Genomic DNA, 268394 nt, shown 5'->3' with positions numbered 1-268394 from the left:
TATTTCCAAGCTCACTCATCATTGAACTCGCAGCACTCTGAATCAACTTTGCGTTTTTTCACAGCCATTTTGGAGTTAAAAATGTTTGTAAATAACTCAAACAAGCACTATTGTTTATATATTTAATAATTTCACCATTATTAACAATAACGTTATATGTGTTCAATCTTTCCACATGTAATTAAGAGTGTTAGAACTCGCGCCGGGAGTTGTTGTAGTTAATTTACGTCGCACTAGCGCTGTACGATGGGCTATTGGCGACGGTCTGGGAAACACCCCTGAGGATAATCCGAAGACATGCCATCACAATTTTGATCCTCTGCAGAGGGGATGGCACCCCCGCTTCGGTAGCTCGCGACCTGCACGCGAAGTCGAGCACTATACGGTAGAACAGTTTAACGAGTTAACATACGTCGGTCCCTACGCAGACTGATCCAAGTGGTCACCCACCCGCACACTGACCGTAGCCAGTGACGCTTGACTCGTTCCGGGAGAAAAATCCACTCGTTGGAGCTTTAACTGCGCAATGTGCCACATCTGAAGTGCGATTCACATATATAAGATTCCGTATGTTTGCTCTTCGATAAAGACAAAAAAAATTCAAAAAATTTTCTTATTTTTTTTAAGTTTATTTAAAATTATATTATTTTTTTAATGTGTTTTTCGATATTCAGGAGGGTTCGGAATATTCCCCGAAGAGAATTTTTATAGGCCAATTAGGTCAAAGTGGGCCCCTAAAGGTATATTACGAAGATGAGAGGAGAGAGCTTTTGAAGTGAAACTGCGGTAGGCTTCACGCATAACCGTGGACTGGAAGGAAGGCCACCGAACCAGCAAGTTTGCTGCTGGAGGGAGGGGTCCAGGGTGCGAATCCCAAGGACGGACAATTTTTCAATAAATTTTCTTTCTTTTTTTTTGTTTATTTTAAATTATATTATTACACTTTATTCAATTTAAAATATTGAAAAGAAGTTAAAAAAATAATATAAATTTAAATAAATAAATAAATAAAAATTATCCGAAATTTTTCCGTTTATTAGCTATTATTCGCTATTTCCCATAGAAAAAATAGTTTTTTTTTAATATACAGAACACTTGATTCACGATAAAATATCAAACAATATATTTAAAAAAGTAATATATAAAAAAAGAAAAAATCTGAATGTCGACCGACGCAAGGTTTCGAACCCATGGCCCCCGGAACAACAAATCTAACTTGCCACACAGCTTTACCAACTGCGCCATGCTTCACATTCCTACTCTGCGAAGATTTAGTTTAAAACACCTCCTCCCGATTAGTAAACAAAACTTATTTTGGCCCATTGTGGGCCCACTAATTGGTATATAAAAAAATCCTTCGGTACATTTGTTCGATACATTAAATTCTAATTTTGAGCGGAGTTTGAAATTTATAGGATAATATTATAGGGAGTTACAGGGTGTGATGTGTGCGTGCCTCCTGATATGACTTCTGTCCCGTTTTCAGCCTTTATTCGCTGTTTAACAAAGAAAAATATTTCTTTTCACGTATAGAAGACTTTATTCGCCTTAAAATATTGAAAAGAAGTTAAAAATAGAATATAAATTAAAATAAATAAATAAATAAAAGTTATCCGAAATTTATCCGATTATTAGCTATTATTTGCAATTTCCCAAAGAAAAAATATTTTTTTTTATATACTGAACACTTGATTCAGGTTAAAATATCAAAAAATATATTTAAAAAAATAATATTTAAAAAAAGAAAAAATTTTAATATCGACCGCATCAGGGTTTCGAACCCATGCCCCCCGGGACAACAAATCTAACTTGCCACACAGCTTTACCAACTGCGCCATGATTCATATGCCGGCCCCGCGAATATTTACCTTAAAACACCTTCTCCCGATTAGTAAACAAAACTTATTTTGGCAGATTGTAGGCCCACTAATTTGTATATAAAAAAATCCTTCGGTACAATTGTTCCATGCATTAAATTCTAATTATGGGCGGAGTTTGAAATTTATAGGTTAATATTATAGGGAGTTACGGGGTGTGATGTGTGCGTGCCTCCTGATATGACTTCTGTCCCGTTTTCAGCCTTTATTCGCTGTTTAACAAAGAAAAATATTTCTTTTCACGTATAGAACACTTTATTCGCCTTAAAATATTGAAAAGAAGTTAAAAATATAATATAAATTAAAATAAATAAATAAATAAAAGTTATCCGAAATTTATCCGATTATAAGCTATTATTCGCTATTTCCCAAAGAAAAAATAGTCTTTTTTATATACAGAACTTATATTTTTTATATTTTTTTTATATACAGAACACTTGATTCAGGTTAAAATATCAAAAAATATATTTAAAAAAATAATATTTAAAAAAAGAAAAAATTTGAACGTCGACCGCATCAGGGTTTCGAACCCATGCCCCCCGGGACAACAAATCTAACTTGCCACACAGCTTTACCAACTGCGCCATGATTCATATGCCTGCCTCGCGAATATTTAGCTTAAAACACCTCCTCCCGATTAGTAAACAAAACTTATTTTGGCAGATTGTAGGCCCACTAATTGGTATATAAAAAAATCCTTTGGTACAATTCTTCCATGCATTAAATTCTAATTATGGGCGGAATTTGAAATTTATAGGTTAATATTATAGGGAGTTACGGGGTGTGATGTGTGCGTGCCTCCTGATATGACTTCTGTCCCGTTTTCAGCCTTTATTCGCTGTTTAACAAAGAAAAATATTTCTTTTCACGTATAGAAGACTTTATTCGCTTTAAAATATTGAAAATAAGTTAAAAATATAATATAAATTAAAATAAATAAATAAATAAAAGTTATCCGAAATTTATCCGATTATAAGCTATTATTCGCTATTTCAGAAAGAAAAAATAGTCTTTTTTATATACAGAACTTATATTTTTTATATTTTTTTTATATACAGAACACTTGATTCAGGTTAAAATATCAAAAAATATATTTAAAAAAATAATATTTAAAAAAAGAAAAAATTTGAATGTCGACCGCATTAGGGTTTCGAACCCATGCTCCCCGGGACAAAAAATCTAACTTGCCACACAGCTTTACCAACTGCTCCATGATTCATATGCCTGCCCCGCGAATATTTAGCTTAAAACACCTCCTCCCGATTAGTAAACAAAACTTATTTTGGCAGATTGTAGGCCCACTAATTGGTATATAAAAAAATCTTTCGGTACAATTGTTCCATGCATTAAATTTTAATTATAGGCTGAGTTTGAAATTTATAGGTTAATATTATAGGGAGTTACGGGGTGTGATGTGTGCGTGCCTCCTGATATGACTTCTGTCCCGTTTTCAGCCTTTATTCGCTGTTTAACAAAGAAAAATATTTCTTTTCACGTGTAGAAGACTTTATTCGCCTTAAAATATTGAAAAGAAGTTAAAAATATAATATAAATTAAAATAAATAAATAAATAAAAGTTATCCGAAATATATCCGATTATTAGCTATTATTCGCTATTTCCCAAAGAAAAAATAGTTTTTTTTATATGCAGAACACTTGATTCAGGTTAAAAAATATTTTTAAAAAAAATATAAAGAAAAGAAAAAATTCGAATGTCGACCCACGCAGGATTTCGAACCCATGCCCCCCGGGACAACAAATCTAACTTGCCACACAGCTTTACCAACTGCGCCATGATTCATATGCCTGCCCCGCGAATATTTAGCTTAAAACACCTCCTCCCGATTAGTAAACAAAACATATTTTGGCAGATTGTGGGCCCACTAAGTGGTATATAAAAAAATCCTTCGGTACTATTGTTCGATACATTAAATTTTAATTATGGGCGGAGTTTGAAATTTATAGGTTAATATTATAGGGAGTTACGGGGTGTGATGTGTGCGTTCCTCCTGATATGACTTCTGTCCCGTTTTCAGCCTTTATTCGCTGTTTAACAAAGAAAAATATTTCTTTTCACGTATAGAACACTTTATTCGCCTTAAAATATTGAAAAGAAGTTAAAAATATAATATAAATTAAAATAAATAAATAAATAAAAGTTATCCGAAATTTATCCGATTATAAGCTATTATTCGCTATTTCCCAAAGAAAAAATAGTCTTTTTTATATACAGAACTTATATTTTTTATATTTTTTTTATATACAGAACACTTGATTCAGGTTAAAATATCAAAAAATATATTTAAAAAAATAATATTTAAAAAAAGAAAAAATTTGAATGTCGACCGCATCAGGGTTTCGAACCCATGCCCCCCGGGACAACAAATCTAACTTGCCACACAGCTTTACCAACTGCGCCATGATTCATATGCCTGCCCTGCGAATATTTAGCTTAAAACACCTCTTCCCGATTAGTAATCAAAACTTATTTTGGCAGATTGAAGGCCCACTTATTGGTATATAAAAATATCCTTCGGTACAATTGTTTCATGCATTAAATTCTAATTATAGGCGGAGTTTGAAATTTATAGGTTAATATTATAGGGAGTTACGGGGTGTGATGTGTGCGTGCCTCCTGATATGACTTCTGTCCCGTTTTCAGCCTTTATTCGCTGTTTAACAAAGAAAAATATTTCTTTTCACGTATAGAAGACTTTATTCGCCTTAAAATATTGAAAAGAAGTTAAAAATATAATATAAATTAAAATAAATAAATAAATAAAAGTTATCCGAAATATATCCGATTATTAGCTATTAGTCGCTATTTCCCAAAGAAAAAATAGTTTTTTTTATATGCAGAACACTTGATTCAGGTTAAAATATATTTTTAAAAAAAATATAAAGAAAAGAAAAAATTTGAATGTCGACCCACGCAGGATTTCGAACCCATGCCCCCCGGGACAACAAATCTAACTTGCCACACAGCTTTACCAACTGCGCCTTGATACATATGCCTGCCCCGCGAATATTTAGCTTAAAACACCTCCTCCCGATTAGTAAACAAAACATATTTTGGCAGATTGTGGGCCCACTAATTGGTATATAAAAAAATCCTTCGGTACTATTGTTCGATACATTAAATTCTAATTTTTGGCGGAGATTGAAATTTATAGGTTAATATTATAGGGAGTTACGGGGTGTGATGTCTGCGAGCCTCCTGATATGACTTCTGTCCCTTTTTCAGCCATTATTCGCTCTTTAACAAAGAAAAATATTTCTTTTCACATATAGAACACTTTATTCGCTTTTAAAAATTTGAAAAGAAGCTAAAAAATAATATAAATTAAAATAAATAAATAAATAAAGTATATCCGAAATTAGCCGATTATTAGCTATTATTCGCTGTTTCCCCCCCAAAAAATTGTTTTTTTTTTTATATACAGAACACTTGATTCAGGTTAAAATATCAAAAAATATATTTAAAAAAATAATATTAAAAAAAAGAAAAAATTTGCATAACGACGCTCGCAGGGTTTCGAACTCATTGCCCCCGGGACACCAAATCTAACTTGCCACACAGCTTTACCAACTGCGCCATGATTCACATGCCTACCCCGAGAATATTTAGCTTAAAATGCCACCTTCCGGTTAGTAAACAAAACTTATTTTGGCCCATTGTGGGCCCAGTAATTGGTTTATAAAAAAAATCCATCAGTACAATTGTTGATACATTAAATTCTAATTTTGGGCGGAGTTTGAAATTTATAGGTTTATATTATAGGGAGTTACGGGGTGTGATGTGTGCGTGCCTCCTGATATGACTTCTGTCCCGTTTTCAGCCTTTATTCGCTGTTTAACAAAGAAAAATATTTCTTTTCACGTATAGAAGACTTTATTCGTTTTAAAATATTGAAAAGAAGTTAAAAATAGAATATAAATTAAAATAAATAAATAAATAAAAGTTATCCGAAATTTATCCGATTATTAGCTATTATTCGCTATTTCCCGAAGAAAAAATATTTTTTTTTATATACAGAACACTTGATTCAGGTTAAAATATCAAAAAATATATTTAAAAAAATAATATTTAAAAAAAGAAAAAATTTTAATATCGACCGCATCAGGGTTTCGAACCCATGCCCCCCGGGACAGCAAATCTAACTTGCCACACAGCTTTACCAACTGCGCCATGATTCATATGCCGGCCCCGCGAATATTTAGCTTAAAACACCTCCTCACGATTAGTAAACAAAACTTATTTTGGCAGATTGTAGGCCCACTAATTGGTATATAAAAAAAATCCTTCGGTACAATTGTTCCATGCATTAAATTCTAATTATGGGCGGAGTTTGAAATTTATAGGTTAATATTATAGGGAGTTACGGGGTGTGATGTGTGCGTTCCTCCTGATATGACTTCTGTCCCGTTTTCAGCCTTTATTCGCTGTTTAACAAAGAAAAATATTTCTTTTCACGTATAGAACACTTTATTCGCCTTAAAATATTGAAAAGAAGTTAAAAATATAATATAAATTAAAATAAATAAATAAATAAAAGTTATCCGAAATTTATCCGATTATAAGCTATTATTCGCTATTTCCCAAAGAAAAAATAGTCTTTTTTATATACAGAACTTATATTTTTTATATTTTTTTTATATACAGAACACTTGATTCAGGTTAAAATATCAAAAAATATATTTAAAAAAATAATATTTAAAAAAAGAAAAAATTTGAATGTCGACCGCATCAGGGTTTCGAACCCATGCCCCCCGGGACAACAAATCTAACTTGCCACACAGCTTTACCAACTGCGTCATGATTCATATGCCTGCCCTGCGAATATTTAGCTTAAAACACCTCTTCCCGATTAGTAATCAAAACTTATTTTGGCAGATTGAAGGCCCACTTATTGGTATATAAAAATATCCTTCGGTACAATTGTTTCATGCATTAAATTCTAATTATAGGCGGAGTTTGAAATTTATAGGTTAATATTATAGGGAGTTACGGGGTGTGATGTGTGCGTGCCTCCTGATATGACTTCTGTCCCGTTTTCAGCCTTTATTCGCTGTTTAACAAAGAAAAATATTTCTTTTCACGTATAGAAGACTTTATTCGCTTTAAAATATTTAAAATAAGTTAAAAATATAATATAAATTAAAATAAATAAATAAATGTTATCCGAAATTTATCCGATTATAAGCTATTATTCGCTATTTCAGAAAGAAAAAATAGTCTTTTTTATATACAGAACTTATATTTTTTATATTTTTTTTATATACAGAACACTTGATTCAGGTTAAAATATCAAAAAATATATTTAAAAAAATAATATTTAAAAAAAGAAAAAATTTGAATGTCGACCGCATTAGGGTTTCGAACCCATGCTCCCCGGGACAAAAAATCTAACTTGCCACACAGCTTTACCAACTGCGCCATGATTCATATGCCTGCCCCGCGAATATTTAGCTTAAAACACCTCCTCCCGATTAGTAAACAAAACATATTTTGGCAGATTGTGGGCCCACTAATTGGTATATAAAAAAATCCTTCCATCCATATGACTTCTGTCCCTTTTTCAGCCATTATTCGCTCTTTAACAAAGAAATACATTTTATTTCACATATAGAACACTTTATTCGCTTTTAAAAATTTGAAAAGAAGCTAAAAAATAATATAAATTAAAATAAATAAATAAATAAAGTATATCCGAAATTAACCGATTATTAGCTATTATTCGCTGTTTCCCCCCAAAAAAATTGTTTTTTTTTTATATACAGAACACTTGATTCAGGTTAAAATATCAAAAAATATATTTAAAAAAATAATATTAAAAAAAAGAAAAAATTTGCATAACGACGCTCGCAGGGTTTCGAACTCATTGCCCCCGGGACACCAAATCTAACTTGCCACACAGCTTTACCAACTGCGCCTTGATACATATGCCTGCCCCGCGAATATTTAGCTTAAAACACCTCCTCCCGATTAGTAAACAAAACATATTTTGGCAGATTGTGGGCCCACTAATTGGTATATAAAAAAATCCTTCGGTACTATTGTTCGATACATTAAATTCTAATTTTTGGCGGAGATTGAAATTTATAGGTTAATATTATAGGGAGTTACGGGGTGTGATGTCTGCGAGCCTCCTGATATGACTTCTGTCCCTTTTTCAGCCATTATTCGCTCTTTAACAAAGAAAAATATTTCTTTTCACATATAGAACACTTTATTCGCTTTTAAAAATTTGAAAAGAAGCTAAAAAATAATATAAATTAAAATAAATAAATAAAGTATATCCGAAATTAGCCGATTATTAGCTATTATTCGCTGTTTCCCCCCCAAAAAATTGTTTTTTTTTTTATATACAGAACACTTGATTCAGGTTAAAATATCAAAAAATATATTTAAAAAAATAATATTAAAAAAAAGAAAAAATTTGCATAACGACGCTCGCAGGGTTTCGAACTCATTGCCCCCGGGACACCAAATCTAACTTGCCACACAGCTTTACCAACTGCGCCATGATTCACATGCCTACCCCGAGAATATTTAGCTTAAAATGCCACCTTCCGGTTAGTAAACAAAACTTATTTTGGCCCATTGTGGGCCCAGTAATTGGTTTATAAAAAAAATCCATCAGTACAATTGTTGATACATTAAATTCTAATTTTGGGCGGAGTTTGAAATTTATAGGTTTATATTATAGGGAGTTACGGGGTGTGATGTGTGCGTGCCTCCTGATATGACTTCTGTCCCGTTTTCAGCCTTTATTCGCTGTTTAACAAAGAAAAATATTTCTTTTCACGTATAGAAGACTTTATTCGTTTTAAAATATTGAAAAGAAGTTAAAAATAGAATATAAATTAAAATAAATAAATAAATAAAAGTTATCCGAAATTTATCCGATTATTAGCTATTATTCGCTATTTCCCGAAGAAAAAATATTTTTTTTTATATACAGAACACTTGATTCAGGTTAAAATATCAAAAAATATATTTAAAAAAATAATATTTAAAAAAAGAAAAAATTTTAATATCGACCGCATCAGGGTTTCGAACCCATGCCCCCCGGGACAGCAAATCTAACTTGCCACACAGCTTTACCAACTGCGCCATGATTCATATGCCGGCCCCGCGAATATTTAGCTTAAAACACCTCCTCACGATTAGTAAACAAAACTTATTTTGGCAGATTGTAGGCCCACTAATTGGTATATAAAAAAAATCCTTCGGTACAATTGTTCCATGCATTAAATTCTAATTATGGGCGGAGTTTGAAATTTATAGGTTAATATTATAGGGAGTTACGGGGTGTGATGTGTGCGTTCCTCCTGATATGACTTCTGTCCCGTTTTCAGCCTTTATTCGCTGTTTAACAAAGAAAAATATTTCTTTTCACGTATAGAACACTTTATTCGCCTTAAAATATTGAAAAGAAGTTAAAAATATAATATAAATTAAAATAAATAAATAAATAAAAGTTATCCGAAATTTATCCGATTATAAGCTATTATTCGCTATTTCCCAAAGAAAAAATAGTCTTTTTTATATACAGAACTTATATTTTTTATATTTTTTTTATATACAGAACACTTGATTCAGGTTAAAATATCAAAAAATATATTTAAAAAAATAATATTTAAAAAAAGAAAAAATTTGAATGTCGACCGCATCAGGGTTTCGAACCCATGCCCCCCGGGACAACAAATCTAACTTGCCACACAGCTTTACCAACTGCGTCATGATTCATATGCCTGCCCTGCGAATATTTAGCTTAAAACACCTCTTCCCGATTAGTAATCAAAACTTATTTTGGCAGATTGAAGGCCCACTTATTGGTATATAAAAATATCCTTCGGTACAATTGTTTCATGCATTAAATTCTAATTATAGGCGGAGTTTGAAATTTATAGGTTAATATTATAGGGAGTTACGGGGTGTGATGTGTGCGTGCCTTCTGTCCCGTTTTCAGCCTTTATTCGCTGTTTAACAAAGAAAAATATTTCTTTTCACGTATAGAAGACTTTATTCGCTTTAAAATATTTAAAATAAGTTAAAAATATAATATAAATTAAAATAAATAAATAAATGTTATCCGAAATTTATCCGATTATAAGCTATTATTCGCTATTTCAGAAAGAAAAAATAGTCTTTTTTATATACAGAACTTATATTTTTTATATTTTTTTTATATACAGAACACTTGATTCAGGTTAAAATATCAAAAAATATATTTAAAAAAATAATATTTAAAAAAAGAAAAAATTTGAATGTCGACCGCATTAGGGTTTCGAACCCATGCTCCCCGGGACAAAAAATCTAACTTGCCACACAGCTTTACCAACTGCGCCATGATTCATATGCCTGCCCCGCGAATATTTAGCTTAAAACACCTCCTCCCGATTAGTAAACAAAACATATTTTGGCAGATTGTGGGCCCACTAATTGGTATATAAAAAAATCCTTCCATCCATATGACTTCTGTCCCTTTTTCAGCCATTATTCGCTCTTTAACAAAGAAATACATTTTATTTCACATATAGAACACTTTATTCGCTTTTAAAAATTTGAAAAGAAGCTAAAAAATAATATAAATTAAAATAAATAAATAAATAAAGTATATCCGAAATTAACCGATTATTAGCTATTATTCGCTGTTTCCCCCCAAAAAAATTGTTTTTTTTTTATATACAGAACACTTGATTCAGGTTAAAATATCAAAAAATATATTTAAAAAAATAATATTAAAAAAAAGAAAAAATTTGCATAACGACGCTCGCAGGGTTTCGAACTCATTGCCCCCGGGACACCAAATCTAACTTGCCACACAGCTTTACCAACTGCGCCATGATTCACATGCCTACCCCGACAATATTTAGCTTAAAATGCCACCTTCCGGTTAGTAAACAAAACTTATTTTGGCCCATTGTGGGCCCAGTAATTGGTTTATAAAAAAAATCCATCAGTACAATTGTTGATACATTAAATTCTAATTTTGGGCGGAGTTTGAAATTTATAGGTTTATATTATAGGGAGTTACGGGGTGTGACGTCTGCGTGCCTCCTGATATGACTTCTGTCCCTTTTTCAGCCTTTATTCGCTGTTTAACAAAGAAAAATATTTCTTTTCACATATAGAAGACTTTATTCGCTTTAAAATATTGAAAAGAAGTTAAAAATATAATATAAATTAAAATGAATAAATAAATAAAAATTATCCGAAATTTATCCGTCTATCAGCTATTATTTGCTATTTTCCCCTAAAAAATAGTTTTTTTTATATACAGAACACTTGATTCACATTAAAATATCAAAAAATATGTAAAAAAAATTTAAAAATTTATTTAAAGCGAATAAAGTGTTCTATATGCGAAAAGAAATATTTTTCTTTGCTAAAGAGTGAATAATGGCTGAAAATGGGACAGAAGTCATATCAGTAGTCACGCACTCATCACACCGAGTAACTTCTTATAATATTAACCTATAAAAATTTCAAACTCCGGCCAAAATTATAATTTAATGTATCGAACAACTGTACCGAAGAATTTTTTTAAATACCAATAAGTGGGCCCACAATCTGCCAAAATAAGTTTTGTTTACTAATCGTGAGGAGGTGTTTTAAGGTAAATATTCGCGGGGTCGGCATATGAATCATGGCGCAGTTGGTAAAGCCGTGTGGCAAGTTGGATTTGTTGTCCCGGGGGCCATGGCGGCCATGGGTTCGAAACCCTGCGATGGTCGACTTTCAAATTTTTTCTTTTTTTATATATTATTTTTTTTCAAATATATTTTTTGATATTTTAACGTGAATCAAGTGTTTTGTATACAAAAAAAAACTATTTTTTCTTTGGGAAATTGCGAATAATAGCTAATAATCGGATAAATTTCGGATAAATTTTATTTTTTATTTATTTCAATTTATATTATTTTTTTAACCTCTTTTCAATATTTTAAAGCGAATAAAGTATTCTATATGTGAAAAGAAATATTTTTCTTTAATAAAGAGCGAATAATTTCTGAAAAAGGGACAGAAGTCACATCAGGAGGCACGCACACATCACATCCCGTAACTCCCTATAATATTAACCTATAAATTTCAAACTCCGCCCAAAATTAGAATTTAATGTATCGAACAATTGTACTGAAGGATTTTTTTATAGACCAATTAGTGGGCCCACAATGGGCCAAAATAAGTTTTGTTTACTAACCGGGTGGAGGTGTTTTCAGCTAAATATTCGCGGGGTAGACAGGTGAAGCATGGCGCAGTTGGTAAAGCTGTGTGGCAAGTTAGATTTGTTGTCCCGGGGGCCACGTGTTCGCAACCCTGCGACGGCCGACATTCAAATTTTTTCTTTTTTTATGTATTATTTTTTTAAAATATATTTTATATTTTAGCGTGAATCAAGTGTTCTATATATAAAAAAACACTTTTTTTTGGGGGGGGGGGAATTAGCGAATAATAGCTAATAAACGGATAAATTTCGGATAATTTTTATTTAATTTAATTATTTTAATTTATATTTATCTAAAAGACCTAGTCAAAACCATTATATTTCCTAGGACCAGCCTTGTTTGGACTCAATAGTCCATACAAGGCTGCTGAAGAGAATTTTTATAGGCCAATTAGGGGGGTCACAGTGGACCCTTAAATGCATATTGCGAAGATGAGAGGAGAGAGCTTTTGAAGCGAAACTGTGGTTGGCTTCACGTTTCACCGTGAGCTGGATGGTAGGCCGCCAGACAAGCATGTTCGCTGCAGGAGGGAGGGATCCTGTGTTCCAATCCCAAGGACGGTCGAATTTTCAAAAAAATTTCTTTCTTTTTCTTTTTTGTTTATTTTAAATTATTATTATTTTTTTTATGTGTTTTTCGATACTCTGGAGCTCCTGCATGTAGGAAAAAAAATTTTGATTAGGAAAATGTAAAAAAACTAGAAAAATCCAGGAAAATCAGTTTATTTGCTCTTCTTCGACTTCTATTGTAACATTTTGGACATTTTAGCATGCATGGGGTGTTTTCTGTGTGTGAAGTCCAGCAAAGAAAGCGTAATGGAGTAATAAAAAAAAGAATAAAAAAATAAAATGGCTCGAGAATTGTTCTAATTTCAAGACCCCCTAGCTCCCTTTAATATAAAGGTATAATTTTCAATCTCGGACCCTAGGTAGCGGTCTATGGTCCAAACAAGGCTGCTGATGAGAATTTTTATAGGCCAATTAGGGGGGTCACAGTGGGCCCCTAAAGGTATATTGCGAAGATGAGAAGGGAGAGCTTTTAAAGCGAAACTGTGGTAGGCTTCACGTATCACCGTGGACTGGAAGGTAGGCCACCAGACAAGCAAGTTCGCTGCAGGAGGGAGGGGTCCTGGGTTCAAATCCCAGAGACGGTCAAATTTTAAAAAAATTTTCTTTCTTTTTTTTTTGTTTATTTTTAATTATATTATTTTTTTTTATGTGTTTTTCGATATTCTGGAGGTTCCTGCTTGTAGGAAATTTTTTTTTATTGGGAAAATGGGAAAAAGCTACATATGAATATGCAGATATGTGTGCACATTATAGAATATGGCTTATAAGCTTCAGTTGAAGAACATATAACATAAATTAAACGTCATTTCAAAGATACACCCAGTTTACAATGGGATTCGAATCCGTTACCAATACACTACACATCGTTTAATGGAATGGTGAGATTGTGTATCCAGGGCGGATCCGCGTAAAACTAAGAAAGGTGCTATAGTATGGCTAGGTGATGTAATGAGTAAGTATTATAAATAACGGATACATAATAAAGCATAACTGAATGTTATAAATAAATTTATAATATTCTATAAATAATAGCGTGTTGAAAAGTGTTAAAATGAAGAAATTCGAAGTGTACCCTACCAGAGGAAATAATTATAAGCTTAATAAGGGACCCACAATGTCGTCCTATAGGCTACAATGTATGTATATATATAATAGCCTTAAAATGAAGAAACCCGCAGTGGACTGGTCGTTAAGACACGGTTCCTAGCTGATCACCGAAGTCAAGCATCACTGGCTGCGGTCAGTATGCGGGTGGATGACCACTTGGATCAGGACTTATCATCCCCTTGGATTTATCATTAATCAATGAACATCTTTTCCTTTGGTTATCCCTCATTTGCGATGAATTTTTATTTAATTTTTTTTAAATATTGCTTCGCCATCAGTTATCGCAATAGTACAGGTGTCATTCTCACGTGAGAATGTTTAGAAACTACATGTAAGAGGATGTGCTCGCGCATTTGCATGAAAGAGCGTAACGTGAAGGCCACAAGTATCGAGATTTCATCTGATTGGTTGTTGGTCTTAGCCTTTAAAGTGAAAGTTTGTTTCACGGTCCCGGAGGTTCAAAGCGAATGGTTCAGATCCTTTTCATCCCGAATACAGCTCAACTCATCTCAATTCCACCGCGATCACTTCGAAAAATTTACTTTCCCGCCTACGCGGTATGCTGTTTATATTTACCTTTACTGGCGTGCTGGTAATAAGACGGTTTCTGTTGGATCTTTAAGGTTTAGCATTTGATTATCCTGCTTTTATCATTTAAATTATAAATAACGAATTTTTTCAATTGTTTTTCTTTAAAGCGGCAATTTAAATATTATCTTCGTTTGATTCTGAATCGTGTAAATCTTTGCTTAACCCAAGGGATAGTTTGCCTTCAGAACTTCAAATTCTTTTTCTCAGGAAGATTTCTTAATTTCGGACGTAGAGAAAATTTTATATTTTTTTGGAAGATAAGAAAAAAAAAGGAGACGCCCAGCATAATTGTACTTTTTCTAAGATTATAGCTTTTTCTAATCGTATAAGTGAAAGAAATGATTTCGAAAGTGTTTTAATATTTTACTGGATGTTATGTATACACATAGTTTTAAGTTAATTAGTAATTTATCGATTTTTAAACTATTCTTGATAGAATTTGAAATTCGTGTAGATTAATGACCATGGCTATTTATGAATGTCGCATTTCATTAATATTCTTTTTCTTTCAGGATTTATCTTGAATATTTGTCCTTTGACTCTTCAGATTTTTAACTTCTTTTTACTACGGTTTGACATTTGTGTATAATTACTAAGATAATTTATCGTAAAGTATTATTAATTCTTTTTTAGCTATTTCACCCTGGACTGATTCAGATTGACTTCAATATATAACTTGCACTCTGCGTAGTAGAGCACAGCTGCTGAATAAAGACATCTATGAACTGCTCGAGATGTGTGGGGCTGGGTCATCGGTGGCTCGGGTGAGTGGCATTTTCGTCTCTTTTTGTTTTTCTTTCGCATACTGTTGATGAACTATAGTGCATTTATTGTAAAGTACTCGAGGTCCGTTGCGTTATTTGACCCTAGTTCATACACTTCAGGGATAAATGCATCCCATTTTAGCACGTACGTGTCAGGTAGCTTTTGCTCCAAGGTATATGTATTTGTTGTAATATCTATTGTAGGAATTGTATGTATCCAATCTGCCAAGTATTGTGAATACATTGAGGTATATGGTGGCACGTATTTTTTCGTACGCTGAGTTCGAAAAAACCTTATTTAGCTATCTGGGTATAATGTTTTGTCTTTAGTCTGGTTAATGTAGATGTAACTCTAGGACAATCAAAGTCTGTGGTCAATTGTAGTATAAATTTGTAACTGTTTATGTTACGATAAGATTTATATTTTTCAAAGTACTCCAGTAATGAAATATAATATTTACTTTTGCGAGTGTTAAGTTGGAGACTAAAACTACTCATATGGAAAAATTTTGTATTAAAAATAGATCAGCATGTTAACTTGATTGTTTTCGTTTTAGTTATTTTTAGCACATGTTTTTCTATAATAGGTCTTTGACTGTAAATTCTTTGCTTATCTCAAAAGGTCTTTTTCCTTACCACTTTTTTTTAACTGTATGGTGAGGTGTTCTATAGCATCGTGCTTTTCAAAAACATTGAAAATAAAAACGTCATACTATTGAATTATTTTTAAAGTTTATTTTCATTGTTTAAATTGAGGTTTTGCTGGTGCTAAAAAACTATTCCTTCAGTTCTCAAGTAAGCAAAACTGTTTTTAGCGGTAAGACAGTAAGCCGCCTAGAAAATTCGTTTCTTGACGTTTATCTACTACTCTGCTACCAATCGTGCTAATATATTTTAAGTTTGAATAATATTCAATCCAACATTCGAAATTTTAAAATTATAATCTTTTTATGTTTTTTTACTTTCTGTTCAATTATTCGGTTTAATAATTCGGTGTGAATTACTTTGGTCTGGCAACATTTTTTGTGAAAGGGCACTTCGCAATAAAAGATTTGTGAAAGAAAACGATAAGTTAAAATTTCCCCCGAAATACTTTAATACCAATGTAATATTTTATGCCAGAAAACGCATGGTAATATTTTTGAAAGCTAATTCGGTTCACAAATGATAAACTGCAAAAAATTCCGCAGTTTATCTTTTGTGAATAGAGGTAGCTTTCATAAATATTGTCTGATAAAAAATGATAAACAGCAAAAAACTGTTATCGAGTTTACGAGGACCACTATCTTAAGTCTCAGTCTTCAAAGCTATTTATTAATTTATATTGTTAATAAAACCATTCGATTACAAATAATCGTATTTATTTTATTCAATTCAATTCACAATTCCACCTTTTGTAAATACTTCGAATTCTATTTACAATAACTTTTTTCCGTTATATATCTACGGTTACTCTTTTTAAAAAATAGTTCAACGTTTAATTAGGTAATTAAAACTGGGCATTTAAATAGTCATAAATTAATTCCTTAATTATAACTCATAAAAATATGATTGTACTTCAGAGCTCATTCTAGGCAAAAAAAAAAAGGGGCAGGGTGCAAAAGTTTAAAAAAAGGGCATTATTATTCTAAAAAGGCAATAATTTCTTTCCAGGGGCTTTACACGTTTTATTAAAAAACATTGTCTATTAGTAAAAGAAATTTTTTTTTTACTTTACTAAAAGTAGCAAAGCAATCATTAATTACTAATTTTCATTAATAAATTAACATATGTATCGAGCTAATTAGCTTGGTAATTTATTTAAAATGCATGCATATATTAATAAAATAATAAATGTATGTTTTTAAGTGTGTATAGATAGTTATGATTTAATAATTAAAATGGTTAATAATAATTATGATTTAATGATAGTGAAAGTAACTGCAAACTTTCAAAGACGAGTGCAACAAGGGGGTTTGTTGGCTATTTTTCCTGTCTCATATAAATCTTTGTATTGGCAGCAATGACAAACTAAATAAAAAGAGTTAAAAATAAAAGTTTGAGAAATCCACTGTAGAGTTTGGGGAAAAAATAAAGAGTTGAGGAAAGAAAGAGCAAAAAGGGTATGGAGTCTTAATACATCAGGACACTAATTTACTTCAGGGGCAACAGGGTGGATTCTTTTGACTAAAAGGGCAGTAGGGTGCTGCGCCCTGTTTACCCTGCCTAGAATGAGCTCTGGTACTTATACACTTATCTTTGATATATTCTCGGATTTTGTCTCAAATTCAGGATATGTCTGTATTACTGTTTAGGGGATTAAAATAATCCTATTGGAATAACATTTTTTCAAACAAACATCAAAATAAAGTAATTTGCAAATAAACAAAGCATTTTGTAATGTTTATCAATTACTTTAAAATATTTTAATAAGATCATTTTTATTTGGAAAAAAAACAATGTTCTGTTCTTTAAATCAGTAGTTATAATGAATCGATCACAGGGTTGGCAGTTTTTTGACATGTGACAGTTTTTGACAGTTTAAACCATGGTTTAAACTGTCACGTCAAAAACCTCACTGTGAAAAATGTCGAAAATGTCAAAAACCTATATTAATATGTGAAATTTAATTAATACATAAAATTTATATATTTTTTAAAGGATAGTGTTTCTAAATATGTTCTAGAAAAAATAAATTTAAAATTTTGAAGAAACACTTATATTTTAAATAGTAACCAAAATCTTGTACTTTTGAAAACTCACATCTTTCGTAATATTATGTATTCATTTTCATGTGTTATTGAAAATCTGCAGTGATATTATTAAGAAATTTATTTATAACCAAATTTAGTGTATATAGATTATACTAAAAATTAGACATTTTTAAAGATAAACATTAGCAGTTTTGTACATTAGACATTTTCTTTTAAAGAAAAATCTTTTTAATATTCTTTTAAATCTTCTTAATAATCTTTTTAACATAAGACAATACAAATTTAAGTGCTTTCTGTTAAATACACAAACTAGTTAGTGTCGATTTACAGTATATTCAGCCTATTCATTTACTATGCAGAAAATTTATTTTATCCAAATACTTGTGAATTTCATTTTGCTGAATACGATATAGTTTTGTTGAATATCTAAATATTCAGCTGTTGAATAATTACTTCTTGCTTTCCAGATATGCATTATTTGTATTCTTAATACAAGTGGAGAAGAAAAAAATTAAGAGATAAAAATTGTTTTAGAATGATAAGTGTAATAATTATAAATAAATATAATAAACAATATGAATTATATTTATCATTATTCATAAATATAACTACTTTTAAATTCAAATTAAAATACTGGATAATAAAGATATTCGGTATAACATTAAAAAAATTTTTTTATACACTTGTATCTTGTGTGGTATTGCTTTTATGATGCTTTGTTACTTTTATATATATGTGGTATTGCTTTTATGATGTTTTGTTACTTTTATCTTTGCTGCACTGCTCTGCACTGCTATAATTACTTTAAAGTTTTAGTTTCTCTTTCATAAGTTTTCACCTGCCTTTTTCTGCCCTTAAATAATTTAGCCAAAAATAAAATTAAAAAAAAAAAAAAGAAATAGCAAGTATAGCCCTACTTATTTTGTGATGGTGGTAACAGCCAATAAGAGTTGAGTATGCTTTGGGGGCTTGGTTAGAGGAGGTGAGAGAGAAAGGAAAGGACACACATGGTTTTGGAGAGCTGAGGTTAAGAGACAAAAAAAATATGAGGATCCTCAACAGCTAAGTTATATTATAAGATTGTGGGAGAACTGAGTGATCAGGATGAGCAGTGTGTCTGTTTGAAAGTTCAATTCAGTAAATTAACAAGAAGGTGTTGTGTTTTATGGATGAGGTTGCAGCAGGGATCAATGATGCATATAGGTATCATGAAATATTATTTTTTTTTAAGACAATGGCTACCACGCAGCTGAGCATTTACCAATGAAAAGCGAAACAATCAAGAGATATTTGTGGCCTTATGATGCCTCAGGAGTACCTATCTTTCACACGCCATTGAAGAGTTCAGAAGTTAGAGTGGCCGGCATGATTTTCTGGCGAGGATTCAGCAAACACTTTCTCTTTGAGACAGATCCACTCACAGGCAACAACTCAGCAGTCACTTCCATAGGACTGATCCACTCAGACTCCCAACCAGACTAATTCTGAAAGAGTTCCACTTAAACGTCCTTAAAGTTCACATTAAATTGCTTTTAGTTCAGTAACATGAAGAGATTTAGTCACGAAGCTTTCTTGATTACCATGATAAGCACTTTACACATACACAACATAAAGAATTATAATATATATATACAATGACAAAAACATAGTATAAAATAGCACATTAAATACACATTATTACAAAGTAGTTACACCCTTTTATTTTTTTACAAATCCCTGAGGATCTCTAGGTCTGAGATTATATCTCGGTTCTACCACATCTGACGAATCAGATTCTGATAAAGAATCATTTAAAAATGAAACGGGTGAAATAGATGTATCACGAAAGAAATCATATGAAGAATTACTTTCTTCACTTTGAACATCTGTTTGTACATCACGATTTAATTGAGCCCCACAGGGTTGTGATACAAAATAAGTAGGGCTATACTTGCTATTTCTTTTTTTTTTTTTTAATTTTATTTTTGGCTAAATTATTTAAGGGCAGAAAAAGGCAGGTGAAAACTTATGAAAGAGAAACTAAAACTTTAAAGTAATTATAGCAGTGCAGAGCAGTGCAGCAAAGATAAAAGTAACAAAACATCATAAAAGCAATACCACATATATATAAAAGTAACAAAGCATCATAAAAGCAATACCACACTTGTATCAAGTTTGTATTTATACAACATAACTTGTAAGTTCCTTATAAATATTAGTTATATGTTCCTTATATGTCAAAAATGCATAGTAATAAACTTTTAATTTTCTTAAGTATCAAAGAAGAAAAAAATTTTTTTAAATATAAATATTTAAAAAAATTTTTTGCACATGCATTTGAATATAAATTTCTGAGATTTTAAATCTGTTATTTTTCCTTAATTTTAATTAAAAAATATTTTAAAACCTGCTGATTACCTATAGTATAATTAAATTTCAATATAATGCATGGCAACTGTTGGTAGTTTTGAAGTTTATATATTTTCTTGGCAAACTTCAGTTTTTGACATTTTTGACGGGTTTTTGACGGTTTAAACCAGTATTATACCCTTGTCATGTCAAAAACCACTTTTTGACGTCAAAAACCCAACCCTGATCGATCATAATTAGATATTTAAAAAAACAATATTCTGCTACAGTATTCAATTTAGTAAATGCATGTAATTATATATCATGTGATATAACATGTAATATGATACAGATTAATTATATACATGTAATTATATATCACTGTTATAAATAGTTAATCAATTATTAGCATTCTCTTAGAGCCTTAATCCTTTAAGTTAAAAATATTAACAAAAAGATATTTCAACTTAATACAATTTTTTAAGAAATACCAAGTAAGAGAAAGTTATTTGTATGTACAATATAATGAGTAATTATTGAAGTTTAGAACTGTATAAGTCTTAATTTGGTTTCTAAAAATAGAATGAGGAAGAAAATGTTTTTATTTTTGCAAGCTTTAAATAAATTTTATATTTTAATTTAAGGAATATCTAAATACATTTAGATAATTATTTAATTACTTTATTGATTTGATTTGGTAACTTAGTTAGGTTTGATTAACATATTTAGATTCAACAGCCTGATATGCATTTACACAATAGTTAGTGCCTCCGGTGCTTTTTTCAGGTGATGTTTAATTTCAGTCAACAGTATATTAATGAGTTACCTGTCAAAACATGTTTGTTGTAGTTATTATTTTATGATCTTATTAATTTTGAAAGAGAAAGGTAAATGAAAAATAACATTTCTCTTTGAGAGATACATTTTAAGCATTTATTTTTATTTAATACTGTGCAACGTTTTTCATATTTGTTATGATACGAACATTACGGTTTGAGCAGAATTTTTTTGCTGATTATATAGAGGTTATTTAACATTAATGCAAAAATTTAATTCTTAATATTATGACAGTTTTTCACTTTTCATTATTTTAATTGCATAAGTAGAGTGGAGGGAACATCATGTTAGTATGATCATTTGCAGACCTGCCAACTCTCCTGCTTTTGTCTCAAATCTTCGCCCTCAGGCCTTCAGGGTGTGCTGGCATTTATTTAGAAAAACCTTGCCCCGTAACATCACTAAAAATTATGGTGTGTGTGAACCAAAACAGCAGCAATAACCAATGAAATGGCAAAATCGGAGATATCTTGGACACCATTAGGCAAAATGTTTTTTTACTTTCTATAGATGCCAGTTTTTTTTTTTTTTTTTTAAATAATGCTAAATCAGCAACATCTGCAGTTTTAAAACAGTAGCAGTTAAAAAAAAATAATTAAGATATGCATTTATAAAGTATTGTATTCATTATTGACATATTTTGTTAGTTTTGAACTTCCTAAATTTGAAAAAATCAAAAGATATGTTTTAATATAATTCTATAGAACCTTATATTTTATAGTAAGAACACGTATCTTTATTAGTCAGTGTCAGAATCTTATTGTGGTCTATTTTATGTAATGTAAATAATATATTTTGAAATAAACTTCTTGTAGGAAGTGTGAATCAGGTTTAATTTTCAATATTGCGCTATGTCGTGATACAGAAAGAGTCTCCTGCTTTTTTATTTTCTAAGGTTGGCAGGTCTGCATTTGCTATTTAAGAAAAAAGTAACAAAAAATAGCAGAAATGACAAAATAGGTTTAATATATATAACGTAACTACCAACTTGTCTGGGAAGTAAAGGAGGTCTGAGCGTAATAATGATCACACCGCCACAAACATGGCGTTGGTCACGAAATTTTGAACCTTTTGACCTCTTTGGCTCAGCCATAGCCTTCGGTGGACTGTTAGCAGAATATTTTACAGTTCTTTTAATTTTTGTACATAGCATAATAATAGTTTAAAAAAAGTATGCCTGTTCAAGAGTTATAAATAAAATATCACTGTATTCAAAATAGAACAATAAAAATGCTGTTAAATAAGCTAAACTTACTGGCAATTACCATAATTTTATAAATTTTTAAATTTTTTTCAGTATTTGTTTATTAGCTTTAAAATAATGATTTAATTAACTTGGAAAATGTGTTTTATTGTAACGAAATGTATAAAAACGTTTCATAAGTCGAGTAGTAATCTCTCTTATTTTTCGTTCTTGCATCGCTTTTGCACTGAGCACAAGTTATGACATGTATTATAATTTTTTTTTTGAGTAAATAATGTTGATTGCAGCTATGTAGATTTTTTTTTCTGCTTCTAATCGCAGTGATTCCTGTCATTATCTTATAATTCAAAGTTATTAGTTATAAAGCAATCAATTTTCTTCATTGTTTTTGCCATAGGAATAAGTAAGATGGTGACTGATACAGATTAAATCCGTCGAGTCGCTAAGCCCTACATGTTCCCATAACAAATCAAAACCTCTGGGGGTACTGAATTGGGGATTGATCATTCTCTGATTTAGGTCAAAATTACGATCTGTGGATGAAGGAACGGATGTATGAATAGGTTACACCCTATAAACGGGTGAGATGTATGGGTGTGGCAGAAGTCGAATTCTTGGCCTTAGATGGCATCACTGGAAAACAAGAACAATCTCACCCCTCAGCCTGAACAGGCATACGCCAACAACAACAACAAATTAAATTATGAAATGAAATTTTGATAGTCACCAAAATAAAAAAAAGAACGAAATAACAAAACAATTAAAAAATTAATATATTTATACTAGGATTTATAAAAAAATGAAGTTGCATATTGTGACAGCTTGAAACTTAGATCTATAATTATGAATAAACTAATAAATAAGACTGTTAAGAATTTATTAAAATAAAAATTTCTTCATTTAAAATTAGATAACGTTTTTGAATATTTTTTTTCATTCGTTTGAATTAAGAGTGAGAAATGGTCTCTTCAGTCCTTGTGTTAAGGTAAGTAGTCAGTTTTAGTTACCAAAATAAATTACATATCCTAATGTAATTTATTTTCTTTGTTTTTAAATAAACCTAACAACCTAATCTCCGAACGAAATACGCATTTGAGAACTCTGTTCCGCATGATTTCGTCGTCAATTTTTTTTCGGCTATTACTACTAGCGATTTCATGATTTTTAATTTTTTTTTATTGTGATGATTATTTACAAAATGCGAAGAAGGGATGATTTGTGCATTGCTCTCCCCCCCCCCCCCAATTTTTTTTTGTTGAGAATATAACCCATAATATTGGAATTAAAAATTATTACAAGTTCTATTATAAAATTAAAAAGTTTTTTTTTTGTTAACACAGCGCTTTTGAGATTTTAAATCAGTAGCATATTAGTAGTTATTATTAAAAGTATCTTGCTGAACGATAATAGTGCTAGAGAATTTTGTCGCAGATATCTCGAAAAAATTCTGCCACAGGGCAGGTGATACTGTTTAACTGTATTGTTTTTATGTGACTGAAACCGGTTTGCACTTGTTTACGTTAGTGTATCAATGGGTTAAATTAGGCGATATATAATCTAAATTTGACGATAGGATAGATCAGACGATATATAATATAGAATGTTTATTATATTAAGCATTATATTAGTATATTATAATAGTTAGATCAAATTATTAGACGAGCTGTAGTTTTTAATAATGTCATGATTTACACTAGTTTATAGGCAATACTTTTATATTTAAACGTACATTTAATGGGTTTTAATTCAGGAGATTTTTTATATACTTATCAGTGCTTTCATTACAGAAAAAAAATGAGAGAATTTCTCACCCTTTTTCTAAAACACAGTGAGATCTCAAAAAGATTTCTAAAAATTACAAAAAATGCGAATAGACTTGGAAAAAAAATATCTCTTTAATTATAATACATTTTTAACATCTTCTAATTTTTAAAGCATTGATATTGCTGCATCATCATATCGAAAACGTTCTATATCTACTTTTTCATCAGCTTTTCTCATTAGGTTGCTCAAATGTTTATCAGTCATTTGTATAAGATATTTTGTCCTAATTCGGTTTTGAGTGCTAAATGACCTTGCAACAGATGCTGAACAATTCGGAATCATTTAGTAAATTTGTAGCATTGAAAAAAATTTAGACGTGTTACATGAAGAAATCTTACCTTCCGTTAACATGTGGTTGCAGAAAATTGTGTTCGCACCAGTTCTGAACAATACTGCTAAATAGGGAAGCTAGATAACCTGGATCCATGTTGAAAATAATGAAAGATCAAGGAAGAAAAGTGAAACGAATTTTATTCAAAATAGCAGAAGACTAATTTTTTTCCAAAATTCACTCATTTTGAATAATAGAGTGCACGATTTTCTCGCGTTAATAATTTTTTAATGTAATGCGCTGTAGTGAAAACACTGCTTATATACTTCCTATTTGTATTTATTTTTAACATATTGCATTACAATGTTGACCAAATGATACAAGGTCGGGAACCTGTTTCATCCGAGTAAACCCAATACAGCTGTATAGTATCACCTGATAATTATATTTTTACATAGAATCTTATAGTGCGTCTAATAATAGAGAATGTAGATGTTTTAAATATCCTTACAAAAAATGTAGTTTGAAAAATCATGCATATTTGGTATTTGCAGAACAAAAATGCTTTTAATGTCTGAGAAACTATGATTTTGTTTAATAACAGGAAGGAAAGGTTCTCTTGCTTTTAGCGTTCCAACAAGGAAATGTGAAGAGGATTTCAATAAAAATAACTTTTAGTAGTCAATAAATATGTTTAGTCAGGGTGGCCACCCACCTTGAAAACCTGGAATTATCAGGGAATTTTTTTATACTGGAAAAAACCTGGAAATATCAGGGAAATTTGGATAAAAACCTGGAAAAATCAGGGAATTTTAAAGAAAAGCTGGAAATTTTTTTTGATTTTTTTTTAATTTCACTAATTTAAATTATTTGCTAATTTTCTTAATTTAAATTATTTCATCCACTTTTTTTTTTAACGGAAATGTATCGCCAAACAGTTGAAATATCATCAACTTAGCGATACTTTGCTTGCATCAGAATTTGCTCCATTATAGTTCTGTTAAACTAGAATGCCATATAAAATTCTCCCACGGTTGCTAAACAAATGTGGAAACCTTTGACCGCTATGGGAATTTAGGAAAGATTCTGGTGGAAAAAGGGATTAGGATATGAGCTTCTGTTTTTAAATTCTGTCCTTGGGCTGAATCCATTTATGGCTCAAGTTTGTTCCGATACTTTGGTGGTTATTTTTTTTTCTTCTCTATTTTGACAAAATGTTTTTGTATTTTTAACGTTATAAAATTCTCCAAAAATTAGTTTGTTATAATTTTATGATAATAGATTTTGTATCGCACTCTTTTTCTGAAAGCTTTTCTACTCCCATTCAAAGAAATCTGTGAATTATTTTTTTTTGAGCAAACCAACCAATCACACATTTTTTTTTACAATCGCTAACAGCAATGTTTGTTGACAAATTGTTACAATTGTTGCATTAATGCTAATTTTTTCTATTTCATTTTAACCTCTTTTAACATATTTTAATTTTTAAAAAAAGACTCCTTTGTTGGTCAATATATGATTTTTGATTCAAAATTTTGTACCAAAACATTAAAAAATAAATAAAAAATCTTGAAAATTGTCAAAATAAATTATTTTTTTCAAGATGATATGTTAAAAAAATAGCACTTTGAATAAAACATTTTATAATATAGACACTTTTCTTGTACACATCCTATACTTTATAAGAAAAAAGAAAAAAAACCCTGAAAATTTTAAGATTTTTATCTGGAAAAATCAGGGAAATTTGAAATCTGATTTGAGTGGCCACCTTGTTAGTGATCAAGGTAGGAGGTAGATATAAAGTTCAGAGTAGCAAGGAAGAGGGCTAATTTTTTGAACTTTGACCTTTTCAAAAGTAGCTTTTTCACGTAAACAACCCAGATTCAACTGTCATTTTTTCGCTTATCTTGTTTTTAGAAAAAATGTCACAATATCGATTCAAAAAATTCACAACATTTATGCAGTTTTAATAGGTACCTAATTTACTCATAAGATATTTTGTATCTATATTGGTACCAAAACTGCACAAATGACCATAATAAAAGTAGTGCATATTCAAAGAAATAGTTAAACATCATTGACGTCAGTGTGGCTTTTTTTTTTCCCCATGTCTTTTAGACAAATTGGTACCATTTCTCCATTTCTTTTGTATTTTAGCACATAACTTAATACAGTGCAGAACCAGTTATCTGGAAATCAGAAAACCGGAAAACCAAAAAACCGGAACAAAATTCGATAAATTTTCAGCCATTTTTAAAAAAAAATTTTTTCCTCATTGGATTTTTTTCTTTTTTGAAAGATGTTTACCATACCATCATTTTAGAAATAATCATTACTGTATTACTTTATCGTTTTTTCTTCTTTTTAAGATCATTTCCAAAAATATTTTTTTTTTTTAGTTGGGTTTAACAATAAAAAAAACTGCTTTTTGTAGCGATTCAGAAAACCGGAAAAATCAGTTATCCGGAATAGCGATGGTCCCGATCGTTCCGGATAATCGGTTCCCTACTGTATTAATAAATATTATTCAATTATCTCCTATTACCAAAATTAACCAAGCATCATTGGTGTCTACAACTACATGGTGATTTTTTACGTATCTCCTGAACTAATTAGTACCATTTTTCCATTAATTTTGCCCTTTAGTACATAGATAATTTTTTATTTCAAATATTTCATATTACCAAAAGTAATTGAGTATTATTGGCGTCAATAATTAAATTTCAATTTCTTACAATTCTATTAAAAGAATTAATATTTCTCCATTAATTGTGCTTTTTAATGCAAATTTTTTTATTTCCTTTACCGTTAGATTTTAAATTATTTAGTTTTATAATAAATTCGTATTAATAAAACATAGCTGTAATTAAATATCAGTTAATAATCAGTGGATAGTTATATAAATAAAACTTTCATTAACATACTCAGCTTATACTACTGCTTTCCATTTTTTTCCTATAGCTATTGTTGAACAGCCAACTGAACTTTGAGTTTACGAATATCAATGTTAAACACTGAAGCCTTGTCATTTTGAACCCAATCCAGAAGACAAGGGAACTTCTGGACTAAGTGTTGGGAAAAATTTGCCTTCATAAGCGGTTTTTTAATGAAATTAACCAGGGTTCGTTGATTTAAATTAACTGATTTTTTTAAATATATATATTGATTTAAATTAACTGATTTTTTTAAATATATATATTGATTTTAAAAGTTAAAAAACAGTGTGTTAAATTATTGATACTTTTATTATTTTCTTTTCTTAGTTTTAAAATTTATTTTAAATTAATTGCTGCATTAATTAATTTTAGTTAACGAAATTACTTTCTTTTTTGGTGTGTGTTAAATTCCAGCCCATTTGAAATTACATTAAAAATCTTTCGATTCTTGAGAATGAAAGTGCAGATTAAAGTACACATTTAATGCTGTCTTAATATAGACTTGCATAGGTGTAGAAAGTTATTAATATACATGAATTTCGAAGGAAAAAAATGCAAATCTTAATTAAAATTCTACCTTTTGATTGAAACAGCTTGGAATTAAAATCTACATTATATTTTATTGGTGGAAAATGTATATTTCTAAAGCTTGAGGTTATATTAAAGAAATTTCCCTAATATGCTAGAAATAAAAATAAATTAATTAACTGAAATTAACCCAAATTTGCATTTAATGGAAAGGAAAAATTTGAAAACCTCCTACTGTTAGCCTGAAGGAGAGAGGACTTGAACATATGATCCGTCTATCATTGAGAATATTTTAATTGAACACAGTGGACATTGCAAGAATTCGTATCGACCAACCATCGTTGGAATTTGAACTCGGGGCACCTCATTTGAGGGTGAGCGCTCTATCTTCTGAGCTGCCACGGCTCTGGTATTTATCATTTAGCTTATTAGCTATAACGAATAAAAAATTATCAAATCTTAAAGAATGTGCAATAAACTACTTTCGTGTATTTCTCTGCTGATAACACATTTCAAAATAGGAGAAACGAATTTAGAAATATTCCTTTCTGAAGTTTGAAATGGATTGCTTAGTTATGTGCTCTAAAAAATGTGAAACTGTGGACTGCATTTTGATAAAAAACTGGCTTCTAATTGGTCCAAGATTTCAGATATCTCCCCTCTATTGATAATTTAAATTTTCAGTAAATAAACATGTGATTTAACAAGGCATTAGAGAAACCCATGTCAAAAAAAATAAGTTTTTAATGTTTTGAAAATATATTAAAATGCAAACGGGCAAAAAACTTTTCCATTAAAAGCCTTAGCTGTGGTCATGGAGAGGGGAATTATAGAGGCCTCTTAAGGCTCTAACTCTCTCTTTTAATACACACGTACTTGAGTTCTGTTAGGGCTCTCTCAAATTCAGCTTAGTTAAGGCTTTCTTCAAATGAGCTCTCGGACTGGGGCTCAACCCACCTGAGCTGGAACTTGGGCTCTACCCAGTTTGTGTCGGTACGGGACTGGGTCACTACCCGGTTGTGCAGGTTCGGTGTTGGGCCTCTACATGGCTGTGTAGGATCGGGATTGGGCTTTCTCAAATTCAGGTTAGTTAAGGCTTTCTTTAACTGAGATCTGGGATTGGGACTCTACCCTCCCGAGCTAGAACTGAAGCTCTCTACCCTCCCCAGCTGGAACTGAAGCTCTCTACCCTCCCCAGCTTGAACTGAAGCTCTCTACCCTCCCCAGCTTGAACTGAAGCTCTCTACCCTCCCCAGCTTGAACTGAAGCTCTCTACCCTCCCCAGCTTGAACTGAAGCTCTCTACCCTCCCCAGCTTGAACTGAAGCTCTCTACCCTCCCCAGCTTGAACTGAAGCTCTCTACCCTCCCCAGCTTGAACTGAAGCTCTCTACCCTCCCCAGCTTGAACTGAAGCTCTCTACCCTCCCCAGCTTGAACTGAAGCTCTCTACCTTCCCCAGCTTGAACTGAAGCTCTCTACCCTCCCCAGCTTGAACTGAAGCTCTCTACCCTCCCCAGCTGGAACTGAAGCTCTCTACCCTCCCCAGCTGGAACCGGGGCTCAACCGTGCCGGGGCCGGGCCTCTACCCAGTCTGTGTCGGTACGGGATTGGGCCTCTACCTGGCTGTGGCGGGTGGGGATTATGCCTCTACCTGGCTGTGGGGGTGGGGATTGTGCCTCTACCTGGCTGTGGGGGGTGGGGATTATGCCTCTAACTGGCTGTGGGGGTGGGGATTGTGCCTCTAACTGGCTGTGGGGGGTGGGGATTATGCATCTAACTGGCTGTGGGGGTGGGGATTATGCCTCTAACTGGCTGTGGGGGTGGGGATTGTGCCTCTACCTGGCTGTGGGGGGTGGGGATTATGCCTCTAACTGGCTGTGGGGGTGGGGATTGTGCCTCTAACTGGCTGTGGGGGGTGGGGATTATGCATCTAACTGGCTGTGGGGGGTGGGGATTATGCCTCTAACTGGCTGTGGGGGTGGGGATTGTGCCTCTACCTGGCTGTGGGGGGTGGGGATTATGCCTCTAACTGGCTGTGGGGGTGGGGATTGTGCCTCTACCTGGCTGTGGGGGGTGGGGATTATGCCTCTAACTGGCTGTGGGGGTGGGGATTATGCCTCTAACTGGCTGTGGGGGTGGGGATTGTGCCTCTACCTGGCTGTGGGGGGGTGGGGATTATGCCTCTAACTGGCTGTGGGGGGTGGGGATTATGCCTCTACCTGGCTGTGGGGGTGGGGATTATGCCTCTACCTGGCTGTGGGGGTGGGGATTGTGCCTCTACCTGGCTGTGGCGGGACTGGGACTTTTTTTAAAAGCATGATTTTTCTTGTTGAAAATATGAAAATTGCTTAAGAAAATTGCTGAAAAGCTTAAAGAAAATAGAAAACATTTACGACTTTTGCTTCGTTTTTTAACCTTTTTATTCGAAAAGTCTTATCTAAATTTCTGAAAAAACCTCTTAAATGTCCGTTGGCGTTACCATTAAGTTCTAATTTTTGTTCAGGAATTAGTGAAACGAAAATGAAATATTTGATAATGTTCTTTTTATAACAAAGTATTATAAAGATTTATTTTTCAATGCTGACCCCTCGACGTGCAAGATATTTAATCAACGATCCCTCTATTATATACCCCGCCCATCCTTGGTTTCACCATGACTTTAAAAATGAGCTGAACTTATTGAATTGTCATCCTACTTATGCCATTGCACATTAATTGCGTTTGACATGCGAGGCCTTTTGGGTAGGATAGCTCAATTGGAATTTTAGAATATACTATTTCCAAACCAAAACGAAAGGGGGTTGTACCGAGGGTGAAGAAAATCCCTCTCCCTGGGTGCAAATTTAATAATTTTCAGTCTTTCCCTCAATTGTTGAGTAATTTGATTGCGCAAACATTGGAAGAGACTAAAGTGTTTTTGAAGGAAAAATTATAGTCCATGCGGTTGATTATGGTTATGATTACAGAGCAGGCGAGTATGATTAGTGGGGTAGGCAGCATTAGTTTGCGAGAGATGTCCTTCCTTATTAGGGCTATATCCTCTGAATGGTTGAAAAGCGTGTGGCATCAAATATTATGCGTCAGTTCTGGCGAAATGCGCATGCGCCCGTGAAAAGATGTCAAACTTACGTAAGTGAAAATAAGAGTTTTTAAAAATCCTTAAGTTAAAAGCTCTAACGTAGTGGAATATCTTTTTAACTTGGACCACAAACCAAAACAAGCATTTACAATTGACGTAGACTCTATTTCATTAAAGCTATTTCTTACAATTCAAGATGCTTTGCTCTACGCAAAATTGCGGATCTATGATCAGAAAAATTTGGTAGATCAGGGTTGAAGAATACAGCTTAATTTTATTATTATTAATATTCAAAAAGTCTTTTAACTTCTATTGAGAATTTAAATTTTAACTAAGTTATATATTTAAAATAAATAGTATTTAAATAAATTAAATTGATACTTAGGGAACAGAGCACTCACCTTTAAAAGAAACAACTCAGATTAAAATCCCAATGATGGTTAGTCTATGCAAATTCTGCTCGCAAAAATAGTGGTGACAAAAAATTTCTGCTGTGACAAAATGGATCACAAGTTAGGATCCTCATCAATGTTTTCATCATAGAAAAAAAATGGGGGACAATTTCTCACCCTTTCTCAAAAACAGGGTGAGATTTCAGAAAGTTAAGTGAGCTTTCTAAAAACTGAAAAAATACAAATAGACTTGGAAAAAAAATCATTTCTTTTATTATAATACATTTTTAACGTCTTCTATTTTTTAAAGCATTGAATATTTTTGCTGCATCATCATAGAAGATTTTGCCTTTACTAGGTATTTGTCCATCTTACATTAGTGCATGAAAAAATTTGAACGTCTTATGTAAAAAAACATACCTACAGTAAACACGTGGCTGCAGAGAAATGTGTTCTGAAAGGGGTTCCATGGTTCGGAGGGATTGTGTTCTGTTGTTCGAAAAGGTTCTGAACAATACCTACTGGTAAATAGGGAAGATAGATAACGGGGCAAGTGTTGAAAATAATGAAGATCCAGGAAGAAAAGTGAAACTGATTTTATTCTAAATGACGTAATTCGAAGCTTTTTTCAAAATGCGAGAATTTTTGCGAATTTTGAAATTGATTTATAGAGTGCTCGAATTTCTCGCGGTAATAATTTTTTAATGCGAGAAAAGAAAAAAATATGTGAGATTCTCGCGCTGTAGTGAAAACACTGATGCTGTTTGACTAGCCATCATAGGCTGTCATGAATTTCCTCTCCATATGATGTGATTTAGTTTCTTCGAAATAATCCTCTAGGAAGACTATACTTTACTCCATTGTTAGATCAAAGCTTTCCTTTAATCTATGGGCTGAATTCAAAATTAAAAGGCAATAGGGCTTAACATTGATGGCTGAAAGCCCTAAAAAAGGACAGGCTGTTCAACACTGGTTATAAAACAATTAAATAAGATGAAACTCACTAGATAGTGTTGTATGTAATATTTTGTCTGAAAACCATATTTCTTACTATACATAAAAATCTATTGACTGTGTCAAAGTTTTCCTTTGATGTCTGTGCATTTTTATTGGTCAAAAAATTGCGTGGCAGGATCCAGTTTTTTCTCATTTATTTCCATGTTATTTTGGTTTTCAGACTGCCTTAAATTTATAAAAGTCATAAAGATAATGTTTTTCTATAAATATTTTTGTAACCCTAATTTAAAGTTATTTTTCCTGTACTGCTCATAATACAATTTTAATTAAAGAGTTAGAAACTAAGAATTGTTTTTTTAAATTATAATATAATTCTGCTCTACATTTTATGATAGTTATTTAAAAAGGTGGTCTAATCTTATTAACCATTTTACAATCATTATTTTTGTACAAATAACATTAATATACTGTTATAAATTACAGCTAGACCTGCTACATTATTTAGAAAAATGATGAACTTCATTCACAATGAAGTTCATCATTTTTCAAAAAGCAAGCAAAAATAGCATTTAATATTTCCGCCCGTTTGGTGAGCGAAAATATTAAAATAGGGCTGTGAACTCATATTTGTTTGAACAATATGTTTTAAAAGAAATGATTACTTAGAAAAATTACTTCTGTTCACCAACAGATCTAAATATTTATATTACTTATCTATATATAAATGAATGTTTCTGTGTGTGTGTCCTTTATAGACTTTAAAGCCATCTGACCGAAAACTATGAAACTTCGCACACAGATAGTTCAAAGCACGAGGAGGGTCACTATCGACATTAGAACATTCGACGACTAATCGTTCTAGCGGGATGAGCGGAACACGAAATGGAATTTTCTGATTGGTTAAGCGTTAGTCATTGTCTTAAATATAACTGTAGACGATTCAATTCGTCACATATTTTAAAGAGAACATTCGTTATTATTTCTATCTTATAGTTCTATTTGATCAAAAAATAATAGTTAATTACACGTATTTAAATTCACTATGTCAGATGGATTCAATGTTCGACATTATGTGGTATCACGCTTGGTCTATGTCGCCAAATTTATAGTTTTAAAGTTTTCTGGTACTTGTTGACTTGTTCTTTTTTATTTATTAAATTTCTTTTGAAACGTGTTTCTAAAAAATTTGTTTATTTAAAATCAGCATCAATAGAAAAAATGCTCAGGTATTTAAAGGCAAAATTAATGGGAATGTGGTACTAATTCGTTCAGTAGAAACGTAAAAAATCACCATATTTTTGACACCTTATTGCTGATATAATTGAAGTAAAAGAAATAAGCCATGTACTAGGAAGCAAAAGTAATGGAATTTTTCTTTTCTTTTAAAGAAACGTCAGAAATCATCACACTATCATTGATTACAACGATGCTTAAATAATGTTGGTAAAATTTTAATTAATATTAAAAAAAAACTTATGTACTACAGCGAAATTAATGGATTAGAGATAATTGTTTTGGGAAGTCATAGAAAGTCACTGTATTATTATTGATACTAATGCTCTATTGATATTATGTATTAATTTAAAAAGAAAAAAGCTATGTGCTAAAAAGCGAAGTTAAAGGAGAAAAGGTAAACTGGAAATTCATTTAGGAAAACCGTAGAATATCGCCATTCTAAGCTTAATTATTGTGTACTACAGACTACTTGGTAATTGGTGCAGTTTTGAGAAGAATTTCCATAGTTTCAGAAAATATTTTTTCCAGTGGTAGCAAAGACAGTGCATTAGTATTTTAATGAATTAACAATAAAAGAACTTTTCCGCCACAACTTATATTTTAATAGTAAATAAAAGGGCTGATATAGAAATGGCCATGCTCCAAAATCCTTTTCAAATTTTAACAACAGTTCTATTTTTTAAAAAAAAAAAAAAAAATCAGATTTAGTTGGTTGCCACTGATGAATGTATTTTTCACTAAATTCAAATGTTGAAGGATTATGTAAGAAGTACCTAATATACTAATATAAGTATAAAATATTATATTGATAGATATATAGTTATTATTAAAACAGCGCCAATACTAAGCAATTTTAATAGCGATACTTTTAAAATAACTGTTTTACGGCCCCTCGAAAGGGATATGTTCATGAGAATATTACTTGCTATTATTAAATTTTAACTATTATGAGTTGACTGCGAGCAATAGTATCATGCCAAGTGATGCTAAAAACATTTTATAGTTATTCGAATGGGAAGAACTAAAAAAAAACAAACTTAAAGTCACCGAAAAGGGCAACAAATATTAAATAAAAAAAAATTCATTATTTTTAGCCATATTAGTTGAAAAACGTAGTGGAAGAATCAGGTAAGTGACTTTTTTAGAACGAAAAAAAAGATGTATCTGAACTATTTTCTTACCAATTTATTAGAAGGCGGACTAATAATTTTTTTGCTTCATTTTGTTTACCGCTGACTAACTTGATATATCAAGTTAATATGGGTTAATTATGCTAAGATTAAACTGATGGCAAAAACAGTTACATTAAACAAACCCATATTGATGCAACCACTTTTTGCTATTTTCTCTGAGTCACTAATAGCCCTAAAACTTTCTTACTCAGTTTTTCGGCTAATCTCTTTAATTATATCGGTATTGGATTTTCAGTTTTGAACTGGATTTCGTAGAGTTTCTCGGTACTGATTTATTGATTATTTTTGTTTTAATTCCTCCCGAACTAAGAACGGGTATTCAGCTAGTAGATAATGAAATTTGGACGTGGGAAGTATAGGCAGAAGCGTAAGCAAACATCTTTTAGTACATATACAGTCCCTCATCATATTATTAGATGCACTATAAGATTCTATGTATCCGGTGATACTATACAACTGTTTTGTTTTTACTCGCTTTACATTTATTTACTTTCGTGAATCAATTGGTTAACATTTCAATTTAATACGTTAAAAATAAATACAAATGGGAATGAAAATTCCTATTTGTATTGATACATATATGAAAATTCTCCTGAATAAAAACCCATTGCAGTACATTTGGAGTAGAAAAGTACATTTGGAATGTGCTTACGCTTTTACTAGTCAATTGCAATTTTTGTTACAATGCTTGCAAAATCTTAATGAATCACTTAAACAAGAAAATCCAATCATCAGCTGTACGATGCAATGTCACTTTCGTGGCTGCCGTAACAAAAATGTTAATTTTAGAGACAGGTTATATCACTCCTTGGAATTAATTTTTGTTGAATGATCGTAGTATCAATAATGAGGAAAAAACTCCATAACCTAAATAGAAACGCTACTGTATGAAATTCTAAATATGGAGGATTCAGTTTTCTCACATTATTTTTCATATGGGTTTGATTGTCGGCGGATGTGTAATAGTAGTAGGGTATATAAGGTCTTGTGCCCTAAAATATCGCTATAGTACTTAATTTTTGTAACAGGCATTTATTGATAATTGAAGGCGCTTATTGAAAATGAGTAAATAAAAACTGAAATTTGAGTAATATTTCAAGTAAAAATAGGAGGTCATAGTAAAGTTGTTATTATGTATTCTTTGTTTAGGTGGTTAATAAGTAGTACATGGTTGTCTCTGTTTTAAAAATAACTTTGAGTTACGCAATGTCGAATGAAAAATACTAATTGTGAGGATCGAGTTAAATGTACATTTTTCTTTCCAGTGGGAAAAATCATTCGCTAATACTTTCGCCAAATTTATGATTTTATCGCATTTGGCAAGATGGCGAATGCTTAGCAGGGGCGGCCCTGCTTATGGAAATGTACACCATACATTTATGGTAAGCTTATTGGCCATATTTTTATTCACGCTAGGAAAGGGTATGCTATTCATATAATTTCAAGGAGCAGAAATAAAAAATAATGTGTAATGGAAAGAAACATTAAATGTCAAGTTTTTATCAATTGCATGTTCAGAAAACTACAGATTTTAAAAAAAAATAGATTAGCAAATAAAAAGAGCTGAAATTTCGTAAATATAATTCTTGATCAACAAATTTAGCTAATTCAGGGAAATTATTTAAAGTTTATATTCTTTTCATAGAAAGTGTACTCCTCTTATTGCTTCAGAATCATTTTAAATGTGTTCGAATTCATCTTTGTGTTGCATTTATTTATTTTTTCAGTCGACAGTAGTTTGCTGAGCGTTCTGCCAAATTTACCCAATGTTCCGCATGTAACTGTACGCAACGAAACGACATAAAACTCAATTTTAACCTGTATTATTAAAGATTTACTTAAGACGAAAAAGTAAAGCAATGTTTCTGTAAGAGTTACTATTAAAAAATTTTCCTAAATTTATTGTAGTTATTGACAGCTAAGAATGCGGAAATTGTTTTTACAAATTGCTGTATTTCATGCAGTGAATTCAACGTTCATAAATTCCATATGTAGCATAATTTCTGGGCTTTTTATGCATATTATTTTCCTTAATAATTGAAATCGAACATAATAAATACTATCCCTCTGGTCAATCATTCAAAGTTTCAGTATTTTTTATTTGATCAAGATAGGTTATTTTATAGCATATGGGTGTTCAATTTTCTTGAATTCCTACTATATAATGCATTGTTTTATTTCGATAAAATGTAATACTGTCTTTATACACATCCTCTTTCAATTTAATTTTTAATTTATTTCTAAATTAAAAAAATATTTTGCAATTTATCGCATTTAGCATAGACTAATTCCGCAAAATATTTTTCTGAGTGATGATTTTGTTTTGTGTGGTCAATTTAAGTCGAATGTTGTGTTTTATATTTTTTAAATATCACCGTTTCTTTTTCCTTTTTTAATTTCTTTTCCGTGCTTGTAAATCTTAACATTTTATCATTCTTGTGATCTCATAATCAGGGCTGATTGTGATCCGGAAAAATCCGGATTTCCGTATTTTTCGCTCACCGTCATCCGGAAGTTTCCGGAGATGGAAGGCTCAGACGTTTCAAAAAATCATTGATCACAAAAGTTTCCGGAAATCAAATTTTCAAAGGTGGAACTTAAAAACACAGTTTATTTTATTTGTTTGTAAGGGAGAGCCAGAGAGATACTTTGTAAGCTTATATTCAAGATTAATATTAATTTTTTATCAGTAAATAGTTATTATAATCATAAACTCAAGAAAGAAAGACATATTTGTAAATTTCAATTACTTCTCCAGGTCATCATAGGTATGTGTAAAATTTTAAATATATTTTAAGTAAATTAAGAAATGTTGAGAAACAGGAAAAAACCTTGCTTGAATTTTTTTTCTAATTTTTTGATTTAAACTTTTTTTTTTTACTCAAGAAATTTTCCGGAATTTTGACTTGGGCTCACAATCACCCCTGCATAATTTATTGTATCCCAAACTACATATGCAATCGGATCAGAAGGTTTGTGAATCAACTTTTTTTGGCTGTATTGTGAACTTTCTTTTTATACATTATCTATCTGTCACACGCGTTCAATACATATCTTTTAGATTTATTCATTCGTTTCATATCCTGAAATCAAACATTTAAATTTTTCAAATTTCTGAAAATTTAAAAAAGTTTTTTTTGTTGATTCTTTTAGCCCTTTTCTTTCTGTTTGTGATTTATCTTTTGAAAAGAACCTAAAATACATTGAGTATTTATGAATTAAAATCCCTTGTATGAAGTTTTTTGTTTGTTTTCAAAGTCTTTTAATTTACCCGAAAAATGCACCCTAACTTCTTAGTATACTAATAACTGAGCAGTTATTCTAACTACTTCTTATAACTTCTCAGATATTCATAATCTATATTTTGCATTTAATTTAGTAGTAATGAATTTTATTTTATCACATATTTATTAAACTTGGCAAATCTACCGATTTTCAGTGTTTTCTTTTTTGAAAAAGTTGCATAAATTCAAGAAATTCGTTCAATTTCTTGGACAACTTTTTAAAACAACTTTTTTTCCCGAAATTTAAAAATTGATGTAATTGCTTATAAGAAAAATCCCATCTTTCCTGCAATGTACGGGGCAGCTATTTAAAGTAATTTCAACAAAATTTCCTTAACAAAATTTTTTTTAATTCCACTTAAGCATAATGAAACAGCTAGTAGCTTGTATAGTCGATTAACCATATCAAAATAAAATTTAATGGATTAAAGTTGAAATCGCACATCCTATATCTTTTTGAATATCAATATTTGACAAACTGCTCAACCACTTTAAATCTTTAACAGCTGGAAATAACACATTTTTCAATTCCTACTATTAGTTTACACTCTCCCTATATCTTGTATGCTCAACTCCAATGTTACTTAGCCTCGCATCGACTGCGGTTGAAGCAATGCCTGTAAGTTACAGTGCTGGTAGCTCCCGGAGTTAATGCTCGGCTTGTACGTTGCAGTGCTGCAACTTCGATGGTGGAGGTGGTTTATGCTCAGCTCTAACGTTAATTAAAATAATAAGGAAAGAACTATTCGGCAGAATTTATTAAAACTTAATATAATACTTTAGAGATCCTTGCAAATATGTTACTGTACTAATAGTTTGAGTAACGTAAGATAAACTTTTTGTTGTTATTAAAGTAATGATTTTTCGATAAAATTAGATTCAGTATCATTAAAAAAAACTAAAGTATTAATTTCTGCTTTTGTAAAATATATCATAACTTTTTTTTTTAATTACCGTTACATTCCTGTAAACATCATATAAAAGGTAATACCACAATCAAAAGAATTTTTCACTATTCAACATTTGCGTAATCTTACAGTTATGTAAGTGTGGAACATACACTGTCCCAATTTGAGGATTATTTTGTAACTGCTTTTTGCTATAGCTTAAAAATATTGAATGAAATTGAATAAAAGTTTCAAAGCAATTTTAAATTTATTACAAGATAATGATTTTAAAATTGAACAAAAAAAAATCGTTAAAAATTGAGCGAGATGTGAGCGTATTAAGTATTTATTTTCATATTGCCCATGCGCGGAAAAAAACAATAAAAAAAACTTTTTTTTCAAAATTTTGTCGAAAATTGTAGTTACCAACTCGTGAAAGAAAAACTGATATGAAAATTTTCAAAAAATTATACTGCAAAATTAGGAAAAAATATTTTTGTCAGCGCAGGTGGGAAAGAACTACTTTAAAAATGTATGTTTTCCTCAATTTTAATGGAGTCTATTTTTAACGTGCTTGTTGTTAATGAAAAATTGCTCCTAAAACTTTTATTTTATTGAATATATTTGATGTTGTAGGAAAAAAATCGTATAACAAAAGTTTTTATTATTTATTTTATAAAAATTTCCGTATTTTCATAATATGCGAGCTAAGCTTACGAAATTTTATGCAATTATTACAAAAAATAACACCGTCCTTTGAGTTAATAAATTTATTGATATAATTAAATAATTAATATACAATTTTATTATTGCAAGTGGAAAATGGTATGGAGTGAAATGCGAACACTTTTAAAATGTATTAAAAAGTTTGCTTTTAAATATTTTTATGCTACATTGCGTCAATCTTTAATAAGTTTGTTTTTTAAAATGGTACTTTAAGACTACCTATGTGTAGTTTCTCTACATTGTCAAGAATTCAAAAAAAAAAAAAAAAAAATTGTCGATCTCGCAATTATGAAACAACCAATTTACAATTAAATTGCTAATAAATTAATATTAAAAAATGAGTGACGAAAAGAATGCTGTTCTTCGTCTTGTTCAGTTCCTAGCATGTGGCTGCAGGCTTGCATTAAATCACACTAATTTACTAATTATGCTGTAAATAATCAATAAATAAATTTTAATAATAAACACATTAAAAAAATTTCTAAAGAAATTCTATATTTAATTTACTTTATGTTTTATAAAGTGCTGAGAGCAAAAGGGATTAAAAATATGAAATAAATCTACAATATTGATATTTTAATTACATTAAAAAAATATTTAAAAATAATAGCGTGAAAAAGAAAGCTATTTAAATATCCCGAATTTTATTCTTCTTGTTTTGTAAAATCATAACATTTTGTAAATAATAAATATTAACGAAAACAATAAATAAATTTTTAAACAAATTATGATAAATAAGTTTTTAAAAATCATGCGAAAAGGAAAGCAGTCTTTAAAAATCCCGAATTTTATTCTTGTTTTGTTCAATTCATTTGTAGCAAGTTGTAGCAATTCTTATCACTTTAATCGCGATTTTTCACCTTTCTTGCTTCAAATAATGACTGTTTATCTATAGTTGTAGAAAACTTAATTCATCTCTTGTGCGATTTTCATTTTATAAACTCGTGCTTTACTTCATGTCTAAAGTGAATATGAATAAATGTAAATATGACAAAAAAAATGAATAAATAAGATTAGATGTTACTAGTTATAAATGCTAACATATACATCGAAATTCTAATAATGCTGCCTGTAGAAAACTAAAACCCTGGATAATAAAACAGCTTCCAATTTGAGCTGTTAGAGTGATGTAAGATTATCGTTTTTCATCATTAACAAGTAAAGTGTCTTCTCATCAATTATTATTTTTTATTGAATCAACGTGTTTTGTATTTCTAAGTTTAAATTTTTTTTTTCAAGTATTGCTGATTTATCCTCAATCATATAAGGGCATATAAGCCCTATCCTTCAAACATATAAATCCTATGTTACTCTTTCATTATGCAATGATTAACATATTAACAAAATGTTCCTCTCTAGAAATATAAAACTTGCACATTTTATGATCAAAATGATAGTAGTTTTTTGTGAGAAAAAAAATCGACTTTTAATGTTAAAAAAAATTGTTAGAGACAAGCTATCTCGGGGGTTGTAGAGCGGATCGATCTGAAGTGGTGTCCACTATTACATTAGAAAATCATATGTAGCCAATTTTAAAGGTTCAGAGACTCTCACCGTTCAGGTTGAACCTTAATATCATGTGTCGGAAAACCGAGAATAAAAAGTAACTTAGAACAGTATTACTCGTAAATGATTTCAGCTAGCTTTACAACAATGTGAAAGCAAAGGCGTTATTTTGAATTGCTCTGTTTGTTTTCTTTTAGTTTTGTTCGTCTATGTCAGGGTTTCTTAACTTGTGGTTCATGGACCCCTTAGGGGTCCATGGGTCATAATTTAGGGGTCCGCTAACCTCTCCTAATTTTTAAAACGCTTGGATCAATAATATTTAAATAACATAGATTTTTTTTTCTAAAAGGTGAAAATACATATTTGAAACTAGGTGATCGAGATACCTCAAATTCAGTGCGGACTGCACACAGCCCTCTAATATCCCTGACATATTTTTAACAACCTCCACTAACCGGCATTCAGTTTGCACCATCAGGGGCAACACCCTGATGACGTCAGCTGTGCTATTTTTATCAACCCCTATCAAGCTACGTGCGTTTGACACCTTGTCCAGGTTACTAGATCTAGAATATTTTACTAAGAAGAAAGCCCAGTTTTTGAAATCTGGAACATTAACCAAACTTGCATTTGGTATTTCGTGAAAACCTCTAGTTGAGGCATCACTCAAAGTTGCATATCGTATTGTCAAGAGCAAGAAACCGCTTAGTATTGGAGATACATTAATTAAGCCATGTGCGCTGGATATGGTTGAATTAGTTTGCGGACTGGAACAAAGAAAAAAACTTGAGGATATTCCATTGTCAAATGATGTGATACATTCAAGAATAGTTGAAATTTCTTGTAATATCTTGAAACAGATCATCGACAAATTGAAAGCATCGACATTTCCCTTTAGTATGCTACTGGATGAAACTACAGACATCTCGAATTGTAGTCAACTTCTTGTTTTTGTTCGTTACGCGTCTCTTGATACTATCACTGAGGAATTTTTATTTTGCGGGTCTCTTTTGCGAACTACAAAGTCAGTTAATGTTTTAGTAATGTTAAATGTTTTCTTTACCAAACACGACTTCGACTGGAAAGAAAAACTTCATTCACTTTGTACAGATGGAGCACCTGAGATGCTCGGCAATAAATCTCGTTTTGCCCTATTGGTAAAAAGTCTCCTAATGTCCCTGTTACTCATTGTTTTTTTACATAGACATGCACTGGCTACAAAAACTCTTCAAACCAGCTTAAAAGAAATATTATCAATAGTTATTAAAACTGTGAATTTTATTAGAAGTAGAGTTCTTAATCATCATCTTTTTAAAACACTGTATCAAGAAATGGACACAGAACTTGAGGTGTTTCTGTACCATACGGAAGTGCGCTGGCTGTCACGAGGGCAGGTTTTGAAACGAATTTTCATGTAGGTGTCAGAAGTATCACTTTTTCCAGAAGAAAAAGATAACCCACTCGGCGAATATTTAAAAAAAAAATATTTTTAACCATATGAACAATGTAAGTCTTTTTATTCAAGGGCCTGATATTACCATTATGGATGTACCTGAGAAATTACAAGCATTCTTATTGAAAATGCCACTTTGAATAGAATTCAAAATGAGATATATGCAAACTTTCAAATGTTGGACGAAATTCTTTCAGAAAATGCATCTCGGTAAGATAATTTGTTACTGAATAACTTAAAAAATGGAATCTGAACACCTGGAAGTACTTCAAGTTTCCTGTAAAAAAACATTTTATTTTGGATGGGATAAATATAAAAGATTAGTTGGGGATTCGTAATCCTTTTCTTTGTGATATTGACTGTATCCATGATATGAACCTTGCTAAAGATGAGCTTATTGATCTTAGAACAAAGTCCTTGCTGAAAATGGTTTTCGATTCAAAAACACTCGGAAAGTTCTGGTCTTCTGTGAGAGAAGCCTACTAATTGCTTGTAAAGCGAGCTATGGCAACTATAATTCCGTTAGCTACAGTGTATCTTAACGAAGCCTGATTTTCCACACTTGTGACAATAAAAACAAAACATTGAAAACAAAACATTAAATTGCAAAGCGTGCATCTTTTTTCCCTACCAAAACGCGTAACAAAGCGCAGTTGAGCGAAAAACGGTGGCACTGGGGAGAGAATCACGTCAATTTTACTCTACTGGTAAAGGGTTAATTTGAATCTTCGTTCTAATTCACTTGATTCTAATCAGTTACTCGAATCATGTTATTCAGATAAACTATTCGAATCAAGAGATTCAGATCAGCGGATCAATGATTCAAATTATGCGATTCATATCAAGGATTCAGACTATGCGATTTGGAACAATGATTCAAATTATGCGATTTGGAACAATGATTCAAATTATGCAATTAAGATCAGTGATTCGAATTCTGCAATTAAGACCAGTGATTCGAATTATGCAATTAAGATCAGTGATTCGAATTATGCAATTAAGATCAGTGATTCGAATTATGCAATTAAGATCTTGTGATTTGAATTATGCAATTAAGATCAGTGATTCGAATTATGCAATTAAGATCAGTGATTCGAATTATGCAATTAAGATCAGTGATTCGAAATTAGTTACTCAAATCACTGATTCTTATAAGTGATTTGGATCACTATTCAAATCAAGTGACTCAAATTAGTGATTTGAATCACATGATTCAGATCACTGATTTAACTCATGTGATTTGAATCGCTTTTCGAATAAAATGATTCAGATAAATCATTCGAATCGTCATTTTCTTCAATAATTCGAATGAATTTATTCAAATCATTGTTTCAAATCAAATGATCTGATTAGCAGATTCTTATGAAGTGATTCACATCACTATTCGAATCATGTGATTCGGATCAGTGATTCAAATCTCATTTCAAATCTAGTAATTTGGATCGTTGATCTGAATACCATGACTTAAACGACTTAATTGCAAATCATGTGACTCGAATCAAATACATCAAATAAAATTGAAATTTCAAAAAATTCGAAAATAAGTTTGCCTAACTACCACTATTTTTCTTTTATCAAATGTGATAGAAAAAAATTTATTATTCTTTCTCATTAATGAACTATACGAAAATTATAATAAGTAAATAATTAAACTTATTATAGCTTTCATATAATTACATTGCATACGTTGTTAATTGCTATAGATACTTTAAACTATGGTAAATTTTAAGTAACTCCAATAGAAATGTTTTCTTCAATTGGATAATCTTACTTCCTTAGTAATGAATGCGTTAGGTTTTACAAGAAATGTTTAACTTATGGCATATCATAGTGAAATAAAACAAACTGAAATTTAAAAAACAATTATCCATTATAATTTTAATTTATTTCGATAGAAACAACTGTTGATTCAAATCAGTACCAAATTCTACTGTCCAACACATGAATCAATCGTAATGCAAAGAATTTATAAGTTTTAAAATATTATATTTAAAGGGACTAGCTTAATATTATTTTTTTAATATCTGAAGTACAGACAAATAGAAAATTCATAGAAACACAGTTTTGAACTTAAACGATATAACAACTTTTAATCTGTCCTGTTATCCATGCGAAGAGCACTTGATTACGTATTTATACGGATCAATTTTTTCATAGCCTATTTGCTATGCACGGTAACAGCTTCCGAACTCAATAAAATAAACTGTCAAATATTTTTACTTAAAATGTCACTAAGATTGAATCCCGTAGGATATTTCTCGTTTGTGACTCGAAGATGTATAAATACTGGAACAATTTTGAGTAAAATTTAATGCTAATTCAGTTGTGAGAATAGAGAAGTATTTCAAATTAGTATTTTTCATCAAATTTAAAATTTCTTTACGAAATTCGTCAACAGATGGTTCTCCTAACTGATTTGAAAGACCAGTTATAGGAACATAAAAAGAGATATGAATTTTAGGCTGCTATGTTCTGCTTAGGGAATCAAAAATGTATTTTTATATTAAATTTTGAAATTTGTTAGAAAGTTCATCAATAAACAGCTAAGCTAGCAAAGAAAACTTAAGAACAATGTTTTCTGCTGCATATCAAAAAATTCTAAATAAAATATTTGTACAAGCGTTGTGTTAATTTTTTTTCTCAGACTATCCAGCATTTTTGCTGCATGTGATATTTGTTTCGTAGTGTTAATTTCGATCTCGCGGACTTAGCTGCGTTGTTGTCGCGTGGAAATGATGGCCGCGTAGCGTATAAATGATGGTGGCTTAGAAAAAATAAATTGCTACACATAGATTGACGAATTTTGCTTCAATTTTTATGTGGTTTATTTTCTTTTGAGCTGAATAGAACGCTGCAAAACCTTCATTTTTTTTTCTAATTCTGTTCGTCATTAAAAGGTTCTTTGAATTGCCGGTAAATTTTTAGGCGTCCTTTGCCCCATATATGTAACTCACGGTGTCATATGTATTACGGTGAATTAGTTTACAGTGTGACATAAATATCGGTGTTGTGTTTCTAATTTATACGTACCTGTTTTTGTGTGCATGCATCTGTCATATTTATTTTTGATTTATGATCAACGTTTTTATATTTTTTCAATGTCCTTGTAGTGTATCTACCACTACAAAAATATAATTCCAATTCACTAGTATATAAGACATGTTAACCAGGGGTCTGTCCACGTTGAATTTACTACCGTTTAGCGGTACCTTCACAAATTCAATTTTAGGAAAAACGGTAGTTTCACAAATTCAACTTTAGGAAAAACGGTAGTTTCACAAAGTACTTTTCTTAAGATTTTATTTTTGTATCCTTAAGAAACAATAAATCTATATTTTTACTATGTTTTTGTGTTGATTTTTTAATATCATTTTTAGTTTTTCACATATTATGTCTAAATTTTCACAAAATAGGTACCTCTCAGAAAAACCTAGACAGACCCCTGTTAACTTGATTCTATGTTGGGGGACCTTTTCATAGATGACGGTTGACATGGTCGGTAACAACTCTCCCAGCATTGGTGACCTTTTTGTGTAAATGTAATTTTGTCATTCTTTTTGTGTAAATGTAGTTTTTTTAATTCTTTTTGTGTAAATGTAGTTTTTTTAATTCTTTTTGTGTAAATGTAATTTTGTCATTCTTTTTGTGTAAATGTAATTTTGTCATTCTTTTTGTGTAAATGTAGTTTTTTTTAATTCTTTTTGTGTAAATGTAGTTTTGTCATTCTTTTTTTGTAAATGTAGTTTTTTTAATTCTTTTTGTGTAAATGTAGTTTTTTTTAATTCTTTTTGTGTAAATGTAATTTTGTCATTCTTTTTGTGTAAATGTAGTTTTTTTTAATTCTTTTAGTGTAAATGTAGTTTTTTTTAATTCTTTTTGTGTAAATGTAGTTTTGTCATTCTTTTTTTGTAAATGTAGTTTTTTTAATTCTTTTTGTGTAAATGTAATTTTGTCATTCTTTTTGTGTAAATGTAGTTTTTTTAATTCTTTTTGTGTAAATGTAGTTTTTTTAAATTCTTTTTGTGTAAATGTAGTTTTGTCATTCTTTTTTTGTAAATGTAGTTTTTTTAATTCTTTTTGTGTAAATGTAATTTTGTCATTCTTTTTGTGTAAATGTAGTTTTTTTTTAATTCTTTTTGTGTAAATGTAGTTTTTTTAAATTCTTTTTGTGTAAATGTAGTTTTTTTTAATTCTTTTTGTGTAAATGTAATTTTGTCATTCTTTTTGTGTAAATGTAGTTTTTTTAATTCTTTTAGTGTAAATGTAGTTTTTTTTAATTCTTTTTGTGTAAATGTAATTTTGTCATTCTTTTTGTGTGAATGTAATTTTGTCATTCTTTTTGTGTGAATGTAATTTTGTCATTCTTTTTGTGTAAATGTAATTTTGTCATTCTTTTTGTGTAAATGTAGTTCTTTTTAATTCTTTTTGTGTAAATGTAATTTTGTCATTCTTTTTGTGTGAATGTAATTTTGTCATTCTTTTTGTGTCAATGTAATTTTGTCATTCTTTTTGTGTCAATGTAATTTTGTCATTCTTTTTGTGTAAATGTAGTTTTTTTAATTCTTTTTGTGTAAATGTAATTTTGTCATTCTTTTTGTGTAAATGTAATTTTGTCATTCTTTTTGTGTAAATGTAATTTTGTCATTCTTTTTGTGTAAATATAATTTTGTCATTCTTTTTGTGTAAATGTAATTTTGTCATTCTTTTTGCGTAAATGTAAATTTATCATTCTTTTTGTGTAAATGTAAATTTGTCATTCTTTATGTGTAAATGTAATTTTGTCATTCTTTTTGTGTAAATGTAATTTTGTCATTCTTTTTGTGTAAATGTAGTTTTTTTTAATTCTTTTTGTGTAAATGTAGTTTTTTTAAATTCTTTTTGTGTAAATGTAGTTTTTTTTAATTCTTTTTGTGTAAATGTAATTTTGTCATTCTTTTTGTGTAAATGTAGTTTTTTTAATTCTTTTAGTGTAAATGTAGTTTTTTTTAATTCTTTTTGTGTAAATGTAATTTTGTCATTCTTTTTGTGTGAATGTAATTTTGTCATTCTTTTTGTGTATATGTAATTTTGTCATTCTTTTTGTGTAAATGTAATTTTGTCATTCTTTTTGTGTAAATGTAGTTTTTTTAATTCTTTTAGTGTAAATGTAGTTTTTTTTAATTCTTTTTGTGTAAATGTAATTTTGTCATTCTTTTTGTGTGAATGTAATTTTGTCATTCTTTTTGAGTATATGTAATTTTGTCATTCTTTTTGTGTAAATGTAATTTTGTCATTCTTTTTGTGTAAATGTAGTTTTTTTTAATTCTTTTTGTGTAAATGTAATTTTGTCATTCTTTTTGTGTAAATGTAGTTTTTTTTAATTCTTTTTGTGTAAATGTAATTTTGTCATTCTTTTTGTGTAAATGTAATTTTGTCATTCTTTTTGTGTAAATGTAGTTTTTTTAATTCTTTTTGTGTAAATGTAATTTTGTCATTCTTTTTGTGTAAATGTAGTTTTTTTAATTCTTTTTGTGTAAATGTAGTTTTTTTAATTCTTTTTGTGTGAATGTAATTTTGTCATTCTTTTTGTGTGAATGTAATTTTGTCATTCTTTTTGTGTGAATGTAATTTTGTCATTCTTTTTGTGTAAATGTAATTTTGTCATTCTTTTTGTGTAAATGTAGTTCTTTTTAATTCTTTTTGTGTAAATGTAATTTTGTCATTCTTTTTGTGTGAATGTAATTTTGTCATTCTTTTTGTGTCAATGTAATTTTGTCATTCTTTTTGTGTCAATGTAATTTTGTCATTCTTTTTGTGTAAATGTAGTTTTTTTAATTCTTTTTGTGTAAATGTAATTTTGTCATTCTTTTTGTGTAAATGTAATTTTGTCATTCTTTTTGTGTAAATGTAATTTTGTCATTCTTTTTGTGTAAATATAATTTTGTCATTCTTTTTGCGTAAATGTAAATTTATCATTCTTTTTGTGTAAATGTAAATTTGTCATTCTTTATGTGTAAATGTAATTTTGTCATTCTTTTTGTGTAAATGTAGAAGAGAGAAAACCCAAGCACTAGTGTAGAGCTTATTGCTTCAGCAAATTTTGGCTGTTTGAATTAGCAGCCAAGTGTGTTGCCAATTGGTGAAAAACATTAAAGCCTGAAGGAGAAACAGAAAGAGTTGTTGGCAATTTCACCAATAATGAAACCCGTTGACCATGCTAATGAGAGAAGCCTTGCTTTGTTAGAGGTGATGTTTTACAGCCAGAGAAAAGAGATCAACAGTCTGAAAAAATGTTTCAGATTTGTTAAGTTCCTGGCCTCTACTTTTCACGGAGAAAGGATTCTTTCTGCATTTTAAATTGTTGACTGGGGTTAATATTCCAGAGCTCTTTAAAAAAGGCTTCAGAAACAAAAATTCCTAGAATCATTAACTTTTTTAAATCTTTGCCTAAGAAAAAAAAACAGTATTCAAGACATATTGAAGAAATTTGAAAATGATGATGAAACTTGCAATGAACTGCTCTTAGTCATATCTCTGCTTTTGGAGTACTTTAATTGAAAAAGGGAAGCAATTTTTATTTCAGTTGACATAAGTATTTATCATATATTTTTCTATAATTTTTTTGTACATATTGGGCAAATCTCTTAATTTCAGACATCTTCCTATAGTCAAACACAATAAGATAAAATATTTGCAGTTATTGACTTACCTTTTTTTTTATTTCCAAAGACAATACAAAAAAGAACAACAGTAAGACTAAAGATGTACCAAAAAAAAAAACTGGAAATTTTAGATCACAAACGAGGACCGACGTCATTGCCTCATTAAAAGTAATCTTTTTTGCAATACAATGACTCCTCAAAATCGATGTGAAGTGGTGAGTTCGATTCACTGGTCTTAGCGAATCAAGCAAATACAAATTATAAAGAGAGCAGTTTGGATGTTCTCCTAGACAGTCATTACTACCATAAGGCAGAATTTAGCAACAGTTGCGCAACATGAGTTGGGAATGAACAAAAAACTGTCAATTCTCTGCAACATAATTTGTTTAATATACAGCTTTACAGAATGGAAAGATATTTCCTTCCTCCCAAAGTAATGAGCTTGTTCGTTCTCATAAATTCTACAGTTGCCAGGTATCCACTGGTGTGCAACCCGCTTCTTTTTTAGGACCAATCTTTGCAAGCAATCTCGACATTGAAGGATTTCTTTCGATGAAGAAGCGCTATTTGAACTAATGACCTGGATTGCTGCTTGAAAATCAGAGAATAGAACCACTTTCGAAAATTTATCTTCAAAAACCAATAACTGCTTTAGCGCAATGCGAATGGCTTCCACCTCTCCGTCAGACTGTTCTGTATTTCTCTACAGGAGCATCAAAAGGAAAATAGGTTCCATAAACTCTTGCTGTCATAATTGTTAGAGAAGGAGCCATTTGTATACACAAGTAGTCACTCAGAGGTTTCATGTAAATTGTTTCAAGGGCATAACATCTCAGCACAGCTGGAGAAGTATTTTTCTTGTGCAAAGTGTCTCTAAGATATAAACTTGATTTGATCTCTACAATCTTCAGAGGATTTGCTGGCTTTATTTCCTGAATATCATCAGATAACTCATATTCTTTCCGGATAATATGAACAAATTGAAAAAAAGCTGGATTTTCAAATTTCTGATGAAATTTGTGTAATTCATCCAATAAGGATCACCTATTCTAATCAGCTTCTCATATAAAAGCAATGATTTTTCTTCAACAGTAGCTGTAATAGATTTATGGTTTGTCAAATTGTTGCCGTCATAAATTGTTCACAGCAGTAAGTGATTAGAGGTAGTATGAAAGTTCTAAATAGTATTATTATAACTGATTTATCACTTTCCCATAAAGATACATCTAGTCGTTTTAAAACAGTTACCTAATTTAAAAAATGGCTTCAGACTGCATCTACATGTGACTTCCAGAAATTACACTTTCAGCTTTTTGATATCTTATAAATTTGATTATTTTAGCACTGAGTGTAGGTTAAATATAGAATTTATAAACTAGAGGATAAATAAAATTTATGAAACGTAACCAAAATTATAAAATTCTATGTTTAATTAAATTTAACTTCCTTGCAAGATAATGACATTTTTTGTTAAATTAATCTTTTAATTATTATGTCTGAGTTCTAAGAATTCTACATTTTCGATGCTAACACATTTAAGTAAGAACACATTTTAAAAGTTATTGTATTTTTTGTATAAAAAATGAAAATTTGAAATTTCATCAAATCTATACTGTTATCAAATTCTTCACTTAAAATATAGCCATTTGTTATTTTAAGAGCTCCTTACCTGCCATAAAGGTCGGAAATCTAGGCATAATGCCTAGTACTCCATGTCCGATTTCTTCTGGTAATTGTAATAAAATTTTAACTTGTAGTACGTTTATTTTAAAATATATATATTAAAATTTGAGCAATCTTATTCTTAATGAAACTGAATTTTTAATTATATCTCAAATATTATAACATGCTTGTTGATAAGTGTGTTTAACTGTGATGAAATAATTATATAAATCAGTTAAAGTTATCTGATCTGCATTTTCCTTAGTTTTAAAAAGAAAGAGCTTCATAAAATTCATAACAGCCTGGCTGTTTCTTAACGAAAGCAAAATTTATGTAGTTTGTCAAGAAAATATGTTGATTAAATTTCATGATTGGAGGTTCTTAATTAGTTTTATTGAACTGCTTATTTTTTTAAATCAATGATTAATAAGACTAGCTTAAAATATTAGGGTACCATATAGTAGCACCAATACAGTTTCAATGGTTGACACCACATTGACATATAGCTATAGAGTATTATCAGAAAGAGTATGCAAATAAAGTCTTAATTACATATAACTTCTAAATCATGCAGAAAAGTCAGCTAACATCAAAGCATCTAATTGTCGGGCTTATTCTCCTTACCTATCCACCACATTACATTATTCTCCTTACCTATCCATTACAAATATAAAAGGATATATCTTGCATCTATGTTAGAGGCTCATTAGTTTTCGCAGAAACACAATGCCAACATAGTTTTATTGCAAATAATATGCGAGGCGCATCCAGAAAGTAAGTTTCCCTAATTTATAAAAAGAAAGAACTCGCATTTTCAGGAACATATTTATTGGCAAAAAGTATAGCAATTTTTCAACATATCCACCACAAGAATTGAGACACCTGCCGTATCGTGGAATCAACTTTTGTATCTCTCTGTCGTAGAACTCTGCCGCCTGTGAATGGAACCAGCATGTGACAGACGTCTTCCGCTTTTCATCGTTGCCGAAATGCTCACAGGATTACAGGAATTTCTTGAGGTGCAAGAAAATGTAAAAATCGCTGGAAGCAATATCAGAGCTGTAGGTTGGATGATCAAACAACTGCCAGCCAAATTCCGTCAAAACAGCTGCTGAGTCTCGTGCCGTATGTGGGCAAGCATTGTCATGGAGGAGCGCAACACCTGCAGTAAGCATTCCACGACTCTTCTTTTGAATGGCACGTCACAATTTCCGGAGTGTTTCACAGTAACGGTAGACGTCTGTCACACGCTGGTTCCATTCACAGGTGGCAGGATTCTACGACAGAGGGATACAAAAGTTGATCCCACGATACGACAAGTGTCTCAATTGTAGTGGCGTCTATGTTGAAAAATAGCTGAAACATTGCCGTACTTGTTGCCAAAAAATATGTTCCTGAAAGTGTGAGTTCTTTTTTTTAAAAAAATTCGGGAAACTTACTTTCTGGATGCGCCTTGTAGTTGTAACAGTTTAAAATAAAACTTGATGACATTTGTAATTAAACTAAGTGTAACTATAAGTTTTAGTTTACACCCAACCCCCCAAAAAATCGAACTCGTCGAAGCGACATATCCCCTCCCCCCAGAGAGTGGAGCGCAAAGGCGTCCGACTCGGCCAAGCCTTCATGTGGCATTTATTAAAAACTCAAACATTTAAAAGTACGTCGGATGGCAACACCACTATAAAAAAGCTTCTAATGGATAGTAAAAGTTGAACTTGTGCGGTTACAGAAGTGACGGCATTAATTAAAAATTTTTATATATAGGTTAAGCAATTGGTTCAAATTAAAAACAGAATGCTTAATATAAATGCAATCTTTTCACCGTCACTCAGCAATAAATAAGTGAACTATGTATTATTATACGAGCTTATTACAATTATTTTCTAAAATATATATTTCATTTTTAGCTTTAAAATAATCATTTTTGATAATATAATTGCATTATTAATTTCTGCTCAACTTTCAGGTGATGATTTTTTTGCAAACTCCTATATGGTTGCAGTCGACAATAACGTCAAATGAAGAAATTCAAAGTGGCAAAAATGTTTGCTGCATACTACATTTTAAGCATTGAGTACGCTGAGATGGCTTGTAGAACCCTGGAGTTTATTCAAAGGTAAAAAATAAAATATATTCATTTTTCTGTTTTTATAAAGGATAGTGTTATTCGTAGAAATACACGGGTATATTTTCCTCAATTTAAATCTTTTTAAATTATTATTTTATTTACTTTGAGTAACTTTTTTATTTATTGAAAGCATAGTAGTAGTGGATAAAACATTATATACTGAAGGAAATTTAAATAAAAATTATTTTAGTTTGTCTAAAGACTGAAATTGCCAAATTTTGTAGGGGTAAAAAAATTTCCAAAACGCATACTATCAAGCAAATAATAAAAATTTCTGACTTTTTTATTAATAATTTTAAATCTGAACTTAATTAACAAAATTAATATTCATTTATTGTGCAGGTGTTTTCTAAAGGTGAACCCCGATAAAGGATCGAAGGCTTTAATGGATAGTAAAGAACGTAGAGAAAAAAAAAGAACCGTAAATCCAAAAGTTTTATTGTTGTTAAAAAAGCTAATGGACTTTGAATGGTGTCAATAGTGATTTTATACTGTATTTATTTGTATTTTTATTTTAACCTTCTTTATTCTTTTCTTATTTCCTTGCCATTCTATTTTTAATACTAATTTCGAAAGTATCAGTTATACTGGAATCAGTAAAAGGGTTTATAAGTTATAAGCATTTATAGTTTGCTAAAATGATTGGTAGCATTTGTAAATTGATTGTTAGTATGAAGCAGCATAAAATTACAACGAACCGGGGAAAAAAGGAATAATTTATGTAATGAAATCAGTAAAAAGAAAGAATAAAAAAAAAGGTGTACTTTTATCATTTGACAAATTTTATAAATTCCTGTACCTACTGTAAAAATACATGCAAATTAGTGATTTTTATTGTTAACTTTCGTAAGTAGTGTAAAATGGTAAGAGCGAAATAAAGCAATAATGAAATGAAATCATTTTTTTCTTTTAATTTTATTCTTCCCTTTATGTTTTACGGAAGAAGTAAAAAAAAAAAGAAGAAAGTTTGAGTTTTATTAATCATTCTTACATTGAAATAGAAACAAATCTGTCTTTAATCAATGTGAGATAAACCGCTTTTCTTTTCTTTTCTTTTTTTAATTGAAATGTACCTAATAATTAATAAGTTTCTGTTAAAAGATTTTGAACAGACTAATCTGATCTTCAAAGGAAGAGGTGAAAGTCAAAATTTATTATCAAATGTTGAAAAAATATTCAACTGTTATTGATTAAAATTTAAGAGAGTGAGCTGCCCGATATCATATCTCAGCATTACACAAATCCACTGATCAAAAAACTGCAAAATAGTTCCATTTACTTTAAAAGTAGGACACTAATTTGTATGAAATCATGTTTAAATGACAGATTATTTTATCCTGAATTAAATAAAATTATTGTTCTGAGATAAATATAAGATGATTCATTAGTCTTTAATGTGTGAATCGAAATAGCAGTAAACAAACTATTTAGGTAAAAATATAAATGTGTACAACTTTTAAACGATTTTATTGATATTTTTGGTTTTCTTCAAAACTCTTAAATGATTTATTTTATAAATTATGTATTATCATTTAGTTAACTTTACATTTGGTGTAATTATATATGTATATATGCCATAATTAGTTTTTAATGTGTGAATCAAAATAGTGGTAAACAAATTATTTAGCTAAAAATATAAGTGTGCATAACTTTTAAACGATTTCATTGGCATTTGTGAAAATTTATGGTTTTCGTAAAAACTCATATGATTTATTTTATCAATTGTGTTTCATCATTCAGTTTACTTTGCATTATGTGCATTATACATGTATATGTATCTTTTTTTTTTAAACAATGCCTAGCAACTTCAGTTATTTCATATAATTTTGTAAACAATTATACATGACATAATAAACTTATTCTTTGCAAACATGTGGTATTTTGTTGTTTAAAAAAAATAATTAAAAAAAAAAAAAAACAGATTGTGACGTCAATAATTCCACATAGTTTAAAAATAAAAACTTAATAAAATTTATACTATGGAAAAAATTTTTACTTCACTGATTAAATATTTTTCTGCGAATAGTTTAAAACTATAAGACATACACAATAAACTTGTTTTCATATTGTTAAAAAGAATGGTTCAAGTGATTTGCTTCACTGATTAAATGCATTCATATAAATATTTCAAAACATACAGCTAAAACTTGTTCATTTTAGGAAAACTTGTTTTCATATTGGCTACGGATTTTCTTGTTTACTTTTGCGGAAAAATTTGTCCCTGATTGGTAAAACACCGTTGTGACTGCGGATTTTCTTTTTAAATTTTACGGGAAAAACTTGTTCTGTTATGGTCAAAAGCAGTTGAAGGTACAGACTTCTTTCATAATTTTTGCGTCGAAAACTTGTTTTTGTTTGGGTAAATACAGTTGTGACTATGGATTTACTTTGTAACTTTTACGGAAAAAACTTGTACGCATTTGGTAAAAAGCAGTTGAAGTTACGGATTTACTTTTCCACACTGTTTTAATTTTACTGTTTTCCACAACCAACCCAACTGCCGGTTTAAAACCGTCAATTTTAAAGAATATTTTTTACAGTGTACGTGTCACCGAAAAGGAAAAAACACGCATCTTTTCTGGGTTATCTTTCTCCATTGAAGAGTTCGTTTGCGTCATTTTAAACTTATGAATCACATGCATACTATGATTTGAGTGAGTGCCAGCTATCATTAATAATGCCACACATAACATGCTAATCTCATAAAACTAATATATGTGCAAATTGTAACTATATACGAAGTAACATAATGTATGATAATTTTTTAAGTCCATACACAAATAAATAACTCAACTTTTATACCATCATAGAACTATATAGAAGTAAAAATTATAACTAACGTAATATGGAACTTCGTTTAGCATATCTCAGCCAAAAAATTTTATTTTGTTATATTTTCTGGTAATTCTAATTTTTGTTTCTAATTTTGTCTCTCACTAGAAATTTTGGTAAATAATTCTGTTGTTACTATTAACATTTATGATCGCTAATTTTTAAATTTCATGACTTGTATCATGAGTTCATTATTTCTAAATCCAGAATTTTCTCGACATTTTTTTTATACTTCCATCATCTATTTTCTAAATCTACATTTTTCGTCAACATTAATCATCTAGATTATAATTTTTTTTTACTGGTTCAGGCGACAAAATTTTTCAACCCCGACAACGAGATATTTAATTTTACATCTCGCCATTTTTTATCCTAACTATCATGCCCCCAACATCGAGTTTTTTCTATATCTTTTTAAGTAAGTGTTTCAAATTCGCAAATTTTTCTTCATATACCGACTACTTTTTTGATCCATCATCATTTTTTCTAACGTTTTTTTTATTTTTTGATTCTTCTCATTTTTTAGACCCTCATATTTTAGTTACTGTATTTTTTTCGTTGTAAATCTAGAGACTAAAAACTTTTTTTTTTTATACTTTTAGAGACTAGAGCACTTAAAGTTTGACCTTATATTTCTACTTATCTTTTGCCATCCAACAAATCTTGTATCCATAAAATCGAACTCCCGAAGCACGTGAAACGATTGGTTATTGCATTGAGGAGGGGAGATTCTTCAAACAGAAAATGAAAGTGTGTCAACCGGGTGTGACCAATTCGAAGACAGGTAAGTTTTACGCCTGCAAGCGCAGCACTGACAAATGGACCAAATAGGATTTTATGATCTTTTCTTTGTTATTCAGAGACTACCCTTTATTTGTCATTTTCCTTAGTATCTTCTTTAACCATCATTTTACGTTTTATAATTCTACCTGCATCTTGATGTTTAATTCGTTTTTTGTTTTCTACTTTATATATAATGGCTTATGTAGTTTACCTCCGCTTGTTTTTCCGTTTTCTTTTTCATCATGCTATCTACCAATGCTTCACTTTTAGCAAGCAAGGATGTACCTCTACATTATTTCCATATCATCCAGATAATACTTTAGGTTTTCTAAATTATACAGCAACCTGGTTTCCTATTTCTTAAACTAGTTTCATTACTAGGCGTTATTTTTCACTTCGATTTTTTTAAGCAAACTGTCGTCTCAACTGTTTTGGTGGATTTTCAATCGTTTTCTGCTTAACATCAGTTGTCACTCTGCAGCAATCAATTTTTCGAACAGACTATTTCTTGCATGGAACAGTTTTGTTTCCAAAACATTTAAAGCTCCTCTCATCCTTGCGAAATCTATCTGTTTCAAGTTTCTTGTAATTTCAGACCATGCTTTAAGAACTTCGTTTTTTGGAATACTGAACTTCTTCTCCTCACATAGATCTGCATGCTTTAACAATTTATCAAAATTTGTTAAAATAGTAGCAATAGTGTAAGTTACAGAATAAGAGAATAAATTAAGATTTATCTTGTGCTGATTCTATCATTAAAATCTAAGGTAAATAGTAATTTTCTTTTAGCTTTATATCATGTATAGGTACAGTGAGATGACGCAAGATAGAGAAACCCAAGCCTTCCCTGGCTCCCGTTTTGCCCCAATCAGTTTAATGGGTAAAACTTTAAGTTACTTTCTATTTTAGTCAATGTTATGTTGTTACTCATTATTGTAAAAATGCATGCGTAAATGTATAATTAAAATACTGAGCTCTTCTTGATGGTGTTCCCTTCCCTGATGGTAATAAAATAATACACATCTAATCGCGTTTAGGTGTAACAGCGCTTTCTCTCTCTCTCTCTCTTTTTTTAATTTAAGAAAAAATTTTTTAAACATATCCTGCATATTGTATCATCCAAAAAGAAAAATTAGTTTGACAGCATTTAGTATGAACTTAATATTATCAAACTCTCTTAAATCAAAATCACTTTAATTTCTTAAATCATTGTAGGCGCAGGAAATCTTGTCCTTAATTCATATTCTTAAAAACATATTTTTTTTCTCCAACTACAAATTTGATAAAATTCTTTTTAATTTTAAATTTTTACTTTAGAAAAAACCGTAAAAATTTAGCTTCGGTTGAGCGCGAATTATATGACTTGCACATAAATATCAATTATCATCATCATAGTTGGTGAGACAGCCCAATGCCTTCATCTGCAGATTTCTCCTTCACGACTTCTGATTTATCTTTGATCTCCAATTCTTTTCATTAATTGCAATAAAATCAGACTCTGCGACTTCCCCACTTTTTTGTCCCAGAGAGTCTAAAGAGCAATATCTTATTTATTGTATTGACATCACTCATTCAAATCACATGGGCCATCCAATTCATTTTTATGTATTTAATAATATCAGGTTGTTTATAAATCGTGAACAGTTTAAAGTTAAATCTCCAGTTATTGTTTTCATATTTCTCAAATATTAGTGATTATAATTTTCTTCCAGTTTTGTCATTGTCAGAAGCATATGGTCAAAATCAACCTGACAAGAGTTTTGTAAATTAAGAACTTTGTTTTTCTAGAAAGAAAATTAGATTTAATAAATCTTCTCAGCCCACAGACAGCCCTATTAGCTTCATCAAGTCGGTTTTTTATTATGTATATTACTTTTTATAATGTTATGTACATATTTACTATGTATATAATATAAATATGGAGATTTTATGTTAATTGCTAAATTAAATTTTATTTTAGGATATGTAATTTTTGGTTTGATTTGTTACATTAAACTAATTATAGAATTATTAATTAAATGTTGACCTTTTTCATGTAACTCCACAACAATACACTATTAATATTATAACAAACCTTTATTAAAAAAGACTAATATTTCTTAATTAAAAATCTGTAAAATTCAAGAAGAAAAATAATTTTCACAGAATAAATACTTATTTGTTAATAAATTATGTAGTTAAACCATATTATTATAAGCTTCATTGATTATTATTAAAAACACCAAGAGGATAAATTAACAAACATTTTACGGTGTATTTGAAACATATAAACCTGGTTGCATTTTTAAAAAAGGTACTATTTTATTCATTTAAGCTAATTATTCCCTTTATTTATTAAAATCTTTGCTTTATATTGTTTAATATTCATATCAAATGATTAAATATAAAATTAACATTTCCAAGTATAACATTTTGTAATTTCTGTTTCAAATATCAGACCTACATTTTTTAAAAATATTGCATATGCTAAATTACTTTAAAGTAATGTATTTCTTTAAAAAAAATGCCATTTAATTTTTATAATCAAACAAAAAACTATACTAAAAACTTCACTCTGAACAAAAATTTTTGAAAAAATAGGCAAATAAAAATATACTATTAGGGCATCATTTCTTAATACTTAAAAAAATTATTATTTTTGAAAATTTTTTTAAAACTGTTTTAAATTAAACCAATGTATAGGATATTTTTAAAATATATTTTTAGTTCTGAAAATATCCCTAAATAACTTTTTTTTCCACTTAGTTGTAACTTGAACATTGTTTTATTGGACTTAAATGTGATTTACTTTTAATAAAGAAAATTGAAGGTTATTTGAAGAAACTGTTTCAGAGATTTTGTATTTAGAAAACCTCCAAATACAATTGATCATGAAAAATATAAATGAAAAAATGACAAAAAACCATGCATAATAAAATAAAAAAATTTATTAAAAATTATAATTTATTAGCAACAAGAATAGGAAAAATATAGAACACAGTAAATCATTAAATGTTTAACAAATATAAATGAAAGAATGAAAAAATTATAAAGATTAAGTAAACATACAAGAAGGATTGAAAAAGTTGTAACAAGAAATTGTTTAAATTTATGCTCAGTATGTTGGGGAGGTTAAAACTAATTATAGTCAAGGAGTGGCTCTAATAGATTTCTTTTTTTTTTTATTTACTTAAATTGAAGGTAGGTTTTAGCTCATTTTTAAGTTGGTAAAAGACAAAGTAAAAATTTTGAAATCAAAAAATGCTGCAGATATTTCATGTAAATATAAATAACTTTATACCATAAAAGGGCAAGAGCATTTAAATATAACATACCAAAATGGTTACAACAGCTTAAGAAAAATTTGTTAAATATTTACAATACTAAAGTTAATAATTTTCAAAAAAAAAAAAAAAAAAAAAAACAGTACAAGAAATAGATTACACAGAAATAAAGGAATATTTTAACTCTATTAAAGTGAAATGAAAATTTTTTTAAGCATTGCTACAGAATACAGGCAATTTTTAAACTTAAAAGGAAAGGAGAGTTACCCAGCACCTCAAAATTTTGGAAAAGTCACTAACTGAAGCAGATTCAACAATACAAATTTTGTTCATACAAGCAGATGTTGAAGTCCATTACATTCTTTTGTTGTGGTGTGATATCATTTGCAATTATTATGAAAAATAACAAAATTTTCATAAAAAGATTATTTTTATTTATTTATTCTCACATGCATTATTGTATTTTTTAAAGAAAAAAATGTTTTTTTAAGTTTGTTTTTAAAACTTAATTTAAAAAAATTACAAATAAATATTAATTCCAGGAGAGAATTCAGCCCATTGATCTTTTCTCAAGACTGATTTCAGTCCTTAAGACAAAAGAGTGGCAGGTGAGAGTGTAACAGGTGTGGTCAGTTAATTGTTTAAAACATCATTGCCAAAATTATCATACCAAATTTAATAATACCTTTAATTCATGAGAAATATAACTAATTTTAATTTCATTTTAGCGATTCCACAAATATATTTTTAAATTTTTAAGATCATCTATTCCCAGAAAAGCATAAGCAAAAGATGTAATTAGAATTTTTTTAAAGTTATGAACTGATAGAATAAAAACAAATTTTCTAAATAATAGAGGAAAAAAAATTGTGACGAATAAATAAATTAAAAAAACTTATTTTACTTATCTTGCAATAAATTTGGTAATAAAGGTAAGAATTATTGATACAACAAATCATGACTACCACCTCCTATAGACCGAAACAAGGCTCTACAAAGAAGGAAATAATTATATGGTTCTTTAGCACTTGAAGCTAGCTCCATGGATCTATTTACTATTTGATGTAAATAGAGCTAGAAAGGGGAAAAAAAGGTTACTTTAACAATTAAAAGCAACAACAAAAAAGTATATTTAAAATATTTTTTTAAATACAAGTAATTATTAAAGAATGTAAAAATTACTTTTAGCATTTCCTCATTTTAAGCAGGAAACAAAGACACTGATCCAAAAACCAGTTCAAAAAGCTTCATGTACAAGTTAGATCTGTCCATATTTGCTCTGAAGAATATATAATGTTATGAAATAAGTTCACTTGTTTAAAAATAAAATGTGCAGAATACATGTAAAAAAAATTTATACATGTAAAAAATATATTTGTTAATCACAAAACCTTACGAAATTCATTTTACAAAAAATATTTTAAACGAAATTCCTACTTAACAAATATACGTTCACATGATAAAAATGTATCATTTTGTTGTCTATCATCAGTACCCAAATGACAATTATTTGTTTAAACATCATAGAAAATAACTGATTATAAAGGAATTGAATATATAAAAAAATTGTAACATTTGTTCAATGACAATGCAGATAATGCTAAATAGATAAGTGTTAATAGTTATGCTTCATAATAAGTAAATATATAAGCATTTATCACTTTTAATGTGGTAATTATTATTTTGTACTTTGAAAGTTCACCAGTACACATTTAATTTTGTGAGACACATATGTTAAAATAATTTTTTGCAAAAAAAAAAAAAAATTAAAGAAAAAGAATAAACAAAATTATTTGAAAAAGTTATCACAGTAAATATTACTTACATCCATTTCTTCCATCCTTTTTAGAAGATATTCTACTAGCATTGTTGCAAATATGGGGGAGGTGGCAGTATTAGCAAGAAAAGAATGTGCTAGAATCTGAAATATAGACACACTCTATCTTATCAAACCAAAAGTGGTTTTGTATTTACAAAAATATTATGACTATAGTTAAACACTTTTAACTGATTGACTGTTTCACATTAGAACAAGTCTGCATAGAAATATATCGCAAACACATAACTTTTTCATTTAATTACAGAATAAAATAATAGCTGAAAGAACATTTTTAGTTACTTGAAATATTCACTGTTACATATAGTTTAATAATCTATACCATAATAATTATTACGAAGGCAATAAACATACTCGCAATGCAGGATTCTTGAAAATTTGTTCAACCATGTGCTGAAACAATATAAAGTTTAAAATTATAATGAATAGTATTTAAATTGTAATAAATAGCATTGAAATATTATAAGGCATTTAGAGCTTACATGTATAGATGTTGAAAATACTTCTCTATGTTAATGGATGCATGTTACTGTGTTAATGGATGTATCATGGTATACTGAAATGAAATTTTATTTTAGACAATCTAAAATAATTTTTTTTAATAAGTAATATATAGTAGAAGATCAATAAATTCAATTCTAAAAGCCCCACAAATCTCCATCACCTACATTAACTTTACATTATTTCTAATTCTCTTGATAACTTTAAATATAAAAGTGGATATTTTTGTGTTATAAAGTATTTTTATTTAAAAACTATTGTACGCTTAGCGAGACAGAAAAGCGTAAATTGCAATTGACTGGTAACTATGGCAACGAATGAGTGGAATAGTATCTAAATCTAGATATTAGAAAACTGAATTCATGGTCTCCCAATTCAAAATAGGATAATCATTTGCCGCTGAGATATTCCTAGTTAAAATTTCTGATGGTTTTCCATTGATGGACCAACATAATCTTGATGGTAACCATCAATAATTCCATCAAGAACCATTATATTTTTTTGATGGTAACCAACAATTAGTAAGAATTCGGATCGATTTATGACGGTCCAACCTAAGAATAGCTGGTCCAACATGAACAACACACCATCAACTTGATTTGTTCATGTTGAATCTTCACGAATTTCCATCATAGTGTCTTAGAAATCCAATGTTGGAACGATCATGAATAACCGTCATCCCGCAATGAAGAAATTCGGGATGTTTCAACATAATTTTTGATGGTCCAACATAAAAAACAAAGCAAATTGTTCTGATGGACCAACAAGAATTCCCATTAAACCAGCATGAACCACCACAGATCATCATGGATTGTTGGTTCATGAGAGTCAAACTTCTCTTGATGGTTAATCATCATAGTATTAAAGTAGCATTTTCCATCATGGAAATTTGCACTGAATGGAAAAAGTCACTGATTAGTTGAATTATTTTGAAGATTGTAGCCTTCCATCTACAGCTTTACATATTTGTTAAGAATAAGCTTTTAGTTATTGTTGAAACTAATCATTAATAAGAGACTTTGCATTTGCTTAAGCCGTTGGAGTAAAAATTGCACCAATTAAAATTCAGCTGCACTTTGGAATTTGATAAGTGCAATGTTTACACGAGTTCGGTTTATCACAATATAAAGAAAATTTGAAATAAAAAAATGCCTTTTTTGAGAAAAACTATTTCTTTCAGTATTAAAAAAAAGTAATATTGTGAACTTTTTATTAATTTTTGAGGCCCCCCAGAAAGTGTGGGCCCTAGGCGATAATCAGGCACTGATTTTAGGCTAGGATTTTGCATTGTTGCTGAAAGGTGACTAAATAAAGCCCTCAGATATGATGGCTCAGCCGATAGAGCGTTCACCTACTAATGAGATGAACCGGGCCCGAATTCCAGTGACGGCTGGATGATATATCTGCACTCGGCCCACAATAACTTCAGTGCTGACGTAAAATATCCTCAGTGGCAGACGGATCACGGGTTAGTTCCCTTTTCATCAGGCTAACCGTGGGGGTTTTTCTTCTCCATGTCACGCAAATACGGGTTTGTTCCATCAAAAAGTCCTACACGAGGGTAAATTTCTCCCAATACTTGATCCAGGAGTTCCCTTGTCTTCTGTATTGGGTTCAAAATTACAAGGCTACGGAGTGGAACATCAGTAGTCGTAAACCCATGAATTGGGTCGGCTGTTTAACGACGGTTAAAAGAAATTATGCTAAGAAATTTAAGACAAAAATATTAAATGCAAGCGCTTAGCAACTAAAAATTGAAATTCACCTGAAAAAATAGGCCTTATTTTGATTCCTTTTTTCATTTATTTAATCTTTTTCTTGGGCACTAATAAAGTTTAAAGTTTTAAAAGGCCTGGTTGGTAGGATCATGTCCAAGAGGTCATGGATTTGATCCTTCCGGTGAGTTCCATTCCGATCCGATGAGTGCTACTTTTGATAACTCGGAAACAAGTTTACTCTATGACGATCCCATTTCGCCTCTATTTATTTCAAACTTGCACAAGATTCGTAAAGTTCTTAAGGTATCCGTACACGTTGAAAAAGTGAATTTTAGCCTAAAATGAAAATTTTTTTTTATTTTATATTACGAATCTCCGTTTATTCTAGTTTTCAAAACAGTTTAAATTTTAACTATGCGTCAATTAGATCAAACGTTATGATTAAAAGAATATTAGTCGATGACTAAAAAATGATACCGGAAATAGCATTCCGAATCCGGAAGTGGGACAAAAACAGTTATATTTATCTTTATTTTGGGATAATTATCTTTCTTTGACTTAAATAATTATTATTTTAATGCTGCTAGAAATGAACCTCTCAATTTATCATTTATATTATTAGCTTTAATGGCATTGTTTGGAAATTTGTCCCTAAGGAGGTGTTCGTTGAATTGCAAACATTACAATTTGGTGTGGTTACATTTGGTGTACAATTCAGTTTAATAAAGGTTTTCTGGGACTGAAAAGCATACTCGACATAGTTGGAGTCAGCCCTGGCAATAAAACTTTAAAAGGTTTTACAGAACTTGATTTTGAGCGTGTGTATGAGTCTCAACGCCATTCATTAACTAAAGTAAAAATTGTCAGAAAAAAAATAGGGTTGCAAAAAAACAAAAAATTTGTAAAATTGAGAAAAAGGAAGGTATCACATACCAATCGGGAGAATTTTAGAAGTATTGAAGCATTTTTAAAATAGAAATGATATAATTCATACTTTAAATGCCTTTTTCTCAGAATGTAATTTCACGCAAAAATAGTAACTTTCAAAATTCAGTATTAAAAAAGTTGTTGATATATTTCAATAAATATTTGTATGTGTATTATGCATAATGTTTTCTAGTGCTTGTGCTACAATTGTTTAAAAATACTTAATAGTTTTTTATTATTGGTCTAAAATGTGAAATACGACGTAAAAAATTTGACAACAATCTCATAAAAAGTTTTCAATTCTCCATAAAAAATTTAGTTTTCCACATATTTTTATGATTGTAGTCAAATCACTAGACAAAATTCAGCTCTTTATTTTGATAATAACACTTTTTTGATACTATAATTTTGGTGAAGTATATCCTTTCACAAGTTTCATGAAAAAAACATCATTGTTTTCTTTGTATTTAGCTTTTAAAAACAAAATATAATATAAATGTCTAATTTCTCTTATTTAATATTAGTTTTTACATATAATAAATATAAAAACATAATTAAAGTGTTCTGAAACTTAATATTTTTAAAAAAATCCTCTGAACGTGTTCGGATACCTTAAAAGAGTTAAAAAGTGATAGGAAAATAAAGTGTATCTTAAAAACGTTTTATTCGCCAGCACATTTAATTACTTAAATAAATATATCTAGTCTCAAAATGAGCTAATTTTTAATTTTAAGAAAAAAATTGATAGAAATAAATGCGTGCTTGTCACCTGTTCAGCATTTTTTTTTCTTTTGTAATTAACTCACTTTGTCTTATAGCGTCTCTTTAACACCAGATTTACGGGAAGCGTCATTTTGACGCATTTCGAATTTTATAAGGAAAATTACAAAACCCGCTTGCATTTTTATTTATTACATTATTTTTGTTGTTTCTAATGTCACTTGCCTCACGGACCAGCCTGCTCGGTGAAACCGAGCAAATTTAAGGCAGAGTGTGCGCTTCTTGTTTTTCAGTGGCGCCATTGATGGCCTAGAATTCGACTTCTGCCACACCATACGTCGCAACCGTTTATAGGGCGGACCCATTCATACAACCATTCATTCATCCACAGATCGTAATTTTGACTTGAATCAGAGAACGATCGATCTCCAATCCAGTACCCCCAGAGGTATTGATTTGTTAAGGGAACATGGAGGACTTTTGCGACTCAACAGATTTAACGTGCATCAGTCACTTTACGATAAATAGTCTTCGACAGGCGGGATTCGAACCCACGAACTCTCGGACATGAGCCCAGCGCCCTACCGACCAGGCTATCTCGGCCTGCATTTTTATTTTATCTCTGGTAATGACTTTTATCCATTGATCGAGGTAAATATATATTGAAGTCTATTTTCTTCAAAAGCGTTGAAATATTGAAATTCTCTTAGTGGTATAACTATCTCGACGGATATGCGCCAATTTGACCTTCGATCGTAATTTAGACAAAATTTTGAGTATACATTCAAACACCACATTACTAATAAATAGGAATGTACCAACAATACTTCGATCCGTTATCTCAAATGAAACAAGCGATAAACAACTGTTGCCGATGAGCAATAATAGGAAGAACAAACGCAGAATGTCAATTGATGTTAGATTTTGAAGGTTTCAGTTTCTTAGTTCGAGTATTGAAAAATAAAATACTGGAATATTTCATAAATATATATCTCATATTTTAAATTTCTTTCTTATAGTAAATAAATACAATGCCTTCTATGTTTGGAAGATACCAACTGCTCCGGACACGCCAAAATAAATTTTCAAAAAATCGGTAAATAACTACTAAGTAAAATTTGCAAATACAAAGAGGTGAATTATATAAGCATGCGAATTATTTAGAAATAGCAGTGGATAAAAATCTACTAAATTGAATTTATAAAACCAAGAGTCACAATTGATAAACTACCACTTTAAAATATATATTTGCTGTCCAGAGTAAGTAGGCATCTTCAGTAAGTGCTGTTATATATATTCGTTCATGCGTCAAATTGACGCGTGTTCGTAGAGATGGGTATATAAGAAGCGTCCGTAAACCTAGTGCTAAAAGAACAGTTCTTTTTTAAAAAAGGTGTTCAACAATTGATTTATAGCTAAGATTTATCTTGCAGAAACAAGGAAGCTCGGTCTACCATAATATAATATAAATAAGTATGAAGCAAGTCATATTACCTTTATAAAGTTTAAGTCAGTGATTCCCTAAGTGGTCTCTATCGACCCTCAGGGGTCGAAGACAACCTGCAAGGGGTTCATGTCAAGTGGGAAAAAAATGGGGGTCAACGATAGTGAATCACATATGAGCAAGTCGTGACTTTTAATTTTGGTCTCTATCAGTGTAGAAGGGCTCGGAGAGTTCATTTTGCAACTTAACTTTGCACTTGAGAGTATTCTTAGTGTTGCCTTTGTCAAGTTAATAAGCTTCAGGGGAATACCAAATTCCTCCATTGCTTCCATACTACTTATTTCGTTTGATACTGTCGTATGCTGCCTTAAAGTTAATAAAAAGATGGAAAGTCTCAATACTAACCAAAATATATACCAAATATAAATATTAAATATTTTTTTCTTTGATATTTTGTTTTCTCTGTTATTCAATAGATGACGCCACAATAGAATATATTAATGTTACAAAATATTTATATTACAAAATATTTATATTACAAAATATTAATATTACAAAATGCAAATAATAAATATTTTTTCATGATATTTTGCTTCATTTGTTATTCAATAGATGTCGCCACAATAGAAAATATTTTTATTACACAAAATAAATAATAAATAGTTTTTCATAATATTTTGCTTCATTTGTTATCCAATAGATGCCGCCACAATAGAAAATAAAATATTACAAAATATTAATATTACAAAATATTTATATTACAAAATATTAATATTACAAAATATTTATATTACAAAATATTAATATTACAAAATATTTATATTACAAAATATTAATATTACACAATATAAATAATAAGTATTTTTTTCTTAATATTTTGCTTCCTTTGTTATTTAATAGATGTCGCCACAATAGAAAATATTAATGTGACAAATTATATATATGATATTTTGCTTCATTTGTTATTCAACAGATGTCGCCACAATAGAAAATATCAATATTACAAAATATAAATAATAAAAGTTATATTTTTTTCTTGATATTTTGCTTCATTTGTTATTCAATAGATGTCACCACAATCGAAAATATTTATATTAAAAAATATAAATATTTCTTCTTCTTGGGCACTACAGCCCATGACAGGTCAAGGCCGATCCAAGTTTTTGCCATCTTGATCTATTCTGTACCATGGCCTTCCAGTTAGCTATTCCTGTTATCTTTTGGTCCCGCCCAACTGCGTCCAGCCACCTAGTCAGTGGACGACCACTTTTTCTTGTACCTTCTGGTTTAAAAAAGTTATTTTTCAAGTCTTCAGATCTATAAGGGTGTCCCAGCCATCGATTGCGATTGGCCTTAATAACACGAACTATGTCTGGTTTTTTTATACTTATTATATAACTCAGGATTGTAAAGGTTGCGCCATTTGCTATTCTCATAGACTGCACCAAAAATTCTTCTAAGTATCCCTCTCTCAAAAATCAGCAATTTGTTCTCCTCGTTTTTATTAAAAATCCAGCACTCACCGCCATATAGAATCACAGGCCGTGGGAGATTTTTGCATAGGTTAATTTTTGTCTTCTGTTTAAGAAATTTACTTTTCAGTTGGCTTTTTAAATCAAAGTAGCACTCGTTTGCCATTGCTAAACGGCTATCGATTTCGGTATTAACATCATTTTTGTAGGTTACAGAAGTCTCAGGATGTTTCAATTTATCAGCAACTTCAAATTCATAATCATTCACATGCAAGGATATTGCCTTTGTGAGTCCTCTGTTTATATCCATTTATTTAGTTTTGTCAGCATTAATGGGTAGCCCCATTTCATAAGCTGCTACTTCAAGAACTTTGAAGTTCTCCACTGCTGATTGTCTAGATCTTCCTATAATATCAAGAGCACCTGCATAAGCAAGAATTTGCGTAGATCCTTGAAAAATAGTGCCTCTTACATTGATTCCAGATGCTCTGATAGCTTTTTTAAGTGCGATAATAAATAGAAAGCATAAAAGCATTTCTTCCTAAGCATTTCTTAAAGCAAAATATAAAGCATTTCTTCCTGGAATTTTGCTTCCTTTATTATTCAATAGATGCCGCCACAATAGAAAATATAATACTACAAAATATTAATATTACAAAATACAAATAATAAATATTTTTTCATAATATTTTGCTTCATTTGTTATCCAATAGATGCCGCCACAGTAGAAAATAAAATATTACAAAATATTAATATTACAAAACATTAATATTACAAAATATAAATAATAAATATTTTTTTCTTTGATATTTCGTTTTCATTGTTATTCAATAGATGTCGCCACAATAGAAAATATTAATATTACGAAATATGAATAATAAATATTTTTGTCTTGATATTTCGCTTCCTTTGTTATCCAATAGATGCCGCCACAATAGAAAATAAAATATTACAAAAATATTAATATTACAAAATATTAATATTGCAAATTATAAATAATAAATATTTTTTTCTTAATATTTTGCTTCCTTTGTTATTCAATAGATGTCACCACAATCGAAAATATTTATATTGAAAAATATAAATTCCTCTTCTTGGGCACTACAGCCCATGACAGGTCAAGGCCGATCCAAGTTTTTGCCATCTTGATCTATTCTGTACCATGGCCTTCCAGTTAGTTATACCTGTTATCTTTTGGTCCCTCCCAACTGCGTCCAGCGACCTAGTCAGTGGACGACCACTTTTTCTTCTACCTTCTGGTTTAAAAAAGTTATTTTTCAAGTCTTCAGATCTATAAGGGTGTCCCAGCCATCGATTGCGATTGGCCTTAATAACACGAACTATGACTGGTTTTTTATACTTATTATATAACTCATGATTGTAAAGGGTGCACCATTTGCTTTTCTCATAGACTGCACCAAAAATTATTCTAAGTATCCCTCTCTCAAAAATCAGCAATTTGTTCTCCTCGTTTTTATTAAAAATCCAGCACTCACCGCCATATAGAATCACAGACCGTTGGAGATTTTTGCATAGGTTAATATACTACAAAATATCAATAAAAAATATTTCTTCCTGGTATTTTGCTTCCTTTATTATTCAATAGATGCCGCCACAATAGAAAATATAATACTACAAAATATTAATATTACAAAATACAAATAATAAATATTTTTTCATGATATTGTGCTTCGTTTGTTATTCAATAGATGCCGCCACAATAGAAAATATTTTTATTACACAAAATAAATAATAAATATTTTTTCACAATATTTTGCTTCATTTGTTATCCAATAGATGCCGCCACAATAGAAAGTAAAATATTACAAAAATATTAATATTACAAAATATTAATGTTACAAAATATTAATATTACAAAATATAAATAATAAATATTTTTTTCTTTGATATTTTGTTTTCCCTGTTTTTCAATAGATGTCGCCACAATTGAAAATATTAATATTATGAAATATGAATAATAAATATTTTTGTCTTGATATTTCGCTTCCTTTGTTATCCAATAGATACCGCCACAATAGAAAATAAAATATTACAAAAATATTAATATTACAAAATATTAATGTTACAAAATATTAATATTACAAAATATAGATATTAAATATTTTTTTCTTAATATTTTGCTTTCTTTGTTATATAATAGATGTCGCCACAATAGAAAATATAATATTACAAAATATTAATATTACAAAATATAAATAATAAATATTTTTTTCTTGATATTTTGCTTTGTTTGTTATTCAATAGATGCCGCCACAATAGAAAATATAATATTACAAAATATTAATATTACGAAATATAAATAATAAATATTTTTTCATGATATTTCGCTTTCTTGGTTATCCAATAGATGCCGCCACAATAGAAAATATTTATATTAAAAAATATAAATTCCTCTTCTTCTTGGGCACTACAGCCCATGACATGTCAAGGCCGACCCAATAAGTTTTTGCCATCTTGATCTATTCTGTACCATGGCCTTCCAGTTAGTTATTCCTATTATCTTTAGGCCCCTCCAAACTGCGTTCAGCCACCTAGTTGGTGGACGACCGCTTTTTCTTGCACTTTCTGGTTTAAAAAAGTTATTTTTCAAGTCTTCAGATCTGTAAAGGTGTCCCAGTCATCGATTGCGATTGACCTTAATAACATGAACTATGTCTGGTTTTTTATACTTTTTATGTAACTCATGATTGTAAAGGGTGCGCCATTTGCTATTCTCATAGACTGCACCAAAAATTCTTCTAAGTATCCCTTTCTCAAAAATCAGCAATTTGTTCTCCTCATTATTATTAAAAATCCAGCACTCACCGCCATATAGGATCACAGGCCGTAGGACTGTTTTGTATATGTTAATGTTTGTCTTTTGTTTAAGAAACTTTCTTTTTTAGTTGGACTTTTAAAACAAAGTAGCACTTATTTGCCATTGCTAAGCGACTATCGATTTCGGTATTTATGTCATTTTTGCAGGTTACAGTAGTCCTAAGATATTGAAATTCATCAAAAGCTTAAAATGCATTGTCATTCACGTGCAAGGGTACGCATTGCCTTAGTGAGCCCTCTGTTTATCTCTATATATTTAGTTTTGTCAGCATTTCTGGTTAGTCACATTTCACTAGCTTATACTTCAAGCGTTTTGAAGTTCTTCGCAACTGATTGTCTAGATCAGTGATTCCCAAAGTGGTCTATATAGATGAAAAAGGGGTCCCAAGATAGTGGATCGCTTATGAGCAGCTCGTGTCTTTTAATTTTGACATTTCATGAATGGAATAATCAACATACACTGATTATACCTATTTACTTACATTACACTACCTTATAATACAAAGACATCTATCTACATAATTTATAAAAGTAGTTATAAAGTAAAAATTTTATTAAAATTTAAGTTATCATTATAAGGAATTATTATAAACTAGTAGTTGCCTGCAGCTCTGCCCGCGTACGTTTTTATTTTCTCTGCGTGTAAAGTTTTATTTTGTAACTAAAAGTATTTGTCAGCGGTAAATCGTAGCCTAACCTGTGTCAGCTCTTTAGCTAGCTAGACTTCCAACTTTATCTGCGCGCAAGATCACGGACAAAAAAAAATCAATATCCGAAACTGAAAAACATGGCAAGGGGTCTGCGAGACAAAAAAGTTCAGGAACCATTGGTTTAAGTGATACGTAAGAAAAAAAAAAATTCACTTGGTATACAGATCTGCCGACTTTCTACGCTTTTGGTAAAAATGTATTCTAGTAGTGGCTAAGTAAATGCTCAAAGTTATTGTTTTTTATTCATTTAAACATATTTTCTGCACCACTACACATAAATGATTCAAAAGTTCATATACAACACCACATTTTCCCAGACCGACTCAATCTTGAGTTCACGCCCTATCAACAAGCTATCCCGGCCAAATTTATTAATTTATTTTATAACAGTCATTGCACAGCCGACCTAATTTCGAGTTTACGACTACTAATATACAACTCCGTAGCCTTGTAATTTTGAACCGAATCCAGAAGACAAGGGAACTGCTAGATTTGTACCCAGAGGTATTTATTTGTTATGAGAACTTGGAGGACTTTGTGACCCTGACAGTTTTAACATGCACCAGTCACCATTTTATACATAGGTATTTTTCTGCCGGTTGGATTCAAACTCCCACTCTCACCAACACGAGTCCAACGCCCTATTAACCAGGCCAAATTTTTAGTTTATTTTATAACAATCATTGCACAACCGACCCAATTGCGAGTAAACGACTACTAATAGTCAACTCCGTGGCCTTGTAATTTTGAACCAAATCCAGAAGACAAGGGAACTGCTAGATTTGTACCCAGAGGTATTTATTTGTTATGAGAACTTGGAGGACTTTGTGACCCCGACAGTTTTAACATGCACCAGTCACCATTTTATACATAGGTATTTTACTGCCGGTTGGATTCAAACTCCCACTCTCACCAACACGAGTCCAACGCCCTATTAACCAGGCCAAATTTTTAGTTTATTTTATAACAATCATTGCACAACCGACCCAATTGCGAGTAAACGACTACTAATAGTCAACTCCGTGGCCTTGTAATTTTGAACCAAATCCAGAAGACAAGGGAACTGCTAGATTTGTACCCAGAGGTATTTATTTGTTATGAGAACTTGGAGGACTTTGTGACCCCGACAGTTTTAACATGCACCAGTCACCATTTTATACATGGATATTCTTCTGCCGGTTGGATTCAAACTCCCACTCTCACCAACACGAGTCCAACGCCCTATTAACCAGGCCAAATTTTTAGTTTATTTTATAACAGTCATTGCACAATCGACCCGTTTGCGAGTTAACGACTACTATTATTCAACTCCGTGGCCTTGTAATTTTGAACCGAATCCAGAAGACAAGGGAACTGCTAGATTTGTACCCAGAGGTATTTATTTGTTATGAGAACTTGGGGGACTTTTTGACCCCGACAGTTTTAACATGCACCAGTCACCTTTTATACATGGGTATTCTTCTGCCGGTTGGATTCAAACTCCCACTCTCACCAACACGAGTCAAACGCCCTATTAACCAGGCCAAATTTATTAGTTTATTTTATAACAGTCATTGCACAACCGACCCGTTTGCGAGTTAACGACTACTATTATTCAACTCCTTGGCCTTGTAATTTTGAACCGAATCCAGAGGACAAGGGAACTGCTAGATTTGTACCCAGAGGTATTTATTTGTTATGAGAACTTGGGGGACTTTGTGACCCCGACAGTTTTAGCATGCACCAGTCACCATTTTATACATAGGTATTTTTCTGCCGGTTGGATTCAAACTCCCACTCTCTCCAACTCGATTCCAACGCCCTATTAACTAGGCCAAATTTATTAGTTTATTTTATAACAGTCATTGCACAACCGACCCGTTTGCGAGTTAACGACTACTATTATTCAACTCCTTGGCCTTGTAATTTTGAACCGAATCCAGAAGACAAGGGAACTACTAGATTTGTACCCAGAGGTATTTATTTGTTATGAGAACTTGGAGGACTTTGTGATCCCGACAGTTTCAACATGCACCAGTCACCATTTTATACATAGGTATTCTTCTGCTGGTAGGATTCAAACTCCCACTCTCACCAACTCGAGTCCAACGCCCTATTAAACAGGCCAAATTTATTAGTATATTTTATAACAGTCATTGCACAACCGACCCGATTGCGAGTTAACGACTAGTAATATTCAACTCCGTGGCCTTGTAATTTTGAACCGAATCCAGAAGACAAGGGAACTGCTAGATTTGTACCCAGAGGTATTTATTTGTTATGAGAGTTTGGAGGACTTTGTGACCCCGACAGTTTTAACATGCACCAGTCACCTTTTATACATGGGTATTCTTCTGCCGGTAGGATTCAAAATCCCACTCTCACCAACTCGAGTCCAACGCCCTATTAACTAGGCCAAATTTATGAGTTTATTTTATAACAGTCATTGCACAACCGACCCGATTGCGAGTTAATGACTACTAATATTCAACACCTTGGCCTTGTAATTTTTAACCGAATCCAGAAGACAAGGGAACTGCTAGATTTGTACCCAGAGGTATTTATTTGTTATGAGAACTTGGGGGACTTTGTGACCCCGACAGTTTTAATATGCACTAGTCACTATTTTATACATGGGTATTCTTCTGCCGTTTGGATTCAATCTCCCGTTCTCACCAACACGAGTCCAACGCCCTATTAACTAGGCCAAATTTATGAGTTTATTTTATAACAGTCATTGCACAACCGACCCGTTTGCGAGTTAACGACTACTATTATTCAACTCCTTGGCCTTGTAATTTTGAACCGAATCCAGAAGACAAGGGAACTGCTAGATTTGTACCCAGAGGTATTTATTTGTTATGAGAACTTGGAGGACTTTGTGACCCCGACAGTTTTAACATGCACCAGTCACCATTTTATACATAGGTATTTTTCTGCCGGTTGGATTCAAACTCCCACTCTCACCAACACGAGTCCAACGCCCTATTAACCAGGCCAAATTTATTAGTTTATTTTATAACAGTCATTGCACAACCGACCCGATTGCGAGTTAACGACTACTAATAGTCAACTCCGTGGCCTTGTAATTTTGAATCGAATCCAGAAGACAAGGGAACTGCTAGATTTGTACCCAGAGGTATTTATTTGTTATGAGAATTTAGAGGACTTTGTGACCCCGACAGTTTTAGCATGCACCAGTCACCATTTTATACATAGGTACTTTCTGCCGGTTGGATTCAAACTCCCACTCTCACCAACACGAGTCCAACGCCCTATTAACCAGGCCAAATTTATTAGTATATTTTATAACAGTCATTGCACAACCGACCCGATAGCGAGTTAACGACTACTAATATTCAATACCTTGGCCTTGTAATTTTGAACCGAATCCCGAAGTCAAGGGAACTGCTAGATTTGTACCCAGAGGTATTTATTTGTTATGAGAATTTGGAGGACTTTGTGACCCCGACAGTTTCAACATGCACCAGTCACCATTTTATACATAGGTATTTTCTGCCGGTAGGATTCAAACTCCCACTCTCACCAACACGAGTTTAACGCCCTATTAACCAGGCCAAATTTATTAGTATATTTTGTAACAGTCATTGCACAACCGACCCGATTGCGAGTTAACGACTACTAATATTCAACACCTTGGCCTTGTAAATTTGAACCGAATCCAGAAGACAAGGGAACTGCTAGATTTGTACCCAGAGGTATTTATTTGTTATGTGAACTTGGGGGACTTTGTGACCCCGACAGTTTTAGCATGCACCAGTCACCATTTTATACATAGGTATTTTTCTGCCGGTTGGATTCAAACTCCCACTCTCACCAACTCGAGTCCAACGCCCTATTAACCAGGCCAAATTTATTAGTTTATTTTATAACAGTCATTGCACAACCGACCCGATTGCGAGCTAACGACTACTAATATTCAACTCCGTGGCCTTGTAATTTTTAACCGAATCCAGAAGACAAGGGAACTGCTAGATTTGTACCCAGAGGTATTTATTTGTTATGAGAACTTGGGGGACTTTTTGACCCCGACAGTTTTAACATGCACCAGTCACCTTTTATACATGGGTATTCTTCTGCCGGTTGGATTCAAACTCCCACTCTCACCAACACGAGTCAAACGCCCTATTAACCAGGCCAAATTTATTAGTTTATTTTATAACAGCCATTGCACAACCGACCCGATTGCGAGTTAACGACTATTAATGTTCAACACCGTGGCCTTGTAATTTTGAACCGAATCCAGAAGACAAGGGAACTGCTAGATTTGTACCCAGAGGTATTTATTTGTTATGAGAACTTGGGGGACTTTGTGACCCCGACAGTTTTAACATGCACCAGTCACCATTTTATACATGGGTATTCTTCTGCCGGTTGGATTCAATCTCCCACGCTCACCAACACGAGTCCAACGCCCTATCAACCAGGCTATCCCGGCCAAATTTATTAGTTTATTTTATAACTGTCATTGCACAGCCGACCCAATTTCGAGTTTAGGACTACTAATATTCAACTCCTTGGCCTTGTCATTTTAAACCCAATCCAGTAGTCCCTGGAGCAGGTGAGGGTCGTTACATTAATACTGTTTGTTAAAATAAAAAGAACATTTCGTAAGATGATATTACTTAATTGATGTTTATATTGAAAATATTTCTTCATTATTTTTGCTTTCCTTTTAATTATTTGAAGTACATTTGTTAAATTTTAGTGCAAGAAAATTTTTTTTTCATTATTTATGTAAATTTTTGTCTTATAAGGGTTTATTAAAGAGTCTATTAAATATCAGAGAGAATAAATGTCATGCGTGTTTGAAGTATTAGCTCTGCTCTTGATGGTGTATAGTGGCTAGGATGTGAAACAGCGACTGTTCCGGGCATCCAGCCAAAACGAGCATTCAACATATCAGTGGAACACACTAAAGCTTTATATCAATTAGTTTTAGATAATTACAATTGTAGAATAATTATCTTATTATAGAATGAAATGTTTTAAAAGACAAATATCTGTTAATGTTTAACATTTAATCAACGAAAAAACAGAACCAATATTGAAATCTAAAGAGTTTATTATTTTTAATTACTGATGAAGTTTGTGATAGAAAAAAAAAAGCCTAATAGATTTCAGAATTTTAGAAACAACTTCTATTTATACTATTACAATCAAATAGGTTTCGATGTCTTTTATTCCGGTCTCATCAGTGATTCAGCATATTTCGATAACATTTTTGTTTTGTTCTTACTTAATATTAATTTGTTTGCGACAGTTAATTTGTATACCTCTTTTACTACATTTTCGAGGAATTTAAAAATATGATATTGAGGATTTTAACTGAAATGAAATTTGCTTTTTTTGTATGCCTCTTTTATTACGTCATCATCACACCCACACGCAACTGTCTACTCTAAATAATGCTATATAGAATGCGATAGCAAAACAAACGTGTGTAGTTATTTAAATTCTTATTCAAAAGTATTAGTTAAATTTTTTTCTTTTTTTTGAACTGACAATTTCTGTACTTTTTTAGATATTTTAAAGTGCTATTTAAAACCCTGCATATCACATGAAAGCATTAAATACATCATTTGTACAATTTTAAAGTAAAATAAAAGGGAATTCTGATCCTTAAAAACAAATATTAAATAGTCTGATGATCGAATGATGGGGCAAAAAAAAAACTTTTTTACCTTTAAATTATTTACATATAAATAATTTATTGATACTCAAATTGCTTGAAAGATGATATGTTTCCTACTAATGACAACGAAGTTTTTTGTTTTATTCAGTCATTTATTTATATTTATTATGTCCGACAATGTAAAAAAGAAAAAAAATGAATTTTGGGCTTCTGAGGGCCCCAGCTCCGAATAAAACTTTAAAAAAAGAGGGGGGGGGAGTAGGATCTGGGGCCCTTGTCATCTCGGGGCACCAAGCAACAGCTTATTTAGCTTATACGTAAATCCGGCCTTGGATACAGTGAAGAGTAATCACATCTAAAAGTGACCTCTTTTTTAGAAGCAAGATACTGCTCAGAATACTTACGCATAACCCTTCTTCTTCACCCAGATTGTCACAGTGACGTCATAAAGAGTCATAAATATCACAGCAGTCACAGGTATGACCGTTCTGAAATGTTTCTCAGAGGCCATAAGGTGACTGATGATACTCTGTCTCGTGAAATCGCATAAAAGTCTCCATGATTGTGACTTTTGTTACTTCCCAGTTAGCAAAATAAGGTGTCATTTTAACTCAGGAAACCTTTTGACATAAACCTCAAAAGGTTTGTTATGTGGTTTACATGTAAACTTTCTAACCTTAAAACGAGATCTGACAATCTGCTCCATTCTACAAACATTACCCTAACCCAAAATCTTGGAAAACATCCTTCGATATAAAAACCTCTAATCGAGGTTTTAGGATGAAAATTGCACTTAGTAAACTTTATTTCAAATTTAAAGTTACGAAATAAAGAATTGGACTAAATTTCCTTTTCCCGAGGTCAAGACTTTACCACTGAAAGTAAACTCAAGATTCCTAAAGAAACAGGAAACTTTATAAAATGGAACACTTGTTTTGCTAACTTGCATCGCTTATTTTAATTTGAAGCTGATTTTTCACAAAAGTATTTTATTTTCAAGTTAATGGAAAAAAAAAGTTTTAGACTTTCCTACATAAGCGATGGAAGTGCAATTCTTATTTTGCTAACAAGAGGGGGGTTAGTGCCAAATTTACGAAAACTCGCTGGTAAAATATTTGAGCGGCCTTTAAAAATTGAAATGAACTATATAGAAGTAATATTAAGCAACAACACTAAAAATAATTTCAAAATTACAAGTTTATTCAAGATATTTACAAGAGTTGTTTGCCATTTAATAAAACAATGTATTTGTACAAGACATGGTTTAAATATTTACTTCAAAAAACTGTTACAACATATGATCTGGAAAATAACAATTTCTATTACAGTTCATCTATAAAGTCCCAAATGTCTAGTCTAGGTGCAAATCTTAACTACCATCTCGAAAAGCAGTTGTACAGAAGTTTTTTCTTATTCTGAATATTCTTTAAAATTTTATCAGTATATTTATTTAAACAACTGTTTATATGTTTTGTTAGAGAAAAAACCTTGCTGCAGGCAGCAGTGTGAAGGTTTTGCATCTGGGCTCTTTTACAATAGCGTATGAATACATTGTTTATTTCAAAATTGACAATTCAATAAAATGATACACAAGTATGAAAACAAAGTTTGAATAAAAGAATATAGTTTAGAATTTTCACACTAAACGAATAAACTCAATAGCTTCCAAACAATATTACAGGATACGGAAACAGATTTTAAAAGTTAATATTTAAATTCTCTATTCCAGGCAGATTTAACGAAGCTGAGACATGGTAACCATGTTAAAATTCCTCCCCTACTCTGAAAGTGGGCTACTATATCGTCTTTCAAAGTTATTTCGCGCTCGGCAAAGAAAAAAAGATAACAAAAAGAGAGTGGGCCTTTTTTATTTTGATGCAACAAACCTAAATTTTGCCTGACTATTAGGTATAGATAAGATACCTAATGAACCAAGTTCAACAAAAGCAAACATAATAACGATTAACATTTATTAAAAACAAACGTTATACGAACATTATTAAAAAATGCGACATACATCAAAAATCATCATTCATACATCACTTGGAAATTTTTTATTCATGAAAACAATTAAAAAATTCAAAACTTTAGTGATAAATAAGGTTTACCAACAAATGTTAACAGGTTTCAAAAAATAAATCTTAACATTAATAAACTGAGCAACCTGAATGTTCAAACTGAGAAATAAATGTTAAAATAAAAGATGTTTGTTGCACATTTTACTTGAGAGGAAAATAATTAAAAATTTCAATCATTTAAAAAAAATCAATAAGGGACAGTTTTGCTGTTGACTAAAGACATCTAAAAAGTCCTAACATCTTTTGTTGCGAAATTTTTTAAAGCCTGAAAAATAAAAAATTGGTTAAATAAATATCAGTTTAATCAATATAAACTAATTTTAAACAATACAATTCCAATTTTTTACCAATTAAATTTAAATTTCTTAAATTTTCAACTCAAGTGGAATAAACCCCTTTTCAAAAAGAATTATCAAATATCTAAACAGTTTAAAATAGCAATCTAGTTTAAATAATAATATTAATTTTAGAGCTTTTTAATGTCATTCTCAAATAAGTGAAGAAAAAAAAAATTATGAATTTCTTAAAAAATTAAAATAAGTGATATTTTTAATATATTTTATATAAAAGAATTTAAGTTATGTTTGCAATATTTTATGTAAAATTGTATTTTATATTACTTAAAAGAACATAACCAATTTATCAATATCATTAAATAAACTAATCACATATTAAACATAGTTACTACTAAAATCATATATTGAATTCACAATTACAAATAGCATAATAATTTTCATTATCAAATAATTTTAAGTATGAATACCCAAAACTCTTATCAGAAAAGATGGAAAAAAATTAGTAAAAGATGATAAAATAAGATTTTTTATATTATCTGAAAACCGATAATAAATAGAGAAAATAAGGTTGAAATTTGGAAAAAAAATAGTTTTACAGGGGTCTATTGTTTCAGAGAATATCGTAGTAATGAGAGGAGCATGACATTCATTCGCATGCAAGTTTGTCGGAACCACGAAATATTATCTTAATAAGGGAATTATTGTTGTATGGGATATCGTAGTAGCAAGAGTTCACTGTAATTTAAATAATACAGTTAATTTTGAGTAGCAGTTTATTGCTACTCAATAATTATGTAATGCTTAACTTTTACAAAGTCTAACTATGGAACAAAAGAATTTTGAGATAGTTTTTATGATTTTAAATCTAACCAACCACAGTTTTTAATGTCAAATTTTACCAGCCAAAAAATTCCAAATTCTGAAGATACACAATTCATATTTATTATTATTCATTTTAAGAAGCAAATATTTCCCACCTGTTTTATTAAAACACAAGCATTTCAATGTTCAGTTCATAGAAATAGAGAAAACCTTCTAAAGATGCTAACATATGGATCATTTCATATCCTGAAATAATTCAATGAAGTTAAACATTGCAATATGTAATAGAAAACTTAAGAATCACAATATTTATTTTAAATTTTGAAACTTTTATTACTTAATTAAGCAAAAAATGTTCAAATAAATGCTGAGTACAAAATGATAAATAGCAACAAAAAAAAGCTTTATTTTTTAAAACACTTGATTTCCAAAAAGGAGTTTTATGTAAGAAGAAAAAAAAATATACATAAAATTAAAATTTGTAGATATCTATTTTACTCCCAGACAAGAGACTCAAAGCTTTAACAAACTTGTTTTTTTTTTAATGATTATTTCATGGCAATAAGTTTTAAAAAATAAAATAGCAAGAAATTCGTATATTTCTCATTTTTCAAACACTTACTTTTGGTGACATAAGTGATTTGAACAAATCATCAAATATTAGTTTTTTACCCATCAGCATAGCTGCCAACATAGATAGGAAAAAATCCAGCAGATTTTACGAAATAATATAAATTTCATAATAACTGTTGCATAATGTACTAAATATTTTACACATAAGGAATTTTAGGGATTTTTATAGTAATAAAAATAGAAAAAATTTAATATTTTTCCAGTTATGATTGACATTAAATATACTTAAAATTATTAGTTTAGTATTATATTCCTTCATAATTTTGAATACTAAAAGGCATTTAATTCATCAAAGATAGCTAAAAGAGTTTTTTTTATTAATTTCAAACGGAGTCCTAAATAAAAATTAACTGAACGATTTTAGAACAGAAAAAGTTTTAAATTGATATCTCTAAATGAAGCCCATTTCATTATGCATTATGTATTTGTTTAAATAATTAAACAAGCATTAATCTATTTCAATGGAGATTTTTTTGAGAAACTTACACAATTTTAGGGAATTTTTTAAAATGTACAGAAACTAGGAGAATTTTTATTAAACCAGTAGATCAGGAGAAACTGGCAAAACTCCAGTAGAGTTGGCAGCTATGTACCAGTGTTTTTCTTTTCACTTGAGACTCTTTTTTTTAAAAAAAAAAAAACACTTTAGTGTTTTAAAAATAAAAACTCAGTGCACCCTAATATACAATCAGTATTTGATCAGGGAGCATAGTCAAATCTTTCAACAAAAAATAAGTATCTTTCAAGTACTTTTTATGCGCTCAGAAATATTTTTCAGCACTATATACATTAACAAAATACAAAATAATTTTTAGAAACTTTACATGATTATGATAAAATAACTAGTTTATGACAAAGAACTCTTTTCTTGATTAAATTAGCCATTATAAAATAATCGAGAGATTTTTCGGTTCGAAATTAGAGGGTGGAAAATGAAACCTGAAATTGATAATATTTTGCAAAATGCAGCAGAGTTGTACATGAGAGACTCAATCTCACCGAACCCAGCTCAGCAAAAGCACATGCAGTCTCGCAAGTATATTATCAAACATGTAAAATGTTTGGCGCTTTCGTACGCTATAAACAGATGGTACGCCGAAATAGATTGTGGGTGAATAAATTGGTAAAACGTTGAATAGACGATTGTAAAAAACACGCTTTCGCATAATACAAGTCGAAAATCGACATGGTAAAGAAAAAATCTCATTTTCGAAAAGGGAAAATTAAGCACTTTTAAAAAAACACCCACTGAAAAAAGGACCTTTAAGATCTTTTAAAAAATGAAAATAAGCACCTGAAAGTACTTTTAAAAAACGCTATGCACCATATGTATTAATTTGACTCCGTTAAGGTTTGAGTTCTTATGTAATAGTATTAAATAAATAGTATTGTAAAACATAAATTAGATAAATGCCATAAAGCTTCTCATTTTTAAATTTAAAAATTATATGAAACAAATAAATGTTTTGTAAATTTATATTTTGATTAATCAGAAAAAGAATAATCACAGCCAATCGCTGCTTCTATGGTTTAAGATCATTATTGAAATCGCAGTTAATAAAAAGAAAGACGAAGATTTTACTTTATAAGGTATTAATCAAGTCAGTTTTGACTTATGCTTTAGAAACATGGACTTTAACGAAAAGGGAAGAGAAGTTATTAGCAACCTTCGAAAGGAAGGTCTTACGAATCATCTTTGGTGCTATCCTCGATAACAACAATTGGAGAAAAAGATATAATTTTAAAATATATAAGATCTCTAATAGCGATATCATTAAATTTATTAAACTAAGTAGAATGCGATGGGCCGGGCATGTAGTGAGAATGAGCCCAGAGCGAACAGCATTAAGGGTCTTTAATGCAATCCCCTCCAATAAAAGGCCAAGAGGGAGGCCCAAAAAGAGATGGAAGGACTGTGTGGATGAGGATTTTGTCATCCTTAAAGTAAAGAACTGGAAATCAATTGCTGGGAGAAGGGCAGAATGGGAAAAGCTTCTGAGGAAGGCCCAGGCTCACAAGGCAAGATGATGAAACTGCAGTGCCAGATTTACCAGAATGGAATGCAAAAAAATCTAGTTTTAATGTTGACATTAATTTTGAAGATGTTTACAAGTGGACAACTGCCTGGCTACATGCGGAACATTGATAGATGCGGAAATCATAGATCAGGAATGATCAGGAATATCAGATGAAGAGGAAGAAGCTGAAGATCATATTGATTAATCAAAAGTGAATGCAAAAGAGGTAGAAAAAGCTGTAGAATTCTTATAAACTATTCTTGAATCCCAGGAAAATGTTGGCTTTGATGTATTTGCGCCCTTTCTAACCTCAAAAGAATAATCAAAACAAATAAGGTTATACGTCAAAAATCATGGAAAAATTATTTTTAGTGTTAAATATATGTTAAATTTTTTTTTTATGTAAATAGATATATATGGTATAATTAATTTAAAGAAATGTGTATATTTTTCTACTAAAAACAATTAAAGCACTTTTAATAGAATTTCCTAATTAGTATACTGTAAGTACCTGTATAACTTGAAACCTCTCAATCTCAAATTTTTCGCCTTTCCCATGAGATTTGAGATAAACAGGTTTGACTGTAATTCTAATTCACTAGTATATAAGACATGTTAACTCGATTCTATGTAGTGGGGTACCTTTTCATAGATGAAGATTGATATTGTGGTTAACTACTATCCCCACAATGTATACTAATTGAAGTAAAATAATAAGCTATGCACTGAAAGAAAAAATTATGGAGAAATGTTAATAATTCGTTTAAGAGAGGGTAAAAGGGCTTCCAAAAATTTAACAGGATCACTGATGGGTTTTAAATGAAATATCAATCTTCTGAAATTATTCTTATGACAGATCGTTATTATCCCTTTAATTCAGAGACAAGGATTATGTTTTGAGAAATAAAAAATAATGAACTGCAAAGATCAATTTAGAATAATTTATTTTTTTGATGTTTTCTAATCTAAATTTATTTACTTTTCATTTGATATTTAACTGACAAATTGAGTTCTTGTCTTATTTTTACAGTAATAAATTTGCAATTTTTTTTGAACCATTTGAGTTAGTAATATTGAGTTCTTTAGTTATAATATTGCTTGTAAATAATATTAAGCAATATTAATATGTTTTACATAATTAAGCAATATTAATAGAACTTTTAAAAGGTCTCTTTTACATACCACATGAGAAAAGACGAGGTTCTAAAGTGATGATGAAAGTATTCCCGTCTAACAATCCTATTGGAGATAGCATAGGCTGTGCTTTCGTAGTAGTTTCGTCGTAGGTTGTGTCTTTGCAATGGAACATAATCAATGAGCAGTTCTTTATGAGGCTAAATAATATTCGTGATGCTTGTATTTCTAACTTCTGCAATTACTTTCCATAAATGCATAGCCTATAAATATTCAAACTGAATTAACTCAAGTAAATATGTATAGAAATTTAAACAAAACAGTTTAGAGGCCTTCAATGTTACACAGATAATAAATGCTAAGAATATATTTGAAATAAAGATTACAAGTTACAATCTATCAATAATCTCACACAGTTTCTCAATGTCCTCAGTTAAAATTTCACAAACTATTGTAAAACTTTATTTTTTTTATTTCAGTAGTCCCCAAAAATAAAATAAAAAACGAGAATGTATTTCACAATTAAACAAATCAATTAATTTTATATAAAAAAAACTTACATATTTCTATGATTTTCTTTCTTCATAAATGCAATAGTTAACTTTTTAATGTAAAGCAACTTAAACAAATATAATTCAATTCTGTCCCAACTGTGTACAAAAAACAATTTAATAGGTTTACTTTGATTTTCAACGAACTTCCTGGAAATAAATCTCCAGCCTGCTTAATTAAATGTTAACATTAAATATTGTGAGATTAGTATAATTGGCTTGAATTTTGGCTTTGTCCATTTTTAATGGATCTCTTTCTGTATTCCAAACCAACAATTAAATATGCACTTCTTAACTGGCATTTAATCAGACAGGTCATAGTGAGTTTATCTCCCATGGCTTATTCTTATATTATTATTCAAAATATATTATTTTTTCCTAAAATGTTACATGTAAACTAGGCAACAAGAGCTCTGCATTATTATTTTTATGAAATAAAAGTTTCATACAGTCACCCTGTTCCTGTTTTAAATCACTTATGATTTATTTTATTTTCAACATATATTGTCTACAATTATTATCGAAGCAACATCCACCTATCCCAACTGGAATTGTAAGGTTTAAGTATACTTTTTTACTAAGTTTGTTTTCAGTTAAAAATAAACTAACAATTAAATTGTTTAATTGTAAGTAAACAATTAAATTGTTTACTTACATCAACTTCAAAATAATTGCCACATGAAGAATTTGATCAGTTGCGTGATCATCCAGCTAAGCTAAGAATTAGTAGTTTCGAATTCCAAGATTAAAATCAATTTTTTTCAGTAAATAAGACAAGTTTAAAAGTTATGAATATGTTCCACAACACCTGCATTTCAAGTTTGAATACAGATTTCAATGAAATTCGCTTATAATTGGATATTCAACGGAAATTGAAAAGCAATGACTACAGCAATTATCTACAGCTTGTGAGGCAATAGTAATTGTTCTGTAATTAAATCAGGTATGAGATAATTACCACTCACATGCCAGTCTGAAAATATTTTTTTTAAGACTTGACAAAAATAAAAACTTGAAATAATTGAGCTACAAGTTACCAATTAATAACAGCATTAAACAGCTTCTCTATGTTCAGAAATTAGAATTTTCCGTATTCTTGATAAAGCCTCCAAACATAATAAATACTAAGATTATATTTTCTAATCAAAAATCATACATAAAAGGATTTTCATCAATTGAACCAGGTAAAGGGAAATTACCACTCACAAGCCAGCTCTTTCCTGTCTGAAAAAACTTTTTACAACTTGCCACAAATAAAAAATATATTTACTACATAATATTTACAATAATTATATCCTTACCAAATTATTGTATATTAGAGATAATATATGACTTCAAAATCTTATCCTTTACGAATAAACATGCATTTTCATCCATGAACCTTATGAAGAATTTTATTAAAAATGGAGGCAAAGGGGATGAACATTTAGCATTACTTTTTGAAATTTGAACAATTCAGTTCAAAAATTTTTTACAAATAACTTATGAAATCACAATTGCAGTTTAATGCAACACATTGCTATTTTTGCTGTAATATTTTTAAGCTTCATGAAAATTTTAAATTATTATCTTCCAATTTTCAAAGAATTTTGCTTAACACTGTATAAAGATAAACTAAACTATTTTATGATAAGCTAAATTTATTTAGCCAAATTATTCAAGAAAAAATAAGCACTTTTCAAGCACTCAAAAATATTTTTAAGCACTTTAAAAAAATATCATAGTTAGGCAGGGTTGGAAAATTTTTGACAAATGACGGTTTTATCTTGTTAAAAAAAAAAAAAAACTTTTGGCGTTGTTTTTGACAATCGTCAAAAATCATGAAATTTTCAATCATGCAAAACTAATGGCGTTTTCATACGCTACGGACTGACAATATGCCGAAATAGGTTGGGGTTGAATTGTTTATGAAAACGTTGAATAGAACAATGTGTACTGTGTCTTTTTTGCATAATTTGAAGCGAAAACTAACATAGTAAAGGAAAAAACTCATTTTGAAAAAGGGAAAATTAAGCACTTTTTAAAAACACCCAAAGAAAAAAGCACCTTTAATGACTTTTAAAAAACGAAAATCGAAAAAAAAAAAACACCTTTAAGCACTTTTTAAAAACGCTATGCACCCTGACTTATGTTTTTAATGCTAAAAATTTCCGGTCTTATGAACATTTTAGGGAAAAACAATTATGGTCCCTAAAATTTAAGTAGTAATTTTCTATACTGACTTAAGCTTGGTTAAGTTAAAAAATTAAGTTTCTGTAGTCAGGGTTGTCTGTCTCCTAACAACCCTGATGACAAATTTCTTTGAAGTCTCGAATTTTTTCAATTTATTCTTTGAGTGATAAAAAATTATTCTTTTTTTATAAATAGTATTATACCATATAAATTTATAAGGAAATCATTCACGTTAATTTATATATTTGTTCATAATATTTAATTTTTTACATAATTAAAACTAAAGAAATAAATCTGTTTGTTATTAAAGTTATTGAAAAAGACATTAAAAATACTTACTCTGATCTTTAACTCATGTATTTGGTTGAGTCGGCTGTCGTACAAGTTCCTGAACAACTTCAATTATAGCTTTGTTTTGAGCTGCATACCATGTCTGCATCATCACCAGGAAAATGTTAACAGTAAGTAGTGAGCATCGTTTATAAATTATTTCTAAACAAATAAAAATGTAGAAAAAATTTATGAAGTAAAATCATTTCGTTTCTTTTTAAATTGTTTGTAAATAAGTAAGGAAAAAAAAAGGATTTTCATGAGAACTAATAAAAAAGCATATAACATGCAGTATTTTTGACATATTGGCTAACTTTTTCAACCTATCAATTACAATAAAAAATAGGAAATATTGTTGTATCATGATATCCACTGATTAAAGCAGTTGTCATTTTTTTTTAGCTAATGCAAAGTCTTACATTTTGAAAAGCCTCGGATTGATACTTGACACATTAAACAGTTTATTTTTAACTTAAGAAAGTAAAAGCATTAGATTAAAAAAATATTCACAATTTCTTTTGTTTTCAAGTTTATTTAACTCAAGGTAATTAATACATATAAAAAGGAGAAATATTTGGTTTTTCTTGTAATCATTGTTTTAGAATGAAAAATTTGAAAAACTAGGTTGAAAGTACAATTTAAAAACATGTAAGCTTGATGTGAGTATGCTGCACAGAAGTCAAAGTAAAAATAACATTATGATAATTCATGCTTAAGTTAAAAAGTAATGTAACAATGGTATAAACTATACTAATAAAAAACTATAGGGGCAAATATATACAAAAGCAATATTGATTGGAGGATCAGGATAAATCTAAACAAAGTATTAATAAGGAAACTAATACATCAGATATTACTTGATAAACTAAATAACTTTGATATACATTACAAAATTATCTTAAACTCATAAATAAAATTTTTATTTTTATATCTCAAAAAATAAATTTGTCTATTTTACTTAGCAATATCAACAGCACAACTTGAAACTTCACCAGTTACATCCATCATTACAAAAAGTAATGCTTTAAGAAAACTATACATAAACCCATATCTTATTTCAGGGCAGGAAGGGAACGAGCAATTATATCGACATCATCAGCATATGCAAGTAGTTGTACTGATCTAGTAAAAATGTAACCACTGGTGTTGATGTTTGAATCACGAACTACTCTCTCAAGCGCAACATTAAAAAGAAGACAGGAGAGCGAATCTCCTTGTAAACGTGTCAAGATTTTCTGACAGAGACCCCAGAAACTTAATCTTACACTTTGTATCTTTCAATGTAAGTCTTATCAATTTAATGAGTTTTGAAGGTATTTAAAAAGTATTCATTGTTTCCAAAAGATAGTTTCTATTGATACTATCAAAAGCAGCCTTGAAATCAATAAAAGGTGTTTCAATGTTAAATTCCATTGATTTCTTCAAAATCTGACGGAGACAAAATATCTGATCTTTAGTTGATTTTCCAGCACGGAATCCACATTGATATTTTCATATTTGTGAGTCAATAAATGGTAACAGCCTAAGATATAAGATTCTAGATAGAATTTTATAAGTTATACAAAGAAGACTAATGCCACGATAGTTGGCACAGGTCATAGGATCTCATTTCTTGTGAATTGGGCACAAAATGCTGATATTCCAATCTGTTGGCATAATCTCAGAGTGCCAGATGTCAGTAATAAGTTCAAATAAATTAATCAATAATGTATGTTCACAATTTTTTAGTAGTTCTGCTGAAATAAGATCATGTCCAGCAGCCTTCTTATTCTTTAAGTTTTTAATTGCAGCTCTAATCTTCTCAATAGTTGGAGCCTCAACTTCTATGTAATTTATGAATTCAGGAGCAATTATTTCAACATCCTCATAATTTTCATTTAGAAGTTCTTTAAAATGTTCATGCCATCGTTTTAAAATGTCTTGTTTATCAGTAATAATTTCACCAAATTTGTTTTTGCATAGACTAGAGGTCTGTTTAAAGTCCAATTGACTGCAGTTAATTTTCCGATAGAATGCTCTGCATTCATTAATGGATTTCAGATGTTCAACATCTTTCAACAATTGTTCATCAAAGACCCTTTTCTTCTGCCTAAAGAGTTTCTTCACCGCTTTTCTGCATCTATGGTACTCCTCTGCACTATTTCTTGTGTGTGTTTGTATCATATGTTTATAAGCAACAGTCTTTTCATCATTAGCAATGGCACAATCAATATCATACCAATCCTTAACCTGTTTCTTAGTTACTTTACCAATCAGAGTATTGGGAGCCTTATAGATACTATATTTTATACATTTCCATTTATTTTCCACAGTACTACCACAGTTCTTTAAATTCAACTGTTCCTTTACTTTTTCGCAATATTCAAGTCTTATCCTTTCATTTTTAAGTTCATCACAGTCATATTCTCTCTAAGTCTCTCCCTTAAACTTTTTTGCATTTGATAATCTTGATCTAACTTTGGCAATAACCAAGAAATAATCTGAATCCACATTAGCCCCATGATAAGTTCTCCCGTCCATCAAGTCTGAGTAATGTCTTGCGACAATTAGTATGTGATCAATATGATTTGCACGGGTGCGACATGGGGCATGCCAGGTAGCTTTATGAATATTTTTATGCTGAAAGGATGTACTTCCTATAATCATATTCTGTGAAGCAGCAAAATAAATTAATTTGTGTCCATTATCATTGGTTGTATCATGCAAGCTAAATCCACCAGTTACAAACTTAAATTCCCTTTCTCTACCTACTTTAGCGTTTAGATCTCCCAAAATAATTTTTACATCATATTTTGGACAACTGTAGTAAATTTTGTCTAAATTTTCATAGAATATTTCCTTTTCTTCCTCTGTTTTATCTTCAGTTGGTGCATAAGCATAAGAACAGACAATACTGAAATTAAAGAACTTTCCCTTAATTCTGAGCTTACACAGTCTCAGAGAGATTGCCTCAAAATCCAAAATCAAGTGCCGTATTCTTTTGCTTACGATAAAGCCAGTGCCCTCAATATGTGTTTTGGGGTGACAACTGTACAGATGAAAAGACATTATTAATAGTAATCTTTTATTTTCCGGATTTTTTTAAAAATTTTTCTTCTTTTCTCCCCCCCAGTTTTTTGTTATTTTTATTATTATTATTCTTTTTTTTCCCCCTTTTTTCATTTTTCTGTAATTTTTCCCTTGTTTTCGCCACATTTTGAACTTATTTTATAAGTTCTATTTACTCACAGCTTATGCACAATAAATGAAACTTATTGTTTTTCCTAATATTCCTTGTGTTTTTTTTTTGTTTTTATTTATTATGCTATATATATATATATATATATATATATATATATATATATATATATATATATATATATATACTTTTTCTTTCCATGTTTTTTTAAAACAATTTTCTCTTCTTTTTATTTTACAGCTTTTAAAAAAAATCAAATAAATAAATCAAATAAATAAATAAACAAATAAAAAAAAATAATCAAATTCACTTGAGCCGGTGAAATGAAAAAGTACCAAAAAAATATAGTAATAATAACAATAATAATAAAATTAAAATAAATAAAAGCACATAAGTAATAAGACAAGATAATAAGTAAGAATGAGGTTATTCTATGAGCAGACCTATTGATGGTCTAAATTTTATGGGAGAAAAATTAATTTAAAATAAGTGAAGCATTCAAATTGACACAATACTTACGTCATTGGTCGCTGCTGAACAACTTGTCCAGGAGTAGGGACTGTTAATGTATAAATATCCAAAGATTGTAGAGCATACATCAATCTTATAAAAACTAGAGTTTCTTTATGTTGGTACAGCTTACTTGGATTAGCGTTTTAATCTGAAACAATTTAAATAAAGGAACAAAATTAAATGTATAATTTGATAGGGAACACATATTAAAAAAATAGTAATGGCAAAGTCAAATATTCAGGTAAAAATAGTATTTAATTTGTAAAGAAATAGCATAAAACACAAAAAATAATGTAGTTTTTTTTTAATTTTTATAATGATAAAAGAAGAAATAACTCAATTTTTATGAGAATAGCATGATAGTAGAAATACGAACAACATTCACTTTTTCTTTGAGAAGAATGTAATCTTAGAAACTCTTTTATAATTTTGAAAACTATATAATTTTACCAGAATCTTACTATCAAATTTTATGCTTACACCCTATGGTGACTGCAGAAGCATTGCAACATAGCACAAAAAAAGTTGCAAAAAGATTAAAAAAGTATGCCACTAGTTATATGCTGCATTTTTTATGAGCTACAACAGCGAACAGCAAAGATAAAGGGGAAAAAAACTAATCAAAGTGATATTTTGATATAATCATAGAGACATGCAATTTTAATGGTATTAATATAGAAAAAGGGATGATTCTGATCATATTTTTTTCAGTGTAATTAACAAAAATTAAAAAACTACTTTTTTAAAATAATTTGTTTAAATAGTTTTGATAAACTATGCTTTCATGCAATTCCAATAAAGCATGTACATTGAGGAATATGTAAAACAGTTTGAAATATCCCTTTAGTATTAAAATTAATATTATTTTTAAAGCATTAAAATAAGTCAAATATAGCCTAAAAATTTGAAGAAAATTACATGTAAAGGTTTATATTTATCAATGAGAATAATTTTGTTTTTTAAATATTAAAAATCAACTTGAAATTTTAAAAAAAATTATAAGAAATTAAGAAACAATTCTGCTAAACACAACATGCATTTCATGATAAACAGAATCATAAAATTAAAAAAAAAGCCATAAAAATCACCTGAAAAAAATATTTAACTTAAAAAAAAAATCTATTTTTAAGCACTATTTCTGATATTAAATTCACATCACACAGAATATAAGCTAACTTAAAATTTCCCCAAAAAATATTTTTTTGAAAATATATATAAAATAGAAAGTTTAACTATGACAATAAATTAAGATATAAATAAATTACTGCTTTTGAAACAGCCATGCAATTTGAAAGTTTAATATACATTTTATGTATTGATAATAAAATTAATAGGAAAATTAAGAAAAAAATTCATCAACACTTATTTGTTGTTTCAAAAAGTCAAATAATTCATAAAAATTTGTGATGTAATGCAAAATGTTAAATATCTTAATCTAAAATTATGCTTAACTTTAAAAAGAAGGCATCCAAGAAAAGTTACACTTGTATTTACTTTACTAAAATATTCTCTGAATATCAATTAATAAATAAATTTAACAGCTTAATAACTTCTGGACACAAGAAAAAAAATTTAAGTGAAACTAAAAAACATAAAAAGGCTATATGCCAAATACCTTTGAAGGTATATATGCCTATATACCCTAAAATGTGATACTTAAAAATAATTTATATCTATTTAATTTAAAAAAAAAATAATAACTATCTCTGAGTTTCTGATACACTTTAAGAACTGTATCAAAAACAGATAAAGAAACAAGTGAACTAAGCTCAGAAAAATTTATAGTTATTAGTATCACCACATTTCAAATTCTGTTTATTTTTACTATCTAAGAGATAAGTAGGAATAAATAACATTCCAGGCAGTACCTTATTTGGGTTATTCTCACATAGGAAAAGAATACTTCCTTTATTGTTAAATAAAGGATAGTTATTTTGAACACAATTTCCCCATTTATTAAATAACAAAAAAATATTTTGGTATAATTTTCGTTTAATTTTATTTAATTGTAGCAAAAACTGACTTGCTACTGAATGTAATTATATTCAACAGAACCTTAACTACCTTCACCTTAACTAATTTGATCATAATTATTTTTTCAATGAATAATAAAAAAGATATTCCAAAATATTGATCCGATATTTAAAATAAATTCAGAAATTACATTTATATAATTCTCTGACGTTTACAGGAAATCCTTTTTTTGTCTGACAAAGACCTTTAACACTGGAAGACTGACCTTGAGTTCATTGATTGCTGTTATCATTTTTGTATTATAATTCATTTAAAACTCAATCCAGTGAGGGGATAAGCTACCGACCATGTCAACTGTCATCTATCTAAAGGTACCTCTAGATGGAATTGAGTTAGCATGTCATATATATTGGTGAATGATTGTAGTGGTAGCTATGCTACAATACTCCTCACCAGAATTTTATCTGTGATAGAATTCAATGAACGGATACCAATAGTTGATTCCTTGCTGTTTTGCCAGAGTCCAGGAGAGTTGTATTAAAATCACGGTTGTTAGAGCGGTCGCTCTCGCCTTGAAATTAGCAGTCGAGTGTGTGTGGGGTGCTGTTGTGTGTGATCAAGGCTGTGTAGAAACAGCGTGAGGAAAACAATGTTGAAGTCAAAAATATCAAGTCAATTGTTCTCGTAGCAGGGTTCAACTTTATTAATTATATGAAAATGCAATTCTGATTTTGTTTTTTTTAAAAAAAGTAACTGTAACAGTAATGATAAAAACCTTATAATGCGTAAACACGACTGCTTTCTCAAATCTTACTTTTTCATCTCATCGGTCTAATAGACCCCCTGAATGGAACTTCAGTCTTTACTTTAACTCCACCGGGGAGGACTCAAGGAGCAAAACTAAGTGGAAAAAAAATATGATGATAAAAAAAGCTTGGTGAGTAGATGTTTAACATTGAAATTGCTTGTTATGTTTGCACTTTGTCTGTTGGCAATAATATAGATAGAAATTTATTTGCATTAAAAAATTAAAAAATAAAGTGGATGCCTTTTAGCAAAATAAAAGTTTCATTCTTTGTGTTTCAATTATAAATATGTGTGACAAGAATGATTTCTAAAATGCATTTGCAGTTATCAGCACTGAACAGATACAAATTCTTTAAGACAATATTTATTATATATTAGACAATTATATATATTAGACAATTATATATATATTAGACAATATATATTATATAGACAATATTAAAATTAGTATTCTTTAAGACAATTGAAAATATCCTTCAAGTTTTTTTTCTACTCTAAATGATTAATACTAGTCAAAAGATGTTAAAAACAGTGGATATTGTTATTTTTTTCAAGGAGTTATTACATTTTCAAGTTTTACTGTGAATACAAGCACTATAAGCAACTATATAAATTTAACAGAAAGTAAATGTATGCTTACGCTTTTTTCTGCAGAACAGGCAGTTGCAGCTTTGCAGTAGTTTTAAAACTAAAACTTCAAGCCTCCTCATTAACAACTCACGGCTATAAATAAAGCATAAATTTTTTTCAAAATATAATAAACATCATAGATGACTTTTCACTGCTTCATACATAATATACCAGAACTACTGTTGCTACAAATGTTATTCTTATGGAAATTACTAATTTGCAAAAGAAAAAAAAACTTGGAAAATTTCTACAATAGACTTAATAGTTAGCAAAGAACAATTTTCATTGCCAGAACAACAAAACTAGTTATAATATCATGAATTATAAACTAGTTATAATACCATAAAATAATCTGAACTGAAATTCACTTTAAGAATAGTTAAGGTGCAAAAATGGTTGAAATTCGTAGCTAGAAGAATATAATGTAAAAATACAATGCATTCAATGGCTGAAAGTATAAGGCTTTGATATGCTGCCAGATTCTCATGGTTATTGACATCATATTTTTATGGACATAAGAAGTGTAACAAAATAAATTTAACTGCACACACCACTCTCATGATTTCATTAAAATGCAACTATTATTCACACAATAAAAAATCTTCACAATATAAAAGCATTATTGCCTTGCATTATAATAAATTTAATTAGTGGCCTAAAATTTATATTTTAATTAATAAGAAAAAAAGAACTTACATTGACATTTTCTTGATCAGATCTTATTCTAATGCATTCAATTACATTCAGAATAAGCATACAAGACATTGTTTGAATTGTAGTTACTAAAGATTCATCATGAACATTTCTTGAGAACACATTTACAGCCTTAGCCAGAACCTTCAACTATAAATATTGTCTCATATGATGCACAAGATCAGGTAAAGTACTATAAGCAAAAGGCCTAAAAATGTACAAGATTCTAATATTAAAATAAGTAATACCACAGTCAGTAAAGGCAATTAAAGAGCTGTGAAATATAATACATTTAACAAGAAATTTTAATTTAGAATATATTTTCCAAGCCTCATAATAAAACAAAGAAAAACTCAAACAATTAAAAAAAAATCAAGATATTTTTTGGAACAGTATACAGGGTTAAATTAATTTTGAAAAATACAAAAGACAAAGTAAAAAGGTGTATTTTTCTCTACTAAAACAAAGTTCACTAAATGTTACTAAATGTTGGTTGTGAAAAATTCACATAAAGTTAGAGTAGGATCAATTAATGCATAGACAAAATTACTATGATACTTAGATACTAAATACACAATTTTTCAAAAAGAAAGGAAAAACAGTTACATTACAATACAAAAATTGTAATTCTATAAACCTTTTCTCTTTATTATTATTATTTAGTTTATTATTATTTTAAACAAAATTAGATAATTCAAAGAGCAACTAAAATCTAAGTGCTATTATTAGCCCACAGACCACACAATAAAATATCTTTAATAGATGTAACTGATAGACAGTCTCTGAGTTGGAACTACTAAATTTTGAAATTTTAATAGCATTATCAATTTATATTAAAATAATAAATAAAATAAAAAATTTGAAAACAAAAATCCTTTTATTCTACAAACCAAATCTTTTAAAGTTCATGCTTGTAGAAAATGGGAGGATCAGAAAATACACGAAAAAAATTGGGAATATTAGATCAAAAAGTTAAAAACAAGAACAAATTTTTTTTCATCCAGTCAATCTGGAATATTAGGACAACTGTGAACTCTTAAGGTTTTTCAGCACAAGAAACAGATGATGTTTTTGTGTCTCACTGAATTATCTCATTCAGTTTAAAACAATTTGATAGGAAAATAAAAAAGTTTGTGCACAGAAAATTATTTCAGAAAACTTGAAATACAAGATTTGAAGCAGAGGCTTAGAAGATTATAAAATTAGATGCCAAGTTAACATATTCGAACACTTAATTAAAAATAACATAAGTGACAACTTAGCATTTAGCAATAAAACAATTCATTAAATATTGGCACTTTAAGTAAAGCAAAAACAGAATCACATAATCATATAAAAAAGTCACATAATCTTTTTAATTAAACTTTCTTGTAATTTTTTCATGCTGTTATTGTAGATATTTTTAGCATCTCCGTATATTATGATTTATCCATTTCAAACAGCAGTAAAATAAATAAAAAATAAACTGATTATACCTTAATTTTATCCAAATTTTTAACAAAACACCAATATGTTAGAATTAGAAACTTAGGAACCTATATTAAAATTAATTATCTCCCTCTTGCTATTGAATTACTAACTATATTATATAATCTAATAGATTTTGGGTAACAAGGAAAATTGAATTTATTGATTTATATAATACAGGGTGCATAGCCTAATTTTTCAACCAAAAATAAGCACCTTTTAAATACTTTTTAAGCACTCTAGAAATATTTTTTAGCACTATATACATTAACAAAATGCAAAATAATTTTCAAACAGTTTACATGATCATGATAAAATAGCTAGTTTCAGACAAAGAACTCTTTTCCTGATTATATTAGCCACCATAAAAATATCGAGATATTTATCGATTCGATTTCAGAGGGTAGAAATTGAAGCCTTAAATTGAAAATATTTTGCAAAATGCAGCAGCGTTGCACATGCGAGGGCTATAATCTCACCTGACCAAGCTCAGTAGACGCACCTGTGGAATCCAAAGTATTTTATCGAACATGTAAAACGATTGGCGCTTTTAAACGCTATGGATCGAATGTAAGCCAAAATGGATTGTGGTCAAATGAATTGTTAAAAACGTTAGAACAATATGAAAACCACTTTTTTGCATGATATGTGGCGAAAATCGACACGGTAAAGGAAAAATTATAATTTTCGAAAAGGGAAAATTAAGCACTTTTTAAAAACACCTCATGAAAAAAGCACCTTTAAGGGCTTTTAAAAACGAAAATCGAAAATAAGTACAGTAGAACTCCAATTATCCGAGCTCCAACTATCCGAATCGCCGATTATCCGAATCGCTTTCAGAATTCCTATGGAAGAATGAAAATATAGTAAAAAGATAAGTTTCTCTTTTTTCTTCTTTTTTTATATGAATGAAATAAAACTTTAGTAAAGCCAAGGAAAGATTTATGCAGAGAAAGTTTACAGGATAGGACAAAGATTTGTGGAAAAGCTAAGATCTTAGCTGAAAAGCTGGGTTATTTATCTTTCAAAGCAAGTAACGGCTGTTATCTGCAGACTCCAAAGCTTCTGACGAGTTTATTGAAAATTTTAAAGTTATAGCAGCCTCTTACGATTCCGACTTCTTATACAACGCCGATGAGACTGGTCTAATATGGAAAGCTTTACCCAAAGCCACTTTAGCCTCTAAAAGAGAGTGCAGTGCCAAAGCCTCCTAGTGCTCCAGGGCATAAAGCTAGTAATACTTTGTACTGTGCTTAACTGCCCGAACTCAACTGGGAGCCATAAAATAACCCTTCTGTTAATAGGGAAGTCAAAACGCCCAAGAGCATTTAAAAACATCAAAAAACTTTCCCTATTTTATAAAAACCAATACAAAGCTTGGATGACTGCAGCACTGTTTACAGAGTGGTACGATGAAATTTTCATTCCTGAAGCGAAAAAAAGCCAAAAATCTGTTGGAAGTCCTGTGCTTTTGATTTTTGATAATGCACCAACTCATCCCACAGAAGAATTGTTGAAATCCTTAAGAATCCTTAGAAGAAATCCCTAAAAACATTTTTCCCCTCATTTCCACTATATATACAGTAATTATTTAAAATAAGCATTTTTTTAAAAAAAAAAAAATCCAATTATCCGAACTTTTGATGATCCGAATGGGGTTCGGTCCCAATTGATTCGGATAATTGGAGTTCTACTGTACCTTTAAGTACTTTTTAAAAATGCTACGAACCATGTATTATTTGAATTTATTGATGTGACACGTTTGCCTAAGAGGCCTTCTGGCCAAATTTGGAATTATCACAATTACCACTTTAACCACAAACCTAAATATAGCCACAAAACTTGGACCTTTTTAATGCTTTGTAACAGCCTTGGTAAAAGTTTTACAGAATTTTGTAGAGTGAAGGATAATCAGTGATTGAGCTGGTACCCCCTTTTCCAAATTTTTACAAAATTAGAAGGACTTTCAGTCATAACATATAAGTTGCTATCTATACTTACTAGATTTTTGGATGGATACCAGAATCAAACACGCTTTCAGAGATATCAACAACAAAAAAAAGAAGATATTTACTTGTTAGTAAAAAATCTAAATTTGACATAAGGTATGATTTTTTTAAGTCATGCAATTTTTGTGAAACAGAAATGTTAATAAATAATCCTAAAAATTTCTTAGGCTTACATAAAGGAAGAAAAAGTGAACATATTGTATTAATATAATATATTACTAGTTTCACAATTAAAATCATAAAAATTGGTTTGAAGATTCGAGATTTTTTCAATTTCAATATAATTTTCCTATTTTACTCTCCGAATAGTTAGAGAATGGAATGGTGTAAAAAATTAAATTTAATGCCACAAGAATCAAAACTATCACCTTAATGACTCATAAGATGTCCATCCAGTTCCAATTAATATATTTTTATCAAAAAGCTCTTTAAGGGAAGGCACTAATTCTGAAAATAGAAAACTGTTAATTTTACTTGAAAATAGGGTTAAAATAAATGTTAAAAAAAAATTTGTAATCCCCCCCCCAACATTTAAAATATAGATACTGCACTTGACATGGCAGAAACAAACCTGTTAATTGATATATGATTTAAAAAGTGCTTGATAAAATAACTAGAGGAAATGAGTTTAGATTTTTGGAAAGAGCATACAGTTGTTTTGTTTTTTTTTCTTTTTGCCTTTCAAAAAACTTACAAAAATTTTTAGTTTGAATTCAAGTTTTTCTCAAAATAAACTAAAGTTTTATATAAATTTTTATAACAACAAACCAAACTTTAAAAAAAAAAATTCCAGATAACAAATGGGAATTCGTTAAATTAAGGCTAGCAATCTTTTTCAAAAACTCTAAGAAGTAACTGTAACAACTGTATATTTTCAACAGTTACACAGGATGATAAAAAAGACTCAATATTCTAAAATAAATATCATTTGTCATCGTACACTCTTTTAGAGAATGATTTTCTTTAAAACAATAGTAAACTGGGATGAAATTATGTTTAAAGTGAAACTTAAGAATTGGAGAAATCTGTGAGTTTGGTAAGCTCAGCTTCAAGGAAATGAGATGCTCTAAATAGCAACTAGCAGTTCACGAAGACTGCTAATTTTCAAGTAAAATATATACATTTAAAAAAAAATTTTTTTTAAACAGCTCTTCTGGAATTGTTTGTTTTTAAACACTAGTGATCTTCAAAGCACCTTTGAGCATTAGTTTGTTTTTGAATTGTAAGCTGAAAATAATAAAATCATCATAAAATCATTTCCCCCCTTGTTATTTAATAGAAAAGTGGGTAGCAAGGAAATTTTGGAATATTTATCCCAGAGGCTCAACCCTTGGAGGGCTAATAACATTCTTGAAACTAAAAACGTTTAAAAACCAATTAAATATTAAAACTATTATAAATTAATGCTAATAATACATACAGCCCCTCTTTTTGAGGTAAACATAGTTGATCTATAACTACTAATAATTAAATATTTGAATTCCAACTTTCACAAACCAAAATAAACTAAAAACAAAAAGTTTTAAATTTTTTATTAATTATTCGAGGTATTTTTTTAATAATACATATTTAATCGAGTATTCTTCATAGGATATTTAAGGCTTATTAACTTGACTCACTTAGAAAAGGAATTTTTATTTACTGTTCTAATTAGACATGTAAGACTTTTTTGGAGGAAAACAAAATTCACATTGAATAAATATATAAAGAAATAGTTATTACTGTAGAAAATTTTTTAAGACTTTTACATTATTGAATTTATGTAATATCCTAAGAACTATACAAGGATATTTTTTCAAATGAAAAATTATATTTTTTAATTTAAACATTGATAGCAATTATGCTATTCAATAAAACTTTTTTTAGTTCATCTTAACAAATAATAGATATATAACAACATAGTTTATTTTTAAAATAATAGTATTTAAATTATAGATTATTTTAGACTGAGAAAGACTTTTAAAATATAATTTTGCTATTCTTGTTTCAAAAAATGCCGCTATTACAAAAACTTCTACAAATTTCCTTTTCTTAGAGTCATTAATTTTTAGATATAATTAGTAAGATATGCACAATTTTGAAAATGACGCAAAAATTAAAGAATTTCTCAAAAATAAGGAAAACTCGTACACACAGAGAACATTTTAAGCAGAAATATTTTTCAAAAATGGTATCTAAAGTAAACATTTTTTTTAAAAAAATGAGTCATTTATAAAAAAAAACATGTTTTAGAATAAAGGAAAAAACAAGACATATTTAAGTAATAAAAAAAAGCATTTACTACCTCAGCTCTGTGGCTAAAATATGACGGGCTGCTACGAGCAATTCTTTGCACAAGTGGGCAACTTCTTGAGGACATAGATACAACAATCTTATCCTTCCTTTAGCAAACTGTGAGGAATGTTCATTCACAACATACTACAAAAAAAATAATCAAATTAAAATCAGAGCTCGGTTAAATTATTATTATAATTTGAGTTAAAATTAAATTTGCAACTAATTTAGGTTAATATTACTCAGATAAACATAAATACAGTGCATGCTGCCTATTAAAATCACATCCGTTTTGAGAACACTTGATTGTAAAAAGCAGCAAATTTTAAAAACCAAAAGGCAGGAAAAAGTAATTTCAAAGTTGAATTTTAAACTAAATTAAATTGATTAAAAACTAAATTAATTACTACATTTATGTTTTATTTTTACAAAACCTACATTTGACATTAACATTAGCTGCATTTTTTAACTTACAGGAGGGTTATAAAATATTATATTTGATAAGCAAAATTTCAAATTAAAAATTCACCATAGTTTGAAAGCATATAAGAGTTTCTAAAACATTAAATATCCTTTTATTTTCTGTAAAGTTCATTTTAAGAAATCAAGAGCTCTTTTGAAATCCGTTGAAGTTAGATTAACCTCATTGAATGATAGAGGATCCTTGACATTGAATGATAGGCATTTTACAATTTTTCTAAGCACATAAATAGTTTTCTTTTGGATTCCTTTAGACTCTCTTTTTCCTAATATTTTTAACTTTTGCCCTTCAATTTTAACACAAAATGCAATCAACACCAGAAACTTTGTTCATAGAGAACAGACAAAAAAATTATTATTTATATGTATTCAAAACTTGAGAATATAGAAAATTCTAATCATTCAAACAAAAAACAGCAAAGTTTTTCATTGTTTTAAACAAAAGCCTTACAAAATGTTGTCTTTACATAATGGTAATAATAATTTTATTAGAAGATGGTTTTCACATAGTTTGATATTAAAATGATTCCGTTCTTGCAGATTTAATAGTAAAAAGCAGCTAATTTTACAATTCAGTGATTTTATAATTGAAGGTTCCAGTATTAATGATACAGTTAAATCACAGTAGTAAAAAATAAAATAAAATGGGCAGAAATTTTTTTTTATGTTCACAACATAATAAAATGAATTTAATAATCAGAAAATATTCCAGTAGTCAGAATAGTTCTAAAAAAATAAATTACCTCCTTCATTTTGAACCAATAAACAAGTAAGCAAGGAAATATGGGGGGGGGGGTTAATCAAATATATCATATCAAGTTCACTTTATTTTTATTAGCATGACTTTTCAATTTATTTTCCCTTTTAATGAGTTCCAGATAATATATTTTGTAATATACTTTGCACATTACCTCTATTTAATGTTCAAAGAGCAAATAGTTCAGCATCAGGGCTATTTAATTTATAAAGTCAAAAATTTGATTCCTAATGCATTGTGCAGAATTTTTTTATCATATTCTATGTTTCATTATATAATTACTAAAAAAATTAACTAGTGATTAATATGTTAAATGCAAAATGTATTGAAAAAATGAGCCTGGAAAATTAATTTTTCAACACACATTATTAAGTATTCAATGTAAAGATAGCTCATTAATTTGCTTGAAAGTAATCCCCCTGTTGACAACAAATCATTCATTCTGAAATCATTAAAGTGTAGTAAATCATTTTCACAACAGCCTGTTGTAGGTCAGGAGGGTCATAAAAGCTAAAATTCTACAATTCCTAACCAATGGCATGATTTTGTTAAGCAGAAGTTGCTTTTACTTCCTAACTCACACTTATGGATCTAAAGCTTGATTGAGTATCTATCCCCACTTCAGCACATGAATAGCTTGGTGCCTTTGACCTCTGAGTCGATTTTGAAATCATATCTGTGAGTATTAAAGTGTCTTTTAACATGTTGAGGTCCACATCAGCCATCAGTGACTGACACTGAACCTTTTGTTTTGGCCGTGTCAGTCACCAGTGAATGACAATGTTTGATATATAACCAAAAAAATTAACATTGTTTTAAGTAATTACAGAAAACTTATTCAAAATTTGCTTAACTTTTATTTATTACAGATCACATTATTATTTATTTAAAATTTCTTAGTAGTGTGCTCAACATTGTTATACCACATTAGAGTACTTCTAAGCAGCAAAGGGATTTCCTTAAAAATACGGTATAAAAAATATTTATTCAAAAAATAAGGAATAATTCTTGATTTATTAGTCATTAACCTACTCACTTGATATATTCTAACTAGGTAAGCTAGAAAGGATAATGTATTTTATCTATGCAGCCATAAAGTTAACATAAACTTCTTTGTTGAAAGATGGATTGCTCCTAAAATAAAACAAAACAAAAAATAAAATTTCTGCAAACATTCTGCATTTTGTCTTTTTCTCCCCAAGAACAAATTAAATGCACAAAATTTAATGTTTAACTTTGTCCCACCTAGTCATTGAACATAAAATTCTTTCACAGAATACAATTGAATGAGTAAAAAACAATAATGTAGAGTTTTACTGTATAAAACCACTCTTACTTGATCATTTGGTATGAAATATAAAATAAGTCAAAAAGAAAGACATTTAAGGTATATCCTACATGCCAGTAGTTAATTTAAAAAGTTTCTCTCTATATTTTCTGCTATATTTTGACTGCAAACATTATAAAAATAAAATTAAAATGACAAGGGAGTCAAGGATAAAACAACAATCAAGATCAAAATCAGTAAAATAGATTTTACAGCAAAAATCATGCAAGCTGACCATTTGTAATGTACCAATTTGATGGCCTAGTTTGAGAAGTGGTCAGTATATTAAAAGGTGATACAAGAGTGGTGTTAATTATAGTCTTGGTATACCTAGTGGGCTGATCAACTTAAAAAGTTACATTGACCTCCATAGTAAAATGTTTGTCTCAATTAAGAAAGCTTTATTTTTAATAAGTGTAACAAAGTAATAAAATACGTCATACACGATATCATCAATATTCCTTAGACTATTTTTTTAGTTGAATATATGACATTGTTTTAAGATATTTAGAAAAAAACTTACTCACACTTTGCAATATTTTTGCTGCAAACCTTTTCAAAGAAAAAGAAAAGATATTCCAGCGTCAATCAAGGATCAAGGATAAGAATTTCAATTAAGGAAAAGAATAAAAACTGAGACCAATAAAATAAATCTGATTTCATTTGGATACAACATTTGTTTTAATTAAAAAAAGATTAACAAGCTTTTATTTTTGAGAAAGATTACAAAATATAAAATTTTTTGTGATATTGACAAATATTTCTCAGGCTAACTACTTCGTAATTATTAGCTGGTTGTAAGATATTTAAAAAAAAATTATATTCTAAGTTTAGATGATTTGATCCAAACAGAATATGAATTAGAAAATTATATATCCACATTGAGATGCATTTTATCAAAGAGAATACTTTATCGTTATCTTATATAGGACATGCTGCAAATTAATTGAAACTTTATTGGATGTATGAGTTTTTCTATAAAATTAGAAATTATTTTTTCATGACTGTTCTGAAATTAATCAAAATTATACATTTTTGTGATATTTCACATTGCTAAATTTAAATTAGTTTTCATTTAGACACAAGAAAATTTTAATAAAATTACAAGTTAGTATAATTACAATCATAGGTAGCTCCGTAAGTTCATGTAATTAAGTTGATAAATCCATAGATTAAATTGATACTAATTAATAATAATTAAAGAATAGATTCTTAAGATCAAAATTAATGTTTTCTTTTTCTTTTCTCTTCCAGCCTCTTCTCATGTAATTTATTTAAAATTAATGTTTTAAAGTTGGAGTATATTCCCTACTAAATGCTGAATCTTATTTTGCACTGAAAGGGTTTTGTTTTAATTTTAATAATTTTTAACCCTACAAACTCTCTATAAACAAAAGAATTTAACCTGCATTTGTTTTATTAACTAGAATATTTATTTATTTATTTTTAATTTAATTCTATGAACGTTAAAATTTTAATGTTTAAATGGACTTATACATTATGTAATGTGACAAAAAAAATTTGAATTTTCCCCTTTTTTTAAAAATTTATTTCTATTTATCTGTTCTTTTCTCATAAATTGATTCTGATTTTCTGATTGTTTTTTTTCCCCAGGGATATCAGTTTTTAATTTTAAACATTCAAAATTATTTAATTTTACGCAAATATATTATAAGGCTACCCGATAAAAATAATTTAGTGCCGAGAGCAATGATGTTTATAAAACAATTACTACCTATAATTGCTGTTAACATGCCTGCCTAAATTCTTGGACATGCAACCCTTCATAGGTCAATTTGCTGTGCATGTGGCCCTTCACTTCAAAAGGTAGTGCATCTCTATTATAACAATAAGAAAATTTTTCCTGAACTTTGAAGGCTTATACAGATTGAAAGCATGCATACATGAATTTTTATTTCAAGAGATGTCAAAGTAAATACCACTAAAAATTGACCTGAAGTTCGAATAAATTAAGCAAGAAAAAAGATTCCAAGCACATTTCAGAATTAAATTATGAAAAAAACGCTCCTCACATTAAATTTTTAAATGAAGTTACTTCATAACTTTTTTAATTTTACTTCAATATGATTTTTAAATTCAATAGCATCAAGAATAATAATGAAAACAATTATAAATTGCAATTGAAGTCTTCAAAATTAAAATATGAATGAGTTTTAAGAAGGTTTAGAAAGAAAAACAGACCTTTTAATGGGCTCCTAAAACCATATTTAAATTTAAGGCTTTTTTAGGAATGGAAACCCTTTCATACTTGTGAATAAGCTAATTTTTAAATATTACCAAGGCTACAACAAATAGTCTAAATTTTATAATGGTTTAGCCAAATAACTATTTTCATTGCTTACTCAGAAAATATAATCTTATTAACATACATTTAAAAAGGCTTTTAAACACAAGACTTGAAATTTTCAAATTACATGAACTAATAACTAATTTAATAACTAATAATAACAGATTCACAGATGCTAAAATTATTTTTACTCACCATCTGAGTAGTTGAATTTGGATCCCTTTTTTAACTTTTCTCAATTTGAATCAGTGTTATGGTAAATGTTTCTTTCAATAGCAGTTCCAACGTAGCTGCTGATAAATTTTTTACTTTTGGAGTAGGCCGTGCTTCAAACATAAGATGCAAGTAATTAGGCAGATCTTTGTAAATATTCTTTACATAAAGCAGAAACATCTGTATCTAAAAATAATTGGAAAAGTACAAAAGATTAATTATTTTTTCCAATTAAGAATATATTTTCTTCTTTCAATCGGTACGTAACATGATAGTGTAACCAATCGATTTCAGGATGCTATTAAGAGTCATATTAATAATAATCATACATTATATTAATGCTCTTTCAAATATTTTGCCTTTTTTAATATAATCATAATTAATATCATGATGTTATATGATATGATAATTATACAATATGGTAAATAAATTATATAATTATTATAATTTCATATGTTATCACAATAAAGGTGGAGCTTGTCTATAAATCACAAAACTGTATTCATATTGAATAATGCAGAGTATTAAATATTTATACACCATATTTTTTCTTCTTCACTAAAAAGTTTGTCATAAACCAATTCTGATTAAATAAACACACGACAAAAGAAAGCATCAACAATCAATCATTTTCAATTAAAATTTTAAAAGGAAAAAAAAAACACATAAATGTTTCATAAAATTTCAACAAATTAAAAAGAATATACAGTTTTTAAAAAAAAAATACTACAGAAAATTGTATTGAGTTAAAATATTAACAAGTGATAAAATTTATGATGAAATCTACTTTATTTTAATACATAGATTTAAATTTGCTGAACCCTATTTTTAAGCAACACAACAATTCATAATTAATATTTCACATGTTTTCTCTTTGCTTTAAAGTCACATGTTGATTATACTATTCTTCATGATTTTTTTTTTATTTGTAAGTTGAAGAGGTGTTAGTAATAGCTAATTTTTTTTTAATATATTATTATTCTCACATCACTGCATGCAACCTTTAGATTTCCCAATCACTTAAGTTTTATTTTAAGATGCTTGATGTTTTGGTATATTGTGGTTTAACAGGCCATGCAGGTGAAGAGTACCAAAACAAACAATACAAAATAAGTGAATAAAAAAAAGTATTTAAACCATGGAAATAAAAAAATTAAAAAAAGAGGTTTTAATTACATTAAAAAGATTTTTTTAGAACAAATTACCAATGAATGGAAAAACTTATAAACACTGAATGGAGAGAATTTCTATGTTTCTCCATAATTCTTTTTTTAATTTATTTTTCTCTACTTTATAAATCATTAAAATTTTAAAGGTTTCTTTCACACTGGACTTTAAAATAATAAAAAAAAGTATAAATAATTCAAAGTACTAATAAAATCTTTCTGTTGTGTTGTGGGGGAATCATTGATATTTTATATCCCCTAATATTTTGAGTTAGTCACACTAAAATTAAAAAGAACCCACAATATATTCATTTTTTTCATTATGATTTTCATTTAAATTTAGTGCAAAAATAGCATAATATTATATTTAAAAAAATTAATTTGTGACTAAGACTCATTATTATTAAATAAAAAAAATTTTTCTTCAGGATCATAGCAATTTGGATTGGAAAAACAATACTCATCAATATTCCTCAGAATTTTTCATTAAATAAAAGCAAAAATATGAAATTCTTTTAAGCAATGTCTATAAAAAACCTTGAGAAATTAAAACAAGAAAACTTTAGGAACAATTTGGCAAGAAATAGAATAGGAACAGAGAATTTAAAATGAGTTAACTCCTTGTGATCATTGACAATTATATTGCAAATTATAGGCTTATAAATTTTATAAATTGATTCATCACAGTGCTATTATCTTCCTCTATTTTCTCCTTTTTTTACTCCCTCATTTTATCAAGAATTATTCATAGAAGCATCTGTCATTATAATGGAAGCCTATATTAATATTTTTTTAAACTTTTAAGTGATAACTAAGTCTTAAGTCATAACTAATTAATCAAACAAGTGAAAAATCTAAAATCTTTTATAAGATACATTAAATGACATCCACTCAAGTCAATATTCTTTTCCCCATGAAAATACGAGTTTAAAAACCTATAGAAACACATTCCACTCAATGTAATGCAAAAATTTACAAAAGTTGATCATTAATAAAATAGTTTTCAAAATAGTACACTATGAAATATATTAATACAAAAGCAAATTCATTGAAAAAGATAAATCATATAAATAACACATTCTTACTTCAAAGCTGCATGGTGGCCTGAAGGTCTTATGAAATTCTATGATTATTCTTAAAACTACTAATATGTTTTCCTCATTTTCCACCTAAAATATGAATATTTGAATAAAAATAAAACATCAATAAAATCAGTATAGGAGAAGTCATAAAATTCCAACATTAAACATATAGAGGAAATATATGTTGAGAAAAATATCCGCATAATTTCTCTAAGTTTTTATGAAAGCAACAAAATTCTAAGTTAATATATAGCAACATTTTATTAGCTAATCTGTTCAGATGTAAATATCAATCTAATGTAGTTAAGTAATTTATAATTATTTATTATTATAAAATGTAGAGCTAGAGAAGAAAATTTTCAGTTTTCAAAAAATATTTTCAGCTATTCAAAATTTTTATCAAATAAACTTCACTTTGCATAATTTTTGTATTAGTATTACCTCGGAGAGATAAATTTAATTTTAATTAGAATATTATTTATAATTACGGGCTTACAAATCCTGGGCACACGGTTGCCTAAAGACTTACAGCCCAATATTTCAGTAAAATTTAACACTTTTTTTAATCAAACAGCATGGCTCATAAAAATGAAATCCTAGAAGTTTAAACTTTTCTAGATCCATGCTCTTGATTTTTATGTATTTCAATTATACACAACAAATAACAATGCATGCAGAACAAAAACATACTGCAAGTTCTTGTTCTGCCTATACAATTCAAATGTGTAATTGAGTTGAAGATTACTTTAATCTCTTTAAAGTAGGGTTTCAATGATCTCAAAACAAAAATGCAATGAATATACCGTTTAACATTTATGTAGAACACTAATTTTAGTAAGCAATCCCCTAATATATCATTTAAAAGTTTTATAACTGCTTGTTGACTGAAATCACATGAAAGAAAACAATCAATATTTGTGCAACTGGGAAATCTTACAAGATTTTTTATTGTATTTGGTGAAAATAATAAGTAAGCATATCACCCTCGAAATCGACATCATAAAAATTTGATGTTGCGAAATTGCTTATCAATTTTCCTTTCCATTGAATGACTTAATTCCCAAAGAAGTTGAAACAATGAATCCTCTGGGTAAGACTCTAAATATCTAAATCATGTAAATAATCAATAGACAGTCCATATATTGGAACTATCAAATATTGTGATTATGACAAGCATTTAAAAAAGAAAGAAAAAGGATATTGGATCAAAATTTTTCAATTCTTTAAATCTACTTTCCCAAAAATCTTCATTTTCATTCCTGGAAAATCGAATATTCAATACACACAAAAAATTCAGGACAAATACGGATAAAATACTTTAAATCAGGAACATCAAGATCATCAGGACAATTACTAACCCTGATTTAATCTAATTTTTAAAAACAGCAGTCTTGAATATAAAAACAAAGTGAGATGAAGCGTAAATAGAGAAAACCTGATTATTCTGCCAAGACATTAAAATGAGGTTGATTTCATACGCACACAACATAACCTACAGACATTAGCAATAATGTGGTTATTTTTTTAAATACTGTTCAAATTTTGTTATCTTAAACCCATATCAATGACTATTAACTGTGTTCATTAAGTTCATCAGTTATGTAAACTAAATAATTGACAACATATGAATAAAAAAAACATAAAAGAGTAAAGGAAAAAAGTTTAGATTGGCTACCTTCATAAAAAATAATACAGGATATATATAAAAATATGTACATTAAAATATACAAAATGATCCATTGGCATGACATGAAAATACATACATGGGTGGCTTTTTCAGCATTGAACTATGGTTCTCCATCTTCTAAAACTCTGATGAAAATTTTTATAGCCTGATCCAAAAATGAAGGATATTGTGGATTACTAACAATAGTCTGTAAAAATAAAAGGATACTTTTATTACAAAATTATAACACAAATATTTCATTAAAATATTCTTTTTATTACTGTTAGTTAAACATCTATTCAAATTCTTTTATTTTTATTTATTATTTGAAAAAATATTTTTATAAACATAGTACATTTGATTTCAAAGGTGTGCCTCTAGTCTTTAGGTTTCAAATTCAAACTGTAATGTATCAAAATAAATATTTTTCCCCCCTTCATTAGAGTAATAAATCTAATAACATGTTTATCATTAATAGTCTATTAATACTAATATAGGAGGGAGGAAAAATAGTGTTTTTATGTCTCAGCTTGCTTAAACAGTTTTTAAAAAGCTTTTGAGCCAATCACTTGAATGCTCCTTAATTCTTAGAATTTAAATTCTTATTTGCCATTCAATTAAATTCAATGATCTTCATACAATTGGTGCTAAAACATTAATTTCCAAATAAATAAATTTATCAATATATGGGAAACTAAAGTGCCAATTGCATTTAACGTAAAAGAAAAAAAATTGGTAAAAAAGTGAAAAATGAACCAAAAAATAGGAGGCAAATTTAAATATCTAGAAAATGGGGAGAGGTTTAAAAAGGTTCCTGTAATTCGGTAGTCAAAATAGATTTGAATGCTGGGCTTAACGGCACAATGACTTTAATTGTGGCATACATAATCTGCAAAATTATGAAAAATGAACTGTCATTTCTGAAACTGAAAAAATAAATTTCGAATTCCCCATACAATGACATTCTGAATATAGCATTTTACTATATTAAATTTAAACCTTACTTCAAGCTCTCCACTCAATTCTGGCAAAGCTTTCAATTTACTTTCCTCCTCTATAAAAGAAAAGAAAAGAGAAAATTAAAGTTATGCAATATAAAAATCAATAGGAAAAGTGAATCAATGACAGATAATTAAATAAAAAATAAAATAAGCTATAATTACAGGTTACTACAATAAATGCATAAAATATATTTGATCAAGGTTTTGCTTTAAAAAGACATGTGGATTTGATTAAATTAAAAATGAGAAGTAAGAATATTTAAGTATGATTTTTGATCAGGTGCAGATAAATACAATGATTTATTTATAGGTAGGTATATAGTTATCTTTAAGTAAGTATGATTTAAGTAGATAAGTAAGATTTATTTATAAGTATATTACTTTGGTTATTTTATTTTTTGTGAATATCAATGTATGAGAATTGTAAACATTACCAACAAAGTAACATGAGCCATAAGTATATAGTTATTCATTAGGTACATCCTTAGTACAAAATATAATATCTATGTAATCTCAAATACAAAATTGCTATGAGAAATTCTCAAGTGAAAATAAATTCTGATTTTTCAATTCCCAATGACTAATTATTAAACTTACTTGCAACAGGATCTATGAGCATTGATACATATGAGCAGTAAGTATTCATAACAGCAACAGGATCATTAATGGATGCTGATACACTCATTACTGGTATCTTTGCCATGCTTAACGACTCCAGAAAAAGCTATTCAACGATAAAACTCACCTCCAATTTTAACAATTCTATAAAAAAAATTTAAATATTTTTAAGATTTTGCATAAATTGTAACGACTGCAATTATTCATAGGCAAAATTAGTAAACATGCATTAGAAATTTTAAAAAAACAGAGATTATTCTGTTTTATAAGAACAAGAAATGTTATATTAGAGTTTTCACTTAATGCCACTTAAAGCTTCAGTCTCTAGCTGATTTATATTCCATAAAATAATAAAAATACAGTTGATGCTCAATATAATGAATCCTCCGGTCCAAACAAAAGCGAATGAGATAACATGAGTTTGCTTTATCGTGTTTATTTATATTGCACATATTTACTTAGATTTTATACTAGATACCTTTTTAAAAAAGTAGAGTTTCAGTTATTTTGAGATTTATAATCCAAAATCAAAACAATATATAACTACAAACTTATATTGCTTTAGGAACTGTGGATTTACATGCTCGCACTTTCAGATCTGGTCAATATTTATTAGGTCTTTAGTACATATTCTCACAAACACATAATAACAACTAAGACAAGCACATGCATACATTTTTAGTAACTATTCCCTTGCGCCCAGTGAAGCAAGAAGTACTTGGTTACTCTTGATTAGTTTACCCTCACAAAAGGTTTAACAATTGCGTAATATTTCCACACAAATTAACTAAGAAAGCAGAATTTTATTTACAATTATTAGTTAAGTTTCTATACAGTAATAATGAGGGGAATATTTCCGTATCCTGATCTGTCATACCGACTATAAGGTAACAAAATTATTTTAAATTTGCAAACTAAAAAAAAATAAATCAAACAAGTAGAAATTTGTCTGAGGATGGCTATGAGTAATATCCTTTCTGTAGGCCCCCTTTTATTTTATTTTTTTTAGTTTCTCAAGGACCACTGCATGAAAGCTGCCAAAACTAGGCATTTATTCAGCTATAGATCATGATACAGAAATCTTCCCATAATGAGCTACTTGATATAACAAGGTAAAATAAACGGACTGCAATAAGTGATTAAGGTAATAAAAGTTTAATAGGGTTGCAAAAACTACGGTTAACCAATTTTAAAAAGGGAGAAAAAAAAGGAATTAAAAAGATTATAGAAAAACGAACTTTACAGCAATTTAGACTCATTGAACTTGTATAATTATAAAGATAAAGCAACTACATTCATACCGGCACTAGGTTTGACAAATTTCCACGGCCCATTTATAAAAAAATGTTACACAAAATTTTCTTTAAAATATATTAGTTGCATTTAAATGTGCAATGCAAAATTGCTGAGCTTTTATATAAATAATTCCAATGTTGAAAGATTAAGAACACGTTATTGCGCTTATTACTATGAGAAAAAATAAAAAGAACTCACACCATTCTTAATTGACATTATCTAATGCTGATGCACATACTGGAATATTTCAAACTATTTTCATTAAATAATTAAGGGTATGCTTGGTGAAATGTTCATCACAGCCTTTTGTTTGTTTACGAACTGATTTCATAATTATGTAAAGGATCCGGTTGCCTATTTCTGTACATGTTACTAACCCGTTCAAATGGAAGTATTCAAATTGTAAAAAGCCATTGTCACTCAAGGCCAAAAATGCATTTTTTTCTTTTTTGTTGTTGTTGTTGTTACTTTACGTCGCACTGGAGCTGCACAATGGGTTATTGGCGATGGTCTGGGAAACATCCCGGAGGATGATCCGAAGACATGCCATCACAATTTTGATCCTGTGCGGAAGGGATGGCACCCCCGCTTCGGTAGCCCGACGACCTGCGCGCGAAGTCGAGCACTTTACGGTAGCACAGTTTAACGAGGACCAATACCGCACACCCTCGGTCCCTACGCCGACTGATCCAAGTGGTCACCCACCCGCACACTGACCTTAGCCAGTGATGCTTGACTTCGGTGATCTGCTGGGAACCGTGTCTTAACGATCAGTCCACTGCGGGACTCTCTTTTTTACAATGTCGGACATAATAAATATAAATAAATCACTGAATAAAACCAAGGCTTAACTCGATCTGCCGCTGACGTTTGCCGCAGCGCCAGCGTGTGACGATCGAGTTAAGCCTGGATAAAACAAAAAACTTCGTTGTCATTAGTAGGGAACGTATCATCTTTCAAGCAATTTGAGTATTAATAAATTATTTATAAATAAAAAATTTTTTAGTTTAAAGATAAAAAAATTCTTTTTTGTTTTTTGCCCCATCATTCGATCATCAGACTATTTAATACCCGGTAACATAATACGTGGTCCAATTAAAATATTATGGGTCAATATTAAGGTCTGATATCGGGCCTTGCGTTAATATTGAAAATTGACTTCGAAACGCCTCGTCCTAAAGGTTTTTAGAAGACGAATTTCCTCATTTTAAAGCGATTGAACGCACTATTTTAGATATGCGTACATAGTGAACAACAGGGCCACATTGTGTATCCCCTATGAGGTCTATAATTATTTCCTCAGGTAGGGTACTCAATAACCCGGTAATATGATACGTGGTCCTATTTGAATATTATAGGTTAATATAAGAGGGAGATATATGACCATATTTTTATACAGAAAATAGACTTCGAATTTCTTCATTTAAAAGTTCATTAAAAGTCTGTGAGAAAGTTAGATTTGAAGGCACGGAGGTCCCGGGATCGACACACTGCAACGGTCGACTTTGAATTTTTTTTATTAATTTTATATTATGTTTATTAAAATACTTTTCAACAATTTAACGTGAAACAAGTGTTCTGTATATAGAAATAACTATTTTTCTTTTCTGAAATAGCGAATAATAGCTAATAAACGGTTAAATTTTGATAATTTTTATTTATTTATTTATGTTATTTTTTAACTTTTTTTTCAATATTTTTAAGTAAATAAAGTGTTCTGTAAATGAAAAAAATAATTATTATTTTTTTGTTTAAGAGTGAATAATGACTGAAAAAGGGACAAAAGTCGTATCAGGAGGCACTCACACATCACACCCCGTACATCCCTATAATATTAACCTATAAATTTAAAACTGGGGCAGAAATTAGAGTTTAATGTGACGAACAACTGTACCCGAGGACATTTTTATAGACCCATTAGTGGGCCGAAAATGGGCCAAAATAAGTTTGTTTACTAACCGGGATAAGGTGTTTTAAGCTAAATATTCGCGGAGTAGGCATGTAAAGCATGGCGCTGTTGGTAAAGCTGTGAGGGAAGTAAGATTTGTTGTTTCGGGGGCCATGGGTTCGAAACCCTGCGAGGGTCGACATTCGGGTTTTTTCTTTTCTTTATATTAGTTTTTTCAATATATTTTTTGATATTTTAACCTGAATCAAGTGTTCTGTATATAAAAAAAAAAACTAATTTTTCTTTGGGATATAGCGAATAATAGCTAATAAACGGATAAATTTCGGATAATTTTTATTTATTTATTTATTCTAATTTATATCGTTTTTTTAACTTCTTTTCAATATTTTAAAGCGAATAAAGTGTTCTATATGTGAAAAGAAATATTTTTCTTTGTTAAGGAGCGAATAATGGCTGAAAAAGGGACAGTAGTCATATCAGGAGGCACGCACACATCACACCTTGTAACTCCCAGTAATATTAACCTATACATTTAAAACTCCGCCCAAAATTAGAATTTAATGTATTGAACAATTGTGCCGAAGGATTTTTTTATATACTAATTAGTGGGCTAACAATCTGCCAAAATAAGTTTTGTTTACTAACCGGGAGGAGGTGTTTTAAGCTAAATATTCGCGGAGCAGGCATGTGAATCATGGCGCAGTTGGTAAAGCTGTGTGGCAAGATAGATTTGCTGTTCCGGGGGCCATGGGTTCGAAACCCTGCGACGATCGACATTTAACTTTTTTTTTAATATTATTTTTTTAAATATATTTTTTGATATTTTAACTTGAATCAAGTGTTCTGTATACAAAAAAAAAGCAATTTTTTTTGGGGGGGGGGGGGGGGGGGTAGCGAAAAATAGCTAATAAACGGATAAATTTCGAAAAATTTTTATTTATTTATTTATTTTAATTTATATTATTTTTTTAACTTCTTTTCAATCTTTTTAAGCGAATAAAGTGTTCTATACGTGAAAAGAAATATTTTTCTTTGTTAAGGAGCGAATAATTGCTGAAAAAGCGACAGAAGTCATATTAGGAGGCACGCACACATCACACCTCGTAACTCCCTGTAATATTAACCTATACATTTAAAACTCCGCCCAAAATTAGAATTTAATGTATCGAACAATTTTACCGAAGGATTTTTTTATATACCAATTAGTGGGCTAACAATCTGCCAAAATAAGTTTTGTTTACTAACCGGGAGGTGGTGTTTTAAGCTAAATATTCGCGGGGCAGGCATATGAATCATGGCGCAGTTGGTTAAGCTGCGTGGCAAGTTATATTTGCTGTTCCAGGGGCCATGGGTTCGAAACCCTGCGACGATCGACATTCAAATTTTTTCTTTTTTTTTATATTATTTTTTTTAACATATTTTTTGATATTTTAACGCGAATCAAGTGTTCTGTATATAAAAAAAAACTATTTTTTCTTGAGGAAATAGCGAATAATAGCTAATAATCGGATAAATTTCGGATAAATTTTATTTATTTATTTATTTTAATTTATATTATTTTTTTTTAACTTCTTTTCAATATTTTAATGCGAATAAAGTGTCAAATATGTCAAAAGAAATATTTTTCTTTGTTAAAGAGCGAATAAGGGCTGAAAAAGGGGCAGAAGTCATATCAGGAGGAACGCACACATCACACCCCATAACTCCTTATAATATTAACCTATAATTTTCAAACTCCGCCAAAAATTAGAATTTAATGAATCGAAAAATTATACTAATGGATTTTTTTATATACCAATTAGTGGGCCCACAATCTGCCAAAATAAGTTTTGTTTACTAACCGGGAGCAGGTGTTTTAAGCTAAATATTCGCGGGGCAGGCATATGAATCATGGCGCAGTTGGTAAACCTAGGTGGCAAGTTAGATTTGTTGTTCCGGGGGCCATGGGTTCGAAACCCTGCGACGGTCGACATTTAAATTTTTTCTCTTTTTTTATATTATTTTTGTAATAAATTTTTTGATATTTTAACGTGAATCAAGTGTTCTATATACAAAAAAAAAACTATTTTTTCTTTGGGAAATAGCGAATAATAGCTAATAATCGGATAAATTTCGGATAAATTTTATTTATTTATTTATTTTAATTTATATTATTTTTTTAACTTCTTTTCAATATTTTTAAGCGAATAAAGTGTTCTATATGTGAAAAGAAATATTTTTCTTTGTTAAGGAGCGAGTAATGGCTGAAAAAGCGACAGAAGTCATATTAGGAGGCACGCACACATCACACCTCGTAACTCCCTATAATATTAACCTATAAATTTCAAACTCCGCCCGAAATTAGAATTTAATGTATCGAACAATTTTACCGAAGGATTTTTTTATATACCAATTAGTGGGCCCACAATCTGCCGAAATAAGTTTTGTTTACTAACCGGGAGGAGGTGTTTTAAGCTAAATATTCGCGGGGCAGGCATATGAATCATGGCGCAGTTGGTAAAGCTGTGTGGCAAGTTATATTTGCGGTTCCGGAGGCCATGGGCTCGAAACCCTGTGACGATCGACATTCAAACTTTTTTCTTTTTTTGATATTGTTTTTTTTAATAAATTTTTTGATATTTTAACGTGAATCAAGTGTTCCGTATACAAGAAAAACTATTTTTTCTTTGGAAAATAGCGAATAATAGCTAATAATCGGATAAATTTCGGATAAATTTTATTTATTTATTTATTTTAATTTATATTATTTTTTTAACTTCTTTTCAATATTTTAAAGCGAATAAAGTCTTCTATATGTGAAAAGAAATATTTTTCTTTGTTAAAGAGCGAATAAAGGCTGAAAAAGGGGCAGAAGTCATATCAGGAGGCACGCACACATCGCACCCCGTAACTCCTTATAATATTAACCTATAAATTTCAAACTCCGCCCAAAATTAGAATTTAATGTATCGAAAAATTGTACTGAAGGATTTTTTTATATACCAATTAGTGGGCCCACAATCTGCCAAAATAAGTTTTGTTTACTCACCGGGAGAAGATGTTTTAAGCTAAATATTCGCGGGGCAGGCATATGAATCATGGCGCAGTTGGTAAAGCTGTGTGGCAGGTTAGATTTGTTGTCCCGGGGACCAGGGGCTCAAATCCCTGCGAGGGTCGACATTCATATTTTTTCTTATCTTTATATTATTATTTTAAATATATTTTTTGATATTTTAACGTGAATCAAGTGCTCTGTATATAAAAAAAAAAAAACAATTTTTTAGGGGGTAATAGCTAATAATCGGATAAATTTCGGATAAATTTTATTTATTTATTTATTTTATTTTATATTATTTTTTTAACTTCTTTTCAATATTTTAACAAAGAAAGATGCACAATTTTACTCTTAGTACACCTTACGCATTAGAAACTGTCGAATATATTGTAAAAATAATTTAAAACAATGGAAATAAACCAATTTTCCTGGATTTTTCCTGTTTTTACCCATTATTCGCCATTTTCTCAAATTAAAAAATTTATTTCCTATATGTAGGACCCTCTTAAATATGCAAAAACACATTGAAAAAATAATATAATACAAAATTATCGGAAGAAAAAAAAAGAAATTTTTTGAAAAAATGATAACGCTGGGATTCGAACCTGCGCCCCCTCGCCCCAGCCGTCAGTTACTTGTCCTGTGTCCTGACCACAATACCACTAGAACACTAGAAGCCGAACACAATTTCTCTTCAAAAGTCCTCTTTCTGTCAGCTATCCAATGGAACTTTGAGGGGCCCCCTGCTCCCCCTAATTCATCTATAAAAATTTCCTGCACCAGATATGTTTGGACCATAGACCCCTACTTAAGGTTCGAGTTTGAAAATTATAACTTAATATTCAAGGGAGTTAGACGACTTCGAAATTCGAACCCCACCCCGCCATTTTTTTTTATTTATTATATGTTTATTAATATTCCATTATGCGTTCTTTAACAAAGAAAGATGCACAATTTTACTTTTAGAACACCTTACGCTTAAGAAACTGTCGAATATATTGTAAAAATAATTTAAAACAATGGAAATAAACCAATTTTCCTGGATTTTTCCAGTTTTTACCCATTTTTCGCCATTTTCTCAAATTAAAAAATTTATTTCCTATATGTAGGACCCTTTTAAATATGGAAAAACACATTGAAAAAATAATATAATACAAAATTATCGGAAGAAAAAAAAAGAAATTTTTTGAAAAAATGATAACGTTGGGATTCGAACCTGCGCCCCCTCGCCCCAGCCGTCAGTTACTTGTCCCGTGTCCTGACCACAATACCACTAGAACACTAGAAGCCGAACACAATTTCTCTTCAAAAGTCCTCTTTCTGTCAGCTATCCAATAGAACTTTGAGGGGCCCCCTGCTCCCCCTAATTCATCTATAAAAATTTCCTGCACCAGATATGTTTGGACCATAGACCCCTACTTAAGGTTCGAGTTTGAAAATTATAACTTAATATACAAGGGAGTTAGACGACTTCGAAATTCGAACGCTTCCCCGCCATTTTTTTTTATTTATTATATGTTTATTAATATTCCATTATGCGTTCTTTAACAAAGAAAGATGCACAATTTTACTCTTAGAACACCTTACGCTTAAGAAACTGTCGAATATATTGTAAAAATAATTTAAAACAATGGAAATAAACCAATTTTCCTGGATTTTTCCAGTTTTTACCCATTTTTCGCCATTTTCTCAAATTAAAAAATTTATTTCCTATATGTAGGACCCTTTTAAATATGGAAAAACACATTGAAAAAATAATATAATACAAAATTATCGGAAGAAAAAAAAAGAAATTTTTTGAAAAAATGATAACGTTGGGATTCGAACCTGCGCCCCCTCGCCCCAGCCGTCAGTTACTTGTCCCGTGTCCTGACCACAATACCACCAGAACACGAGAAGCCGGACACAATTTCTCTTCAAAAGTCCTCTTTCTGTCAGCTATCCAATAGAACTTTGAGGGGCCCCCTGCTCCCCCTAATTCATCTATAAAAATTTCCTGCACCAGATATGTTTGGACCATAGACCCCTACTTAAGGTTCGAGTTTGAAAATTATAACTTAATATTCAAGGGAGTTAGACGACTTCGAAATTCGAACCCCTCCCCGCCATTTTTTTTTATTTATTATATGTTTATTAATATTCCATTATGCGTTCTTTAACAAAGGAAGATGCACAATTTTACTCTTAGTACACCTTACGCATTAGAAACTGTCGAATATATTGTAAAAATAATTTAAAACAATGGAAATAAACCAATTTTCCTGGATTTTTCCAGTTTTTACCCATTATTCGCCATTTTCTCAAGTTAAAAAAATTATTTCCTATATGTAGGACCCTCTTAAATATGGAAAAACACATTGAAAAAATAATATAATACAAAATTATCGGAAGAAAAAAAAAGAAATTTTTTGAAAAAATGATAACGCTGGGATTCGAACCAGCGTCCCCTCGCCCCAGCCGTCAGTTACTTGTCCCGTGTCCTGACCACAATACCACTAGAACACGAGAAGCCGGACACAATTTCTCTTCAAAAGTCCTCTTTCTGTCAGCTATCCAATAGAACTTTGAGGGGCCCCCTGCTCCCCCTAATTCATCTATAAAAATTTCCTGCACCAGATATGTTTGGACCATAGACCCCTACTTAAGGTTCGAGTTTGAAAATTATAACTTAATATTCAAGGGAGTTAGACGACTTCGAAATTCGAACCCCACCCCGCCATTTTTTTTAAATTTATTATATGTTTATTAATATTCCATTATGCGTTCTTTAACAAAGAAAGATGCACAATTTTACACTTAGAACACCTTACGCTTAAGAAACTGTCGAATATATTGTAAAAATAATTTAAAACAATGGAAATAAACCAATTTTCCTGGATTTTTCCAGTTTTTACCCATTTTTCGCCATTTTCTCAAATTAAAAAATTTATTTCCTATATGTAGGACCCTTTTAAATATGGAAAAACACATTGAAAAAATAATATAATACAAAATTATCGGAAGAAAAAAAAAGAAATTTTTTGAAAAAATTATAACGCTGGGATTCGAACCTGCGCCCCCTCGCCCCAGCCGTCAGTTACTTGTCCCGTGTCCTGACCACAATACCACCAGAACACGAGAAGCCGGACACAATTTCTCTTCAAAAGTCCTCTTTCTGTCAGCTATCCAATAGAACTTTGAGGGGCCCCCTGCTCCCCCTAATTCATCTATAAAAATTTCCTGCACCAGATATGTTTGGACCATAGACCCCTACTTAAGGTTCGAGTTTGAAAATTATAACTTAATATTCAAGGGAGTTAGACGACTTCGAAATTCGAACGCCTCCCCGCCATTTTTTTTTATTTATTATATGTTTATTAATATTCCATTATGCGTTCTTTAACAAAGAAAGATGCACAATTTTACTCTTAGAACACCTTACGCTTAAGAAACTGTCGAATATATTGTAAAAATAATTTAAAACAATGGAAATAAACCAATTTTCCTGGATTTTTCCAGTTTTTACCCATTTTTCGCCATTTTCTCAAATTAAAAAATTTATTTCCTATATGTAGGACCCTTTTAAATATGGAAAAACACATTGAAAAAATAATATAATACAAAATTATCGGAAGAAAAAAAAAGAAATTTTTTGAAAAAATGATAACGTTGGGATTCGAACCTGCGCCCCCTCGCCCCAGCCGTCAGTTACTTGTCCCGTGTCCTGACCACAATACCACTAGAACACTAGAAGCCGAACACAATTTCTCTTCAAAAGTCCTCTTTCTTTCAGCTATCCAATAGAACTTTGAGGGGCCCCCTGCTCCCCCTAATTCATCTATAAAAATTTCCTGCACCAGATATGTTTGGACCATAGACCCCTACTTAAGGTTCGAGTTTGAAAATTATAACTTAATATACAAGGGAGTTAGACGACTTCGAAATTCGAACGCTTCCCCGCCATTTTTTTTTATTTATTATATGTTTATTAATATTCCATTATGCGTTCTTTAACAAAGAAAGATGCACAATTTTACTCTTAGAACACCTTACGCTTAAGAAACTGTCGAATATATTGTAAAAATAATTTAAAACAATGGAAATAAACCAATTTTCCTGGATTTTTCCAGTTTTTACCCATTTTTCGCCATTTTCTCAAATTAAAAAATTTATTTCCTATATGTAGGACCCTTTTAAATATGGAAAAACACATTGAAAAAATAATATAATACAAAATTATCGGAAGAAAAAAAAAGAAATTTTTTGAAAAAATGATAACGTTGGGATTCGAACCTGCGCCCCCTCGCCCCAGCCGTCAGTTACTTGTCCCGTGTCCTGACCACAATACCACCAGAACACGAGAAGCCGGACACAATTTCTCTTCAAAAGTCCTCTTTCTGTCAGCTATCCAATAGAACTTTGAGGGGCCCCCTGCTCCCCCTAATTCATCTATAAAAATTTCCTGCACCAGATATGTTTGGACCATAGACCCCTACTTAAGGTTCGAGTTTGAAAATTATAACTTAATATTCAAGGGAGTTAGACGACTTCGAAATTCGAACCCCTCCCCGCCATTTTTTTTTATTTATTATATGTTTATTAATATTCCATTATGCGTTCTTTAACAAAGGAAGATGCACAATTTTACTCTTAGTACACCTTACGCATTAGAAACTGTCGAATATATTGTAAAAATAATTTAAAACAATGGAAATAAACCAATTTTCCTGGATTTTTCCAGTTTTTACCCATTATTCGCCATTTTCTCAAGTTAAAAAAATTATTTCCTATATGTAGGACCCTCTTAAATATGGAAAAACACATTGAAAAAATAATATAATACAAAATTATCGGAAGAAAAAAAAAGAAATTTTTTGAAAAAATGATAACGCTGGGATTCGAACCAGCGTCCCCTCGCCCCAGCCGTCAGTTACTTGTCCCGTGTCCTGACCACAATACCACTAGAACACGAGAAGCCGGACACAATTTCTCTTCAAAAGTCCTCTTTCTGTCAGCTATCCAATAGAACTTTGAGGGGCCCCCTGCTCCCCCTAATTCATCTATAAAAATTTCCTGCACCAGATATGTTTGGACCATAGACCCCTACTTAAGGTTCGAGTTTGAAAATTATAACTTAATATTCAAGGGAGTTAGACGACTTCGAAATTCGAACCCCACCCCGCCATTTTTTTTAAATTTATTATATGTTTATTAATATTCCATTATGCGTTCTTTAACAAAGAAAGATGCACAATTTTACACTTAGAACACCTTACGCTTAAGAAACTGTCGAATATATTGTAAAAATAATTTAAAACAATGGAAATAAACCAATTTTCCTGGATTTTTCCAGTTTTTACCCATTTTTCGCCATTTTCTCAAATTAAAAAATTTATTTCCTATATGTAGGACCCTTTTAAATATGGAAAAACACATTGAAAAAATAATATAATACAAAATTATCGGAAGAAAAAAAAAGAAATTTTTTGAAAAAATTATAACGCTGGGATTCGAACCTGCGCCCCCTCGCCCCAGCCGTCAGTTACTTGTCCCGTGTCCTGACCACAATACCACCAGAACACGAGAAGCCGGACACAATTTCTCTTCAAAAGTCCTCTTTCTGTCAGCTATCCAATAGAACTTTGAGGGGCCCCCTGCTCCCCCTAATTCATCTATAAAAATTTCCTGCACCAGATATGTTTGGACCATAGACCCCTACTTAAGGTTCGAGTTTGAAAATTATAACTTAATATTCAAGGGAGTTAGACGACTTCGAAATTCGAACGCCTCCCCGCCATTTTTTTTTATTTATTATATGTTTATTAATATTCCATTATGCGTTCTTTAACAAAGAAAGATGCACAATTTTACTCTTAGAACACCTTACGCTTAAGAAACTGTCGAATATATTGTAAAAATAATTTAAAACAATGGAAATAAACCAATTTTCCTGGATTTTTCCAGTTTTTACCCATTTTTCGCCATTTTCTCAAATTAAAAAATTTATTTCCTATATGTAGGACCCTTTTAAATATGGAAAAACACATTGAAAAAATAATATAATACAAAATTATCGGAAGAAAAAAAAAGAAATTTTTTGAAAAAATGATAACGCTGGGATTCGAACCTGCGCCCCCTCGCCCCAGCCGTCAGTTACTTGTCCCGTGTCCTGACCACAATACCACCAGAACACGAGAAGCCGGACACAATTTCTCTTCAAAAGTCCTCTTTCTGTCAGCTATCCAATAGAACTTTGAGGGGCCCCCTGCTCCCCCTAATTCATCTATAAAAATTTCCTGCACCAGATATGTTTGGACCATAGACCCCTACTTAAGGTTCGAGTTTGAAAATTATAACTTAATATTCAAGGGAGTTAGACGACTTCGAAATTCGAACCCCTCCCCGCCATTTTTTTTTATTTATTATATGTTTATTAATATTCCATTATGCGTTCTTTAACAAAGGAAGATGCACAATTTTACTCTTAGTACACCTTACGCATTAGAAACTGTCGAAAATATAGTAAAAATAATTTAAAACAATGGAAATAAACCAATTTTCCTGGATTTTTCCAGTTTTTACCCATTATTCGCCATTTTCTCAAGTTAAAAAAATTATTTCCTATATGTAGGACCCTCTTAAATATGGAAAAACACATTGAAAAAATAATATAATACAAAATTATCGGAAGAAAAAAAAAGAAATTTTTTGAAAAAATGATAACGCTGGGATTCGAACCAGCGTCCCCTCGCCCCAGCCGTCAGTTACTTGTCCCGTGTCCTGACCACAATACCACTAGAACACGAGAAGCCGGACACAATTTCTCTTCAAAAGTCCTCTTTCTGTCAGCTATCCAATAGAACTTTGAGGGGCCCCCTGCTCCCCCTAATTCATCTATAAAAATTTCCTGCACCAGATATGTTTGGACCATAGACCCCTACTTAAGGTTCGAGTTTGAAAATTATAACTTAATATTCAAGGGAGTTAGACGACTTCGAAATTCGAACCCCACCCCGCCATTTTTTTTAAATTTATTATATGTTTATTAATATTCCATTATGCGTTCTTTAACAAAGAAAGATGCACAATTTTACTCTTAGAACACCTTACGCTTAAGAAACTGTCGAATATATTGTAAAAATAATTTAAAACAATGGAAATAAACCAATTTTCCTGGATTTTTCCAGTTTTTACCCATTTTTCGCCATTTTCTCAAATTAAAAAATTTATTTCCTATATGTAGGACCCTTTTAAATATGGAAAAACACATTGAAAAAATAATATAATACAAAATTATCGGAAGAAAAAAAAAGAAATTTTTTGAAAAAATTATAACGCTGGGATTCGAACCTGCGCCCCCTCGCCCCAGCCGTCAGTTACTTGTCCCGTGTCCTGACCACAATACCACCAGAACACGAGAAGCCGGACACAATTTCGCTTCAAAAGTCCTCTTTCTGTCAGCTATCCAATAGAACTTTGAGGGGCCCCCTGCTCCCCCTAATTCATCTATAAAAATTTCCTGCACCAGATATGTTTGGACCATAGACCCCTACTTAAGGTTCGAGTTTGAAAATTATAACTTAATATTCAAGGGAGTTAGACGACTTCGAAATTCGAACCCCTCCCCGCTATTTTTTTTTATTTATTATATGTTTATTAATATTCCATTATGCGTTCTTTAACAAAGGAAGATGCACAATTTTACTCTTAGTACACCTTACGCATTAGAAACTGTCGAATATATGGTAAAAATAATTTAAAACAATGGAAATAAACCAATTTTCCTGGATTTTTCCAGTTTTTACCCATTATTCGCCATTTTCTCAAGTTAAAAAAATTATTTCCTATATGTAGGACCCTCTTAAATATGGAAAAACACATTGAAAAAATAATATAATACAAAATTATCGGAAGAAAAAAAAAGAAATTTTTTGAAAAAATGATAACGCTGGGATTCGAACCAGCGTCCCCTCACCCCAGCCGTCAGTTACTTGTCCCGTGTCCTGACCACAATACCACTAGAACACGAGAAGCCGGACACAATTTCTCTTCAAAAGTCCTCTTTCTGTCAGCTATCCAATAGAACTTTGAGGGGCCCCCTGCTCCCCCTAATTCATCTATAAAAATTTCCTGCACCAGATATGTTTGGACCATAGACCCCTACTTAAGGTTCGAGTTTGAAAATTATAACTTAATATTCAAGGGAGTTAGATGACTTCGAAATTCGAACCCCACCCCGCCATTTTTTTTTTATTTATTATATGTTTATTAATATTCCATTATGCGTTCTTTAACAAAAAAAGATGCACAATTTTACTCTTAGAACACCTTACGCTTAAGAAACTGTCGAATATATTGTAAAAATAATTTAAAACAATGGAAATAAACCAATTTTCCTGGATTTTTCCAGTTTTTACCCATTTTTCGCCATTTTCTCAAATTAAAAAATTTATTTCCTATATGTAGGACCCTTTTAAATATGGAAAAACACATTGAAAAAATAATATAATACAAAATTATCGGAAGAAAAAAAAAGAAATTTTTTGAAAAAATGATAACGCTGGGATTCGAACCTGCGCCCCCTCGCCCCTGCCGTCAGTTACTTGTCCCGTGTCCTGACCACAATACCACCAGAACACGAGAAGCCGGACACAATTTCTCTTCAAAAGTCCTCTTTCTGTCAGCTATCCAATAGAACTTTGAGGGGCCCCCTGCTCCCCCTAATTCATCTATAAAAATTTCCTGCACCAGATATGTTTGGACCATAGACCCCTACTTAAGGTTCGAGTTTGAAAATTATAACTTAATATTCAAGAGAGTTAGACGACTTCGAAATTCGAACCCCTCCCCGCCATTTTTTTTTATTTATTATATGTTTATTAATATTCCATTATGCGTTCTTTAACAAAGGAAGATGCACAATTTTACTCTTAGTACACCTTACGCATTAGAAACTGTCGAATATATTGTAAAAATAATTTAAAACAATGGAAATAAACCAATTTTCCTGGATTTTTCCAGTTTTTTCCCATTATTCGCCATTTTCTCAAGTTAAAAAAATTATTTCCTATATGTAGGACCCTCTTAAATATGGAAAAACACATTGAAAAAATAATATAATACAAAATTATCGGAAGAAAAAAAAAAGAAATTTTTTGAAAAAATGATAACGCTGGGATTCGAACCAGCGTCCCCTCGCCCCAGCCGTCAGTTACTTGTCCCGTGTCCTGACCACAATACCACTAGAACACGAGAAGCCGGACACAATTTCTCTTCAAAAGTCCTCTTTCTGTCAGCTATCCAATAGAACTTTGAGGGGCCCCCGGCTCCCCCTAATTCATCTATAAAGATTTCCTGCAGCAGATATGTTTGGACCATAGACCCCTACTTAAGGTTCGAGTTTGAAAATTATAACTTAATATTCAAGGGAGTTAGACGGCTTCGAAATTCGAACCCCACCCCGCCATTTTTTTTTATTTATTATATGTTTATTAATATTCCATTATGCGTTCTTTATCAAAGAAAGATACACAATTTTACTCTTAGAACACCTTACACATTAGAAACTGTCGAATATATTGTAAAAATAATTCAAAACAATGGAAATAAACCAATTTTACTGGATTTTTCCAGTTTTTACCCATTATTCGCCATTTTCTCAAATTAAAAAAATTTTTTCCTCTATGTAGGACCCTCTTAAATATGGAAAAACACATTGAAAAAATAATATAATACAAAATTATCGGAAGAAAAAAAAAGAAATTTTTTGAAAAAATGATAACGCTGGGATTCGAACCTGCGCCCCCTCGCCCCAGCCGTCAGTTACTTGTCCTGTGTCCTGACCACAATACCACTAGAACACTAGAAGCCGAACACAATTTCTCTTCAAAAGTCCTCTTTCTGTCAGCTATCCAATAGAACTTTGAGGGGCCCCCTGCTCCCCCTAATTCATCTATAAAAATTTCCTGCACCAGATATGTTTGGACCATAGACCCCTACTTAAAGTTCGAGTTTGAAAATTATAACTTAATATTCAAGGGAGTTAGACGACTTCGAAATTCGAACCCAACCCCGCCATTTTTTTTTTATTTATTATATGTTTATTAATATTCCATTATGCGTTCTTTAACAAAGAAAGATGCACAATTTTACTCTTAGAACACCTTACGCTTAAGAAACTGTCGAATATATTGTAAAAATAATTTAAAACAATGGAAATAAACCAATTTTCCTGGATTTTTCCAGTTTTTACCCATTTTTCGCCATTTTCTCAAATTAAAAAATTTATTTCCTATATGTAGGACCCTTTTAAATATGGAAAAACACATTGAAAAAATAATATAATACAAAATTATCGGAAGAAAAAAAAAGAAATTTTTTGAAAAAATGATAACGCTGGGATTCGAACCTGCGCCCCCTCGCCCCAGCCGTCAGTTACTTGTCCCGTGTCCTGACCACAATACCACCAGAACACGAGAAGCCGGACACAATTTCTCTTCAAAAGTCCTCTTTCTGTCAGCTATCCAATAGAACTTTGAGGGGCCCCCTGCTCCCCCTAATTCATCTATAAAAATTTCCTGCACCAGATATGGTTGGACCCTAGACCCCTACTTAAGGTTCGAGTTTGAAAATTATAACTTAATATTCAAGGGAGTTAGACGACTTCGAAATTCGAACCCCTACCCGCCATTTTTTTTTATTTATTATATGTTTATTAATATTCCATTATGCGTTCTTTAACAAAGGAAGATGCACAATTTTACTCTTAGTACACCTTACGCATTAGAAACTGTCGAATATATTGTAAAAATAATTTAAAACAATGGAAATAAACCAATTTTCCTGGATTTTTCCAGTTTTTACCCATTATTCGCCATTTTCTCAAGTTAAAAAAATTATTTCCTATATGTAGGACCCTCTTAAATATGGAAAAACACATTGAAAAAATAATATAATACAAAATTATCGGAAGAAAAAAAAAGAAATTTTTTGAAAAAATGATAACGCTGGGATTCGAACCAGCGTCCCCTCGCCCCAGCCGTCAGTTACTTGTCCCGTGTCCTGACCACAATACCACTAGAACACGAGAAGCCGGACACAATTTCTCTTCAAAAGTCCTCTTTCTGTCAGCTATCCAATAGAACTTTGAGGGGCCCCCTGCTCCCCCTAATTCATCTATAAAAATTTCCTGCACCAGATATGTTTGGACCATAGACCCCTACTTAAGGTTCGAGTTTGAAAATTATAACTTAATATTCAAGGGAGTTAGACGACTTCGAAATTCGAACCCCACCCCGCCATTTTTTTTTTATTTATTATATGTTTATTAATATTCCATTATGCGTTCTTTAACAAAGAAAGATGCACAATTTTACTCTTAGAACACCTTACGCTTAAGAAACTGTCGAATATATTGTAAAAATAATTTAAAACAATGGAAATAAACCAATTTTCCTGGATTTTTCCAGTTTTTACCCATTTTTCGCCATTTTCTCAAATTAAAAAATTTATTTCCTATATGTAGGACCCTTTTAAATATGGAAAAACACATTGAAAAAATAATATAATACAAAATTATCGGAAGAAAAAAAAAGAAATTTTTTGAAAAAATGATAACGCTGGGATTCGAACCTGCGCCCCCTCGCCCCAGCCGTCAGTTACTTGTCCCGTGTCCTGACCACAATACCACCAGAACACGAGAAGCCGGACACAATTTCTCTTCAAAAGTCCTCTTTCTGTCAGCTATCCAATAGAACTTTGAGGGGCCCCCTGCTCCCCCTAATTCATCTATAAAAATTTCCTGCAGCAGATATGTTTGGACCATAGACCCCTACTTAAGGTTAGAGTTTGAAAATTATAACCTAATATTCAAGGGAGTTAGACGGCTTCGAAATTCGAACCCCACCCCTCCATTTTTTTTATTTATTATATGTTTATTAATATTCCATTATGCGTTCTTTATCAAAGAAAGATACACAATTTTACTCTTAGAACACCTTACACATTAGAAACTGTCGAATATATTGTAAAAATAATTCAAATTAATGGAAATAAACCAATTTTACTGGATTTTTCCAGTTTTTACCCATTATTCGCCATTTTCTCAAATTAAAAAAATTTTTTCCTCTATGTAGGACCCTCTTAAATATGGAAAAACACATTGAAAAAATAATATAATACAAAATTATCGGAAGAAAAAAAAAGAAATTTTTTGAAAAAATGATAACGCTGGGATTCGAACCTGCGCCCCCTCGCCCCAGCCGTCAGTTACTTGTCCCGTGTCCTGACCACAATACCACCAGAACACTAGAAGCCGGACACAATTTCTCTTCAAAAGTCCTCTTTCTGTCAGCTATCCAATAGAACTTTGAGGGGCCCCCTGCTCCCCCTAATTCATCTATAAAAATTTCCTGCGCCAGATATGTTTGGACCATAGACCCCTACTTAAGGTTAGAGTTTGAAAATTATAACCTAATATTCAAGGGAGTTAGACGGCTTCGAAATTCGAACCCCACCCCTCCATTTTTTTTATTTATTATATGTTTATTAATATTCCATTATGCGTTCTTTATCAAAGAAAGATACACAATTTTACTCTTAGAACACCTTACACATTAGAAACTGTCGAATATATTGTAAAAATAATTCAAATTAATGGAAATAAACCAATTTTACTGGATTTTTCCAGTTTTTACCCATTATTCGCCATTTTCTCAAATTAAAAAAATTTTTTCCTCTATGTAGGACCCTCTTAAATATGGAAAAACACATTGAAAAAATAATATAATACAAAATTATCGGAAGAAAAAAAAAGAAATTTTTTGAAAAAATGATAACGCTGGGATTCGAACATGCGCCCCCTCGCCCCAGCCGTCAGTTACTTGTCCTGTGTCCTGACCACAATACCACTAGAACACTAGAAGCCGAACACAATTTCTCTTCAAAAGTCCTCTTTCTGTCAGCTATCCAATAGAACTTTGAGGGGCCCCCTGCTCCCCCTAATTCATCTATAAAAATTTCCTGCACCAGATATGTTTGGACCATAGACCCCTACTTAAAGTTCGAGCTTGAAAATTATAACTTAATATTCAAGGGAGTTAGACGACTTCGAAATTCGAACCCCACCCCGCCATTTTTTTTAAATTTATTATATGTTTATTAATATTCCATTATGCGTTCTTTAACAATGAAACATGCACAATTTTACTCTTAGAACACCTTACGCTTAAGAAACTGTCGAATATATTGTAAAAATAATTTAAAACAATGGAAATAAACCAATTTTCCTGGATTTTTCCAGTTTTTACCCATTTTTCGCCATTTTCTCAAATTAAAAAATTTATTTCCTATATGTAGGACCCTTTTAAATATGGAAAAACACATTGAAAAAATAATATAATACAAAATTATCGGAAGAAAAAAAAAGAAATTTTTTGAAAAAATGATAACGCTGGGATTCGAACCTGCGCCCCCTCGCCCCAGCCGTCAGTTACTTGTCCCGTGTCCTGACCACAATACCACCAGAACACGAGAAGCCGGACACAATTTCTCTTCAAAAGTCCTCTTTCTGTCAGCTATCCAATAGAACTTTGAGGGGCCCCCTGCTCCCCCTAATTCATCTATAAAAATTTCCTGCAGCAGATATGTTTGGACCATAGACCCCTACTTAAGGTTAGAGTTTAAAAATTATAACCTAATATTCAAGGGAGTTAGACGGCTTCGAAATTCGAACCCCACCCCTCCATTTTTTTTATTTATTATATGTTTATTAATATTCCATTATGCGTTCTTTAACAAAGGAAGATGCACAATTTTACTCTTAGTACACCTTACGCATTAGAAACTGTCGAATATATTGTAAAAATAATTTAAAACAATGGAAATAAACCAATTTTCCTGGATTTTTCCAGTTTTTACCCATTATTCGCCATTTTCTCAAGTTAAAAAAATTATTTCCTATATGTAGGACCCTCTTAAATATGGAAAAACACATTGAAAAAATAATATAATACAAAATTATCGGAAGAAAAAAAAAGAAATTTTGTGAAAAAATGATAACGCTGGGATTCGAACCTGCGCCCCCTCGCCCCAGCCGTCAGTTACTTGTCCTGTGTCCTGACCACAATACCACTAGAACACTAGAAGCCGAACACAATTTCTCTTCAAAAGTCCTCTTTCTGTCAGCTATCCAATAGAACTTTGAGGGGCCCCCTGCTCCCCCTAATTCATCTATAAAAATTTCCTGCACCAGATATGTTTGGACCATAGACCCCTACTTAAAGTTCGAGCTTGAAAATTATAACTTAATATTCAAGGGAGTTAGACGACTTCGAAATTCGAACTCCACCCCGCGATTTTTTTTTATTTATTATATGTTTATTAATATTCCATTATGCGTTCTTTAACAATGAAACATGCACAATTTTACTCTTAGAACACCTTACGCTTAAGAAACTGTCGAATATATTGTAAAAATAATTTAAAACAATGGAAATAAACCAATTTTCCTGGATTTTTCCAGTTTTTACCCATTTTTCGCCATTTTCTCAAATTAAAAAATTTTTTTCCTATATGTAGGACCCTTTTAAATATGGAAAAACACATTGAAAAAATAATATAATACAAAATTATCGGAAGAAAAAAAAAGAAATTTTTTGAAAAAATGATAACGCTGGGATTCGAACCTGCGCCCCCTCGCCCCAGCCGTCAGTTACTTGTCCCGTGTCCTGACCACAATACCACCAGAACACGAGAAGCCGGACACAATTTCTCTTCAAAAGTCCTCTTTCTGTCAGCTATCCAATAGAACTTTGAGGGGCCCCCTGCTCCCCCTAATTCATCTATAAAAATTTCCTGCTCCAGATATGTTTGGACCATAGACCCCTACTTAAGGTTCGAGTTTGAAAATTACAACTTAATATTCAAGGGAGTTAGACGACTTCGAAATTCGAACCCCTCCCCGCCATTTTTTTTTATTTATTATATGTTTATTAATATTCCATTATGCGTTCTTTAACAAAGGAAGATGCACAATTTTACTTTTAGAACACCTTACGCATTAGAAACTGTCGAATATATTGTAAAAATAATTCAAAACAATGGAAATAAACCAATTTTACTGGATTTTTCCAGTTTTTACCCATTATTCGCCATTTTCTCAAATTAAAAAAATTTTTTCCTATATGTAGGACCCTCTTAAATATGGAAAAACACATTGAAAAAATAATATAATACAAAATTATCGGAAGAAAAAAAAAGAAATTTTTTGAAAAAATGATGACGCTGGGATTCGAACCTGCGCCCCCTCGATCCTGCCGTCAGTTACTTGTCCCGTGTCCTGACCACTATACCACTAGAACACGAGAAGCCGGACACAATTTCTCTTCAAAAGTCCTCTTTCTGTCAGCTATCCAATAGAACTTTGAGGGGCCCCCTGCTCCCCCTAATTCATCTATAAAAATTTCCTGCAGCAGATATGTTTGGACCATAGACCCCTACTTAAGGTTCGAGTTTGAAAATTATAACTTAATATTCAAGGGAGTTAGACGGCTTCGAAATTCGAACCCCACCCCGCCATTTTTTTTTATCTATTATATGTTTATTAATATTCCATTATGTGTTCTTTAATGCGAATAAAGTCTTTTATATGTGAAAAGAAATATTTTTCTTTGTTAAAGAGTGAATAATGACTGAAAAAGGGACAAAAGTCGTATCAGGAGGCTCGCACACATCACACCCCGTAACTCCCTATAATATTAATCTATACATTTCAAACTCCGCCCAAAATTAGAATTTAATGTATCGAACAATTGTACTGAAGAATGTTTTTATATACCGATTAGTGGGCCCACAATCTGCCAAAATAAGTTTTGTTTACTAACCGGGAGGAGGTGTTTTAAGCTAAATATTTTCGGGACAGGCATATGAATCATGGCACAGTTGGTAAAGCTGTGTGGCAAGTTAGATTTGTTGTCCCGGGGGCCATGGGTTCGAAACCCTGCGCGGGTCGACATTCATATTTTTTCTTATCTTTATATTATTATTTTAAATATATTTTTTGATATTTTAACGTGAATCAAGTGTTCTGTATATAAAAAAAAACTCTTTTTTCTTGGGGAAATAGCGAATAAAAGCTAATAATCGGATAAATTTCAGATAATTTTTATTTATTTATTTATTTTAATTTATATTATTTTTTTAACTTCTTTTCAATATTTTAATGCGAATAAAGTGTCAAATATGTCAAAAGAAATATTTTTCTTTGTTAAAGAGCGAATAATGGCTGAAAAAGGGACAGAAGTCATATCAGGAGGCACGCACACATCACACCTCGTAACTCCCTATAATATTAACCTATACATTTAAAACTCCGCCCAAAATTAGAATTTAATGTATCGAACAATTTTACCGAAGGATTTTTTTATATACCAATTAGTGGGCCCACAATCTGCCAAAATAAATTTTGTTTACTGACCAGGAGCAGTTGCCCGCTGCTGGAGGGGGTTCGAATCCCAGGGACGGACAAATTTTCAAAAAATGTTCTTTTTTTCTGTTTATTTTAATTAATATTATTTTTTTAATGTGTTTGTCGATATTCTGGTGGGTCCTGCATGTAGGAAATAATTTTTTTTATTAGGAAAATGTGAAATAGCTGGAAAAATCCAGGAAAATCAATTTATTTGCTCTTTTTCGACTTCTTTTGTAACATTTTGAATATTTTAGCATGCATGGGGTGTTTTCTGTGTATGAAATCCAGCAAAGAAAGCGTAATGGAATAATAAAAAAAAAAGAATAAAAATATAAAATGGCGCGAGTAAGGTTCAAATTTCGAGACCCCCTAGCTCCCTTTAATATCAAGGTATAATTTTCAAACTCGGACCCTAAGTAGGGGTCTATGGTCCATACATGGCTGCGGAAGAAAATTTTTAAAGGCTAATTAAAAATTATTTTTCGCATGGAATTATCTTTGATTGATATAATGAATTTTACATTTGTGTGCAAAACATTTGTCAGTTAGTTTAAAAAAAAATTTGATTTTTTTTTAACTAATTAAAAAAATTTATTAATTTTAAAACAAAATTTTCTTGACCAGTCTTAAATAAAAAATATAGAATAAAAGTTATTCTTCGCATGGAATTATCTTTGATTGATAAAATGAATTTTACATTTGTGTGCGTGATTCGTCAGTTTAAAAAGAATTTGAATTATGGCGAAATACCCAGAAAATAAAATTAACATTAAGGGGTCCAAACTTTGAACAGCTGTCCTGACCAAACTATTGGCAGAATTTGTACGAGATTGTCGCTAACGCCGTGTCTTTTGTCTGAAATCCGTATCTGAAGAAAAAAAAAAAGACTATTATTGAGTAAAAATACGTTTTTGCATCTGATTTCGCATCTTAAAATATTGTGTGCACTAATTAATTAGCAAATTTGAAGTCACCTCCTCGAACCATTGAGTCCTAGAGCGTGAAAATCCGATTATCAAAAGTTATTTGGGTTTTTTTATTTTGGGCACTGTACATTTATTAATTCAAAATAGTTTCTATTGCAGAACCGTTTCCAGCTTTCTCAGAGATCCTTTAGTATAAGTTACTTTATAACCGTCGTTGAACAGTTAACCCAATTTTGGGTTTACTACTACTAAAGTTCAACTCCGTAGACTTGTAACTTTGAACCCAAACCAGAAGACAAGGAAAAACCCTAGACGAACTATTGCGAGAAATTTGCCTTCATGGACCTTTTGATGGAACTTACATTGCTTCATTTTTATATTCTATCTACATTACAAAAGTGGCTCATTATCATTCACAGATATTTTTTTAAAAAAATTCTTATATATACATTATAATTTGACAATTTTGATAAAAAATTTTTTTTCTCAGTTCAAGCGGATTTTTGATGCAAGATTCAATAGTAAAAAAGCTGAAAAAAAGTGATGAAAAGCAAAAAAAATTAAAATGCAAGATGTAGTTAAAAATTTCATCCTTTATTTGGGCACAAAATGTTTTACAAAATTGAAAAAAAAAATAATCAGGGAATAAACAGAATAGCAACACAATCAGATAAAACAAATTGAAAAAGAAATCATATATTCTAATCACATTAGCACCTTTGCAAATAAAAATAGATAGCATCGAAAAAAAAACAGTTCCAACATAAAATATGCATGGATTTCAATCGCTCTACCAAGTGGCTTGAATTATTTACTTTTGAATTATTCATTGAATAATTAATTATAAAAATAACAATTCATGTAATTAATTAATGAAAATTAATACAAATAATAATTGAAATATTTCATATAATAATCCATATAAATTGGTGAGGAAAAATTACTAATTTTTGATACAGTAAATTTATTTGAAATATAAATAAAAAGCAGAACCTTTTCGCTGTATAATTTGTTTTTTTTTTTGTTTGTAAAGATATATTCGAAAATTGTGTATTTTTTAATGACATATTTCAGATCTACACATGCTTCTAAGTTAAAATATATATAAAAAAAAATTTTCATATAATGTTTTTCCTCTAATAGAAGTAGATCATAAAAAAAGGTGTCAGAAACTTAAAATTGAAAAACAATCATATAAAAGAAAAATTTTGAAAATTAATCTTTGTTAATTAAGATTTATTTTGCAAAAGGCAAATCGTATATATTAATAAAAATATGCAAAATACTAAGGAATCTGAGATCATTAGTTTCGATATATAGTCAAACCCCGCTATAGTGAACACGGTTTATAGTGAACTCCCGAATATAGTGAACAAAATGTTCGCTCCCGTGCCTTGCTACACACACATAATGTTATTTTTTGTAGATATAGTGAAACAAAAAAAGAGAGATAGTTGGATATTATAAACTTTTTTCTGTCTTCGACTGATTTATTTTCTTCATATTTTGAAATTTCTGCTTCAAAATAAATACATATACCGATTTTTAAAACTATTTACAGCATGAAATGTAGCGATAAGCATTTTTTTTTGTTTGCTTCATTATTGAATTCGTTCAGCATTCAATGAAGCCGCCATCTTCTAGTATCTGGACAAAGGCTTCAAGTTAAAGCCGATGAATTCGCTAAGTGATTTTGTGAGACTACTTTTATGTGTTTGAATGGCTGGATAGACAGGTTTAAAAAAAGCGGAATAACATAAATTCAGGAAAAATTATCGGAGAGTCAGGAAGTGTTTCCCTTTTTGATGCTGAGGATTGCTCATCAGCTAGAAATTATTAAAAAAAAATTTGCACGTAAGACGAAGAGTAATAAGAAATAAAAGTTAACACATTTTTGTTACTACGTATTATTTTTCAGTCATTTTTTTATTTCATTTTATTGATCATTTATTTAAATGATGTGTCATAAAAGGGAGGATTTAGGAACCATTAGTTAAAACTGTTTGCGGAACAGATATAGCGAAGTCCTGGTTAGCGAAAAATCCAGATGTTTTCCGGAGCACAATCATCTCTGACTATAGTGCAGGGGTGCCACTCTAAAAAATTTCAAGACTGAACTCATTTTTTGACCAAATAATACTGTCTAGCATTGTTTACCAAACTTTTAGAAATTTATAGCACACTGACACCAAAATTTACCTTTCCTTGTTATTAGCCTATTAAATCAATAATTTGATTATTTTTTCTAATTTTTTATTTTATGTTTTTTTAACAAACAAAACGAAAATAACAGCCAACCTTGCATATTTCTTAACAACCTGAAACCATTCATATCCCTGTTTTTCACTTCACCATTACTTATTTTTTGCTCTAGCACTATAATTTCTTTCTTTTTTAAAAAAATAATCTTGATTTAACTTTGACCAGCATGACGATAGGTTATGGTGGAGGAAGCAAATTAGAGCAGACTTAGATTCATTAATAGTACAAAATTTAATTATACAAGTAGATAAAGTTCAGGCAATCCTATTTGTCAAGACTTGAAAGAATGAGATTTAGTGAAGCTGACAAAAAGAAGATAAATTAAAGTCCTGACATCAATACCATATCATATGTTATCATTAAGATACAATATTTTTTTATTTCGACAAAAAAAAAAATTACAAAATTTCTAATGAAAAAAAAAAGAAATTTTTTTTTAATTGATAGAATTTGATTTTTATTGATTTTTCTCAAGACTGATTTCAGTCCCTGGGACTGAAAGTGGCACCCATGTATAGTGATACTGAAAAATTAAGGACTTTTAAAAGCCTTGCACCAAAATTAAGTACATTTAAAGACCCTCATTTTAAAAAAAAAAATTAAGTTTCTGAGGACCGTGGGAACCCTGTTGAATTTCAACCAATGATAAATGTTGCTTTGATGAAATAGTCAATTGAAAATGAAATATGAGCCTATAAAAATAACAATTAATTTTGAAGAGATTTCATTTTGCAACTTGGGTTAGAGACAACACATTATTGAAAAGAAAGCATTGCAATCTGTTTTAAAAAGTTCAATTATTAATAAGAATTGAGATTCAAGAGATTCAGATTTATTGAAAATGTGAACAACCACCACAACTACAAAAATATAACACATTTATGAAGAAAAAAAAAATTTTTTTTAATAGAAATTACAATTTTATAGATTCTGGGCATCTGAGACTACTAACTAAACAAAAAACAGAAGCATTTTAAACAACTAAAACCAACTCATATTTTGATCCTAAAGAATATAATTTTGCATGATATAGTTTAACAATATATCATACCTAGCCAAATTATTAGACACACTGTATAGTCTATCACCTGATAATTAAGATTTTACATAGAATCTCACAGTGTGTCTAATAATTTGTCCAGGGGCTGTAGATATAATTTATTTTGTTATTAAAAAAAATAGTCATAAATTTTATCGTTATTTGACATTAAAATAAATTTCCCTTCTATCATTGCATACTATGCTCAGTTGTTAATATTTTAAGTTCATCCAAAATATCTGTGTTCTGAATATAAAATCCCAGACCTTAAATAATAATTAAATAATCAGAAAAAACAAACAACCAAATAAGTAATGAAAGAACAAATGGCTTATAGTCTAAGCATTGGGTGACAGAGAATACAGTGAATGAAAACAATCTGCAATTATTACAACTCTCAATTAAAAAAGAAAAAAACATAGACATAAGAGTGTATCATGAAAAACAATTTTTTTCGATATTCAAAATTTTGAGAGCATAAGAAGTTTTCGCTGTAGTTACATACTCTCCAAAAATATTTAGGTCTTTTAGAATGAGCCTAAAGTTAAGCTCTTTTTTAAGCTCAAAAACATACATTAAAAAATTTTTCAATTTTTTAAAAAATTTCTCTTCAAATCATAATACAAATATTAGTTTTTAAGTTAACAAATGTACACAGGGGTGATTGTGATCCCAACTGAAAAGTCCTGAACATTTCTTGAGTAAAATCATTAATGACACGTTTCAAACAATTACCGTCTTTTTTAAATTTAAACCATTGATATTTTCACAACATGAAATTCTAAATAAATTACATGCAGCATAATTTAAATTAATAATTATGCATAAGTTTATTTTTATTTCTAATCACATTTAGTATTCTACCAGAAAAAATAGTTTCAAATGGAAGAGAAGTCAAACATAAATTCTAGTTCTAATATTTTTAAATAAAAAATATTTTAATATATAAATGTGATCAATAATTTCTTGAAACTTCTGGACTTTGGATTTCCGGAAATTTCTGGATCGCGGTTAGCGAAAAATCCAGATTTTTTCCGGAGCACAATCATCTCTGTGTACAGTAGCAGTCGAGCATGAGATTAGAAAATACTGATCAACCCAAATCATGAAAAAAAATAAAAAAGCATGTGAAACTATTTTGCTTAAAATGTAACTATTTAAATTATTTACATATTTATTTAAAGTTTTTTTTTTACTGCATATGTATTGTTCATTTACCGGGAATTAGCATTTGGTTCCCTCTTTGTCACCTGACTTTATTACGCCACTTTTGGGAGAAGGATGGGAACAATTCCGAGAAAAGTTGCCAATTGGCGACCATATGACGAAAATATCGATATTAAACATTTAAAAAATTCGATGGAGGCAAGTTTTACTTAACATATTTTAAACTTATTATTCTGAGTATTTATGGTAATAATTAGGCTAGGTAACAACGTTATGCATAATGATTCTTTTTATATGACCATAAACACCTGCTATTGAAGAACTTCTTCCCAGTTTCATTACAAATTCACTATTCCAAATAGAGGGAAGCGGTTAAGAAAAATAAATACTCAATACAGCATTTTCTTTCATTACATTAAAGTTTAGGAAGTTAGGAAATAAGTAAGAAGAGTCCAATGTGAAAATATTATACTTAAACTTTCTGTAATATATACTTAAATATCTGGAATCTGTATAGTAATCTAACCTATAGATGGAAAATACCTATAGTTGAAAATTGAAAATACAGTTAAACCTGAAAAACAATTATTTCTAATTCAGATTCCAGGTGACCTGAATAATAAATTTCATACATAACTTTTCAAAAAAAGTAATTTTCTTTCTAAATCTTAAATTTTTAAACTTAAAAACTAAAATTTGTAACATACTTTTGCTTTGAAAAAAAAAATTAAAATTTTAAACTAGGGGTGCGCAAGCTTTTTAAGTGAAGGGCCACTTGCACAGCAGGTAGATAAACAAAGGGCCGCATACATATTTAGTCATGTCTGCGGCAAATATGATAATTTTTATAAAAACATTAATGTTCTAAGCATTAAATATTTTTGTCAGAAAACTTAATAACATACTTCAGAAAATTAAATACTTTTAATTATTTGAATTTATTTAAAACTAAAACAACCAATACTTTTTTTTAAAAAAGCTTTTTCGATTTTTCTCAATAATTAGTTTATTTACTAATATATATAGGAGAGATATAAATTCTTACAGAATGAAAGTGCTAAAAATATACATATTTTATAGAGTAATATAAATTTGAATGAAATATTTTAACTAAATAAAATTTAAAAAAAAACTAAATTAAAAGGAAATTTTTTATGCATTCAGCTCCTGCGGGCTGCACAACAACAGTTGGCGGACCGCATGTTGTGCGTTCCTATTTTAACCAAGCTTTTTCACCTAAATAAAAAATTAAAAAAACTTTTTCACCTAATAATAAATAAAATTTTAGGTCCATTGTACAAAATCAAGATACTTTTTTCAATAAGGCTAATTTTTTTTTCAAATAATTTTTTTTCAACTATTACATTGTCAATGAAAACTTTTCACAGCCTTGAAATTTTTATATGATTACATATGTTTTCCATTTTTGTACACAAATGATGAGCTGATACATATATGATATCTGATGAAAAATATACATATTTCATGCAACAGATGAGAATGTCTGTTCCGTATCACAAAAAGATATTTCATATCTAACAGGAACATCAACAGTACACAAGTGGTTTCCGTTACTTACACCCAAATTAGGATGTAATGTTAGAATTCAATTTATTTTTCACTCAATGTCAGACCAAGGTAAGGAGGATTCAGTTCAACTTCAGGCCAGGTATAGCCCAGTTTCAGATTATGGACAGGACTGGACTTGATATCTGTGGAAATAAACCAGAACAATTAATTTAAAATCTTATTCAGGGTGTATAGTCAAATCTTTCAACAAAAAATAAGTACTTTTTAAGCAATTAAAAAATATTTTTAAGCACTATATACATTAACAAAATGCAAAATAATTTTCAAAGACTTTACATGATCATGATAAAATAACAAGTTTCTGACAAAGAACTCTTTTCTTGATTATATCAGCCATTATAAAATACTGGAGAGATTTTTCAGCTCGATATCAGAGGGTGGAAAATGAAGCTTGAAATTGAGAATATCTTGCAAAATGCAGCAGAGTTGCACACGAGCAGGGTTTGTAATTTTTTTGATTTTTTTTCTTTGAAAAAAAAAAAAAAAAAAATCAGATTTTTTTTTATTTAAATCGAATTTTTTTGATTTTTAGTCAAATATATTGTAAGAACTTGGATTTATAATTAAAAAAAACTTTATAAATGTTTAATCAATATGAAAGTAATATTAAACTATATTATAAAAATATTTTAGAAGATTTAACTACCTAAAACAATTTTTCATTATAATACATAGCATAGCAACCATTTCGAAACAAATGCAAGATTGAAATTTAAAGACTAGATGAAATAGAGAATTTAAAGAATACTTAAACTATTAAACCAAAGTTTCAATTAGCAAACCATAATTTTAATTTAAAATTGTGATTTTCTTTCTTTTGATTTTTAAAATGACAAAATAAATGTAACAGACTGTGTTTATAAATGTAGTCATTCATCAAAAAATAAACAAATATTTAATCTATAAATTTTTATAGCAAAATATTAATTCTTAATTCCAAATCAAAATAGATAAGTTAAGCTACAAAAAAAAAAAAAAATTAAAAAATCTATCTATGTACTCATTGGAATTTTTTTTCTTCAGAAAATTTCTTTCTGATAATGTCAAAGATGTACACTGTAAACATGCACACTGTTACCAGTTAATAACCCTACTGCTTTAAGTAGAGTTTAAAGGGGAAGAATGACACTGTATCAGAAAAAAATATCTGAATCAATCAGCATTTTTATTCCATTTTTGGCAAATTAGGGTATTTTTTTTTTAATATAACCTCAAGCTTTAGAAATATACATTTTCCACCAATAAAATATAATGAAGATTTTACCTCCATGCTTTTTCAATCATAAGGTAGAATTTAAATTAACATTATTTGTATTTTTTTTTTTGTGAAAAAAATTCATGTTTATTAATAACTTTCTACAGCTATGCAAGTCCATATTAAGACAGCCCTGAATGTTTTCTTTAATCTGTACTTTCAATTTCAAGCATTAAAATATTTTTAAAAATGTAATTTCTAATGTGTTGGAATTTATCACACACCAAGAATGAAAGTAATTTCGTTAACTAAAATTAATTAATGCAGCACTTCATTTAAAATAAATTTTAAAACTAAGAAAAGAAAATAATAAAAGTATCAATAATTTTAAACACTGTTTTTTAACTTTTCAAATCAATGTATATATAAAAAATCTGTTGATTTAAATCAATGATTTTTAAAAAAAAAAATCATTTGATTTAAATCATGATTTGCACATGAGAGTGCAAGAATCTCACTTATCCCAGCTCAGTGGACGTGCTTGCTAACTCACAAGTATTTTCACTAAACATGCAAAAAGATTGGCGCTTTCATACTCTATAGACCAATGATGCGCCGAAGTAGCCTGTGGTTGGATGAATTGTGGAAATGCTGAATAGAACAATGTGTAAAGCACGCTTTTGCATACTATGTGTCGAAAATCAACATGGTAGAGAAAAAAATCTGATTTTCGAAAATGGAAAATTACACACTTTTTAAAAACACTCAATGAAAATAGCATCTTTCAGGGCTTTTAAAAAAAGAAAAAAGGCACCTTTAAGCACTTTTTAAAAATGCACCATGTTATTATTATTGGGTTGGTAGAAAGTATTTTTTTAAGAGTGAAATAAAACATAAAAAAAATTGTTAAACTTATTCAAGTGATACTTATTTAAAAAGAACATAACTGAAGACAAAAAACATTTTTAACAACAAATATCAAACCATTCAAAAAAGAAACTAACAAACATATAAATAATCCATAGATGGCTAAAGTTATTCCATATTTATTAAGCTAAATCAAATAGTATAAATAACCAAAAAGTAATGCTTTGAGTTAAACAAAATAAATGAATAAATGAAAAAAATATAATATTTGGAAAATGAAAAATAAAGGAAGAACTTATTAATCAATAAAATAAAAGATTAACTTTTTAACAACTAAGTCACACTAAAAAAAAATACATCACCCTGAATTAATAAAATACAGTTAAACTCTGCTGAACTCCCGGACATTGTGAACGAAATGCTCGCTCACGTGCCTTGCCATACACATATAATATCATTTTTTGTGGATATAGCGAACCAAAAGATGAGAGGAAATTGGATATTCTGAACTTTTTTCTGCCCTTGAGTGATTTTTTCCTTCATTTGTTGGTAATTTCGAAATTCCTACATAAAATACATATACCAATTTTTAAGACCTCTTATTGAGTGAAATGTAGCCAGAAGCATTTTTTCTTATTTGCTTCTTTTATCTCAGTTTTTCCTCCCTAAATCTTTTGCACGCACGACGATGAGTAATAAAAAATATAAGTGAACACATTTTTTGTTACTACATATTGTTCTTTAATCATTTTTGTATTTCTTTTCATTGGTCATTTATTTAAATAATGTGTAATAAAAGGGAGCAGTTTGGAAAAATTAATTAAAATTGTTTGCAGTATGGATATAATCAACTCCCAGTTATAGTGAACTGAAATTTCGGCCCCTTGAAGGTTCACTATAGCGAGGTTTGACTGTATTATACAATAATATGTGATTAATTGAAATTAAATCATATTTAACCACTTACATAGTTTTTAAAAGCAGAAGAAAAACGTTTAAAGATTCAATATGCTTAAATTTTCTATTTTTAAAAAGAAATGAATCAAATAAAGATGGAACCAAAGAATTGGGTTGAAAAAGCTCAGAAGAAAACATCAACAATAAGAAGGAATTACTTGAGATAGATGGCTCTTTTTCCACAGACTCAACAGGATGACTCGTTGAATGAGGTTCAAATTTGGACAAAGCACGACTTGAATTCTTTGTAGTAGGTCTAAGTGGTCCTTCTAACCTAAAATCATAAACATTTTGTTATTCTTCGAGCATGTAAGGATTTTTAAAAAAATATATATATAGCTTAATCCAAGCAAAAAAACGCTTACAAAAATTGAGTATTAAATGAAAAGATATAAAAAGTTAATTCCACGGGAGTCGGTGACCAATCGATATCGGTCGTCGACACATTAGGTTTGAAGAATAAGTGGTCACCATGAGTGCCCACTCTAAAAATATTTCAAGACAGAACTTATTTTTTTGATAAATGAACACAATCTAGAAGAATTTTCAGACATTTATAGTTCACTGACTTCAGAATGTACCTTTCTATAATAAGGACTTATATATTAAATTAATTATAAAGATTTTTTTCATTCATTATATTAATTTATTTTTTACAGCAAACAAGATAAAAATAACAGCTAACCTTGTACATCTTTTCACATCAACCACTAAATAATAAACAAAAATTTTTTTCTAAGTTATACATATCTCTATTTATTTTTTCACTTCATCATTATTTATTTTTTGTTCTATCTCCATAATTTTTTTTTAAATAATAATCTCAATTTAACTTGGGTCAGCATCAAAAAACGCTTTAGATACACTAATAGTACAAATTTTGTTTAAGCAGGTAAGCGTTGAAGTTCCATCTCATTCTTTCATTAATGAGCTACATCATTACTTGATCATTTCACAGTAATTATAAAAATTACCAATGTTTACATTAAAATGTAACTTTTATTTTTCCTTAACAGCAAAAATTTTTTACATTTTTAAGGAAATACATAAATTTTAATATTAAAAACAAATTGAAAAGAGATATTAATTTAATTTTACCTACTGATTTTCTTTCAAGACTGACTTCAGTTTATTTATGAAAATAATTAAAAAATTCCAAATTAAAGTCATAAATAAGGTTAACAAACAGATATTAATAGGTTTCAAAAAATAAATCTTAAGATTAATAAACTGAGCAACCTGAATTTGCAAACTGAGTTATAAATGTTAAAATATGAGATGTTTGTTATGTATTTTACTTGAGAGGTAAAGAATTAAAAATTTCAATCATTTAAAAAAAAAATCAATAGGGGACAGTTTTGTTGTTGACTAAAGATTTCCAAAAAGTCCCCAACATCTTTTGTTGTGAAATTTTTTAAAGCCTGTAATTAAAAAATTGGTTAATTAAATATCAACTCAATCAATCTAAGCTAAATTTAAATAATCCAATTCCAATTTCTTACAAATTAAATTTAAATTTCCAATTTCTTAAATTTTCAACTCAAGTGGAATAAACCCTTTTTCAAAAAGAAATATCAGATATCTAAACAGTTTAAAATAGCAATCTAGTTTAAATAATAACATTAATTTTAGAGCTATTTAATGTCATTCTCAAATAAGTGAAAACAAGAAGAAAAAAATTATGAATTTCTTAAAAAATTAAAATAAGTGATATTTATTAATATTTTATATAAAAGAATTTAGGTTATGTTTTCAATAGTTTATGGACAACTTTATTTTACATTACTTAAAAGAACATAATCAATTTATCAATACCACTAAATAAACAAATCACATATTAAACATTGATACCACTAAAATCATATATTGAATTCACACAATTAATTACAAATAGCATAATAATTTTCATTATCAAATAATGTTAAGTATGATTACCCAAACCAACTCCTGAATAATATGATAAATAGAATTTAAAATTCTCTTTAAAACTAACAAATAATTCTTCTTTTTTTTTTTTAAGTTAATGTGACAAACTTTTTGTAACTATACTGAATTTAATTTGCTTACATACGAGTTATATAATACCTATTGTTAAACAATTGTATTTGTCATTTTTAATTCTTTTCCAGTTCGCCCTCTTTTTTTTTGTTTTATTCAGTTTCTTCCACTGTTCAGGAAGAAATATGTTCAGCGTATCTGCTACATTTTAGATTTTCAAATCCATGACTAATTCCAAGAAATTTTCATGACTTAATGAAGTTACTATTTTCTTTGATAAAAACAACCATAAATTTAAAAAAGCATTGTAATAACATTAATTGAAATGATAGGTATAACCAAAACTGTTATACTCTGCATCTTCATATTTACAGATTTTAAATTTAAAAAACAGAGTAAAGAAAAAGTTGAAGCAATAAAATAGCTGAAAAAAATAAAAATAAAATAATTTTTTTTCTCTTTCTCCTGCAAAATTATATTCTAAAGAGACTTTTCTTGTTCACCTGAAAGGAAAGATATTCCTGATTTTTCTGTTCTCATTTCGGAATAAAAAAATTCACCATTGACTGGCTTGCTTTAGCTAGAATTTTAAATTTATAAAATAAATAAATAAATAAAAACAAAATTTCTGAAATCACAGAAGTATAAAAGATAATTCGCTCTAGAAATGATGTTCTTTTATTTTTTGATAGAAAACCATAATTTTTAAAGAACACAATAAAAACATTTTATACTTTAATAAAATATGACTGTGACTGGGGATTTTGTTAGAAATTTAGATATTTGGAACACCATGAAATTGGCAGAGGGGGAGGAATTCAATTAAAAAAATTAGATTTTTCAGCAAACTAAATCCATGACTTCCCATGATTTCTTTGAAAATATAACTAAAATCATGAAAAATTTGGTTCAATACCGAAATTCATGAATTTTCATGATTTTCCAGGTGAGCAGATACCCTGTATGTTTCTTCCGGGCTGAAATGCCAACAATGTTTAGATAGATATTTTTGTTTAAAACTTTTTCTATGTTTATTTGAAATAATACAGATTCCCATTAGAAATTAAGTTCAAAATTGGAAGAAAATATCCTTTTTTTTTTATTTTGTTACAATTAAACTGAATGAATTTATATGAAGAAGATAAAATTTAACTATATAAAATAGTTCAAAAAAAAAAACTGTTTGGTTTAAATCACATAGGTCTTTATTCAACTATCCAACCATCTATCCATGTTAGAAATTATTCCAAAAATATATGTTAAGTAAAAATAAATAAAAAATTTAAAATTTTTAGAAAATTTTGTTAAAAAAATTAACATTAATGAATGACTGCACTCCTGCCTCATTTTGGCCACAAGACATCAATGAATGCCTCAGCTCATAAATTAAATAAGATAGTGCGACTCTATCATGCGTCACACCAAAATATTAAACACTTAAACATTTAAAAGCCACCATCTTATATTAACCGCAAAAACATTGCTTTATATAGTTTGTCTAAAGTAAGAATTCCCCTAACCATTTGTCTGGGCCTGTGGAGGTGACTATGGTAATGAGGTCTAATCAAAGAATAAAACTAATTGACAAATTCAGAAAAAGACAAAATAAGTAAGTAATAATTAAAATAATGAATTAAAATCGAAAAGCAACTGAATCCAAATTTGTTTTATTTTAATTTATAAAGTCAGAAATACAATTCTGACAGGACAGTACTTCATCAGGGGACACACTGCCGGCCAACACACAGGAGCCTTTCAGTTGTCAGTGGTGAAATCAAAAACTGACTGCGTCCCCAAGGCCTCATAACGGAAAATTAAATAAGAAAAAGCAATTAAAAAAATTGAAATGTAAATGCAAAGAAAAATTAATGACAAACAGTCCCAATTTAAAAGTTCACATCGTATGATTTAAAAGCACACAGACTAAAATCTAATAAAGAGACTCCCACATATAAAAAATATATAAATGGCCAAATCATTAAGAAAACTCTAGAAATAAGTCAAATGCTGACCCCTTTTGGAAAATCCTGAAAAAATAAAACAGAAAAACATTAAATGAGTAAAAATTTTTAAAAAGTGCTGCCATCTATATGGGGTAACGAAGTATAACTGTTTCAAGTGGGGTCGTTGTTTAGAACAGCTTTTGCCTCGAGTCGACGAAAGAAAGGGAATCCTTTTCTTTGCCCTATAATGAAGAGAAGCTACCCTCCCTGAAATGCGCTATTCTTGGTTCCATAGCAGCAGATGGCCACAGACTTTGTGGTGGGCAGAGTTCATATCATAGACAAACTATACCTATGCTTAACATATTAACCAATGTTCATAACGAGTACAAACTGGTTTTACAAGTAAAACTGATTTAAAATAAAGTATAAAATAATGGCCATTTATTAATCTAAACAATTAAACATATTATAAAATAAAATAATGAACACGTTGCATTCAGTTTTATAACAAAAAATTTAATCTTTAACAACTAGTATGAATGAGCATTAGAATTGTCATAGATTAAACATCAAAAACATTTATTGCACTCAAAAAATTTTAAAAACTAAATAAATGAATATCTAACTTTACTTTTCACTCACATTTGATTAAAAATAATTGCTCAACAGACCAATTGAAATCCTGAAATTTTAAGATTATTTAAATAAGTTTTAAAATGCATGAGTATATAGAAAATGAATTGCATAAACTCAAAGAATAACCAGTAGTCTGTCCAGGGTAAATTTACTACCGTTTAGCGGTACCTTCACAAAACCAACTTTTGAAAAAACGGAAATTTAACAAAATACTTTAAAATAAGTAAGTTCAAAGATTCTCCACCTCTTAAAATTTTGTTTCTGTATCCCCATAAAGAAACTATAAATCCTAGAATTTTTTAAAATGAAGCAATGAGATTCTCTCTCTATAAACTTTAAAGGAAGACAAAATTCAAACATCATTATAAACATTTGAATATTATCTTCAACATTATTGTAAATTTATTCTAACAGATCTTTATTTTTGTATGAAACGTTTTTTTCTCTGTGAAACTTTTTTTTGTATGACCTAGTCGAAAAATTTCTCATAATGAAAATAACTTATTTCTAGCACTGTTAAATGCAAGTTGAAATTTAACTGTGAACAATGGATTTTTAAATTTGGAAACAATTTTAAGCCCGAAATTTAACAATAGCGAAATTATTTTTTACTACAGTAAGACGCCAATTATCCGAACCCTTATTATCCAAACGTCCAATTATCTGAGCTACGTCCGAATTCGCCTTTTTTTTTAAAGTTTAGAATACTTTTTAACTTATCGACAATTTTTCTAAATTTAGAAGAATGAAAAATATCCACTACATCTGAAGACCATATTTAATTTACAGCCTTTTTCAGCAGTTTAACCTACATACCCCTTTAGCCCTCTTCAATTGAAAATTATCTTAAAAGAATGCAAGCTTCATTTTGACAATCTACAATGGTTGGAACGAAGAAGGTGTTTATGAATAGACAAGTGCTGAAGTTCTACAATTGAGGGATGATGGGTAGTTGTCACTTATGGTTAATGATTAGTAATAACAGTGCTTGGAATCTTAAATCTTGGAATAAAATTCTTAACAGAAAAACAAACGAAACTGAAGTTTCTGAATGAAATATCTTTTGGGTGAAAAGGTGCCAGGTTATACAGCAGAAGAAATAGAAGACTGGTGTCGAGACAATGAAAATGACTCAGGATTTAAAATTTTAATTGATGATGAAATTGTTGTTGAAATTTTGAATAAAAATCAAAACTCCACAGACTAAGAGGAAGAAGTAGGTGATCAAGTTCAAGATAGTGGACTTTCTCATATAGCAGCATGCAATTTATTAGATATTGCAATGAATTGGTTAGAATGTCAAAATGATGTTGATCCAGTTCAGTTGATTAATTTAAAAAGAATAAAGGATATGGCTGCACAAAAAGAGCATCTTCTTTGAAACAAAAGTTTTTGCTGGATACTTTTGCAATGGAAAATGAAGAAAAATGTGGTAAAAATCAGTAATTGACAAAAAAATTATAAAAAAGCAGAAATATGATAAAAATAATTCAAATTGAAGAAAAAGTAATACAAACAAATATTTAAAAATTAAAAAAAAAAAAAGTTTTAAACACGCCAGAGCTATTTTAGATAGTACTGCCAGTCCTAAGCCTAGAAAAAGTGTGAAGGGAAGCTAGTGCATAAATAATAATTATTTAAACTAGATTTTAAACAACTTTCCAACTATCCGAACTTTTCATTATCCGAACCGCATTCGGTCCCGAGCAGTTCGGATAATCGGCGCTCTACTGTACATGGACAAAAATTTACTAATCATAAATGATTTTTATTTGTAGTGACAATTTTTGAAAATAATTTCTTATTTTACCATATTTTTGTGTTGATTTTTTGATGTAACTTTTAATTTTCACAAATTATGCCTAAATTTTCACAAAATAGGTACCTCTCAAAAAAACCTAGACAGACCCCTAATAACTTTATCCTTAAATCTCATAACAGTTTTGAGTCATTTGTAAAAGCAGCTATTTCTTCTAAATATATCTTAAAAAAGAAAACTCCAGAAATTACAGCTTGATGAAACGCCATTGTCTTAGTTGTTTAACACAAAACTACCTTGCAATGTCTAGTTTTTAGACTAACTAAATGAGAAAGGAAAAAACTAACTATTTTTAAACACTTTGATCAGCATTTAATGATAATTTAAATAATGCATAGTTAATTTTGAGTTACAGTTTATTGCTACTCAATAATTATGTAATGCTTAACTTTTACAAAGTCTAACTATGAGGCTGGGATAGCCTGGTTGGTAGGGCACTGGAGCACTAAGAGTTCGTGGGTTCGATCTGCGCCGTCCGAAGACTCCTGGTGTAGTAAATGGTGACTGATGCACGTTAAATCTGTCGAGTCACAAAGTCCTCCATGTTCCGATAACAAATCATACCTCTGGGAGTACTGATACAGGAGTTTCATTGTCTTCTGGATTATTTCAACATTACAAGGCTGCGGAGTTGAACATTAGCAGTAGTCGTAAACCCAAAATTGGGTAGATTGTTCAATGACGAATATATATATATAAAAAAAGTCTAACAATGAACAAAAAAATTTTGAGATAATTTTGATGTTTTTAAATCTAACCAACCACAGTTTTTATGGGAAGTTTTACCAGCCAAAAAATTCCAAACTCTGAAGAGAATAATACACAATTCATGTTTATTATTATCATTTTTAAGAAGCAAATATTTTCTACCTGTGCTGTTTTATTTAAATACGATCTCCTCCCATTTCAACGTTCAGTTCATAGATATAAAGAAAACCTTCGAAAGATGCAACCATCACACACGGAACATTTTGTATTCTGAAATCATTCAATAAAATTAAACAATGCAATATGTAATACAAAATTGGACAATCACAACATTTATTTTAAATTTGAATGTATATCATCAAAAAATTAGTTTTTTACCCATCAGCATAGGAAAAATTCCAGTAGATTTCATGAAATATTATAAATTTCATGATAATTTTTGCATAATGTACTAAATATTTTACACATAAGGAATTTTAGGGACTTTTATAGTAATAAAAATAGATTTTTTTTTTTATATTTTCCAGTTCGGTTTCTAATCTAATAATGATGCTGATGACTACCATAGAAATCACACATTTAAACATGGCAGTGAGAAAAGGAAAGAAAATCAGTTCAGAGAAACAAAAAGAGAGAAAAACTAGTGATTTCATTTTCACATTTGATTATCATGAACACAATGCCACATTTATATTAAAATCACACAAGCAGGCCAAGAGCAATGCTTTGAATGATCTTAAATAAAATTTGACTGGGTAACACTGGACATATTAGAGACATTGAAGATGTAAATTTTGTTGAACTTTTTTTAATTGTTCGTTCATAGTTATGAAAAGTATTTTACTCTATCTTATCAAATAATAGATATATAATAACACAGTTTATTTTTAAAATAATAGTATTTAAATTATAAATTATTTAAGACTGAGAAAGACTGTTTTAAAATATAATTTTGCTATTCTTTTTTAAAAAAATCCTGCTATTACATCTTTATTAAATTTTCTTTTCTTAGAGTCATTAATTTTTAGATATAATTAGTGAGATATGCACAATTCTGAAAATGGTACAAAAATTAAAGAATTTCTCAAAAAATAAGGAGAACTAGTACACATAGAGAACATTTCAAACAATATTTTTCAAATGGTATCTAAAGTTAAAAAAATTTTTTAAAAAAAATGAGTCATTTATTTAAAAATAAAGAGAGAAAAAAACATGTTTCAGGATAAAGGAAAAAAACAAGACATATTTAAGTAATAAAAAAAGCATTTACTATCTCTTAGCTCTGTGGCTAAAATATGACGGGCTGCTACAAGCAATACTTTGTGCAAGTGGGCCACTTCTTGCGGACATAGACACAACAATCCTATCATTCCTTTAGCAAACTGTGAGGAATATTCATTCACAATATTCTACAAAAAAAAATCAAATTAAAATCACAGCTGGGTTAAATTATTATCTTAATTTAAATAAATTTGAAATTAATTTAGGATAATTTGAAATTAATTTAGGATAATATTACTCAGATAAACATAAATACAGAGCATGCTGCCTATTAAAATCACATCCATTTTTAGAACACTTGATTTTAAAAAGCAGCAAATTTTAAAAACCAAAATGTAGGAAAAAGTCATTTCAAAGTTTAATTTTAAACTAAATTAAATTGATTAAAAACTAAATTGATTACTACATTTATGTTTTATTTTTGCAAAACCTACATTTGACATGAACATGAGCAACATTTTTTAACTTGCAGGAGGATTTTAAAATATTATATTTGATAAGCAAAATTTCAAATTAAAGATTCACCATAGTTTGAAAACATATCAGAGTTTCTAAAACATTAAATATCCTTTTCTTTTCAGTATAGTTTATTTTAAGAAATCAAGAGTTCTTCTTAAATCCATTGAAGTTAGATTCACTTTATTGAATGATTGAGGATCCATGACATTGAATGATAGGCATTTTACAATTTTTCTTAGCCCATAAACAGTTTTCTTTTGGATTCCCTTAGACTCCCTTTTACCTAATTTTTTAAACTTTTGCCCTTCAATTTCAACACAAAATACAATCAACACCAGTAACTTTGTTCATAGACAACAATTTATTATTTATATTTATTCAAAACTTGAGAATATAGAAAATTCTAATCATTCAAACAAAAAAAGCAAAGTTTTTCACTGTTTTAAACAAAAGTCATACAAAATTTTGTCTTTACATAACGATAATAATTTTATTAGAAGATGGTTTTTACATAGTTTGATATTAAAATGATTCCGTTCTAACTGAAATAATAGTAAAAAGCAGCCAATTTTACAATTCAGTGATTTTATAATTGGAGGTTCCTGTATTAATGATACAGTTAAATCACAGTAGTAAAAATTAAAATAAAATGCTCAGAAATTATTTTCCATTCACAACATAATAAAATAAATTTAATAATCAGAAAAAATTCCAATAGTCAAAATAGTTCTAAAAAAAATTAATTTCCTCCTTCATTGTGAACTAATAAACAAGTAAGCAAGGAAATACGAGTGGAGGGATTAACCAAATATATCATCAATCATATCAAGCCTTTCTTTTACCTTGCTTCATATATGAATATACTCCATTTTTATTTTCATTAGCCTGACTTTATAAAAAATATTTATTAAAAAAAAGTAGAGAATGATTCTTAATATATTAGTCATTGATCTACTCACTTGATATATTCTAACTAGGTAAGCCAGAAAAGATAATGTTTTTATCTATGCATGCATAAAGTCAACATAAACTTCTTTGTTGAAAGATGGATTGCTCCTAAAATAAAACAAAGCAAAAAATAAAATTTCTGCAAACATTCTGCATTTTGTCTTTTTCTCCCCAAGAACAAATTAAATGCACAAAATTTAATGTTTAACTTTGTCCCACCTAGTCATTGAACATAAAATTCTTTCACAGAATACAATTGAATGAGTAAAAAACAATAATGTAGAGTCTTACTGTATAAAACCACTCTGACTTGATCATTTGGTATAAAATAAGTAAAAAAGAAAGACATTAAGGTATATCCTGCATGCAAGTAGTTAATTTAAAAAGTTTCTCTCTATATTTTCTGCAATATTTTCACTGTAAACATTATAAAAATGAAATTAAAATGACAAGCCAGTCAAGGATAAAACAAAAATCAATAAAATAGATTTTACAGCAAAAATCATGCAAGTTGACCATTTGTAATGTACCAATTTGATGGCCTAGTTTGAGAAATGGTCAGTATTTTAAGAGGTGATGCAAGAGTGGTGTTAATTATAGTCTTGGTATACCTAATGGGCTGATCAACTTAATAGGTTACATTGTACTCCAAAGTAAAATATTTGTCTCAATTAAGAAAGTTTTATTTTTAATAAGTGTAACAAAGTAATAAAATACATTATACAAGATAGCGTCAATATTCCTTAGACTATTTTTTTAGTTGAATATATAACATTGTTTTAAGATATTTAGAAAAAACTAACACTTTGCAATATTTTTGCTGCAAGCCTTTTCAAAGAAAAAAGAAAAGACATTCAATCAAGGATAAGAATAAAAACTGAGACCCATAAAATAAATCTGATTTCATTTGGATAAAACAGTTGTTTTAATTAAAAAAGGATTAATAAGCTTTAAAAAAGATTAAAAAATATCAAATTTTCTGTGATATTGACAAATATTTCTCAGGCTAACTATTTCTTAATTAAATTATGAGCTGGTTGTAAGATATTTAAAAAAAATTATATTCTAAGTTTAGATGATTTGATCCAAACAGAATAAGAATTAGAAAATTATATATCCACATTGAGATGCATTTTATCAAAGATAATACTTTATTGTTATCTTATATAGGACATGTTGTGAATTAATTGAAACTTTATTGGATGTATGAGTTTTTCTATAAAATTAGAAAATTATTTTTTCATGACTGTACAATAAAAAACATTCTGTTTTTGAATTGTATTGCTAGAATACCTAAGAGCAAGTTCCAAAACCTCCAAGGCAGAGAACTAACCCAATGTAAAAGGACACAGGTAATGTTGTAAGTTAAATAAATATTACACTAATACAGTGTCTTTTCAATGACTTAACAAGGTTATTTTTCAATTTTTGTAAGTCATTCAAATTGAAACATAATAAAAACTTAGTTTGAAAAGTAAATTTCCAAATTCTAAATTTAACTTAATATTTTTTTTTAGCTAGAATTTGTAATTAAAGATAGTTAAGTCAGTTGCATGTTATAAAAAAAAATTATAAAATATTATAAATGCAAAAAAAAAAAAAAAATTATGCAATTTGTAGTCAAAAGAAATTGTATGTAAATCTTTCATATTTATTTAATTTAATATTTATACTATGAAAGATTAACAATGCCTGACATTCTAAAAAATATTTTAATTTTCCAAAAAATAAAATATTATTATAATACTGTTATCATTAAAATTAACATATCTTCAGCTTAATTTAGAAAAAGTTTACTCTTAAAAACTTTGTATCAAAAATGCAACAAAAAAACTAAACAAGTAGAGGTAATTCAAAACTGTGGGATAAGACATCGAACAAAGGATAAAAACTCTTAAATAAAAACTTTAAAAAGTTTAATTTTTTAAGGTTTGTACTGTGTCTAATTATTCTAAAATAGTATAATTACAAGTTAAAATCATAGGTAGCTCCGTAAGTTATTCAGGGGTAATTGTGAGCCCAAGTTAAAATTCCAGAAAATTTCCTGAGTTTTTTTTTAAAAAAAGAAAAAAGTTAACATTGAAAAACTAGAAAAAAATTTAAACAAAGTTTGTTTCCTTTTTCTCAATATTTCTTGGTTTACTTAAAATATATTTAAAATTTTACACATATCTATGATGACCTGCAGAAGTAATTAAAATTTACAAATATGTCTTTTTTTCTTGAGTTTATGATTATAACTATTTACTAATAAAAAATGTATCTGGCTCTCCCTTACAAACAAAATAAACTGTGTTTTTAAGTTCCACCTTTGAAAATTTGATTTCCGGAAACTTCTGTGATCAATGATTTTTTGAAACATCTGGACCTTCGATCTCTGGAAAATTCCGGATCACTGTTAGCGAAAAATCCGGATTTTTTCCGGAGCACAATCAGCCCTGGTTATTGAAATTAAGTTGATAAATCCGTAGATTAAATTGATACTATTTACTAATAATTGAAAAATAGATTCTGAAGATCAAAATTAATGTTTTCTTTTGCTTCTCTCTTCCAGTCCCTGCTCTTATAATTTATTTAAAATTAATGTTTTAAAGTTGGAGTATATTCCTTACTAAATGTTGAATCTTATTTTGCACTGAAAGGGTTTAGCTTTAATTTTAATCATTTTTATCCCTACAAACTTTCCATTGATAAAAGAATTTAACTTGCATTTATTTTATTAAGTAGAATATTTATTTTTTTAAAAATTTAATTCTATGAAAGTTAAAATTTTTTAATGTTAAAATGTATGTTTAAATGGACTTTTGCATTATGTAATGTGATAAAAAAAACATGAATTTTTCCTTTTTTTAATATTTATTTCTAATTATCTGTTCTTTTCTTATAAATTGATTCTGATTTTCTGATTGTGTTTCCCCTCCCCCTGGGTAATCAGTTTTTAATTTTAAACATTTAAAAGTATTTAATTTAATGTAAATATATTACAAGGTTAACTGATAAAAAGAATTTAGTGCCTAGAACAATGATGTTTATAAAACAATTACTACCTATAATTGCTGTCAACATGCCTGTCTAAATTCTTGGGCATGCAACCCTTCATAGGTCAATCTGTTGTGCATGTGGCCCCTCAGGTCAAAAGGTAGTGCACCTATTATAATAATAGTAAAATTTTTTCTTAACTTAACTTTCAGATTGAAAGCATGCATATATGATTTTTTTAAGCGATGTTAAAGTAAATACCACTAAAAATTGACCTGAAGTTCAAATTAGCTAAGCAAGAAAAAAGATTCCAAGCATGTTTTAGAATTAAATTACGAAAAAAATGCTCCTCACATTAAATTTTTAAATGAAGTTACTTCATAACTTTTTTTATTTTACTTGAATATCATTTTTGAAATTTAATAGCACTAAGAATAATAATGAAAACAATTATAAATTGCAATTGAAGTCCTCAAAATTAAAATATGAATGAGCTTTAAGAGGTTTAGAAAGAAAAAAAAGACCTTTTAATGGGCTCCTAAAACCATATTTAAATTTAAGGCTTTTTTAGGAATGGAAACCCTTTTATACTTGTGAGTAAGCTAATTTTTAAATATTACCAAAGCTACGTCAAATAGTTTAAATTTTACAATGGTTTAGCCAAATAACTATTTTTATTGCTTACTCAGGAAATGAAAGAGAAAAAATACAATAATCTAATCTACATGCAATTAAAAAGGCTTTTAAACACAAGACTTGAGATTTTCATATCATATGAACTAATAATTATTTTAATAACTAAAAAAAAAACTGATTCACAGACACTAAAATTATTCTTACTCACCATCTCAGTAGTTGAATCTGTTCCTTTTTTCACTTGTCTGAATTTGAATCGGTGTTATGGTAAATGTTTCTTTCAATGAAGGTTCCAACGTAGCTGCGGATAAATCCTTTACTTTTGGAGTAGGTTGTGTTTCAAATATAAGATGCAAATAATTAGGCAGTCCTTTGTAAGTATTCTTTACACAAAGCAGAACATCTGTGTCTAAAAATAATTGGAAAATCACAAAAGCTTAATTATTTTTTACAATTTAGAATATATTTTCTTCATACAATCAGTATGTAGCATAATAATGTAACCAATCGATTTCATGATGCTGTTAAGAATCATACTAATAATAATCATACATCATACTATTGCTCTTTCAAATATTTTGCCTTTTATAAATATAATCATAATTAATATCATGATGCTATATGATATGATAATTATATGATATGGTAAACACATCATATAATTATTGTAATTTCATATGTTATCACAATAAAGGTGGAGCTTGTTTTATAATCACAAAAATGTATTCATATTGAACAATGCAGAGAATTAAATATTTATACACCATATTTTTTCTTCTTTAATAAATAGTTTGTCATAAACCAATTCTGATTAAATAAATAACACACACAACAAAAAAAGGCATCCACAGTCAATAATTTCTAATTAAAATTTTAGAAGTAAAAAACACATAAATGTTTCGTAAAATTTCAACAAGAAAATTAAAAAGAATATAGTTTCTTTAAAAAAAAAAAATACAGCAGAAAATTGCATTCAGTTAAAATATTTGCAAGCTATTAAATTTATGATGAAATCTACTTTATTTTAATACATAGATTTAAATTTGTTGAACCTTATTTTCAAGCGACACAACCATATCATAATTAATATTTTACATGCTTTGTTTTGCTTTGAAGTCAAACGATGATTATACTATTCTTCACGAATTTTTTTTATTTGTTGTAAGTTGAAGAGGTGTTAGTAATAGCTAAATTTTTTAAATATATCATTATTTTCACATCACTGCATGCAACCCTTAGATTTCTCACTCAGTTAAGTTTTATTTTAATATGCTTGATGTTTTGGCATATTGTGGTTTAACAGGATGGTGAAGAATACCAAAACGAACAATATAAAATAAGTGAATAACAGAAGTATTTAACCCATGGAAGTAAAAAAAAAGAGGTTTTAATTACATTAAAAAGATTTATTTAGAACAAATTACCAATGAATTGAGAAACTTATAAACACTGAATTGAGAGTATTTCTATATTTCTCCATAATTATTTTTTTAATTTATTTTTCTGTACTTAATAAATCATGAAAATTTTAAAGGTTTCTTTCACATTGGACTTTAAAATAGTCAAAAAAGTTAAAATAATTCAAAGTATTAATAAAATTGTCCTGTTGTGTTGTGGGGGAATCATTGATATTTTATATCCCCTAATATTTTGAGTTATTCACACCAAAATTAAAAAGAGCCCACAATATTTTTTTTTTCATTATGACTTTCATTTAAATTTAGTGCAAAAAAAGCATTTTATAACATTTAAAAAATAAATTTATGATTAAGACTCGTTATAATTAAATATATATATTTAAGGATCAGAGCAATTTGGATTGGAAAAACAATATTCCTCAGAATTTTTCATTTAGTAAAAGCAAAAAAATATGGAATTCTTTTAAGCAATGTCTATTAAAAATCTTGAGAAATTAAAACAAAAAAATTTTAGGAACAATTTGCCAAGAAATTTCTGTAGAGAATTTAAAATGAGTTCACTCCTTGTGATCATTAACATTTATATTGCAAATTATAGGCCAATAAACTTTATTTATAAATTGATTCATTGCAGAACTAATTCTCTGCAATGTTTCTATATCCTCTGTTTATTTATAAATTGAATCATTGCAGAATTATCTTCCTCTTTTTCCTCTATTCTTTACTTCTTTCATTCCCTCATTTTATCAAGAATTATTCATAGAAGCATTTATCAATGTAATGGAAGCCGACATTTGAACTTTTAAGAGCAAAATAACTAATTAATCAAACAAGTGTAAAATCTAAAAAAAATATTTAGTTTAAGATGCATTAATAAAAAAAAATAATAGCAACAGTAATGTAAAATGACAAATAACTCTGAAATATATTAATACAAAAGCAAATTCATTGAAAATGATAAATCATATAAATAACACATTCTTACCTCCACATTGCATGGTGGCCTTATGAAATTCTATGATTATTCTAAGAACTACTAATGTTTTCCACATTTTCCAACTGAAATATGAATATTTGATATGAATACTTGAATAATAATAAAACAGCAATAAAATCAGTATAGGAGAAGTCATAAAATTCTAACATTAAACATATAGAGGAAATATATGTTGAGAAAGGAATCTGCATAATTTCTCTTCAAGTTCTCATAAAAGCAACAAAATTATAAATAGCAACATTGTATTAGCTAATCTGTTCAGATGTAAACATCAATCTTTTGTAGTAAGGTAATTTCTGAAAAAATTTTAAAAAAATTATCAAGTATTTAAAATAAAAAATTCGGTTTTGAGAATTGAATTGAATGTATGGTTTAGTGGCACAAAGTCCAAAAGAGGACATGCTGCGCCAAACAATACGGTAAAACAGTTCAATGGACAAAATACAGGCACCACTTTATTTGTCATACCATTATAACTGACAAAATTGTATAAGTTTGTAAATGGAATAAGTTTGTATACAGAATCAGATAAAAGGTATGAATAAAATCACATTAAAGGGTAGGAATGAAATCGGATAAAAGTTATGAATACGATATAAAATACACGAAATAAGTAAAATAAGTTGTTCTCTAAAGTGAATTCGGTTTTGAGATGAAGCACAGTAAGTCAAATTTTATTTTCACTTTAAATTCTGTAATAAAAAGCACCACTCTTTTCCCACAATTTGAAGGAAATACAAACTCTTAATCTTCTATTTATTATTATAAAATGTAGAGAAGTAAATTAATAATGCTAGAGAAGAAAATTTTTAGTTTTCAAAAAATATTTTCAGCTATTCAAAATTTTGACCAAATAAACTTTACTTTGCACAATTTTTGTACTAGTATTTCAGCTTGTACCCAATATTTCAGTAAAATATAGCACTTTTTTTAATCACACAGTATGGCTTATAAAAATGAATTACTAGAAGTTTAAACTTTTCTAGATCCATGCTCTTTATTTTCATGTATTTCAATTATACTCAACAAATAACAATGCATGCAGAACAAAAATATACTGTAAGTTCTTGTTCTGACTATACTGTTAGGGAAATTAAATTGATCGATAATTGTTACTATTTGAAATTATACATAACTGCTGGCTGATTTACAAACGACTTATTAATAAAAGAAGTTTTTTTTAAATATATATATTCAGAAGATAGTTGTCACTTACTTCTAATAATTTGAACATTAAAGACAAGGTTGGTTTGCTATGAGGTAGCAAATGATTATTCGTAGGGAGAAAGTGAATTATTTCTGAAATTGTCTCACAAAGTTGTTGAAAAAAATAATACAATTCAGTGGAAATATTTTTTAAGGAAATCGTAATAAAAAAGCAAATTAAAATATATAATTAAATAATAATTTTTAAAAAATATTTTCAAAACAACAAGAATCATATTAGTTGAGCAACAAAACATTCATTCTTAACCATTGTGATAACATTATTTGATTTATATTGAGTAAATTTGAATACATATTGAGTATATGATAATTTTCAACAATGATAATTTTATATTTTGTTTGGTTAACAAAAACTTGACCAAAGTCAATAATTAAATTTGAAAAATATTGTAATACACAGTGAAATATGTATGTTTCATGACAATTTATCATAATATTAAAATTCTAATTAGGTCTGATATGTTATATTTTTAATAAATTGTCAATAAAATATTAGACAACAGACAAATTTTCATGCTTAAAATATTATATAACAAGATGTAGAGTTCTCAAATTTAATTTTGAAATTATATGATGAAAATATGGAATATCCTATTTACTAGTAAATTTAAAAACATTTAATAAATCTCTAAAAACTTGAATAGACAAAAAACTGCAATACCTTTAAACTTAAAAAAAAAAAGTCTTTATGCATTATTATTAAATAAAATACAAACATTGCCCAAGCTGAAGACATTAAGCAGCCTTTGTAGCAGGCCAAAGAAAAAACCAGGACATCAATAAAAACAGGATAAAATTGGAACAGCAGAGCATTTTCTGGAACAGTTAATTAAAAAGTATAATTTACTCTACTTAATAGTAACAAAATAAAATTTCACAGCAAAAAAATTACTTGTTCATAGCAAAACGTTTTAACAGTTTCCAGAATAATTTTATCAATACAGAAAAACAAATAATAGTTCCAAATCAAAACATGGAAAATTTGATGGGACTGTTGCATTAAAAAAAAATGAACAGCATTAATTCGTCAATATTTTACTCATACCAATACATAATTCAAATGCGTAATTGAGTTGAAGATTTCTTTAATCTAATTAAAGTAGGGTTTCAATAATCTCAAAACTAAAATGCAATGAATATGTTGCTTAACGTTTATGTACAACACTAATTTTAGTGAGCAATCCTCCAACCCATCATTTAAAAGTTTTATGACTACTTGTTAACTGAAATCACATGAAAGAAAACAATCAAAATTTAGACAAAACTGGGAAATCTTACAAGATTTTCTAATGTATTTGGTGAAAATAATAAGTAAGCATATCACCCTTGAAATCGACATCATAAAAATTTGATGTTGCAAAATTGCTTATCAATTTTCCTTTTCATTGAATGACTTAATTCCCAACGAGGTTGAAACAATGAATCCTCTGGGTAAGGCCTAAATATCTAAGCCATGTAAGTAATCAATAGACAGTCCCTATATTAGAACTATCAAATATTGCGACTTTGACAAGCATTAAAAAAAAAAAAAGATATTGGATCAAAATTTTTCCATTCTTTAAATCTACTTTTTCAAAAATCTGCATTTTTATTCCTGGAAAATTGAATATTCTATACACACATAAAATTCAGGACAAATACAGATAAAATACTTTTTATCAGAAACATCAAGATTATCAGGACAATTACTAACAGTGATTTAATCTAATTTTTAAAAACAGCAGTCTTGAGTATAAAAACAAACTGAGATCAAGCGTAAATAGAGAAAACCTGATTGTTCTGCCAAGATATTAAAATGAGTTTGATTTGTTCAAATTTTGGTATCTTAAACCCATATCAATGACTATTAATTGTGTTCAATAAGCTTATTAGTTATGTTAACTAATAATTGACAATGTATAGATAAAAAAATATAAAAGAGTAAAAGGAAAAAAATTTAGATTGGCTATGTTCATAAAAAATAATACAGGATATATATATATATATATATATATATATATATATATATATATATATATATATATATATATATATATATATATATATATATATATATATATATATACACACATCAAAATATGCAAAATGATCCATTGGTATGACATGAAAATACATACATATATATATATATACACACACACACACACATCAAAATATGCAAAATGATCCATTGGTATGACATGAAAATACATACATGAGTAGTTTTTTCTGCAATGAATTGTGATTCTCCATCTCCTAAAATTCTGATGAAAATTTTTATAGCATGATCAAAAATTGAAGGATATTGTGGATTGCTAACAATAGTCTGAAAAAATAAAAGGATACATTAATTACAAAATTATAACATAAATATTTTATTTAAATATTATTCTTTTTATTATTGTTAGTCAAACATCTATTCAAATTCTTTTATTTTTATTTGCTATTTCAAAAAATATATATATATATATATAATTTTATAAACATAGTATGCTTTATTTCAATGGTGTGCCTCTAGTCTTTAACTATCAAATTCAAACTGTGATGTATCAAAATAAATATTTTTTTTCCTTCATTAGAGTAATAAAACTAATAACATGTTTACCATTAATAGTCTATTAATACTAACATAGGAGGGAAGATAAATAGTGATTTTATGTCTCAGCTTGCTGAAACAGTTTTTAAAAAGCTTTTGAGCTAAACATATCACTCTAATGCTTCTTAATTCTTAAAATTTAAATTCTTATTTGCCATTCAATTAAATTCAATGACCTTGATGCAATTGGTACTAAAACGTTAATTTTTTAATAAATACGTTTATTGGTAAACTAAACTGCCAATTACATTTAATGTAAAAGAAAAAAAAAATTGGCAAAAAAGTGAAAAATTAAACCAAAAAATATGAGGCCAATTTCAATAACTAGAAAATGGGGTGGGGTTTAAAAGGTTCCTGTAATTCCATAGTCAAAATTGAATTTGCTGGGCTTAATGGCACAATGACTTCAATTGTGGCATATATAACTTGTGAAATTACGAAAAATAAACTGTCATATCTGAAATTGAAAAAATTAATTTAGAATACCCGATAAAATGACATTATGAATACAGCATTTTTCTATATTAAATTAAAACCTTACTTCAACCTCTCCACTTAATTCTTGCAAAGCTTTCAATTTACTTTCATCCTCTATAAAAGAAAAGAAAAAGAGAAAATTAAAGTTTTGCAATATAAAAATCAATAAGAAAAGTGAATTAATGATAGATAAATAAATAAAAAATAAGCTATAATTGCAGGTTACTACAATAAATACATAAAATATATTTGATCAAGGTTTTGCTTTAAAAAGAAATGTGGATATGATTAAATTAAAAATGAGAAGTAAGAATATTTAAGTATGCTTTTTGATCAAGTGCAGATAAATACAATGATTTATTTATTGGTATATAGTTATGTTTAAAAAGAGACAAAAAAATATTGAAGAATGATTTTGTATTTGATGCAGATAAGTAAGATTTACTGATAAGTATGTTACTTTGGTCATTTTATTTTTATGAATATCAATGAATGAGAATTGTAAACATTATCAAAATAAATAAAAAAAACATGAGCCATAAGTATATAGTTATTCTTTAAGTACATCTTTAGTACTAAATATATCTACGTAATCTCTATTACTAAATTGCAATGAGAAATTTTTAAGTGAAAATAAATTCTGATTTTTCAAGTCCCAATGACTAATTAGGTATTAAACTTACTTGCAACAGGATCTTGGAGCATTGATACATATGAGCTGTAAGAATTCATAACGGCAACATGATCATTAATGGGTGCTGATACACTCATTACGGGTATCCCTGCCATGCGTAAGGACTCCAGAAAAAGCTATTCAATGATAAAACTCACCTCCAATTTTAACAATTCTATAAAAAAAAAATAATAATAAATAAATATTTTTAAGAATTTGCATAAATTGTAAGGACTGCAATTATTTACAGGCAAAATCAGAGACCATGTATTAGAAATTTTAAAAAAAACAGACATTATTCTGTTTTATAAGAACAAGAAATGTTATATTAGAGTTTTTACTTAACACCACTTAAAGCTTCAGTCTCTAGCTGAGTTATATGGTATAAAATACAGTGTTTTCATTACAGAAAAAAAATGAGAGAGAATTTCTCCCCCTTTCTCAAAAACAGGGTGAGATCTCAAAAAGTTAAGTGAGATTTCTAAAAATTAAAAAAAACGCGAATAGACTTGGAAATTTTTTTTTTCTTTAATTATAATGCACATTTAACATCTTCTAATTTTTCAAGCATTGAATATTTTTGCTGCATCATAATATGGAAAACGTTTTATATCTACTTTTTCATCAGCCTTTCTCATTAAGTTGCTCAAATGTTTATCAGTCATTTGTATAAGATATTTTGTCTTAATTCGGTTTTGAGTGCTAAATGACCTCGTAACAGATGCTGAACAATTCGGAATCACTTAGAAAATGTGTAGCATTGAAAAAAATTTTAATGTCTTATATGAAGAAATCTTACCTTCCATGAACACGTGGTTGCAGAAAAATGTGTTCTGAAAGGTGTTCCGTCATTCGGGGGGGGGGGGGGGGGCATTGTGTTCTGCTGTTCGCACCGGTTCTGAACAATACTGGTAAATAGGGAAGCTAGATAACAGGGATCCGTGTTGAAAATAATGAAAGATCAAGGAAGAAAAGTGAAACGGATTTTAATCAAAATGGCAGAAGACTAATTTTTTTCCAAAATTCGCTCATTTTGAAATTGATTAATAGAGTGCGCGATCTTCTCGTGTTAATAATTTTTTAATGCGAGAAAAGAAAAAAATAAGCGAGATTCTCTCGCTGTAGTGAAAACACTGAAATAATATAAATACAGTTGACGCTTAATATAATGATCCCTATGGTTCAAACAAAAGCGAATGATAAAACATGAGTTTGCAATATCGTGATGATATATATGTAGTGCACATATTTACTTAGATTTTTTACTAGATACCTTTTTAAAGAAGTAGAGTTTCAAGTATTTTGAGATTTATAATCCAAAATCAAGACAATACATAACTACAAACTCATATTATGGAACTATGAATTTAATTTTTGCCCCTTACATGCTCACACTTTCAGATCTGGACATTTTAAGATAATTTGACAAAAATAGGTATCGTGGTGAGTTTGTTTTTAAAATGCTAAGTACAACATAGGCTAACACTTCAGTGTAGGTACTGATAGAGATACTCATACCCCTAGATACTCATATTCTTAAAAATATTTTTAAAAATGGATATTTATTAGGTCTTTAGTACATATTCACACAAACACATAATAACAACTAAGAAAAGCACATGTATACATTTTTAGTGACTTTTTGCTTGTGCCCAATAAAGTGAAATGTGCCAGTAGTTATACTCCAACAGCCATGAATTTGGTTACCCTTGATAAGTTAACCCTCACATAAGGTTTATCAATTGTGTAAATCTTCAGATAGATTAACTAAGAAAACAGAATTTTATTTACAATTGTTAGTTAATTTTTATCTAGTACTAATGAGGGGAATATTTCCGTATCATGCAGACTATAATCATCAAAGTTATAAATTTATTTCAAATTTGCAAACTAAAATAAATAAATAAAACAAGTAGAAGTTTGTCTGAGGATGGCTATGAGTAATATCCTTTCAGTAGGCCCCCTTTTATGTTATTTTTTTTAGAGGGCCACTGCCTGAAAACTTATTTAGCTATGATCAGGATACAGAAATCTTCCCATAATGAGCTACAGTGAGGTATAATAAACTTACTGCAATAAGTGATTAAAGTAATAAAAGTTTAATAGGGTTGCAAAAAACTACGTTTAACCAATTTTAAAAAGGGAGGGGGGGAAAGGTATTAAAAAGATCGGTCATTACAGCAACTTAGGCTCATTGAACTTGTATAATTATGAAGATAAAGCAACTGCTTTTATACCGACACTGGGTTTATGTTACACAAAATTAATTTCTTCGCAAAATTTTATTTGTATTTAAAAGTGCAATACAAAATTGCTGAGCTTTTAAATAAATAATTCTAAACATGATTATACTGAAAAATTAAAAAAACGCTATTGCGATTATTACTATGAGAAATAAAACAAAAGAACTGACAGAAATCTTAATTAACATTGACTAATGCTGATGCACATACTGGAATATTTCAAACTACCTATTTCATTAAATAATTAAGTGCATGCTTAATGAAATGTTCATCACACTCTATTGTTTGTTTACGAACTGATTTCATAATTATGTAAAGATTCCGGTTGCCTATTTCTGCAAATGTTGCTAACCAGTTCAAATGGAAATACTAAATTTGTAAAAAGCCATTTGTTACTGCATGCAAAAGTGAATCTCAAAGGCGAGTTCTTCACTAGTGAATATTCGCTTATAATTTTCACCAATCTGTCTGATTGGCTGATTTCATGTCTGATTTCACCAATCTGTCTGTCTGAAAGTCTGATTCGGCGAACAACTGGACCACTTACCAGTGTTTCCCAAAGTGTGGTACGCGTACCACCAGGACTATGGGAACGGTTTAGCTGGGGTACGCGTTCTTATGCGAAATATCTTGCAACAAACGAAAATTTTAAAAAAATTTATTTAAAAATAAAACTTGCCATGAAAATTTACGATTACGTATTTTTCTAATGGCTATTTTTGCATAGTTGACAGGTCTCGATCGTTAAGACACGGTTCCCAGCAGATCACCGAAGTCAAGCATCACTGACTGCAGTCAGTGTGCGGGTGGGTGGCCCCTTGGATCAGTCTGCGTAGGGACCGAGGGTGTGCGGTATTGGTCCTCGTTAAACTGTGCTACCGTAAAGTGCTCGACTTCGCGTGCAGGTCGTCGGGCTACCGAAGCGGGGGTGCCATCCCCTCTACAGAGGATCAAAATTGTGATGGCATGTCTTCGGATCATCCTCAGGGATGTTTCCCAGACCGTCGCCAATAGCCCATTGTGCAGCTCTAGTGCGACGTAAATGAACAAATCAAATCAAATCAATCAAGCAGAGTTGACAGTTAATAATTAGTGGTATCAACAGCCAGTTGTGCTTTTTAACTTTTGTAAAAAATTTTTATAGTAAAAAATGCATTAATTTTTGTATTAGTGGTACACAGCGTTACGAAAAATTTAGAAAGGGTACACAAAAGTCATAAGTTTGGAAAGCACTGACCTACCTACACGAACTCCGAGCTTCGCGGTTCCACATTGTTCCTCACCCTTTATCTGCAGGAACTTACAGCTTCTTGACTCCTTGTTGGTTCGGGTTGCTTTCGGCAGCATTGCTGCGAAAGATTATTCACACTAAATACGAAAAATTCGAATATGTGAATGGTCCAAATTTTAGAGCCATCTGCGGTGACCAGCTTTGCATCATAGTTCAACGCTTCCTTTGAATTCTCAGCACTAGAATTTTAAATTCAAGTCGAAGGGTTAAAAATTTTTTCAGACCTGCTTGCGATGGCGAGTTCATCTGCCAAACGAAACTCATCGATTCAAGGTTCTACATAGTCGTCCACTACCATGAATCACCTCTTTATGGTTTAATGGAATAAAAGCCGGAAATGGCTATGCTGCGCTAAGTACAAGGGTATAATTTGAAGAAACATGTTATCTAGCATAACTGTTGAACAGTTTAATTACCCTGATGGTTATAAAATATCAAAATTGTTACTTTTTTTATTTTTTTCCTTTGTCTCATAAGAAGCACATAATCTATATCTATTTTGGTAAAAACGTGTTATTTAGCATTAATGGGGTAATTGGGATAATTATAAAAACCTGAAAGTAACCTTCTTTTAGCTTTTCTTATTCTCCCATAAAGAACACGTGGTCCAAATTTGAGTATTTATTTCGCATTAGTTATAATTTTAATAACTCATAAAAATAATAATTAATACCAATTACCAACTTGTGTATATTATATTTTTATCTCTGTCTCATAATCACCCCTTAAATACAAAATATCGAATTTAAACTTTTAAAATTTTTCTGTTTACCACAAATTTTAACTTCCTAACTTCCCGCGATGTGAGAAAATTAAAGATGAAAGAGGAAGAGCATTTTATTATATACCGATATTATAACATTCGGTATTACATATCATGCATTATACATGATGTATATGGATTTTCACATTAAAAATGTTATTTCGGAAAAGAAAATACAAAATTTGATTGAAATGTATGTGCGATGTTTAAATAATACCACGATTGCAATTTGAATTATTCAAAGCATTTGCTTTTTCTGCGCTATGTACAAACACGCTATAAATACACATGTACATTATATGTACATGGCGCTATAAAAGAAAAGAAAAAACGGAACACCAAGAATAACTTTTGATTCAATGATTGAATTTTCACATGGTAAGACTTGATTTTAGTTGTTATACTATACCGTAGTATATATACTATATGCTACTATACGGTATAGTTAGACTATACCGTATGGTAGCAATCTGGAAAATATGCCAGGAGAGCTACCGAAAGCTTGGATTAATGTTAACTTTGCTTTTGCGTATTTCTCCCTATTAGAAAAACTTTTTTTAAAGAATCAAAATTTTTTCACATACAATCGTAAAATTCGCTTTTGCTAAGATAATTCCACGAAAAAAAATTCAATTTTTCATAATTATTGGTTATTAATTTACGTGTCAGGGTCGTTTCACCAAATCTCTCTGATTCCCCCTTATTATGGACGTCACCATACTATCGACCAAACCATAGACTAGATTGGCAGTTCAGTATGAGCCATGATAATCGCCAAGTGAGGGAAGGTTAATGGAAAGGAATGGCTCTTTCGTAAAGAATGACCAGTATTCGTTTGTAGTCGTCTGTCGTAGAAGGTCTAACAAGGGGTCAAGCCCCCCTCCCTCCGAAAGGGGGCCTCAAACAAATTAATTCAAAATATTTAAATTAAAACGAATTTTATACTTAACATTTTTTTCTCACATATTTTTCACATGTGTTTCTAAGAATCTAAAATCACTAATATTGATACCATTATGCGCAGATTCATTTTAATGTCAATTTAAATCGCATTTTTTTCTGTTATCGATGTATTTTGTACTGTATGGTGCAATTTACCACACATTGTAAGCTTAAAAATTACTTCTGCAATAAAGAAAAATAGTTGTAGCAGTCACCGTCATTTCAAACAATTTCCACGCTTTTGACTGTCATAAAGTAAAAATTATTCGATAATAAAAAATTGAACTTTCATGCACATTTAACAAAACATTTAAGGAACATTTTGATATGAAAATGCTATTTTTATATGCATCGATTGTGTTTTGAATCATTTAAATGTTTTGAAAATAAAGTTATAAGTACATTTTTTGCATCCACGTATTCTATCTAAGGATATGATGCCTCGCTTTGCGAGAACTTCGAAATGGTTATGCCCGTTAAATTGTAAAATTCGAATTTTTTTAAATTGTTACAGAATATAATTTTAAGAACAAAAAAAGGTCTATTCTAATCAGGGGACTTTATGTTAATATATATTGCAAATAAATACAAAGCAAGTTTTAAAATTTATCCTTATGATTCCCATTTCGCTTCGAAGATGCTTTCAAAGTGAACATCTATGTTTGGTAAAATGCTAATTTCTCCATTTGAGAAAAAGAGTGAGTTCCATCGGCTTAAAAAATAAAATTCAAACAAATATAGTTAAAAATTTGTAATGATTTTTCAATTTACAAATTTTAAATTTGAGTCCGATTAACGAATATTAACTAACTTACATTTTAAAAATAAATGCCACATATGGCTGCTGTTTGTCTGCCTATGTTTTCGTTTCTCTGCAGAGCTGAAAGCAGACTTTTCACCAAAATTTCCGTTTCGCCCTGTAGAAGCTTATTACATATTGGCATACGCCTGCACCGAATAACCTTTCACACAGTTAATTAATTATTGTTTACCACATATCAATGAGAAATACCTTTTTCTTCTACCATTTAAATTTGCTTTTGCTTTTATAGTTAAGAATTTTAAGTCGCAAAAATAGACAAAATAATAATAATAATTAATGAGTTAGGAGACCAAATTTCGAAAAGTATGAGTTTTTATTTTATTTCTCAGGATTTATTTGACCGATTTTGCTTAAATTTTGTATTTTGACATTTAAAACTGCATTCTTTCAAATGATGAATAAATTTTATACCTTGCATTTCTAAAGTTTTTCGACTTTCATTAAATAAAATAATAACGAACGTTTACTAAAAGTTATATTTTACATGAAATTAACTTTAGAAAAACGAATTGGAATTGGTTGATGTGATTGGAATTTAATGCAAAACTTTTTCAATTCGCTTAAAAAAAAATTGGGGATATAATGAACTACGAAAAAACTAAAGTTAACATTAAAGGGTCCAAACTTTCAAACGCGCTCCTGAAAAAACTGTTAAAACAATATTTCCTGATTGAAGCTACTATATTTTAGGGGTCAGAAATCCTAGTTCGTCGAAAAAAGGTATGTTTAATCAGAGAAAGTACAAGTACGTCCTTATGCCTTATTTCCTAGCTTAAAATATCGTTTGCACAAATTAATTAGTATATTTGACGTCATCCTCTCGAACCATTAAGAACGAGTCCTAGAACATGAAGATCCGAACTTTAGATCAAAAGTTATTCCAGTGGGTTCATTTAATTTTTGCGCACTGTAGATTTATTTGAAGTATATGTCAATATTGCTGATAATAGTAAAAGATTTTTTCTTTTTTATATAGAAAGGTAATTTAGCTGGTGGTTATCCACATATATATATGCTTTGAAAACTTTAAGGATTATGATTGGAAGAGGAAAATAATGTTAAATGATTTTCACTTTCTATATTAATATCGGAAATAAGTAAATAAAAGCGTCTTCTATTTTGTCATTTTTCGTTAATTTTAATAAAAGAAAAATGCATTTTCCCCAAAGCCGCTATTGCGGAAAGCTAATTTTTTTAAAACTCGTTATAAACAAAGAATTTCTGTACCTTAAATATTAATGTTTTGAAGGTATCGTAATATCGGACATCTCGCAATATGAATCTCGAGATATCAAACTTTCAGTGGATGGGTGCCGCAGTTGGCTTGTCGCCGGCCTTCTGAGCCCAAGTCTGCGGGTTCGATCCCCAGCCCAGACACCGGATTTTCAGGATGCAGAAAATCCTCAGCGGCCATGTCGTATGATTATGCGGCATGTAAAAGATCCCTGGAGTGCCTTATTGGCTCTTGGCATTTCCGGCAAAATTAAATTCCTAGTGCACTTTAGCATCCAAATAGAGTCACGGTGCTGCCATCTAGTGTGGCAGAAACTAGACGTCCAAATTAACATGACCAACGGTATCTCACCCATTGTGGTGGTCCTGAAAGAGTGGATGCCACCCCTGGAGAACACACTAGGTCTGCTCATCGGCAAGACCGATTGTGCAGCTCATTGGAAATAAAAAAATATCAAACTTTCACTGTACTTTAATTTGCAAAAATACGAAAGGAAATTTTGGTTTAAAGAATAAATATTTGTACCAATGGAAAGTGTATTAAAATTATACTAAACTAGTTTTGACATATGTTGCTAAAAATTTCCAAGAAAAAAGTTACTTTATTTATATTTTATTTAAATTAAGAATTTTTTAACTGCTTTTTTTTAAATTTTAAAACATATTAAATTTAATGTGTATTATTGACTACTAATGAAAAAGGAAGGGAAGGGGAATGCAATGTATGTACATTTACAAAACAAAAATAAGTTAATTCTAAATGATTAAATGAGAATATTTTTCATTTCATACAAAATTCTTGTTAAATAAATAAAAAGAATTAACTTTTACCAAAAATAAGTGAATAAATATTAACAAAAAAAATTGATTAAGATTAATTTATTGCAAGATTTAACGTATTAACTTTTATTTTAGTACTGGTGTTAATTCATACATATGAATTTTGCTCTTAACACTAAAACCAGCAGTTTTGCTATTTTGAACCAAACTTAGAGTACAAGATAACTTTTTGTAAAGTTTTACGACAAATTCACTTTCATGGAGGACATCAGAATTGAAAGAAGCTCACATTTGCTTTACATTTGTAGAAAGAAAAGAAAAAAAAACATGAAAATGGTTAGCTCGAGGGCAAGATTATTATCTTTACTAATGCAAGTATTGTATGTCGGAACTGTGCAAACCAAAAACAGTATATGAATTAACATGGGAATTCGAACCCAAGTCTCATCAGTAGGAGTCAATTATCAAAGAAGCCATATCGGCTCTAGAACATTTATTATTTAAGTTGTAAAAAACAACAGAAAATTGAATATGCAGTATTATAAATTTCGCTATAATGTAAACGCGCTATATGTCGATTAAAGAAGTTGCTGTGCAGTTTTGCCATTCCTCCATCGCACCATTTTGGAGAAAGCGGCGTCTATAACGATACAAAAAAACTAACAAGTAAATAAAATTCGGCGTAATAAAATAAATTCTTATTTTTGTCGCGTTTTTTTTAAACCATTTCCTCGACAGGAAGACGAACTTTTCGGACGAGAGCAGAGATTAAAATCCTGATTTGTATGTCCATTTTGTTGATCTTAATTTTCTTTATTATATTTAAAAAAAAATTGTGCCTTTTCATGATTAGAAAAACTATTTCTGATGGAAATAGCACTTGCGCTTTAACTGCAGAATGAATGAGGTCCTCCTTATTGAAGTTCATAAGACAACTTGGTAGATATTACAAGTCCATTTTAATATTTTAATTCGTGTATGAGCTATTATAATTGACTTTATTAGCATATATAAGTATATACGCTATTTAAGAGCAAATTAAAAAAAGAAAAAAGATTGACAGATCAAACTTAGTTCTTCACTACTTCCAAGTAATTTAAAAATAAAATTCTTTACATTAAACGGTGTGACGCTTAACAAAATACTTTTTTTTATTGAATGCGGAGAAAGTGCATGCATTATTATAGTCAATCTGAAAAAGTGTGGCAACATGAATACGATCATAATCACCTAGAATAGCTTTCTAGTAGGTGTTGATATGATGGGGTAGGAGCTAGGTCTTTTTGTCTCCCCCCATCTCTCAGGGAAGTTGAATAACTTTCTATATGAAAACAAACGAAAGACTTGTCTCTCAGAATTTTCTGAGGAAAAGTGAACAGGAAGTTGGTGGTAATGTGCAAGTAAAAAGAACACATTTTCGTCTTTAATTTATTCTCATCTACAAAAAAAATAACAAATAAAAATTAAATAAAAAAGCTAGATTTTTTTTAATAATGTAATATTATATTTCTTTTCAGGGTTTTCCCGACGACATTTAAGCAGTAATGTATGATACATTTTAATACGGAAGGGAATACGAGACAAATAAAAATATGTTATATCATGGCAAAAAGATGCAAATAAAGAAATTATAATTTTATTGGTCTATTTATAAAACTGCTACTTTAAAAAAAATTTTAAAAAATTTAAAAAAAAATATGCGGGTGGGTGACCCCTTGGATCTGTCTGCGTAGGGACAGAGGGTGTGCGGTATTGGTCCTCGTTAAGCTGTTCTACCGTAAAGTGCTCGACTTCGCGTGTACGTCGTCGGGCTACCGGAGCAGGAGTGCCACCCCCTCTGCAGAGGATCAAAATTGTGATGGCATGTCTTCGGATCATCCTCAGGGATGTTTCCTAGACTGTCGCCAATAGCCCATTGTGCAGCTCTAGTGCGACGTAAATGAACAAATCAAATCAGCTACTTTAAAATAGGTTCTAAAGAATTTATTCAGAATCACATGATATACATATAAATTCCAAATGGAAATATTATAAACATAAACACTGCAATTATTTGCAAAAAAGCCGACGTATATAACATAAAAATAGAACAATATAGACTAATTAACAAGATAGATTAAGAATAGATTTTAGCGACACCTGTGCTAATAATCTAGACTGACGCGGACAAAATAAAACTTTTTTTAAAGATGTTTAATATACATTCTTCAGCATATGTATATATTATTAGAAATTTTGACACATATGCAATGATTTAAAATTAATACGAAAGTTCTCATGCGTACCAAAAAAATATAAAAAATCATTAAAGTGTCCGCCAAATGTACCCTAAAATGCAGTATTTGATATTAATTAGAAAGCAAGGGAGAAAAATGTCTATCTCAAATAGACAATAGTGTCCTTAAAGAGTAGTTGCTGTAGTTGTAGTTCATTTACGTCACACTAGAGATGCCCAATGGGCTATTGGCGACGGTCAGGGAAACATCCCTGAGTATGATACCAAGACATGCCATCACAATTTCGATCCTCTGCAGAGGGGGTGGCACTCCCACTTCGGTTGCCCGACGATTTGCACGCGAATTCGAGCACTTTACGGTAGAACAGTTTAACGAGGACCAATACCGCACAAACTCGGTCCCTACGCAGACTGATCCAAGTGGTCTCCCACCCGCACACTCACCTCAGCCAGTAATGCTTGATTTCGGTGATCTGCTGGGAACCGTGTCGTAACGATCAGTCCACTGCGGAACACTTAAAAAGTAGGCCAAAAAGAATATTCCTAACCCTTTTCATATCATATTTGCGTCACTATCGATTTTAGCGACACCTGTGCTAATGGTCAAGGGCGACACGTCAAACACGTCCCTACAAAATCAGCTATTTCTACCTTTTTAAGGGACTTGCGTCTTCACCTCACTAAAAATATTGAACCGAACGTTATACTGATATAGTTACTTGATTGTTTCGTTGATACTACTTTTTAACGAAAAAAATTATTTTTGGGTGTTTTTTTAATTATTTAATTAAGAGTAAATTACTATTAAATTTAATTTCCGTTACCGTATTTATTTTGATTTTGACAAATAGACTGCGATTACCCTCCGGGATGAAAGTATCGAGTTAACGTTACACATTAATTTTTTTTTAAAAAAAAAAGACGAAGAAAACCAAACAAATTTAAACCTTAAAGGACTGGATTTTCACAAAGGGGGGTTGTTGAAAAGATCTTTCCTCCTTAAGGAGGTGGCAACGTTAAAAAGGTTGAGAATCTATGGTCTATTGTTATATAACACCCCCAGTTCTAGTTCAATATTAAAGGGAGATTTAACGCAATATATATATATGTACAATGTATGAGCAACAATTTTTCCATTTGATGCATTAAGAAATGTACACATACATTCTTACATATTACTCCATATTCTGCCCCCCCCAATTGGTTTGTAATTATTTCCTTTGGTATGCTATACTATAATTTAACACTTGACCTTGTTTGAAAATTGCAAAATAATCACAAGGGAAGATATAGAACCATATATATATATATATATATATATATATATATATACAGTATTTAAGAAACAATATCTTTATATTTTAACGTTTTTTGTAATTTACACACTTAGAAAAGGAAAAAATAGTACTTTTAGGTATACGTTTCAATTCATAAAAATAAATACAATTTCTTTTTTTTACTAAATATAGTGTTTTAATTGTGAATTTAGGACCCACGGAGCTAGCAGTTTGTGGCTTCGCACCACTTAACCCTACCAGTCGTATCTGACGGTCTGATTTAGAACAAGTTGTGTAGGTGGTATGTTATAACATAACTCTTGACCGAGGAAAAGCTATGGTTCAATAGAAATTACTATGGGCCATATACATTAACCCTAACAAAATAAAAGAGACGCTTTCCGGCATTTCTTTTAATTCCTCAAGAAATACATAATAGAATATTTAATTATTGTTTAGTTCATGCGATTTTTCATACTTAGCAATAAGAGTTAAAGTATTCAACAGTTAGGGATACCCTGAACCATTAAAAGTGTGAAATTCCAACACATGCCACTTTAAATTTATGAATTTAGAATTACAAAAAACACTTAAAGATTAAATTTATAATGTGGCAATTTTAAAAATATATTAGTTTTAAAATTCATTTAATATCATTAAATTTTAAACTGAAGTTATCTAGACTATCAACGGATGAACCAAACATAGTTTGGCAATCTGACTGGTGTAGCATAAGGGGGGAGGGACACGAAAATTATTTTGTCTTTTAGGACTGTCAAAATACTGATGGGTAATGGAATAACAAAGACGAATTTCTATTAAAATTATTCCGCATGGTAAGCTAAAACTTTAAATGCAAGTACGCTACATTAGAAACATGCATTCTGTTGAATTTCATGAATTTATCAATAAATCGTTTTTGAAAGCTTATTTCATGTAAAACGGGTCGTCAATCAACCCCTTAACTTGTGCGCTCGTGTTAATTCGAGTGCGCTAAACAGGCCAAACTGTGCACACTCGCGATAATTTGAGAGGCTTTGTATTTTATGCTGCTATAAGTTTTCACACTCGAATATAATCGAAAATTGAAAATAACAATGTGAAAGCTAAGAAAAATAATCCTTTTATTGATATTTAAAAAAAATCTGCACGTTAACTACCATAAAAATAACTATATAGTAAGGTTTTTCCCCCTCCCGATTTTATAATGGTAACTCCCTAATAACCTGTATTGTTACTTAATTTATCCTCAGTGGTAGATGGATAATGGCTTAGAGTCCTCTTACCGTCAGGCTAACTATGGGAAGGTTTCCTCTGCATGCAACGCAAATGCGGTTATGTGCATCAAAAAGTCCTCTTCGAAACTAAATTTCTCCTAATGCTAGATCCAGGAGTTTCCTTGTCTTCTAGGTTGAGCTCTAAATTTCAAATTACGAAATTGAAGATTGGTAGCCGTAAATGGCTACCAATCTTCAGATCGACTGTTCACCAACGGCTATAAAGTAAAATAACATGCAATGAGCCGTGGTGGCTCTTTGTTTTTGCAAGATATTCCCCTTGTTGATGAAATTGAAGTTAGCTTTGAATGTGCACTTTGGTTAATCAAAGCTGATTACGTGAGTGCTCTATCACTTTTTTTAAAAAACTGCTAATAATTTAATTAAAACTTTGAGAAATAGTTTTCTCTGGTTTATGTATCTTTTAATCCACAAATTTGAAGAACCCCCAAAATTATTGTCTTCTTAAAACCGAACACTCTGTTTTTATATTTACATTTGCTCAAACTCATTAGCTTTTCCAAACTTTCCTCTATCAGGCGTTACTCAATTACCCTGTGGCAGAATCGTGGTGACATTGTCGCTGAACGTTACAGAGCTCTTGCAGAATGAGTTTTCTTTAGAAAAAAAAAATTCCTTTTCTTTTCTACAACAATTTACATGTAATAATTGAATCCTGCATTTATATAATCACTTTTTGACTTGCTTAATATATGCTGGTAGTATTGTAATTCAATGTGTCGGTGTGTAAATAATGTTTTGTTTGTATTTTCAGCAGATGTTGATATTGATTTTCACTTGGATTTTAAATATTCCTATATATTTCAATATGGAAAATTCGAATTGTGCGTTAGAGTATTTATTTTTTAAGGCAATAATTCAATCAAATGTTTGGCAGTTATTACTATTAATTTCACCATCATTTTTAAATCTGATATTTTTCATACAATATTTATTACAACACCCTGATCTTGAAACGAAGCATGCATTTGAGGAGTCCGATTTGCGTGATTTCGTGACTGATCTTTTTTTTGGAATTATACTTCTACGGATTTTATGATTTCTAATTGTTTTTTTTTTGTTTTTGTTATGATGATTATTTACAGAATGTGAAGAAGGAAATAAGTCAACCCCCCCAACAAAATGCGAGAATATAACCCATAATATTAGAATGAATAATTATTCCATGTTCAATTAAAAATTTATATAGTTTTTTTTAAATATAGTTATCTAGTTTTTTATTAAGCACAGCTCTTTCATTTTAAATTAGTAACGTATATGTTTGTTATTATTAAAAGTATCTTGCAGAAAGATATTAGTGCTTGAGAGTTCTGTCACAGATTGCTCGAAAAAGTTCTGCCACGCGGGCTCAATTAGAAAGTAATGCAAAGTTTTCAATACCCGAGGACTCTATGATTGCGGAGTTTTTTTAATGTTGTATGTTCATTAAAAAAGCAGAAGTTTTCTTTTTAAATTCTTGTTTCTTAATAAATTTGTTTCATGCAAAAGGCTTTATTGGGACATTAAAAAAAATTTCTGGGACTGAAAGTCATGAGACATTTGATTTATTTGCAATACTCCGCTCTCTCGTTTTGGAATCACTAGTTGCAGTTGAATTTTTTTTTCTGTTGCGTGCAATTTAGTTAAGCAAAATCTCTTGGCAGTATAATTAGGAGTTTTTGAAGTCACATATTCATAAGTCTGAAGATATGCATTATATTTTTCTTTCTTTCTAAAAATTTTCAAATTAGTTTTAGAGCTATTAAATTAAATTTAATCTTTTATTTCTAAAGAAAACTGATCATGTAAAAATTATTATTTCTTGCAGCCTTGTACTCTTTTGTCTGAAGATAAAATGATCTTTGCCTTTTTTAAAAAAATTCAGACTATTTTAAGAACAACTTATCTTAATATTTCATTTTTTGGGGGGTCTCGATTAAACATTTTTTTATCATAATTTTGTAGTGAGCCACGTTTAGCAACTAAGTACTGATTCAAATATCTTAAAAAGTCTCAAGCAATTTTCTAAGTAATTTTTGTATTTTTTAAATTCGCAAATTTCATTTCGTAGTCTCGGCTATTATTGCCAGTGTCATTTTTAATAAATCTTGTTGTATCTTACAAAATGAAACTTGTGGAAAAATCCTTATCATCTTTAGCTTTCTTTTAAAAAGTACAAAAATTGCTTGAAAATTTTTAAGATATTGAAATCAGATGTTTTTCATTAGTTGCCAAATACAATTCATTAGAAAAATATGAAAAAGATTTTTTTTTAAATTTTCTGTACGTGCGCAATATAAGCAAACTACTTTAAATACTCATATCTTGAGCTTATTGAATTATTTTAAATCAATATTTTTGTAAATAGTTTTAAATTTCTCTAAAAATTTGTTTAATTGTACTAAATATTTTTAAAGTTATAGCAAAAAAACATAAGACAAAGAAATTTGTTTTGTATAATCTCCATAAATATTTAGGCTTATAAAACATTAGCTAGACTTACATAGCTAGGCTTATAAAATTTTGCTGTTATTACAAACCACTACCAAAATAAGCAATAAAAGCTTTTTAATTGATTTTCTTGCATAGGTGTATAAAAATACTTTTTTTTTAAAAATTTATTATCAGTTTCTTAAAATTCTGAAAGCTTTAAACTTTGTTGCAAAGTATAAAAAATCTGATGAACTAAAAACTGCTTAAATTACTAAATAATACTCTAAGTATTTCTTGAGAAAATTTAAAAAATATTGTAAGGTAATGTATATATATCTTTCAGAGTCATGACACAATGAACGATTGTATGGTGTCTTTGGCATCTAGATGTCTGATGTTCAAGTTGTCCTCTGTGAATAATAGGAGATGGAGACCTGCACAAACCTCAGTTTTATGAAAATTTATCAAAGGTATAAATGAAGATTCTTTGCAAAATTAATATCATGCAACTTTATATTTGCTTTCATTTTTTAAATTTTCTTTCTTTTTTTTCTTTTTATCTTACACCAGTGGCGGTAGCAAAAATCTCTGAAATATGCTTTTAGTGGTGAGACTTTATTTTAACAGTTACTTTGTACTTTTTTTAAAAAAACGGCAAAATTTTAAACCTAAATTGCTTTCAAAGGTATTACCACTTAATAAAATATATATTAACTTCTCTGTACTCATGTGAGTGGTTGAAGGTTAATTGTAGTTTTGTAAAATGAATTTTGTTATCTTTCTTTTGGTAATAATACAGTCAATGCTTTCTTGCTGTCTAAATTATTATGTTGTTAGTTTTGAAAAATAATACAACTGAAAACCTTCATTTCTCTCGAAATAGTTTTTTTCTTGGAAAAAAAATTATATTTTTATTTTTTCTATTAATAAAACAGACAATATGTTACAGTGCCTCAATTCGAAAACGAACCAAAACAAATTCCAAAAGCTACTAATTCTTCCATGCTTTATAATTGGTATAAAATTTGTATGGGCATAAATAACATTATTTTTTATAAAGTTTCATTCTGCTCTTTTAAAATAACCTAACAGTTACTATATATCATAATTCTGCGAGGAAATATTTCTAGGTTTTCATTATTAAGAATTATGATCTATATATTTTTTTTTTGAGGAATTTTGTGTTTTGATTATTTTTTATTTATTATTCTTTCCCAGTTTGAAGGACTAGATACATCTGTCTTTACACTTTCAAGAAAATGTTTTATAAGTATTGAAAATGATATCTTCTCAAGCAGCATGCATCTATTTTGTGTTAAGAAGGAAATTGTGCGCATCATTACAAAGGTTGGTTAGTCCAGGAGTTTTCTTGTCTTCTGGATTTGGTTCAAAATGTACAAGGAAACATAGTAAAGCATTGATGGTTGTAAATCTGAAATTGACTTGACTGTTCAATACTGGTTATAAAATAAAATATAAAGTTGTGCTAAAGATAAATATGTTGAGATAATGCTATCTTTAATGAGAGAAGAGGATTGTACCATACTTTTACTCCGTACTGTACAGGTCTCAGAATCGTAACTCTTAACACTAAATTTTTCAGCAACTGATTATTTGGAGATACAAAAGTGATAAAAATTATGGTTTTTGAAACAAATCTAAAATAACTTTTTTTTTACTCCTTGGAACCATTTTGAAAGCAATACAGAAGAGTATAGACCGTGTAGGAGAACAAAAGAACTTAAACTGAAATGCAGTGAGAAAATATTTTTAGTGATTTAAATGCAGTTGTCAAAAAAGGCAATATGTTTCAGTTCTAATTTAGCCAAAAATTAGAACGTTAATTTCAAATATTCGATAAAATTTTATATTTTTTGCAATGAAATGTAAAATTTAAGTGTGATATATTTTTTAATTTTGTATATTTGCCAAGGTATTGATTTTTTCTTCTAAATATATACCTAAATAAATTTTTCTATACATATATAGAATTAAGTAATATGTGCATTGTAGAATTCCACTATTTGTGAACGCTAACTTGTATTGAAATCTTTGTTGTTGTACAGTTATACTGTATTGTTTTTATGCAAATTAAATAAATGCAAAGCATTTTGCTCTTTCATAAATTACGCATCTTTCTTTCTAAGAAAACAAATATTATTATCTTTATTTCAACGCGCATCCTCACTCAAGAAAAGACTTTCTGATCTTTTTCTCTAGAGTTACATTATTCATACCTCACAAGTCTCCTGTTTTTTTTTAACCAAAACTCCTGTATTTTACGACTATCTCCTGTTTACCTGCATATTCTCAAATTTTTCCGGATTTGTTGAAGAAATTTTTTAAATAATTTGGCAATAAAATATTTTTTGATGGCAAAAATACTTCTTATTCCTCAACAGATAGTACTAATGCCGGTACTACAGTATAATGATTGTGAATAGTTTAAGTAAAAATATCTTCAGTGGTTGACAGATCATAGGATAGAGTCCCCTTGCCGTCTAACCGTGGCAGTGTTTTGTGGTTTTCCTCTCCATGTAACGCAAATGCGGGTTAGTTCCATCAAAAAGTCCTCCACAAAGACAAATTTCTCCCAATACTTGATCCAGGAGTTCCTTTGTCTTCTGGATATGGTTCAAAATTATAATTCTACGGAGTTGAACGTTAGTAGTCGTAAATCCAAAAAATTGGGTCGACTGTTAGACGACAATTATAAATTAAAATAGTTTGAAGTAATTATTAATAATGCTTTAAAAAAGTCTTTTTTAGATTAAGATTTATACACATATTTTTTACCTCGCTAAATGTAACTGCTTTCATTATATCCAATTTGAAATTTCTCTTTTTGACTTTGGTTATGCATGATGTAAAACTTTACTAGTAGCCTAAAAAATTTCGCTAGTAAAATCTCAATGATTTCATTTCTCCAATGCTGGCAGGTATGATTATTTCTAATTTAACTTGGTGATTGTTTCATTCACCAAATGTTAGCTAGTTTAGAAAGCTGCATTTTGTTCTTGATACTTAAGAACTATTTTAAATCAATGCTAAATGCTTTATTGCAAACTGTTTTATGCAATCTGTTTTATGCAATGTATTCCTTCATTTAAAAACTCTGATTGGTTATTACTTTTGTATTTTTGATGCTGGCTCTGTACAACTTATATACCAAGCAGCAGAATTTACAGAGTTAATCTGAAGCGCAATCTTCATATTCTTTTATTCAAGAATTCCATTTCTTCATATTCCAAAAATTAGGCATAGTCTAACATATATCAAGCGAAAATTCTAATTACATCAATTAAAAAATGTAGCACTAAGTCATATTTTATGTAAATTTCTGAAATTCTGTTAATAAATAAATAAAAAATTCTTAATTTTTAAAAATTTTATTTAATTTGATATCTTTAAAAGAATTAACGAAAAGTAATTAAAATTTTCAACATAGTTTTCTGTCTGCTGATTTTAATATTAAAAAAAAAATCTGTGTTTGCTTTAAGAAAATCTTCAGATATACTTAGAAAATAACTCTTACTCTTACCGCAAATAATTTCATCACTCCCTCCAAAAATATTACTCTTTTTTAATTTTGTAACATAAATTTGAAGCAGCATTAAAGTGCAAGGTATATTGAATTATCAGAAATTTTTTTTTGACTTTGGTTTATACTAATGACTTTTTTATACTTTGTAGTATTCTGTCAATTCAGTTTTTTAAATTTAATGAGATACAAACATATGTTTAAGGATGCTTTTTTTTTAATTGAAAATTATTCTATATCTTTTTAAAAGGTAGGGAAAACTCATTTCCGTATCTTTCGATCTTTATTTTCACCATTATTGATACCCATTTTCATCATTATTGATTTCTTACTTTTATTCTTGTAAAATTTAAAATTTTTAACTATTTGTTTTGAAGCGGCGGAAGAGAGCGAGTATCACAATAATTGATGAATGAAACAATGCAAACAAGTCGGATGAAAATGTCAAGATATTGCTTGATGAAGAGATTGTTATAGAAGAATACGATTTTTGAACACAGATTGTTTATTGTGAAATATTTCTATAATGAAGATATTTATTAAATTTTTGATTTCTTTTTAACTTGAATTAAAGTCACTTTATATTAATGACTAAGTGTCAATTTAATTGCAAACGAGAGATAATTTTTTTTAAACATTTAATCTAATTGCAGTTTGCTTATATGAGTGTTATGCAGTGCTCATTTTAAGTAAAGAAATACAGTATTTTTATTGTAAAAAAGAGAATACAAAAGTGATGATTTGTGTCTGGATTTTAAAAAAAGAGGATTTTATACCGTGGAGGTGAAATTTTTGGATGTCGTAAACTGGTTTTTGACAGTATCACTTGAGATTTTCTTCAAAAGCTGTCTTAAAGCCCATAATACTGTAAATAATCAAAATATTTTCTGAATGGATTTCCTGTTAATAAAAAAATAAATATTGTTTCATCTTAGTTTTAAATATTTGTTTAAAAACAACGTTGAATTTTTTAAGAATACATTTATAAATGTACGTTGATACAGATATATATTTCTATAAACACTGATAATCTAAACTTGACTATCACTAAACTTGAGAGCTTATAATAATTTTACTAATATATTGTAGGCTCTAACTATCATAAGAAAATATTACTAAAACTCGAGAGCTTATAATAGTTTTGAATAATTAAAAAATAGCAGCTACTTTTTACTGTGCCTCAAAGGAAAAAAATCTCTACTACGCATCTGGAAAGTCATGAGAAATCATGGAAAGTCATAGATTTCGGTAATGAACAAAATTTGTCATAAAATCTTATGATTTTAACTATTTAAAAAAAAAAAGAAACATTATGCGTCATGGATTTAGGTCGCCGAAAAATGTAATTTTTAAAATAGAATTTTCCCAATTTCACAGTGTTCCAATAAAACGAATATCTAAATTTGTAACAAAATCCCCTCTCACAGTCATATTTTATTAAAATATAAAATGTTTTTAACCTGTTCTTTAAAAAGTATAGTGTTCTTTCAAGAAATGAAGGAAAGAACGTCATTTCTAGAGTGAATTAATTAACTTTTAAACTTATGTGATTTCAGAATTTTTTTATTTATTTATTTTTTTTATTTTATCAATTTAAAATTCTAATTTAAGCTTTTTAGATAACACTTTTAAGAAGAAATAAAACAACTTTAAATAACAACATATATCTGACTGGATTTAGTTATTTGCTTTTGTATTTTTTTTCCAGCTATTTTATTGCTGCAACTCTTTCTTTACTCTGTTTTTTAAGTTTAAAATCTATTAATATGAAAATGCAGAGTATAACAGTTTTAGTTATACCTATCATTTCAATTAATGTTATTACAATGCTTTTTCAAATTTATGGTTGTGTTTTTGTCGGCGAAAATTGTAACTTCAATTGTAAGTAAAGAAAAATTCTTGGAAAGTCATGGATTTGAAAATCTAAAATGTAGCAGATACCCTGTATTTAAAAATTCTGTCTGTTATACCTTTTGCCTTTGTTTTAACTGTAGAGAGTCCCGGTGGCTCAGTGGTAAAGTTGCACTCTTATTCTTAGGTCCAGAGTTCTTGCTTCGGTCCAGGCAAGGTTGACACAGCCTTTCATCCATTCAGTGGGTCAATAAAATGGCAGGGAGAACATGAAAAACCTAAAATTTTCAGGGAATTTTATTTTGACTCTAATTGTCAGGGAAAGTTGTAATTTTTTATAAAATACCTGGAGAAATTCTTCAACATACCTGGTAATAGATCAGTCTGAGAATTGTCAGTAACAGTAATCAGTTATCGAGATTCGAGTTAATTTTAGCATCTAGTAGAGTCATTTTATAAAGTATGTCTATATTAAAAGGACTATATTAAAGTATGTCTAAACTGGAATTCCTTTTTTAGAGAAGCTTTTCTATATTTCCATTCTTATTCTATTATATGTTTTTGCTCACATAATCTAATATTTGACATTACAAATAAATAAAAAATTTAAAATTTTCGGAAGAAAAATTGCGTAGTATGATAAAATATGGTTTGGATTTCCATTGAAATTTACTTAGTATACTTGAAAAAGTCAGGGAATTTTTTTTCTTCAGAAATTGAGTAGGAGGCCTGCTGCATAATACGTTTAATTATGATAAAAAAATAGAAAAAAATCGCAAGATAGTATCATTTATGTTAAAAAATAAAAAGTTTTTACTCGCAATAATTAGTTTTTTCCCCCTCTCTTAAAAAGTTTTTTACTGGTAGACCACAGTTTTTATGTAAACTTTTGAGTTAAATAATTCTGATATCTATTACAGTTATTTGTTGCAAAAATTTAACATTTTAGCCAAACTTGCATGTTTTATTCCCCTTCCAATGATATTGTTTTGGTCACAAAATCTAGTATTTGGCACTACAAATAAAAAGTAAAATAATTTCTGATGAAAAATTTTCACTGATTTTTTATTTTTCCTGAAATACCTGGAAAAGTCAGGGAATTTTTTTCCTTTTGAAATTGAGTGGGAACCTTGAATGAGTACCAAACATTGGGGACACTTGTTTGATCACCCAATATTTGCTCTCGCGCTCCGGAGCCTAGAGTCACAAAAATTTGTATGGGCTCAGTAGGCTTTAACCCTTCATAGGCTGCTGCATGTGTAGAATTTCAAATAAATAACTTTTTATCGCAAGTGTTCAAATGAACTCAAATGTTTTGTACTAAATATGATTTGAAGGCATGTATCAACATTTGCTAATAGTTTAAATAAAGAATTTTTAGTTTGGCTTTACAAGTTATCTTTTTTCATTTTTTTAATATTACTTTAAAATTATGAAAATAACTTTTTCCTTGCTACATTCATCAAGAAAATGAGCAGAATGAATAATGAAAGAATAAAAATAAATGAATCATGCCAAGAGATTTATTTGAAAATTAGCACCAAGCATTGTTCTTCACTGCATTATAGTTCAAGTATAAGAGCAAAGCATTCTTACAACAGCCCATTGTATGCCAAGAGGGTGATGAAGGTTAGGGCTCCGCAATCTCATGACAAACATAGACCTGTCAACTTCTCTGGCTTTTAGTCAGAGATTTTTCTTAAATATTTATAGGGGTAACAGAATTTCTGTTTCAACATTTGGATTAAAAAGATTTTGACCAACACTTTATGTGAATAGTTACAAGGTATATATATATATATATATATATATATATATATATATATATATATATATATATATATATATATATATATATATATATATATATATATATATATATATATATATATATATATATATAAACTGCTGTTTGTAGAAAATGCAACACCATGAAAGAATCATCAGAATCAAATGAAATTTAATGCAGAAACGACTTGTACTGATACAAATAAATGATGAAATTTTCAAAACAAAAGAAACAAATTAAGCGTCCGAAATCAGTATTTGGTGCAGCCACCACGCGCTGCAATAAGTGCTGCTATACGACGTGGCATGGAGTCAAACAGATGTTGAATATCTGCTTGAGGAAGAGAATTCCATATCGCTTGTATGCGCAACCAAAGTTCGTCTTTGGAAACTGCAGGACGCGGATCACGAGTGAGACGCCGACCAACCATATCCCACACGTGCTCAATAGGCGACATATCCGGCGAATAAGCAGGCCAAGGAAGAAGTTGCATGCGTTGTGCTGAACAGAAGTCTCTAACAGTCCGCGCAACATGTGGGCGTGCATTATCCTGCTGAAAGATAGCTCCAGGGATGCCTTGAAGGAAAGGAACGACTTCGGGCTGTAGCACTTCACGGACGTATCTGTTGCTATTGAGATTACCCTCAATTCGTATCAAATTGGATCGTCCATGATACGAAATCGCACCCCAGACCATAACTCCGGGTGTTCGACCACTATGTCGTTCAATAACACACTCAGGAAGGCAGCGTTGACCGGCATAACGTCTAACACGAACACGGCCATCATGGGTCCACAAATTGAAGCGTGATTCATCTGAAAAGACAACTTGGTGCCAATCAGCTCGCCAGTCTCTGTGCTCAAGAGCCCACTGCCGACGCAGCCGTCGATGATCCGCCGTGAGGGGAATCCTGTATAATGGCACCCTTGCACGCAATCCACGGCGCAGCAGACGACGACGAATTGACGAAGCCGACAATTGTACACCTGTAGCAGTAGACCAATGTGCTGCCAGCTGCCTGGAGGAAGCTGTGCGATCATTCACCGCCATGCGGAGCAGGTGTCGATCATCGCGCTCTGACGTCACCTTCTGTCGTCCAGTGCCTGTTTTTCGAGTTGTTCGGTGCTCGTCGGTCCACTGCTTCCAAACTCGCATCACTGTGGAACTGTTCCGCTGCATACGAGCTGCTATTGCGCGATAGGAAAATCCTCCTTCTCGAAGGCCGATTATCCTCCCTCGTTCAAACTCCGTAAGTTGCTTGAATTTCTTATTCTTCCGTCGTGGAGGCATACTCAGGTCTCACTAAACGTTTGCCACTAACAAATAATCATAGACTATTTTCAACGTCCCGCTACAGCACTTTATTTATACGCTTTCAGCATCAATTCAGAGGGCGCTGCGCGCGCCACGCACGCGCGATGGCTCTGAAACTTTATTAATTTGCATAATATCCTATAATTGACATTTGCTGCGAATTTCATTTGATTCTGATGATTCCTTCATGGTGTTGCATTTTCTACAAACAGCAGTTTATATATATATATATATATATATATATATATATATATATATATATATATATATATATATATATATATATATATATATATATATATATATATATATATATATATATATATATATATATATATATATATATATATATATATATATAATAAATAAATACAAAAAGAAGAAAAACAATAAGTTTTATTTGATGCGCTTAAGCTGCAAGTAAATAGAACTCATAAAATAAGTTCAAAATCTGGAGAAAACATGAAAAAAAATTACAGAACAATGAAAAAAGGGGAAGAAAAAAATAATAAAAATCTGATGGAAAAAAATTAAGAAAAATCCGGAAAATGAAAGATATAATCTTTTCATCAGCTCACACGATTATGTCTGCAAAAAGGAGTGCTTTCTAATATTGTATAAATATAGCCAAAGCAAAATATATCAATACAATAGTGTGAATCATATATATTTTTTTCCTCCAGATTTTTATTATTATCTTTTTCCCTATTTTCATTGACCTGTAATTTTTCACAGTGTATTAAAGGTAAGTAGACAAAATTTTTTTTAAAATTTATTTTTTTCTTTGTACGCAGTCAAATTTCGAGATCGTTAAAAGCGACAAAATTACTGGTTTAGAGTCTGATGATCAGCTTGCTTGATTCTTGCGTTGCTCTGATTGCAGTTATCAATATATTTCCATATCAGGGAACTTACATATAGCAGGACTCGAAAAAACTCAAAAATTTATTCCCGTCCCCGAGGACGGCTTGTCCAACAATGTACCCATCCTCCTTTGAAACTAACCCCTCGCTTCTAAATAAATAAAAGTATAATTTTCTCTTATTTATTACAAACATTTATATAAATTGCACAATGAATTAGTAGTTACTAGGATTGCATTATACAGTAATAAAAGGGATACTAGGTTACTAATAGGAACCTAGTATTTCTTTTATAAAATAATTTATTTCTTTTATGAAATAATTTATTTCTTTTATGAAATAATTTAAATGTCAAGTTATCTGGAATGTCAATGTATCCTAGGGTACTGCGTTTTTTAAATGAATCAAATATGACGTCTGCCAGTTCCGCAATCAAGCTAATGATTTACAGAGGTTTCTGCACAAAAATCTGAAAGGGGTTTTCCATTTAGGTAGATGTTCATAATTGCGTTTAACGCTTCTTGTTTAAGACCAGTACGTAATGCTTATTTTTTTTGTAAGTTCATTGCTGAAAAGTCCTTTTCAACCGCTGCAGTACGGGAGACAGAGAAAACATCAATTCCACCATGCTCAGTATGTTGCTGTATTTCTAGATTAAAGGGTCATTTTAGAAGTGAGGCGCTAGACTCTTGTAAGATAACAAAAATTGAAAATGTATCACCACTCATTGAAATGTATAACGGGAAAATGGCCGTCCGCGCGGACGTCGGATTCGAGAAATTCTTTGACCGCCGAGGACGGGTGGTTTTTCGAGCCCTGATATATTATATAAGTTTTTGTCAGAGAGATCTCACTTAGTCAGATCTCCGTTAACTGGATACCAAAGTTAATTTTTTTTAAATTTACTGACGTTTTTATTCAAGAATTGAAAACTGGAAAATTTTAAAATTGATCTAGAAGACTATTAAAAATGTAAATTAATTTTGCCTTCTTTTTTTTTGTTGAAAATTTCACATGATTCTTTGCTTAATCTTCATAAATAAAATGAATGATTGATACAGTATTTTAATCAATTAAAAAAAAGAAAACTAATTACAAACAGTGATTATGATGCAAATATTGAACACTCGAGTGTTTTTATTTTATTATTATAAAAGATTCACAGTTAAAAGGTTTTTTGGAATGCAGAATATTTTGAAGCAAAATCATAAGAGTCTGAAAAAGAAAAATGAAAACCCCAATTACATTTGAAAATTTGTTGTTTTCAAAAAGAGTGGTGTTTGCCAATGTAATTGCCTTCTGTCATTTCCGATATTACGAGACTCCTTTACGTCAGTTTAACAGAATGTCTAAAATCAAAATACAAAATCACTATTTTAAAAGCCAAACTAAGAGCAAAAAAAAAAAAAGACACACGATTGTTCAGTTTATCATTCAGTGAATGGTTTTTTTAATCGCCTTATATGAGACACGTTTTATGTAATCATAAATAAAGCTAAACATGGATAAGGACCAAATAATGCTAATCTTCTATATATTAAAAAACGTTTTGCCATTAATTTTCTTTTTTAGATACCTTCACGTTGTTCATTCAAGCCTAGCCTAAAGTATTTATTTTAAATAAAAAATCTGGTAAACAAAGGAATTTATTGTCAGACTATTTTAGAATGAGATAATGCTTTCATAGCTAATGATCAGGGGAGCCGAACAGTTTTTGATGCTGCAGTTCCGCACCTGGATAATGAGCTAAACTCTGCTAAGCATTTTTACTATTTATTTATGCGCGCTCTTAAGTTTTAGATTTTAATTTAAAATTTATTTTATAAAATGGACCATGATATTTAAGGAATTTTAGATAGTATTAGGATTTGTATGTCATAATTATTAAACATCAGAAGAAAAACTAATGTTGCATAATCCAATCGAAAATTAAATATTTAGACCCGACACAAATTATCTGTATTTAAATAAAATATGCATAAAAAACGCGAGAATCTTTCTTTTTTAATGTTAAGCCTGAAAAATTTAAAAGACTGATAATAGGTTATTATTAAAAAAACTAAGAGTGACGTGGGGAGCTATATGAGAGCTCCGGATTGATTGCTTCGGTTCTGGGTCTGTGTAAACGTATTTTTTGTAAGTATGAATATTATTGCATTTCACCTTACCGTGTATATGAGAAGTGCCAGGCAGTAGAAACTCCTGATGTGCTGAAGGAATGAAGTAAATAGTGTGGTGTCAACGCTGGGATTCGAACCCCTGTTTAGTTGGTCAAGAAATTGACAGCTCGCAGCTAAAGTATATACCCAGTTTCAAGAAGCTGAGTGGCTTTATAAGGCGTTCACCAATATCACTTACCTAGAGCCGTGATAGCTCAAGGGATAGAGCGTTCACCTTCCAATGGGGTGAACCGGGTTCGAATCCCAGCGATGACTGGTCAATACAAATTCCGCATCCGACTTGCACCGACCACAGTGCTGATGAAAAATATCCTCAGTGATAGACAGATCACTGGTTAGAGTCTACTTGACGTTAGGCTAACCGTGGGTGGTTTTCCTCTCCAAACTGAGAATATGGCAGTAAGGAATAATCCAGGAAGAATAATTTTACTCCTGGTGGTAAAATGACTCAGGGGATAGAGTTCTCCCTTTCTTCACAATAAATGAAACAGTCTCCCCGCACACGTTCCAATCCTCTTTTTTAAATGAGAAATTTATTTATTTATGATCTTTTTATTTAGTTTTCTTTATAAAATGTAAAAAAAAAATATTATTTAATTTTTTTAAAACAAAGCATAGAGGAATGATACTTATGTAATAAAGAGATAGAGAGAACTTATTTCACTTTCCAGTATCACAAATAATCTATTTTAAATAAAAAAATTAAATAACGTTAAAAATAAAAATATACTTTTTTATTACATTTCCTACCCTTCCCGGCAGTGCCAACTTAAGGTAAAACGTAGTATAATAAACACTCTATTATGTATATACATACATATTAAATTGATTGTCATATTGTTTACCCCTTATTAAGCCTATAATTATTTCCTCTGGTTGGGTACACTAGCATGCGGCAGTGGTCCCTATCCCCCCAAGCACTTGGACGCATTCATCCCCCACCCCCCAAAAAAAATTTGCTAACTTCCCCCTTCCATGTTAGCTTGTTCTAAATAGTGCTACTTTGCTTGCTCATAATATGATAATGCTTCCTTTATTTATGTACTTAAAAAAAAATTCTCTCGTCTAAATTCCCCCCCCCCCAAACTATTCGTTTTATTTAGTGTAAAAATCCCCCCCCCCAAGCTTTAAGTGGGCACATCGCGCGGAATACTTAGCTTAAAGCACCTCCCGGTTAGTCAACAAAACTTATTTTGGCCCATTGAGTTCCCATTAATTGGTCTATAAAAAAGTCCTTTAGTACAATTATTTGTAACCATAAACTCCAATTTCGGGCCGAGTTGGAAATTTATAGGTTAATATCATAGGAAGTAGCGGGGTGTGATGTGTGCGTGCCTCCTGATACGACTTTTGACCCTTTTTTAGCCATTATTCGCTCTTTAACAAAAAAATTATTCTTTTCAAATATAGAACACCTTATTCACTTAAAAATATTGAAAAAAAAGTTAAAAAAATAGCATAAAATAAAATAAATAAATAAACAAAAATTATCCGAAATTTAATCGTTTATTAGCTATTATTCGCTATTTACCAAAGAAAAAATAGTTCTTTTATATACAGAACACATTATTCACGTTAAAATATCGAAAAATATATTTAAAAAATAATATTAAAAAAAAATTAAAAAGATTTGAAAGTCCAACCTCGCAGGGTTTCGTACACAGGGCCTCCGCGACTACAAATCTAACTTGCCCACAGAGCTAAAAACTAATCCAAGCATCACATGCCAGCCCCGCGAATATTTAGCTTAAAACACCTTTTCCCAGTTGGCCAACAAAACATATTTTAACCCATTGTGGGCCCACTAATTGGTCTTAAAAAATTACTTTGTAACAATTGTTTGCTACATTAAACTCTAATTTCAGGCAGAGTTTGAAATTTATAGGTTAATATTATAGGGAGTAACGGGGTGTGATGTGTGCGTGCCTCCTGATACGACTTTTGTCTCTTTTTCAGTCATTATTCGCTCTTTAACAAAAAAATAATAATTTTTTTCATACACAGAACATTTTATTCACTTAAAAATATCGAAAAAGAAGTTAAAAAATAACATAAAATAAAATAAATAAATATATAAAAATTATCAAAATTTAACCGTTTATTAGCTATTATTCGCTATTTAAGAAAAGAAAAATAGTTGTTTCTATATACAGAACACTTGATTCACGTTAAATTGTTGAAAAGTATATTAAAAAACATAATATAAAATAAATAAAAAAAATTTAAAGTCGACCCTTGCAGGGTGTCGAACCCGGGACTTCCGTGCCTTCAAATCTAACTTTCCCTCAGAGCAGCCAACTGACCCATGCTTCACATGCCAGGCCCGCGAATATACAGCTTAAAACGCCTCCTCCAGGTTAGTCAACAAAACATATTTTGGACCATTATCGGCCCACTAATGGGTCTATAAAAATGTCCTCGGGTACAGTTGTTCGTCACATTAAACTCTAATTTCTGCCCCAGTTCTAAATTTATAGGTTAGTATTATAGGGAGTTACGGGGTGTGATGTGTGCGTGCCTCCTGATACGACTTTTGTTCCTTTTTCAGTCATTATTCGCTCCTTAATATAAAATAATAATTTTTTTTTATACAGAACACTTTATCCACTTAAAAATATTGAAAAAGAAGTTAAAAAATCGCATAAAGTAAAATAAATAATTAAATAAAAATTATAAAAATTTAACCGTTTATTAGGTATTATTCGCAATTTCAGAAAAGAAAAACAGTTATTTCTATATATAGAACACTTGATTCACGTTAAATTGTTGAAAAGTATATTAAAAAACATAATATAAAATAAATAAAAAAAAATTCAAAGTCGACCCTTGCAGGGTGTCGAACCCGGGACCTCCGTGCCTTCAAATCTAACTTTCCCACAAAGCTACCAACTGACCCATGCTTCACATGCCAGGCCCGCGAATATACAGCTTAAAACACCTCCTCCCGGTTAGTCAAAAAAACATATTTTGGCCCATTTTCGGCCCACTAATGGGTCTATAAAAATGGTCTCGGGTACAGTTGTTCGTCACATTAAACTCTAATTTCTGCCCCAGTTTGAAATTTATAGGTTAATATTATAGGGAGTTACGGGGTGTGATGTGTGCGTGCCTCCTGGTACGACTTTTGTCCCTTTTTCAGTCATTATTCGCTCTTTAACAAAAAAATAATAATTTTTTTCTTATACAGAACACTTTATTCACTTAAAAATATTGAAAAAGAAGTTAAAAAATCACATAAAGTGAAATAAATAATTCAATAAAAATTATCAAAATTTAACCGTTTATTAGCTATTATTCGCTATTTCAGAAAAGAAAAACAGTTATTTCTATATATAGAACACTTGATTCACGTTAAATTGTTGAAAAGTATATTAAAAAACATAATATAAAATAAATAAAAAAAACTCCAACTCGACCCTTGCAGGGTGTCGAACACGGGACCTCCGTGCCTTCAAATCTAACTTTCCCACAGAGCTACCAACTGACCCATGCTTCACATGCCAGGCACGCGAATATATAGCTTAAAACACCTCCTCCCGGTTAGTCAAAAAAACATATTTTGGCCCATTTTCGGCCCACTAATGGGTCTATAAAAATGGTCTCGGGTACAGTTGTTCGTCACATTAAACTCTAATTTCTGCCCCAGTTTGAAATTTATAGGTTAATATTATAGGGAGTTACGGGGTGTGATGTGCGCGTGCCTCCTGGTACGACTTTTGTCCCTTTTTCAGTCATTATTCGCTCTTTAACAAAAAAATAATAATTTTTTTCTTATACAGAACACTTTATTCACTTAAAAATATTGAAAAAGAAGTTAAAAAATAACATGAAGTAAAATAAATAAATATATAAAAATTATCAAAATTTAACCGTTTATTAGCTATTATTCGCTATTTCAGAAAAGAAAAACAGTTATTTCTATATATAGAACACTTGATTCACGTTAAATTGTTGAAAAGTATATTAAAAAACATAATATAAAATAAATAAAAAAAATTTAAAGTCGACCCTTGCAGGGTGTCGAACCCGGGACTTCCGTGCCTTCAAATCTAACTTTCCCTCAGAGCAGCCAACTGACCCATGCTTCACATGCCAGGCCCGCGAATATACAGCTTAAAACGCCTCCTCCAGGTTAGTCAACAAAACATATTTTGGACCATTATCGGCCCACTAATGGGTCTATAAAAATGTCCTCGGGTACAGTTGTTCGTCACATTAAACTCTAATTTCTGCCCCAGTTCTAAATTTATAGGTTAGTATTATAGGGAGTTACGGGGTGTGATGTGTGCGTGCCTCCTGATACGACTTTTGTTCCTTTTTCAGTCATTATTCGCTCCTTAATATAAAATAATAATTTTTTTTTATACAGAACACTTTATCCACTTAAAAATATTGAAAAAGAAGTTAAAAAATCGCATAAAGTAAAATAAATAATTAAATAAAAATTATAAAAATTTAACCGTTTATTAGGTATTATTCGCAATTTCAGAAAAGAAAAACAGTTATTTCTATATATAGAACACTTGATTCACGTTAAATTGTTGAAAAGTATATTAAAAAACATAATATAAAATAAATAAAAAAAAATTCAAAGTCGACCCTTGCAGGGTGTCGAACCCGGGACCTCCGTGCCTTCAAATCTAACTTTCCCACAAAGCTACCAACTGACCCATGCTTCACATGCCAGGCCCGCGAATATACAGCTTAAAACACCTCCTCCCGGTTAGTCAAAAAAACATATTTTGGCCCATTTTCGGCCCACTAATGGGTCTATAAAAATGGTCTCGGGTACAGTTGTTCGTCACATTAAACTCTAATTTCTGCCCCAGTTTGAAATTTATAGGTTAATATTATAGGGAGTTACGGGGTGTGATGTGTGCGTGCCTCCTGGTACGACTTTTGTCCCTTTTTCAGTCATTATTCGCTCTTTAACAAAAAAATAATAATTTTTTTCTTATACAGAACACTTTATTCACTTAAAAATATTGAAAAAGAAGTTAAAAAATCACATAAAGTGAAATAAATAATTCAATAAAAATTATCAAAATTTAACCGTTTATTAGCTATTATTCGCTATTTCAGAAAAGAAAAACAGTTATTTCTATATATAGAACACTTGATTCACGTTAAATTGTTGAAAAGTATATTAAAAAACATAATATAAAATAAATAAAAAAAACTCCAACTCGACCCTTGCAGGGTGTCGAACACGGGACCTCCGTGCCTTCAAATCTAACTTTCCCACAGAGCTACCAACTGACCCATGCTTCACATGCCAGGCACGCGAATATATAGCTTAAAACACCTCCTCCCGGTTAGTCAAAAAAACATATTTTGGCCCATTTTCGGCCCACTAATGGGTCTATAAAAATGGTCTCGGGTACAGTTGTTCGTCACATTAAACTCTAATTTCTGCCCCAGTTTGAAATTTATAGGTTAATATTATAGGGAGTTACGGGGTGTGATGTGCGCGTGCCTCCTGGTACGACTTTTGTCCCTTTTTCAGTCATTATTCGCTCTTTAACAAAAAAATAATAATTTTTTTCTTATACAGAACACTTTATTCACTTAAAAATATTGAAAAAGAAGTTAAAAAATAACATGAAGTAAAATAAATAAATATATAAAAATTATCAAAATTTAACCGTTTATTAGCTATTATTCGCTATTTCAGAAAAGAAAAACAGTTATTTCTATATATAGAACACTTGATTCACGTTAAATTGTTGAAAAGTATATTAAAAAACATAATATAAAATAAATAAAAAAAATTCAAAGTCGACCCTTGCAGGGTGTCGAACCCGGGACCTCCGTGCCTTCAAATCTAACTTTCCCACAAAGCTACCAACTGACCCATGCTTCACATGCCAGGCCCGCGAATATACAGCTTAAAACGCCTCCTCCCGGTTAGTCAAAAAAACATATTTTGGCCCATTTTCGGCCCACTAATGGGTCTATAAAAATGGTCTCGGGTACAGTTGTTCGTCACATTAAACTCTAATTTCTGCCCCAGTTTGAAATTTATAGGTTAATATTATAGGGAGTTACGGGGTGTGATGTGTGCGTGCCTCCTGGTACGACTTTTGTCCCTTTTTCAGTCATTATTCGCTCTTTAACAAAAAAATAATAATTTTTTTCTTATACAGAACACTTAATTCACTTAAAAATATTGAAAAAGAAGTTAAAAAATCACATAAAGTAAAATAAATAATTAAATAAAAATTATCAAAATTTAACCGTTTATTAGCTATTATTCGCTATTTCAGAAAAGAAAAACAGTTATTTCTATATATAGAACACTTGATTCACGTTAAATTGTTGAAAAGTATATTAAAAAACATAATATAAAATAAATAAAAAAAATTCAAAGTCGACCCTTGGAGGGTGTCGAACCCGGGATCTCCGTGCCTTCAAATATAACTTTCCCACAGAGCTACCAACTGACCCATGCTTCACATGCCAGGCCCGCGAATATACAGCTTAAAACACCTCCTCCCGGTTAGTCAAAAAAACATATTTTGGCCCATTTTCGGCCCACTAATGGGTCTATAAAAATGTTCTCGGGTACAGTTGTTTGTCACATTAAACTCTAAAGTCTGCCTCCTGATACGAGTTTTGTCCCTTTTTCAGTCATTATTCGCTCTTTATCAAAAAAATAATAATTTTTTTCATATACAGAACACTTTATTCACTTAAAAATAATGAAAAAGAAGTTAAAAAATAACATTAAATAAAATAAATAAATAAATAATAAATTATCAAAATTTATCTGTTTATTAGCTATTATTAGCTATTTCATAAATGCAAAACAGTTATTTCTGTATACGGAACACTTAATTCACGCTAAAATGTCGAAAAGTGTTTGAGAAAGCATAATATAAAATAAATAAAAAGAAATGTAAAGTCAACCCTTGCAGGGTTTCGAACCCAGGACTATTTTAACCCTATTTTTTATTTATTTATTTATTTTATTCAATGTTATTTTTTTAACAATTTTTACAATATTTTTAAGTGAACAAATTGTTTTATATATGAAAAGAATTGTTTTTCTTTGCTAAAAAGCGGATGATGGCGAAAAAAAGGGACAAAAGTCGTATCATGAGGCACGCACACATCACACCCCGTTACTCCCTATAATATTAACCTATAAATTTCAAACTCGGCCGGAAATTAGAGTCTAATGTAACAAACAATTGTTCCAAAGACATTTTTTGTAGACTAATAAGTGGGCCCACAATGTTCCAAAATATGTTTTGTTGACTAACCGGGAGAAGGTGCTTTCAGCTAAATATACGCGGAGCAGGTATGTTAAGTGTGGTGCAGTTGGTAGCGCTGTGGGCAAGGTTGATATGTAGTCCCGGAAGTTCTGAGTTCGATACTCTGCAAGGGTCGACTTTAAATTTTTTTTATTTATTTTATATTACGTTTTTTAATATACTTTTCGACAATTTAGCGTGAATGAAGTGTTCTGTATATAGAAATAACTTTTTTTCCTTTATGAAATATTGAATAATAGCTAATAAACACATAAATTTTGATTATTTTTTATTTATGTATTTATTTTACTTAATGTTATTTTTTAAACTTTTTTCTCAATATTTTAAGCGAATAAAGTGTTTTATATATTAAAAAAATTATTTTTTTTTGTTGAAGAGCAGATAATGACTGAAAAAGGGACAAAAGTCGTATCAGGAGGCACGCACACATCTCGCCCCGTTGCGTCCTATAATATTAACCTATAAATTTCAAACTCGGCCTGAAATTAGAGTCCAATATAACAATCAATTGTACCAAAGAAATTTTTTATGGACTGATTAGTGGGCCTACAATGTTCCATAATATGTTTTGTTGACTAACCGGGAAGACGTGCTTTAAGCTAAATATTCGCGGAGCAGGTATGTTAAGCGTGGTGAAGTTGGTAGCGCTGTGGGCAAGGTTGATATGTAGTCCCGGAATTCCTGGGTTCGAAACCCTGCAAGGATCGGCGTTAAATTTATGATTTTTTATTTTATATTATGTTTTTTAATAAACTTTTCGACAAATTCGAGTGAATGAAGTGTTTTGTATATAGAAATAACTATCTTTCCTTTATGAAATAGCGAATAATAGCTAATAAACACATAAATTTTAATTATTTTTTATTTATTTTATTTAATGTTATTTTTTTAACTTCTTTCTCAATATTTTTAAGTGAATAAAGTGTTTTATATATGAAAAGAATTATTTTTCTTTGTTAAAGAGCGGATAATGGCTGAAAAAGGGACAAAAGTCGTATCAGGAGGCACGCACACACCACACCTCGTTACTCCCTATAATATTAACCTATAAATTTCAAACTCGGCCTGAAATTAGAGTCTAATTTTTTATAGACTAATTAGTGGGCCCACAATGTTCCAAAATATGCTTTGTTGACTAACCGGGAGAAAGTGCTTTAGGCTAAATATACGCGGAGAAGGTCGAGTGACATGGACAGAATAAAATATTTTTATAAAATGCTTTATACAGATTTCTCAGCACGTGTATATATTTTTCGAACTTTTAACACCTCTCCTTTGATCTGGTATTAGTATCAAAGTTGTCATTTGAACCCAAAAATTATAAAAAATTACTAAAGTGTCCACCATATTATCCCCTTATAACCGGCTATTAATAATAATTTGAATGCAATGAAGTATTTTTAAAAATTGCTTTATATAGATTTCTCAGCATATGTATATATTTTTCGAAATTTTGACACCTCTCCTTTGATCTGGTATTAGTATCAAAGTTGTCATTTGAACCCAAAAATTATAAAAAATTACTAAAGTGTCCACCAAATTATCCCCTTATAACCGGCTATTAATAATAATTTGAATGCAATGAAGTATTTTTAAAAATTGCTTTATATAGATTTCTCAGCATATGTATATATTTTTCGAAATTTTGACACCTCTCCTTTGATCTGGTATTAGTATCAAAGTTGTCATTTGAACCCAAAAATTATAAAAAATTACTAAAGTGTCCGCTAAATTATCCCCTTATAACCGGCTATTAATAATAATTTGAATGCAAGGGAGAGGAATTGCCCCAGTCGAAGTAGACGATAGTATACTTTAAATGTATAATATACAGAAATTGTTTTTCTCCTCATTTGGTATTTTAGACCATCATCGATCCTAGCGAGACCTGTGCTAATTATTGTAAATCGAGTGACATGGATAGAATGAAATATTTTTAAAAATTGCTTTATATAGATTTCTCAGCATATGTATATATTTTTCGAAATTTTGACACTTCTCCTTTGATCTGGTATTAGTATCAAAGTTGTCATTTGAACCAAAAAAAATTATAAAAATTACTAAATTGTCCACCAAATTATACCCTTATAACCGGCTACTAATAGTAATTTGAATGCAATGGAGAGGAATGCCTCCTGTCGAAGTAAACGATTGTATACTTTAAATGTATACTATACAGAAATTGTTTTTCTCTTCATATCGTATTTTAGACCATCTTCGATCCTAGCGACACCTGTGCTAATTATTGTAAATCGAGTGACATGGATAGAATGAAGTATTTTTAAAAATTGCTTTATATAGATTTCTCAGCATATGTATATATTTTTCGAATTTTGACACCTTTCCTTTGATCTGGTATTAGTATCAAAGTTGTCATTTGAACCCAAAAATTATAAAAAATTACTAAAGTGTCCACCAAATTATCCCCTTATAACCGGCTATTAATAATAATTTGAATGCAATGAAGTATTTTTAAAAATTGCTTTATATAGATTTCTCAGCATATGTATATATTTTTCGAATTTTTGACACCTCTCCTTTGATCTGGTATTAGTATCAAAGTTGTCATTTGAACCCAAAAATTATAAAAAATTACTAAAGTGTCCACCAAATTATCCCCTTATAACCGGCTATTAATAATAATTTGAATGCAATGAAGTATTTTTAAAAATTGCTTTATATAGATTTCTCAGCATATGTATATATTTTTCGAATTTTTGACACCTCTCCTTTGATCTGGTATTAGTATCAAAGTTGTCATTTAAACCCAAAAATTATAAAAAATTACTAAAGTGTCCACCAAATTATCCCCTTATAACCGGCTATTAATAATAATTTGAATGCAATGAAGTATTTTTAAAAATTGCTTTATATAGATTTCTCAGCATATGTATATATTTTTCGAAATTTTGACACCTCTCCTTTGATCTGGTATTAGTATCAAAGTTGTCATTTGAACCCAAAAATTATAAAAAATTACTAAAGTGTCCGCTAAATTATCCCCTTATAACCGGCTATTAATAATAATTTGAATGCAAGGGAGAGGAATTGCCCCAGTCGAAGTAGACGATAGTATACTTTAAATGTATAATATACAGAAATTGTTTTTCTCCTCATTTCGTATTTTAGACCATCATCGATCCTAGCGACACCTGTGCTAATTATTGTAAATCGAGTGTCATGGATAGAATGAAATATTTTTAAAAATTGCTTTATATAGATTTCTCAGCATATGTATATATTTTTCGAAATTTTGACACTTCTCCTTTGATCTGGTATTAGTATCAAAGTTGTCATTTGAACCAAAGAAAATTATAAAAATTACTAAATTGTCCACCAAATTATACCCTTATAACCGGCTACTAATAGTAATTTGAATGCAATGGAGAGGAATGCCTCCTGTCGAAGTAGACGATTGTATACTTTAAATGTATACTATACAGAAATTGTTTTTCTCTTCATATCGTATTTTAGACCATCATCGATCCTAGCGACACCTGTGCTAATTATTGTAAATCGAGTGACATGGATAGAATGAAGTATTTTTAAAAATTGCTTTATATAGATTTCTCAGCATATGTATATATTTTTCGAATTTTTGACACCTTTCCTTTGATCTGGTATTAGTATCAAAGTTGTCATTTGAACCCAAAAATTATAAAAAATTACTAAAGTGTCCACCAAATTATCCCCTCATAACCGGCTATTAATAATATTTAGAAAACAATGGAGAGAAATGCCTATAAGTGAAGTAGACAATAGTATACATTAAATGTAGGCCATACAGAATTTTTTTCTTCCTCATATCGTATTTTAGACCATCAGCGATCCTATCGACACATGTGCTAACTATTATAAATCGAGTGACATGGACAGAATAAAATCTTTTAAAAAAATGTTTTATACGTATTTCTTAGCGTATGTATATGTTTTTCGGATATGTATATGGATGATTCTAACGAAATATGACTATTCACTGTCCCTAGCTCCAAGACCTAATACTATAATATTAAAAGAACTTTTTTTTAAAAAAAATTATAAATTGCATTGATATTATTATTTTAAAATGACTTAGCACTAGCATTGACTGTTTTGCATAGTTAAAAAATTTAATTGAACTTCAAAATGTCATTTTCCACGCATGTCCCAAAGAATGTTTCCAATAATAACTTGCTACAAAACTTCCCATAACATTTTCAATATCTAATTTTTTTTTACCTCATCCGATGTAAGCATTTATAGAATATACGCAGAGGGTATTATTTACAAAAACTTCGTTTAAAATAATTTTTTCTGTCAGTAATTTGTTTGTCCCAAGAAAATCTGTCATTTTCCTGGCTACTCTTATTTAGTGGTTTATAACCAAAATAGATAGAGTCAGCAATCAATATCTTAAGTTAATAGATTTATTAGGTACCCTCCTATATGAACATGTCTTGTTGCAGGAATAAAGAATCAATTTTCTGGTTCAAAATCTATTTCAAAATTTTTTTCAAGATGAGTAGGTTTTTGTGTTGTCATTTTCCTGGCTTCTTGAAATCATTAATAACATAAACTACATAGATTTATCTAAGTTATTTCAAGAAATCCTGTTGTTTTCTGCAGAATGTAAACGTCTTAGGTCAAAATATTAAATTAAAGTAAAGTTATATGCTATAAAATGGCGAATTTGTCATTATCCTGGCTGTCATTTTCCTGGTTTATAAAAGCCAGGACATTGAAGTGTTACCAAATTATTTTTAACTCCTAATACTGTAAGGCGGAAAAGCAAATATTAACCTATGTACCAAGTTTATGTATGATTGTTATATGGTTGGTAATATGAAATCCAGGACATTGAAGTGCTACCAAATTTTTTTAACTGTTTATACTGTAAGGCAGAAAAGCAAATATTAACCTAATACCAAGTTTACGTATGATTGTAATATGGTTGGATGTTATTTATTTATTTAATGATTGATTATTATACACAAATTTATTCTGTACATATTAGCAACAAAAAAAATTGATTCTTTCTACAGCGGATAAAAATAATTAATTTAAGCAATTTTTGGTCCATCTAACATAAGGCTCAAATTGAGTTACTTACTATTAACTTAAAATGACCATTTTTTAAACTTCTAAGCTATGCTTATGTCATTTTCCTGGCATTCAAGATTTGGCGAATTTCTATTTTTTTTTCTCGAGTAAATGTCAATAAACTACACTGCTGTTGGTAAGATATTAATAAATGTAACTAAAGAAGTATACAAAAAATTTTTTAGATTATTTCGAAGACTTTAAATTTGAAGAAATTTTTTGGTTCGAATTGTCATTTTTAAAAAGAATCACACATACATGTTTTTGCATATGTGTTTGGAAGGGGGCTAGAATCCTTTTGCAGGTGCTTTTAGCCCAGTTTAACAGATTTTTGCGATACACATTATTAGAATTATTGTGTTAATTTAGTTAAATAAAAAATTAATATGCTTAGTAATTGAATATTTTAGATGAATATTATCACTTTTGTTGATTCTATGCGAAAACTTTTTAAACCAAGTAAAATAGGAACTTATTAAATACATAGGATAAACTTTAAAAATTAATTTGAATTTTAAGGCCACTTATTTCGCATTCAAATTTGAATTAGTTTGTTCTGAACGGAATTCAACGTCATCTTAAAGGGTTACCAAAAACTAAAAAAATTACGCCAATTTCAGAAAAATTAGAGCCTGAGCAAGTTTTACTCTTATTTAATATTTAAAAAAATAATGCATAGATTTTGTTGTAAATTTACACGTAACAACGGTGAAAGAATTCTGTTTATTTCCCCCTGGTTTCAATTGAACTTACACTTCTAATAAAAAAATAATAATAAAGTTTTTATTTATTAAAATATAGAACATTGCAATGATTATTATTGTTAGAATTTAACTGAACTGTATGTAAAAATTCTATGTTTATTTTATCATCGGCGCTGACCATAAATTTGTGGCAACCAATGCTTAACACTTTCTGATTTTGATTACAACGAAGAAAAGAAAAGTTACTGTTTGTTTCCATTGGAAAACTTGCAATGGCAGCATAATAATGAAGAAAACCCTCTATGGTTCGACCGATCTCATAATCCATTTACAACATTTGCAATGAATTTTGTAGCCGAACATTAGATATAATTTTACTCCTGGGTTAGGGAGAAACTATAAATCTACAATAATTTACTGCTGAAAATAAATATTAAATACAATAAAGAATGAAATGTGTGAATAAAATTTTATTTCTCTTAAAAAAAAAATATTCTGCTAAAGCAAAAAGTAAGGAAATAAAAATAAGGAATATTTTAGGGATTCATCAATTTTATCTTTTTTTTAAAAAAAAAATAGAGCACTAAAAATGAAATTTTTAAAAGAATCACCGGATAAACTAAAAATCTGGAGTTAAAGACATTTTAAATCTAGCATGAAATAAAGTTAACGTGAAATAAAATAAACTGTCATTTAAAACGATATTCTAAAATTTAAAAAGAAGAATTGATTGTTTTTTGTAATACCAACGTTGAACAGAAAATTAAAAAGAAGATTTTCGATTTTAATGTAAAATTAGGAACCTTTCTGATGGTGCAATTTCTTATCAATGAGAAACTATTTCAGTAAAACCACCTTGTACCTTGTTACAAAGAGAAGAAAATCACGAAAACTTTCTCAGTTAGACCAACGATTTAGGAAATATATAACCTGACAGGTTGAAAATTGAATTTATGAAACTTAAGAGTAAAAAAAACAAACACACATTTTACACAAAACATTCAATTTATACTTACCGCTTACTTATTACATTCATACGAGCTTCAGTTTAATTGTAAGCGTGAATGAATTTAAAATATATTTAAATGTTCTCAAATGAGCTTCTTTTTAAGTAATGAAACCTTTACACTGGTTTTAACAACTTTATAGGTGTGTGTTCTTTCGTAAAAATAGTAAGATTTTTAGAACTTGATGAGAGTGTGTTTCTTATTTGTGGAATCCAATGAATTATTAAATGTATTAAGTGTTTCAAAAAGTTTTTTTGAGTTTGCAACTAGCACATTGTAAAAAATTGCTGTAATTTTTGCAGAAAATTTCCATGCATTTTTTTTACAGTACCGGTGTTGTAACGGTAAACGAACCTGGTTGGCAGGATGCTGGACCCATGTTCATGAGAACGGGAGTTCGAATGTAGCCATCCGAAAACTCCCTTTGTATTAAATGGTGACTGGTGCAAATTAAATCTATCGAGTCGCAAAGTCCTCCATGTTCCCATAAAAAAGTATACCTCTGAGGGTACTGAATTGGAGATTGATCATTCTCTGGCTCAGGTGAAAATTACGATGTGTGGAAGAATGAATGAATTCACCCTGTAAACGGGTGGAACGTATGGGTGTGGACGAAGTCAAATTCTTGGCCATAGATGGCGCCACTGAAAAACAATAACATTCCCACCATTTGCCTACGACAATAGCATCAACGAAAAATGAAAATGCTTTTTACTGCAAAATCGATTGTTTTCATCACATATGCCAGATAATCAGTGCCGACTGAAATCATTTAACGCCATTTTCAGGTGGCTGAATAACATTCGATGTACACTTGTCTTTCTTTTCATACTATTAATTAAATTTTATGTTATTTTCTTAAAACATTTTAGGACGAAATACGCAAAATTAACAATAAGGAGATCCCCTCACCAAACTTTGGGACTCTATTTTCCAGCAATCCCCTTTATTTTGGGAGTCAATAATCATAATCGGTAGAAAAATTGTTATTCAGAGAAAATTAAGTTTTTGTATCTGATTTCGTAACTCATCTTCACTAACTAATTGACAGATTTAAGATCACCTCACCCCCTTGAACTATTAAGTACAAGAACTTAAAAATGCTGTCATTAGATTAAAAGTTATTCTAGGTGTTTTGCTTATTTTTTTTTCCCGCACTGTTCATTACTTTAGTTCTACTATAATCTATCACAAGATGTTCAAAAATAACAGTGAAAACGTGTAAAACCGAAAAACGTAACAGCAACTTGTTTCTTCTGCATGAAAAAAGCTTCCTAGTCTTTTCCGCTAGAGCGTTTTGTTTACAATATTTCTATAGAAAAGTTCGATCTGGGAGAGGTCGTCAACTTTATCTCAATGCAACTATTATAAAAATATTTATCTATTAGAATTGATAGATGAATATTTTATGTATTGTTGCTGTAGTCAGCCATATAGGCAGAGGGGGTAGGATCGTTCTTGTTTTCTAGTGGCGCCAACTATGGCCAAGAATTTGACTTCTGCCACACCCGTTTATAGGACGGACCCATTCATACAAACACAGATCATAATTTTGACCTGAACCGGAGAACCATCAATCTCCAATTGAGTACCCCCAGAGGTTTTGATTTTTTATGAGAACATGGAGTACTTCGTGATCCAGCAGATTTAACGTGCAGCAGTCATCATTTCACTATACGGGGAGTCTTCGGTCGGCTGGATTCGAACTCCCGTTTTCATAAAACTGAGTCCAGCACCTAACATACCAAGCTATCCCGGCCTTATATAATATGTATCTACTATTGCTATGAAAAGCTCCCCAATCGGTGCTCGGGGGTAATTTTAAAGTTGACAGTTTGGTCCGGCGGGAGTGTCACCTAACGTTTGAACAAATTTGAAGTGGATTGGTTCATAACAGCAAAAATTGGTGGAAATTATCGGAATTCTCCTAACACTGTTTTGAGCCGTGATGGCTCACCTGCTAAGGCAGTCATTGAGAAGAGCTAAGGTTCGATTCCCAGAGGCGGTTTGAAGCCCACTCATCTTCAGATCGATAGGTATCAGTTGGTGCGTAAAGTAAAGGGGGCATGTGCGTAGTGTCTACCACATTGCCACAATCATGACGTTGGTCACGAAATTGTGCAGTCTTATCCCCCATGACCCACTATGGGCTGTAGCGGGAACTCTTTACTTGACCACTGATTTATTTTTATACCGCATTGCGACCATCGATCTTAGGAATTTAAATTGAACGATGCATTTAAAATATAATATAAAACATTGAGTAAAATTAAAAAAATAAGTACTGAAAAACTATTAATATTTGAACTATCGGTAGTTTTAAGCAATGCAGATGCGGAAATAATTACATTTTCCACACAAGGTAATGAAGAAAAAAAATCCAATTCGAATGTGCTTAAAATTTCAAAAGTAATTGATAAATAGTAAAATATTTTTCTGAAATTATTTAAAAAGGCTTTGAACAAAGAAAGAATCATCTTCCAATATAAAACGATACGTGAAAATTGTAATATATATATTTTATCTGACAAGACAAAAATGTTTAAATTAATATTAAATTTAGTAAATAACTAAAACTATTTTTTAATTCTTCGAAAATATATTCTGATTCGATGCAATGAAAAAGGGATGCAAAGAATAAAATTAACAATTCGCAGCTCAAGGTCTCAAATTAACAAACTTGTTGGACCGTATTTTTAAAATTGTGGTTATTCCTTATAATTTGAGTCAAAAAACCGTCGGAAAAAAGACGTGTTCCGTGGAAGGCCGAGAGTTAAGACAATTCGATTAAATTGAGTCGTGATTCGTCAGGGGATAGAGCCTTCCAATGAGAGAACCGGGTTCGAATCCCATCAAAGGCTGGTCGATACGAATTCAACATTCTGCTTGCTGACGTAAAATATCCTCAATGGTAGACGGGTCATGGGTTAGACTCCCCTTGCAGTCAGGCTAACTGTGGGAGTTTTTCCTCTCCAAGTAACGCAAATGGGGGTTAGTTCCATAGAAAAGTCCTCTATGAAGGCAAATTTCTCCCAATACCTGATCCAGGAGTTCACTTGTCTTCTGGATTGGGTTCAAAATTACAAGGCTACGGAGTTGAACATTAGAAGTGAGGTACAAATAGGTCGGCTATTCAATAAAATTCAATTAAAGTAGTAACAATTTTAGAAACCTAATATTATATTTATATGGAATCATTATTTATTTAATATTTTAATTATTTCCACTGAATTATTCAATCAAAATGTCAATGAAAAAATCGCAGTTTTAAAAAATAACTCGAAATTAAAAATAGCTTTTAGTTCTTTTTGTCACCTTTATTTTTTCATTTTACGTCAGACCCATAACGTTTCATAATTCAAATCGCCTTTGTTTCGTATCATTTACGTCTGGCAAGTCTTGAAAATGAGCGCCAATTTTGAGTGAGTGAAACATGTCTACTGTTATTTCAAATCAGTATAATTTTAAAGCAATGAAGTATTTTTAATCAAATAATAATCATACCACCTCAGTCTCCTGCAATCGTTTTTTTTCTTCTTTTTTTTATAATAAACACAATAATATTTTCCAATAAACTTTTAACACTAAAAAGAAAATAAATAATTTTTAATTGTAAAGAAAAGTGTTTCTCTAATAGCCATTTTCAATGTTTGTATTATTTGTTTGTTTTTTCCTGAAATTCAGCTTATTTTATTCATTTTTAATTTATGCATAATTTTAAAATTATTATTGTTTGAACGATAACAAAAATCAATTCTTCACTTCAAAACTATTTTATTGTTTTTTAAATCGGTGTTCCGCCACATCAATCACTTAAAAGTTCCGTAGCCCGAAAAAATTGGGAAACGCAGCTCTAGGGAAAATTTGTTTTCTTATGATTTTATATCCTTTATGGCATCTGCAGCGTCTATTAAAAATATATATAATTCAATCTTCAATATAATGCCAATTTTTTATCAAAAAAGTTTTTGTTTATTCCATATGTATATATATTTTTAAATTTATCTTTGGAATTTTAATTGGGCTCCATATACCCTTTAAAAAAACGCGGTTTCCGTGATGAAAAGCCGAATAAAAAGTCTTTTCTTATAATATTAATAGACTCTTAGCAATTTTCTTAAGTTACGAAATTAGACAAGAAAACATATTTTCTCCGAATAAACATTCCACTTTTTCGCATTCGGATAAATATCGTTCAAATATAAGGAGTAGCTGCAATCTAGGAATTATGGTCAGAATATATTAGTCAGGAGGGCAGTCTGAAAGTTGGAATCTTTTTGAACGAAATGTATCGAATAATTATTTTAATTTTAAAAATACAAATTTTTCCAAAATTTGATATTTTGGAAAATATTTGACCCATTTTGCTCAAATTTTTAAGTAATAAAAATAATTAACATTTGATAAAAACTACTTTCTGATAAAGGTATTTCCTGAGCGAGAAATTACACTACGTTCGAAATGTCGACACAGAGCATTTCCATTTTCCACTATGATAAAAATCCCTCCCATCTGTATTAATACACCTTAACAAACAAAAATAAACACCTTTAAGCATTTTTTAAAAGCGCTACGCACCCTGAATAAGGAAATATATATATATATATATATATATAATAAGGTATTTTTTTTAAAGAAATACATATTTTTTTTTAATTTGATGCGTTGACAATTAAAATTTGAAAACTCTATTGTTTATCATTACAATGAATTCCTTGTGCTTTCAGATAAATCATGAATTTTCGTCAGATTTCCGCTTTTAAGAAAATATTCAACCTATTTCTTAGTTCTGAGGGGATCTGGCAGACAGATCTTTGTCTAACTCAAATTATGACGAGAAAGTTTAGAAATTTTAATTAACTTTTTTTAATTCATAATTCTTCATCCGAGCGACCGGTTTCGTATAAATTTTCTATTTCAATATTCGTTTGCTTTTTTATCATAATTTTAATTTATTTCCTTATCATCGACTCATTGAAAGTAAAAAGTCGCCCCCAATTTGTGAACCACTCTGCATGCGCTCTCCATCATTATTACAAGAATACTTGTCTGCTATAACCTCCACTTCCTACAAGGGGCTGGGGGAATAGGCGCACTCTCAGAAATTCAAGTGAGGGGGCGATGTTTTGCCCCTCCAGAAATTTGAACATTTGCTGCTAAAATAAAGGCACGTGAAATTGGTAATTTCAGAAAATAAAAACTGCTCTTCTTTTTTGAAGTTATTTTCAAAAAAAAAAAACTTTATTTTCTTTTGAAACTTAATTACAGGGCCAATGATGTATTTCGCCCCTTCTAAAATTAGAAATAGAGAAGAAAAAAAACTTTGTTTCCAACTTTGAAGCGATTTTTAAATAGAAAACTTTATTTTCCTCTGAAATTAAAGTAAGGAAGCGAATAACGTGCTTCGCCTCATCTGAAATTTAGACATTCATTAAAATAATGTCAAGTTAAACTGATATTTCAAAAAAAAAAAAAAAAAATCAACGAAACGAATTACGAAAACTGTTTGTATAGTGCAAGTAATTATTTTTTACTTCGGAGCTTTTGGTTATCTTTATGCAAAACTAATTCATGCTAAACCATGCAGTTGATATTTATTATTTTTTTTACTGACAGCTGCATAGTTAAATAAAAATTTTAAAGTTAGTTAAGTTGTTAAGGGAATATAATTTTGTCGTCACTTTAAAAATTATTAAATTATTTATTTTTTATTGTTAACATAACCGAGAAACTTCGCTAATTTTGAAATTGTGGTAAAATATGGATAAAAACTTCTTGGGAGTATTTTCTCATGTGTTAGAAACTTAAATACTGTAAGCTTTATTAAGATACTGTTTTAAACTGTTATTTAAATTATGGTTGAGTGATTTTTCCAGTTTTATACTAGAGCTAAATAAACTCGAACCCCTTATGTAAAAATAAAACTTTTTGTCATAAAAATTTTAAAATCTCTGTAGAACATGAAAATTATTCACGATATGGGAGAATTAACTGGTTGTGGCAGAAATACGTATACTAAAAGTATTATTCGAAACAAACAAAATGCAAAAATAATAATAGAATATTAACTGTACACAATTGTTAGAAAAAGTCATGAAGTCAAATGAGCAAAAACGATAAGATAATAAGCGCATTTTCGATGCAAAAGTTCTTAAACTGTCATTTGACCGGTTTGTTTAGTGTTAACAATCAGTTTTAAGCACAATTTGGAACATACACAAATTATATATAATGCATCAGACTGTTCATTTATAGATCTTAATGTAATCCTAAAGGAAACCTTCGGGCATGTATTGCAAACAGACATTAAATTTCTACAGACATGTAACACAATTAGAATGAAAAATAATGATTTGGGAAAAATATGTGTGTTTATCAGCATAATTTGAAATGCACAATTACACACACACACACAAAATTGAAGACTGCTAAAAATTACTGAAAATAATCACATATCTGTTTTAAAAATAAACGATTAAAGCCATAAAAAATAAAGAATTAAATTATAAATACACATATTTAAAAATATGCTTATTTAAAAAAGGATGTTTTAATTTGATGTATAGAGCAATTTACAAAAAAATGATAAAAATGTTAAATATAATGAAAAAAACAGATAACTGAACTGATGTATCATTGAGGGTGGTCAATTTTCGGGAGGGTGACCATCTCAAAACTTTGCTAACTAATTCAATTTTATTCTTACAAACTCCTATTTATTTTGACATAATGGCACTCTTAATGTCAAAAAATAAAGCTTAGACATTAATAAACTATTATCTATATTAATAGTTTTGCATGATGCTGTGATAAGTGAGATATATAAGTGCCAGTATAATTTAATATTTGAATTCTGCAAATCGAATTCAAATTATTTGATAAAGAATTTTTTTTTGTTATTAGTTTTACTACCCATTAATTAATTAATGCAACAAAAAATGCGTGAGAAAAAAGTGCTAGTGTGGGGTAGAAATTCTAAGAAAAATTATGAAAACAGATATGGGAAAAAATAGCAATATAAGGAAGGAAGAAAATATTTTATTAATAAATCACATGCACACGCAATTTCAGATATGAACACGTATATCTTATAAATTATAATTTAACGTACAGAGTTTATACCAATATACAAAGGTTAACATAAAAGTTAACACAGCATTATAAAATTATAAAGTATTATAAAACCAGAATACCATATAAAATATCCACATGCAAAGGGAAAAAAAACATTTTTTTAATATGTTTTCAAACATTGCAAAAAAAATAAACTTGAAGAGTAATTAATTTCACATTTTATTTTTATTACATTATATCACACACACAGTTTATTTAAAACACAAACAAATAAAAAGTATTTCATACTGTAAATGTAACCTTTATTTTAAAAACTTTTCTTTGAAAACTTAAATTTCAAAACTCTTTATGACATTTTTTCAATCTTATATAACAGTTTCCTTACAGTTTCACCCCAATAAGCCTTTATAACAGTACTGAAAATGAAAAAAAAAAATTAATATGAGCTTTAAAATATTTTTGAATGATAATAATCATTTTTTTTTCCTTTTGTAGAATCGATGATTGAAATTAAGATAAACAGATATGTCAAATTAAGGAAGAAATTAAAAGTTAAATAATACTTCAAAATCCAACAATAAATGTCCTTCACTTTATTGTTAAATCAAAGCATTTCTGCAACAACTTATTGTGGGTCAATGGTTGGTGGAGGTCCCTTAATTTTGTGACCAACAGCATAATGGCTTTTGCCTTTCAATCCCATACAAGCTTTTAACCACCATCAATCAGCAACTGTGTGTGGGCTTGTCACCATCCTTCATAATTATACCTCAGTTTGTTTGATCACTCAGACATTGTTGTAAATTTCAGATAATATATATTAAGACAGATGGATTTTATCAAGAAGCTTAAAAAAATTATTATGTTTCATTAAAAATGTTATCCTAATGAATTTGTACAAATTAAAACAAATTGTAAAAATATTCTGTGAAAGATTAGCTAAAATACATAGTTATTTTACCTGTTAACTTTTTAAAACTGTAATACTGATCACAAAAATGATGATAAATTGAAATGGAGAATTGAAAATAGTTAACAATGCTGTTTTAAACAAGATAGTCACCAAAACCACTTGATGCTTGGTTTGTGATGAAATTTAATGCATAATAATCAGAATTGGTTATACTGAGCCAAACTTAATCACTATTACATACTCAAAAATGGGGAAAAATCACAATGCTATAAATAAAATCTGCCACTCTGTCAGAAGATATAAAGCTAGTGTAAACATTTTTAACATAATATTATGGCAAAAATTTTGTTCTGCATCACTTTGCGATATACAATATTAACATGAATGATAATGTTATACAATCGTAACAAATTTGTAACTGTTAGTTAGAGAAGGCAAAATGATACAAATAATGCAAAAAAGTATATAAAATTCATATTTACAGTTAATAAAATTTAAAACAATTTAATTTATTATCATAGAAATAAACCTTAAGTTGTGATTAATATTTTAATCCAACTTAAGCCAGATTTTTTAAAAAAAAATACAATAACAATAATGAAAATTTTAACATCGCTGAATATATATATATATATATATATATATATATATATATATATATATATATATATATATATATATATATATATATATATATATATATATGACATTAAGTAAATACCACAAATAGTGACAGTAAAGAATATTAGACATGATTAAGGTCATAACTCTATTTTAATATAGCCAGTAAATAAAATAATTTTAAAAAAAGGGGGTTATTCATTCACACAGTATTTTATTGAAATTAAAACTTAGATATAATAACATATAATAACAATTTTAAAAGCTTCTTATAATTGCTGAAAAATAAGCAAATACAATTTTGTGAGAGGAGTTACTTAAATGCCCCTTTTAGTTTAAAAATAAAAATAGATTTTATGGAAATAAAATAATAATTCATAGTAAATAAAATTAAAATTATAAGTATTAAATTTTCTACATATTTGTAACATTTCTTGAATTACAGAATTTATATTTTTAGGCCACATTATAGAGGCTTTTTGAGAAACTTTTCAAAGCTATTTTTCAATTTTTTAAGGCTAACTGAAGTCAAGACATTATACAAAATTCAGTTAAAAGAGTTGCACACTTTCTAAACTTAGATTCAATAATTTTATATATAATCAATATCTTATTAAGGATTCAGTTGTGATAAGTTAACACAAGGAATTTTCTAAGTAATATAAAAGAAAAATTCTCTTCATTAAATGAAAAATTTTATTTTCATAATTATGTAATTTGTATTTAGGAAGGGTCATACATTAATGTTTTTCACTTATAGACCATATAACAAAGAATTTATTGTAAGAATGTAAAAGCACGTGAATTTCTTAATTTTATTTTAATATGTGAATTTTTATGGGGAAAATGGGCTTTTTCATTCACACCTTTTCAAAGTGTTTTAATTGGTGCCTTTTGATTTTATTTAATCTCCTTTCTTCATAAAAAAGTTTTAATTTTTTCTCTTGCAATTGCATATTTAAAAAGTATAATATTTCATTGAGCAAAGTTTCACTTCTGTTTCCCATCCCCCAAACTTAAAGTCAGATATTTAAAGTAAATTTCTAACTAACATGTTAATTATGTATTGTGAAAACTTTGGTTGCTAAATGCCAAATTTGTTAGAAATGTTTATTGCAGTTTTTAATATTTGTTCACATTTGTGAAAGTCATTAGAAAAGCTCTCCTCTAGTTTATTTTCTGTTATCCTCTGTTACAATTAATATTATCAGATTGAACATTAAAAACTCGCATATTAAATCACATAGGAATGAATGATTGTATGATTCCTTATTTTTTCTGTACATGTGAAACATTGTAAATTTTTGACTATAGATTCCAGAATTTTGAACCCAAATCAGCTTAAAAGTAAGAAAACTTGTATTGCACATCACATCACTACTGTTCCCATCTTGCTCTTATTTAATAGTTTTGACATAAATAATTGTTTATTTTATCATTGATAAACCTTTTAATAATATATCTTAAAGGGAAAAAAACACATTATATGGTTCTAAAACATAAACTCAAAATATTATTTTTCCATGTCTTGTAACTTACATACCTGTCACTACTGTGCCATTAATTCTTTCTTTTAATGATAGGGGGAAAACTGTGACTATTAGAGTGTTACAAGTTTATTGTCATAAATAAATGATTTTTCTGATTTTTTTTTAAAAAGAAAATAATTTTAAAGAAAAATAAACTTTGAGAAGTCACATTTAAAAAAATTGGTAAATTATTTACTTAATACAAATAATCAAAACACTAAAATCAATGTATCAGAAATATCTGTAATTAGCATTAGTCACCAGTTTGGTTCTCATAAGGAACTTGTCATTTTGCTGTTCCTCACTCAGGCTTTTTTCTATTTCAACAAAGCAAAAACTAAGCACTTTTAAGGACTTTTTCTTGAAAAAATTAAGTACTTCTATGAAAAATTATGGACTTTGAAAACAGTATGATTGTTTATCATCGAATATATAGTGACAGTGCCAATTACATCTTTCTAAAAAATTCAATAAATAAAAGAAATAATAAAAAAAAACAATTTAATTATAATGTAAGCGCTGATATAATCGTATTAATTAACAGAGGCTGCCAATGAAGTACCATGCAATTTTTGCAAGCCTGGGTTGGGTTTTTTAAAAAACGTTTCCAGATTGTTAAAAGTTAACATCATTCAGATTATAAAAATTAACGTTTGAAACTAATCTGTACTCCATTTTTAATGATTTCATAGAAATTGAATTGTAAAATTAAGTGCAGTAATAAAGATTTGCAATTTTTTTCATTTTATTAAAAAAAAAAGAGTAAATAAAGAAATTTGACAAAAACATTGAAAAAATTGTTTCAACAAGTTTTTATATTTGGCTACTAGACAAGTAAATGTTTCTACTAGACAAGTAAATGTCTATATTTACTTTTATGATCAACTTTAACAAAATTATTATTTCCAGCTAAACCTGTTATTAGGAATTAACTTTATATAATGTTACTAAACATTCTGGCAAAACATATGAACTAATTTTAAAGCAACCAAAAATTGAACAAAAATTAAAAACAGTATATTAAGTAGCAATGTTAACTGAATAAAATGATTATTAAAATCTAAGGGCCTTTTAGTTGATTAGATTTAAATTTTTATGAAACAATTTGCTTATCCTTAAGAAATAAAAATAATAGTGTAACAATCTAAAACTTTAAAATAATTTTACAATGCAAGAAAACAAATTATAAATAGTTACCAAATATTTAACTTTCTTGTTAGTAGCAAATCATGCTTTATTTAGTACTCAGGAAAAAAAATTTAAAGTATTTTTGAAAAAAAAAATTGGTTTTCAACAAAACCCTAAAGTTTTTAATGAAAAACCTAGGTACACTGGGATTTTTCAAACCCTGTTTCATACAGATCTATTTAATTTTCAGCACAATCATGAATTCTAAAAATGTTATGCTTTCTATAAATTTAGTTACTTATTACACATTGAAATATTATACAAATTTATTGAATTCTTCAAGATTTTAGGAAATAGTTTTCGTTATGGATTCTAGTTCAAGAATTTTTTCTGATATTTCTTTTCTTAACGTTTTACTTATTTCCTATAAGCAGACGCATTACCAGTAGAACTAAATTTCTTGAATTCTGTCAGTTTTGAAGGTTGGTCTGGGTTTTCTACTTAGGTACCTTAAAATTGCCCTCCCCCCCCCCAAAAAAAAGCACTATCTTTTCCATGTGCAGTAACCCATACTATTCTTTTCTTTTAGAATGCTTTACTCTTCTCATAGAGTATCATTCTAGGCAAAAGCAGAATATATTAATGACAGAACCAATCATTAAAAGGACATGCTTTCTTCCCTTTGACTGCAGCCCCCCTCCCATTAATTTTTGTCTTTCTAAAATGCTTTACCCTCAATGCATGATCGAATTCTAAGTGATAAAAGAACGACATTTTATTTTAAAAAATTGAACTGAAAAATTGTTCCAATCAACTATAGTGATGCTAAAAAAATAAGGACTTTTAAAAACCTAGTACCAAAATTAAATACTTTTAAGGTACTATTTTACTGTATATAAATAATAACATCTTTCAAGTAGGTAATAAATCAAAGTAAAGATGAAAGATATTCATTATCAAATTTTAAGTTGAGCACAATAACAATAAGCAAATTAATAAAAACAGCTAAATATAATTCTTTGCTTAGAACTAACATGATATTATTTGCAATGAAATTGGAATAAAATCAAAATTATTTTTAAAAGAAATAAATATATATATATTTTTATTGTTCAGTTCTTGTAAAGTAAATCTTTTCAAGTAAATTTTTATGTTATTCTCAATCATTTTTTTTCTTCTTTTGAGTAAAAGAATAGTTGATTACATAATGTAAAGACTAGCAGAATAAATTATAATGATATTATTTCATTAGAAAACTGTAAATGTAATTCAAAAGTCACTTTAAAGCACTAGTTTTTATACATGGTTTAAAAAATTCTTTGATATAATTTTATTCTTTGATGTAATGGTCATAAAATAAGCTACTTGTCTTGATATGAAAATACTTAAATCCTCTATTAATTACAAAATGTCAATCATTAGAAACTGACTATGCAGCTTTGTTATTGTTGCTATAAACTGTGTGTGTTTGTTGCTATAAACTTGGATAGTAAAAGAAGGAATTTAGTGTAACAAAAGAGAAAGATCTATGTAGATTATATATGAATGTGCTCAGGTATCTGAATTGTTTTCCATATGCAATAACAGAACAATGCATTTCCATGAACAAACAATTCAATTTACAACAAAGGAAACCCATAAAATTCTTTCTACTTATTTTAATACCAATGTAATGAAAGTTGCAGCATGAGATGCTATGATATATGATAATCTCTGATAGCCAGGATTTATTATCCAAGAAATAATAATGAGAAACAAAAAGCCAGTTTTAATACTAGATCTGGTAGGAATATTTTATCCTCATTAAGAGTGAGACAAACACGAATTTCTTAAAAATATAAGTTTATGCAAAATTTGTTGCACGACCATGGTGAACACTTCAAATTAAATCTAGGACATGATATATGACACATTTGAAATAACGAATGTGATGCAAGTGTTCCATAAAAACATTTTAAATTGTCTTTGCAAATAAATTGTTTTAAAGTAAAAAGATAAATTTAATATTTAAGCGGTTTTTACTTTCATATGTCATTCTGGTATCATAACAGTTACTGCTCTTCCATTATCATTGGAGAGTAAAAAACTAAAAATTATGTTTGTTTATAGAACATAAACAATTAAATCCTGTGTCAAGACATTGAAACAAATGGCCATTGAACGGGAGTATGGGGCCATGAGTCCAAGACATAAAAAAAAGAGATAAAATTAAGAGTGTAACAACTGCAGAGCAATCACCCCTTTAAACAAAGCATTTTAAATCCTACCAAACATTTCAATGCAAAAGGTTATTACCATATATTGCAAAAGCCATCAAAAATTATCAATGTGGATTAAAAAGAGAAATATCAAGACCAGATCCACACAATCATACAAATCTGGGGAAAAAACAAAAGAAATTAATACTTATACATACCATACATTTTTTGACTTTAAGACAGCATATGATGGCATAGAAAGAACAAAATTATATTGCACACTACTCGATTTAGAAATATCCATGAAACTTGAGAATTCTTACAAAGATGACTCTTAATAGAGTTAAATGCAAAGGAAAACTATGCAAAGTAAAACCTATACAAATATCTATAAGAGTGAGATTCCATGTCATTGGAAACATCACTGTTAATGTTAAAATTAATTGAGTGTGATCCAAATTGGTTTAGTTTTATGTCAGAATTTTCGGTTCCATCTTTAATATTGAAAAGAATCATTGTGCTTAAACACCTATTTTGTAAAATGTTTAACACTTATTTTGAGCAATATCCAATTTTGTAAAACATGTCTATGAAATTATGTTTTTTAGCTGTATCCAAAACAAACAGCTCAACAATTTAAATTTTTTTCATAAATTGCAGATTAAAAAAAGTTTTATTTTAATTTTATCAGTTTATTTAATTTTTCATGAAATTCATTATTTTAATTAAATATTTAAGAAAGAGTATGTTAATAAATATGTTTTAATAAAAATTGACCTTTTTTAAAAAATAGTCTGAACATAAAAATTGTCTCTTTATAAAAAACAAGAATAAGAACATTCACATATATTTGTAATAAGTATATTTGTATAAGTACATTTAATGTTAATATTAATGGCTCAATATACGTATAGATATATACAAAATTGTTAAAAAAGTAAAAACTTTCATAATTCATCACAAACAACTTATTCTATACAGGTTGTCGAAATACAACAAATGTGGCATGCATACAGAATTTAATGGTGGGATCTTTCCCAAGTTTTCCTAAAGGAAAGCAGTGCCTTGCATTTCCTCAGTTTCAGCTGAAACTGTACTGACAGCAGGTTCAATACATTCAAAGAAATGAAACTGCAAATTTCAAAAAGTTCTGATTTTATAATAATGAAGACTCCGCAGAACAATTTAATGTACAATGAAATATTTTAAATAAATACTTAACTTTTATATGTGTGCTGTAAAATGCACAAATTAAACTGAAACACATATTAATAATTCAGTTACTTTTTAGTATCTGCTCAACATAGCACATGTTGTCGCATTGTGTGAAAAATTATCAAAATTAAGAAAACCATCATTTTTAACCAAATTAACCTACACAAAAATTATAGAAAACAGAAAGTCTTCTTAATAATGGAGAACTAGTTGTTCGGGTACATTTTTAAACTGATAATGCAACATATGATTAGCAATAATTACAATAAAACTATAATCAGTAATTTTAAATCTCTAACAATAAATTACAGTTTATACAGTTAGAAAATACTTTTCTTAAAAAAAAAATTTGATAAATTCTTAAAATGAGCAGTAAATAGCTGGAATCAAACGTAAAACAATTTATGTTCAGTTATAAATTTTAAGCATTGAAATTATACTCACTATCATAACAAAGAAGAAGTTGCAAGCCTTTGGAATTGGGAAGAGTGACTATAGTGTTAGGTGTAATGGAGCCCTGAGACTAAAAGAAATATAAACATGAACATTAAAAACTTTTGAAATGCTTTTGATAATGATTAAAATAAAATAAAAAAAGGAGCAGAATATATATATATATATATATATATATATATATATATAAAGGTACTTAAAACAAGAGAAATTTTGACATAAAATTACAAAACAATTAATTATATCTATAAAAAATCATACACATAAAAAAAAAGATTCTGCACAATCTAGCAGAAAATATATTGTGTAAAAAGAGGCCCATCAGCAAAAAATAAATAAATAAAATAATACAAAATAATAATACAATACCAATGTGTAAGATGCAGCAAGTACATAAAAATAGAATAATAATAATAATAAAAAATACTTGTATAAATGCCTTTCTAATTTAGGACCCAATAAATGTTTCAATGATACTAACAATTCTTTTTAATTGTCACACATATCTAAAAAACCAAATTAATTCATTTTAATATATATTTCATATGAAAAATCACATGTATTCCAAATTAGTTTCAATTTCCTGTTAAAAAAAGTTCTTTGTTACCACTACAGCAGAATGCTTTAAAATTTAGTGTTTAATGTTAGTATTTTAAGGCTTTTAAAGACAATTTTTGAAGAAAAAACATTATGAATGCAATTTTTGATTATAAAACAGATTTTAATTATATTCTATAAAGTTTGATAAAACCTTAAATAACCCAAAAATACAGTGATTAAACATAGGAACTTCATATATTAAAACCAGAATTTATCACTGTGTGAGTCATTAAAATGAATAATCTAAATATAAACACAGCAAGCTGTTTTTTTTACGCAAAAAAACACTGTGGTACCTCGTTAATGTGAACATGCTTAACATAATTTTTTTAACAGGGTGCTTAGCCAGATTTTTTAACAAAAAATAAGTACCTTTTATATACTTTTTAAGCACTCTAATTAGGATCTGTGCAGCAATAAAAATATTTTTTTTCTATTGTTTAAAGTTCTTACTTTATAAACATAATGAAATTCAAAAGAATCAAAATTAATTTAAAAAATTCAAAATCATCATAATAAAATTCACAATCAATAAAATTCAAGAACATTTTTGAAAAAATTACGCAATCATGATAAAGTAACTAGTTTCTGATAAATATTGCAGAGAAAAATTTGAAAATCGTGCCTTTTTTTGTAATTTAGAACGAGAATCGACAAGGCAAAGAAAAGAAAAATCTCATTTCAAAATATAGAAAATTATGCACTTTTTACAACCCCGAAGTAAAAAAAAACCCACCTTTAAGGGCGTTTAAAAAACGCAAACAAAAAAAATAAGCAAATTTAAGGACTTTTTAAATATGCTAAGCACCCTGTTTAACATGAATTAAATTTTTATTCCCTGCATAATTGAATACGTACATAATACTTTAAAGTACTTTTAACATGAAATATCTTCTAAGGTGTACTTGAATTTCATTGCCCTTGGATAAAAATGTACTTTAAATGTGAACAAAAAATTCAGTTCCCCTTGAACAGGTAAGAAAACTAATCATTCACAGTTCTAAGAGTTTTTTAAATGCTTTGTTATTGAGTTATTAATTACAGCAATTAAATTAATGAGTTGTATGAATTAAATTTGTTGAGAGAGCATTGTTGTTGAGCATTACAGGAAACAAGCCTTTTGTACTCTAATGTGAAAAGAGTTTTCTTCTACCTCATGAGTGTGAAAGTAAAGAGGCATGCTTTCTTGAAAAACCCATATTGATCCTTTGCTCAATATGAATAGTTATTTCTCCACCACTCTCGTTCCAAGAAATTGATATTACTGAACTGCATTTCTAGAGATAAATATGTGTGGAGCTAAGATTTTTCCTAAATTTCACAAACGAATACTTTCATTTCATAACGAATACTTTTATTTTTTTTTTTGTAATGAAAAATGAAAGCTTGAATCATTTTTTTTTTGGATACAGTTAATAAGATAGAAGACTTTTGGAAAGCGTGTGTCAATAAGAAACCAAAACAAGATATTACCAATTATCTTGTTAGTAATCCTCTCTAATTTGTAAAATGAATAAATTTTTTTCAATTAGTTACTTTTAACCCACTGATGGCTCTGCACAAAAAAAAGTTGGCTTTGAACCTGCAGTCTTCTCCACATAGCAAAACGGGTTTTTTCCACGTTAATAGATAGGAGAATAGTGCACAGGTGAGAAACATTCTTCTAATTTTACCCATTTGCTAAACAGCCAGTAGCATTAGTAATTTTTTATTTGCTTCAACAGATTTAAAAAAAAAAGATAGAGCACCTGAAGTAAGAACATTTTTTAATTAAATTCATCTGAACTAAAATATTTTTAGCTTCCTTTATAACTTTATTTTATTTTTTGAAGTAATTGGTTGTATTTATTATGAGATTTAAAGAAATCATTTAATATAAAGCGGAAATAAAAACTAGATATATATTATAGTACAATTATAATTATATGTTTCACACATAAATAAATATGAAATCAAATATATATTAACTTACATATTTATAATGGGGATATAACAAAAAGCTTTTTTTACTACAAAAAACTAGTTTTACAGACGCTTTTATTATGACAAGGCAATTAGGAGGGTTTATACTAGACTTTAATCTTCACTTTTCTTGAAAATACAGTAATTGGAAAACTGAAATGTTAAGCATTAAAATTTTCTTTCAAAAATTAAGATAAATTTTCAGTTTTTCTATTCTGCTTTTGTGTATAATCTTTGTTTTTTATATGTGTTTTTATAATAGTGCTGCATTCTTTAAAACTTTTCTGATAGACATTACCTCTTTTAATGTTTTATGCATAATTTTTTTTGCAGAAAATATTATTTTTAACATTAAAGTTTTGTTTTAAGAATTAAGAGGATATTCTTTTTTATTCACCTTTACAACTTAAGCTTTTTTTTTCAATAGCAGTTTTTTTTTTTTATCTTAAATATTTCCAATTATCTTAGTATCTAATTATCTTTACTAACTTAAACATTTCTGTTAAAACTTTTTCCCCTTTACCCCATATCAATTATACAGCTCAATATGACTAAACTTATTCCAATATAAAAAATATTTATTCATGTTTTTTAATTTAAAAAAAAAGTGTTGCTATTCAATCAATTTTCTTTGGCCAAATATTTGGCTATTTCACTATTCGATACATTTCTAATTCATAATAGAGATTTAAGACAAGAAAATGCAAATCAATAACAGATATAGATGTTAGAAAACATGTATTGTATGATTTTCTTAAAAATAATTTCTGAATTGATAATGTGAACTACTTTCAGCATGAACAAATTTTCTGTCTCCCTTCGAGGTGACATTAAACAAGGTTTGACTGTATGTACATAAAATTTGAGAATAGAAGAAAATAGAGCTACAAGTATGCTACGAAGCATAGTAAATAACAGTTGTCTTCCTTCTTTTTTTAAAATTTGTGATAAGTTAATTCATACTGAGAAGCAGTGCATAGCTGAATAAAATTTTGATACAGTGTTAACTTTAACGTGTGCCAAATAAATATTTATCTAGTATTTCTTTTGAATTATAAGCATAAACACTACACATAAATTTATGGACATAAATACAAAACTTAGATAACATAACACTTATGCATTAATTCTTGTTTACCTATTTTAAAATGGATAGCACATTGAAGATCTGCTACATTTATCCAACCACTTCTTTTTTCAATCTAAAATATGATCACAGTAAGTAAATTACAGTTAAGTAAATTGTTTTCATTAACTATAAAAAAAAGAATGGATAAAAAATTAACTTCTTAAAATATTAACTTAAATTAAAAAAAACTCATTTTAGTAAATTTTTTTTGTGGCTTTTCATTAAGCATAACAATAACTTTTAAATAATTTACCACTAATATAGCAACCACTAGTAAAAATGGTCTAAAATACATTTTTTTAATGTCATGTCATCAATTCCAATTTAACTCTCAATGAAATAATAAAAAATTATAAAAACTTTTACAAGCCTTAAAAGAGCTGAATCTTTAAAATACTGCTTATAAAATAACAAAATCTTTAAAAAAAAATTGAAGCTATTTTTTTAATAATATATGACATTTAAATTAAAACCATTAAAATTAAACAAAAATACAGAAATTAATTTAGCCACTGTAGTATTTGTAAAGTTTAATATTGAAACCTTTTTTTAATTTTATTTAAATGTAGAATACCAGTTAATAAAATTAGCCACTTAATACAATCAAACTTCCTAAGAACGAATGATGCTTTATTAAGTGACAGGCACTGTATATTATTAAAAGACAAGTCTTGCTGCAGCTCCCTATAAGAAAATGGGTTTTTAAAACTTTTATAACTTCTTCTCTAACTAGGACAAAAAAAAAGTTTGGGAGAGATGAAAACGAATTTGTATTTAATATTGAAATCTGAAATTTAATGATTTACTCATAATAAGCTTAAAAGAATGTTTAGTTACCGTTAATAATAAAAAATAAATGAAACCAAATAAAAATTAATTACATTGATTAAAATCAAAACCTGAATCATAAAACATGCATTAAAAGCTATTTCAGTTTCCCTATAAGCTAATTAAAAATAATTCATTAATAACTAAAATATAACTGTAAGGAATATATAAAAAACAATCCAGAACTTGAATATGTGTTAAACTGATAATACACTCACTAGCTAATACTCACTCCATCAGTTCTTAATATTTTGCTCCTCAGCCATGAGAGGTAATATACGCGTACTCTACATTTTTCGCCAGACACTGTGACAAGGATATTTTGGCCATCTAGGACTTCCATTTGCCGAAATTTTCTCCTCGATATTAACTGATACACCTTACCTTGACCACTACGGTCAAGAAGCATGAGTCCATTCTCTGTACCAATCAGTAGATTTACTCCTAAGTAACAACAGTTTATATTAAAAAAACAATAAAATGAATTTTAGCTACAAAATTAAGTTCAAAAAGAAATTAATACAAAAAATGATAATTCCAAGCAACAGTGTGATAAAATATTGCTATCAGCAATGTAAAAATTCCACCTAATGCTTAAGTCACAGTTAGTAGCACAAACAAATAAATAAGTAAATTACACAATGCAATGAGTTTAAACCAGCTTTTAATCTATTTTAATAAATGTTAACCTGCTTTAATTCCAATTAATATCAGCAAATTACTGATTAATTTTTTTCTACAAAATAATTTATAATTTTATTATGCCATATTAAAAATTTAATGTCCTTGTTCGTTACCCACGAGAAAACTTAGAAGGATACACAATAAAACATTTAAACATTGTGTTGCAATAATAATGAGTGATAATTTATTAATAAATTAATAACGTAAGGTTTACTGCTTACTTTTCACACTAAAAATAAACACCATCAAAGACTTTAAAATTATTAAAAAAAATGTTTCACTATTGAATGCTTGAATTTCAAACAAATGGCATGTTTTTACAGTTTGTTATTTATTTATTTTGATTTCTTTTGCGAGCAGCAGAAACGATCATCGCCTGGAGATCCGCTGTTTGAAGTGAAATTATTTAGTCGTAAGTGAACTCATTTATTTAAGAAGGTTGAAATAACAATCACATTTTAAAATAAAGCAATTTAATTTGATAACTATTAATGAAAATAATAATGAAATTATTAACGAAGTTAAACTCATAAAATCTGTATGAAAAATATCAATGGTTAAAAGCCTAGTTTTTAAAATATACAAAACAATGCCATCCAAAATTTTTTAAAACACTTATAGTGTTTTTCTTTGTAAAAAAGCCAGCAGTTAAAATATGCAAGTACATACAAACGTAAGTCAATATAAAGGGCTATAATGTATTCAGTCTTGTTCTAAATGTATCACGTTTTTTTTTAAAAAACTCACACCTAATTTTATCACTAATCTAGCACTAAAACTAAGAATTAGAGATAAAATTTCTATTAAAAATAGCAATCGGAATTCTGAGAAATAGCAATGCTCAGAACATTTCAGATTAACAAAATTTAAGTATTACACAATAAACGCAAGTTTATTAAGAAAATAAATAAACAAAAGATCAAGGTCTTTGAATATTAACCATTGTCTTAAGCTACTTAATTAATTATTTCAATTTTTATCTCTTATATTAATAATTTCTACCTTAGTAAATTTCTTGTTTACTTTGTTACAGAATAACAAATTACTTATTTATCACTTCAAAAGAAAGGAGAACATTTAAAATAAATTTGAAACTAAAACTAGCTCAAAAATAACAAGTGCAGAATCCACCTAAAAAAAACAAAAATCCATAAGTTTTTCGATCTGATGATATCCATATACAATTTTTGTACACATACCTTTTACTACAGACTCCTCCTTAAAAGTAATCAAACAGTAAGTATAACGTTTTAAATTAAAAAGGCTACTCGAAATAATAATATTTTAGATTTAATAATGAATTGAAAACGCTTAAAACTAATTTCGTTGGATTTAATTGACGTGTTTACATAATTGCATAAACAAGCAAATAAATTCATTGGGGTAATAATAATTCAACTTCAACAATTCATCTACAAGGAACATCGAGCAGAACAGGCACAAGGGTTTTCACACCAGTTACGATTCATTCAAAAGGCACATTCAACAGAACAAACAGCAGAACTTCCACACAAATTAACATTAACAGGGCAATTACAATTCAGTTAAATTTATTCATTCACAAGGCACATTCAACAGATCAAGCAAAAGAGGCAGCCAAATAATATGCAAATATGTAACTAAGTCAACTCATGTGAAGAATTTAGTGCCAAAAACAATATTATTTATATAAAAATTACAATAAATGTCGTCAACATGCCTAAATACTCGAGCATGCGAACTTTCATTAGATAACCAGGAAAACAAGTAGCCGTGAATTTAAAAAACATTGTGCACCCTGAAATAGGTAGATACTATTAAAAAAATGCATTTCTATTTTAATTGAATTCTTTAATTTGAAAATCCAAACTAATAGCAAATTTAAATGGTAAAAATAAAGTATTGGTTTAAAACCAATTTCCAAAGATTGCGCGAAGCTATTTTTACGCTTTTAGCTTACTTGTTTTCTGTGACGTTTTTAGATTTCCTTGGAATTCAAATTTTATAAGGGGTTAGATAAAAGCGCGCAGCAAACTAATAAGTAAACATCATAAAAGGGAGCAGAAATAAGAATAAATCGCTTTATTCCATTCTAAGCGAAGAGGTAGCTTGTCGAATCCCACTTTTACCCTGGATTTTATTCCAAATATTTCTATTTCCTGGTATATATAAGTCCCTCAATGAACGGATCGTAAAGACACGGTTCCCAGCAGATAACCGAAATCAAGCATCACTGGTTGCGGTCAGTGTGCGGGTGGGTGACCACTTGGATCAGTCTGCGTAGGGACCGAGGGTGTGCGGTATTGGTCTTCGCTAAACTGTTCTGCGATAAAGTGCTCGACTTCGGGTGCAGGTCACCGGGCTACCGAAGCGGGGGGGGCATCCCCTCTTCAAGGGATCAAACCTCAAGGGATGTTTCCCAGACCGTCGCCAATAGCCTATTGTGCAGCACTAGTGCGACGTAAATGATCAACATCAGACTATTATTAAATAAAAAATAATAAATATTTACTAAAAGTTATTTCTTGCGTGGAATTATCTTTAGATAACAGAATTTTATAATCGTGTGCAAAATTTTTTCAATTCCCTTAAAAAGCTCTCGATCTGTAGTGAAATACAAAAAAATAAAATTAACATTTGGGGGTCCAATCTTTGGATAGCTCACCCGACCCAACTATTGGGACCATATTCCCCAGATTACAGCTACCTTCTATATTACGGGGGTTAGAAAATCGAATCTGTTGAACAAAAGTTATGTTTATTCAGAGAAAGTATGTTTTCGTGTCTGATTGCGTAACTTAAAATAAAATATCGTGCACTAATTAATTTGCATATTTGATGTCACACCCTCGAATTATTGAGATGGAGTCCTAGAACGTGAAGATCCGATCATTAAATAAAAAGTTATTCAGGGTGGTATTTTTTTGGTTCTCTGTGCGTAAATGTTACCAATTTACGACATCTCACTGAGGAAATATGACTAGGGGGAAAATATTCATGCTGTCCACTCCTGTCCCCCATGTCCACAGTAGCCTCCTTTTCCTCTAAATATAATGCTAATCATAAAATACCAATTTTATAAACCTCTCTAATCCGGTTACTATATCGTTAGGAAAGTCTTTTCAAGACAAAACCATTATAAAAATGAAAATTATTTTTTAGTTTCTAATCTAAAAGTTTTTGACCGCCTTATGAAAACTGAAGGAAATTATAGACTTTTTTTTCTATCGGCACACGTACCCACATTTTAAAAAGTCCTAATTGAAAAAACATTCAGAAATTTTTTCTCTTTATACATCGATAAACAAAAACAAAGTTGCCTTACTCCAATATAGACAGATCCATAGAAAATCGTTCTTGAATATTTGGCCTATGTATTCATGAGGCCATGTAATCATATATGACAAAATCATGACAAAGAGTAATACTATTTTTTATAAAAGAAAAAGAGAAAAAGTCAAAGCATATTTGTTAATTAAAAATAAATTCTTTTTAATGGTTTGTCATGGAAATGAATTTTAATTGCTACGGATTTCTAAGCTGATGTTCATAGCTTTTATATTAAATTAAATGCGTTCTTTTATTAAATTAAATATGATTTTTTTTTATATAAAATGAAGATTGCATTTCACTTTTTAATGAAAACTAAGTTGTTAAAAACCCTAAAAATTCGAAGTTCCAATTTAAAAAATTTAAAGGTCTTAATAATTTTAAAAATATAAAATAAGAACAAAATCCATGCACACGATAAACAGTAAAATTATCAATTAAAATATTTACTATACAAATTAAATTTTATATACGAACACAAAAAGCAATTTTTATGTTACCATTCTTATAAAAGAATTCGAACAATACATAAATATAAAAATTAAATGTATTAAATGAGTTAATGCAAACATTTACTTACCTCCTTGTAAATAAATTTACATTTGGTTTTCTTATTTTCCAACGAAAATTTTTATTAAGAATGGGAATTATTGATATCACGATTTATGTTTGAAAAAAGGGAAGTTGCAAGCAATTTCAATAACTCTTAATTAAAGTTAAATTTTAATTTCAGAAATTGAATAAAATGAAAGCTAACAGAAATTTTTATCTGAATTAAAAATGATTAATTTAAATGACGTCATATTTGCATGACTATCGATTTTAGCGACACCTGTGCTATTAATCTAGGTTGACACAGACAAATTAAAAAAATTTTTAACGACGTTTAATAAATATTATTCATTAGACTATATATTTTTAGAAATTTTGACACCTATGCAATGATTTAAAATTAATCCAAAAGTTCTGATGTGAGCCCAAAAAATATAAAAAATCACTAAAGTGTTCACCAAATGACCCCCTCAAATGCAGTATTTATTATTAATCAGAAAACAAAGGAGAACATTACCTGTAACGGAAATAGACGATAGTGAACCTCAAAAGTAATCCAAAGAGAATTTTCTCAATCCTTTTAAAATCATATTTGCTTCACTATCGACTTTAGCTACACCTGTGTTTAATCTAGGTTGACACCGTTAAATAAATTTTTTTAAAGATGTTTAATCAATATTTCCTAGCATATGTATATCTTTTTATAAATTTTGACACCTATGGAAGGATATGAAATTATAACCAAAGCTCTTTTCTGAACCTAAAAATTATTAAAAATCATTAAAGTGTCCACCGAATGAAGTCCTCAAATGCAGTATTTAATATTAATAGAAAGCAATTGAGAACATTGCCTATAACGGAAATAGTGATCCATAACGGACGATAGACATTCTTGAAAGTAGGCCAAAGAGAATATTCTCAGCCTTAATCCTATTATTTTTGCATCATTATTGATTTTAGCGACACGATCTAATAATCTAGGTTGACACGGACAAATAAAATTTTTTTTAAAAGATGTTTAATCACTATTTCCTAGCATATGTATATATTTTTAGAAACTTTGACACCTTTGGAAGGATATGAAATTATAACCAAAGCTCTTTTCTGAACCAAAAAATTATTAAAAATCATTAAAGTGTCCACCGAATGAAGTCCTCAAATGCAGTATTTAATATTAATAGAAAGCAATTGAGAACATTGCCTATAACGGAAATAGTGATTCATAACGGACGATAGTGATTCTTAAAAGTGGGCAAAAGAGAATATTCTCAGCCCAAGTCCTATTATTTTTGCATCACTATCGATGTTAGCGACACCAGTGCTAATAATCTAGGTTAACACGGACAAATAAAAAATTTTTTTAAAGATGTTTAATCACTATTTCCTAGCATATGTATATATTTTTCGAAACTTTGACACCTTTGGAAGGATACGAAATTATAACAAACGTTCTTTTCTGAACCAAAAAATTATTAAAAATCATTAAAGTGTCCACCAAATGACCTCCTCAAATGCAGTATTTAATATTAATTAGAAAGCAATTGAGAACATTGCCTCTAACGGAAATAGTGATTCATAACGGACGATAGTCATTCTTAAAAGTAGGCCAAAGAGAATATTCTCAGCCCAAGTCCTATTATTTTTGCATCACTATCGATGTTAGCGACACCAGTGCTAATAATCTAGGTTAACACGGACAAATAAAAATTTTTTTTAAAAATGTTTAATCACTATTTCCTAGCATATGTATATATTTTTAGAAACTTTGACACCTTTGGAAGGATACGAAATTATAACCAAAGTTCTTTTCTGAACCAAAAAATTATTAAAAATCATTAAAGTGTCCACCGAATGAAGTCCTCAAATGCAGTATTTAATATTAATAGAAAGCAATTGAGAACATTGCCTATAACGGAAATAGTGATCCATAACGGACGATAGACATTCTTGAAAGTAGGCCAAAGAAAATATTCTCAGCCTTAATCCTATTATTTTTGCATCATTATTGATTTTAGCGACACGAGTGCTAATAATCTAGGTTGACACGGACAAATAAAATTTTTTTTAAAAGATGTTTAATCACTATTTCCTAGCATACGTATATATTTTTAGAAACTTTGACACCTTTGGAAGGATATGAAATTATAACCAAAGCTCTTTTCTGAACCAAAAAATTATTAAAAATCATTAAAGTGTCCACCGAATGAAGTCCTCAAATGCAGTATTTAATATTAATAGAAAGCAATTGAGAACATTGCCTATAACGGAAATAGTGATTCATAACGGACGATAGTGATTCTTAAAAGTAGGCAAAAGAGAATATTCTCAGCCCAAGTCCTATTATTTTTGCATCACTATCGATGTTAGCGACACCAGTGCTAATAATCTAGGTTGACACGGACAAATAAAAAATTTTTTAAAAGATGTTTAATCACTATTTCCTAGCATATGTATATATTTTTCGAAACTTTGACACCTTTGGAAGGATACGAAATTATAACCAAAGTTCTTTTCTGAACCAAAAAATTATTAAAAATCATTAAAGTGTCCACCGAATGAAGTCCTCAAATGCAGTATTTAATATTAATAGAAAGCAATTGAGAACATTGCCTAAAACGGAAATAGTGATTCATAACGGACGATAGTCATTCTTGAAAGTAGGCCAAAGAGAATATTCTCAGCCTTAATCCTATTATTTTTGCATCATTATTGATTTTAGCGACACGAGTGCTAATAATCTAGGTTGACACGGACAAATAAAATTTTTTTTAAAAGATGTTTAATCACTATTTCCTAGCATATGTATATATTTTTAGAAACTTTGACACCTTTGGAAGGATATGAAATTATAACCAAAGCTCTTTTCTGAACCAAAAAATTATTAAAAATCATTAAAGTGTCCACCGAATGAAGTCCTCAAATGCAGTATTTAATATTAATAGAAAGCAATTGAGAACATTGCCTATAACGGAAATAGTGATTCATAACGGACGATAGTGATTCTTAAAAGTGGGCAAAAGAGAATATTCTCAGCCCAAGTCCTATTATTTTTGCATCACTATCGATGTTAGCGACACCAGTGCTAATAATCTAGGTTAACACGGACAAATAAAAAATTTTTTTAAAGATGTTTAATCACTATTTCCTAGCATATGTATATATTTTTCGAAACTTTGACACCTTTGGAAGGATACGAAATTATAACAAACGTTCTTTTCTGAACCAAAAAATTATTAAAAATCATTAAAGTGTCCACCAAATGACCTCCTCAAATGCAGTATTTAATATTAATTAGAAAGCAATTGAGAACATTGCCTCTAACGGAAATAGTGATTCATAACGGACGATAGTCATTCTTAAAAGTAGGCCAAAGAGAATATTCTCAGCCCTAATCCTATCATTTTTGCATCACTATCGATTTTAGCGACACCAGTGCTAATAATCTAGGTTGACACGGACAAATAAAAAATTTTTTTAAATATGTTTAATCACTTTTTCCTAGCATATGTATATATTTTTAGAAACTTTGACACCTTTGGAAGGATACGAAATTATAACCAAAGTTCTTTTCTGTACCAAAAAATTATTAAAAATCATTAAAGTGTCCACCGAATGAAGTCCTCAAATGCAGTATTTAATATAAATTAGAAAGCAATTGAGAACATTGCCTATAACGGAAATAGTGATTCTTAAAAGTAGGCCAAAGAGAATATTCTCAGCCCTAATCCTATTATTTTTGCATCACTATCGATTTTAGCGACACCAGTGCTAATAATCTAGGTTGACATGGACAAATAAAAAATTTTTTTAAAGATGTTTAATCACTATTTCCTAGCATATGTATATATTTTTAGAAACTTTGACACCTTTGGAAGGATACGAAATTATAACAAAAGTTCTTTTCTGAACCAAAAAATTATTAAAAATCATTAAAGTGTCCACCAAATGAAGTCCTCAAATGCAGTATTTAATATTAATTAGAAAGCAATTGAAAACATTGCCTATAACGGAAATAGTGTTCCATAACGGACGATAGAGATTCTTAAAAGTAGGCCAAAGAGAATATTCTCAGCCTTAATCCTATTATTTTTGCATCACTATCGATTTTAGCGACACCAGTGCTAATAATCTAAGTTGACACGGACAAATAAAAAATTTTTTTAAAGATGTTTAATCACTATTTCCTAGCATATGTATATATTTTTAGAAACTTTGACACCTTTGGAAGGATACGAAATTATAACCAAAGTTTTTTCTGAACCACAAAATTATTAAAAATTATTAAAGTGTCCACCAAATGGCCTCCTCAAATGCAGTATTTAATATTAATTAGGAAGCAAGCGCGAACATTGCATATAACGGAAATAGACGATAGTGAACCTCAAAAGTAGTTCAAAGAGAATTTTCTCAACCTTACCCGTGTCATATTTGCATCACTATTGTCCCGCAGTGGACTGATCGTTAAGACACGGTTCCCAGCAAATCACCGAAGTCAAGCATCACTGGCTGCGGTCAGTGTGCGGGTGGGTGACCACTTGGATCAGTCTGCGTAGGGACCGGGGGTGTGCGGTATTGGTCCTCGTTAAACTGTGCTACCGTAAAGTGCTCGACTTCGCGCGCAGGTCGTCGGGCTACCGAAGCGGGGGTACCATCCCCGCCGCAGAGGATCAAAATTGTGATGGCATGTCTTCGGTTCATCCTCTGGGATGTTTCCCAGACCGTCGCCAATAGCCCATTGTGCAGCTCTAGTGCGACGTAAAGTAACAACAACAATAACAACAACAGCATCACTATTGATTTTAGCGACACTTGTGTTATTAATCTAGGTTGACACGGATAAATAAATTTTTTTTAAAGATGTTTAATCAATATTTCCTAGCATATGTATATCTTTTTGTAAATTTTGACACCTATGGAAGGATATGAAATTATAACCAAAGCTCTTTTCTGAACCAAAAAATTATTAAAAATCATTAAAGTGTCCACCAAATGTCTCCTCAAATGCAGTATTTAATATTAATTAGAAAGCAATTGAGAACATTGCTTATAACGGAAATAGTGATTCATAACGGACGATAGTGAATCTCAAAAGTATTCCAAAGAGAATTTTCTGAACCCTACTCATGTCACATTTGCTTCCCTATCGATTTCAGCGACACCCGAGTTATTATTCGAGGTTGACACGCTTAAATAAAACATTTTTTATAGATGTTTAATCAATATTTCCTAGCATATGTATATATTTTTAGAAATATTGACACCTTTGGAAGGATACGAAATTATAACCAAAGTTCTTTTCTGAACCAAAAAATTATTAAAAATCATTAAAGTGTCCACCAACTGAATTCCTCAAATGAAGTATTTAATATAAATTAGAATGCATTATTTTATTTTAATTAGAAAGCAAAAGGAGAACATTGCCTATAGCGGAAATAGACAAATGTGTACCTAAAATAAAATTTTAACCGAAGAATTATAATAATTCACTAAAATGTCTCTTTTTTAATGTTTACTTTAGGAGATAAGAAAGTAGGCAAAGGCTGAAATTCTGTTCAGAATTTGTTTTCCTCCGTTTTTCAGTAGTTTCGGTGAAAAACTGCTTAAAAATATTTTTAATCTTGATGTGTTCAATAGTTAAAGGTTAACTATTGAACACACATTTTAAACAAAGTGTTATTCTTAGCCTCAAACAATTTTTAATTACCAAGGAAGCAAATAGAATATGAAAGAATAAGTTTATTAACTTATATATGATGAGATAACTAATACTTACATTATTGCATTTTTACTATATCACCCTGTAGGATGATAAAATAAAAACTTACAAAACAGATTAACTTAATGAAAATTTAACTCTAGTACACAACGACTTGATTCTTCTACATGGATCTTTATTTAAATGAGAATTTATCCGCTATAGCGTTCTCTATTCAATGCTTCTTCAGGAATGAGAAGTGGTACAATTTAGGAGAGGCGCAATTTAGGCAACTCTTCTCTATATTATATGGCCTCTATATTATGGCCCTATAATAAAGCCAGTATAACTTACGGCTCTATGTAATTGCCTTTATAGAGTCCTGGCCAATTTATTAGACTCACTGTAAAAGTTTTATGTAAATATCTTAATTGTCAGGTGATACTATACTGCTTTAATGCTTTTATGTGACTGAAACCGGTTTGTACTTGTTTACCTTCGTGCACCAATTGGTTAAATTCGACGATATATAATATAAATTCGAGGATTGGATAAATTTGAAGATTTATTGCATAAATTAGAATATTTCTTATTCTAGGTATTTTATTAGTGTATTATAGTAGACCGACTTAATTATTAGACATACGCTAGTTTATTTTAATAATTTCATACGTTGCACAAGTTTAGTTGCAATAATTTTGTATCTTTATATAATATAAAAATATAGAAGTCTGATGCTTGACAGTCACGTGACTTTAACCGATCAGAAACGGCAAATTGTCGCATTAGCGTGTGACTGCATTTGCTGCGTTGACCAATAGCAAATTTTTAGGCTTCCAATTTATTCCGTTTGATTTGTTACAACTCAACTTCCAGCATGAAGTGTTTTCACTTGAATGTTTACACTTTGTTTTTATGCATTCGGTTATTTTTACAAGTCTTTAACTTTTCAAATTCTGTTTTTGAAACGGAACCAGGGTTCCCACGGTCCTTAAAAGTCCTTAAAAACTGCTTAGTTTCTATTTTGAAAATTAAGGGCCCTTAAAAGTACTTAATTTTGATTCACGGTCCTTAAAAGTCCTTAATTTCTAGTATCACTACTTGGTTGGAACAATTTTTTTATCTTAGGAAAATATCCACAATTAAAAAGTACGTCTTTCGCCTAGAATGAGACCCTGCATTGAGGGTAGAATATTTTGAATGTGTGTGAGGGTAGGGGTTACAAGCAAGTGGAAGAAAACACGTCCTTATTGGGTTTTTTTCATTTATTAATTTTTTCATTAAAATATTTCTTTCTGGATCACTCTGAAAGAAAAAAACTTTAGCGTGGGGAGAGGGGAGCGTGATACTGCAGGTGGGTAGAGGTCTTGACTTATTTTTAGACAGTACTTAGAGGTACTTTATCAGCTGAGGACCTGCATTGACCTTTTACATCCATAGGGTTCGAGAAATTCAATTCTTCTAATAGCACACGTGGTAGCTTTGATACTTCATTCAAATGTGAAATTGTTAGAAATGCCAGGAAAGTGTGTTTTTAATAATTTATGGACACTTAACGAAAAATATAAGGAATGGATCAGCATCTAGTGATCGTTGCAAGGCAAAGTGGATTTTTGTTCATTGTATCAGATTTTCTTCTGAAATTGAATTTTATAAGTGACTCCATTTTTTTAATACTAGGGATATTACGAATATTTGGCGAAGTATAATTTTAATCAGGAAAGTCATTTTCGTCGTTTTCTCAACAACACTTTTTTTTTTTTTAAAGGAGTGAAATGTTTGCTTTCTGTTTTCACTTTTGCTGGGGTTTTTTATTTCATAGCGCGGCAATTTAACAGCGTTTCTGATATATTTTATCTCCACTTTTTCTTTTAAAGTTATACAGATAAATAGATAACCTGTAAAATAGAAAATTGAATTTCTACGTTGCAAGTTTTGTCTTAAGAATTTAGGAAAATTTTCTGTTTCTCTTTTGCTTTTTTGATTAATTGTGCTTTTTTTTTTTAATTTATTTTGATAGCATATTTTAAAGAGCTTCTTTTTCGTTATTTTTTGTAAAAATCTGGCGATGGGAAACACTTAAAGTGTATTTTTCAACGTTAAATTTTTCTTATAAAAATTGAGAACGATTTTTTTTGTTTTTATTTCGTTTGGCTTTCCCATTTTTTTTATTTTTAGAAAAAAGCTCTTGTTTTTGTTATGATGCGGCAATTTTAAAGAGCGCTACTCTTAGACATTTTTAAATCGATGTATCACGATTTATCGACTTAATGCACATATCGGCAGGCCGACATAATTACTTTTATTTTAGGCAATGCATCGGGAATCTGATTTAAGACACTCGCGGTTTAACGTGCGAAGATTCTTGCCTATGCTAACGCTATCACCTCTCTGACGAAGACTATTTTGATTTCGTCTAGCTGCGAAGATGTTGATTACATTTTTAGCTACGAAGATGATGCTCGTTTCATGATATTGAATAACGAAGAGTGAGAATCAGCGTTGAAATATAGAACGCGATGCATTGTTTCCTTATGTGCCATTTTTGACCTTGGGATTTTACGTTTCTTGAAGATTATTTTCAGCGGGCCTGATCTTGCGTTCGCTGTGCGTTTTATTTCGACTTGATATAACATTTCAAATAAATTATTTTCAGTGAGACTTTTGCTACTTAGCGATCGTTGCGTATTATTTCGTCACTTTTTTTTTCTGTTTGGATTTAACATTGTCAATTATTTTCAGCAGACCCACTGTTACTTGGCGATCGTTGCTCAATCGCTGTTATCTTAAATTTTCGTTCTGAACTTAATATATTACTGAAACGAAATCATGAATTAAAAAAAAAAGATTCTTTATTGATTTTTTTAAAAGTGATACAATTTAATATTTTATATATTTTGTATTTAAGTAATTTATATTTTATCATAGAAAGTAAATTTTTTTTAAAATTTATTTAATTCACGTTGCACCTCAGAGCCCAAGGAAGAAAACTGAGATTGGCACAGTAGGCCTTGGCCCTCTATGGGCTGTCGCGCCATTGAGTTTAGTTTTTTAAATATAATAATTTGATTAGTTTTTAAACCAATAAATTTTCAGTCCCTTTTAGTTTAAAAAAATTAGAACAAAGCCTACATTTAATTAATTTGCTTTTATTTTTGAGGAAATTGAAACAGAATTTGCGTTCTTTCTTTCTTTTTTTTTTTTTAATTTGGTTTTTAGTTAAAATGACTAAATTTTTCTAAATTAAGTAAAAAGTTAAGCAATGTTTTAACGCTTTTCAATAATTTAACAATAGTGCTCTTAAATATAGAATATATATTTTTAAAAATCCCTTCAATACATGTTCGTTTAATAATTTGTCAGATAGTGAGTATTATTTTTGAACATTTAAATCTTTAGTCTATTTCATTTTCAGAAAGGAAAATCATAATAAATAAATAAAAGAACTTACATTAAGACCATTTGACCATTAGTCAATCTATCTATCTATATATATATTTCTCTTACACGGCGATAAAAAAAAGCCTCATTACAACTCCCCGAATGGCAACGTTAGAAAATCGACCAATAATTGCTGCTAAAAATGTCACATGGCAAATGTCACATGAGGTGGCTCAACATATAGCTCTTTTAAAAACGGAAACAATAACCAGAGTGAGCATTATCAGGTTGTTCAATTCAGATTCATGCCCTAAAAACATGATAATATTTCATTTAAACTCAATTAGGAATTAATTAGGCTGGCCTTCTCCATGACTATAAATAAGTCACAAGGTCAGACTTTTGAGAAAGTCAGTTTAGTATTAACTAAACAAGTTTTTAGTCATGGACAACTTTATGTTGACCTGTCAAGAGTTAAGTCATTTGACAGCCTTTCAGTAATTGCTCCAAGATGCCAAATCTATAATTGTGTTTTCAAAGAAATTCTAAATGCTTAGTGTTAATTTCTTAGAAGTTTGCAGAAGAAAATGTTTTTTGGAAAAACTTTAATTGAAACTTCTATTGGCAGTAGGCAAGGGGAACTGCCAAAATCAAAACTCCCCGATTAGAAATGCAGCATAGCGACCTCCACGTGGTATTTCTCGGGTAATGCTAACAGCTATGCATTTTTATTTATTGTATGTAAAACATCCTTAATTTGTTCTAAAATGTTATGTACTTTATCACAAATGTTAATTTCAATAGAAATTGATTTCAATAATGCTGATCACCAAAAAATATTTCATTTGGCGATAAAACAAATTTTTGTGTTCTTGAAAATGAAAGACTTTTTGAGGGTTATTATCTCACAAGGAAAAGTAAGGGTTTAAAGTTTATATTTTTAAATAATAAAATTTTTTTCTAAAACTTTCCGAATTTCTAGCATTAACTAATTTATTATACACATTTAGTTGAATTTAGGTGAGTAACTGCAATATTTGATAATTTATTTTGCTAATATGTTTTTTATTTAGCTAATGTTTCGATTTTTTCACCATGTACAATCTAAATAGCTAATATACTTTTTAAAAGCCAATAAGAACATTGATAGAATTCTTCTACGTAAGTACAATACTGTGTCTTTGATGATAAAATACTATGTCCTTGATGATAATACACTATGTCTTTGTGCTAGAACATTGTGTTCATTGGCGAGCGAGCGTAGCGAGCCATGGTTCACGGCGTGAACCACATAGGATTGCGTAGCAATTCTCGGGGGTTGACGAGCGTTAGCGAGCAGGGGGCGGAGTCTCCTAGTATTATATAAAACGCTAATACGTACGTATATATGTATCAATAAAACCGATATTTTTTTTCTCGCGCTGGCAACAGTTTTCATTTTTAATTGATAGGCTTCGGCGCGCAAGAGCACGTAGTGAGCAAAATTAAGGTTTAGAATTGCTTCGGAGAAATTTGAATTGTTAACTATGACTTAAACAAAAAGTTTTATTTTAACTGATAAATACTATATTATAATTTTGACATTTTCTATGACTATACTCATTTTCTTACTCTTTGCTTTTTATACATTTTATATTTTTGTGATAAAATAAAGAACTTATAGTTCTGCTTCTGAACACTGATGAAAACGCAAAATGATGGGCTTCATCAACAATCAAAAATATATACATTTATTTTACAAATTCCATATTAGGGTGGCGCCATTCAGAGAATTAAAAATACAAAATTATCTTTAGCGAAGCCGATGCTTTACATCCGGCGTTCAGTGGCAGACTACTATTTCATATTGTTTTACAACACATGGCTTTAGCCCTTTTGTGGGAAAGACTTTAAAACAAAACTTACAACAGTTACTTTTCTAGACAACTGAAATTTAGAATAGTGTGATTAAGAAAAATATGTGAACTGTTTGCAATTTCAAATTAATATTGAAATGTACAGGTTTAGAATTTTCTACAGTGAAAAGTTTTCGGAACTTCAGTGTTCAAAAAAGTATACAAAAGCTAGACGTTAAGAACGTATCCAATGAGCGAGTAAAGCGAGCATCGGATTGCTTCGCAATCCGGAATGAACTGCGAAAGCAGTTCCGGGGGTTGGCGAGCACTAGCGAGCAGGGGGCGAAGCCTCCTAGTACAACTTTATTATTCTAAATAAGTAATTAACAAAAGCCTAACAATGTTTCAAAAGCGCATTTTTTTTTCAGCAAAAAATTTAAAATTTTTTTTATTTAATTGAACATTTTCTTTTTTTTTTAATTTGTAATGTATTTATAATATTTTGTAACAGTTTTATTATTATTTTTAAAAAGTCAAAGTCGTTTTTAATTAAAATTAAAATAAAGCTTGTGTTTGTTTTTACTTTAAAACAAGTCAATCCTTAAGACAGTCTTAAGTCAATCCATCTTTATTTTAATTGAAAAAATTAAGCAATGCTATTGATGTTATAGAATCATTTTTTTTTAGAATTAACATTTTCTTTTGTTATAAACTTATTTTTGATTGATTTAAAGATCTTTGATTGATAAATTTTAAACATATGTTAAATTGCGATACATCGCGATGTCTGACTGACGATCTATCATGATATAAAATTTCTTACAATGACCAGGCTTATTTTTACATAAACAATAAAAATTCTTGAGGATTTTTTTTTTTAAATGTTGTTTGATCATTGGGTAGGCGGCCATTTTATTTGGCCAGATATTTGACTATTCAACCAAATCACTAGTCATTATTCCCTATTTTATAATAAGTAATATATATATATATATATATATATATATATATATATATATATATATATATATATATATATATATATATATATGGGGCAATCCATACAAAATTTACACCTATGATACAAAAATGATATAATTTATTTTTTTTATTGTTCTTTATTGAAAATAAATCGACACGTATTTTTGCGTTTTTGCTTAAATTGCATATTTTTAACTATACGAATTTTTGAAAATTTCGCTTTTTCGAGCACACGACTTGGCAAGTTATTTTCTAACGTATTGCCATCCAACAACAAAAGTATTTAAATACACTTTCTTGAAGTGATTTTTCTCAAACTTTAAGAAAATCAACATTAAAATATAAAATTTTTTGTTTTTGACATAAAAAAAATTCATTTTTTAAAAAAAAAAACTTATTTTTGCAATTTGGACATCTTTGATTTTTTTTATATTTCGACAGTGTGAAGTATAATCAATAATGATATTAATTCCAAATTTTTGGAATGGTAAGACACTTTGTTCGAAAGATATAAGCGAAACAGTGACGGTGCGCACGCCGCGCTCTAGTTTAGTAGGTAGCGGATGAGTTCGAGAACAGTCGAGTCATATTCTACATACATACGCGAAGTGCGCACCGTCATTGTTTTGCTTATATCTTTCGAACAAAGTGTCTTACCATTCCAAAAATTTGGAATTAATATCATTATTGATTATACTTCACACTGTCGAAATATAAAAAAAATCAAAGATGTCCAAATTGCAAAAATAAGTTGTTTTTTTTTAAAAAATGAATTTTTTTATGTCAAAAACTAAAAATTTTATATTTTAATATTGATTTTCTTAAAGTTTGAGAAAAATCACTTCAAGAAAGTGTATTTAAATACTTTTGTTGTTGGATGGCAATACGTTAGAAAATAATTTGCCAAGTCATGTGCTCGAAAAAGCGAAATTTTCAAAAATTCGTATAGTCAAAAATATGCAATTTAAACAAAAACGCAAAAATACGTGTTGATTTATTTTCAATAAAGAACAATGAAAAAAATAAATTATATCATTTTTGTATCATAGGTGTAAATTTTGTATGGATTGCCCCATATATAATTCATCTTTGCATCCAATTTTCATTACCTTTGATTTATTTGAAAAATTATTGTCTTATAATTTCAGACAATACTTTATTCCGAACAATTTTTTTTTATCATCGATTATTTTAGTTCCTTTAATGTCTATACAAGACACAATACTTTTTAATTGAATAAATTCTAATTCCTCAGAGGTGCAGTATTGCTTATCAGTGTAAGCATACAATTTTTTATAACTAAACGCAGACTATTTTATAAAGATTTTTTATCTTTTTTTATAAATGATGTTTCTGATTCCACTATGTTTTGTTGTTTTTTCCCCTTCATTCACAATAAATTTCGTACTTAATGAATTATTTCATTTCATTTTCAATTTTTAGATATGGAATTTTTTCATTTTTATTTCAATTGATCATTACATCCTGCCTTGTCCTGTGTTTCAATATTTATGTTGGCACTTATTTAAACTATCATTTCTGTTTCTCAGTTCTTAATTTTAATTAATAAGTTTTCCTTGTAGTTTACTTATTTCTTTTTTCCTGATTGTTAGGTACTAAATATATTCTGATTTTAATCATTAAATTTTTTATATTTTGTGATTTTAATAAATCTTGAGCTTATTATAATTAGGTTTTACTTAGTTTAAAATAATTGTCTTAACCTCAATAAACTTATATTTGTTAGTTTCTTTTTGCCTTGGTTTAGTATTAGTCACTCAAAATAATATTTTTATTAATTTAATGAATTTACCGTCATAATTTATATATTTCTATCTGTTTGCACAATTTCTTGCTATTTTTAAAATAGAAAATTTTAATGTTTAATCTGAATTCTTTGAGTTTTTCTTTATATTCTTAAAAGCTTATGTGAGGTGATTAAATGCAATTTAATTTTAATTAAATACAGATTATTTGTATTAAACATTTCTTTATTTAGTTTTTTTTTAATTTTTTAAAGGATGACTGAGTTGAAGAAAAGCTATTCCATTTTTTTTATCTATTATTATTAATCTATGATGTTTTATTTGATGATAAATAATCATTTTTAAGGTCCTTAATTTCTACAAAAAAGTCCTCAAATTTTTTGATAAAAGTCCTTAAAAGTGCTTAATTTTTGCTTTGATAAAAGAGTGGGAACCCTGGGAACGTAGTTTGTGGTTTTTGTTGTTTTGTTTAGATCTTTATAAAATGGAAAGTAGCAACTCTTGCACTCGGTAAAATCAACCAGCCCGCAGTGACGAGCTGAGAAGACGGCAACGTGAGCTTTACCATCATCAAAGACAATACGCCAAAAACATATTTTGTGTTGCTTGGACAGGCATAGCAGCTGTATTGTTACCAAACGGGCGAACTGCCCATAGAGTTTTTAAACTGCCAATCAATATGCCTGCACCAGAAGAACACTTAATTCCTCTGTATTTGGATAAAAGTACAAAAAAATGTTTAGTCCAAACTGATTTGATTATTTGGGAAGAAGCATCGATGATTCCCGGTGTTGCTCTAAAAATAATAGACATCACTCTTCGAGATCTGTTAACATTTAATCTTCCATTTGTTGGAAAACGCATTTTGTTTGATGGTGATTTCAGACAGGTTTTGCTTGCCATTAAACGGGCTGGAAAAGAACAGACCATTTGTGGAACCGTGAAAAATGTTAATCTATGGTCCCATATAAATCATTTTCAACTCAAGCAACTGAACAATCTTTTGGAGATTGGCTGCTTTTTATTGGAAATGGTGATGCTGAGCATGTCAATGTTTCAGAAATGCTATGTGATGATCTCATAACTGGTCCTATTATAAGTACTGAATCTCTTAAGGAGAGAGTATTATTGGCTCCACTTAACGATCAAGTTAAACAAGCATGTTTTACATAGATTGCCCAGTGACATTGTAGATTGTTATGCTTATGATAAAGCAACATCAATAGATGGGGATGATGCCGATAATAAAACAGTCATGTTCAGATTTCAACCTGAATACTTTGCAAAAATAAATGTTATTGGACTGCCACTCCACAAATTAAGTCTAAAAGTAGGTTGTCATGCTAATTCGCAATCTAAGTATAACAGATGGTTTGTGCAATGGGGGATGATTAATAGTGCAAAAGATTTTTAAATCAGCTTTATTTTGCACTATTATGACTGGTGATAAGGCAGGAAACACTGCATGCACCCCTAGGATTACATTAAAGATAACAACAAATTTCTATTTGTTTTCCATTGGTACTAGAAATTTTTTTTTCTCTAACAAGGCGTAATGATAAGTATTGTTTAAAAAGTTGGTTGTTATTAATGGCTCATTTATCTAATATCATAGATATTAGATAAAATAAAGTTGAAAGGAAATGCTATTAAATATATATTAAAAGCACTTTATCCTTTTGTTGTAAAATTATTTAAAAAGATTTTAATCTTAAGGCAGTGATTCTCAACCACTGTGCCGCGGCACTTTTGTGTGACGCCAAATATTAGAAATTATACAATAAAAATTATAATGCTTTTTTTTATTATGAGTAAAGTTTAAATTAAAGAAAAGTGTATATATATATAATATTATATATATAATATTACTTTTTATAGTGTTTCCACGCTTTAACCGCGTGAGCATCTTTGTTAGTGATTGTCTTGTCTCTGACAATCCTAAAATAAGTTAAAATACGATGGAAGTGTTTAAAATGTCCTTGGCACACAATTTTTAAAAATATTGAAATAAGTAAAGTAGGAAATTTAATGACTATTAAAATTATTAATTAACAAAGGAAAGCAAGCTAAATACTAACTTTCAAACGGAAATAAAAGCTTATCATTAAAATAAAAGCTATGCAATTTATAAACAAATTAACAAAGGATAACTAACAAAAAAAATAAGCTAACAATTAATAATTAGCAAAAAAACTAGTTTACAAGAAATCACAAAAAATAACAGTTAACGTAAAAAGAAACTAACAGTTAATAACTATGGAAGACAAGCTAACAATTAATAACTAGCAAAAAAATAAATAACTGTTACTAACTAATAAAAAATTAGTTGAAAGAAAAAATTAATCCCTTAATAAACGTGCTTTTGTAGTACATATTATTTTATTTCACATTCAAAATTATTATCATGAACTATTTAACATAGTGCATAATAGGTAAGTAAACAACTTTTAATCTAATTTTTTTCATTGTGTGCCGTCAAATTTCGAAATCGTTAAAAGTGTGCTGCAACAAAAAAAAGGTTGAGAATCACTGTCTTAAGGATTCAAAAATCTTTTAACATTCCTAATTTCTTCTAGACAAACAGAAAAGAAAGTGCTAATACTCGAACAAGAATATTTACTGCAAATCAACATAAGTAAAATAAAGTTTTATTCCAAAGAATATTGTTATACACATTTGTATTGCTGGCATTTCAATTTTACAAAATTATCTTTTTTTTTACACAATGAATGGTGCATAAATTTGGAAAATAAATATTTTTATTCATATTTGCTTATCAGGAAGAAAGAAAAGATTTTATGCTTTTATTTTGTTTTTTGACTTTAGATGTACATAGTATTTTAAGCTATAAAAAAAACTAAACTAAACATAAATCAAGAAATTTAAAGGAATTTATGTAGTTTTGCTCTGAAGAGTCTGTTACAAGTATTTCGACAATTTTGTAATAAAGCATTGAACATCTTTGTAAATTATAGTGCAAATTCAAAACCCGATTTAAACATTTAACTTCAGATAATGGCTTAAATATTTCAAAAACTTTTATAATCATCACTATTTGGGCAAATAACTGAAGAATTTCTCTATTTTAAAATATATTGATGTTTAATCATCTAGAATTATTTTCTCCAGCTTAATAAAAATATATTCTACTTGCTTAGGGTTACTCTGTATTTGCTTTTTGCTACGCTTAATGCTAAAACTACTTGAAATAACATAAGAAAACCGTTTTTTTATTTAATCAAATCAATAAATTCTACACTCTAAATATATTTTTTCAAAATCTATAATTTTTTCTTTTAAAATTAATATTGTACCAAGATATTTAAATTTTAAGCAATGAAAAACAAAATTCTGTTGAATTTTTTAAAATAAATTATTTAGCAAAATAGTATATTCAGAGTGTCAAAAATACACTGTTCTTATATAAAGAAAGTTCTAAGGCTTTAGTAAAAAAGGATTTAAGATAAAGTGTACCACAAAAAAAATCAGTTGAAATTTATTTGAATCTTATACGAATGGAATTTTTTTTATCTCAAACTAAATTTCAAATATTCATTTGTATGAAATGGTTATTTTTCTTACTAAAAATGGAAGGGATAACTGAATTAAAAAAAAATTAGTATCATATTAAATAAGAGGAAAATTTCTCCATATTTTTAAAGAAAATCAGATTATTTTTTGTAGGGCAGCAAGCAATTCTTAAAAGGTCTATGCAAGTTCATATTTTTACAGAGAAGAGGAAAAATTTTAAATTTCTGTAGAATTCAAATCTAAAAATATATTTACAAAAATTATTTTTAAAAAAACTCGAAAATTATTAGGGATAAAGTATCATGTCTCCTCATCATAAAACTATAGTTGTCATAGTCTGAGATTACTGAAAGCTTTTATTCCCTGCAGGGACCTTTTACCTTCTCATATTGAATTAACAAATCATATGATATGGTCGTCATGATCATGGAGGGGAAAAAGGAGATTTTTAAGATCTTGAAATAAGTATAATTGTATAAAAATTTGAAAGTGCCTATAATAAAATTGTAAACAGTTTTAGCGCATAATAAAAGAGAAAGAACGAAGGCTATCGTGATAAACAGACAACTGCTTTTCTTCTGATTGGTCCATTCATTTCCAAATGACGTCAGAGTACGCTTCTGTTCAGATATTCTCAGACTAAATTCCGAATTTGTGAAAACAAAACAGTTCCTTATTGTTTTGATAACTAACAATTAATGGACTGGTCAGTTAGAATTTGGAGAACATTTTATGTTTCTCAGCCGAGATTGCCTCTCAATTGTCACATCGAAAATTAGTTTAGAACTACTGTTGAGGCTTTGGCCAACAGGCTATTAGTGTTTTTAAATATATATCTGGAAAGAATACTCAGCAACTGTTTAAGGTTGTAAAAATACTGATGCTAAAAAAAGTACGAATGCACCAAGTCTTTTCATTTTCCTTCAAGTTTTTCTTAATTATAAATTTGCTGAAGGATCAAGTTTAAATTTTATGAAAATGTTAAGTTACAGTATGCTTTACGTTTTTAATTTGATGTTTGAATTACAACAGAAAAAATAACAAATTACTGGAACTTGTATATTTATTCATCACATTCAGACAAGCAAATTCTTGAACAAAATTTTTTTTGCCAGAAACTTCTTGGAAAAGCAACTTAAAAAATTCTAATTATTTAAAACAGAACAATTGCTTGTGTATAGCACTTTATCTTTTCATTAAAAAAAAATTGCTACCGCCGTCATTGCTGTTTCAGAAAATATCACCGACATGGCTTCTGTTAGTCATAACTTAAAAACTATTTCAGGAACAATATAGCATTTTGCAAATTTTTACAGCAGTGTTTGGAGAACAAACCGATATCAAATTTTAATTGCTGCGGTATTACTTTTTTAATTAATTTATTTCAAAGTTTTAAATTTATTCCTTGCGTCGCGTTTGGCAAAAAATATTCGCAGGAAAATTGCGCTTTTTCTCTCTTTTTTTTTGCAGTCACATACTACTCTTGTGTCTGGAAATGAGAACACTCTAAACTTCGAAACACTTTTCAGACAATGAAATGGTTTATACTGATGGCTTTTTAGATTTTTCAATGTAAAGCAAAACTGAATCTTTGTCCAGTTATAATCTTTTGCTACCATATACTATGTTAAATTTTTTTTAAATTATGCAAGGTTTTCGGTTTAATAAATTATAAAAATATCTGGATGCACTCGAAATGTTTGAAAAAAAGCAATATTTCCGTGTTTTTGGTAAGAACAAAACACTAAATATTCTATGCTCATTAAGAGAAGGAAAATTTCAATAGGTTGTTGGATGTTACATAAACCAATATATTTAATTCTTTCTTTCATTCTCTGTCTTCTTCTGTCGCAGTTTCCTATCTCACTCATATAATTTGATTTCAAACTCTCATTTTCTCTCCTTCATTTCGATGCTATTATTTATTCGCTAAATGTAGAGATTCAATTTAAATCTCTACGCTTTGAATTTGTAAACATACACGTTACTTAAAATTTAATTTTACTTCAGGTTGAATTTGATAATTTTAACTTTTTCTTACCAGATTAAAGAGTAAAATTATTTGTTAATTCTTTTCGAATTTAAATTCCATTATTCAATATATATATTCAAGTTCAAAAACAATATATTTACATATAATTCTGATCTATATACATGAAATATATTTACAATAAATATAAATAAACAATAACTATATAAATTTCAAAAACTCCAAATAGCTCAAGATTAAATGCTGAAGAAAAATACCAGAGGTGCCAACATTCCATCAGAAGTACGAATATACAATTAGCGTTTAAAAAATGTAAATTAGTGCAATTTTTGGTGAGAAATGGCAGGCAAAAAGGGCAATGCAAGGGTTGAGGACTATGACCTTAGTGGCAAGTGGTCTGACTAAGCGTCTCTCTACACTCTTAAAATATGGTAAAGCCACACATCCAGAAAAATACCTTAAAAGGCAACAGCATCTTTACGGTGGATATAACTCTTTGGTGTAGGCCACTTTATTTCGTTTCCATATTTTCGAGAGATTTTCAGTGATAATAACGAATGTTGTTCAAACTGCATGACCTCAAACAAAAAGTTTGGTGCGAAAATACGCATGAATCACAGCATTTTAGAGGACTCCTGCACCAGTTGGCGATCAAACAGCTCAGTAGCCGGATCAATTATAGTTGAAGTCACCCCGGGATTCAAACTAAATTCTTTTTCATTCTGCGACCAAAATTCTTTGAAGTGCGGAAATTTCTTTTTTATCCTAAATTAGTTGCAAACAGAGTTTTGATAACCCTTGATATTTAAAGAAGAAAAAAAAACTTTTTTTATACTGATTATTACTGATATTCTAAGAGAACAGTAATTTTTATTACTCAACCATAAGATCAAAATTTTTATTATGAAATCGTAATTATCAAGAATAAATGTAATAGTTGGCCCCTCTGGTTTCATTATTTCTCGAAAAGTAATTTTTTAAAATATACTATTTGATTGTAAAAAAAAAATTTAATCGGTATGTAAAAATTCAAAAATAAATTCAAGTCGACATTTTCATTATGAGTTTGAAAAATTTGCTTTTTAGATTTCCAAAACATGAATATCTCTATCTGTAGCAAGAGAGACATTTAGGAACATAAACTGAAATTTAAATATAAATGCCAAAACTTTTCACATTTGTGACATAAGTTGAAAGAGTAAAAGTAAGTAATTTTTAGAACTACTTGTCACACAACAAAATATCCTGTATAATTTTAAACCAAAAATATAATTGTCTCCATTTAAAAAAACCAATTAAAAAAAACTGCATTAAATTCATTATAAATATTGAGTGCAATAGCTCTAACTTGTATTGAATTTAAATAATTTATATGAAATATGTCAATTTGCAAATTTCTAAGTATTTCATATGAAGGTTTAAGATTATTTTAAAATTGTTTTATAAACTTCAAAAAATATAACTGGAAAATTTACATCGATATATTATTAGTTAAAAACAAATAATTAGATTTTTATAGATTGGCTAACAATTATTTTTTATAAAAAATAAATATTAGCATCCTAAAGTTATTTTTTTAATATTTGAATAAAAATTAATCAATAAATTCTTAAAATTAAGTTTGTTTTTGAGAGAAATTAAAGTATTTGAAATTTGAAAACTCATCTTGCTTTTTATTTTGTTACAACTTTGCATTTTAAAACATGCGAAATTGTATAAAGTGCAATGATCATTTTTGTTGTGCAAACCTAAATATTCTGACCATATGAGCTAATTTCAAAGTTAAATGAACAAAAAAAAACATATATAAGAGCTTTATTCATACAAGAAATCAATGCAACTATGTATTCCTTCATATTTTTGATTTCTCCATCAAAATAAAAAAATATGTTTAAAAGCAAACTTTGAATATGAATACTTTTTATAAAATTCCTCGGTCGAAAATTTATCTACGTAGTTTAGAACTATGAATAGTTAAGAAGTATATTATTTTCTTATGAAGGATTAAATAAACGGAGATGGTATTTGGTTTGATACACATCTCCTTAAGAAACATTGATTCGAAAAATAACTCTCTATTATATAATATCTTTAATTAAATATCTCTTAGAAACAAAATAAAAGCAGCTTTTCTCTTTTTTGAAGGTAAAAATAAATTTTCTTTGATTTTTACATTCAAATCAAGCAAATGTTGAACAGCCTTAATTTGGATTCATTTAATGTTAGTGTAGCAACACGTGCAATAAGATTAATTATCTTAAGTTTGGGATTTCAATTCTTGTTTCTGAAATTTCTTTTTATTCTGTATAAAGGTAAACTCTTTAGGTTTGAGGTGGCATATTCGACATATATTTGAACATCTCTCTCCATGTGATGATCTAAACTGCGTGTTTTACTAGATAAAATACTTTATAAATATATCCAAATTTATTTATAAAATCTAAAAAACATATGAGGAGTATTTTAAAGTCTTAGAAAAATGAAAATTACTAATAAGTAAAAATGAATATTTGACATTTCAACTTTCAAACTTCAAAACTTTTGAAAAAAAATAAAGATAACTTCCACTTTTTAAAGGTTAAGTACTTATAATTTTAAAGACAAGGTTCAACTATGAAAGTTGAATCTTTCCTAACAGTTGAACTAGTATTTACTATAACTAGTCATTTAGCTGCATTTGCTCCCACTAACTAAAATTATTCTATCTGATTAACTAACAACAAATGTTGAAATTAAACTGATTCGAAGATTCTAATAAATCATAAAAAATTTTTTTAGTCATAGATCATATATTCATAGGCATATTTTCAGTGTTCAAATGCCTTGATTTTATGTGTTAAAATATATTTTTTAAGAAATATATTTCAGTACAAGTATGAATGATTTAAAATGATAAACCTGAAACTCATAATTCAGTAAAAAAATTTATAAATAATTGTAATTAATATTTTGAAAAATAGATGCAAAAGAATATAATAGATTTATAGAAATGAAAATTTATATTTTAATGGAAAAATAAAGTAAAATGTTGTTTATTCCTACCTTGTTTATTTTCTAACAAATTATGTGTTTGAGTTGCATTAATTGATTTAAAAAAAAAAAAAATTTTTTTTAAGGAGAATGGAAGAAAGAAATTTAATGTTTATGATTCAATGAAATAAATTTGTAAAAAAATGCTTAAAACTGTAGTTTTGCCATTTGCAAACTGTTAATTCAACTTAAATTAATGCACTCGAACTGAGAGTTAAAAAAAAAAAAATCTGACTTGCAAACATATACAATTTTTCTCTGAGAACATACATTTGAACTTATTTGCATACAATAAGAAGTTTAGACAATTCGAAGCTGAACTATACAGTTAGCAGCAACATAAAATTGTAATATAATTTATAATAAAAACTATTATATTTAGTTTGCATTTTTTTTTTTTAATTTTTTTTTCTCAATTTTTTTTAAAGTTTTTTTTTCTTTCTTTCTTTTTTTAATTTTTTTTTCTATATATATATATATATATATATTTTTATTATATTGAAATTTTTTTTTTCATTTTTTTCTTTTTTTTTCATTTTTTTTCTTTTTTTTTTTCTTTTTCATTTTTTTTCTTTTTTTTTCTTTCTTTTTTTTTCTTTTTTTTTTCTTTTTATGCAAACTGTTAATATTATGCACAATTATTTCAACAAAAAATACATCATACAAAATACAAATAATTCATATTGAATAGAATTTAAGAGTACTATGAAACAATAAAATTTTAGCTATCACTAAAAGTTAAAACAATTCTATGAAGAAATGAGATGAGGAGAACTATTAAAGTCAGAAAAAAATTAACTGCCATTCAGTTCTTTAAGTGTTCACCTTCCATTTGTTGATCTTTTTATTAAGCACAGGAAGCACGTATTAGAAAAATCCTTGGAAAATCTGCATTTCAGTTTTTTTCTTTCTTTAATAATGAACCGGTTTTCTCCAGTTCAAATATCTTTATTTTACAAGAATGAACCAGTGAATTTTCATGTTGAAGAATCGATCAATATTTAGTCTTTGGCACTTCAGCCTAGAAGAGTCCAGGGCCGTCCTGGTCAGCTCCGTCATCACTTTCAATCTGAGACTTTCAATCTATTCAACTAAGGCTTTAGACTAAGGCAGGGAATCTTTAACTGGCAGGGCGACTACTTTCCCTGGTGCCAAAGGGTTGACAAGTAGTTTCTTTGCAGGATTAGAGTCAGTTTTCCAGTCATTTCATCATCATCATAGTTGGCCAGACGGCCCAATGTGAGCCCATGCCTTCCTCTGAAGATTTCTGCATGATGACTTCTGATTCACCTTTGATCTCCAATTCTTTTCATTAATTGCGAGAAAATCAGACTCCACTGAGTCAGCCCATCTCAACCGCGGCCTTACCCGCTTTCTTTTTCCAGTGGGTCTAAAAAGCAGTATCTTTTTTACTGTGTTATCATCACTCATTCGAATCACGTGGGCCATCCAATTCATTCTATTTATTTTCATGTATTAAATAATGCCAGGTTGTTTATAAATCTTGAAGAGTTCAAAGTTAACTCTCCTTCTCTAGTTATTGTTTTCATTCACACTACCAAGTATACTCCGCAAATTCCTTCTCTCAAATGTTGCGATACAATTTTCCTCCTGCTTTGTCATTGTCCAAGCCTGAGAAGTGTATGTCAAGACTGGCCGGACAAGAGTTTTCTGGATTAAGAACTTTGTTTTTCTAGAAAGTCTCCAGTTGTTGTTTTCCAAACTAGCTTATATAGTATGCCTCAATGATTTCGATGATGGAGGTCTCTTTAAAATTTTAATTAAGATCACTGTCAAAAAATGTTTGCCATACGCAATTTCCTTTCCAGGGCCACAACTTCCCCTAAAATGTTTTTTTTTTCACAGACCAAATGACAATAATAAATTCATATGAATTCATATCAACTATTTTTGTTTCCTTGTGAACATTTAGATAATAGTCATTTTATGTTAATAGAAGTCATTTTTCTATCAGACAATAAATATTAAGAAAATAAGACACAATTCTTGAAATTAAATTAGAGAAGCCATTCTTAAAGATAGCAAAAAAGGCTATGGCTAAATGTATTACATATATATTTTAAAAATGTGGCGTGATAGCACAATAAACACATTTAACATTTTGTACTCTTAATATTACATCACAGTTTTATACAACAGTCAAAATTTCCACCATGTTTGCAAGCCAATTATTAAAAAAGAAACAAAAATGAAGAAATAAATGAATACGTAAATGAATAATTTTCTTGTAAAATTGACCAATGTATAGAAAATTTACCTCCTGAAGCTAAATGCAAAACATTAAAAAATATTCTGAAGAAAAATTAAAATTCTAGTAAAAGAAAATTTAAAAAAAAAATTCTACAGTCTATTTTTTAAGAAATTATCACATTCATCAATACGGGATGTTTTATTCCGTCTAAGAATTTTTTTTTAACAATTTTAAAGAATTTTTTTTTTTTAAAGAATTTTTTTTTAAAAAAGAGATACATTATTTAAAGGACGAAAGTCCTCCAATTTTTTTTTTTAAAAAAGGAAAAAATTATATAATGATAAAAAAAGTTAGTAAATATTTTTTTCTTTTCTTTTTCTGTTGAGTGAAACTTTTTTTTTGTTTCACTCAGTGCATTTTTCTTTCTATTGCGATGCATTGTTTTAACAAGCTAAATGAATGTGATAATTTACAAGATTGATTTTGAAAGGAATATTAAGTGTACTAAAATATATTTTTTAAATTTATAAGTAACTTTAAATGTGAAGTTACTTACTTAGAATTAACTTTAGATAAACTTTAAATGTAAAATAACATTTAAAGTTTTATGTTTGTTTTTGAATCAGTTATAATTCAACATCTGGTAATAAACAAAATATATCTTAGAATGAATGTATAACATACGCATTGTTATACATTCGTTATAACAATAATTCGTTATACAGATCAGAATTGAAAAATAGAGTACTTAACCTTTACATTGTTTCAGTTACCATTTTTAAAGATCGACTGAACTGGAAAAAAAAACTTTTTTTAAAATTCAAATATCCATTCTTTCTTAGAATGTTTTTTTAAACTAAAATAACATTTGTTTTCTCTTTATCTCCTCAAAATAAGATTGTTTAGAAATAATTTGAATGGCTGAAACACATTTATAAATATTAAATGTATATCAAAAGTAATAAAGCGAATTTAACTTCTGAAGTTCTTGTAAATATTAGACTTTATGTTTAAAGAGTTGAGAAAATTTTCGATTTTCATTGTTTATGTTCTTTTTTCTTGTGTATAGTAGTACGAGAAATACGAATAAGAAATACTTTGTGCAAAGCTTTGTTTCAATCTGTAGATTATTTGACAGTCTCCGAAAGTTTATTATTCGATAAAATATTTTTTGTGAGAAGAAACAATGTTGGAAACATGTTTTTTTTTCTTTCTTTTTTTACAAAAAATACCAAAAGTGAAATAATAAATAAAAGCAGTTGTAAACAGCTGTCTGCATCGATTTTTTTTAAATCTCGATTTTAGTTTGTTGACAAACATTTTTTTTACATTCACTGATTCAACACACTGCTACACTTGTGTATTTAGTCGTTTTCTGTTCTAAAATATTAGATTTCTAATTAAGAAAAATCTGATATTAATTTATTTTTTACGTTATATTTTTTCTTGAAATATTCACGAGATGAATACTTGAATAAATAACCTCTCAAAATTTACTTATTTTCTATTTTTTAATTAATAATGTCAATTTAATTCTATGAGTTAGAAAAACCTTTTCCCAGAATAAAATAAATTATTGCCTAAAGGAAATTTCTCATGGATAAAAGTAGCTCACTGAAAATTAATTTGAATTTGCTTTGTGATTAAACTGGAGATCAATAACTGAACAATAGCGTTAACGAAAAACAAGTGTTTTTTAATGGTTAATAGCTATTCCAGAAATATAAATACTTAAAGATAAATATAAAACCATATATTTCCTATATATATTCATAATATGTTTTCTATAACTAAAATCCATAAAGGAATGAACTTAAAGTAAGACTGTTCAACTAACTTCAAAAAAGTAAAAGCAGTTATAATAAACTCTTAGCATAATATTTATTTTTTCTTATTTTTTAATTTCGTAGAAAAAAATTCTTACACCCATTAATTAAATGCACTGTTAAGCATGGGTATTTAATCAGTCTATCAGGACTCAAATCTGCAAAAAAAAAAAAAATTCAAAGTGTTTGCCCTGTGCAGAATATATTAGGAGGAAGCACACAATCACTAGGCTATAGAGTGACCTAATATTAATAATAATAGGTTCAAATATTTTTTTTAAAAAAGGAACGTACTTGTAACATTTTTGCTCAATATAAATGAGAGATTTTAGAAAAATCAGCAGCTTACGGCATAAATGTTGTGATTTATTTCAGATGGAGACAATTATCGAAAGACAATAGGAGACAATATATTTTTTACTTTAATAATAACAACATCTTCGAAAGGATTCTTTGTTAACTGCTCAAGGTGCTAAATCAAGAAATTTTCTTAAAAAAATCACCAAGTTTTTTAAATTTTGTTAAAACAAATATTGCATAAGCAAAGTTTTTCAACAAAAAATAAGCTCTCAAAAAATATTTTTAAGCAATAAAAAATACTTTAACATAAGGCAAAACAATTTTCAAAAAGACTTACCTTAATTATGATAAAAAATTTGTTTTTACATAGAAGATACTTTTCTTGATTATATTAGCCATTACAAAATGATCAAAGAATGGAAAACTCAAGTCAGTAGATACACCTGCGAACTCTCATATATTTCATCAAACATTTAAAATTATTGGCGCTTTCATGCGCGTTGGAACGTCAAAAGGGATTGTAGTTGGAAAATCAACATGGTACAGAAAAAAAATCACATTTTCGAGAAGGGAAAATTAAGCACCTTTTAAATACACTCTATAAAAAAGTCACCTTTAATCATTTTTAAAAAACCAAAATAAGCACCGTTAAGCACTTTTTAAAAAAGCTACGCACCATGTTTTAATTAACAGAGGTTATTGCTCTTCATCACATTGCAAACAATATTTACTTATTCATAATTAGTTTGTTTTTTTTTAATTTTGATAAAATTTCTTCCATTGAAAGAGGAAAAAAATCATGAGTGAAACAAGTAGACAATTGAATCATTTTGATTCAATAGTAAGAAAGCTTATTTCAATAAATTTACTTACATTTTAATCACTCAAAAAATTACATTTCGATGTAAAAATATTATTTTTTATAATGAGGCAATCAAATTAAATTACTAACAGGAATGTTTTTTAAAAGAGTTCGAAAAAAAAATCCAAATTAATGAGCCGAATTTTACATTTATTTGAGTCTATTTTGAATTAATGATTTAGAAATAAATATTATTTAATTAATGAAAACTAATTAAACTAATTAAATATGATACATAAATGACATGATTAATTCATCATCATCATCATAGTTGGCCAGACAGCCCAATGTGAGCCAATGCCTTCCTCTGAAGATTTCTCCGTGACGACTTCTGATTCACCTTTGATCTCCAATTCTTTTCATTAATTGCGAGAAAATCAGACTCCACTGAGTCAGCCCATCTCAACCGCGGCCTTCCCCGCTTTCTTTTTCCAGTGGGTCTAAAAAGCAGTATCTTTTTTATTGTACATCACTCATTCGAATCACGTGGGCCATCCAATTCATTCTATCTATTTATCGGTTTTTTATTTCAGGAGTAATTCTGTTGTCAATGGTAATAATTGATTCTATGTAAGTAAAACTCCTTACTGTTTCAAATCTATAAGAATTTATTTCAAGCTATGGGTCTGGGATTCTGTTTATTGAGAAAAACATATACAGGGTGTCTATAAAAGAACTCCGGGGTTTTGAGGCAAAATATTTTAATGAAATAAAAAACATACATACATGTTTTATACATGACTGAAAAGCTTACATTATCAAGTTTTTTTTAACACTTAGTAAAGCTCTATATGAGCCCCGTTAGTGGCACGGCAGACGTCTAAACGGTATTGTACCTCTTCCCATGTCCTGGCGAGCATGTCTGGGGGGACGGTTGCCACACAATTGACTATTCGTTCCCTGATATCTTGGTAACCCCAACTCCAGGCTGCATCTTGTCAACGATTTCTTAGGGCTTCGAAGGCATGAAGCTCGGATTCTGTCCACTTTCTATTGAGACACACTCGGCCTACCCGGTGACTTTTGCTTCAAAACACTTCCTGTTTCCTTAAATGCACTGAACCATTGACGAATGGTTTTGTCAGAAGGCGGATTAACACCATAGTTACGTCGAAAGTTTCTTTGTACGGTAACTAAAGACTTCGTTTCTATGAGCCAAATAACACATTGAGCCTTTTGTTGCGGGGACGCCATCATTTCAAATTTCGCGACGTCATTTCAAGGTCAACGCCCTGCAGCGCCGCCAACAGTTGATACAAACATTCCCAATTGGTATGAGTAAAACTTTTTGAGCTACTCTTTTCAGAGAAATCGACTAAATTTTGCTATCTTTTATACTTAGTGAGATATGAATTTTTAAAACCCCGGAGTTCTTTTATAGACACCCTGTATTTTGCTTTCTCTACATTTATGACTAAACCCATTTGCCTTGCAGCCAATTCAAGGACTACGATTAATTATAAATTTAAGAAAAAAAAAGAAGAAAAAAAAATAGTTTAATTCCCTGACACCACCATTCACACATCAGACATACGGCATTAAACTTACGGGTTATTACACCACGCCAGAGGTTGCCCTTTCATTCAGACTTACGGGCCTTTTAGGGCCACGCCAGAGGTCTAGATTCAGTCGACTTACGGGCCTTTCGGCCGCGCCAGAGGCGCCATTCATTCATTCTCACACTCTCCATAAAAAAATAATTATAAAATAAAATAAAAGTAAGAGTTGAAAAAAAAACTTAATTTTGAATATTTTACAAACCTGTTCAAGAAAATCCCAGTTTTGCTCTTCCATTCCTCGAACGCCATATGATTCGGTCACTAAAACTTTTTTGACATTTCCGTTTTCTGCTATTCTGAGGAGGCGTCTGGCCCACTTTAACTTTAGTATTTGATTGAATTTCACAATGTCTGATTCATTCATTATAGCTCTCATACAGTAGTGAATTTTTTCACCCACCCCGAATTCCATCTCTTGTAAACGTTTTGGAGAATTCCTTACAAAGTTGGTTTAAAATTTTAAAAAGGTTAAAATGGAAGGAAAAAAATAGCTAGATATTAATCGAAATAGTTAATTTAAGTAATTAAAATGTAAGTAATTTATGAAATCAAATAAATTTCTTGATTTAGCAATTTAATTAAAAAAAAATTACTTGAGTTATATGGGGCTATTTGGAGTTTAGAAAAATAGATAAAAAATTAAATGACTCACCTGTTCCGGCGGCGGAGCGGACGCAGCCTAGGCTCTCGGTAAGTCACCGAGGGATTTGGAGGTCGCAGTCTTGAAGACACTGGACGTGCATCATCTAACTGACCCTGAGACGGGGGTGCCGAGTACGAAAAATCAGCTAACAGCATGGCCAACTGGGTACTCCTAGGATTCCTAGGACGTCTACGTCGAGGTGGTGTTGGAGTTCGAGGAGGGACAGGTGCAGAAGATGAACTGCTGGCAGGTGAAGATGGAGAAGACGAAGGGCTGGGATTTGAGCCACGAACTGAATCTGGCTCGCTCACCTGCCTCACTTCATCTTGACCACTTCTCCCACCAGGTCCAGAAGATGAACTGCTGGCAGGTGAAGATGGAGAAGACGAAGGGCTGGGATTTGAGCCACGAACTAAATCTGGCTCGCTCACCTGCCTCACTTCATCTTGACCACTTCTCCCACCAGGTCCATCACTTACCGCACCATCGTCAACCCCGACTCCTCCCACACCCAGAGCCAGCTGGTTTCTCAAGTACTGGACTTCCCGCTCTGCCCTCTCAGCTCGTTCAAGGGCAGCTGCCTCGTTACGACGAGAGGTGTTTAGCCTCTCGCGCAGGTCATCGAGAGATGCATGTCGTCCTGGAGAAAGACTCTCATCAAGCTCCCGTATGACGGAAAGGTCCACTCTGCAGGCATCACAAAGATTCCCCCTGTCTGCAAGAGGCAGAGACAACCTCTGCGGTGTCCGCAAGAGGGGTGCCCTTTGTCCACCGCCATGAGCGGGAGTGATGGAGCTTCTCTGCGACTCCCTATCCCTCGTGTGCTCCCGCGATGAAGCTCCAGACGGGCCAGCCCCAGAAGGGCCAGCTACAGAAGCATAAAAAGCCGCCTGAAAAAGAAACCATGTTTTTAAAAAAAATACATAATAGTTAATAAGAGAAATATTTGTTATAGTATATTTGTTACAATAGAGAAATGTTTGCTAACAATAGGAAGTCATCAAACAATGCATTGAGTTACCTGGTCTTAGAGTCTACTCTGGAAAAAGTTTTTAATTTGTTAGTATCAGTTCAACGCTTTGTTTCTTTGACAAAATTATATTGTCAGTGTTTGTAGTTATTCGTTAAAAGTACAATTAATTGCATATAATAATGCTTTTTTTTCTCATTGTGAGAAAAAGAATTCAAAATATGGTTATTGAAGTTACGTTTGATTTATTTTAGGCATCATAACATAAGCAAGGACTGAGATTAGGGGGTGTTTATTAACTGGATTACCAAGCGATGAAACACCAATGAATAAACAAGTGTTCCTTCACTGGGATTTTTTCAAGTTAATGAAAATAAAAGTAAATTTTTAATTTTCTTGTACCTTTTGTCGTCCCGCAGTGGACTGATCGTTAAGACACGGTTCTCAGCAGATCACCGAAGTCAAGCATCACTGGCTGCGGTCAGTGTGCGGGTGGGTGACCCACTTGGATCAATCTGCGTATGGACCGAGGGTGTGCGGTATTGGTCCTCGTTAAACTGTGCTACCGTAAAGTGCTCGACTTCGCGTGTAGGTCGTTGGGCTACCGAAGCGGGGGTGCCATCCCCTCTGCAGAGGATCAAAATTGTGATGGCATGTCTTCGGATCATCCTCAGGGATGTTTCCCAGACCGTCGCCAATAGCCCATTGTGCAGCTCTAGTGCGACGTAAATGAACTATAACAACAATTACCTTTTGTCATATTATACATCAAAATTAAGTTAAAAATACAAAAAACAACTTCTAACCAGTGAAGGAACAGGTATGTTCCTTCACTAGGAATAGATTTCCCAGTTAATGAACAGTATGTGTGAAATATGATTTTACATAGATAATTATAGTAGTTCTGCGACATAGAGGACTCCTAAAATTCAGTTAAATGTTGTATGAATAGTTCCTATAACAATTTCATTACATAATGCAAATTTAATTGCAAATTTCTTTAAAGTATTATAATAATAATTTATTTATTACTTATCTTTATAAATGCAGTGATTAGTTAATACACCATACCTTAGACACCTTAATAAACTAAGTTTACTGACTAAATATAGCAACTAAATATAATAATAAAAGCTTGAATGGAAAATTTCTTTGCTGGCTTTAGTGCCAATAATTAGCTAAATTTTTATCTTATTGCGGTCTTTAATGTCCTGACAGGAACTGGAAGGAAAAATCCATTTAAAGACAATTATCCAGGTGAAAAATGGGTAAATTTTTTTTTAAGGTGACATTCACCGGTAACTCAGTGCAATGCAAAGATAATTTCAAAAGGCAAAACTTCCCTTAGAGAATAATATTCGAAATACTGGTTTTAAGAACTTTAGAAGAATCTTTAGTAGGGAAGTAGCCCTGGCATCCTTTTAGAAAGGCATTGCATTTACAATGCGAACGAAACAAGAGTTGAATACTGCCCTTAAACGGGAAGAAACTTTGGCCCTAAAAATTATAAGGATTTATATTCTAAAGTACCTAGGAAAGAAAAAGTACCTCCATTGGTAATTTTTCCTTACTGAAGAATTCTTTGAGATATTACAGAATCAGTCCTTGTTATATATTTCATTGGAAAAAGCGATTCATGAAATGAAACGATGACCACAGCAACATTTTACAAATATATTGCAATGTTTCTACCCATGGCTAATTAAAAATGCTATCAAATTCCCTATTTTGCTTGTTCTTGATAGGTATAAATCTCATATCAATTTGAAACTGAGCAAGTTTAGTTCATCAAAGTAAATTTTCTGGTTTAGTTTTCTACCTAATTCATGGAAATCTCCCGTTAGATCTTGAAAACAAAAGAATTGTAAAACAATATGTCGAGAAAATTTTACATCCAATTTTAAATAAGATTTTGAGGCATCAACTGATGAAGTTAAAATGCTTTTATGAAATGTGATATTTTTCCATTTGATGTAGAAAACGTTGACTTAAACAAATGCATGCAAAACAGACACCAAGAGTTAATGACCAAGACTGCTTATCAACAAAACACATGCTTCGAGAGTAACGATGCACTGTTTCTTCAGAAGCTTGAGAAGGAAATCTCACAAGTTATGTTGCAAATTTTTACAGGAACATTGACAGGAAATTTTAATCTCCCAAATATCCAATAGCCTGTGCTTTTCTCAATATTGAAGAATTTATTTCAAAAAGAACATTTAGTTAATCAAATTTTGGCACTGAAGCTGATACAACTAACATTGATAATGAAAGTATCTTGAAAACTGATTTTGAGATAAGTCCTCTTGAGGCATTGTTAGTTGCAAAAACAATCGGTTCCATAAGTAAATGGTAAGACCCACTAGATATAAGTCAATGAAAGATGGATTTTACTCAAACTTAGAAACTCCTTTTTCTCATTTATTATCCAGTGAGGAATTCTAGAAATGGTACTGGAAAATCAAAAGATATTTCGAAGATACATTTACATTGGTCGAAAATTTGGAAAAAAGAGGAAGGTTAAATCAAAAGAAAAAGAAACAAATTACTTTTTTGCATTAACTTCAGAAAAGGAACGAAAATTTAAAGAGATTGGGAGAGCTGAAAAAAAAGTTAAGGCAGAAAGTATGACGAAGAGAAAAAAAATACTTAAAAAGACAACAAAAAAAAGCTTCAAAAAATACGGGGGAAAGAGTAAACAGAAAAGTGATCTAATTATAATAATAATAAAAACATCATCGGATTACACAATGCTAAACAATCATGATTTACAATGGACTATTAAACTGTGAGAAGAAAAATGAAAAACATTTTTTTTAAAATTATGTATTCAAACATATTTTACTTTCCATTCCATGAGTGAAAAAAAAAGTAACATTTTCCACGTTAACTGTGGTTATATATTGTAATTCCAAGAAAAATCTTGTTTTTAGACATTTGTGTGGCCTATGGACTCCTAACGAGCATCAAATATTCTCAAAATAAAGTGTTCATTCACTGGAAAATTTAATGTTTATTCACAGGTAAGAATTGCTCCTTCGCTTGGTTATCTTACTACTTATTATTTAAACCACCAAAAGCTTAAAACAATATTATGTAAGTTATCTAATTTTTTTTTTTACATAATTCTCATTTAATAACAGATATGTCGACACCATCATTAGAGATAAAGTTCTAAGAAAAACTTACGGCCTGCGGTCTCCGCTCCGCTGTCATCCGCTGGTTGCAGGCGTAGTTAATTGAAGCCACTTGGGCGGCAATCAGTTGAACATCAACTGCTGAATCAGAAGAGGATTCAGAGCTGGGGGGTTGGCCCCTGAAAAGAAATTACATTCTGTTAAAATACATGGTCAGGATTGTGACAATTCAATTATTAATAACATTAAAAAAACTCATGCGTAATGATGCTGGATCATAAACTTGGTAAATTTGAACGAACCCTCAGTAACCCCAATATGACTCCCAATATGAAGGTTACTTTTAAATTGAATTAAAATATATTAAATTAAAACTTGAAATTGAAGTAAAAAAATTTTCAGAAAATATTACTTTTGAAGTTTATTATAATTTTGGATTATACCATGGGAATCAGCATTAAAAACATAAAACTTTATGTTTGCTAAATTGATTTTTTTGAGCCCTAAGAGTTTCCATGTTTCCAGCATCATAATATTAACGATAAATCAGATGATTACTTACCCGTACGCAACGTTCTTCTTAAACCTCTTTACTCGCCTCTCCTGAAATATAATTTAAATTATTAGATAATTAAGCAAATTTTTTAATGGATCATTTTTCACTACTAAATATGGAAAAAGAAAATTAAACATATCTCTTGAGAAATTTAGTAAATTTTATTCCCTTGTTGCAACAACTTATAAAATTACTTTTGTTTGAATTAGTAATTTAAATAAGAATTATAAAGATACCTGATGATTAGAAGAACGAACGGTTATGGACAGAAGAACGGTTTATGGACAGCAAGCACAAAAAAAAAAAAAAAAAAAAAAAAAAAAAAGGAATCACCTAATATAACTTTTGTTCTAATGATGGAATTTCTACGAACTAACTGTCAATCTTAATGGTTCCTGAGAGTGACTTTAAATTTGCTATTTATATAGCGCTACCTATTAGTTAATTTACGAAATCGTAGCAGCAATCTGGGAAATATGGTTGCCTTAGTTTGGTCTGTGTTTTAAGTCATATTTTTAAAACTAATCAAGCAAATTTTAAAAAAAAATTGCAACCACTCACAAAACCAGTTTATCCAAAGATATTGTCATGCAAAAATAATTTATAGTAATTATTTTTTTATAAAATAATTTAATTGTGGATGAAAAAATTTTGAATTCTGCGAGGTATACATTTTTTATAAAATATTAATCTACGTATTTTTCTATTGCAAAATTTGAAGTTTCTAGAGTTATATTTTGTAGAAGCCGGGAAAAATTGTAATTAATTATTTTTAAGAAATAATTTGGGGACAATAAATAAATATTTAAATGGGGCAATTAATATTTAAATGAAGATAACTTATGAGAAACTAACGCGCTTGTAGCTTCCGATTATTAATTTTGACCGATTTTCCCGAAATATAATAACAAATTATTCATCCTTTTTTAAAATTATAAAATACAATGTTTCTTTCGTAGTCGTCTAAATTATTCTTTATTTAATAAGGAGAAAAAAATTCAACTTATTTTACAATTTTGTTGTGAGCTGTAGGAAAAGAGAGGAAAAGTACCCCGTTTGCCATCATACTTACTATTCATACATTTAATCATTTAACTTGAGTTGGTTAAACAAAAAAATAAATAAGTAAGGGGTAAAATATAAATTCTATTGAAATATGTCCTTAAGTATACACTAAAACATATGCAAGATAGATTTTGGATCGATAAATGAAAAATATATTTTCCAAGAACTTCGAATTAGGCGTTAACTTGTTCGAAATAATTGATTTGTAGCTACTTAACTTCGATTCCAGGGAAGTGGGATCATTCCTATAATTCACTCGACTTTTAAAATTTACTTGTAGACGGAATTGTTTAACATACTACAAAATATTTTTCAGAGCAGCAATCAATCAATCAATAAATAAATAAATGAAATACAATAAATAAAAATGCACTTTGAATTTTTTAGAAAGTTTGATAAATTACATATTATGTTTTTTTTCCATCTAAGAACCATATCCATTATCTTACATAAAACTAATTTTAATATCACATTAAATATTTTAATTTTATATTTTGTGCCCATAAATGAATAATCCCCAAAAATAAAGTGGGAAGATAAAAATTGCATTATCTTCAAAAATATGAAAATATAAATAAAAGTCGAGATGTTTTGAGCATTCAAATATTCATGCTGCGAGTCATTATTGTCTAGCGAGCCCTCAGAATGGCAACGTTTGAAGCAAATGTTTATCGCGTTCTACCTAGGACTAAAGGAGTCATTTAGACTAAAGGAACACGGTAGATAAGTCCATTTTCAAGAAAACGATAATTCTATTGCCACAAATTCTTTGCATCTTGAGAATAAATTTAATCTCGATAATATCAACCCAGCCACATCTGCTCAACTTGATACACGGGAATCTTATTTTTTTCATATGAATGTAGATTCTCTTGTTAACTCTATTAGTCTCACGTCAACTATCCATGGAATGTAAAAATACATTTTGCCCTGATTTGCATTTCCCGGAAGTGAAGTTTTTATTATAACAGATCTTTCTTGATCATTATTTTGATCAGAATCTTATACTGAAAAAAGCAAAGATTTGAAAATTGTTATTTAAACAGAGTTCCTGCGGTCCGTAAAACATTTAAAAAAAACTGCGACGCCTATATTGAAATAAAGATGTTATTTTTAACTTTAAAGTTTAAATTTCAAAGCTGAAGATTTTGTTACCAGATATGTGAAGTTTTATATATTCTAATTGGCTATTAAATACTGTGGTAACGGTAGAGAAAAATATTTATGTTTTTAGCTCTGATGCCACTAGTTGTAGTTTCTTAAGGAACTCACGAATTCTGTTTAACCCTTTGCTTACGGTGTACTACCATCATATGTGGTCTACATGTCGTATCAGCCGCAAGGAAAAGGTTAAAGGGAGATGAATGCATGTAATGACGGTAAGGAATCGTAAAATAAGTTTTGAATAGTTAATAAGGGAATTGAGCTTTATTGAATAGGGCTTACTTTTTTAATTGAAGTTAATAAAGAAATGAAGCAATTAAATTATAGTAACAATATTTGGTGATCGTAACTGTTCAACATGTTGAGCGACATTTTAAGAAGATCCGTTTCAGAATGTATAAAAAGATCAGGATGCTATTTGCAAATTATCTTTATCTAAGTAAAGTCACGTACAACCCATATTCGATAGAATGAAACGATTTTTAAAAAACGAGTTATACAATATTCTTAAACATACATTTTTCAATCTTTTTAAAATTTAACCTGACATTCACTAATTTCTTTAATTATTAAAAAAAAAGAAATAACGCAGTAAAGAAATAAAAGAAATATCGAAAAAGAGAAGCAAAAGAAATATATATAAAACCTTCTGAATATGCGTTATAATTTCTTCCAGATATTTTAAAATTTTTACGGGATTTTTTTCGTAATTTGTCCCGTAAAACTGAATCTAATTAAAATAATACAAATTTGGTTTGGTATTTAATCTTTATCTTTAAAGAAGTTAAAAAAAACTTAAATAAAAATGTCTTATAAAAAGTTTTTGTTCATATACTAAAATCTGTAAAATTATAAATAATTAATAAATCGATTTAAATTTTATTTTTAAAAAAGATAAAAATGAAAGCAATCTTTGAGTTTTGGGCAACAAAAAACAAAATTGCTGTCAAAAAACTTATAATATTTATATACAATATTATTACTTATTATGAAAAGATATTTTCACATAAACAATTTTGAAAAAAAAGTCTTTCTGACCAGAGTTAGCACACAAACGAAGAATAGTTTTCAGTTTTCATTTCATTCTTTTTTATTCTCTCAGCTTGGTTGCTTAGCAACGTACTATTTCTCTCCTGTCATTTACGCTGATAGAGTATAGTTATATTAAATTTCTAATATTTCGATTAGTCTTTGCCTCTTCCTCCAAATATATAAAACTTCTTAGCACCCTAAACTTTGATCCAATTTTTCCAAAAATCTGTTTATTCCCCCCCCCCTTATTTCGAGAATCAGGAATCCAAATGACAAAAAAAGAAATATGCTTGTTTATTCAGAGAAAGGGCGTTTTCGTGTCTGATTTCACAAAAATATAATTAATTAATTGTTAGCACTAATCAATTAGCATATTTGAGGCAGCAACCAGAAACCATTAGGATTGACTCTTAATTACGTGAAAACCTGAACATTAGATCGAAAGTTATTCAGAGTGATATCATTTTTTTATGCTCACTGTTCAGTGCGGAAAAAAAACGAACCACTC

General features: G+C 29.5%; 4 protein-coding genes and 2 long non-coding RNA genes across 46 annotated transcripts; 2 read left to right on the top strand and 4 right to left on the bottom strand.

The window, feature by feature from the left end:
- The first annotated feature begins 14257 nt into the window (after nt 1–14257).
- Nucleotides 14258–57307, top strand: LOC147817076 (uncharacterized). 4 transcript variants are annotated; one of them, XR_015430202.1, is made up of 5 exons: nt 14263–14412; nt 15014–15144; nt 42551–50848; nt 52748–52897; nt 53252–54779. It is a non-coding gene; the product is annotated as an uncharacterized LOC147817076 (long non-coding RNA). The 4 variants fall into 4 exon arrangements; XR_015430200.1 differs by lacking the exon at nt 42551–50848 and having other exon boundaries at nt 14267–14412; XR_015430203.1 differs by lacking the exons at nt 42551–50848; nt 52748–52897; nt 53252–54779 and adding an exon at nt 56344–57307 and having other exon boundaries at nt 14258–14412.
- Nucleotides 57308–59431: 2124 nt separating this feature from the next.
- Nucleotides 59432–62381, bottom strand: LOC147817075 (transcription-associated protein 1-like). Of its 2 annotated transcripts, XR_015430195.1 has the most exons (5): nt 62107–62381; nt 61979–62017; nt 61613–61708; nt 60970–61066; nt 59432–60861 (listed from the first exon to the last, which is right to left on the bottom strand). XR_015430195.1 is itself a non-coding variant. In XM_087154443.1 (4 exons), exons 2-4 carry the CDS (start codon nt 62012–62014, stop codon nt 60727–60729), a joined length of 267 nt encoding a protein of 88 aa, XP_087010569.1. In that variant the 5' UTR covers nt 62015–62017; nt 62107–62381; the 3' UTR covers nt 59432–60726. The 2 variants fall into 2 exon arrangements, 1 of the variants encoding a protein (XP_087010569.1); XM_087154443.1 differs by lacking the exon at nt 60970–61066.
- Nucleotides 62382–78768: 16387 nt separating this feature from the next.
- On the bottom strand, nt 78769–167809 carry LOC147817073 (transcription-associated protein 1-like). Of its 26 annotated transcripts, none has more exons than XM_087154379.1 (17): nt 167706–167809; nt 165263–165427; nt 164644–164693; nt 163722–163832; nt 108505–108588; nt 106236–106439; nt 103442–103539; nt 101179–101312; nt 99263–99341; nt 95422–95626; nt 94736–94818; nt 94103–94188; nt 91321–91462; nt 87633–87785; nt 84619–84833; nt 80941–81031; nt 78769–79932 (listed from the first exon to the last, which is right to left on the bottom strand). In XM_087154379.1, the coding sequence occupies exons 2-6, from the start codon at nt 165366–165368 to the stop codon at nt 106266–106268; spliced, it is 525 nt and encodes a 174-aa protein (XP_087010505.1). In that variant the 5' UTR covers nt 165369–165427; nt 167706–167809; the 3' UTR covers nt 78769–79932; nt 80941–81031; nt 84619–84833; nt 87633–87785; nt 91321–91462; nt 94103–94188; nt 94736–94818; nt 95422–95626; nt 99263–99341; nt 101179–101312; nt 103442–103539; nt 106236–106265. The 26 variants fall into 26 exon arrangements, with proteins under 26 accessions (XP_087010505.1, XP_087010519.1, XP_087010493.1 ...); XM_087154393.1 differs by having other exon boundaries at nt 167724–167803; XM_087154367.1 differs by having other exon boundaries at nt 167666–167784.
- Nucleotides 89229–103130, bottom strand: LOC147817074 (uncharacterized). Its single transcript, XM_087157757.1, has 4 exons — nt 102987–103130; nt 101179–101312; nt 90081–90516; nt 89229–89948 (listed from the first exon to the last, which is right to left on the bottom strand). Exons 1-4 carry the CDS (start codon nt 103128–103130, stop codon nt 89229–89231), a joined length of 1434 nt encoding a protein of 477 aa, XP_087013883.1.
- Nucleotides 167810–178372: 10563 nt separating the features above from the next.
- LOC147817072 (uncharacterized) lies at nt 178373–181920 on the top strand. The gene is made up of 3 exons (XR_015430131.1): nt 178373–178456; nt 180894–181020; nt 181769–181920. It is a non-coding gene; the product is annotated as an uncharacterized LOC147817072 (long non-coding RNA).
- Nucleotides 181921–213178: 31258 nt separating this feature from the next.
- On the bottom strand, nt 213179–228399 carry LOC147817071 (serine/threonine-protein kinase mig-15-like). 12 transcript variants are annotated; one of them, XR_015430098.1, is made up of 6 exons: nt 228170–228393; nt 226039–226250; nt 224988–225051; nt 221279–221357; nt 219717–219799; nt 213179–213646 (listed from the first exon to the last, which is right to left on the bottom strand). XR_015430098.1 is itself a non-coding variant. In XM_087154328.1 (5 exons), exons 2-4 carry the CDS (start codon nt 226213–226215, stop codon nt 219735–219737), a joined length of 321 nt encoding a protein of 106 aa, XP_087010454.1. In that variant the 5' UTR covers nt 226216–226250; nt 227690–228393; the 3' UTR covers nt 213179–213646; nt 219717–219734. The 12 variants fall into 12 exon arrangements, 6 of the variants coding, with proteins under 6 accessions (XP_087010454.1, XP_087010459.1, XP_087010458.1 ...); XR_015430095.1 differs by lacking the exon at nt 219717–219799 and having other exon boundaries at nt 227690–228399; XR_015430099.1 differs by lacking the exon at nt 219717–219799 and having other exon boundaries at nt 226025–226250; nt 227690–228393.
- Nucleotides 228400–268394: the final 39995 nt, after the last annotated feature.

Source organism: Parasteatoda tepidariorum, chromosome 1 (assembly GCF_982258835.1).
Source record: "Parasteatoda tepidariorum strain Cologne lab strain chromosome 1, Ptep-v5.0, whole genome shotgun sequence".
Classification (NCBI taxonomy): domain Eukaryota; kingdom Metazoa; phylum Arthropoda; class Arachnida; order Araneae; family Theridiidae; genus Parasteatoda; species Parasteatoda tepidariorum.
Note: the sequence above shows the minus strand (reverse complement) of the source record. Positions and strands in the feature narration are given on the sequence as shown.

Bases quoted from the DNA above. Each gene is read 5' to 3' on its own strand.
- LOC147817073 (XM_087154379.1), bottom strand. From the start codon at position 165,368: ATGGCAGGGATACCCGTAATGAGTGTATCAGCACCCATTAATGATCAT. The intron at 164,694-165,262 runs GTAAGTTTAATA...TTTCTTTTATAG, and splicing joins GCTCCAAGATCCTGTTGCAA to AGGATGAAAGTAAATTGAAA. The intron at 108,589-163,721 runs GTATGTATTTTC...TTCATATTTTAG, and splicing joins TTGCAGAAAAAACTACTCAT to GTGGAAAATGAGGAAAACAT.
- LOC147817071 (XM_087154328.1), bottom strand. From the start codon at position 226,215: ATGCTTCTTGACCGTAGTGGTCAAGGTAAGGTGTATCAGTTAATATCG. The intron at 221,358-226,038 runs GTGAGTATTAGC...TATTTCTTTTAG, and splicing joins AAATATTAAGAACTGATGGA to TCTCAGGGCTCCATTACACC. The intron at 219,800-221,278 runs GTGAGTATAATT...TTTTTTCCCCAG, and splicing joins ACTTCTTCTTTGTTATGATA to ATTTGTATGATTGTGTGGAT.
- LOC147817075 (XM_087154443.1), bottom strand. From the start codon at position 62,014: ATGGTTGAACAAATTTTCAAGAATCCTGCATTGCGA. The intron at 61,709-61,978 runs GTATGTTTATTG...TCTATATTTCAG, and splicing joins TCAAGAATCCTGCATTGCGA to ATTCTAGCACATTCTTTTCT. The intron at 60,862-61,612 runs GTAAGTAATATT...TCCCCTTTCTAG, and splicing joins AAAGGATGGAAGAAATGGAT to CTCTATTTACATCAAATAGT.
- LOC147817074 (XM_087157757.1), bottom strand. From the start codon at position 103,130: ATGGCTGATGTGGACCTCAACATGTTAAAAGACACTTTAATACTCACA. The intron at 101,313-102,986 runs GTGAGTTAGGAA...TTTTTTTTGTAG, and splicing joins CAAGCTTTAGATCCATAAGT to TATGTTGTGAATGAACATTC. The intron at 90,517-101,178 runs GTAGTAAATGCT...CTTTAATTTCAG, and splicing joins ATTTTAGCCACAGAGCTGAG to TATTGTCTGTTCTTATGCTT.